At 49.6% G+C, this 266,140-nt stretch overlaps 14 protein-coding genes across 31 annotated transcripts; 9 read left to right on the top strand and 5 right to left on the bottom strand.

Moving 5' to 3' along the window:
• Window positions 1-6,164: 6,164 nt before the first annotated feature.
• HBZ (hemoglobin subunit zeta) lies at window positions 6,165-7,248 on the top strand. The gene is made up of 3 exons (XM_066278391.1): window positions 6,165-6,259; window positions 6,767-6,971; window positions 7,120-7,248. The coding sequence occupies exons 1-3, from the start codon at window positions 6,165-6,167 to the stop codon at window positions 7,246-7,248; spliced, it is 429 nt and encodes a 142-aa protein (XP_066134488.1).
• A 12,000-nt stretch (window positions 7,249-19,248) lies between these two features.
• HBM (hemoglobin subunit mu) lies at window positions 19,249-20,356 on the top strand. Its single transcript, XM_066278390.1, has 3 exons — window positions 19,249-19,391; window positions 19,539-19,743; window positions 19,854-20,356. The coding sequence occupies exons 1-3, from the start codon at window positions 19,300-19,302 to the stop codon at window positions 19,980-19,982; spliced, it is 426 nt and encodes a 141-aa protein (XP_066134487.1). The 5' UTR covers window positions 19,249-19,299; the 3' UTR covers window positions 19,983-20,356.
• Window positions 20,357-21,767: 1,411 nt separating this feature from the next.
• LOC136334799 (hemoglobin subunit alpha) lies at window positions 21,768-22,708 on the top strand. The gene is made up of 3 exons (XM_066275492.1): window positions 21,768-21,924; window positions 22,164-22,368; window positions 22,483-22,708. Exons 1-3 carry the CDS (start codon window positions 21,830-21,832, stop codon window positions 22,609-22,611), a joined length of 429 nt encoding a protein of 142 aa, XP_066131589.1. The 5' UTR covers window positions 21,768-21,829; the 3' UTR covers window positions 22,612-22,708.
• Window positions 22,709-25,410: 2,702 nt separating this feature from the next.
• LOC136336583 (hemoglobin subunit alpha) lies at window positions 25,411-26,351 on the top strand. Its single transcript, XM_066278389.1, has 3 exons — window positions 25,411-25,567; window positions 25,807-26,011; window positions 26,126-26,351. Exons 1-3 carry the CDS (start codon window positions 25,473-25,475, stop codon window positions 26,252-26,254), a joined length of 429 nt encoding a protein of 142 aa, XP_066134486.1. The 5' UTR covers window positions 25,411-25,472; the 3' UTR covers window positions 26,255-26,351.
• A 2,176-nt stretch (window positions 26,352-28,527) lies between these two features.
• HBQ1 (hemoglobin subunit theta 1) lies at window positions 28,528-30,813 on the top strand. Of its 3 annotated transcripts, none has more exons than XM_066278388.1 (4): window positions 28,528-28,653; window positions 28,763-28,967; window positions 29,089-29,224; window positions 30,737-30,813. In XM_066278388.1, exons 1-3 carry the CDS (start codon window positions 28,559-28,561, stop codon window positions 29,215-29,217), a joined length of 429 nt encoding a protein of 142 aa, XP_066134485.1. In that variant the 5' UTR covers window positions 28,528-28,558; the 3' UTR covers window positions 29,218-29,224; window positions 30,737-30,813. The 3 variants fall into 3 exon arrangements, with proteins under 3 accessions (XP_066134485.1, XP_066134484.1, XP_066134483.1); XM_066278387.1 differs by having other exon boundaries at window positions 30,734-30,762; XM_066278386.1 differs by lacking the exon at window positions 30,737-30,813 and having other exon boundaries at window positions 29,089-29,280.
• Window positions 30,814-39,854: 9,041 nt separating this feature from the next.
• LUC7L (LUC7 like) lies at window positions 39,855-84,078 on the bottom strand. 7 transcript variants are annotated; one of them, XM_066275458.1, is made up of 11 exons: window positions 83,722-84,078; window positions 82,813-82,883; window positions 81,758-81,852; window positions 72,866-72,964; window positions 57,730-57,840; window positions 55,254-55,397; window positions 49,024-49,200; window positions 45,669-45,757; window positions 41,968-41,997; window positions 41,338-41,505; window positions 39,855-40,201 (listed from the first exon to the last, which is right to left on the bottom strand). In XM_066275458.1, the coding sequence occupies exons 4-11, from the start codon at window positions 72,959-72,961 to the stop codon at window positions 40,072-40,074; spliced, it is 945 nt and encodes a 314-aa protein (XP_066131555.1). In that variant the 5' UTR covers window positions 72,962-72,964; window positions 81,758-81,852; window positions 82,813-82,883; window positions 83,722-84,078; the 3' UTR covers window positions 39,855-40,071. The 7 variants fall into 7 exon arrangements, with proteins under 7 accessions (XP_066131555.1, XP_066131552.1, XP_066131549.1 ...); XM_066275455.1 differs by lacking the exon at window positions 83,722-84,078 and adding an exon at window positions 82,469-82,551; XM_066275453.1 differs by having other exon boundaries at window positions 40,066-40,201; window positions 41,302-41,505; window positions 83,722-84,051.
• A 4,888-nt stretch (window positions 84,079-88,966) lies between these two features.
• Window positions 88,967-110,229, top strand: FAM234A (family with sequence similarity 234 member A). 2 transcript variants are annotated; one of them, XM_066275449.1, is made up of 12 exons: window positions 88,967-89,299; window positions 102,724-103,022; window positions 104,107-104,223; window positions 104,584-104,775; window positions 105,766-105,896; window positions 106,280-106,412; window positions 106,726-106,855; window positions 107,166-107,306; window positions 107,451-107,526; window positions 107,725-107,880; window positions 108,915-109,017; window positions 109,107-110,229. In XM_066275449.1, the coding sequence occupies exons 2-12, from the start codon at window positions 102,755-102,757 to the stop codon at window positions 109,316-109,318; spliced, it is 1,659 nt and encodes a 552-aa protein (XP_066131546.1). In that variant the 5' UTR covers window positions 88,967-89,299; window positions 102,724-102,754; the 3' UTR covers window positions 109,319-110,229. The 2 variants fall into 2 exon arrangements, with proteins under 2 accessions (XP_066131546.1, XP_066131547.1); XM_066275450.1 differs by lacking the exon at window positions 88,967-89,299 and adding an exon at window positions 91,658-91,857.
• Window positions 110,230-111,290: 1,061 nt separating this feature from the next.
• On the bottom strand, window positions 111,291-122,000 carry RGS11 (regulator of G protein signaling 11). Of its 5 annotated transcripts, none has more exons than XM_066275446.1 (17): window positions 121,934-122,000; window positions 121,482-121,578; window positions 121,356-121,406; window positions 121,047-121,153; window positions 120,405-120,456; window positions 120,225-120,283; window positions 119,922-119,998; window positions 119,648-119,729; window positions 118,322-118,390; window positions 116,712-116,735; window positions 116,566-116,627; window positions 116,334-116,447; window positions 116,146-116,261; window positions 115,899-115,986; window positions 115,679-115,817; window positions 112,338-112,420; window positions 111,291-112,249 (listed from the first exon to the last, which is right to left on the bottom strand). In XM_066275446.1, the coding sequence occupies exons 1-17, from the start codon at window positions 121,994-121,996 to the stop codon at window positions 112,126-112,128; spliced, it is 1,407 nt and encodes a 468-aa protein (XP_066131543.1). In that variant the 5' UTR covers window positions 121,997-122,000; the 3' UTR covers window positions 111,291-112,125. The 5 variants fall into 5 exon arrangements, 4 of the variants coding, with proteins under 4 accessions (XP_066131543.1, XP_066131544.1, XP_066131541.1 ...); XM_066275447.1 differs by having other exon boundaries at window positions 116,712-116,741; window positions 121,934-121,998; XM_066275444.1 differs by having other exon boundaries at window positions 116,712-116,741; window positions 121,356-121,578.
• On the top strand, window positions 114,194-114,512 carry LOC136336581 (small ribosomal subunit protein uS14-like). The gene has a single exon (XM_066278385.1). The coding sequence runs from the start codon at window positions 114,238-114,240 to the stop codon at window positions 114,406-114,408; it is 171 nt and encodes a 56-aa protein (XP_066134482.1). The 5' UTR covers window positions 114,194-114,237; the 3' UTR covers window positions 114,409-114,512.
• Window positions 122,001-125,504: 3,504 nt separating the features above from the next.
• ARHGDIG (Rho GDP dissociation inhibitor gamma) lies at window positions 125,505-127,995 on the top strand. The gene is made up of 6 exons (XM_066275448.1): window positions 125,505-125,699; window positions 126,732-126,911; window positions 126,993-127,076; window positions 127,254-127,330; window positions 127,421-127,484; window positions 127,581-127,995. Exons 1-6 carry the CDS (start codon window positions 125,627-125,629, stop codon window positions 127,778-127,780), a joined length of 678 nt encoding a protein of 225 aa, XP_066131545.1. The 5' UTR covers window positions 125,505-125,626; the 3' UTR covers window positions 127,781-127,995.
• A 139-nt stretch (window positions 127,996-128,134) lies between these two features.
• Window positions 128,135-131,447, top strand: PDIA2 (protein disulfide isomerase family A member 2). The gene is made up of 11 exons (XM_066275443.1): window positions 128,135-128,353; window positions 129,003-129,209; window positions 129,290-129,423; window positions 129,504-129,641; window positions 129,735-129,851; window positions 129,942-130,067; window positions 130,140-130,337; window positions 130,429-130,549; window positions 130,630-130,811; window positions 131,087-131,197; window positions 131,323-131,447. The coding sequence occupies exons 1-11, from the start codon at window positions 128,155-128,157 to the stop codon at window positions 131,365-131,367; spliced, it is 1,578 nt and encodes a 525-aa protein (XP_066131540.1). The 5' UTR covers window positions 128,135-128,154; the 3' UTR covers window positions 131,368-131,447.
• A 391-nt stretch (window positions 131,448-131,838) lies between these two features.
• On the bottom strand, window positions 131,839-220,614 carry AXIN1 (axin 1). 3 transcript variants are annotated; one of them, XM_066275440.1, is made up of 11 exons: window positions 220,380-220,614; window positions 214,639-215,597; window positions 167,913-168,053; window positions 156,608-156,704; window positions 151,636-151,773; window positions 140,825-141,351; window positions 140,019-140,189; window positions 137,553-137,798; window positions 135,502-135,609; window positions 133,569-133,736; window positions 131,839-132,724 (listed from the first exon to the last, which is right to left on the bottom strand). In XM_066275440.1, exons 1-11 carry the CDS (start codon window positions 220,467-220,469, stop codon window positions 132,598-132,600), a joined length of 2,772 nt encoding a protein of 923 aa, XP_066131537.1. In that variant the 5' UTR covers window positions 220,470-220,614; the 3' UTR covers window positions 131,839-132,597. The 3 variants fall into 3 exon arrangements, with proteins under 3 accessions (XP_066131537.1, XP_066131539.1, XP_066131538.1); XM_066275442.1 differs by lacking the exon at window positions 220,380-220,614 and adding an exon at window positions 220,035-220,053; XM_066275441.1 differs by lacking the exon at window positions 135,502-135,609.
• A 14,023-nt stretch (window positions 220,615-234,637) lies between these two features.
• On the bottom strand, window positions 234,638-237,840 carry MRPL28 (mitochondrial ribosomal protein L28). The gene is made up of 5 exons (XM_066275438.1): window positions 237,344-237,840; window positions 236,414-236,566; window positions 235,941-236,075; window positions 235,764-235,850; window positions 234,638-235,025 (listed from the first exon to the last, which is right to left on the bottom strand). The coding sequence occupies exons 1-5, from the start codon at window positions 237,629-237,631 to the stop codon at window positions 234,918-234,920; spliced, it is 771 nt and encodes a 256-aa protein (XP_066131535.1). The 5' UTR covers window positions 237,632-237,840; the 3' UTR covers window positions 234,638-234,917.
• A 2,131-nt stretch (window positions 237,841-239,971) lies between these two features.
• Window positions 239,972-249,777, bottom strand: PGAP6 (post-GPI attachment to proteins 6). 3 transcript variants are annotated; one of them, XM_066275435.1, is made up of 13 exons: window positions 249,487-249,777; window positions 245,806-245,983; window positions 245,534-245,726; window positions 245,105-245,232; window positions 244,644-244,912; window positions 244,224-244,543; window positions 243,420-243,510; window positions 243,216-243,339; window positions 242,645-242,781; window positions 241,717-241,895; window positions 241,502-241,648; window positions 240,736-240,852; window positions 239,972-240,386 (listed from the first exon to the last, which is right to left on the bottom strand). In XM_066275435.1, the coding sequence occupies exons 1-13, from the start codon at window positions 249,605-249,607 to the stop codon at window positions 240,090-240,092; spliced, it is 2,301 nt and encodes a 766-aa protein (XP_066131532.1). In that variant the 5' UTR covers window positions 249,608-249,777; the 3' UTR covers window positions 239,972-240,089. The 3 variants fall into 3 exon arrangements, with proteins under 3 accessions (XP_066131532.1, XP_066131533.1, XP_066131534.1); XM_066275436.1 differs by having other exon boundaries at window positions 241,502-241,627; XM_066275437.1 differs by lacking the exon at window positions 245,806-245,983 and having other exon boundaries at window positions 249,487-249,767.
• Window positions 249,778-266,140: the final 16,363 nt, after the last annotated feature.

Genomic DNA, 266,140 nt, shown 5'->3' with positions numbered 1-266,140 from the left:
CATACTAAAACCCACTCAATTGAACACTATATTTCCCCAAATCCATACATGGCTTTTATCGCATCTTTAAAATATCACAAGTAAGTCTGAGAAATCATCTGACATCTTGCTGTTTCAATAACCGGACAACTTAGATCTTATTCATCAACCTTCTGAACTGTTCCCTTGTCAGAAACATAGATACCACCTAACCAGGCGGCGGTGCAGTGGATAGAGTGTTGGACTGGGATGTGGAGGACCCAGGTTTGAGACCCTCGAAGTTGCCAGCTTGTTCGCAGGTTCATCTGGTTTGAGCGAGGCTCACCAGCTTGAGACCAAGGTCGCTGGCTCAAGCAAGGGGTCACTCAGTCTGCTGTAGCCCCCCCCCCCTCCCGCCGGTCAAGGCACATATGAGAAATCAATCAATGAACAACTAAGGAGCTGCAATGAAGAATTGATGTTTCTCATCTCTCTTCCTTCCTGTCTGTCTACCCCTCTCTGACTCTCTGCCACAAAAAGAAAAAAAGGAAACATAGATACCACCCAAAAAATTGTTTGATATCTTTGTTTTTAACAGTTGTGGCTTGCTGGATCAAAGCAGCTAAATTTGATACAAGTTCAATGTTATTTCCTTCAACAAGTCACTCATCTTTCTGGTCTTGAGATATTGAAGAAGCCTGACCTCATCCGAACACTATAGATGTATTTTTCACCCAACAAATTTCTGATTTCAACAGAGAAGCATGCTCCAGAATCCCAACATTGACGGGAAGTGAGCACACACAGACCTCATTCGGTAAGGGAAGCCCAGCGGAACAGTGCGAATGGCAGCCAGTTCTTTCTGTTTGCCCACCGGTGTCAACCTGTAGCCTTTTCTTCTTTCCAACGAGACTGAGTTCTACATTGAAGTGATTGAAATCCCTCCTCAGGGTGCCTGTCTGATTGCTGCAAATTGTCTTTATCCTCACAGTACATGTGGCAAAAAAGCACACAAAAAAACCCAAAAAACTGAATTGCACAGTTTAAGTGGGTGCAAATGATATCTCAATACAGCTGTTTTTAAAAAGTAAAAAAAAAAGTCACCCCACCCATCCCATCCCAGTCTTCCCCAGGAGGTGATGGGTGGTTAACCGGCTGCTGTGGCTGTTCCCTAATCTTTCTCAAGCACTTTGAATGCCTGAGAATGTAACCACACCCCCTGACTGAGGGACTGCTGAAGTACATTACAGCAGACCTTGGGCTCAAGTACACTACAGCAGAAAAATACAAATGTGTGTTTTTCAGAGCAGATTCATGGGTTGAGCCTGCTAGGGTGAAGGGTACATGCATTTAAAATACCGCAGACATTACCCACACCCACATTGCCCTACATGGGGCTGGATAGCACTGACTTTGTTTTTTTCCAGAATTCCCCAAAAGGAAAATGATGTCTTATTCTATGTTGCATTTCTCTGATTGTTACTGAGGTGGAAGTCTGTATCACTTGATTCTTTGCCAGTGTCTGAGAATTGCCTGTTTATTTTCCTTATAGATCTTCGTTCTTCTTTGAGAATAGCCCTCTGTTACAGATTCTGCAAGCCTTTTTCATGTATGTGTTGATATGATGTATACTCAGAAGTTTTCTGAGTTCTTCCACATTTCCCAGGAGTGTCCCTGGAATGGAAATAGGGGCACAGAAAAAGGAAGTGAGGCCGGAAGAGCTGGGCCGGTGGGGCAGGGGGAGACCACCAGCTAGAGGGATGGGCAGTTGTGGTAATGGGGCTGTTCCCACAATGGCAGCAGGAGTCTACAGGCACCCAGACATAACGACTGGACCTCTGGCCCCGGCCTCCTTGCTCCAACTTCCTGGACCATGCTGCCACCCCATCAGACAGTCCATGGCTCCCAAACCTGGAGGAGCAGGTCCCGTGTCCAGGGACTTGGAGAGGCTGTCTCCGAGATGGGGAAGGGCCCAAACTCAGAGATATCCACCACTTCCCAGTTACCGTTCAGGGCCCACTTTCTGCTAAAAAATAAAAATAAAAAAGTAAACCTTCACAATAGCATTCACTTTATTTTTCTGGCTAAATGGTTAATATCTTTTGGTCATAACTTGCATTGGATTTCATGAAAGACAAAGGGAAATCGCTGGGATGCCGGCCCACCGGGGCTCTGGATACATTCCTGCCCCAGCTGCCATCCCAGGAGGACTCAGGTGCAGGACTGTCCAGGGCTGGCCTGGAGCAGTCAGGGGTCCGAATCCCACACCGCCCTTACCAGTGTCTCCATGTGTCAGCTTCACTGGGCTGATACAGAAATCAAAGCTCTTTGTCACTCCCTGGCCAGTCCACCCAGGTGCTGGCAGCCAAAGGGCCTCCAAGGTAGGCTGGTCGTGCTTTGGGCCTCAGGTTTCCCACCAGTAACAGAACTGGGAGCAGATGGTCTGTAAGTGTAGCTTTAGCTTGAAGCCTTCACTCTGTCTCCTGAACAATGATGTGCCCAGGGCCAATCTCCTCTCACTACAGGCTACAATCCTCAAACTCTTCCCTGCAAAGCTCCACACCTCTAAGTCCCTATTTGAAATTTAAATAACTCTTCTGTAACCTACTTTTTCAATTTTTTTATTTATTGATTTCAGCGACAGAGGAAGGGAGAGAGAGAGAGAGAGAGACAGGAACATAGAGCTGTTCCTGTATGTGCCCTGACCAGGGACCAAACTGGCAACCTCTGTGCTTTGGGACAATGCTCTAACCAACTAACTGTCTAACTAACCAACAGAGCTGTCCAGCTAGGGCTGTCACCTATTTTTTGAAGGTAAGTGGATTCTTGGAATCTGAAACTCCGGACCCTTCCTCCCAGCCTAAACCTGCTGAGCAGGGCCAGGCCTTATCAGTCCTGCCAAGCAGTCTGGGCCCGACAGAGTCACCACCCATCTGTCAGAGGGCTGGGCGTGGCTCAGAGACCCTATCTTGAACCCCTTCCACACTTCCACCTTCTCTGGTGCAATGTTCCTGCCCAGGAGGAACCACTCACCAACAACAGCAACTACAACAATCTTGAATTCACAGTGCCATCATCCCTCCTAACAGTGAGGTAGAGGCTGTTCTAATCCACACCTGGGAGGCTGAAACAGTGAAACTGGGACTCACAATGTTAATTCGCCTTCAAGCTAAGGCTACACTTACAGACCCTCTGCCCAGAGTCACCCAGGGGTTGCTCTTAGGAGAAGATCTGCAAACCTGTCTCCACTGAGTGACCAGAGCCTCTCTGAGCTCAGCTCCAGCTGCAAAAGCTCAAAACAAGCCTGGGTCTTTGGATTCTGCCCAGAGACCAGTAGATCTTATGTCCCATAGCACAGGCTTGTGCTCCTGTGTCACAGGAAACCAAGGGCCAGAGACAGAATAGATTGCCCAACTTCCAAAGGGCCAGCAGCCTATACCAAACCTAGGTCTCCTCTCCCATTGGGACCAGTTCCCTCCTCTGCTGAGACTTTGAACATGTTTTTGTTGTTGTTGTTGTTATTGTTTGTTTGGTTTTTTTTTAGAGAGACAGACAGACAGAGATAGAGACAGGAAGGGAAAGATATGAGAAGCATCAACTTGTAGTTGCATCACTTTTAGTTGCTCATCGATTGCTTCTCATACGTGCGTTGACCAGGGGGCTCCAGCGAGCCAGTGACCCCTTGCTCGAGCTGGTAACCTTGGGCTTCGAGCCAGCAACCTTTGGGCTCAAGCCAGTGACTATGGGTCATGTCTATGATCCCATGCTCAAGCTGGCAACCCCATGCTCAAGCCGGCGAGCCTGCACTCAAGCCGGCAACCTCCGGGTTTCGAACATGGCACCTCAGCATCCCAGGTCAACGCTCCATTCACTGCGCCACCACTGGTCAGGCTGAACAGGTTTTATAACTTTCCCAAGCCTCCATTTCCTTAACTTAAAACATGTAATAATAATAAAACATCTCACAGAAAGTTGTAAGAGTCAAATACCCAACATAAAAAATATTTGGTACTATGCACAGGACTTAAAAGGCACTAGATAAATATCAGCTAAAACCAGACAGCAGACCTTACTTCACAGCCACACAAAACCAGCCCAAGGTGGGCTGTCACCCAACTCAAAATGCCAAACTGCAAGTTCTTTAAACGGTCATATAGACGCTTCTCTACATCTCAGGGTGTGTAGCAATACTTATTTCACTTTTTAAAAAATAACTGAAGTAAAATTTGCATAACACAAAAAAAAACATTTTAAAGGAAATAATTCAGTAACATTTTGTGTATTCACAGTGTCGTGCAACCATCACTACTATCTAATTCTAGAATATTTTCATCATCGCAAAAGGAAACCTAGTACTTATTATGCAATTGCTGCCCATCCTCCCAAGACCCGGAACCCACTGATCCATTTTCTGTTTCTTTGAATTTGTCTGCTCTGGACATTTTGTATAAACGGAATCATAGGAAATGATAGTGTCTGGTTTCATTCACTTGTTATCATGTTTTCAAGGTTCATCCATGAAGCATGTGTCACTGCTCCATTTTTATGGCTAAATAATATCTTACTATATGTCCATAAACACTGTAACTCTAACTCATTTACCCATTCATCCATCAGTGGGCACTTGGATTGTTTCCATCTTTTGGCTATTGTGAATAGAACAGTACAACATTTTTAAACAGGACAAAAAAAATCACTAACTTTGCACTAAAATGATAAACTTCCGGCCAGGCCATTTGCTCAGTCGGTTAGAGCATCGTCCCGAAACGCCAAGGTTGAGGGTTGGATCCCAGTCAAGGCCCATACAGGAAGCAACCAATGGAAGCACAACTAAGTGCAACAACAAATGAATGCTTCCTTCTTTCTCTTTCTCCCTTCCTCTCTCTGTCTCTCTAAAATTAATTTTTTTAAAAAAATTTTTTTAAATTATAGCCCTAGCCGTTTGCTCAGAAGTAGAGCATGGACCTGGCGTGTGGATATCCTGGGTTCAATTCCCAGTCAGGGCACACAGGAGAGACATCCATCTGCTTCTCCCCTCCCTCTTTTTCTCTCCTTCTCTCTCTTCTTCTCCTGCAGCCATGGCTCGATTGGTTTGAGCACATTGATCCTGAGCACTGAGGATAGTTCCACAGAGCCTCTGCCTCAGGCACTAAAATTAGCTCGGTTGCGAGCATGGTCCCAGATAGACAGAACATCGGCCCCAGACAGGGATTGTTGGGTGGATCCAGTCAGGGCACATGCAGAAGTCTGTCTCTGTATCTCCCCTTCTCTCACTTGGAAAAGAAGAAAAAAAATCTTATAAAAAATGATAAGCTTCTGTTCAACCAAAAACATCATTTAGAGAGTGGAGTCAAACTACAGACTTGGGAGAGATGTGACACAAGAAAATGACAAAGGACTTATATCCAGAGTGAAATTGCAAAGGGTTGGCAGGTCAGGTGGGAGTTTCTCTGGGTGACAAAGCTGGTGTGTGTCTGATTTTTATGGGGTGACATGACACTATATACATGTCAAAATTCACAAAGCAATACTCTAAAAAAGTCCATTTTATTGTATGTTAAAATTTAAAGGAATATTTGCCTCATTGTTAAAACGATGATATGATGAGCAATATTGCAAGCCCTAATAGCTGTTGATATCAGACGAATTCTTTTTTATTGACCTTGCTTTTCAGGGAACAGACCCAGTCAGGATGTCTTTCCTCAGTGCCAGATGGGCAAAACCATTGCTTTCTCAGTGGAAACTCAGGAATCATAGAGCCAGAGGGGAGGGACTGGCATGCAGCCAGGGGGGCTGCCCCAGGATCCCACCCAGGAGCAGTGCCCACAGCACAGGGCACGTTCCAGCCCCAGGAGGGTGTATCTCGGGCCCTGCTCCCCTGCTTTCCCTCACTAGGTGAGTCTGAAACGGACGAGGATGGTGCAGACTTGGGCTGCAAACGCGGGCATGACCTCCTGGGCGGCTGGGCCCCTATCTCTGCTGGACTCTGGTCAGGCTGTGGCCAACGCCCCCTCTAAGACCGAGCAAGGGGGGCAGGGGCGATAGCCCCTCATTCCATCTGTTCCACCAGGCTCTGACCGCCCACTGTCGCTGAATCTGATAAGAGACCCCCACCCTCGCAGCCCCCACCCCACTTCTGTGCATTTAAATGGACCCTGGGGGCTGAGCGCCACAGACTTCAGTCCTGAGCACGTCCAGCTGCTGCCATGTCTCTGACCAAGAGCGAGAGGGCCATTATCACGTCCATGTGGGGCAAGATTGCCTCACAGGCAGATGCCATTGGAACCGAAACCCTGGAGAGGTGAGTGCCAGACAGGCTGGGATGGGGCCAGGTGGGTGACAATGTGGGTCTAGTGAGAACAGGTACAGTGAGGAGGAATGGGTGAGTTTGAGTCGTGGAAAAGGGGCGTTGATGGCAGGCAGTGAGCAGGTGGACCAGGAGGGAAGACGAGGACTGTGTCTCCCACACTGGACCCAGCACACAGGTCTCCGCAAACATCTGTTGAATGAATAAAGAATGAATGAATGAATAAACAAATGAATGAATGATGGGTCAGGGAGGGAGGTAGTGCCCTGCTAAACTGGAGCCTGGGGCAACAGGATCCAATACGGATTCTGTCTTTATTTAAAATTGCACGTAACGTTTTGTTCAACGTGAATTTTCTTGAGTTAATGTTTACGTTTTTAAATACTGCGTTAAAATATGATTTATCCTGACGGCTGGATTTTCCGAAGCTGCTTAAGTTTTGCACCCAAGACAAGGGCCACAGTGGCCTCACCAAGGTCCAGCTCTCCTCCCACCCCGCAGGCTCTTCACCAGCTACCCCCAGACCAAGACTTACTTCCCACACTTCGACCTGCACCCCGGCTCTGCGCACCTGCGCGCACACGGCTCCAAGGTGGTAGCCGCCGTGGGCGAGGCGGCCAAGAACATCGACAATGTCGCCGGTGCCCTGTCCAAGCTGAGCGAGCTGCACGCCTACATTCTGCGCGTGGACCCGGTCAACTTCAAGGTGGGCACCCGGGCTGGGGTCCCGGCGGGGGCGGGGCAGAGGCGGAGTGCGAGGAGCGCAGGGTCTTCTGAAAGGCGCTCCGTCCCCCCAGCCGGAGGGCACCTGAGCTCCACGCCAGCCCCAAGCAAGCGGCCTTCCTTCCTTCTAGCTCCTGTCCCACTGTCTGCTGGTCACAGTGGCCTCGCACTTCCCGGCGGACTTCACCGCTGACGCCCACGCCGCCTGGGACAAGTTCCTGTCTGTGGTGTCCAGCGTCCTGACCGAGAAGTACCGCTGAGCGCAGCCCAGGGGCCCCAGAGGACAGGCTGCGAGCCCTCCGCTGCTCTAGGGGGGCTTCCCAGTCCCCCTTCCCTAGTGATGTGCTAATAAAAGAATCAACGTACCGGCGCCTCCGTGGTCACTGGGGCTCCGGGCGGGGGCGGATCGGGGTCGCCTGGAGGGCTGCGGGAATTCTTCGCGCTCACCCCGGAGTTTCTCGGGGCGCAGAGGTCAGCATCCTGAGCAGGAGGGGCACTAGGGGTCTGGACGGGTGGCAGAAATAGCCTCCTTGCTCTACTTCCAGGGCAATACTGGAGCCACCTGGCCTCTCGGATCTTCCCCGGGTCCACCATGTAACTCTTCTTCCTCTGGAATTTTTACTATTTCCTGGTTTATGCACCGGAAAGAAAAAAGTAATGAAGGTATTTATACATTCATTCAGGGGCCCATTGCTTCTTCCATTAAACAAACATTTATTAGTACATAAGATAACCAAGCATTTTTCTAAGCCAACGATTTTAACCTGTGTGCTTCAAGAATGTTTAACACATGCAATACCCGACTATTTAGTCAGGGGCACTGACCTCTTTTCCTTTAGATTGTCAAATAAAAAAAATGACAACAGCCAACACAACAATAACCAACCGGTGTGAATGAGTCAAAATCATATCTATTCTTTTTTTTTTTTTTTGTCAGATCAGCAAAAAATATGTTTTTGGTGTGTGCAGAATTTTAGTCATTAGTATATCCATGCCATGAAATGAAAAGGGTTGAAAGTTGATGTTCTAGGCTGTGAACACAGCAGCTAAAATCAGCACAACTCCCTGACCCATGGAGCTGACAATCTAATGGGGACCAAGACATGATACGTAGTCAGATCACCATGTATAGAAGTAAAAAAGGAAAAGAGGCTCACCCTTGCTCACAATGAGAGAAATGCAAATCAACACTACATTAATAACAACCCCTCACTGAGATTCAGTTTTCATCTACCTGGTGAGCAAGAATGTAAGACTTTGCCCTCACCCTGCCGGAGGCCCCCTATATCTGGTGAGCAGGCGCAGGACCTGGATACTCAAAGTCACTGGGGCAGCTTCATTTGTCACCAAAGACTAGAAAACCCAGAGTCCATTAGGAGGCACTGACTGAGCGAGCCAAGGACATTCACACAGAAGAGAACTGTGAACTGGAAAATAACGGTTGTGAGGTGATGGCAGGGATTTGTTAAGTAAAAAAGGAAAGGAAAGGCCCTGGCCGGTTGGCTCAGCGGTGGAGCGTCGGCCCAGCATGTGGGAGTCCCGGGTTCGATTCCTGGTCAGGGCACACAGGAGAAGCACCCATCTGCTTCTCCACACCCCCCCTCCCCTTTTCTGTCTCTCTCTCTCTCTCTTCCCCTCCTGAAGCCATGGCCCATGGCTTGGTTGGAGCAAGTTATCCCCACTGAGGATGGCTCCATGGCCTCCCCTCACGAGATAAAATAGCTCAGTTCCCGCAAGGGAGCAATGGTCCCAGATGGGCAGAGCATGCCCCCCTAAGGCTTGGCAGGTGGGTCCCAGTAGGGGCGCATGCAGAAGTCTGTCTCTCTGCCTCCCCTCTTCTCACTTAAAAAAATTAAAAAGAGACCTGACCTGTGGTGGCGCAGTGGATAAAGCATCGATCTGGAAGGCTGAGGTCGCTGGTTCAAAACACTGCACTTGTCTGGTCAAGGCACATATGGGAGTTGATGCTTCCTGCTCCTCCCCCCTTTCTCTCTCTCTCTCTCTCTCTCTCTCTCTCTTACTCTCTCTTCTCTCTAAAATGAATAAATATAAATAAATAAAATAATTGGGGGCACCTCCCAACCCTTTAAAAAAATTTTTAATAGAAATTAAAGAAAAAAGGGAAGGAAAGGAAAAAGAAGTAGAATGGTAGATATATACAGCATGATAGCTTTTCTATAAGAAAGAAGCGATATAGAAGTATGCGTGGGCACACGTGTGTGAGCGTGCATTGCATATGTGCATTTGTACATACGTGTGTGTCTTTTTTGTGTTTGCTGATTTTTGAGAAAAGAATCTGTAGAAGGACAAAAGGAATGATGACAAATGACAGCATCGGCGGGAATGGAGAGGTAGGACTGGGGGGAGGGCCTACAGAGTTTTGATCTTTGAACCATGTAGATTTTACATCATCAAAAATATAATTAGGCCTGACCTGTGGTGGCGCAGTGGATAAAGTGTCGACCTGGAAATGCTGAGGTCGCCGGTTCGAAACCCTGGGCTTGCCTGGTCAAGGCACATATGGGAGTTGATGCTTCCAGCTCCTCCCCTCCTTCTCTCTCTCTGTCTCTTCTCTCTCTCTCTCTGTCTCTCCTTCTCCTCTCTAAAATGAATAAAATAAAAATAAAAAAATATATAATTAAAAATAGCAAAAAAATGGGAACATCAAATTTGAAGACCAACTTAAATTAACCTGTGTAAGATGGTAATCATACATAATGTAACCATCAGAAAAAAGAATTGTTACAAATAACTTTTTTTTTTAACAAATGACTTCTGAACAAAAAAACTGCAAAGAAATCCTAACATTCACTCTAGTTTATTGGTTATAATAACACAGATATTGTCATTTTATAAATTTTTATTTGAAATACTTTCAAACTGTCAAAAAAGAAACTTCAAGAATAAGACACAGATGGAGAACTGGTGACTGCTAGTGGGTACAGGGTTTTTTTGGAGGGTGATGAGGTGATGAAAATATTCTAAAATTGAGTGTAGTGAGGGTTGCACAATTCTGTGAATATATTAAAACCATTGAATTGTACGCTTTCAGTGGGTGAATTGTGTGGTATGGGTTATAACCTATTGCCAATCATTATTTATTTTTATCCTAAAACATATTTGGACAGTGGGAGTCCCTTCAAACTGGCCACTGTGTTTTCTGAAATGTCCCATTGTTCTTTGAATACATTCTTAATTTCTGCCATAAGAAGTTCCATGAAAGCAGGCCTTTCTCCACAAAGCTCTGTTTTCTCCTAATGGAGAATGATGTTTGCAAAGCAAGATCTGGGAGCTGGATGTGTGGTCATTGCTATTGGAGTGTTTGTTACTCCTGTTAGTCATCTCAGTGGACAGAACTAAGAAATACATTTACACACGCACACGTATCTATGATATATAAGGCTATGTATCTTACAAACAATGACCTCAGACCAATATGTCTACTTACAGCCCAATATCGCATGGTTTATCCTTGTCCTCTCCCCTTGCATGCTCATGCCTTCATTCCCGTTGTACTAAAAATATGTACTTCTTTGCTCAATTCCTTCAAATGTTACCAGAACCCCTATTGAGCTAAATTTGACTTCACAATTTTGAAACTGTACTATTTAATAGATTTAAACATAAAACCCATACAATTTTTTATGGTTAAAAAATTTTTAATAAAAATACTTTAATTTTTAAATTTTTATTTATTAATTTCAGTGAGAGAGAGGAAGGGGAGAGAGAGTGAGAGAAAGAGAGACAGGAATATTGATCTGATTGTATGTGCCCTGACCGGGGGTCAAACAGGAAACCTCTGTGTATTCGGACAATGTTCTAACCAACTGAGCTATCCCTCTTCCTTTCTCTCTCTCCTTTCCTCTCTTTCTCTAAAATTAATAAATTAAAAATATATATTATATATATATATATATATATATATATATATATTTCATGGTTCTGCCCACTACTAGGTACTAAAAAAAATGACACCCAACCACAAAGATCTCATAAAGGCGATCATGGAATATATTATTGTTTGCAGAAAGCAAGGAAGTATTCACAAAATAATGTGATTGTGACAGAAGGGTATAAGTCCCAGCATGAGGGGTTTCCACTGACTAAATCTTAGACAATTTCAACATCAAAAAATAACTGTAGTCTGACTGGTGGTGGCGCAGTGGATAGAGCATCAACCTGAGATGCTGAAGTCCCAGATTCAAAACCCCGAAGTCGCTGGCTTGAGTACAGGCTCACCAGCTGGAGTGCGCAGTCGCAGGCTTGAGCATGTTTTCATCGACATGACCCCATGGTCGCTGGCTTGAGCAAGGAGTCACTGGCTTGGCTGGAGCCCCCCAGTCAAAGCACATATAAGAAGCAATCAATGAACAACTAAAGTGATGCAAGTATGAGTTGATGCTTTTCATCTCTCTCTCTCAAAAAAACCCAAATAAACTAATTGTTGAAACCAGTAAATAAACTAAAATTTATGATTCTACAGTGTTATTCAAAAAGAGATAGAGAAGCTTTACCACTAATGGAGTAAGAAATTGACACCATCAACAGCTTCCTATAAAAACTGAAAACTAAAGGAAACCGATTAAGCATAAATCCTACAGTTTTAGCGCAACTTTCCTTTGCCCCCAACTGAAAAAAACAAACAACCTCTTTACAGAATAATACCTGCTAATTAATATAGAATAAATCATAAACTTAGAAAGCTAGAATTTGATGACCTCCAATGAAATAATGAATTCAAGCAAGATCATCAATAATTATTAAAACCATAGAAGTTTGTTAGGGAATAGGGTAGTTCCATGGTGCCAGAATGATAACTCCCAAATGACAAGCTAATCACATACAGGAGAAAGATACCTCTCCTATAGAGCTATCCGGTGGCTCTCTCCTTGACCAAGTGATTATACGTGACATCTCCAACGGTGAGCAATCTGACATCATCTGCAAGTCCTTAGCACCACCTCTCATGCTAGCCAGCAAGTTCTTTTTCTTCTTGTGATAAAATAAACAGAACATACAATAAAATTTACCTTTTTAACTCTTTTAAAGTGAACAGACACAGTGGCATTTAGTATATTCGCCATGTTATGCAACTATCACCTCTATCTTGTTCCAGAACTTTTTTATCACCCTAGGAAGGAACTCTGCGCCCTCAGCCCCAGGCAAACATTCTGCTTCTTGTCTCTATGATTTTGGCTATTCTGGGCATTGCATGCAAATAAAATCATGCAATATTCAGACTTCTGTGTCTGGCTTCTTTTACTTAGCATAATGTTTTCAATGATGATCTATGTTGTACCACATACAGTACTATTTTAGGGCTGAGTAATATTTTATTGTAGGATATACCAAATTTTGTTTATCCTTTTATTCATTGATGGACATTTAGGTTGTTTCCACCTTTTGGCTATGTGACTCATACTGCTAAGAAAAGATTTTGTGTGGACATATGTGTTCATTTAGCATGGATACACATACACACACACACACACCTAGGAGTGGAATTGCTGGGTTTTGTGGTAATGATGTTCAACTTACTGAAGAACCACAAACTTTTTCACAGTGGCTACACTAGTTTGCATTGCCAGCTGCAACGTATGATGGGTTCCAATTTCTCCCCACATTTGCCAACTCTTATTTTGCTTTGCTTTGCTTTTTTTGACAGACAGGAAGAGAGTCAGAGAGAGAGAGACAGAAAGGAAGGGAGAGAGATGAAAAGCATCAATTCTTCGTTGTGGTCCCTTAGTTGTTCACTAATAGCTTTCTCATATGTGCCTTGACCCGGAGGGGCTACAGCAGAGCGAGTGAACCCTTGCTCAAGCTAGTGAGCTTGGGCTCAAGCCACCGACTATAGGTCATGTCTATGATCCCACGCTCAAGCCAGTGACCCCGCGCTCAAGCTGGTGAGCCTTGCTCAAGCCAGATGAGCCCGCGCTCAAGCCAGCAACCTCGGGGTTTCGAACCTGCATCCTCCACACCCCAGTCTGACACTCTATCCACTGTGCCACTGCCGGTAAGGCTTATTTTGCTTTTGATATTATTATTATCATTGCTACCCTCCTACTGGATGTGAAATGGTACTTCATCGTGGGGGTTATTTTGTTGTTGTTTTTTTGTATTTTTCTGAGATTGGAAACGGAGAGGCAGTCAGACAGATTCACGCATGCGCCTGACCAGGATCCACCCGGCACGCCCACCAGGGGGCAATGCTCTGCCCATCTGGGGTGTTGCTCTGCTGTGACCAGAGTCATTCTAGCGCCTGAGGCAGAGGCCACAGAGCCATCCTCAGCGCTGAGCCAACTTTGCTCTAATGGAGCCTTGGCTGCAGGAGGGGAAGAGAAAGACAGAAAGGAAGGAGAGGGGGAGGAGTGGAGAAGCAGATGGGCGCTTCTCCTGTGTGCCCTGGCTGGGAATCGAACCCGGGACTCATGCACGCCAGGCCAACGCTCTACCACTGAGCCAACCAGCCAGGGCCTTGTGGTTTTGATTTGCATGGCCCTAGCTGGTTTGCTCAGTAAATAGAGCATCAGCCCAGCATGTGAATGTCCTGGGTTCAATTCCCTGTCAGAGCATACATGAGAAGCAACCATCTACTTCTCTTCCCCTCCCTCTCTGCCCTCTCTCTTTCTCTTCACCTCTCACAGCCAATGGCTCGATTGGTCCGAGCTTCAGCCTCAGGCATTGAGGATAGCTCAGTTGATTTGAGCATCGACCCCAGATGGGGGTTGCCAGGTGGATCCCAGTCGGACACATGCGGGAGTCTGTCTCTCTGTCTCCCTTCCTCTCTCTTAAAAAAAAAAAAAAAAAGATTCTAATCATCATATAGGAAAATGCTCAACCTCAACAACAAATAAAAACAGATGCTACTACACATACACCACAAACAAATAAAAGTCATAACACTGAATGTTGGCCAGTCTGAGGAGTAACTAATTCACACCACAAATCTTAGGGCTCATTCCAAAAGCAGAGCTGCTGATGAAAGTTCTGACTCTTTCTCTGAACGCTGCTGGGTGCTTTCTAGAAGGGACCCTGGAGGTGGCTGGGAAGGGATGTGTGACAGGAGGAGCTATGTCGCTTCCCCGCCAGACATAGGCCTAGGCTCTGGGATTGGTCTGCAAGCCCCCTCTGCCAGCAGGCCCCAAACTCCTGGCTCAGGTGTGAAGACGGGGCAGGCTCTGGGGCAGCCCGCGGCTCAGGTGCCGCCTCATGAACGCGATAGATTTAGTGACATGGTCTCAGTGTGGAAGCCCAGTGAAAAACACACAAACAAGAATGACCCTAACCCTCATCACTTAGGGATAATTGTTGCTACCAGTTTGGTGCAGCTGTATCCAGTTCTTTCTTCTATTTAAAGAACACTATCATATTGTATGTTCCGTTTTTTCCCCTTCTTACTAAAAAAATCCTGTACTCCCAAAAAAAGATGTTTATGAACAAATGTTAAGTATAATTAAAAAATTTTAATCAAGCTACTTTTAAAAAAATATTTCATTTATTCATTTTAGAGAGGAGAGAGAAAGAGAGAACAAAGGAGAAGCAGGAAGCATCAACTCCCATATGTGCCCTGACCAGGCAAGCCCAGGGTTTCAAACCGGCGACCTCAGCATTCCAGGTCGACGCTTTATGCACTGCGCCACCACAGATCAGGCCAAGCTACGTTTTGTTTAACTTAAAAATATGTGGGACTGTAAAGTAGTACAACCATTATGGAGGAAAGTATGGTGGTTCCTCAAAAAACTGCAAATAGAACTACCTTATGACCCAGCAATCCCTCTACTGGGTATATACCCCAAAACCTCAGAAACATTGATACGTGAAGACACATGTAGCCCCATGTTCATTGCAGCACTGTTCACAGTGGCCAAGACATGGAAACAACCAAAAAGCCCTTCAATAGAAGACTGGATAAAGAAGATGTGGCACATATATACTATGGAATACTACTCAGCCATAAGAAATGATGACATCAGATCATTTACAGCAAAATGGTGGGATCTTGATAACATTATAAGGAGTGAAATAAGTAAATCAGAAAAAAACAAGAACTACATGATTCCATACATTGGTGGAACATAAAAATGAGACTAAGAGACATGGACAAGAGTGTGGTGGTTACCAAGGGGGGGGGGGGGAGGGAGGACATGGGAGGGAGGGAGGGAGAGAGTTAGGGGGAGGGGGAGGGGCACAGAGAACTAGATAGAGGGTGACGGAGGACAATCTGACTTTGGGCGAGGGGTTTGCAAAATAATTTGATGACAAAATAACCTAGACATGTTTTCTTTGAATATATGTACCCTGATTTATTAATGTCATCCCATTACCATTAATAAAAATTTATTAAAAAAAAAAACTTAAAAATATGTGCATGTCCCAAAGCGTAGAGGTTACCAGTTCGATCCTCAGTCAGGGCATATACAGAACACAGGTTCCTGTCTCTCTCCTGCTCTCTCCCTTCCTCCCTCTAAAATCAATAAAATAAACATTAAAAAAATACATACATGAACTCTGGCCAGGTGGCTCAGTGAATAAATTGTTGTCCCAGCTCATTGAGGTCACAAGTTCGATCCATGGTCAGGGCATGTATGAGAAGCAATCTATGAGTGCACAACTAAATGAAACAACTAAGTGGAACATTGAATTAATGCTCTTTCTCTCTTTCTCTCTCAAATCAATGGGAAAAAATTCTTTTAATTAAAAAACAGCCTGACCTGTGGTGGCGCAGTGGATAAAGCCTTGATCTGGAACGCTGAGGTTGCCAGTTTGAAACCCTGGACTTGTCTGGTCAAGGCACATATGGGAGTTGATGCTTCATGCTCCTCCCTACCTTCTCTCTCTCTCTCTCTCTCCCTCTCTCTCTCTCTCTCTCTCTCTCTCTCCCTCCCCCCCTCTGTCTCTCCTCTCTGAAATGAATAAATAATAAAAAAAAATAAAAATAAAAATAATGTTTAAAAACCCACAAAAGCCTGACCAGGTGGTGGTACAGTGGTGGATAGAGCATCGAACTGCGATGTGGAGGACCCAGGTGTGAGACCCCGAGGTCACCAGTTTGAGCACGGGCTCATCTGGCTTGAGCAAAAAGTTTACCAGCTTGAGCCCAAGGTTGCTGGCTCAAGCAAGGAGTTACTCGTTCTGCTGAAGACCCGTGGTCAAGGCACATATGAGAAAGCAATCAATGAACAACTAAGGTGTCACAACAAAAAACTGATTATTGATGCTTCTCATCTCTCTCTGTTCCTGTCTGCTGTCCCTGTCTATCCCTCTCTCTGACTCTCTCTCTATCCCTGTTAAAAAAAAACAACCCACAAAAACCAGAAAGCCTGATCTGTGGTAGTGAAGTGGATAGAATATTAACCTGGAATGTTGAAGTTGTGGGTTCGAAATCCTGGGCTTGCCAGGTCAAGGCACATACGAGAAACAATTAATGAACAACTAAAGTGAAGCAACAATGAGTTGATGCTTGTCTCTCTCTCTCTCTCTCTCTCCCCCCCTAAAAATAAATAAAATATTTTTTAAAAAAGATATTCACCAACTATTTTGAAAACCACATACATGGAGAAAAAAAACCCCACATACATGAAAATGCACCCTTTGCAAGAACACATACTAACTAAAAGGAATATACTAAGCATGACTGCCTTACGAGGGAGAGGGGTAGGGAATAGACTGAGAGGATAAAGAGATATAAATAGAGCCGGAGGGGGGCCTTGTACAGGCTGAGGTGAGAATGTGACAGAATTGCCAGCTCCTGTGAACTCAGGCTTTGCATGAAAAGTCCAGCTTCCTGCCTGACCTGTGGTGGCGCAGTGGGATAAAGCGTCGACCTGGAAATGCTGAGGTCCCCGGTTCAAAACCCTGGGCTTGCCTGGTCAAGGCACATATGGGAGTTGATGCTTCCAGCTCCTCCCCCCCCTTCTCTCTCTCTGTCTCTCCTCTCTCTCTCTCTCTGTCTCTCCCTCTCCTCTCTAAAAAAAAAAAAAAAAAAAGGCCAGCTTCCTCCTGGCCCAGAGAGTCTACCTGCAGACAAGTGGCTGGGGTACTTGGCCTACAGAACCGCAGACAGAACCTCATTCGGGTGAGAAGGGGGTGAAAGAGCAGAAGCAGCAGAGGTCTAAAGCCAAAACTGTCACTCACACTCTGTGACACCTGGCCTCAGTTTCTGTGGGCCTCAGTCTACAATTTTAAACCGGAACTCATAAGGTGGTGTCACAGAAGCTTCAGGAACAAAGAGTGTTTCCGTGAGGGCCTTCCTCCATCGCAAGAAGGGAGGTCAGGGGACAGTCACTACAGAGGCCAGCTCTGGACTGGGCTGACACATGGGCTCCTGTCTCCTGGAACCTGGGCTCTAGCTTTGGTCCAGGAGGGAGGCTGGAGTGATAGCCCCTCACCTGTTCCTCAGGCTCTGACTGATCATTGTCACTGGAGCTGATAAGAAACCCCACCACAACTTATGTATATAAGGGGACCATGGGGACTGAGCACCACAGAGGCCAGTCCGGGGCTCACTCAGCTCCAGCTTGGTCACCACCGTATCTCTGACCAGGGCCGAGAGGACCATCATCATGTCCATGTGGGGCAAGATCTCTACACAGGCAGGTGCCATCGGCACCGAGACCCTGGAGAGGTGAGCGCCAGACAGGCTGGGATGGTCCAGGTAGTGACAATGTGGGGTTAGTGAGGACAGGGGACAGTGAGTTCAGGGGTTCTTGGAAGGGGTCAGTGAGTTGGGGAAGATTAATGACACAGACGTCTGACTGACCCTGGGTTCAGTGAGGCCTGAGCAGGGACAGGCACATAGAGGTGAATGAACAGTTTCTTCCAAGGCCTGACGTGCCTGTTGAGGCAGCCACTGATACTGGCTCTCTGACCTAAGAGAAGAAGTTTCTCTGAAGAGCCTTCCTGGGCTGCTGCTGGAGAGAGCATTATTTCTGGCAGAAAGTGAAGTAGGATGTTGATCAAGGGAGGGCTCTGGCCAGAGGAGGTGAAAGGGGCTGGATACCAAGGCCGTGGGAGTTGAAGAGCTGGTGTGCAGACCTCTTTGGAAGCAAGGAGTTTCTGTGGCCTGGAATAGGCAAGGTTGGGTGGTGGGAGCAGTGTGGGGGCCCTAATAACCGAGGAGAGTAGAACTTGGGTGGGAGATTTCAAGCTAGGGGTGAAGTGGTCCCTGCCAACCTTGCAGGGCCAGTGGTGGGGTTGAACTTGGGTCATCCAGCTTGGAGAAGAGGGGAATGGATGGTCGGGAGTGGACAGGCTGCCCTCCTCTGGAGCTCACGCCCGCTCTCCATCCGTAGGAACTTCATCGGCTACCCTCAGACCAAAACCTACTTCCCACACTTTGATCTGCCTCCCGGATCTGCGCATCTTGCCCGCACATGGCTCCAAGGTGGTAGCCGCTGGTGCGGTCAAGAACATCAGCAACGTTGCCGCCGCTCGCCGCACCCTGTCCAAGCTGAGCGAGCTGCACGCCTACAGCTACACGTGGACCCAGTCCAACTTCAAGGTTAACGCGAGGGTGGGCGTCCCAGAGGAGTCAGGGTAGAGACTGCGACCTCTCTTCTACCTCTGAACCCTTCCACAGCTCCTCCTGGAACTCCCCAATAAATGGATGAGGATGGAATGAGCTGGGTCCCGCGTCCTTGGTACTGGGGAGGATGGGAGCGCAGCGGAGAGGACAAAGTAAGAGTAGTCTCATTCCCGGCCTAGAGGCCACTCCAGGCCGCTTTGGACCGGTTCTTGCACGTGCGGACTCCAGGGGAGCACCCAGGAGAGAGCAGAGCAGCCCAGGCACGCCCATTCCGTTTTCTCTGGGTGTGTTTGCACCTCAAACCGTCTTTACAAACTGCCCCAAAACCATCGCTTCATGCAGCCTGTTGGGTGCGTGTGGGGACTCGGGGACTTTTCTTCAAAGCCTAATGTCATAGCGCTGCGGGCACTCCTGATGCGGTTTCCCTCCCGACCACTCGGGGGGAAGGGGGTTCCTGCCCTGCGCTCTTTCTCCTGACCCCCCCATGGGCTCCCCCCTGGCGCGCGAAGCAGTAATTTGCTCGCAGGGAAGTCGTTAAACATCCCCCTAAAGTCTGCAGCAAAGGCACCCATGCACACCGGCAAGTCAGTGCCAGTAACCCGGGGACCTCGGAGGCGTTAGGGACCTGAGTTAGCAACGGTTCCGGGCTCCCGCCGGGGGTTCCAGCGTTCCCGCCGAGCTCCTGCAGATAAAAGCGGGCGGGGCCCCCGGGTGGAGGTGGGCGGGTGCCGCTATAAGGAGGCCGGGGCGGCGGCCGGGGGCTTCCAGAGCACGCCACGCCAGCGCCATGCTCAATGCTCAGGAGCGCGCCCAGGTGGCACAGGTGTGGGACCTGATCGCAGGACATGAAGCGCCCTTCGGGGCGGAGCTATTGCTCAGGTGGGTAGGGAGTGAGTCTACAGGATCGCAGGGAGGACGAGACAGCGGTGGTAGGCCTCAGATGGCTGGGGGAGGGGGGGCGCAGGAGAGACTGGGGTTTCCGAGGACCCCACGCTGCCCGCCCTCCCACCTGACCTACTCCCGCAGGCTCTTCACCGTGTACCCCAGCACCAAGATCTACTTCAAGCACCTGGGCGCCTGCCCTGACGAGGGGCACCTGCTGAGCCACGGACAACGCCTGCTGGAGGCGGTGGGCGTGGCCGTGCAGCACGTGGACAACCTGCGCGCCGCCCTGAGCCCGCTGGCTGACCTGCACGCCTATGTGCTACGCGTGGACCCCGCCAACTTCCCAGTGAGGCAGCCTCGGCCGCAGGGGGGTTCACGCGTGAAGGCTGGGGGTTGGAGGGTTCAGGAAGGAACTGGAAGGGGTCAGATCCTTTTCATCCGTCCCTTCTCCCGCAGCTGCTGATCCAGTGCTTCCAGGTGGTGCTGGCCTCGCACCTACAGGGCGAGTTCACGGTGGAGATGCAGGCGGCGTGGGATAAGTTCCTGACTGGCGTGGCCGTGGTACTGACCGAGAAGTACCGCTGAGTCCTGCGCCCCGCATGTCAATAAACGAGCCTCAAACGGCGAGACCCTGCGCATGTGTAGTCTTTGGGTTGACGTCACTGTTGCTGGGCAGAGAAGCTCCGGGTCCCGTCGGGAGCCTCCTGGAATCTTAGGGAGCGATCTCAAAACTTTGCCAACAAAAGAACGGGATCCGGACCTGACCTGTGGTGGTGCAGTGGATAAAGCCTCGACCTGGAATGCTGAGGTCGCCTGTTGGAAACCCTGGGCACAACCGGGAAGCAACTACTACTACGAGTTGATACTTCCCGCTCCTTCCCACCCTTCTTCTCTCTCTTTCTCTCCCTCCTCTCTTTAACATGAATAAATAAAATTAAAATTAAAATTAAAAAAAGGAACGGGATCCGGAAGCGGATCCTGGGAACTTTCTAGACTTGGAATGAGGATGGTTCCCGGGCTGACAACCCCGAGTCTGAAGAGGGTACCCAAAGGCTTGAACAAAACAGTTGCCCTCTTGTGGCGGGGGAATGTGGTGGGCAGAGTGGATACTCCAATGGGGCAAGGTTTCGGCGCGCATCCGGCACCCGTGCGGTACCATACTGTTCCGTAAAACACATAGCGTTCACGCAGTCATTTATTCGCCATCCATCCCCGCCTCTCTGGGAGCTGCGAGCGTGAATCTCGGCCTCCTCTGCAGACGGCCGTGGGCATCCAGGTATAGGGGCCAAGTTCCTGGCCTGAGGTCAAACAGAATTCAGGGCCCAGGACTCATTGGACCCTAGTCTCTGTTCTTTACCCACCTCCTCCCACATTCCCCACGACTACCACGCTCAATCTGCAGCAACCCTTGCCCTGGGCCAAGTTAGCCCCTTCCTCTGAATCTCCTGAGTGGGGGATGGGGCTACAGAGCAATCCTAAATGGCCACAATCGGGCAGACAGAGCAAGTTTCCAACCCGGTTGACACCAACAAGCAGTGTGAGCTGAGCCTAACGCATTGACCCGGGGTGGGGTGGGGGGGGCGACCTGCTGGGCTTTGCTCTCATTTTTGAGACCATAATGCAGGGTCAGTATCTGGCAGGACCATGGCCGCCAACTTCCACCCCACACTCCAGCCCCAGCAGCAGCATCTCTGTCTCTGCGGCTGTTCCGCCCCATCTCTCCACTCTGCTGCTTGGGACAGAAATCTTAGCTCTCCAGCCATAACCTTTGCGGACAAAGGAACGGAAGCCCGGAGCGGACTGTGATGCTCTGCAGACTCTGAAGGAGGACGGTTTCCGGGGGCTGAGGGGCCTCGGTCTGTGTTAGGCAGGGTGGGGGCGGGGAGTGAGCCCGGCAGGAGGTGGATGCTGGAAGCTAGCCCTGACCGTGGCTCAGCCGAGTTCCCCGGTCCTGACCGGGAGGACTACCCACCGCTGAAAGTGGGAGAGTGTGGAGGACTCACCCCGTATTATCCTTCATCCTCACCGTTTACATGAACAATTGACAACTCTTGGTACCCGGCAAAGTCGGGTTCCCGAAAGGCAAATAGACACCTCGAAGCTTTCCCTGGCTCCGGGCCACACATGGTTCCACGGTGAATTTAGTTGGCTCAGGAACCTGTGTGGGAACCCCAGAACCCTTGGAGCGGCAACAGAGGCTACCCTAGAGAGCTGGAACTCGACCTGCACGGGACCAGGTGTGTGAGGGCAGCCACAGCAGCCGAGCGGGCCTGGCCTGTCCGGACTGTGTCTTCGGCCCCACCTCCTGGAACCACGCCAGCCAATGAGCGCGGCCCGGGCGGGCGGGCCCCTCGCGCCCCAGGAATAAAAGCCCCGCGTACTGCCGGCCCACCACCCTTCTGGTCCTTACACAGACTCAGAAAGAATCAACCATGGTGCTGTCTCCCGCCGACAAGGGCAACGTCAAGGCCGCCTGGGATAAGGTGGGCGGCCATGCTGGCGACTATGGCGCAGAGGCCCTGGAGAGGTGAGGACCTCCTTTACCCTGCTTCCGCCCGGGGGCTCAGCACCCGCCCACCAGCCTGCCAGCTACGCCTCGGCGGGCACCGGCCGGCTGGCGCCCACACTCTCAAGAGCTCAGGGTCCAGACCGCGGACCTGCCCGAGGAAGCCAGCCAGAGCCTTGGTGCGGACCCGAGGCTCAGGACCCTGCCCTGGGCCCCCACCCCCACCCTCCACACCGCCGCTCACCCTCTTCTCCCCGCAGGATGTTCCTGAGCTTCCCCACCACCAAGACCTACTTCCCCCACTTCGACCTGTCCCACGGCTCCGCCCAGGTCAAGGGCCACGGCAAGAAGGTGGCTGACGCCCTGGGCAACGCCGTGGCCCACATGGACGACCTGCCCGGTGCCCTGTCGGCTCTGAGCGACCTGCACGCCTACAAGCTGCGTGTGGACCCCGTCAACTTCAAGGTGAGCACGGGGGTCCGGTCGGCAAAGACCTGAGGGGAGGGCTCCCTCGGGTTCCAGGAGGTGGAGCGCGGGCCGCTGCTCCCCAACGACCCCTGATACCGTCTCTCTTCACAGCTCCTGAGCCACTGCCTGCTGGTGACTCTGGCCAGCCACCATGCGGCCGACTTCACCCCTGCCGTCCACGCCTCCCTGGACAAGTTCTTGGCCTCTGTGAGCACCGTGCTGACCTCCAAATACCGTTAAGCTGGAGCCGAGGCTATCCCTGCCCTGGGTGGGAGCGCCCTTGTGCTCCGCGCACCCGCACTTCCCGATCTTTGAATAAAGTCTGAGTGGGCTGCAACCCGTGTGGCCTCGGTTCTCTGTGCCGCCGAACGTGCCCGAGGTGGGGTGGTTCTCCTCACTTCGTACCAAGGACGTCTCCGCAGCGGACAAAAGAGGGAAGGGGAGGGAGGAGAATGGAAGGGATCTAAGGTCGACCTTCCAGAAACGCGCTGAACCACAGGATTCTGTCCTAGGAGATGCCAGACTTCCAAAGCTTTCCCTGTGGGGCGAGAGGTGGGGAATGTTAAGACTCACCAGGCTCTTTGAAGTCTCTAATCACTGTTAAACAAACAATCTAGGTAAAAATAAAACAAAGCAAAACAATCAGCCTCCCTGCCACCCCCACCCCCGAAAATGGCCCTCCTGGTGCACACGCAGGTGCTAGACAATTTCCATGAGATCCCCATCTTCTCCCTAGCAGAGGGCAGGTGAGTTGGAAGAGGATTGAAGTCCTAAGAACCCTTCCTGGAGGCGGGCAGGACATCTGGGAAGCAGAAAGGGGCATGAGCTGCCCACGGCAGTCCGGACCACTGTAGCAAAGTACCTTGCTAACTTGTTCTGCACTTCACAGGTGCATTAATAGCTCATTGTGTTCCCAGCGCTGCGTTCCCCAGCTCATTTCTCCCCCTTCCCCTGCCCTATTACGTAGATGGTGGCTTCTGGGGTCTCCCAGCTGTGAATGGTAGTTGGATAAGCCCCTGTCCCAGGTGCTGAAGCCCTGGACTCTGCACTGGAATCTCTCACACCTCACCTGGTTTCGCAGCCACCTGAAGGACACCAGTCAGTGCCTACAGCCCAACCCCGTTCTCCAGGGTAACACGCAGTGCTGGAGAAAAGTTTGGGGAGCGCCTGACCTGTGGTGGCGCAGTGGGTAAAGTGTCAACCTGGAACGCTGAGGTCACTGGTTCAAAGCACTGGGCTTGCCTGGTCAAGGCATATATGGAAGTTGATGCTTCCTGCTCTTCCCCCCACCCTAAAATAAATAAAAAAGTAAACACTTAAAAAAAAGTTTAGGGAGGGCCCTGGCTGGTTAGCTCTATTATAGCATTGTCCTGATATGCCAAGGTTGTGGGTTCAATCCCAGGTCAGGATACATATAAGAGTCAACCCGAGGGGAAGGTGGTGAGGGGAGGGGGCAAAAGGGGTGTCAAGGAGAACACGAGGGAGGGGAGGGAGGGAGATATATTTGGGTGAACACTTGTAACTATGTAAACACAACAAATTTTAAAAACGTGTCAACAAATGAAGGTATAATTAAATGAAACAACAAATTGATGTCTCTCAAATCAATAAATTTAAAAGTCTAGGGGTAGGGCTGCAAACCCCTTTCTTACCACATTTTTTTTGAGGGGAGGAACATGGGACTTTGAATAGTTGGGGGACTCGCTCCCTTTTCTCCACCATGCACTCTTCCTCCACATCATAATCCAACTCATCCAGCATCTGGCCAGCTGCTTCACAGCCACTCTCCTCATAGCCACTCTTCAGCCACAGAGGCCCTATCTCCCCCCAGTCCCCTACAAACCAAGTCGGGGGCTCCCCCTCCACCTTACTCCACCTAATACTCATCCTCCAGTCTCACCTCCTCAGGGAAGCCCACCATGATCCTCAGACTAACTCTAATATCCTTGAATGCCTCATCCAATCTCTTCATGTTTCCTTAGGGCTTTTAATTAGATTTGAGACTACTTGTACTTGTGTGATAACTTGATGACTGTCTATGTTTCTAACTAGGCTGAAAGTTCAGCTCTTGTTCATCATCAGTTGCTTTTCTTTTTTATTATTATTATCAGTTCAACCACTATTTACTTAGTGAGTCTTGTGTCATGCACAATTTAGGGAACTGGGGGTGTCATTGTGAACCAGGATAATTTGGTCAGTTGGGGAGACAGTCATTCACACAATCACACAGGGATCCTGAATAGAAGAAGTCACCTCGATGAGTTCCCAAGATAGGGTTGCAGGACCAACCACCCTGGGAGAAGAAGCTTAAGCCAGAAGCCTCCCACCCCAGCCATGTGAAACATGTTCCTCCATATTTGTTTCTCCCTGACTGACGCTCAGTGATTATTTGTTGGGGGAAGAAGGGGGGACTGCAAGAACTAAGACTGACGGGCAGCAGGAGGAATTCTGTGAATTAACCAATTGAGCTATCCAGCCAGGGCCCAGGCAGGAACTCTTGACAACACATGAGCAAGGACCTCCTTGTGTACACATCTATCTCTCTCTGTCCTGGACTAGGCAAGGCCTTTATTCCTTCTTGCACTCAATAGTCCATTCATTCATTGATTCTGCCAAAGTTAGACATGTCCCCACCACCAAGCCAAGGTCTAGGGCTGGTCCTCAGGAGAGGGCAATCTCGGGCTAGGGAGCTCAGGGACCCTAACTGGTGTCATAAGCTCACGTAGTGGAAGAGACATCATCGACCCACTTCTACAAACCCGGAGCGCCACCTATCCCCACCAACTAGGGGCAAGGATATCACTTTCAAGGGAGGTGGATGCAGCGTCGAGAAACAGCCACTGGGAGAGAGGAATATCCCTTGCTCCAAGACACAGGGTGCCTCCGCAAATTGGGAGCAATTCCCCCACCAGTCCAGCAAGAGGCAGATTCTACGCGGGGCGCCCCCTGCAGTGCTGGCCGAGCTGCGTGTTCCAGGCTCCACGCTAGCCAATGAGCGCAGCCCGGGCGGGCGTGCCTCTCCGCGCCCCAGGAATAAAAGCCCTGCATACTGCCGGCCCACCACCCTTCTGGTCCTTACACAGACTCAGAAAGAATCAACCATGGTGCTGTCTCCCGCCGACAAGGGCAACGTCAAGGCCGCCTGGGATAAGGTGGGCGGCCATGCTGGCGACTATGGCGCAGAGGCCCTGGAGAGGTGAGGACCTCCTTTACCCTGCTTCCGCCCGGGGGCTCAGCACCCGCCCACCAGCCTGCCAGCTACGCCTCGGCGGGCACCGGCCGGCTGGCGCCCACACTCTCGAGAGCTCAGGGTCCAGACCGCGGACCTGCCCGAGGAAGCCAGCCAGAGCCTTGGTGCGGACCCGAGGCTCAGGACCCTGCCCTGGGCCCCCACCCCCACCCTCCACACCGCCGCTCACCCTCTTCTCCCCGCAGGATGTTCCTGAGCTTCCCCACCACCAAGACCTACTTCCCCCACTTCGACCTGTCCCACGGCTCCGCCCAGGTCAAGGGCCACGGCAAGAAGGTGGCTGACGCCCTGGGCAACGCCGTGGCCCACATGGACGACCTGCCCGGTGCCCTGTCGGCTCTGAGCGACCTGCACGCCTACAAGCTGCGTGTGGACCCCGTCAACTTCAAGGTGAGCACGGGGGTCCGGTCGGCAAAGACCTGAGGGGAGGGCTCCCTTGGGTTCCAGGAGGTGGAGCGCGGGCCGCTGCTCCCCAACGACCCCTGATACCGTCTCTCTTCACAGCTCCTGAGCCACTGCCTGCTGGTGACTCTGGCCAGCCACCACGCGGCTGACTTCACCCCTGCCGTCCACGCCTCCCTGGACAAGTTCTTGGCCTCTGTGAGCACCGTGCTGACCTCCAAATACCGTTAAGCTGGAGCCGAGGCTATCCCTGCCCTGGGTGGGAGCGCCCTTGTGCTCCGCGCACCCGCACTTCCTGATCTTTGAATAAAGTCTGAGTGGGCTGCAACCCGTGTGGCCTCGGTTCTCTATGCCGCCGAACGTGCCTGGGGTGGGGGTGGTTCTCCTTGCCTCGGACCAAGGACATCTCTACAGCAGGTGAAGGAAGGGTAGGGGATGAAAGGGCCGGGGAGGGAGTGGAGCTAGTCCTGTTGCCGCTGCCTAGGATTCACTGGGCAGCCCCCTACTCTCACCCTGGAGTGCTCTGTTGCATACATTTCCCTTTCTACATTCCATTCACGGGCTTTTGCTATTCAACACGAGTTTGCTCAAATAACGGTTTTGTTTTCCATCTTCACATTCTATGGCATTTACATTCAAAGTTGGTGGACCTCCAGTTAGGACCTCTGAGCTCTCCCATGGTTCTTTCCAGAGATGGACAGAGGGGAATCCACGTGGGTCACACTCCTCTTCATCAAGTGCTTCCCTGACACATGCACAGTCTAAATGAAACGGGGCGTGCAGTTCAAATGCAGATGCCAGGCAGTTTCCTGGAGGCAACCTTTTCACTTGGAGCCACCTCTGGGATGCTCACTCTGTAGACATGATATCCTGGAGCCACCATAGGTCTGGAGGCCCAATTCTGGGACCAGCTCATCATCCACTGCAGGCTGGCCCTCTGACTCAGCCCAGAGCTGGGGCTGAGGATCCTGCACTTTGATGTGCTTCGTCCCCATGGAGCTGGCCCTTAGTGCTGTAGCCTCAGAGTAGGGGCTTGAGGTGTCTGGTCCGGGCTGCTGTCCAGCCCCAAGTTCCAACTGAGAGCAGTGTCCTTTCTTTCCTGGGTTCAAGAGTGGTCCTTGGGAAATAAGACAGCAGGTCCCCTTTGTCAGTTGGTGATGCTTTTAGCACAGCTGGTGGCATAGTCTGAGCTCTCAGTAGGAGGCTGTCTTCCTTACTTTATTATTAGGAAAAATGAGGGAACCCCCCAAATGTCCATCAACTGATGAATAGACCAACTAAATGTGGTCCATCCATACAATGGGATGTTGTTCAACCATAAATAGCAATGGACTATTGATACATAATACAAGAAGAATAAACCTTGAAAATGTGCTAAGTGAAAGAAGCCAGACACAAAAGACCATATACCTCATAATTCTATTTGTATAAAATGTCCAGAATAAGCAAATGCACAGAGACAGAGAGCAGATTGGCAGTTGCCAGGGGCTGGAGGAGAAGGGTTATGAAATGACTGCCAATGGATACAGAGTTTCTATTTGGGATGGTGAAAAAAGTTCTGAATAATGGTTGCACAACACTGCAAATGTAATTAAAGACAGGGTGTAGTACACTGTAAAATAACTAAGATGGCAAATTTTATGTTATATGAATTTTACCACCAATAAAACAAAAAGAGGGATGCCCAGCACAGAATAAGTGTGGCATAGGTATTAGCTATTATTACAATACATCCTAGGCACTTAATATATATGTTCATTGTCCTGAAAGGAACGTCTGCTATGAGCGAGGCACCTAACATTTCTTATTAATTCTCATAACAATCTTGAGAAGAAACTATATTCATTTTATACAATAAATGAGATAATAGACTCAGGTAGGGTTACAATAGACATGGGAGGGAGGTAGAATAAGCTGACATGCAATGCTAAAGTTTAGTGTTACCTAATAATATGTATTAAATATTCGTTTCCAGTCTGAACAGTGGATGGAGCGTTCGACTGGGATGTGGAAGACCCTGGTTCGAAACCCCTAGATCGCCAGCTTGAGCACAGGCTCATCTGGTTTGAGCAAGGCTCACCAGCTTGAGCCCAGGGTCGCTGGCTTGAGCAAGGGGTCACTCTGTCTGCTGTTGCCCCCAGGTCAAGGCACATATGAGAGAGCAGTCAATGAACTAAGGTGCCGCAACAAAGAATTGATGCTTCTCCTCTCTCTCCCTTTCTGTCAGTCCCTATCTGTCCCTCTCTCTTTCTTCTGTCCCTCTCTATGACTCTCTCTGTCGCTGTCACACACAAAAAAATCGTTTCCATATAGTCAACATTATAAAAATAGGGGTCTCAGAGTCCAGGGCATTTGGTAAGGTCCCAGATCAGAGCAAATGGAGATTGGACGCTCTCGGACCCCACCGGACCAGACGCTGCATCGTGGCGCCCCCTAGAGGCCATGGGGACCCGGCGGCTGATCGGCGCAGGCGCAGGCTCAGACGCAGCCGCAGTCCTGGGCACTAAGCTCGCACAGAGGGCCGGGGGCTCCACCATGGAACTGTCGCCAGCGGACAGGGCGTTACTGCGCGCACTTTGGAGAAAGCTAGGTAACAACGTCGGTGTCTACACGACGGAGGCCCTGGAGAGGTGCGGACAGGCCCTAGCGCCCTCCGGTCTCACCCTGCCTTCCTGCCCACGAGGAAGGTCCCCGCCCCTCCCGATACCCTCAACACCTCATTAGCCCTTCCTCCTGAAGGACCTTCCTGGCCTTCCCCTCCACCAAGATATACTTCCTCCACCTGGACCTGCGCCCCGGCTCCGCCCAAGTCAAAGCCCACGGCCAGAAGGTGGCCGACGCTCTGACCCTGGCTGTGGATCACCTGGACGACCTGCCAGGTGCCCTGTCGGCCCTGAGCGACCTGCACATGAACAAGCTGCAGGTGGACCCCGTCAACTTCAAGGTGAGCATGCGGACGGGGCAGGTCTCTCCCACCGGGGTTGGGGGTAGTTCCCACAAGGGAAGGTTGTGGAGGGGACAGATAGACCTCGGTGGGACGACTCTGTCCCTCCGTCCCTCCGCAGCTCCTGAGCCACTGCCTGCTGGTGACCCTCGCCCGGCACTACCCCGGAGACTTCAGTCCCGCCCTGCAGGCCTCGCTGGACAAGTTTCTGAGCCACGTGATTTTGGCGCTGGTCTCCAACTATCACTAAACTTGGGGTGGGTAATCGCGGGACCCCCGCCTTCCTTTCCTGCGACGTCCGTGTTTGAGTAAATTCTCCCAAAGAAAGCCTCTGCTTGTGTGCGTGTTCCTTGGTGGATACAGGTACCAGGATACCAGGAACCTGATGGGATTCAGGGAGAGGTGCTGCCTGCCCTCTTACCAAAGAAAGGGTGGGGGTCTGGAGAGGCCCGAGCTGCACATCCACCATGGACAGATCTGGGTGCACCCGGCTGGATGCCTTGTGTGACTGAGGGGAGATTCAGATCACCCCCACCTTTGGTGGCTGGAAACCTTTGGTACAGTGGATCTCAAATGCCAGATCATAAACCCCGCCTCACCATGTCCTTGGCTGCAGCCACTTGGAGTCACAGACCCGAAACTTCAACCCCTCGGCAGTGGGGTGGCATGTCGGGGGTCATGGGCTTGCCCTAGATGATGAGGTCTGGCCCCTCCCCAGAGCTGCTCACTTGGGCGGACTCCACACAGATTTAGGTAACCCGGACCTGATCCCCCACACACTTGGACCTCCAGTGGACATGCCCCGTGGTGGCCGAAGCCTTGAGGTGCCGGCTCTGAGCACGGTCTCGTCAGTGCAGGGTCGCTGGCTTGAGCAGGGGGAATCCTCCACATGATCCCAAAGCTCACCAGCTTGAGCCCAAAAGGTCACTGGCTTGAACAAGGTGACTTTGGGTTGACCCTGGGCAAGGCACCTACGAGAAGCAATCAACGCACAACTAAAGTGAAAGCAACTACCAGTTGATGCTTCTCATCTCTCTCCCTTCCTGCCTCTCACTATTCTCTCTCAATAAAATAAGTCATTTAAAAACAACAATAAACTTCAGGCAGGGTGTGGCAAGGCACAGCCCCTGAGAAAATTAGGGAACAGTGCCCCCTGCCGGCACAAATACAACTTACTCAGAGCCCAACCTGCACAATAGTAGGCAGTGGCTCTAAAAAGGGTATTGGGGACTTCAGGAATCCAAACAGTGAAGCCCCATTTGCCAGACTCCGGACTTGGTGGAATAAGGTGCATCGGGTCCGACCTAAATCCACACTTCTAGACATACTTCGTTTTAAAAATTTTCCTCATAAAATCAACCATGGTCTGGATCTGCCCATTTGGCTCAGTGGTAGGGCATGGGCACAGCGTGTGGATGTCCTGCATTTGATTCTCAGTCAGGGTACACAGCAGTGGTCATCTGCTTCCCCACTCCTCCCCTCTCTTCTTCTCTTCCCCTTCAGCAGCCATGGCTCATTGAGCTGGCCCCTAGGGTGAGGATGGCTGGGTGGATCCTCCTGCTTCAGGTGCTAAAAATAGCTTGGTTGCTTGGCAACAGCCCTAGATGGGAGAGCATGGCCAATAGGGGGCTGTGGGGTGATCCTGGTGGAGCACTGTGGGAGTCTGACTCTGTCTCCCTGCCTCTCACTTAAAAAAAATCGTCATTGTAGAAGCTTCAGAAAATGTAGTAACAACTCCATTTACTGTCCCTTCATCTGTATCTCAGTAGGTCCAGCACACCTATTTTATTCCTTCAATACCCCCTTGAAACATGGGAAACTAAGTGTGAACAAATGAAGGACATGGGAGTCAGATCAAGAGCACATGTGCACACACACACAATGGTAGAAACAGCCCCGCCCAGAAATGTAACAAGGTAATATTTAATATACAGCCTTTCAGATAGTTATAGAAACATTTAGAGATATTTTTCTTAAGTGGTATCTTTGCCTTGGTTGGATAGCTCAGTTGGTTAGAACATTGTCCAACATGCTGAGGTTGCAGGTTCAATACACTGTTAGGGCACAAACAAGAATCAACCAATGACAGCATGAATAAGTGGAACAATAAGTCGATGTTTCTTTATCTTTCTTTTCCTTCCTCTCCAAAAATCAATGAAAATTTTTAAAAAAGAAATGCTGTCCTTATAGTAACATTGGAAAAAGTGGGCACACTGGATGGACTATATAGAGAAAAATACTTGGTATGGAGAGAAAAAAACATAACCAAAGTTAAAAAACTGGGAGGAAAATATTTGCCACAAACAGCAGACAAAGGGTTATAATCACTATACCTCCAAATTCTTTTTTCTCATCCTCCTCTACCTTTTTTTTGTGTGTGTGTGTGAGTGACAGAGACAGAGAAAGGGACAGATAGGGACAGATAGGCAGGGAGAGAGATGAGAAGAATCAATTCTTCATTGCGGCACCTTAGTTGTTCATTGATTGCTTTCTCTTATGTGATTTGACTGGGGGGCTATAGCAGACCGAGTGACCCCTTGCTCAAGCCAGTGACCTTTGGTTCAAGCTGGTGAGCCTTGCTCAAATCAGATGAGCCTGCGCTCTATCCAGCAACCTCAGGGTTTCAAATCTGGGTCCTCTGCATCCCAGTCCAACACCCTATCCAGTGCCACTGCCTGGTCAGGCTTTTTTTTTTTTTTTTTAAGTGAGAGAGGAGCTAGTGAGACAGACTCCTGCATGCACCCCCATCATGACCTACTTGGCAAACCCTATCTAGGGCCAATGACCAATCAATGAGCTATTTTTAGTGCCTGAGGCTGATGCTGGGACCATCCTCAGCACCCCAGGCCCACACTCACCAATAGAGCCACTGGCTGCAGGAGAGGAAGAGGGAGAAAACAGGGAGAGGGAGGGAGAAAGAAGCAGATGATCACTTCTCGTGGGCCCTGACCGGGAATTGAACCTGGAACATCCACTCAGCAGGGCAAGGCTCTATCCATTAAGAAAACCAACCAGAGTCCTTTTTCTTTTTAAAATCAGTCAACCCAATAGAAAAATAAGCCAAAGGAATAACAGGCAACACATAGTGTACCAATGGCTATGACATTTGTGATACATAATGCCATGCAAATCAAAATGCTCATTAACGAGATACTTGTCCAAAAAAATTTAAAAAAAAATTTTATTTATTCATTTTAGAGAGAAGAGAGTGAGAGAGATGGGGGGGTGGTGGTGGCAGGGAACAGGAAGCATCAACTCCCATATGTGCCTTGACCAGGCAAGCCCAGGGTTTTGAACCAGCAACCTTAGTGTTCCAGGTCAATGCTTTAGCCCAGCGGTTCTCAACCTGTGGGTTGCGACCCCTGCCGGGGTCGCGACCCACAGGTTGAGAACCGCTGCTTTGGCCACTGTGCCACCACAGGTCAGGCCAAAAAAAAAAATTTTTTTTTTTAAAGCAAAATCCAATACACACCTCTTGTGGAAGTGTAACTTAATATATAACTTCTTAATAATATATAACTTCAATTAAGTTATACACAGTTGTGGGCCAACATCTGTTTAGTAACTGGCACTCTGAAAAAAGGGGTGGATTTGTAGCACTTGCCAATTTTCATGCTGTAGATATTGCCATCATGGTTGATTTCAAGCTATCAATGTTCTCTCACAGAACGGGAAATTAGGAAGAGAGGTATACTAGCTGCTATTGTACTGTGCTTCTACTGTCCAGATACGAGATGTGAACACAGACAACAGTAAAATGCAGTAACATAATTAGGAAGAAATGAGTTTTCAGTATTTATAAGCTTTGTTGTTTTTTTAAAATGTTTCTTTTATTTATTTTTTTGAAAGACAGAGAGTCAGAGAGAGGGACAGATAGGGACAGACAGGCAGGAACGAAGAGAGATGAGAAGCATCAATTATCAGTTTTTCGTTGTGACACCTCAGTTGTTCAGTGATTGCTTTCTCATGTGCCTTGACCGCCGGCATTCAGCACACCGAGTAACCCCTTGCTCAAGCCAGCGACCTTGGGTCCAAGCTGGTGAGCTTTGCTCAAACCAGATGAGCCTGCGCTCAAACTGGCGACCTCAGGGTCTCAAACCTGGGTCCTCTGCATCCCAGTCCGATGCTCTATCCACTGTGCCACCACCTGGTCAGGCTATAAGCTTTGTTGTTTTTTTGTATTTTTCTGAAGCTGGAAATGGAGAGAGACAGTCAGACAGACTCCCGCATGCACCCGACTGGGATCCACCCGGCACGCCCACCAGGGGCAACGCTCTGCCCACCAGGGGGCGATGCTCTGCTCCTCCGGGGGGGGGGGGTCGCTCTGCCACGACCAGAGTCACTCTAGCGCCTGGGGCAGTGGCCAAGGAGCCATCCCCAGTGCCCAGGCCATCTTTGCTCCAATGGAGCCTTGGCTGCGGGAGGGGAAGAGAGACAGAGAGGGAGGAGGGGGGGGGGGTGAAGCAAATGGGCGCTTCTCCTATGTGCCCTGGCCGGGAATCAAACCCGGGTCCTCCGCACGCCAGGCCGACGCTCTACCGCTGAGCCACCCGGCCAGGGTCTAAGCTTTATTTTTAACATGACCTATTTTTTGTAAATTAACATAACTTATTGTTTTTCTTTTAAGATTTTATTTCTTGAATGTTTTAGAGGCACAAAAGAGAGAAGGGCCAGGGGAAGACTGAGAAGTATCAACTCATAGCTGCTTCTCATATGTGCCTTGATCAGGGAAGCCCAGAGTTTCAAATCAGCAACCTCCACATTCCAGGTCGACACTTTCTCCACTGCACCACCACAGGTCAGGCATAATTTAATTTTTAATAGTGGTTGTGTTTTAACCATCAGCTCTAAAAATTCCTGAAAAATTAACACAAGATAATCTAAGCAGGCTCTAGCATACTATTGGTCAGATCATTTAAATCCAAAAAGTGCAAATTCTCTACGCCTGCAATCCTGTTTCTGGGAACTTATCCTACAGAAAATAGTGGTATACACATATAAAGATGTTACAGGCCCTGGCCAGTTCGCTAAGTGGATAGAGCATCAACCTCGCATACGGACATCCTGGGTTTGATTCCCAGTCAGGGGAAGCAAGAGAAGCGACCATCTGTTTCTCTCCTCCCTTCCTCTCCTGCAGCCAGTGGCTGGATTGGTTTGAGCACTGGCCCCAGGTACTGAGGATAGCTCAGTTGGTCTGAACATGTGAGTCTCAGGCACTAAAAATAGCTTGGGTTGATCCAAGCAGGGGCCCCAGAGAGGGTTGCCGGGTAAATCCCAGTCAGGGCGCATGCAGGAGTCTGTCTCATTATCTAACCTCCTTTCACTTAAAAAAAAAAGAAAAAAGTTAAGTACAATTATTTGCAGAACTATTAGAGCAGAGAAATAAAAGGAGTTAAATTATGGTCGAGTCACATAAGAGACCACTATAGAGCCATGACAGAGAATGTCAGCCTTTGGGCACAGACATGAACAATGCCAAGACATTGATGTAACAGCATCCTGCAGGTCAGTGTGTTGAGTACAAATCCATCTTTATATTGATACAATCACAAGAAAACTTGAAAACAATTCACACTAAATGTTGGCAGTTATCTGCAGGTGTAGCATTTGAAGGGACAGAGAAGGTAACTGTCAACAAATGTTACATAATCCCAGAAAAGGAAGGTGGTTGGGGGTATGAGTAATTTTTCACTTGTTTTTCATTTTTACAAATAATTTGCAGAAACCCTTGCCTTGAATATTTGCAGCTAAAATTCTACACACAAACATACAACTATTTTCTTGAGGATACCCCCTCCCGCCCCAGGGACAGAGAGAGTCAGAGAGAGGGATAGATAGGGACAGACAGGAACGGAGAGAGATGAGAAGCATCATCAGTTTTTCGTTGCAACACCTTAGTAGTTCATTGATTGCTTTCTCATATGTGCCTTGACCGTGGGCCTTCAGTAGACCGAGTAACTCCTTGCTGGAGCCAGCGACCTTGGGTCCAAGCTGGTGATTTTTTTTTTTTTTTTGCTCAAGCCAGATGAGCCCATGCTCAAGCTGGCGACCTCGGGGTCTCAAACCTGGGTCCTTCTGCATCCCAGTCCGACGCTCTATCCACTGCGCCACCGCCTGGTCAGGCTCTTGAGGTATTTTTATAGAGGTGCAATTTCTGAGGGAATGGTACGTCCATTTCTATGGTTTTTGATAATATCATCAAAATTGCTTTTTAAGTTTCCTCAGCAGGAGGCAATGCCTGCATCCCCCCCACTTTTCTCCATGGTTTGGTAGCTTCCATTTATTTGACTACTTGTGGAGGCAATATTGTTGGCTCCATCTCCACTCTTGTGTGAATCGCCTCATCTGTGTCCTTTGCCTGTTTCCTACCGCAGCACTGTCAGGCCAACTCACAGAATCCATCCTTAGATCTGTAGAAGACAGTCAGTGCATCTTTTTCTTTTAGTGAGACAGGGACAGACAGAAAGGGAGAGATAAGAACCATCAACTCCTAGTTACAGCACTTTAGTTTAGTTGTTCATTGATTGCTTCTCGTATGTGCCTTGACCCAGGGGCTCTAGCTGAGCCAGTGACCCCTTGCTAAGCCAGCGACCATGGGGTCATGTCTATGATTCTATGCTCAAGCTGGCAATCTTGGGGTCTCGAACCTAGATCCTCAGAGTCCCAGGCTGACTCTATCCACTGTGCCACCACCTAGTCAAGCCTCTCAGTCCACCTTTTTATTATTTTTATTTTTTACATTTTTAAAGACTTTGAGAGAAGGGGGGAGGAGCAGTAAGCATCAACTCCCATATGTTCCTTGACCAGGCAAGCCCAGGTTTTGAATCAGTGATCTCAGCAGTCTAGGCTGATGCTCTATCCACTGTGCACCACAGGTCAGGCTATGTCAAGCCATCTTTTATATATTAAAATTATTTGCTCATTTTTTTCTCTCTCTACACCCAGCTCTTTCTTCAGGCCTCTTGGCACTGTCACTGTTCCAATTCTTGGGTTGATCTGAGCTGCCATTTCCAACCTGGGAACAGAGGATACAGTTTCATTTATGGAAAACTGAAAATGCTGGATAAAATAGCATGAATCTTAAAAGCATCAAAGAGCAAATGAGATACAGTATAAGGAACTTTCAGGTCTAAACCAAGTAAAGGTGAGAACCCAGAGAGGTGATCACAGCACTTAAACTACTTGGGTACTGATGTTTTTGCCAAGCTAGCAAGCCTGAACTAAGATTTTCTTCCTTGTGGACTCATGAGTTAATTAGGGCCAATATAATGTGATCGGCCTAATTAGGTGACTCTTGCCATAAAGCTGGTGCCACAAAAAACAGTGGACGACATGCATTGGACAATTCCCTATTTTCCCCAAGCATGGGGGCTGAAAAAATAAAACCACCTTGGTGTTCAACAGAAAAGGGAAAATAACTCACTGATAAATTGAAACCACATGCAGACAATATGTGGTTTTGCAGCCCAAGTTCATACCACCTGAATGACCACCCCCCTAATTTCTCAGGCTATGGATTTTGTTTAAAATTATTCTGTCCCATCCTGGCCAGTGGCTCAGTGGATAGAGTATCAGCCTCGCATATGGACATCCTGGGTTCGATTCCCAGTCAGGGCACAAAGGAGAAGCCACCATCTGCTTCTCCCCTCTCCCCCCTCCCCCTCCCCCCCTGCAGCCAGTGACTCAGTTTGAGTGTGGTCCCTGGCACTGAGGAAAGCTCAGTTACTCTGAGCATGTCAGTCTCAGACACTAAAAATAGCTCAGTACTCGAGCATTGGCCCCAGGATGGGGTTGCCAGATGGATCCCTGTCAGAATACATGCAGGAGTCTGTTTCACCATCTCCCCTGCTCCTACCTACAAATAATCATCATTATCACCATCACCATCATCCTGGCCCTGGCAGGATAGCTCAGTTGCTTAGAGCATTTTCCTGATATACCAAAATTATGGGTTTGATCCCTGGTCAGGGCACATACAGAAACAAATAGATGTTTCTGTTTCTCTCTCAAATGAATAAATATATTTAAATGAATAAATAAAATAAAATGATCCCGGACTTTTCCCTGGTCAGATGGCTCAGTTGATTAGAGTATCATCCAGATATGCAGAAGCTGCCAGTTCGATCCTCCATCAGGGCACATACAGAAACAGATGTGTCTGTTTCTCTCTCTCTAAAATCAATAAATTTAAATAAAGTGAACCTGGACTTCCCTCATAGATCACAGGCACCTGGCAGAGGCAAATAAATCCTCCCTTGATAAAGGCTCTTTATTATAGGCCACAAAGGGCAAAAACAGCAAATTCACCAAGCACACGGAAATAGGCACCATGTATGAAAGCCAGCAGATACACAAATCAGCAGAACAGACCCATGAAAGTGTCAGATACCAAAGATGTCAGATTTAATCACAAGTATGCTTACTATGTTTGTGAAATTAGAGATTTTAAATACCTGCAGGGAGCCATAAAATATGAAAAGTGACATAATACATGTAAAAAAGAACTTTTAGAAGTGAAGAATATAGTCATCAAAAATTAAAATTCACTGGCCTGTGATGGTGCAGTGAATAGAGCATGGACCTGGAATGCTGAGCTTGCCAGTTCAAAACCGTAGGTTTGCCTGGTCAGGGCATATATGAGAAGCAACCATCAAGCAATGAAGAACTAAAGTGAATCAACTATGAGTTGATACTTCTTGCACCTGCCTGCTTCTGTAAAATCAATAAACAAAATCTTTATTTTCCCTTAAGTGAGAGGTGGGGAGGCAGAGAGACGACTCCTGCATGCACCCCGACCAGGATCCATCCAGCAAGCCCCCTATGGGGCAATGTTCTGCCCATTTGCTCAGCAACTAAACGATTTTAGCACCTGAGGCTAGGCCATGGAGCCATCCTCAGTGACAGAGGTTGCTCCAACCAAGTGATGGGTGCAGAAGAGATAGATAGAAAGAAGGGAAGGGGGGTGTGGAGAAGCAGATGGTGACTCCTCCTGTGTGTCCTGACAGGGAATCAAACCCAGTACCATCCACTTGCCAGGTCCACACTCTACCACTGAGCCAAACAGGCCAGGGCCAATAGGGTACTACGATTGAAAGAGCTAGGCAACAAAATTGAACTCATCCTCACAACACAAGGGTTCAGACCACCTGGTCCTGGATCAACTGGTGAGAGGCCAGGTGTGTGGGGAGCAGCCTCAGCCTTCCAAACCTTTCTTGACCTCAGTCCCACCTGCCTTCTGGCCAGGATCCCAGGCCTACTCATAAATCCAGGGACATCTCCGCCTTTTCAAAACCACCACCCCTCCATGCAAAAAACATGAACACACTTCATGCCACTCAACTGTACTTACAGACGGTTATAATAGTAAATTTAATGTATATTTAACTGTAACAAAAAGAAACTCCACCCCTTCAGGGGATGAAGTGGGAGGTACTTCTAGAGCCGTCTCCTGGCTGTGTACCCTCCACCCACCCATCTGTGCTGTCCCAGTTGTGGTGTCCTCTGCCCGCTTCAGTCTAGCCCCTCCCATCACAGGTCAGGCTGTACAACTAAGTCAGGAACCCATGGCTCCAGCTCTCATTCCCTTGGCCTCTCCCCTGCCAGGAGCACCTTAATCCACACAAGGCTTCTACCAACTTGTGTCCACATCCCAGCCCAAGACAGCATGCCTCTATCCAGCTAGCGTGGTCCCCACACCACACAGAGCTTCCAGTGGTCCAGCTCAAGCTGCGGGCAGGGGTAGGGAGAGCACCTTGGGTGGAGGGACACCCTGCTGACACTGCACTCCTTTCTAGCCAGAGAAAACCTGTAGAGCAGTTCACCTATCTACACATCCATCCTCTGAGAAGGAAACAGACTGTGGCAGGGGAGCCCAGAACAGGCTGTTAGCCACATTATGGTGCTGGTAGCCACAGATCCAGACTCAGCGCCCATTAAGCCAACCAGCCTCTGTACAGAGGGAGTGGGGCTAGACAGTTTCCAAAACAGAGCCATCAGAAGCTCCTTTCAAAGAAAAACCAACCTTCCTGAAGTAAAAACAGGACGAGCTCTCAGTGACCCTTTCAAGAAGGGCTCATTTTGGTCTCACAATACAAAGAAACAGTGGATGACACCAGCGGCCCGCCTCAAGTGTGAGTCAAATCACAACCTGACCCCCCAGCCCCCTAAGGACCTTGTCACTGTCACATAGACACTTTTCAAGGATCTTTATCTGCACTAAGTAACTCCAGAAGTGGAAACTACAGTGTAGCTCCCTTGAGGTAGAATGCCTGCCTGGTTGAGGCCGTGCTAACAACAGACAAAACAGGTCTAAATTCTGTGTGTGACAGAGACAGAGAGATAGGGACAGAAAGGGAGAAATATGAGAAGCATCAATTCTTCATTGTGGCTCCTTAGTTGTTCACTGCTTACTTTCTCATGTGCCTTGACCAGGAAGCTACAGCAGAGCGAGTGACCCCTCGCTCAAGCCAGCAAGCCCACACTCAAGCTGGTGACCTCAGAATTTCAAATGTGGGTCCTCTGTGTCCCTGTCCGATACCCTATCAACTGCGCCATCGCCTGGTCAGGTTATAAATTCTTAAAGAAATGTAAGCAGATGGGTTACCTCCCTCTACCCTAGTGGGGACTGTGATCTGCACTGCCAGGCAGTTCAGACACTTAAGAAAGGACACAAGCAGCCCATTAGTGACACCTGAGCACACCTGGCTCCACTTATTAGGGAAAGGGGAAGAAGGGGGTGTTAGATGCTCAAAGTAAAACAAGAGTCCATCAGTAAGTCACAACTTCTGAAGGTGACCAAGGCTCAGAGATAGCTCCCATTGTGCTACCACCACCTGTGGCAGGCCGAGGTGAAGTATCTAGAACATACAGGGACAGCAGAGACCTCACTGCAGCAGTCAGGAGGAAATCTGTCAGATTTATTTATTCCTACTCAACATAACCCCAGAACACAGGAGCAATTCTGTACATCTCTAGAAACTCACAGCTAGCTCCAAAACAATAGAAATTTTCAACTACAAAAAATGAGTTATATTCAGCAAATATAAAGGGTAACTTCAGGCTGTGTCGAACGTTATCAGACTATGTACAGCGCCCGGGCATCGGTTCAGATCTCGCCAGCCTCCTTCTCCTCTGGTGTCTTCCCGTTGGAGCTCTCGAGCCTCCAGTCGGTGGCCCCCCGCTCGCTCCGCGTTCGCTCCCAGGACTCCTCCCTTGACGCCCGCTCTCTGGAGAACCTGGGAAATGGGAACCAGAGGTTCAGCAAAGGCTGTTCTCTCCTTTCTGTCTCCTCAGGTGCTGACAACTTGGACCCTCAACACCAGGGTCGAGGAAGGCCAAGACCTACCACACCTGGGAAGGCTCTCTGGCAGGATAGAGGGCAGCTAGGCCTGCCATCTTATGCCCAACCCACAGCCATTAGAAAGTGACATTTGCAAAGATTTCTAATAATAGCTACAATACATATGGAGCAAAGGAAAATACAACAAAAGCTCACATCTGGACTATGATCCATTATGTAAAAACACAACGAAACAAAAGACTCAAACCAAGCATACCATAACACTAATGGTGGCTTGTGAGCATTTCTTTTTTTCCTCTTAGAAAACCCACAACAGATGTAAACAGGGCCTGGTCAGGACACAAGTCTCAGGAGGCTCTGTGTATCAATGTGAAAGTAAATGGGCCCTGGCTGGTTGGCTCAGCAGTAGAGCATCGGCCTGGCATGTGGAAGTCCTGGTTTCCATTCCTGGTCAGGGCACACAGGAGAAGCGCCGCCCGTCTGCTTCTCCCCCTTCTCACTACCCCCCTCTCTCTCTCTTCCCCTCCCACAGCCATGGCTCGAATAGTTTGAGCAAAGTTGGCCCCGGGTGCTGAGGATGGCTCCATGGCTTCGCCTCAGGTGCTAAAAGAAAAAAAAAAATAGCTCGGTTGCTGAGCAAGAGCAGCAGCCCAGATGGGCCGAGCATCACCCCATGGGAGGCTTGCTGGGTGGATTCTGGTCAGGGCACACGCAGGAGTCTGTCTCTCCCTTCCCTCCTCCTACTTAAAAAAAAAAAAAAAAAGACAATGAATGGGCAGCCCCTGAGGGCAGCAGGCCACCAGTGGGAGCCATGCCCATGTGTAACCACCTCCACAGCCTCTCGGCTGTCCCATCCCTGAATCCATCTCTCTCTGATTAGGACTTCCAGCGCTTTGCACCCCACTCACGACTCCTCAAAGCCCCAACACTCAGTCCCCATAGATGCCCAGCCAGTCTCCTGAGCAACAGGTTTGGCTGACGGGCCCCAATGACAGACCCCAGCAGACCCTGGGAACACAAAGAGAAGGGGCTCACTCCTGGTTGCAGCTACGAAGAAGTCAGAGTAGTTACTTGTATTTCGCACTCCGGTCCCTGGAAGCCCGGCGGTGGCCCCGGCTGTGGCTCCGGGAACGACTGCGGTGGCGCCGGTGTCTGTCCCGAGACCGGGACCGGGAAGACTTGCGCCGTTCTCTGGAGGCAGACCTTGACCGCCTCCGACGCCGGTCCCGGGAACGTGACCTGCAGTGGACAACCAGAGGCTCTAAGGCTGTGGTGGCCGCATTCCCACAACCCCCTCTCAGCACATTCTGCTTGATGTTTTACTGGTACCTCCCCATTCCTCCCACAGATTTACAGCTTGGATTCATAATGGTCCCATCAGTCCATCTTTGGTCAGAAAGAATTACAACCAGACCCTTCCCACCAATGTTTCCTAAAAGCACTCTGCTGGGAAAGTCCTGGCCACCTAAAGACCTCAGCAGCACCCTCTCATCTCCCCTTATTGCCAATGACTCTTTCTGCTGCACGGAGCCCCAACCAACAAACAACAGAGGGGGCTCAATCTCGGCTGCACCCGTGCCCCTCACAAGCCAGCCCTGCCGCCAGATAATAGTTGTGAAGTTATAAAGGTTAAGTATTATGAAAAATGCATGTGGAAAAAAACATTTGACTGAGAACACTTAAATGAATCCAGAAACCTACCTCCTGCGATCTCTGGTTCTTGATCCAGACCTAAAATAGGGGGGGAAAAAATAAGCAATTTCCCCAAAACAGCCCTATCCCTCACATCTAAGGGGAGGTACCCTAAGTCTGTGAGGTGAAGGAGGGTCGACTTCCCACAGAAGCCTGCTGTCTCCCAGCCGTCCCTCATTCTCAGGCCAGCAGCCCAAGCATCAGTGCTCCAGAATGAGGCCCACCCCAACCCCCAGCTCCCTGAGATCAACTGCTCTGCGAAGTCTTTACAATGGACACTAGCTCAGCTATGTGGACACCTAACAGACACAGGGCTGGGCAGACTCCAAAGTTGAACCAAAACCTCAAGTTCCAAACACAACCTCATTGTCAGGTGAGGGTCACAGCAAGCCCCTTGGGAAATAATATATTATCAGCAATCCAAAACAACGTACATTGCAAAAAGACCTCATTTTACAGTGTTCTACAGCAGAGATGAACAAGATTGCCACCAACATGTGCTGAGGAGGAAGTAAATGCTCACACTCCATGTGGCTTGAGGCAATTTGATAAAGCCTTTTGGAAAGCAATTTCTGTCATACCTACCAATATTTAAATATTAAACTCCTTTGTCCCAGAAGTTCTAAGAAATTTTATAAAAGTCAAACCATATATACAAAGATTATCTCTAGAGTACTTGTTCAAAAACATTTTATAAAAACAGTCATCAAAAGTTAAAATGAGTCCTGGCGGGATCGCTGAGTGAACAAAGCATTGTCCTGGTGCACTGAGGCGGCAGGTTTCATCCCCAGCAGGAGATGCAACAACTGAGTACCCAACTAAGTAAAACAATGAGTTGATGATTCTCTCTCCCCTCTTCCCTCCATCACCTCGTAAATCAATGGAAAAATAAAAATAATAGGCAACAAAAGCGAAAATAAACAAGTAGGACTATATCAAACTAGAAAGCTTCTGTACAGCAAAGGAAACCACCAACAAAATGAGAAGGCAGGTAAAAACACAAAAAAATATTTGTACATCGTATTATCTGATAAGGGTTTAATATCCAAAATATATATAGAACTCCCAAAACTGAATAGAAAAAATGGGCAGAGGCAAGAGGGAAAAAGGGGTGGGGGGATTTGAAGGATAGATGGTGATGGAGGGAGGCTTGGAGTGATAAACACACAGAATACACAGATAATATAATGTAGAATTGTGTACCTGAAACTTATATAATTTTAACCAATGTCACTCCAATAAATTTAATAAAAAAATTTAAAAAGTAAAACCAGGCAGAGGATTTGAACAGACATTTTTCCAAAGAAGACATAAAAATACCAATTAGTACATAAAAAGGTATTCAACATCACTATATCAGGGAAATGCAAATCAAAACCACAATGAGATTATCACACCTGTTAGATCAGCAAGTAACAAAAAAGACAGTTGAAGCATTGGCAAGGATGTAGAGAGAATGGAATCCTCATCCACTGTTGGTAGGGAGGTCGATTATTAGTGCGGCCACTATGGAAACCAGTATGGAGGTTCCTAGAGAACTAACACTAAAACTACCAATGACCCAGCAATTCCACTTCTAGGTAAAGCAGTTCCCCTTCATCCTTAGCTTCATTATCTGCAGCCTGAGTTACCCATGGCCAATCTCAGCCTAAAAATGTTAAGTGGGAAATTCTATAAATAAGCTTTAAATTGTACACAGTCCTAAGTAGCATGATAAAATCTTGCAGCGCCTACTCCATTCTACAAATCACCCTTTTGTCCAGCATACTCATGCTGTATATGTTACCCGCCTATTAGTCACTTAGGAGTGTCTAGGTGATCAGATCAACTGTCGAAGTATGGCAGTGCTTGTGTTCAAGTCACCTTTACTCTACTTAATAATGGCTACAGCCTGGCCTGTGCTAACACAATGAACAGAGCATCATCCTGGACGCTGAGGTCGCTGGTTCGGAACCCTGCGCTAGCCTGGTCAAGGCACAAACAGGCAAGCAATTAACAACTAAAGAGAAGCAACTATGAGTTGGTACCTTTTGCTCCCCCTGACCTCTCTAAAAAAATCAATATATAAAATCTTAAAAATAGTAGTAATAATACTCAAAAAGAGCAGGAGTAGTGATGCTGGCAATCTGGACGTGTCAAAAAGAAGCTGTAAAGTGTTATGTTCACACAGAAAAGAAAACAGCATATACAGGGTTCAGTACTATCTGCAGTCTGAGGCATCCATTTGGAGTCTTAGAATCTATCTCCCACAGATAAGGGGGGACCACAACATTTATCTGAATGGAAGGAAATCATTTCAATAAAATACCTGCAACCTCAACCTAAATGTCTGATGACAGATGGTAAATAAAGACCTGATGCTTCTCATCTCTCTCCCTCCCTGTCTGTCCCTTATCTCTCCATCACCCCCCCACCAAAAAAAAAAAATATCCACAACAAAAAACGCAGATACAGAAGCAGGGGATGGGGAAGTGGATGAAAAGGGTGATGGTGGGGAAAAAAATGAATCTTCAGTTATGACAGATCGTAAGGACATACCTGCTGGGGGACAAGCTCAGAAATCAGGTGAGGATCCCATGGGTGCAAAGCACAAAGACAAGACCCACCACCATAGTGGTCACCTCTGTGTAAAAAGGGACTAGCAGATTTTGCTCAATACATTTTTATACTGTTTGAGTCATTTTACAATCAGAATCTGTTAGATAATTAAAATAATGAAAGAAAAAAAACCCCAAATATGTTAAGTATTTATCCTTTTCCAGTTACACACTAACAAATTCCTCCAGGAAAGCCCAGTCTCTGGGCCTTTTAAGGACAATGAGCTGTGCCTAGTATGAGAGCATGGTTACTCCTGGCTCAAGTCTCTCTTCCATGAACCCTAATTAGACTCAGCATCTCCATCTGGATTCTCTTTGTCATCTCAAATCAAGTAGAGCCAGAACCAAATTATAACCCCGCACATCCTCCTCACCCTAACACACCGCTCCCGGTCTCCCCACACCCTCCTCCGATAACACAGGGCCCCCGGTCTCCCCACATCCATAAGTGGCAACTCCAGGTTAGAAACCACGGGCCAGCTTCACTTCCCCTCTGCATGCCTCATAACAAGTCCTACCAGCTCTAACCCCAGAACACACCCACTCTTCCCGTCGTCACCCGATTCAGACCGCTACCTCTTCTGGGCTCTCCCAGCCAGCTCCTCACTGTTCCCTCTGCTTCCACCCCTATCACCTGCACCGTTCACAAGGCAGCAGGTTCCACCCTTCTCCCCGGCACTGAGCTGAGTGAGCTGAGACCTTCTCCCCCAGTCCCACCTCACTCAAGTCGATGCCAGAGCCGAAACAGCCCGAAGGCCCTTCCCCCACAGCAACGCATGGCGGCCTGACTCCGCAGGCTCCTGCCTATCCTGTTTGCTAAGTGCCAGATCCACACACAGGAGTTGGGGTGCAGCAGGTTCCTCTCCCTCTTCTCTGCTCTAGACCTTGGTCACCAGAGCTCTGGTGCAGCTGAAGGTGGCCTAGTCCAGCACCACACAGCCATGCACATACAGGTCCTCCTGGGCTAGCCAAGGCCTCACTTGACGGAACATGCTGCAAGCTTGCTTACTGTCCTTAAACAGCCACCTACGTCCTCAGCAGACCTCAACTGTGTGACTAGCAGCACTGCAACGAAAGGAGCAGGGCTTCCTCCGGCCCAGGTGGTGGGCTTACCTCCTGCTCAGCCGCTCCTCGCGCTCCCTCTCTTCTCTCCTCCTCAAGCGATCTTGATTTCTCTTCTCCTGCTTTTCAGCCACGGTTTTCTAAGTAAATGAAAAATATGAAAATGAGAGAAGAGCAAATTACACAAACTAGAGTGAACTGTCTAACAAAGCGTGTTTGTATGATCCTCAGTCTCAGTAATTTAAAGATCTACAAGATGCCTGGCCAGGTGGTGTAGCTGGTTGGAACATTGTCCTGAAGCTCAGAGGTTGCTGGTTTGATCCCACTCAGGGCACATACAGGAATGGATCGATGTTTCTGTCTCTCTCTTCCTCACTAAAATAAATAAATAAAAGTTTAAAAATCTAAGAGAAACTCTTAAAAAATTGAACAAGATGTGCCTTGAGTGGGGAGCAAACCTGCAACCTGTGTGTTATCAGGTGGATGCTCTAATCAATGGAGCTATCCGGCCAGGGTGAAACATCATTTAAAAGACTTCTTAAACAATGAAAAGTGGAAAACTCATTTTAAAATACTTTATCATTATGTTTTATAAATTCAGTGACAAAATGCATATTCTAAGAGGTGCTGTACTTCCAAGTCACAGGAAACTTATATTGCTTCAAATCAATCAAGACTCCAAAGGAGACTCCACCAACTTTGTAGTAAAGAACAACACGGGTACCTGACCACATACATTTTGCTGTTGAAAGCCAAGCTGCTGCTGCCAAGAAGCAGCCTATCACCCACATGCGCGCTACACTGGCTTCAGACCTGGCCTCATGGGAACAGCAGGCCAGGGGAAATGGACCACTGGACCTCCACAACTGGTTTTCAAACACCAAGCTTAACACATGGCTCAGCAGGCTTGATTGTGAAACCAACAGTAGATGCAACAGGCAGGAAGAGGCCTTGAGAAACCGTACTACTACACCACCACCATACAGCTTACTTACATGAAGCACTATGCCCAATATGCACGTCCTCCCACCCAACATTTTTCAAAGCCTTCCAATTGCTCAATCTCTTTGATGAGTGAAATGAAGTCCTGAAGGGATGCCAGAGCCAGTGATACAAACGGTCACCAGTCTTCTCATACCCACAAAGACCGGAAGGGTCAACTTAAAACCGCAGTGTGCACTGGAGCCAGGCCAGGTCCCCAGGAAGAGTGGGCACACCAAGGTCTGGGAAAGAGGCTCGCTCTCCTCCCCAAAGCAGTCTTCAGGCATGAGGACCTTCCTGTCTGGTACCTCCAGCTTTACACTTGGCACTCCAATCCCCTGTGCCTGGAGCAGGCACAAAGAGTGGACAGGTTAAAATATGGGGTGATACGGAATGGAAATAAAAGTTAAATAAGAAATGAGAATACGCCCTGGCCGGTTGGCTCAGCGGTAGAGCGTCGGCCTAGCGTGCGGAGGACCCGGGCTCGATTCCCGGCCAGGGCACATAGGAGAAGCGCCCATTTGCTTCTCCACCCTCCGCCGCGCCTTCCTCTCTGTCTCTCTCTTCCCCTCCCGCAGCCAAGGCTCCATTGGAGCAGAGATGGCCCGGGCGCTGGGGATGGCTCTGTGGCCTCTGCCCCAGGCGCTAGAGTGGCTCTGGTCGCAACATGGCGACGCCCAGGATGGGCAGAGCGTCGCCCCCTGGTGGGCGTGCCGGGTGGATCCCGGTCGGGCGCATGCGGGAGTCTGACTGTCTCTCCCTGTTTCCAGCTTCAGAAAAAAAAAATGCAAAAAAAAAAAAAAAAAAAAAAAATGAGAATACGACATTTCCAAATGCTAAGAAGATTTTTTTCTTTTTGAGAGAGAAAGTCAAGAAGGGAGAGACTAGAAGCATCAACTCATAGGTGCAGCAGTTTAGCTATTCACTGATTGCTTCTTGTATGTCTTGACCAGGAGGGCTCCAGCTGAGCCAGTGACCTTGTGCTCAAGCCAGCAAGGTCTGAGCTCAAGTTGATGATCCCATGCTCAAGCTGGTGACGTCATGATGCTCAACCTGGCAAATGTGCGCTCTAGCTGGATGAGCCCACAATCAAGCCATTATCCTCGGGGTTTCAAACCAGGAATCTCAGCGTCCCAGGTCAATGCTCTATCCACTACGCAATCACCGATCAGTCAAGATGTTTTATTTTTATTTTATTTATTTTATTTTTTTTCTGAAGCTGGAAACAGGGAGAGACAGTCAGACAGACTCCCGCATGCGCCCGACTAGGATCCACCCAGCACGCCCACCAGGGGCGACGCTCTGCCCACCGCGGGGGCGATGCTCTGCCCCTCCGGGGCATCGCTCTGCAGCAACCAGAGCCACTCTAGTGCCTGGGGCAGAGGCCAAGGAGCCATCCCCAGCGCTCGGGCCATCTTTGCTCCAATGGAGCCTTGGCTGCGGGAGGGGAAGAGAGAGACAGAGGAAGGAGGGGAGGGGGTGGAGAAGCAAATGGGCGCTTCTCCTGTGTGCCCTGGCTGGGAATCGAACCCGGGTCCCCCGCACGCCAGGCCGACGCTCTACCGCTGAGCCAACCGGCCAGGGCCCAGTCAAGATGTTTTAATGGGGATATTAGACACCAAATTGTTATATTTATGTTCTATTACCTACATATAAAATATTTTTAAATCTTTGATATCTATAAGTTTATAAAGAAAAAAACCAGACTCAAAAATGTCTCAAGACCAGTGGCTGAGAATATCCTCACTGCCACCCAGATCCTTGCTCAGTGCCAAGATCACATATCACCTCCTAGAGACTGTTCCTTGGATGCAGAGCCCTAAGAGGCACACAAGGGTCTCACTATTGATTATCCTCATGTTTTATACAGTCAGGTGCACGTGTCTGTACTTCATCAGACAGTACAGAGAGGGAAGACTCCTGTCAGTTTGGAAAACAATAATTCTAAGTACTCGAAACATGTTTATCCTTCCTTCTTAGTGTTCTGTACCAAGATGTCAAATGTTTTAGTCTAATCCAGGAAAAGAATCACCTTCTCCTCCTAAAGTGGCTCAAGGCAACGGTCAGATGTGTCATCTCCCATCTGCTCTAACCATTCTCCATGCATTGTCTCTGTATAAGGAGAAAAACTAGAAACTGCTGGTTCTTTGTCATCTACTAAAAGAAGTTATTTAAAGATGTGCAAGAGGTGTCTGAATCCTGTACTGGACTCTGCCACTATCTTCATCAAAAGGAGATGCAGACTAAATAAATATCCAAGGTCCCTTAGGTCTCTTGTGTGAATGAAGTTATAAACGGAGCATTTCACTATAATACTCAAGGGCTGCTCTTAAGAGAGGAGGAAAAAGAAGTTTTCTAGAGTGGAATAAATAAACGTTAAGGTCACAAGACTCAGTTTCTCCAGAAACACAATGCATTAACGTACCCTCAACTGATCAAGCTTCTCGCGGATCTGAATGAACCCCAAGTGCAATTTGCCCCCAAAGTGGTCTGCAAGACGACGGTCATTGTCGTGGAGACCAAGGTACGCTGAGCAGACTTCACAGACACGCAACTTCTGCTGTTGAAAACTGGATGCAGGCATGGAATTTCTGTATTCCTCCTAGAGAGAGAGAAGTGGTGAAAATGAGGTACATAAAACTATCACTGAATATGCAACCCCCAAAACGGAAATATTTGAAGTATAGAAGTGATGTAAATAAATAAAAACTGGATCATTTATAAAACTTCAGATATTTTTAACCAATTTAATTTCTTAAATTTACTTAAGAAATGAACCAGCCTTGGCCGACTGGTTTAGTAGTAGAGAAATGAACCAGCCTTGGCCGACTGGTTTAGTAGTAGAGTGCTGGCCCAGCATATGGATGCCCCAGGTTCGATTCCTGGTCAAGGCACCTGCTTCCCCACCCTTCCCACTCTTGCTTCTTCTCTCTCTCTCTCTCTCTTTCTCTCTCTCTGTCTTCTCCTCCTGCAGCCATGGCTCAATTGAAACAAGTTGGCCTCAGTTGCTGAGGATGACTCCATGGCCACCACCTCAGGAGCTTAAGAGTTCAGTTGCTGAGCAACGGAGCACTGCCCCAGATGGGCAGAGCATTGCCCCCTTGTAGGCTTGCTGGATAGATCCGGTTGGGGCTCATGTGGGAGTCTATCGCTCCTCCTCTTACTTGGAAAAGAAAAAAAACAAGAAATAAACCCACAGTCACGATTTCAAAGCATCAAGGAATATTCAAAAATACTCAGAGAAGCAGGACACTGCCTGCTCTCAGAGGGCAGTAGTAAAAACATGTCTCTACTAGACACTGCTGGAAACTCTATGAAGACCAGAGCCAAGAAAGGAGAATCTTCAACAGGGTCCTTCAAAAAAATGAAAAACAAAACAAACCAAATAAACAAACAAAATACTCAAGAGCCATCCACAGAATTTGTGAACCAATGTCTAGGAAACGACATCCCAAACGGCAGCCCCAAAAGAAAATTTGGAAGGACAAATACATTAGACATTCTCTTCAAAGAAAGTGTGCACAGCCTGACCAGGCAGTGGCACAGTGGATAGAGCGTCGAACTGAGATGTGGAAGGACCCAGGTTCAAGACCCCGAGGTTGCCAACTTGAGTGCGGACTCATTTGGTTTGAGCAAAAGCTCACCAGCTTGGACCCAAGGTCCCTGGCTCCAGCAAGGGGTTACTCGGTCTGCTGAAGGCCCCCGGTCAAGGCACACATATGAGAAAGCAATCAATGAACAACTAAAGTGTTGCAATGTGCAACGAAAAACTAATAATTGATGCTTCTCATCTCTCCGTTACTGTCTGTCTGTTCCTGTCTATCCCTCTCTCTGACTCTGTCTCCGTAAAAAAACAAAACAAAAAAACCCCCCAAAAAACAAAGTGTGCACAACGAAACGGAACAAAACACACTTCCTCCTGCAGCCACCAGTCTAAATCCAGTCACAAGAAGTAACTCATTAAGACTCAAAATAAACAAGACATAAAAGAAAATAAACCATGACATAGTAACTGCTGCTTGAGCTCAAGTTAAAATGCTCCTTCAAAATCCAAGTTTAAGCTTGACTTGTGGTGGTGCAGTGGACAGAGGATCTACCTGGGTTGTTGAGGACCCAGGTTCAAAACCCCGAGGTCACCAGAGTGAGTGCAGGATCAACACGATCCCATGGTCGCTGGCTCAGCTGGAAGGCCCCACCCCCCACCAGGTCAAGGCATGTATGAGAAGCAATCAATGAACAACTAAAGTGACACAACTACAAGTAGATGCTTCTCATCTCTCTGCCTTCCTCTCTCAAAGAAAAAAAAAAGCCCTGGTGCCCTGGCTGGATGGCTCAGTTGGTTAGAGCACTGTCCTGATATGAAAAGGTTGCCAGCGCAATACTCGGTCAGGGCACATACAGAAACAGACCGGTGTTTCTGTCTCTCTCTCTCCCCTTCCTCTTTCTTTAAGATCAAGAAAAAAAAAAAAAAGAAAAAAAAAAAAAAGCAAGCCCTGGCCAGCTGGCTCAGGATAGACCACTGACCAGGTATGAGGAAGTCCCGAGTTCAATTTCCTATCAGGACACACATATGAAACAACCATCTGCTTCTCTTCCCCTTCCTGCCCCCCTTCCCCTCTTATAGCCAGTGGCTGGACTGGTCTGAGCACAACAGCCTCAGGTGTTAAAAACAGCTTTGCTGATTCAAGCATCTGCCATAGATAGGAGTTGCTGGGTAGATCCAGGTCAGGGCGCATGTGAGAATCTATCTCCCTTCCTCTCACTTAAAAAACAAAAGGTTCCATATCACTCATTAAACTGGCAAAGAAAGAGAAACACAGGCACTTTCATACACTGCTGGTAGGAGGAGCTTAAGTTGGTACAACTAAAATGAACAGAGTGCAATTTAGTGATCTATTTGTGAGAGTGGGACATGTATGTGCCATTCCCAGAAATCCTACCTCCAAGCTGATATCCTAGAACACTCTCACATGCACTAGCAGACAAGGACACACTGGGAACAAGGACACCTGCAGCACAACTGTTTATAAAGATAAGAAACCTGGCCCTAGCCGGTCAGCCTGGTGTGCAGAAGTCCCGGGTTTGATTCCCGGCCAGGGCACACAGGAGAGGCGCCCATCTGCTTCTCCACCCCTCCCCCTCTCCTTCCTCTCTGTCTCTCTCTTCCCCTCCCACAGCCGAGGCTCCATTGGAGCAAAGATGGCCCAGGCGCTGGGGATGGCTCCTTGGCCTCTGCCCCAGTCGCTAAAGTGGCTCTGGTCACGGCAGAGCGATGCCTGGAGGAGCAGAGCATCACCCCCTGGTGGGCAGAGCGTCGCCCTCTGGTGGGCATGCCAGGTGGATCCCGGTCGGGCGCATGCAGGAGTCTGACGGCTCTCCCCATTTCTAGCTTCAGAAACACACACACACACACACACACACACACACACACACACACACACAAAGGAAACCTTCAATTACCTACAAAACCATCAAAAGACATGTTCACAAAACGGAATCCTACACCAATCAGCTAAATGAATAGATCTGTAGGCAGTAACATGGAATAATCTCACAAATAATGCTAAGTGAATAATGCAAGTGAAAGACATGGATAGTGTGGGTAGCCCTTATGCAAAATTTTTATCTTTACTTTTTTTGTGACAGAGACACAAAGAGAGGAACAAACAGACAGCAAGGAAGAAACATCAATTCTTCATGGCGGCACCGTAGTTATTTCAGAGATTGCTTTCTCATGTGCACCTTGATGGGGGGGCAGTGGGGCAGTCACGGCAGGGGCTCAAGCCTATGATCCCGTGCTCAAGCTGGTAAGCCTGTGCTCTAGCCAGCGAACTAGGGGTTTCGAACCTAGGACCTCTACGTCCCAGTCCAACGCTCTAGCCACTGTACCACTGCCTGGTCAGGCAGATTTTTATTAAAAATATAATACTTATTAATTTTATGGGGGGGGGAATGACAAGAAGTAGTTGTTTCCCTCTAGCTGTTCATTGGTTGTTTGTTGTATGTAACTTGACCGAGCAAGCCTAGGGTTTCGAACTGGCAACCTCAGCATTCCAGGTCAGCCTGCTATATATACACTGTGACACCACAGGCCAGGCAATGTAGGAAGTTTTTTTAATTATTTATTTATTTATTCATTTTTAGAGAGTAGAGAGAGAAAGAGAGAGCAAAGGAGGGGGGGGAAGAGCAGAAAGCATCAACTCCCACATGTGTCCCAACCAGGCAAACCCAGGGTTTCAAACCTCAGCATTCGAGGTCGACACTTCATCTACTACGCCACTACAGGCCAGACTTTTCTCTTTCTTTTTAAGTTTAGTGAGAGGATGGGAGGCAAAGACAGACTTCCGGATGCACCTCGACCAGGATCCACCCGGCACACCCACTAGGAGGTAATCAATGTTCTGCCCACCTAGGGCCACTGCTCTGTTGCAACCAGAGCCATTTATTTAGCACCTGAGGCAGAGACCATGGAGCAATCCTCAATGCCTGAGGTCAACTTGTTCCAGCCAATCAAGCCATGGCTGCAGGAGGAGAAGAGACAGAGAGAAAAACAGAGAGAAGAGGAGGGGTGGAGAAATAGACACTTCTCCTGTGTATCCTGATCAGGGGAATGGTACCCGTGACATCTACATGCGGGCCAATGCTCTACCACTGAGCCAATCGACCAGAGCTGCCATGTAGGATTTTTTTTTTTAATATATATTTTTTAATTTATTCATTTTAGAGAGGAGGGGGGGGTGGGACAGAGAGAGAGAGAGAGAAGAGAAAAGAAGAGACAGAGAGAGAGAGAAGGGGGGAGAAGCTGGAAGCATATCAACTCCCATATGTGCCTTGACCAGGCAAACCAGGGTTTCGAACCAGGGACCTCAGCATTTCCAGGTCAACGCTCTATCCCACTGTACCACCACAGGTCAGGCCACCATGTAGGATTTTTAAAATGCACAAATCAGCCTGACCAGGCGGTGGCGCAGTGGATAGAGCATCAGACTGGGATGTGGAAGACCCAGGTTCGAGACCTCGAGGTCTCCAGCTTGAGCACAGGCTCATCTGGTTTGAGCAAAAAGCTCATCAGCTTGGACCCAAGGTCGCTGGCACGAGCAAGGGGTTACTTGGTCAGCTGATGGCTCACAGTCAAGGCACATATGAGAAAGCAATCAATGAACAACTAAAATGTCACAACGAAAAACTGATGATTGATGATTCTCATCTCTCTCCGTTCCCGTCTGTCCCTATCTATCCCCCTCTCTGACTCTCACTCTGTCTCTGTAAAAAAATAAAATTAAATAAAATAAATAAAATGCACAAAGCAGCCTGGCCTGTAGTGGCACAAGGGATAACACATAGACCTGGAATGCTGGGGTCACCAGTTCAAAACCCTGGGCTTGCCTGACCAGGTGGTGGCGCAGCGGATAGAGCGTCGGACTGGGATGCGGAAGGACCCAGGTTGCGAGCTTGAGCACGGGCTCACTAGCTTGGACCCAAGGTCGCTGGCTCCAGCAGGGGGTTACTCAGTCTGCTGAAGGCCCACAGTCAAGGCACATGTGAGAAAGCAATCAATGAACTAAGAAGTTGCAACGCGCAACAAGAAACTGATGATTGAGGCTTCTCATCTCTCTCCGTTCCTGTCTGTCTGTCCCTGTCTATCTCTGCCTCTGTTAAAAAAAACACAAAAAACCCTGGGCTTGCCAGGTCAAGGCACATATGGAAGTTGGTGCTTTCTGCTCCTCCCCTACTTTCTCTCACCTCTCTCTGAAATGAATAAAATCTTAAATAAATAAAATGCACAAAGCACACCCCCACACACACATACACAGTGTTTCTGCATATACATGTATAATAAAGTATAAAGACAGAACTGCCTGGCCTGTGGTGGCGCAGTGGATAAAGCGTCGACCTGGAAATGCTGAGGTCGCCGGTTCAAAACCCTGGGCTTGCCTGGTCAAGGCACATATGGGAGTTGATGCTTCCAGCTCCTTCCCCCTTCTCTCTCTCTGTCTCTCTCTCCCTCTCTGTCTCTCTCTCCTCTCTAAAAATGAATAAATAAATTAAAAAAAAAAATTAAAAAAAAAAAAAGACAGAACTAAAATTACATTACATATACTAATGCCTGCCTCTGGAGAGAGAACTGGACTAGAGAGGGGAATGACTGAGAACTTGAATTTCTATTATAATGTGCTACACCTTTTTATTTTTAATGGGGGAGGGGGAAGGAGATGAGAAGCATCTACTCACAGTTGTGGCACCTTAATTGTTCCCTGATTGCTTTCTCATGTGTCTTGACCAGGTGGCGCCAGCCGAGCCAGTGATCCCTTGCACAACCCAGCGACCTTGGGCTCAAGCCAGCAACCATGGTGTCATGTCTATGATCCCATGCTCAAGCCAGTGACCCCAAACTCAAACATACTCAAACTGGCGAGCCTGCCCTCATGCCAGATGCGCCCACGCTGAGGCCAACAACCTCAAGGTCTCGAACATGGAACTTCAGCATCCCAGGTGGACGCTTTATCCACTGGGCCACTACTGGTCAGGCTATCACTCTATTTTTTTAATCCCTTCCTAATATTAAAAATAAAGCACCACTTCATTTCAGCCCAGATTGTCAACTTTCTGGAGCACCTCAATATTCCCTTTCTCAAAGACATTTTTCTCACCAACCTCAGCTTCTTTTTTCTTTGCACGGACTTTCTCCACTTCCATAAGAATTTTCTGGGATTCATCCACATTTCCTTCCGCTCCCAGCTGCTCAGCTTTAGCAAGAAGTTTACCTATTTCTTCATTCAATTCATGGACTTTTTCTGCCTAAAGGGAGAAAAACAATAAGGTAAGCAAGATGTCCAAAACCAAAAGATTTGCCCTGGTCATGTAGCTCAATTGGTTAGAGCGTCATCTTTATATGTGAAGGCTGTGGTTTGATCCCTGGTCATGACACATACAAGAATCAACCAATGAATGCATGAATTGGTGGAACAACAAACGGATGTGTCTCTCCCTAAAGTCAATAAGCAAATAAAAATTTATACAAAGAACAAAAAATAAAAACAAAGGACTTTTTTTTTTTTTAAGTGAGAGGTAGGTAGACTCCTGCATATGCCCCGACTGGGATCCACCTGGCAACCCCATCTTGGGCTGATGCTTCTTGAGTACCAAGCTATTTTAAGTGCCTGAGGCTGATACGCTCAGATCAACTGAGCTATATTCAGCAGCCGGGGCCATGCTCCAACCAAATAAGCCACTGGCTGCAGGAGGGGAAGAGAAAGCGCAGGGGGAGATGAAGGAAATAAGCAGAAGGTCACTTCTCCTCTATGCCCTGACCAGGAATTGAACCTGGGATGTCCATATACTGGGCCAACACTCTATCCACTGAGCCACTCTCCAGGGCCACAAAGGACTTTTAATATAAAAAAAATGAATGTTTCTTTCACTGCATTTCTGGTCTGTTCTACTGAAAATAATAAACATAACAGTTAAAGATTCTCGATGGGGCACATATGAATTGGGACAATTATGACATTCTTATTGCCAACACTGAGACTCTGACCATAAACTAAAGCTGTGCACCATGTTCCAATAAAAGCAGTAGCATCTCTATCACTTCCAACCCAGTTACAATAATCAACATATTGGTCATTTTCTAGGCTCTTTTTACGTCTCCTACTACAGTAAGGGTAATAAAACGTCTAGGTTTAAATACATGAACTTATACTTTATTTTTTTCCTTAAGTGAGAAGCGAGGTGGCAAAGAGATAGACTCCCACATGCACCCCAACTGGATCCACCCAGCAAGCCCCCTATGAAGTGATGATCTGCCCATTTAAGGCCATTGCTCAGCAAGCAAGCTATTTTAGCACCTGAGGCGAGGCCATGGAGTCATACTCAGTGCCTGGAGACAACTTGCTCCAACTGAGCCAAGGCTATGAGGCTATGGGAGGGGAAGACAGAATGGGGAGGAGGAAAGGGAAAGGGGGAGGGGTGGAGAAGCAGATGGTTGCATCTTCTGTGTGCCATGACTGGGAATTGAACCTGGAATTTCCACATGCCGAGTCAATGCTCTACCACTAAGCCAATCAGCTAGGGCATAAATATACTTTAAACAAAATGCCTAATTATTTGTATATACTTTCAGAAATAAAATAGCACCATTGCTCCAGTTAGCAATTGCATATACCCTAAGAAATGCTTTTACAAAACTGAAAGGATAAAACAATGAACAGAGTTAGTTCTACTGAACAGGGGAAACAGAATAATGCAGCTAACAGGCTAATTACATACAGATCTCCCTTCATTCCCCAACATGAATGAACCATAGTTCAACCATTTCCCCACTTCTTCCCATTTCCTGTTTCGTGTGAAATGTTAAAAAAACAAACTTCAAAAAATATGTGCCTGGCCTGTGGTTGCACAGTGGATAAAGTGTCGACCAGGAATGCTGACACCTTATTCAAAGCCCTGGGCTTGCCCGGTCTTACCCAGTCAAGGCACATATAATAAGCAAGCAACAACTAAAGTGATGCAACTATGAGTTTATACTTCTCGCTCTCCCAATCTCTCCTCTCTGTAAAATCAATATACAAAATCTTTAAAAAATGTGCCTGACCAGGTGGTGGTGCACTGGACAGAGCACCAGCCTTGGATGTTGAGGACCCAGGTTTGAAACCCCGAGGTCACCGGCATTTAGGGCAAACTCATCCGTCTTGAGCTTGGGATCATAGACATGACCCCATGGTCACTGGCTTGAGGCCAACCAAGGTCATGGGCTTGAGCAAGGGGTCACTGGCTCAGTTGGAAACCCTGCTCCCCTAACGGCACATAATAGAAAGCAATTAATGATTAAGGCACTGCAATACTGAGTTGATACCTCTCATCTCTCTACCTTCCTGTGTGTCCCTTTGTCTGTTTCCAAAATAACCAAAAAAAAAAAAGTAAGGTGAAAGGAGAGGCAGAAGCAGTAGCTACTGGGGACTGATTACTTGCTGACAGCCTCCCTTCTTACTGGAAACTCCCAAGGCATGAGTATTGGCCCCCAAAGATGCACAATCAGTGCTGATGGGGAGCTATTAGTCTACCAGCAGCCCAATTCTTTCTGGACAGTGATATGTACCAGTATCTCAAGGTGAAGGCCTCCCAGGCATACCTTTGCGGAAACTTCTGCACTAATCTCCTCCTGTGTCTCTGCCAGCCGCTTCTTGGCAAGTTCAGTTCTCCGATCACACTCAGCAATAAAGGACTCCAAATGATCCATGGCCTGACTCAGGAGAAGCAGAGAACTAGGATCAATTACATGTACGATCTCAGAATCCATTTGTTCGACAGGAAAATACTCCTGGGTTGGTTTCTTAAAGCCTGTAGGTTCAGTGGGAAGATCTTAAACTATACTCCAGCCAACACATTCATAATCACATTAAATCAAGGGGCTTTGTTAAACCAAATGATCATTCAGAAGCATGGTCTTCTCATCTGATTCATTTATTTCCAAAATTTGTAAAAGGACCCCCCCATCCCTCAATAACATTTCTAAGAAAATACTGAGGAAAATGACAACACTTGGCCATAATGAATAGTGTTTTCTGAGGGACAGACAGAAAAGGCTGGACCGAGACTGGTGTGAGAGCCCTCCTTTGGTGAGCTGTGGAAAATGCAGATGATGTACTCACTGGTCTTTGTGAGCCACGCAATTATTACCCCTCATGTTCTGAGGGTAGAGCTCCCCCTTCCACCTCAAAACAAAACAATAGAACAAATATTACTGAGAGCTGTGAATACGTTTAGTTATTGCCTACTGTCTAAAGTAGCAGGAAAACTGGTATACTACTTACCCAGAGAGATAAAGAAAAAGAAATTCTAGAAATCTAATTGCTTGTTCTGAAAAGAGTTGGTGGGAAACAATAAAATACTAATTAACTTGTGTCACATATGCTAAAAGCAGTTAATCTGCCATACTAGTCAAAGGCCCCAACATAATGTCACATACATATAAATAGGAAACCACTTGTCCAACTTTCAGGCTACAACTAGTGAGGCAGCACCTCCTAAGTTTGTCCACAAACCAGCCTGATGTCAGCATCACGTTAAGTACGAAAGCAAGTAAGTACAGCCATAGATAATAGGGTCAGACAGTATGACCTGTCACTAAAAAATAGAGAAAAGAAAGTTCTGAGTGGAGATGATAAAAGGCAGCTGAAAGTTAGGCCAACAGATCAAGTGTGGCCATCGATATTCCTCCCTGCCCCCCAAAGATGGCCAGGAGAGAGACTAGGTCAGCTGTTAAGAGAGCGTTCCACAAGGATCACTTGACACTGGAAGGGGCAGTCAGATCACTGGGGAGGGTTAGGGTCTCCTCTAGAAGTCTTAAATACTCTTTTCAAGAAAATGCACTCTTGGAAGTAGGTCAAGATGGGGAGATAGGGAAGGGGCTCTGGGATGGTGCCAAGCTTCATCATTCACAGAGGCCAACCCTTGGATTTCACTCCATGATTCTGGATTTCAGGACCTCTTTACTATTGTTGGGTCATCCAAATAGTCTCTACAACAGGGGTTGGGAACCTATGGCTCGCGAGCCAGATGTGGCTCTTTTGATGGCTGCATCTGGCTCGCAGACAAATCTTTAATAAAAAAAATAACGTTAGGCCCCGTCGGCCTAGCGTGCGGAGGACCCGGGTTCGATTCCGGCCAGGGCACACAGGAGAAGCGCCCATTTGCTTCTCCACCCCTCCGCCGCGCTTTCCCTCTCTCTCTCTTCCCCTCCCGCAGCCGAGGCTCCGTTGGAGCAAGGATGGCCCGGGTGCTGGGGATGGCTCTGTGGCCTCTGCCCCAGGCGCTAGAGTGGCTCTGGTCGCAACATGGCGACGCCCAGGATGGGCAGAGCATCGCCCCCTGGTGGGCAGAGCGTCGCCCCAGGTGGGCGTGCCGGGTGGATCCCGGTCGGGCGCATGCGGGAGTCTGTCTGGCTGTCTCTCCCTGTTTCCAGCTTCAGAAAAATGAAAAAAAAAAAAAACAAAAAAAAAAAAACGTTAAAAATATAAAACATTCTCAAGTATTACAATCCATTCATTTCCTACTGCGCATGTTCATGGTTGCAGGTCGTTGTACGGCTCTCACGGAATTACATTTTAAAATATGTGGTGTTCATGGCTCTCTCAGCCAAAAAGGTTCCCGATCCCTACTCTACAGGAATATTTCACTATGTTCAAATCAAATGATCAGTAAAGCAAATGACTGGCATTTGTTTGCCTGCACACACTGTTCTTCCTGGAAAAACAGAGAGTCAACGAGCTGTGCCGACAAGTTCAGATTCACCGGGATCAAAGAGCCAGTAAGCTGATAATGGGTCACACACTACCTGTGCTCACTCACCTAGGACTACAGCTCCTAAGAGAATGGCCCGAGATACCCCAGGTTCACCCACACACAGGCACTGAGACTTTGGTATGGAGCCCTTCCACTGTCTACACAAAGAGAGCCAGCACACACCTGAGACAGACCCAGGAATCCACCCATCAGGGGCCAAGTGGGGAACAGATATCTGACAACCCTGCCAGTGTCTCTACCAATCCAGGAAATCACCTGTATCTTAAGCCAGTCTCCATATTGGTTTGGCAGGGTAAAGAATCAGAATCAGATATCTGAAAAGCTACTAACTAAACAGTCAACTTCACAAAAAGAATAGGTAGACCGCAGAGACAGCTTTTAACTTCCAGGTTCTTAAAAAAATGGGCTCTTTTCTATTGCCCCTCCCTTTCCATACGTCTTTTCAATTTCAAGTGGTTCATAAATCAAAGAGCAGGTTTAAATGATTTTTTTAAAAAGGCACTGAGGCTACTTGGGGTGGTGAACACACAAATCAATACACACATGACGTATTATAGAACTGTCTACTTGAAATCTATATAATTTTATTAACCAATGTCACCCCAATAAATTCAATTAAAATAAAAAGGCACTTGAGTCTAAAAATTAAGTCCTAATCACAACCTACCACTTACTAGAAAACCAGCCAGCTTCTCTCATCAAGGGTGAGGAGATGAAACATGGACTACTAAGAGCACTTGAGCACAGCACTGCACAGAGTAGGCACATGGTGGGTGTCACTGCTGTTTCAGCAGGCTGTCCCTTCACACGCAGGACTGTACTGTCTATGCTGTTCCTGACTCTGCCTGCCAAGCAGCAATGACACTGGCCAGCAGTCAGTGAACCTGAGATAAGCCCGTGCTGTCAGAATGGTCAGACAAATGCGCATCCCTGTGTAGTAGCCTATTCCACATATGCAGAGACTCTTAAGATCTCTATTTCCCAGCCTGATCAGGCGGTGGCGCAGTGGATAGAGCGTCAGTCAGACTGGGATAGGGAGGACACAGGTTCGAGACCCTAAGGTCACCAGCTTGAGCTCATCTGATTTGAGCAAAGCTCACCAGCTTGGACTCAAGGTCACTGGCTCGAGCAAGCGGTTACTTGGTCAGCTGTAGCCCCACGGTCAAGGCACATAGGAGAAAGCAACCAAAGAACTCAAGTGCCACAACGTAAAACTGATGATTGATGCTTCTCTCTGCATTCCTGTCTGTCTGTCTGTCCCTTGCTCTGTCTCTGTAAAAAAGAAAAAAGAAAAAAGATCTCTATTTCCCAGATGAAGAAACTGAGGTAGTTTCCGAACTACGAAGTAATAGCATCAGGATGCAAGGGCCCACATGGGTTGACTCCCTATACCTTAATCCTCACAACTCTGAGGCACTTTCACCAGCCTAGTTTCTAGATAATAGAAACACATGAAACAACTTGCCCAAGGTCACACAGGGATTCTAACCCAGGATATCTGCCTTATAAAACATAATTATTATACCATACATCTGTAACATAGGAAAACTAGAGATAGTCAGAATAAAAAGTCTGCATATTAGTTGATATGGTATGTTCTAGAAACCCGTCAAACAAAATATCACAAAGCAAGGCAACTTAAAGAAAAGGTTAACTGTATTTTTACTACATTAAAATGAAACATTATTTACATTTTCAACATGTGAACATTGAAGAAATGTACTGCTCTGTACACTTAATAAATAATACTTCCATAAGTTAAACTAATGAGTTAACTTGAAATGTTATTTATATAGATTACCTAACAGCAAATTTTACACACTCCTTCATAGGGAGTTCCTGGACAAAACATTCAAGAAATCAAGGACTGGCCCTGGTATGGTCAGGCTAAGGCTACATTAGGCTGGAAAAATCTAATGTAAAAATTGGGAGTCACCTCCTCCTAGATAAAACACCCAAGTCTGAGTAATTACGGAGTGGAAATGTGCCATAAGTCCTGCCCATCAAGTTCAAACTGAAGGGATAGGAAGGGAATACCTACACAAAGAAATATCTCTATGACAACTTTGTCATGTCTACCAAGAAGTAAGTTTTTACACCTTTTAAGTCTCTGGTTAGCAAAGACTCAAAGTTTGGAAACTCACTCCATTAATAAAGATATGAAAACTGGAACACTCACACAACACAGGTGGGCTCCTTCTCTAAGGCACTGTATGTCAACGTGACAAATGCGCACTTCTTTGACCCAACAGTTCTGCTTTTAGGAAGCTTTCCCAGATACATGCATAACACGCCCATGTGTAATTCAGCATGCATCATGATCCTGGGAACGGCCATATAAAACAGGTACCCTTCTTTCGAATACCATGTACCCAAGGATACTCTATCTAATAAGAAATAGTTTCGGCCTGACCTGTGGTGGCGCAGTGGATAAAGTGTCGACCTAAAAATGCTGAGGTCGCCGGTTCGAAACCCTGGGCTTGCCTGGTCAAGGCACATATGGGAGCTGATGCTTCCAGCTCCTCCCCCCTTCTCTCTCTCTGTTTCTCTTTCTCTCCTCTCTAAAAATGAATAAACAAACAAAAAAAAGAAATAGTTTCAAAGATATACTGAAAAGTTAGACAAAAAATGTGGGCATGTGTACAGTAAATGTACAGTAAGTCACTGCTTGTGTAAAAAAAAAAAATATATATATATATATACACACTTGGCCCTCAGGTATCCACGTAAAGTACAGTTAACAACTGGTTACTTGAAGAACAGAGCAGGAGAAAGGTTTCACAACATACCTTTTGTAGCTTTTAAATTCTGAACCGTGTGAATGTTCTACAGGTTTTTAAAGTAGTAAGAGATGCTACAATCCCAGTGAAATAACTAATCTAGGCATTAATCCTCAACTGTTGCTTAAACCATTAGGCCAAAGGCTAGTGGGGACCTTTACAATTAAGAGTTCAAGCTGCCTGCAACACCAAGCTCACTGATCACAGCACTACCCAAGGTGATGCAACAGGAAGTGCACAGTTCTACCTAAGAAATATCTGGTCAAAGAACTTAAATCAGATGATCAAGCTTCCAGATCTAACTCATGGGTTACAGAACTTTAAAAAGACCTCATGAAGATACAATCAGCAAAAAAACTGGTATGACTTAAAAATTAATTTCTTCAGATTTAAAAAGACAAAGTGCCTGGCCTGTGGTGACACAGTAGATAAATCACTGACCTGGAACGCTGAGGTCACCGGTTCAAAGCCCCGGACTTGCCTAGTCAAAGTACACATTACAAGTTGATGTTTCCCACTCCTCCCCACCCGCCATCCTCTTTCTTCTCTCTCTAAAATCAATTTTAAAATCTTAAAAAAGAAATCATTAAAAAAATAAAAATAAGCCCTGGCCGGTTGGCTCAGCGGTAGAGCGTCGGCCTAGCGTGCGGAGGACCCGGGTTCGATTCCCGGCCAGGGCACATCGGAGAAGCGCCCATTTGCTTCTCCACCCCTCCGCCGCGCTTTCCTCTCTGTCTCTCTCTTCCCCTCCCGCAGCCAAGGCTCCATTGGAGCAAAGATGGCCCGGGCACTGGGGATGGCTCCTTGGCCGCTGCCCCAGGTGCTAGAGTGGCTCTGGTCGCAACATGGCGACGCCCAGGATGGGCAGAGCATCACCCCCTGGTGGGCAGAGCGTCGCCCCATGGTGGGCGTGCCGGGTGGATCCCGGTCGGGCGCATGCGGGAGTCTGTCTGTCTCTCCCCGTTTCCAGCTTCAGAAAAGAAAAAAGAAAAGAAAGATAAACTGTTGAAAGTTCTGAGCTTCACTTCCAACCGTCTTTTTGCCCTACAGCAATCCCTTAACTGGCAGTGACACACAGGCTTCCAGCAAACCCTCTGAAATATTGTAGTTTGTTAAAAAGCTGACCAACTAAGATCAGCATGTGGCATTTAAGAAATAAGCTGTAGGCCCTCGCCGGCTGGCTCAGTGGATAGAGCATTGGCCCAGCATGCGGACGTCCTGGGCTCGATCCCTGGTCAGGACACTCATGAGAAGAGACCATCTGCTTCTCTTCCCCTGCCTCTTCTCTCCCTTTTCCCCTCTCGCAGTCAGTGGCTCGACTGGTTCAAGCGTGGGCCACAGATTGAGGTTGCCGGGTTGATCTGTGTTTCCATCTACCCTCTACCCTCCTCTCACTTTACAAAAAAAAAATGGAAGAAAGCTGTTGCTTTTAAAAAGTGTTTGCTTCCTTGTATTTTTTTTTTTTTCGCGACTGCAGCAGGACTGCTTCCTTGTATTTTAAAGCAATATATAAGGGTTGCCTCTAGGAAGCAAGAATGGCACAGGGGAGATGGGCCTTTAATTCAGGCTTATATATTCTGATTACACAGACACAAGTTCAGAATTGCAATCTCCAGTATATAAAATTTTTTATCTTTGTCTTGCTTAAATCATAAACAGTAAGTCATTAAATAGGTTTCATGCACATTAGTTTCAAGGACACAGTCTATGACAGTTTGCTCATTTATTTCCCTCTTGAACATTTCAGTTGTATCCAATTTCTCAATCTTCTAAATAATCCTACCACAAACATCTCTGTGTATCAATGTTTGCCTGTAGACACGTGGAGAGAATGCCATACAAAGATGAAGGCAGAGAGAGTGATGTTCCTACAACCCAAACAGGACAGACCACCAAAGATTGCCAACAAACCACCAGAAGCAAAGAAAGAGGAATGGAAGATTCTCCCTCAGCGTCCCCAGAAGAAATCAACCTGCCAACACCTTGATCTAGACATCTGGCTTCCAGACCTGAGTCAAAAAATTACCGTTGTTGAATCCATTAAAAAAAAAAAAAGTTTCCCTGTATTTCCAATTACTTTCTTAGGAAAGAGATTTGTAGAACTAAATCACAAGGTATAAATACTTTTAAATTTTCATTTCTACCTATTATATCAACAATCTGACTTAACTTAGTAACTTCATGATGCAGAAAGAATCAGTTAAGACTTTGGGATACATACCTTTTAAAACTGTTAAAATGTTAATTGGTAGTTATAAAATAGTCACAGGGATCTAATGTACAGCACAGGGAACAGTCAACAGCACAATGTACAGTGGGAGGTGGGTACTTAAAATATTGAGCAGACCACTTTGTAAAGTACATGAATGTCTAACAGCAATGCTGTACACCTGAAATACAAAATAATATTAAATGTAAACTGTAACTGAAAAATGTTCCCTTTTTATCTTTTTCACACCCATATACAGTCTTCTTTGATCTACAGCTGTGCAGTATTTCACTGTATTTTAACCCCTCTAATAAATACCTAGTTGGGTCTGGCCTGTGGTGGCGTAGTAGATAAAGCGGCGACCTCGAATGCTGAGGTCGCCGGTTCGAAACCCTGGGTTTGCCCGGTTGGGACACAAGTGGGAGTTGATGCTTCCTGCTCCTCCCCATTCTTTTGCTTTCTCTTTCTCTCTACTCTCTCTAAAAATGAATTTAATTTTTTTTTTAAATAAGTAAATACCTAGTAAGAATTTTTCACTTTCAGAAATTCAAAATGATACAATAAACATCGTATGTCTTCTCACATACAGAATATTCTTCTAGGATAATTCCAAATTGCTTAGAGGTGTCTGAAAGTCTACAAATATTTTAAATTGTAAAAAGTGCTGATGAGTTCTTATAAAAGATCTACTGAAAATCAAATGCCACAAGTTATGAGCTCAACAACTAAGAAATAAAAAAAAAATTGATACAAACTTCTGTGAAAACAGAATTTTCCGCCTGACCAGGCGGTGGCACAGTGGATAGAGTGTTGGACTGGGATGCAGAGGACCCAGCTTTGAGACCCTGATGTCGCCAGCTTGAGTGCGGGCTCATCTGGTTTGAGCAAAGCTCACCAGCTTGGACGCAAGGTCGCTAGCTCGAGCAAGGGGTTACTCGGTCTGCTGAAGGCCCACGGTCAAGGCATATATGAGAGAGCAATCAATGAACAACTAAGGTGTCGCAATGAAAAACTAATGACTGATGCTTCTCATCTCTCTCCGTTCCTGTCTGTCTATCCCTCTGACTCTCTATCTCTGTAAAAAACAAAACTGAATTTTCCTTTAAACTATTGCATAATGAATTAATAAATCAACTACAAACTCCAGCTTTAACAAAGGTCTTCTTTTCTAAAAGAAAAAGCAAGTGTCTTAGTACCATCTAGATGCAAAACTTTCATGGTGATCTGACTATAAAAAAAAGGGTTCTTAAAAAATACCCGTTGTAGAATAAAAATGATTTAAAATGTAATTCAAATAACTGTTATATTTAATATACAGTGTGTCTGTAAAGTCACAGTGTACTTTTGACCGGTCACAGAAAAGCAACAAAAAGACGACAGAAATGTGAAATTTGCACCAAATAAAAGGAAAACTCTCCCAGTTTCATACCTATTCAGTGCAGTTCGATGTGGGCTCACGCACAGATTTTTTAGGGCTCCTTAGGTAGCTATCCCGTATAGCCTCTACAGACTCGTCACTGACTGATGGTCTACCAGAATGGGGTTTCTCCACCAAACTGCCGGTTTCCTTTAACTGCTTATCCCACTGAGTAATGTTATTCCTATGTGGTGGTGCTTCGTTATAAAGGCGCCAATATTCACGTTGCACTTTGGTCATGGATTGAAATTTAGCGAGCCACAGAACACACTTAACTTTCCTCTGCACTGTCCACATCTCGACTGGCATGGCCGTGGGTTGCTCCACTGCATACACGGTGTTATGTCATCATCTGCGCATGCGCACAAGCTGCCACATCATCCTACAGAAACTGGGAGGGTTTTCCTTTTATTTGGTGCAGATTTCACATTTCTATCGTCTTTTGTTGCTTTCCTGTGACCGGTCAAAAGTGCACCATGACTTTACAGGCATACTGTATTTGATTAAAAATTATCACCTGGACTTAAAAAGCTCCAAAGTATCCCTGACTGATCCACTGAACGGAGTCTGATTCCTCTCCCAGTGTCATAATATGCTCTTCCAATTAATTCTAGAAAGAACATCAAACTTATAGCACTTTCACAGACTTTGAAGATAAATGTTTGGCCTGCCTCACAGAATTATTGCCAACAATGAAGAGATTCTACCAAAACATTTGGTGATCTATACAAGAAAAATCAGCCTGACCAGGAGGTGGCACAGTGGACAGAGCATCGGACAGGGATGCGGAAGGACCCAGGTTCGAGACCCCTGGGTTGCCAGCTTGAGTGAGGGCTCATCTGGCTTGAGCAGAAGGCTCGCTAGCATGGACCCAAGGTCACTGGCTCGAGCGGGGGGGTTACTCAGTCTGCTGAAGGCCCGCGGTCATGGCACATATGAGAAAGCAATCAATGAACAACTTCGGTGTCACAACGAAAAACTGATGATTGATTCTTCTCATCTCTCTCCGTTCCTGTCTGTCTGTCCCTATTTGTCCCTCTGACTCTCTCTCTGTCCCTGTAAAAATAAGAAAGAAAGAAAGAAAGAAAGAAAGAAAGAAAGAAAGAAAGAAAGAAAGAAAGAAAGAAAGAAAGAAAGAAAGAAAGAAAGAAAAAGATAGATCAGAACAGCCTGACCAGGAGGTGGCACAGTGGACAGAGTGTCAACCTGGGATGCTGAAGACCCAGGTTTAAAACCCCAAGGTTGCCAGCTTGAGTGCAGGATTAGAGACATGACCCCTTGTGGTCGCTGGTTTGAGTAAGGAATCACTGGCTCAGCTGGAGCCACCCAGTCAAGGCACGTATAAAAAGCAATCAATGAACAACAAAAGTGCTACATCTATGAGTTGACGCTCCTCATCACTCACCCCTCTTTCTCTCTCTGTTCCTCTTCCTCTCAAAAAGAACAAATTTACAGTTTGAGGAAAAAATGTATTTTTCTAAGTTTATTCTGCAAAACTAAGGAAATAAAAGTTAATATAATTTGGTACTTTAAAGTCAGGCCACTTTCATTATTAAAGTAATCCAGGTACAACCAAACACTAATATGTGTTAAGTTTAAAATTTTAAAGGTAGGGTAAATTCTATGACATGTGAATTCTAAAACTATTACTAATAAAAAACCTTTTAAAGTAAAATTTCCCACTCTAACATCCAGAGGTATCCATGTTTAGGGCTCCATGAAATATCAGTATGATAGAACCACAACTTGTGTAAACCAGTCTTATTAATAGTTTCATTGTGGCTTTTCTTCTCATTGAAAAAAAAAGTTGCCATGGGTTTGATTCCCGGCCAGGGTACACAGGAGAAGCAAGCATCTGCTTCTCCACCCTTCCTCCTCCCCTTTCTCTCTCTGTCTCTCTTCCCCTCCCGCAGCCAAGGCTCCACTAGACCAAAGTTGGCTTAGGCACTGAGGACGACTCCGCGGCCTCCACCTCAGGCGCTAGAATGGCTCTGGTTGCAACAGAGCAATGGCCCCAGATGGGCAGAGCATCGCCCCCTCGTGGGCATGCAGGTGTATCCCAGTCAGGCGCATGCGGGAGTCTATCCTTCTGCCTCCCTGCTTCTCATTTCAGAGAAAAAAAAAAAAAAATGTAGCTTGATTTGATTAGTATCGAAATTGTAACGTTCAAGTCTCCCAGTCTGTTAATATGGGATATTTTTCCATTTACTTAGATCTTTAATATTTTTCAACAATGTTTTAGAGTAGCTGTATGTATTTTACCTTAAGACAGGGGTCCCCAAACTACGGTCCGCGGGCCGCATGCGGCCTCCCGCCGCACTTCCGGAAGGGGCACCTCTTTCATTGGTGGTCAGTGAGAGGAGCATAGTTCCCATTGAAATACTGGTCAGTTTGTTGATTTAAATTTACTTGTTCTTTATTTTAAATATTGTATTTGTTCCTGTTTTGTTTTTTTACTTTAAAATAAGATATGTGCAGTGTGCATAGGGATTTGTTCATAGTTTTTTTTATAGTCCAGCCCTCCAACGGTCTGAGGGACAGTGAACTGGCCCCCTGTGTAAAAAGTTTGGGGACCCCTGCCTTAAGATTTAGTGGCTATCTTCAAATTATTTTGGCAAAAACTCATGAGTGATCATAAAAGTGATTTCCCCCCCCGAGCATCACAATCTGCTTATTCTCTGTGATGCTGACAGTGTCTTTTGATCTTACTACTTCTTCCTCTCTGCTTTACCACCAATGTGCAGCTCTCAAAAAAAAATTTTTTTTGAAAAAAAAAGTTGCAACAAGAACCCTTTCTCTGTACTCATTTGCACAATCTATAATATATCTTCCAGGTTGCCTAATTCTGGGAGAATATATGAACACTAGACATGCTGATAGTTCCTGACAGACTGCCTTCCTACAAACACATCTGCTCCAGATTAACCTTCACACTTCAGGGTAGGAGGACCTCGGCCATGTGTTCAAAGCACTGGTTATGAAATATTTTAATATAAACTTTCTATAATGTTAAAATTATTTTTAATATGGAGGAGGAGTGGTTACCTTTATATATGAAAAAGTAATTCCTGCATATGGTAAGTTTTCACACAGCACAAAAAGGTCTGTTGACCTGCTTCAGCCCTCCTCCCAACCAAAACTAGTGTTCATAATTTCTTGGATTCCTCAAAAACTATATTGTATGCCTGACCAGGCAGCTGCGCAGTAGATAGAGCATCGAACTGGGATGCAGAGGACCCAGGTTCGAGATTCCAAGGTCAGCTTGAGCGCGGGTTCATCTGATTTGAACAAAGCTCACCAGCTTGGACCCAAGGTCACTGGCTTGAGCAAGGGGTTACTCGGTCAGCTGTAACCCCACTGTCACGGCACATATGAGAAAGCAATCAATGAACTAAAGTGCCACAACTAAAAATTGATGCTTCTCATCTCTCTCCCTTCCTGTATGTCTGTCCCTATCTGTCTCTCTCTGACTCTATCTCTGCCTCTGTAAAAAAAAAACAAACACAAAAAAACTACATTGTACCCCTAAGCATGTCAACGAGTATTAAAAAACCCTGTGACGGCCCTGGCCGGTTGGCTCTGCGGTAAAGCGTCGGCCTGGCGTGCAGGGGACTCAGGTTCGATTCCCGGCCAGGGCACATAGGAGAAGCGCCCATTTGCTTCTCCACCCCCCCTTCCTCTCTGTCTCTTCCTTCCCCTCCCGCAGCCAAGGCTCCATTGGAGCAAAGATGGCCCGGGCGCTAGGGGATGGCTCCTTGGCCTCTGCCCCAGGCGCTAGAGTGGCTCTGGTCGCGGCAGAGCGACACCCCGGAGGGGCAGAGCATCACCCCCTAGTGGGCAGAGCGTCGCCCCTGGTGGGTGTGCCGGGTGGATCCCAGGCCGGCGCATGCGGGAGTCTGTCTGTCTGTCTGTCTCTCCCCGTTTCCAGCTTCAGGAAAAACAAACAAACAAACAAAACCTTGTGACTTGGGCCCTGGCCGATTGACTCAGTGGTAGAGCGTCGGCCAGGCGTGCAGGAGTCCCAGGTTTGATTCCCGGCCGGGGACACAGGAGAAGCGCCCATCTGCTTCTCCACCCCTTCCCCTCTCCTTTCTCTCTGTCTCTCTCTCTTCCCCTCCCGCAGCCAAGGCTCCATTGGAGCAAAGTTGGCCCAGGCGCTGAGGATGGCTCCATGGCCTCTGCCTCAGGCGCTAGAATGGCTCTGGTTGCAACAGAGCGATGCCCCAGATGGGCAGAGCACCGCCCCCTGGTGGGCATGCCGGGTGGATCCCGGTCGGGCGCATGCTGGAGTCTGACTGCCTCCCCGTTTGCAACTTCAGAAAAATACAAAAAAAAACCAAAACCCTGTGACTTGACCAGTCTTGACTGAGGTAGACTTCTTGGTTCTGGCTTTCTGCAGATATAATGCTCTAAATATTCTGGAGCAAATTTATCTTTGTAGATAGACAAGTGTATTAGACATACTCTCACATCTGGCAATGCTGGAATGCCTTCACATTTTGAGATGCTCAATTATCCAGGACGTATATCAGGATTACTTAACTCTCCATCTCTTTAGTTATGAGTGAAGGTAAGCACCTGCCATAGGATTAGATGCCTCCTAGGAAATGTTCTTTTCTGTTCTTTGCCCATTTTCTATTCAGTCATTTTCTTGATACTGTTGTCAGTCTTGATGAATTATACATATATATATACATATATTTATATATACACACATACATATAGCAAGTCCTTGAGTGACATCATTTTGCTCAGCGTCCACAAGATGCTATAGGAACCCTACTCTTATTTGTATCTCTTATTAGCCTATAGTAAAGTGGCTTATTTTTCTTTTTTTTAATCTACACTGAATTGCAAGAGGGAGAGAAAGAGGAAGGGAGAGGGAGGCAGAGAGGAAATAAGAAAGGAAGGGAGAGAGGGAGAGAGAAAAGGAGGGAGGAAAGGAGGGAAGAAGGAATCTGTTTCTGTAAGTGCCCTGACCAGGGACCCAACTGGCAACCTTTGCGCATCAGGATGACACTCCAACTAATCAAGCTATCCAGCCAGGGCCTTAATTTTAATCACTTTTTAAGACTACTGGTTTAAACAGAATTCACTCTAACAACAACATATCCTCTAAAATGCCTTTCCTTTTGTTTCTCTGGCTTCCTCACATCAAGATTAGTTCCTTCCCTGTCTTCAACTCAGGAACCTAAATGGCATCAACCCCATCTACTGACCTCTGGTCATAGTGCTGGAGGATTAGAAGAAAAAATTACAACGGAGTGACTCTAAATCATGCATTCTCAATGGAGGAGGGATAAAAACTGGCCTTAAACAGTGAGACAAATCTTCGATATTACAATGGTTTGTGGCATGGAAAGAACCACAGTACATAAATTGACGTGCAGGGTATCTTTGGTATCATGGAGTGCAGGGGGGCAGATTAAGAAAAAAGGTTTTGCCTGACCAGGCGGTGGCGCAGTGGATAGAGCATTGGACTGGGATGCAGAGGACCCAGGTTCGAGACCCCGAGCACGGGCTCATTTAGTTTGAGCAAAAAGCTCACCAGCTTGAACCCAAGGTCGCTGGGCCCAACAAGGGGTTGCTCGGTCTGCTGAAGGCCTGCGGTCAAGGCACATATGAGAAAGCAATCAATGAACAACTAAGGTGTTGCAATGTGCAATGAAAAACAGATGATTGATGCTTCTCATCTCTCTCTGTTCCTGTCTGTCTGTCCCTGTCTATCCCTCTCTCTGACTCACTCTGTCTCTGTAAAAAAAGAAAAAAGGTTTTAAAAAGGCTCTTATGGGAGGAATATACAAAAGTTGTGAAATGTTATTTCATAACCACTAATAACAAAAATTCAACAGTATAATACTAAGTGTTGGTGAGGATGTATTGCTATTAGGGGCGTAAAGTGATATAGCCACTTGATCAAACAGAGAGGAAAAAGAAAAAGACACTACAGAACTATTTCAACACGAACATGTACATCCCTACAAGCTATCAATTCCTCTCCTAGGAACATAGCCTAGATAACAGAATACAGCCCAGATAAATCCTTGTTCATGTACACCAAGATGACAATCAGAAATATTCATAATCATCTTCCTAACAGAAAAAAATGAAAACCAACCTAGAATCAACTCAACTGTCTATAAAAATGGATAGTTTGGGGAATACTCAATCAGAAGTGAAAACAAATTATACCCAACAAAAGGGGTAAATAGAAACATTAACAGTGAATAAAAGAATTGTTATTAACTAGCTGCACTATGAAATCATTTTTATAAGCCTTAAAAACAAGCATTAAACATAATATTCAAGGAATCATAAAAATAGGTAAAAAAATATTTTTAAAAGGAAATGATATATATAAAATGCAGAGTAGCGTTCGGGTGGCAGACACACAAGTAGGCACAAAATGGTATTGGCCATGCTCTAATCCTTAGCTAGAGTGATGAAACGGGTATCTATTTTGTTTGCTTCATATCTCACATGTGTTACATTATTCCTGTTAGTTCAATATTTAGCTCTTCACAGTAGAGACTAATTAAGACCAAATAAAACTTACATCCAATTCAAAAAACAGGTCTCTTTCTTTACTTGCAATCTCATAATCTGCTCGGAGGGCCAAGTCGTGGATTTTGGTACACTCTCCCAAATCCATGCGCTGTAAAAAACAAAAGTTTACACATGAACATCTACCCAACAGAAAAGACATAACCTAGTGTCTCAAGTGTCACCAAAATAAACAATACTTGTTTGAATACTGAACTGTAATAAGAAAATTAAGAAACAGAGTATGACTGAGAAGCCTTATTTTTCTCTTACCACCATAACAATATAGTACACAAAATTGAGTATTTAACAGGTTTGTATCTTTCAGATCTGGAAATAACTGGACTAATAATGACAACTACATTAATTAGCTCTGCCAATTTTATTTTTGTACCTGTCACAGAAGAAATATCTACTCAACGAATAGCAGAATAGGGGATGGGAGGCAAGGAAGAGGCCAGAAAACAAGGGTGTCATGATAGCAACAAGCTTCTAGGTATTCCTTTTTTTGCAGTCTTTATTACTAAAGACACTCAAGTTGCAGAGACAGGAAAAGGAAAGCGCATTCCTGACCAGGTGGGGGTGCCATGGATATAGTGTCGACCTGGGATGCTGACGAACTAGGTTCGAAACCCTGAGGTCGCCAGCTTGAGCAAGGGGTCACAGGCTCGGCTGGAGTGCCCCCACACTCCCCATCAAGGCACATATGAGAAAGAAATCAATGAACGCAAGTGCTGCAACTATGAATTAATGTGTCTCATCTCTCTCCCTAGCTGTCCCTCAAAAACAAACAAACAAAAACTCCAGCATATAGAAATCAGGTTTAGGCGCCTGACCAGGCGGTGGCGCACTGGATAGAGCACCAGACTGGGATGTAGAGGACCCAGATTTGAAACCCAAGGTCACCAGTTTGAGCGTGGGTTGCTGGATTGAGCGTGGAATCATACTTGACCCCATGGTTGCTGGCTTGAGCCCAAAGGTCACTGGCTTGAGCCCAGATTGCTGGCTTGAGCAAGGGGTCACTTGCTCTGCTAAAGACCCACTCCTACCACCTATCCCTGGTCAAGGCACATATGAGAAAACAATCAATGAACTAAGGTGCTGCAAAGAAGAATTAATGTGGCCCTGGCCAGCTGGCTCAATGGTAGAGCGTCGGCCTGGCGTGCAGGAGTCCCGGGTTCGATTCCCGGAAAGAGCACACAGGAGAAGCGCCCATCTGCTTCTCCACCCCTCCCCCTCTCCTCACTCTCTGTCTCTCTCTTCTCCTCGCAGCCAAGGCTCCATTGGAGCAAAGTTGGCCCGGGCACTGAGGATGGCTCCATGGCCTCTGCCTCAGGCGCTAGAGTGGCTCTGGTAGCAACAGAGCATCGCCCCCTGGTGGGCGTGCCGGGTGGATCCCGGTTGGGCACATGCGGGAGTCTGTCTGACTGCCTCCCCGTTTCCAACTTCAGAAAAATACAAAAAAATTAAAATAAAAGAATTAATGCTTCTCATCTCTCTCTCTTCCTGTCTATCTCTATCTGTCCCTCTGTCCGTCTCTCTGTCACAAAAAAAATAAAAAATTTCAGGTTTTTGGCAATTATAACACAACCTAACACTTGACTTTTGTGCAGCTCTTTTTATACCAAAAGGAATAAAGCTGAATAGACTGATTTCAAAGTCAAATGATCCTCCAAACATTCTCCTTATTTGGTAAATGACATGGACATATAATTGGGCCTCTCAGTTACCGCACTTGAGAAACAAAAGGCTCTTTTAATACAACAAAAAATCTGTTAACAATAAGATTAGTATGGTGTGCTATTATGTGTTGTAAGCATACATTGAACAATAAAACACTACACAGCTCTTATCAAAATCCTGAGGATGCCTGACCAGGCGGTGGCGCAGTGGATAGAGCGTCGGACTGGGATGCGGAGGACCCAGGTTTGGGACCCCCGTGGTCGCTGGCTTGAGCAAGGGGTTACTCGCTCTGCTGTAGCCCCACGGTCAAGGCACCTATGAGAAAGCAATCAATGAACAACTAAGGTGTCACAACAAAAAACTGATGATTGATGCTTCTCATCTCTCTCCGTTCCTGTCTGTCCCTCTCTCTGATTCTCTGTCTCTGTTAAAAAAAAAAAAAAATCCTGAGGATAAGACTCTGCACACACACCATTCTGACCATCTAAACAGCAACAGGGAAGTCTGTATGCTGAGGATCATGCTATCAAGTCACAGAGCACAAGTTAACAAAACCCTAACATCTCAATGAGACACTTCTGATGTCCAACCTATTGAACAAAAGCACGTCTACATAACTAATAAAAATGATGGAGCCTGACTCCTGGTGTCACAGTGGATAGAGTGCCGATCTAGGATGCTGAGGTCCCAGGTTCAAAACCCCAAGGTCACCTACTTGAGCATGGGATCATTGACATGATCCCAAAGGTCGATTGATGGCTTGAGCAAGGGGTCACTGGCTCAGCTTGAGAGCCAACCCCACCAAGGTCAGGCACATATGAGAAGTAATCAACAGAGTGCTGTAACTACAAGTTGATGTTTCTTATTTCTCTCCCTATCTGTCTCTTGCTTAAAAAAATAAAATGGGCCTGACCTGTGGTGGTGCAGTGGATAAAGCGTCGACCTGGAAATGCTGAGGTCGCCGGTTCGAAACCCTGGGCTTGCCTGGTCAAGGCACATATGGGAGTTGATGCTTCCTGCTCCTCCCCCCTTCTCTCTCTCTATCTCTCCTCTCTCTGTCTCTCCCTCTCCTCTCTAAAATGAATAAATTTAAAAAAAAAAAAATAAAATAAAATAAAATAAAATAAAATGGAACCCAGAAATTCCTTTAAGCTCAAACTGAGGTAAAAACCTTCACGGTTCATAAAATCCTTAACATTTGAGGCCAATCAGAGAAGCTCACAGTGCCTGCCCCTTGTGCCCTATCTCACAGAAGGTTTGTGCCATGGTCACGAACAAAATATCATTCGGTATCACCAGTGACAATACCAACAGCGGGCTGCTTAGTGTGGAGTTTATCTTCAATTCTACCAAAAGTCAACTTTTGCATTTAAATGCTAAAATATCTCTTCTCCTTCACCATTTCTACTTGGAAGTCATTTGTAGCTTATGTATACTGGTTACACAGGGGATCTAGTGGCAGGGCAATAGTGGTTCTAGAAGTCTAAGTTGCAACTAGAATCACTGTCCTGTAAAGCTGACTTTTGCTTCATTTATTCTTTTGAGCAACAAATATGAGTCTTTAAAACAGGTCATTTCCACAAATGAAACCATACCCTATTGATGAAAAATGAGTAGCAGCTATCAGAAATGTTTAAAAGTTACTGACGTCTCTGCTGCACAAAGAAAACCACCAGAGGAAACAAGCACTAAAACCTTAAGTACTGGCCCAGGCTAGCTAAGCTCAGCTGGTTAGAGCGTAGTCCCAATACACCAAGGTTGAGGGTTCAATCCTGGTCAGGGCACTTACAAGAATCAACCCACGTCTGACGAGGTGGAGGCGCAGTGGACAGAGCATCAGACTAGGATGCGGAGGACCCAGGTTCGAGACCCCGTGGTCGCCAGCTTCAGCACAGGCTCATCTGGTTTGAGGAAAGCTCACCAGCTTGAGCCTAAGGTAGCTGGCTCGAGCAAGGGGTTACTCAATCTGCTGTAGCCCCCCAGTCAAGGCACATATGAGAAAGTAATCAATGAACAACGAAGGTGCTACAATGAAGAAACTGATGCTTCTCATCTCTCTACCTTCCTGTCGGTTCCTCTCTCTGACTCTGTCTCTGTCACACAAAAATCAACCCACAATCACATAAATAAGTGGAACAAATCATCAATGTTTCTCTCCCTTTCCCTCTCTCTAAAAAAGAAAACCCTAAAAACTAAAAATTGTTTTGTTTTGTTTTGCAAGAAAGGAGGAGGGAAAGAAGCATCAAATCAGGCCCTGGCTGGTTGGCTCAGCATTAAAGCATCAGCCCAGGGTGTGGAAATCCTGGGTTAGATTCCCGGCCAGAACACAGGGCACACAGAAGACGCACCCACCTGCTTCTCCACTCCTCCCTCTTTCCTTCCTCTCTATGTCTCTCTTCCCCTCCCACAGCCAAGACTTCATTGGAGCAAAGTTGGCCCAGGCGCTGAGGATGGCTCCATGGCCTCCACCTCAGGCGCCAGAATGGCTCTGGCTGCAACAGAGCATCGCCCCTTGGTGGGCATGCGGGGTCGATCCTGGTTGGGAGTCTGACTGCCTCCCTGCTTCTAACTTTGGAAAAATACAAAAAAAAAAAAAAAAAAAGAAAAGAAGCAGCATCAACTCATAGCTGTGTCACTTTAGTTGTTCATTCATTGCTTCTCATATATGTCTTGACCACGGGCTCCAGTCGAGCCACTGACCCCTCACTCAGGCCAGCAGCCTCCGGGTTTTGAACCTAGGACATCAACACAGCAAGTTGCTGCTCTTTCCACTACACCACCACCAGTCAAGCTTTTTTTTTTATTAATTATTTTTATTTATTCATTTTAGAGGGGGGAGAGAGAGAGAGAGAGAAGAGGGAGGAGCAGGAAGCATCAATTCCCATATGTGCCTTGACCAGGCAAGCCCAGGGTTTTGAACCGGCAACCTCAGCGTTCCAGGTTGGCGCTTTATTCACTGCACAAGTCAGGCCAAGCCTTTTTTATTAATTGACTGATTTTAGAGATAGAGAAGGAAGAGAGGGAACGGGAGGGGGAGAAGAAAGCACTCATTTTGTTGTTCCATTTAGTTGTGCACTCATTATTGATTTTAGAAGGAGAGAAGATGGGGATAGAGAGAAACATGATTTGTTATTCGTTATTTACACATTCCTTGGTTGTTTCTTTTCTATGCCCTGACCTGGGATCAAACCCACAACGGTGTTTCAGGACAATACTAACCAACTGAGCTAACCAGTCAGGACTTAAGTACTAAAAACTTTTAACACAATTCAATTGCCACTCTAAACACTTCCAAATGTCAAGAAATTTTTGACATTAGGGAACCACAAATGAAGCAAAATTCACCAGTCTTCCTTTGGGTGAGAGTGCTCAAGCAGATATTGCTCAAGTAAGTGGAAATAGGCCTGGGTCCCATGGTTACTCCCTGGAGTACCTTTTCAGTTTCGCCAATGAGGCAGGGGAATACTGACCAATTCCCCTGAGCTAACCACTAAGCAAGCTGAAACACAACTCATTCAGTCCTTCCAAAATATCCCAAGTGGCTGTTAAATCTAGTGTGTCAGAACTTTTTTACTGCACAAAGACCTGTGTTCTCCATCCTCTAGAGATCTCACAATGCTGACGGAAAGAACACTCAAGGCTCTTTCCAGAACCTTTGGAAAACAAAGCTATTGCACTGTAACAAGTTACGCTTCTTTCCCTCCACCTATTCTACTCTTCCAAACTAACTAACCAATACTACACTTCCCATTAAGCCCCAATAAAATTACTATTTCCAACTCTCCTTGCCTCACCCTAATGACAGGAGATGGTTATGAACAAAAACTGAGAGGGCCCTGGCCGGTTAGCTCAGCGTTAGAGCGTCAGCCTGGCGTGCAGGGGACCGGGGTTCGATTCCTGGCCAGGGCACATAGGAGAAGCGCCCATTTGCTTCTCCACCCCCCCTCCTTCCTCTCTGTCTCTCTCTTCTCCTCCCGCAGCCAAGGCTCCACTGGAGCAAAGATGGCCCAGGCGCTGGGGATGGCTCCTTGGCCTCTGCCCCAGGCGCTAGAGTGGCTCTGGTCGAGGCAGAGCGATGCCCGGGAGGGGCAGAGCATCACCCCTTGGTGGGCAGAGCTTCTGCCCCTGGTGGGCGTGCCGGGTGGATCCCGGTCGGGCGCATGCGGGAGTCTGTCTGACTGCCTCCCCATTTCCAGCTTCAGAAAAATACAAAAAAAAAAAAAAAAAAGAAAAGAAAAGAAAAAAAAACCTGAGAGGTATAATCACTTTCATCTTGCTGCTACGTTCTAAGAATTATAATCGTTCCAATTTAACACAAAACACCAACTCCCACCCCATTGTTCAACTCTACCGCTCACCTCCCACTTCCACATAGCCCATACTCAATGAGGCTCAAGCTCTTCCACAACCTCCTTTTGAATTCCCAATCTTCATCCTAATCAACCGTCAGCAGCTCTTAGTTTATTTAAATCTTCGCATGAACATGTCCCCTGGGTTTTCTCCTCTCAGTCTGCTCCTTCTCAGACTCCTTTTGCTGAATTGCACCTGCGCAACCCCACGTGGGGATGAATCTGAACAGTCCATGGCTTCTCGTCACTCATTTGATTCCACAGAATCTGCCTGCCTTTCCCCCTCACTCACACCAGTCCAGATATACCAATGGCATTCCTGCTGTCCTTCGGCTCCATCTTTTACCCAGAACATTCTACTGCCAAACCAGGCACATGTGTTCTTTCTCACCCTTCAGGTCTCTATTCCAAGTCACTAAGAGGCTTTGCCTTATCAACCTATCAAAATCCATAATCTATTCACTTATTATTTACCATCTGTCTTCTTCCACTATTAAATGAGAGTAAAGGCTCTGCCTTAATGGCACTATATCCCCAGTGCCTGGCACAGAGGAGGTGTCCAAAAAATATCTGGTGAATTAATCTATACCTAACATTATAAACACTTGTAGGAAATGGCCTTATTCTGGTTACTTTTCTCACCAGCACCCTAGAACGCTACACAGGATCTGATCAAGAAAAACACAGTTGAAATGCTTCACTCTGGACCCTGGCCAGCTTGCTCAGTGGATAGTCTGTCAGCCCAAGGTACAGATGTCCCAGGTTCAATCACCAGTCAGGGCACACATGAAAAGCAACCATCTGCTTCTCTTCTTCTCCCTCTCCCCACTCCTCTCGAAGCCAGTGGCTCAAATGGTTCGAGCGCTGGCTCCAGGCGCTAAGGAGAGCTCAGCTGATTCGAGATGGGGTTTGCCAGGTGGATCCTGGTCAGGGTGCATGCGAGAGTCTGTCAATCTCCCCTCCTCTCACTTACAAAAAGAAAAAAGAAAAAGAAATGCTTCACTCTGGTATACATCCCTCTCCTCCCTTTGACTTCTTCCACTAAGAGCCATCAACAATTCCAGATTACAAAATTAGTTACACGAGTATCCTACATATAAAAGTTGCACTGTTTATGACCAATGGAAACCAGACCTCTGCATTAGTGGATTCATTTGGCTCTGAATTAGCGTATTCTGCTTGATTTCCTTTGGTATACAAAGAACAACACTACAATCTGTAGCAAACACTATAATGCTTTCCTACACAAGGTAAAAGTGCAGGAAAGCCTTGGGTAATAGTCATAAGGTTTGGCATTCAATTCCTATTTGCTGTCAAAGGAGCCAGCTTGAGAAGACTTAATATACCTGGGCAGTTTTCCAGTGGCTGCTCCCACCACTACAAATAAAGCAACGATTAATCACAAAGAAAACACTCACTAGTACATGTACATTTGACCCTTAAAATGAGAACAGTTTTTATATCTACTTAGGTGTGAAAGCTTAAAATGGTGATCTTTACAGGACTCCTTTTCTGTAAGTGCTGAACCACAGTAGCTAATCCTCAACTCTTTAGTTTTCATAAATCCTATCTAATTTTGAATAAATGCACATAATACAAAACTAGCAGTTATCTGTTTGGTTCATCTGCAGTGAACTTAAAATTTTGTAAGTCTATATTCATTAGATCATGTGCTACTTTCTTGAAATGGTGGCATAACACATTGGGTTATTCTCAATTGATTTTCTGAAAACCTAAATATTTGGGGAAGAAATGCATCGTTATATAAAAAGTCTAGCACTATGTTTAACATGAAAACAAAACAACCTAGGGTCTTCAAAGAACTATAGGCTGACATGGAGTATACTTTCTGCTATAACCAAATGACACTAATAATACTACTTAGTTGTAAGTACCTCTAAAATTACTCTTCAAAATTCTAATAACTTTAAGGGAGAATTTTATACTAATAAAATACATTCCAGCCTGACCAGGTGGTGGCGCAGTGGATAGAGCGTCGGACTGGGATGTGGAAGACCCAGGTTCGAGACCCCGAAGTCCCCAGCTTGAGCGCGGGCTCATCTGGTTTGAGCAAAAGCCCACCAGCTTGAACCCAAGGTCAATGGCCCCAGCAAGGGGTTACTCGGTCTGCTGAAGGCCCGCGGTCAAGGCACATATGAGAAAGCAATCAATGAACAACTAAGGTGTTGCAACGCACAATGAAAAACTAATGATTGATGCTTCTCACCTCTCCATTCCTTTCTGTCCCTGTCTATCCCTCTCTCTGACTCACTGTCTCTGTAAAAAAAAAAAAATACATTCCACAATATAAAATTCCAGTAACCTAACAGAACTTATCATTTGAAGAGACAATAAAGGTGATTTTCACCTAATAAAAGAAAACAATTTGGCCCTGGCTGGTTGGCTCAGTGGTAGAGCGTCGGCCTGGCGTGCAGAGGTCCCAGGTTCAATTCCCGGCCAGGGCACACAGGAGAGGCGCCCATCTGCTTCTCCACCCCTCCCCCTCTCCTTCCTCTCTGTCTCTCTCTTCCCCTCCCGCAGCGAGGCTCCATTGGAGCAAAGATGGCCCGGGCACTGGGGATGGCTCCTCGGCCTCTTCCCCAGGCGCTAGAGTGGCTCCGGTCGCGGCAGAGCTATGCCCCAGAGGGGCAGAGCATCGCCCCCTGGTGGGCGTGCCGGGTGGATCCCGGTCGGGCGCATGCGGAAGTCTGTCTGACTGTCTCTCCCCGTTTCCAGCTTCAGAAAAATACAAAAAAAAAAAAAAAAGAGAGAGAGAAAAGAAAACAATTTAACTTGGGAAACATATACTGCCTACATAGCACCCCTGTGTGAGTGTTTGGTGATGTTCCCCTCCTTCCCCAAAATGCACCTACCGTCCCGGCCAGGATGTCATGGGGGCAGCAATCCAGAAGGTGACTCTTGCAGACTCGGTCATCTGTAAACTTCACCCTCTGTCTGGTTTCATCTCCTGAAATTTATTTGTGGTTTTAAATAAGACAATACGACGTTAAACATAAATACATATCTGGTACAATTCATCTGGACGATTTGCAGACTACCAAATACACTGAAAAGCTCAGCTAGAAATATTTACAACTGGAACAGAATACAGTTTTATGCTAAACGTAGCATGAAGAATCACACTTAATGAGCTTTGACTCCATCATTGTGCCAAAGAAGTCAAGGAGTCAGAAGCAAAAGACTGAGCACCAAAAGGCCATTAACCCCACACATACACGTGGGCCATGAGATACCAAAACCCGTGCTAACCAGAGGGCCATGAATCACCACATATGACCTCTAGCCGGTAGTTTCCACCAACAAAAGCTACTTAATAATCTAATCACTTTGCTGTGGACAAATGTGCAGGTATTCTACCTAAAAATACAAAGAAAAGTTTCAAACTCTACTGTTCACTGATAAATAATCTAGACCTAGTCTTCCTATTCCCAATCACCCCCACCCTTAAAAAAGAGAGTTGGCACCTAGAGTCACTGTTAACAAAACAATACTTAAAAAAAAAAAAAAGGCAAAAAGGAACTAGGTTAGTCAATACACACTGTGAGTTCCAACATATACTGTACCCATCTGCATTCTTCAAGACCTCAGCTGCAGAATTTTATGCCCGCTGTTGAAAAGTTTTAAAGGAAAAGTTTTCTTGCCCAACCTGCAGTAAGGAAGTCAGGGGAATGATACATAAAAGTAAAGGCAAAGTGGAATGTGACAAATTTTAAAGCTAATCTGTGTATATGACACAGAGCTGTGTACTACTAGAGGAGGAATATATTTTAGGATTTGCAAGCATCCAGGATTAATGTAGTGTCTTTTATTGAAAATGTTTTCTTTCTAAACTACACTTTTAAAGTTACTTGTGAAAAAAAGCAAACACTTTTTTGTTATAACAGCTTAGAAATTGGTTGTGACTCACGGCTCGATGAACATGAGGCTTTTCTGCAACTCCCTTGCAGATTGATGTAGGCAGGCAAAGATACACTGAACCTTTATAAATAAAATAGAGGGGCCACAATTGTTCAGTTTGTATGAAATAAAAATATGGGAAGCAATTCAAAAGCAACTCAATATACAAAGAAAGCTAAAAAGCACTTATTCACCTACGAAATAATAGGGCAGAAAATTTGCACAGCCCTGCGAATGTGCCAGTGTGAACTTACAACTTCATGACTTCGGTAGAAAAGAAAACACAAACACGGCAGGAATATCGTTTTAGCAAAGATGCAACCACTTTCTCCTGAGACAACCACCGTGGTCTTGAACCGCTCCCTACAATGCAACCTACCTACCGACTGACCAGCGCAGGCTAAAGAGGCTCTCCTGTGTGGCTGGGAAGGGACCTGGAAAAGCACTAGGCAGGAACCCACATAAAAGCTCAAGTGACGGCACTCCTTGCAATGGGACAGAAAGAGACCGGCCAGGGTGCGAGGCCCCGCGCTCCCTCGGGGGTAGCTTCGCCCAGGCTGCCAGCGCCCAGGAGCCCGGGATGGGTGGCTCCGACCCCTCGCCGACTCCCCAGCTGGAGGAGTGCCGGCGCCCGCCGGCTTGGAAACAGCAGGACAGTAAGTGGGGAAGGGACTGAAGCCCCGTCCACGCGGTGGGCTCGGAGGGAGGAAGCCGCCGATGATTCGCCGCGGGTGGCAGAAAAGGCGGCGGTGGTCGCGGGCCAAGCGAAACCCCTCAGACAAAGGCCCGGCTCCTGCCGTCGGCACGTGGGGGAGGGGAGGGCGCAGGCGCAGACGGTCGCGGCCCCCGCCTCAGGCCGCCCGGCGGCCTCGCCTCGCTCCCGCCTCAGCCCCTCGCTGGGCCGGCTGCCCCGACTCACCGTCCCGGGCCGTGCCCATGAGCTGATCCAGCAGGGCCCGCATCTGCGCCTGGGCGGACATGGTGGCCGGCGGGGGCGGCAGGGACGGCCGCTACGGCTCCTCTCAAGGCAACAGCGGTGGCAACGAAGAGGGATGGTCGCGTCGCCCTCGAGCCCACTCGGCTCCTTCCCGTCGCGAAGGACGTCGGGAGGAAGTACGTTAGCGCCGGCGTTTGGCCTGCTGGGAAATGCAGTTCCTGCGGCTGGTGGGTGCGCAACTCCGCTCTGGAGGAAACTGAGGCTGCTGTCCAAGCAGCGGAGCCAGTTTCGACTCTGATTTTACTCTGCAGCTCAATCCCTATATGCTCTACAGAGACTAACCTGCAATAAAGCAATATGAATATAGACAAACCAAAACAAGAAAATAAATCCTGTGGCTTTTTTTGCTAGCCAGTGTCAAAATTAAGGACAATCTTTAACCTGGAGGGGAATCGGGTGGCCCTGTAGAAGGAGCTCCCACACTCTATATCTCGGCGAAAGCCCTACAAGAAAAGTGCTACGGGTACATCAGCCCTCCCACACACCTTCCTCTTTCGCTCTGTAACACTTCCTGTCCATCGTTTACCTCGATCTTGCACCTGATTCACTATGGCGGCAAGAGCTTTATTGCAATCCTTTCTTGATTCTCAAATAAGTATTTTTCGCTGAAGGAATACCTGGCTGACTTTATGTCTACATCAACGCATTTGAGGGTTCATCTGAAGTCCAGAGAATACCTGGATAGCTCTGGACTGGTGAGCAAACAAGTGTGGCATCCACAAAGCCAGCCATTTGAACTCACTGTGTTTCTCCCCATCTCGGGAGCTTTATCCTAAACTCAAGCTTCCACTCTTGTGTTTTAAAGCTTTCTGGGCTTTATTTGGGATCTGAGAGGTTTCTTTTCCTTTTTTTTTTTTTTTTTTTTTTTTTTTTTGACAGAGAGTCAGAGAGAGGGACAGACAGGAATGGAGAGAGATGCAAAGCATCAATTCTTTTTTTTTAATTTATTATTTTTATTTATTCATTTAAGAGAGGAGGGAGGGAGGGAGGGAGAGAGAGAGAGAGAAAAAGAGAGAAAGAAAGAAAGAAAGAAAGAGCAGAAAGCATCAACTCCCATATATGCCTTGATCAGACAAGTGCAGGGTTTTGAACCAGCAACCTCAGTGTTCCCAGGTCAACGCTTTATCCACTGCACCATCAGAGGTCAGGTGCAAAGCAACAATTCTTCGTTGCAGCTCTTGAGTTGTTCATTGATTGCTTTCTCATATGTGCCTTGACCAGGGGCTACAGCAGAGTGGCTCCTTGCTCAAGCTAGCGACCTTGGGCTCAAGCCAGCGACCTTGGGGTCATGTCTATGATCCCATGTTCAAGCCAGCGACCCTGCACTCAAGCTGGTGAACCCGCGCTCAAGCTGGCAATCTTGGGGTTTCAAACCTGGGTCCTCCACTTCCCAGTCTGATGCTCTATCCACTGTGCCACCGGTTGGTCAGGCTCTTTTCTTTTTCTATTAAAAGGCCTTGTTTATATGTGAACTCGCCTACACATTGGCCTGATTCCCTAGGGGATCAGGCTATTTCTTGGGAAGTTGTTAGCCATGGACTTTTTACCCCGGGGGGCAGTGATTCATCCTTTTGGAACTGTCAGTATAACCAAATGTGTATTGGCTTTCCCTGACAACAGCAACTCCACACCAGCCCACACATTCAAAGGCTTGCAAAATTCTAAGTCACATGGAATCCTGCACAACACTGCCTTATACCGAGAGATCCATTTTAGTCTGACCAGGTGGTGTTGCAGTGGATAGAGTATTGATGTGGGATGCTGTGGTCCCAGGTTTGAAACCCCAAGGTCTCTGGCTTGCGTGCAGGGTCGCCAGCTTGAGCATGGGATTAAAGATATGAGCCCATGGTCACTGGCTTGAGTCCAAAGGTTGCTGGCTTGAAGCCCAAGGTTGCTGCCTTGAGCAAAGAGTCACTGGCTCAGCTGGAGCCCCCCCCCAACCTCCATCAAGACACCCATGAGAAGCAAACAATAAATGAGTGACATAACCACGATTTGATGCTTCTCAGCTCTTCCTTCCTGTGTCTCTCGCTCACTTAAAAAAAAAGAGATCTGCCTGACCAGGCGGTGGCACAGTGGATAGAGCGTCGGACTGGGATGCGGAAGGACCCAGGTTTCAGACCCTGGGGTTGCCAGCTTGAGCGCGGGCTCATCTGGCTTGAGCAAAAAGCTCACTACCATGGATCCAAGGTCACTGGCTCGAGCAGGGGGTTACTCAGTCTGCTGAAGGCCCGCGGTCATGGCACATATGAGAAAGCAATCAATGAACAGCTACAGTGTCGCAACGAAAAACTGATGATTGATGCTTCTCATCTCTCTCCGTTCCTGTCTGTCTGTCCCTGTCTATCCCTCTATCTGACTCTCTCTCTGTCCCTGTAAAAAAAAAATTAAAAAAAAAATTAAAAAAAGAGATCTATTTTATGGTAAAGCAAGTCAAATACTAATTTCTGTGTAGCATGTCACTGAAAAATTCAATAGTGTGAAACAAAAGTGATTTATTCATGATTCTGTGGAATTCAGTCATGGCTTAGCTGGGCCCTGGGGTCTTCAGCTCTAGGTGGTGTTGGCTTATATGAAGTTGGGCTAAGTAAAGGTCCTTCACTGACATGCCTGGCCCCTCCAAGTGGCTTCTCTCTGTACATGATAAGATCATGTCATTCAGCAGTCTAGACCAGGCTGCTCCATAGGATGGCAACTGGCTGTTTCCAGGGAAGGCATGGAAGCTGTCAGTCCTTTTTTTTTTTTTTTTAGAGAGAGGTATTTTTTTTTTAATTTTTTTATTTATTTATTCATTTTAGAGAGGAGAGGGAGAGACAGAGAGAGAGAAGGGGGGAGGAGCTGGAAGCATCAACTCCCATATGTGCCTTGACCAGGCAAGCCCAGGGTTTTGAACCGGCGACCTCAGCATTTCCAAGTCGATGCTTTATCCACTGCGCCACCACAGGTCAGGCTGTCAGTCCTTTTAAGCAGGGGTCGGGAACCTGTGGCTCACAAGCCAGATGTGGCTCTTGATGGCTGCATGTGGCTCACAGGCATATCTTTAACAAAAAAAATAATGTTAAAAATATAAAACATTCTCATGTATTACAATCCATTCATTTCCTACTGCTGATGTTCATGGTTGCAGGTGGCTAGAGCCAATCACAGCTGTCCTCTGGGACAACACCAAATTTTTATTGGATAATGCGTAACGTACATGGGTCATTGTATGGCTCTCACGGAATTACATTTTAAAATATGTGGCGTTCATGGCTCTCTCAGCCAAAAAGGTTCCCAACCCCTGTTTTAAGGCATAGGCTCAAACCCCAGAATTTTACTCCTACCATTATCTATTGGTCAAAGCAAGTCAAAGGCCAATGAAGATTCAAGGGGAGGGGAAATAAATGTGACCTTTTGATGAACAGCTTGTGTGCACAAAGATGTGAAGTATTTCCAATATCCATTTTTGGTGACCACTGACCACAGTCCCCAACAACTAAAATATACAGGCTTTGGACTTATGGGTGGGAAGCAGTACTGACATTTCACCATTGCTCTCATTGGCTGTTTTGTGGAATTTGTCCTCGTCCCACCAAGGGGACTTCCCGGTACTCACTGAGGCTGGACATGAACATACATGTGCAATCCAAAATCACAAAGGATTTCTATTCTCTGGAGCAAAACTTAACCTTGGACCAACTGGAGATGCAATCTGGTGAACAAATTTATGTCTTTTCCCATACACACTCCCAGCCCTCACTGGCTATCCTGAGACACGTTAGTAGCCCAGATCCTCTTGGGAAACCAACTTAGGAAAGCAAGCAATTGGAATGCCTGATACCAAATGGTGGCTAGCTCATTACCTCCCCCTTGGTTTGTGCTCTCCTCCTCCCATGCCTCACTCCTTTGGCCCCCATTCCTAATTCCCTGGGACCAAAACCCTTAATAAAATAGCAGCACAAAAGCATCTCTGTCAAGTTGTGCTTTCTGGGGAACCAAAGTTAAAACATCAAGAGGGCCCTGGCCGGTTGGCTCAGCAGTAGAGCATCGGCCCAACGTGTGGAAGTCCCAGGTTTGATTCCTGGTCAGGGCACACAAGCACCCATCTGCTTCTCCACCCTTCCCCCTCTCCTTCCTCTCTGTCTCTCTCTTCCCCTCCCACAGCCAAGACTCCTTTGGAGCAAAGTTGGCCAGGGCGCTGAGGATGGCTCCATGGCCTCTGCCACAGGCGCTAGAACAGCTCTGGTTGCAACGGGCAACAACCCAGATGGGCAGAGCATCGCCCACTAGTGGGCATGCTGGGTCGATCCCGGTGGGGCGCATGCATAATCTGTCTCTCTGCCTCCCCACTTCTCACTTCAGAAAAATACAAAAAAACAAAAAGCAGGACACCTGCACTAAAGAAATTTATAAAGATGTCATTCAGAAAGAAAATGGAAGGGAATAGCACTAGGAATTCTGGTTATCCAAATGGAGAAAGAAAATGAATTTACCTCCTTACCCGTCACTAAATCCAATCCAGTCTAAATTAAGGATTTAAGTGTTAAAAATCCAAATTTTAAAACCATTTAAAAAAATGTAGATGAGTAATTTGAGGTAGGACAGGATTCTTTAAAACAAGACAAAGTATTAACTATGAAAAACACACTTTTCTATGCTAAAACAAAAATTTCTGTTCATCACAAGGCACCACAAAGTGAAAAGACAAGACGCAAACTGAGATACCTACAACACAAGTCACTGACAAAAATGTAATATCCAAAAGGGAGCGCTAAGAAACAACAAGAAAAAGACAAACCGTTCACACAAAACAGGACCAGATTAGAGAAAATGTCTTGGCTAAGAAACAAGTGGAAAGATGCCTTAATAATCATGGAACGGGAAGAAGTCACAATCAGATCCTACTTCAAATCCATGGGACTAACGATGCCCGCTCTGCGTAGTGGCGGCCGCACGCTCACGCGGCGACCTCCGCTTCACGCGAGACTCTACCCGCCGCCAGATGTGGGCCAGGATCCGCCAGCCCTGCGCACGTGACTGGGATAGTAGACTCAAGCGTCAGGTCCCGCAAGGGCACCGCCAACATCCGCGTTGCTTAGCAACCGAGGCCACCCGGAGCGGTGCCCAGCCCTACGCCCTTCCGCCCCCGCCGCGGCCTGCCGGAAGTGACGCTCGGGGGCGGGGCGGGGCGCGGCGCGGCGGCGGCGCGGGTGGGGAAGACGGGTGGGTGCGGCTGTAGGTGATTTAAGGAGGTTTCGCCCTCCGCCTCGCTTGTGCATGACACGGGGACCACCTCTTCAGTCTATAATTGGTCTCTCCGCCTGGGCGACCCAGGCTCCCTGGAGACCCCAGCACCGAAGGACCCCTCCCGTGCTCGTGCCCACCTCCCCTTGGTATTGCAATCCACGCGCGGCCGTGCAGCGGTCTGAGTGAAAAGTCCGCCGCAGAAAGCAGGACCAGCTAGCTACGCCGGCCCTTTCGGTCGCAGAGAATCAACAGGTCCGGGTTCCGCACGCTGGACGTAAGTTGCATTGAGTTTGAGTCCGTTTCCCCCGAAGACAGGATTTAACTCCCAGTTAGGAAGCTCTACCCCATGTTGGCTTGCGCAATAGGTAAGCTAACCATTGCTAAGTATGCTCTGCAGGGTGCCGCCTGGATTGCTTGAGATTAATTAGAAACATAGTAATATTGAAACGGAATGTCTATGAAAAGTTTCTCACAGGGTCACAAGGTCATATCCTCTTGTCAGGACGTTGTTAAACAAACTAGCAAAGTAACCCAGAGCTGAGCTGATACTTACTCATTTGTATAGCCAGTCTTAACAAAAGCAGGAGAGTTTAAAAGGAAAGAAAACACCGTTGATCTGTGAGAGTTCCCAGCTCCTCCCTGAACTGAATGGCTGAGAGCTAACAAGGAGAGTTTGCCCTTGAGCAGAATAAGTTAGCAGGGTAGGCAGTTGTGATTACTTGCTGTTCCTTAAGAAACCCTGTGATTTCAACTGAGGGCTTTATGTTTTGTGCTCATCTCCCAAGTACTGGCTACCAAAGTCTTTCTAATGCCCCCTCCAGATTACACCACTTCTTTCTTTTCTTTTTTTTTTTAATTTATTGATTGATTTGAGAGAGAGAGAGAGAGAAACATTGATTTGCTCCACTTATTTATGCATTCAGAGTTGATTCTTAGATGTGCCCTGATCTGGGATCGAACCCTCACCTTGGCATGTCGGGATGAGGCTCTGGCTTTGCAGCAGGGACCTGCAATATTTCTTTTATTGCTGATTCACAGGGACCATACAGCAGCTTAGGTGATTCAACACACACTGTGTCTGCTCAGTGCCAGGCACAGTTCTAGGTGCTGAGGAAACAGCACTCAACAAAAAACAGCTCTCCTGTCTTCAAGGAACTTGGTTCTACAGGGGGATGCAGGTAACAAAAAAGATAAGCAAAATATGGATCAGGCTAAGAAAAAATAGAGCAGGGAGGATGAAATAAAGGAAATGACCCTGGTATCAAGTGGACATTTATTAGGGCATTTTACCAGTTTTCTGGTTCCTTGTTGCATTGATTGGAGTGCTTTTGGCTTCAAGTACCAAAAATCCATCAAAACTAGTTCAACCTTTGGAGAGATTCCACTGGCTTTCCTACAGGGAAGTCCAGGGGACCAGGAATAGATGGGGCACTGGGCTTAAATGAGACCATTAGGATTTGGTAATGTGGTCTGTGGGGGGGTCTTAGCCCCCTAGTCTCTTACATACCTTTTTCTTTGTCCTGTTTTTATCTGTGTTGTTTTTTTTCTCAGGTTCCTGCCTTCATTCCACTTACTTGTATTAGTTATCTGTCATTGTGTAATAAATCAACACAAAGTTTAATGGGTTTCTTGATGTAAGAATGTCCAAACCTCTAGAGAACATTAATAAGAGTTTATGTGAGGCTGACCTGTGTTGGCACAGTGGACAGAGCATCAACCTGGGACACTGAGGCCCCAGGTTTGAAGCCCTGATGTCCCCGGCTTGAGCATTGGATCATTGACATGATCCCATGGTTGCTGGCTTGAGCAAAGGGTCGCTGGCACAGCTGGAGCGCCCCCCCACCCCCAATCAAGGCACAGATGAGAAGCAATCAGTGAACAACTAAAGTGCTGCAACTACGAGTTGATGCTTCTCTCTCTCCCTTCCTCTCTCTCTTCTTCTCTTTCTCTCTCCCTCCCCTCCTTTCCCCCCATCCCTCTCTCCCTCCTTGACTTCCTCTCTCTCTCTCTCACACACACACGAAAAGAGTTTATTTGAGCCAAAACCGACAATAATTGCTAGAAAGGAAGATCTCAAAAGCCCCAGAAAATAACAGTTTGCAGTTTCTTTTATGCATTTGAGATTAAGGAGAGAACGGGAGGAAGATTATGTGAAGGTGGGAGAAAGCTCAGTGGGGATCGGATTGCAGTATAGCAAAGATTATAGCTAAGATTGGGTGTTGAGAGTGGTCACGATTTCGAAGGAGGGGTCTGAAAGGAGGCATTTCAAAAATATGCTAACCTACATGCACAAAAATAATGGGCAGGGCTAGCTTAGAAATCTTTCCCTGAAGAAATTATCTGCCTTGGGTGTGGCTATCCACCATGACCTACTCAGATAGGAATTTATGATTTATTACTTTTTTTTCTTCCACAAATTTAAACACTTACTATCTCAGATTCTGTGAGGCAGGCATTCAGGAGTGGCTTGGTTGGATGATTATGATTTATCACCTGTGAATGGAGCAATGTGAAAGGGAAGGTTAAGCATTATGGGAGTAACTAGTAGATGAAAACAGGCGGAGGAACAGTGTGTACAGAAGATCAGCAATGTGACTAGGGGAACAGATGTTGGACAAAGGGTTTGGGGAGAGGTGACGCTAGAGGTAGGCAAGAGCCAGGTGGTGGAAAGACCGGGAGCCGAACCGGGGTGTCTGAGCTTTGTCCTAAAGTTGTGAGTGGTCCTTCAAGAGTTTTTAAACAGGGAAATGACACAATCAGGAGATATTTTAGAACGCTGTCTCTGACTGTAGCTTCTAGGAAAGACGATTTGAGAGGACTGCAGAAATCCAGGTAAGAAGCTATAAAAATAAGACAATGCAGTGGCCATTGGGAGCTAAAGTGAAGAGATAAGTTAGAATCTACAGAATTTGTTGGATGTTTCAAAACTTACTGTGCGTCTCACTCAAACGTGGTCTGTATAAAGCCCATGGATTTAGTGAATTTTGTTCTCACTCTCACTTTGTAAAGTCATGGAGATTAAGTTGTCTGGATGTGATGATGTCAGAAAGGTGGGGGAGGAGAGGTTACCAATTCCTAACTGAATAACCAAGAAGTAGATGTTGAGAGATCAAGTGACATAAATAAAGTGGGGCAAAATTTTAGGAGCCGGAGATGGGGACTGGGGAGAAGTATGCTGGCTTATAGATGAAGATGACCGGCTGCGTGTGCTGATTGTTGAACCTGAGTAATGGGTACATAGGCTGGTGGCCTCTGTCTACTTTTGTGAATATTTAAACATTTAAGTAAAAAAAGTTTTTTTAAATAATGATTAAAAAGGAAGTGAGTTGGAGTTAAGGCCTACTTGCGGTGTTGATCAAGTGATCAAGTAAGAGTTATACATTATCAGCCTGACCTGTGGTGGCACAGTGGATAAAAAAAGCGTCGGCCTGGAAATGCTGAGGTCGCCGGTTCGAAACCCTGGGCTTGCCTGGTCAAGGCACATATGGGAGTTGATGCTTCCAGCTCCTCCCCCCTTCTCTCTCTCTGTCTCTCTCTCCTCTCTTTCCCTCTCTTTCTCTCTCTCCTCTCTAAAAATGAATAATAAAAAAAAAAAGAGTTATACATTATCTTTTTTTTTTTTTAAGATTTTCTTTATTTATTATAGAGAAGGGGGGGGAGCAGGAAGCATCAACTCCCATATGTGCCTTGACCAGGCAAGCCCAGGGTTTTGAACCAGCAACCTCAGTATTTCCAGGTTGACGCTTTATCCACTGTGCCACCACAGGTCAGGCTACATTATCTTTTTGAGAGTTTTTGCTTTTCCACTGCCCTTAATGTAAGGACAAAAGCAGCACTGATTTCAGGGGGAGTCAAAGGAAGTAAAACCTGGCTTAGAATTCAGGAAAAAGGCTCACTCGGTGTTATTTTCTGGACTAACCAGCACAACTTGTCTGAAATGCAGATAAATATTCCTCAGCTTATTTTTAGGAGGTACTGTGAACTATCCTCAGTTACTTTAAAAGTTTTGTACTTGGGCCCTGGCCAGAATGCTCAGTTGGTTAGAGTATTGTCCCAATGCACAACGGTTGCCAGTTCTATCACTGATCAGGACACATACAGAAACAATTTTTTTTTAAAGTTTTTCACTGCCTGACTAGTAGTGGTGCAGTGGATAGAACATTGACCTGGGATGCTGAGGTCCCAGGTTTGAAACCCTAAGGTTGTGGGCTTGAGTGAGGACTCATCCAGCTTGAGCGCAGGGTCACTGGCTTGAGCACAGAATCATCAACATGACCCATGGTTGCTGACTTTAAGCCCAAGGTCACTGGCTTGAGCACAGGATCATCAACATGTCCCATGGTTGCTGACTTTAAGCCCAAGGTCACTGGCTTGAGCGCAGGATCATCAACATGACCCATGGTTGCTGACTTTAAGCCCAAGGTCACTTGGCTTGAGCAGGGGGCCCCTGGCTCGGCTGGAGCCCCCTGGTCAAGGCACATATGAGAAGCAATCAGTGAACAACTGAAGTGCCCAACTACAAATTGATGCTTCTCATCTCTCCCTTCCTGTTCTTATTTCTTTCTCTCTCTCTCTTCCTCTTCTCTCTCAAAAATATAAAGTTTTGCACTTGTGTAAAAGGATTGTGTTTTGAGGTCTGTGAGTGCTACTGACTGCACATACTGTGATGCACTTGCCTTTATCCAGATACCATGACCGGTTTGCTCCCTGTTCAGGACACATGCAGAAACAGATCAATGTTTCTGTCTCTCTCTCTCTCTCTCTTTCCTTCCCTCCCTCCACCTCCTCTCTCTAAAATCATGAATAAATTTTTTTTAAAAGAAAATATAAGGTCTATAGGAAAGTTCTGTCCGTTTCTATCACAAGTTTCAACACGTAAGCACATGTTTATTTGGCGCATGTGTGCCTCTCTATTTTTATCACTTAATGTATACATAGTGACATAGCAAATTAACTAAAACAAAGTTGATTCATGTTAGTCTTATGTGTGAAGCAATAGTGTACCCATGGCTACTGCTAAAGTTTCATTTACACCACTGTAACTTTTACAAATTTCAACAAGGAAGAAATGCTACAGAAGCATGTCTGTCGCATCCACCATATTCCTCAGACTTAGCACCCTCCGACTATCACTTGTTTTAGTCCTTACAAAATTTTTTGAAGGGCAAAAAATTCAAAAATGAAGAAGATATCAAACAAGCACTGGTTCAATTTTTTTGTATTTTTCTGAAGCTAGAAACGTGGAGGCAGTCAGACAGACTCCCGCATGTGCCCTACCGGGATCGGGGGCAATGCTCTGCCCATCTGGGGCATCTCGACCAGAGCCATTCTAGCGACTGAGGCAGAAGCCATGGAGCCATCCTTAGCGCCTGGGCCATCTTTGCTCCAATGGAGCCTTGGCTATGGGAGGGGAAGAGAGAGACAGAGAGGAAGGAGAGGGGGAGGGGTGGAGAAGCAGATGGACGCTTCTCCTGTGTGCCCTGGCCGGGAATCGAACCCAGGACTTCTGCACACCAGGCCGACGCTCTACCACTGAGCCAACCGGCCAGGGCCTTGGTTCAATTTTTTGCATCAAAAGATAAAACATTTTTCAAAAATGGGATATACAAATTGCCCTCACGCTGGCAAGAAATCGTTAATAATAATAGCAATTATATTATTTAATAAAGTTTATTGATGGTAAGAAAAATTTATATTTTGTTTTATTCCAAAAATGGACAGAACTTTCCGGTAGACCTTATAAAATCAATATTTCTTGGCCTGACCTGTGGTGGCGCAGTGGATAAAGCGTCTACCTGAAAATGCTGAGGTCGCCGGTTCAAAACCCTGGGCTTGCCTGGTCAAGGCACATATGGGAGTTGATGCTTCCAGCTCCTCCACCCCTTCTCTCTCTCTGTCTCTCCTCTCTCTCTCGCTCTCTGTCTCTCCCTCTCCTCTCTAAAATGAATAAATAAAATTTTTTTTAAAAAATCAATATTTCTTACTGTTAAGTCATTGCACAAGCTAAGTGGATAAGGCGATTTAATAAAACAATACAAATGCCCAGTGAATACTGTAGTCCTTCCTTTATTCATAGGGGTACATTCCAAGACCCCCAGTGAATTCTTCCTTTAAAATATGATCAAGGGCCTGTTCTTTCTTTTGGGCTTATTTGCTTGGTGAAGAACAAAAATAGTTGTTCAGCTGTACACTGTAAACAGCTGAACACTGTAGCTGTCATTGTCTGACTTTTGCATTGCTCAGCTGAAAATCCAGTACTGCCCAGTTGGATATTGTGGGTGTCTTTCCAGTACCCATGTAGAACTGCTATCAGAATACTTGGGCCACTCTTGGCCATGACACAGGCCTCCTAATGTGAAAGACATTCTTAAGCCATGCTTGTATATAACTGCCAGCTTTCGGGTCAAGCATTTAACCACACTTGATAAAAGATCGATTAATGATTACAGATCGTGAAGTCTATGCAAGAGTCTGTGTGGTGTGAAGAGAATGACCGTGCCTTATCACATTCATCCTCTTGTCCAGGCTTCCATGAAGCTCTCTCCCCTTCGTGTAACTGGCACTTACTGAGTGTCAGCTACGTGTTTGGCACAGGGGATGTGACACAAGTCCCTCTGCCGTAAATAGCTCTCAGTCAGCTGCAGGATGGATATCATTAGTGCTTTGAAAGAAAAAGACCCAAGTTGTCTGGGGCGAAAGGTGGCTAAGCCCAGATCAGTCGTGCTCACACAGGGCTTGATGCTGCTCGAGCTGAGGTTCGAGGACTGAGAGACAGGGCTTCCCGGCGGGAGAACGAGCAAATGGAGTGTTGAAAATAGCCCTGGCCGGATGGTTCAGTTGGTTGGAGCGTTGTCCCCACACGCAGAGGTTATAGGTTTGATCCCCGGTCAGGGCACATGCAGAAACAGATTGATGTTTCTGTCTTTCTCTCACTCCCCCCTTCTCTCTCTAAAATCAATAAGTAAATTCTTTTTTTTAAAAAATCAATTTTTTCAGAGAGAGAGAGGGATAGACAGGGACAGACAGACAGGAACGGAGATAGATGAGAAGCATCAATCATTAGTTTTTCATTGCGCGTTGCAACACCTTAGTTGTTCATTGATTGCTTTCTCATATGTGCCTTGACCGCGGGCCTTCAGCAGACCGAGTAACCCCTTGCTAGAGACAGCAACCTTGGGTTCAAGCTGGTGAGCTTTTTGCTCAAACCAGACGAGCCCGCGCTCAATCTGGCGACCTCGGGGTCTCGAACTTGGGTCCTCTGCATCTCAGTCCAATGCTCTATCCACTGCGCCACCGCCTGGTCAGGCAATATTTCTTACTATCAAGTCATACCACAAGCTAAGTGGACAAGGCAATTTAATAGAACAATACAAATGCCCAATGAATACTGTAGTCCCCCCTTATTCACAGGGGTACATTCTAAGACCCCCAGTGAATACCTAAAACCACAGATAGTACCAAACCCTGTATGTACTATGTTTTTTCCTTTACGTACATACCTATGTTGAAGTTTTACTTATAAATTAGGCACAGTAAGAGGAAAACAATAAAATAGACCAGTTATAATAATATACTGTAGTAAATTATATGCATTTGGTCACTTGCCATTTAGTATTTTCAGACCGTGGTTGATCAGGAGCAACTGAAACCTTAGATAAAGGGGGAATACTTACTGTACATGACCAGATACTATATAATAATTGTTTTTCAGAAAATAGTCTCACTGGGAGTTCATTATGGGCAAGAGTCCCCCAAAAGAAAGCAAGAAATCTCACCCAGACCGTAAGAGTGATTTTTTGTTAATTTATTGATTTTAGCCAGGGAAGGAGGAGGGGGAGGGAGAGAGACAGACAGACAGAAACATCAATCTGTTCCTGTATGTGCCCAGACCAGGGATTGAACCAGCAACCTCTGTGCTTCAGATCGACGCTCTCACCAACCGAGCTGTCTGACCAGGGCCTGTAAGAGTGACTTTTGACCTCATCAATATGTAATGTTAGAGTGGTGAGGTTATCTTTTCATTTTTTTTAAGCCATTGACGAAATTTTCAGTTTATGTTACTAGTTGGTGAAACTAGATAGTAATGTTAATCTATAATCAGAGCTTTTCCCTAAGTGTTCTTTACATATTTTCTCCTTTAAAAAAAATACTGCCTGGTCCTGGCCGGTTGGCTCAGTGGTAGAGTGTTGGCCTGGCGTGCAGAAGTCCCGGGTTCGATTCCCGGCCAGGGCACACAGGAGAAGCGCCCATCTGCTTCTCCACCCCTCCCCCTCTCTTTCCTCTCTTCCCCTCCCGCAGCAGAGGCTCCATTGGAGCAAAAGATGGCCCGGGCACTGGGGATGGCTACATGGCCTCTGCCGGAGGCGCTAGAGTGGCTCTGGTCGCGACAGGGCAATGTCCCGGATGGGCAGAGCATCGCCTCCTAGTGGGCATGCCGGGTGGATCCCGGTCGGGCGCATGCGGGAGTCTGTCTGACTGCCTCCCTGTTTCTAGCTTCAGAAAAAAAACAAAAAACTGCCTGATCTGTGGATAGAGCATCCACCTGGAATGCTGAGGTCGCTGGTTTGAAACCCCAGGCTTGCCCAGCCAAGGCACATACAAGAAGCAACTACTTATACAAAATGCTTCCTGCTCATCCCCACCCTCTTTCTCTCTTTCGCCAATCTCTTTAAAAAAAATCAATGAATAAATTTTTTTTTAATTAAGTGAGAGGCGGGGAGCCACAGACAGACTCCTGCATGCACCCCAACTGGGATCCACCCAGCAACCGCCTTCTGGGGCCAATGCTCGAATCAACTGAGCTATCCTCAGTGCCTGGCTGAAACTCTAACCAATTGCCACTGGCTGTGGGAAGGGAAGAGGGAGAGAAGGGGGGGAGGAGAGAAGCAGATGGTCGCTTCTCATATGTGCCCTGATCTGGATCAAACCCAGGATGTCCATATGCCAGGCCAGTGCTCTATCCACTGAACCAACTGGCCAGGGCCACTTATCATGTTTGTTTGTTTTTTTCACTTATGTTTTTAAAACACGTTTTATGCATTCAGTGCACAGAGCATTATTGGAGGGAGCCATAAGAAATTGCTAATATGCCCCCCTTCTTGAGCATATAAATGGAATCATAATAGGTGGCCTGTGTGTCTGGATTGCTTCCCTGAGCATAAGTGGTTTCAGGGTTCCTCCATGTTGTAGTGTCTGGGTGCTTCGTTCCTGTCATGGCCGAACATCCTGTTGTGCAGCATTACCACGTTTTGCTTATCTGTTCATCTGTTGATGGACATTTGGGTTATGAATAATGAAGCTATTAGTATTTGTTTACAAGTCTTTGGGTGAGTCTGTTTTCATCTCTTTGGGGTTAGAAGTGGAATCGCTGGAGCATGTGGCAATTCTGTTAACTCTTGAGGAACTGCCAGACTTTTTTTTTTTTTTTTGCATTTTTCCAAAGCTGGAAATGGGGAGGCAGTCAGACAGACTCCCGCATGCGCCCGACCGGGATCCACCCGGCATGCCCACCAGGGGGAGATGCTCTGCCCCTTTGGGGCATCGCTCTGTTGCATCCAGAGCCATTCTAGTGCCTGAGGCAGAGGCCACAGAGCCATCCCCAGAGCCCGGGCCATCTTTGCTGCAATGGAGCCTTGGCTGTGGGAGGGGAAGAGAGAGACAGAGAGGAAGGAGAGGGGGAGGGGTGGAGAAGCAGATGGGCGCTTCTCCTGTGTGCCCTGGCCGGGAATCGAACCCGGGACTCCTGCACGCCAGGCCGATGCTCTACCACTGAGCCAACCGGCCAGGGCCAGAGGAACTGCCAGACTTTTCCACGTCGGTTCATCATTTTCCATTTTCACCAGCAATGTAGAAGGGTCCCAGTTTTTCCACATTTTCACCAACACTTGTCATTTTAAAATTTTTTTTATTAAAGCTACCCCAGTGGATGTATACGCAGGGTTTTTTTGTTTTGTTTTGTTTTTTACAGGGACAGAGAGAGAGTCAGAGAGAGAGACAGGGACAGTAAGGAACGGAGAGAGATGAGAAGCATCAATCATCAGTTTTTTGTTGCAACACCTTAGTTGTTCAGTGATTGCTCTCATATGTGCCTTGACTGCGGGCCTTCAGCAGACTGAGTAACCCCTTCTCAAGCCAGCGACCTTGGGTCCAAGCTGGTGAGCTTTGCTCAAACCAGATGAGCCTGCGCTCAAGCTGGTGACCTCAGGGTCTCAAACCTGGGTCCTCTGCGTCCTAGTCCGACGCTCTATCCACTACGCCACTGCCTGGTCAGGCAGCAGGGTTCTTAATAAATTTTTTTAAGGTTTTATTTATTCATTTTATTTTATTTTTTATTTTTTTCATTTTTCTGAAGCTGGAAACAGGGAGAGACAGTCAGACAGACTCCCGCATGCACCCGACCGGGATCCACCCGGCACGCCCACCATGGGGCGATGCTCTGCCCACCAGGGGGCGATGCTCTGCCCATCCTGGGCGTCGCCATGTTGCGACCAGAGCCACTCTAGCGCCTGATGCAGAGACCACAGAGCCATCCCCAGTGCCCGGGCCATCTTTGCTCCAATGGAGCCTTGGCTGCGGGAGGGAAGAGAGATACAGAGAAGAAAGCGCGGCGGAGGGGTGGAGAAGCAAATGGGCGCTTCTCCTGTGTGCCCTGGCCGGGAATCGAACCCGGGTCCTCCGCACGCTAGGCCGACGCTCTACCGCTGAGCCAACTGGCCAGGGCTATTTATTCATTTTAGAGAGAGAAGGGGGAGGAGCAGAAGCATCAACTCATAGTTGCTTCCTGCATATGCCTTGACCGGGCAAGCCCACCTGAACGTTCCAGGTCGACTTTCTTTTTTTTTTTTTCTTTTCTTTCTTTTTTTTTTTTTTTTTTTTTTAATTTTTCTTTATTTATTTTTTACAGTGACAGAGAGAGAGTCAGAGAGAGGAATAGACAGGGACAGACAGGAACGGAGATAGATGAGAAGCATCAATCATTAGTTTTTCATTGCGCGTTGCAACACCTTAGTTGTTCATTGATTGCTTTCTCATATGTGCCTTGGCCGCGGGCCTTCAGCAAACCGAGTAACCCCTGGCTGGAGCCAGTGACCTTGGGTTCAAGCTGGTGGGATTTTTTTTTGCTCAAACCAGATGAGCCCACGCTCAAGCTGGCGACCTCGGGGTCTTGAACCTGGGTCCTCTGCATCCCAGTCTGATGCTCTATCCACTGCGCCACCACCTGGTCAGGCCAGGTCGACTTTCTGCCCACTCCACTGTGCCACTGCAGGTCAGGCTCATGAAGAGCTTTTATTAAGTGAAGAAAAAAAGTCAGAATGTTAAAAGTTTATACCAAACAACCAAAAAAGAATGAAAAGTTTATACCAGAAACACCGGTCTCTTACCTCCCACCCTCCTTCACTCCATTGTTGGAGGCAGTTTCTGTTTCTTCTGGGTGTTACCTCCATCTCATTCTGGCATGTTCTCACCCATTTTGAGTCATTGACATTCTTTTTGGGTAGGTGAGGATTACAGTTCACTTTGGCCCATATGATCCCTTTCATTCTCTCAATATAATATGTTTTAGGACACTAGTTTGACTGTTTAAAAAGTATCAAAACAATTATTATCTTGCCTTATACAAGATAAAAGTTTGTTCTTTCTCGTATAATCGAGTATAAAGAACTCAAAGATTGCCTGCCCTGTGATGGCGCAGTGGATAGAGCATCAACCTGGAACGCTGAGGTCCCCGGTTCGAAACCCCAGGCTTGCCTGGTGAAGGCACCTATGAGAAGTTGTGAGTTGATGCTCCCCGCTCCTTTCCTCCGTCTCTCTCTCCTCTATCTAAAATTAATAAATAAAATCTTTAAAAATAAAAAATAGATTGATGGTGGTGGTTTCCAGCTACCAGGGACCCATGCTATTTTATCCTTTGACTTAACTGTTTTTTTGTGGGTTTTTTTTTTTTTTTAAGCGAGAGGAGGGGAGATAGTGAGACAGACTCCCACATGTGCATGGACAGACAGGATCCACCTAGCAACCCTTCATCTGGGGCCAGTGCTCCAATCAACCGAGCTATCCTTAGTGCCTGAGGGCCAATACTCGGACCAATTGAGCCACTGGCTGCAGGAGGGGAAGAGGGATGGAAGGGGGAGAGGGAGGGGAAGAGAAGCAGATGGTCGCTTCTTCTGTGTGCCCTGACCGGGGATTGAATCCAGTATGTCCGCATGCTGGGCTGACACTCTATCCACTAATCAACCCGCCAGGGCTGCTTCACTGTTTTCAAAAGTGTTTTCTATCTTATTTTCCAAGGTGGCCACTCTGGGTTTCCCCACCACACCCACCCATAGTCCAGCTGCAGAAAGGGGAACAGGGCAGGAGAGAGCTTGTTCTCCCTGAAAAGGCTCAGGAGTTATGCTTGTCCCCTGTACCCGTCCATGCAGCTGTTTACTTTCCTCCATATGACTTTTAACATATTTTACCTCTTATCAATAATAATTAGCTAGTATTTGAGTACTTCATACTTGTCAGATATTGTTCTCAATGCTTTCTATTTACTTACTAACTTAACCCTTAACACAGTCTTCTAAAGTAGATATTGTTTCCCTTTTACAGATAAGGAAACCAGGCAGGTCAGATCAAGGAGTTGCCCATTTCACATAGTGAGTAAGGGGCCAGGCTGACACTCTGTTGCTCACGTTCACTCATGACTGTTTTAACTTGGACTCCGTGACCCTCCAGGGAGCCCTACTGAGCCACTCTTTTCATCTGTACTTCTGGCCGGCAGAAGGCTGATCAGAGGTGCCCAGCCAGTGAGCTGGCAGGGCTTGGTTAATGTTTAATGTATGGTCTTATCATCAGCCCCAGCCCTGCCCTGCCCTGCAGCTCCCTAGGCTTGTCCCAGGGCCAGCAGGCAAGAAATAGCAGTGTAGAAGCCTGACCAGGTGGTGGTGCGGTGGGCAGAGTGTCAGCCTGGGACGCTGAGGACCCAGGTTGGAAACTCCAAGGTCGCCAGCTTGAGCGTGGGATCATAGACATCACCCCATGGTTGCTCACTTGAGCCCAAAGGTTGCTGGTTTGAAGCCCAAGGTTGCTGGCTTGAGCAAGGGCTCACTGGCTCAGCTGGAGCCCCTCAGTCAAGGCACATATGAGAAAGCAATCAATGAACAACTAAAGTGATGGAACTATGAGTTGATACTTCTCCTTTCTCTCCCTTCCTGTTTGTCTGTTGGTCCCTGTCTATCTCTGTCTCTCTCTGTCTGTCTCTTTCTCGTGTAAAAAAGAAAAAATAGACCTGTGGTGGCGCAGTGGATAAAGCGTCGACCTGGAAATGCTGAAGTCGCCGGTTCGAAACCCTGGGCTTGCCTGGTCAAGGCACATATGGGAGTTGATGCTTCCTGCTCCTCCCCCCTTCTCTCTCTCTCTGTCTCTCCCTCTCCTCTCTAAAATAAATAAATAATAATAAAAAAATTTAAAAAGAAAAAATAGTAGTGTGTGAAAGATGAAACTATTTCCTGTGCTGGCTCTGTACAACCAATTTGTCTTTCTGAAATAAAGACCTCCTTAGGTGGAATCGTGACCCCCTGAACATTTATTTAGCTCTTGTTTCTTGGGCTGATGGCCCGCAGTCAGCACTGCACCCATGCTGCTACGACGCTGAGAACAGCGGGACCTGGGAGGGGCTGAGCTGCAGCCCCTGACTGGCCTTGTTTACTGCTGCAGTGATCCGGAGGTAGACTGGCATGTGCGCACGATGGACAACAGCAAAGACTTAGAAGCTGAAATCCACCCCTTGAAGAACGAAGGTGGGAAATTGCAGGAGAACCTGGGAAAGCGATTGAAAAAGGAAGATAAGTTGAAAAGCACACCCCTGCAGTCCCGCCTCTCCCGGTGCCGGACGGTGGCCTTTTTCTTCTCCGTGTTCCTCTGCCTTTTGGTGGTGTTCGTGATGTCCTTCGTAATCCCGTGTCCAGACAGGCCGGTGTCCCAGGGGATGTGGAGGATCAGTTACAACACGGCGGGTGCGCGCCTCCCCCTCCCAGTGACATCCTCTCCTCCGGGTGGGTGGTGGGGGTAGCATGTGTGTCCAGCAGTCTGGAGGTCACCGTTGACAGTCCATCAGTCCTGAGTGGCTGCCAGTTCTGCGTCCACGGTTTGCCTGGAATTTGGGGGGAGCTACAAGAGCAGCCTCTTGTTAAAAATGGAAGGCCTGCCGTGGTAGCACAGCACCTGCTTTCATTTTAGGAAGGATGGGCTGAGTCAGTACAGGAAAGTGGCCCTTTTGCTCACTTTTCGGAATTGAAAAATAATGAAATAGTAACTAGCAAAAGAGATACAGAGAAGGCTGTTATGAAATGCGCATATGCAGTCGGTTTTATAATCCCTTGTTCCGGAAGTGCTCTGGCTAACCTGGTTGGCTTAGAATAAAGCACGTTGTCATTTCTCTCGTAAAATGGGCAGTCTGGAAGCTTGGCCTTTATGTAGAGCAACTAAATCAGCCGCCATCTGGGCGCTCCACTTCTTAGAGTTGCCTGTTCTTTTGTTACTATATCAAAGAAATCACTACCAAAACTCAAGTCATGAGGATTTCCCTCTGTTTTTTCTGCTGAGAGTTTTATAGTGTTAGCTCTTAAGTTTGTGTCTTTGCTCCGTTTTGAGTGCATTTTGGTGTATGCTGTAAAGTTAGGGCCCAACTTCATTGTTTTGGTGTTTGATTTTTAAACATAACAGTTTATCTTGTGAGTCCTCGAGTGAAGGGAAGGCTAGACCCTTACAAGTATAGAAATGTGGTCTCCCTCGATCCCAGGCTGATACAAGGAGGAATTCAGTCCTGAACAGAAGGTGCCCGGAACGTCCATTGTAGCACCCAGGTGTCCCGCTTGCTCCTTCCTCGAGGCCAGCCTCTGACACCGTCATCTCTCGTGTCTGTGAAGAATTGCTGGTGTTGTGAAGGGGTGTGGGAAATTGCCAGTCCCTGTGGTGATCTCTCAGTGGCAGGTTCTGCCTGGCACTAACGTCCAAGGGGCAGAGACATAGTCCCGTCAGACATGGCTGGCCCTTACAGCAGGCGTGGCCAGAAGAATGGAGTCTGGTTTTCTTTTTCAGTCACTTACGACTTTCTGGCCACAAAAGACATAAACAGGGACAGAATCCAAGATGTTCTCTTTCTTTACAAGAGCACCAATAGCAGCAACAATTTCAACCAGTCCTGTACTGATGAAGGTAAGTTTTTTTATCCACAAAAGGAAGAACTCCCTGTAGGGGCAGAAACCTTGTTCTTGCAGTGTTTGGGGAAGCAGTTGGTAGAGTTTCTGGGAACCATCATCACCCTTCTTTTACAGCAGGACTAAAAAGAGACAAGGAGGCAGGCCCCCATCCCAGCACCCACCCTGTTTGGCTGCTGACCTCCACAGGGTCAATCCTGGGGCCCCCGTGGGTCTGGGACGGGTAAGGTCCAGATACGAAGAGAGTGAGGCCAGGCGATAGGGGCTGTGGCGGGAGCGAGGTGTGCGGAAGGGCGCGGGCTGGCAGTGCGCAGGCTGCGTGCACAGCCCCACGGAGCCGGTCCTGTCTCTTCTCCAGGCTTTTCCTCGCCCTGCTCCTTCGTGGCCGCTATATCAGGGGCCAACGGCAGCCTCCTCTGGGAGAGGCCCGCAGCCCAGGATGGGGCCCTTGTTCTGTGTGGTGTCCCCCAGCTGAGAGACAGCAAGGCATCCTCCGCCTGCGTCCTCATGGACAGACCCGGTTCCTTCATCGCAGTGGACTTATTTACAGGTAGGCTGGTTCTCTGGGCGCCTCCACCTGGGCCGGCGCCGGCGTGCTCTGAGAAGGGTCAGACGGTGTGACTGGGTGAGAAGGAAGTGGGAGGAAGCCCCACGTGAGGACACGGGCACCTGGCAGTCACACGCTAAAGCTCCTCTGACATGTCACACACTGTTGGGTCTTGTCACCTCCTGTTTAAATCGTGCTTGTGGGGGCACAGCAGAACACTCTGTGGGTGGCAGAGGTGGGGAGGAGGAGCGTGGCTGCCGCGGGGCACGGAGGAAGTGGCTGCAGCCTTCTTCGGCCGCGCCCTGGGCAAGCGTGGGCCCCGTACCATGGCAGGGCAGACGTGCGCCCGCCCGTCAGTGCTCTAGACGTGAGGATGCCCCTCTCTGGGCCGACTGTCACCGGCTGTGTCTAGGCCGAGGGAATGGCCACTCATGCGTTACCAAGGTCTTGAGGACTAATGTGCCTTAACACTAGATTTGGTGGGTATTAGCATTTCCCTGACAAGTTGTGGTTTTGAGGATATAGAGGAAGATAAAGAGCAGGCTGGAAATACTTTGAGAGAGGAATCAGTATTTTAAAAAGATAAGATCATGTCTGAGTCAGAAGCTGTAACCTTAGGACCTGCAGTCCTCAGGTTAACCCTGAGCACCTTCATTCTTTCTGCGTGAAGGGCCAGGGCACAGGCCTCGCAGCCAGGGCCTTCCTGGGGGCAGAGGGTCCGTTTGTGAGCCCAGAAGCAGACGGGGGGCCTGGGGGGCCTCGGGACATGGCAAGGTGAGGTCCTGTTTATCCAGGGGAGGAGGGTCAGCTCAGCGCTGGGGGGCTCTGCAGCTCCCAGAATGAATGCGTGCACACTCGGGTACATCAGCCCTGGTCTCTTTGCAGCTGTGCACATTGGTGTTCTCAGCACTCATGCTCACACTGCCTCTGCCTTTGCGGGCTGTGCTGGAAGGGATCTGGGGCCAGCGCCCAGGGATGTGTGCTTCGTTTTAGGGGAGACCCTGTGGAGCCATCCCAGCAGCTTTGGAAGGAATGCTTCCATCCTCAGCCCTTTACTCCAGGTGCCCGACCTCGATGCTGATGGGGCCCCAGACCTGCTGGTTCTCACCCAGGAGGATGAGGAGGTACCGTAGCTCTCCCCCCGAGTCACTGCAGCCCCTGCACCGCGTGGCCCCTCTTCTCTGCTCCCTGGGCCACTTTCACTTCCCACGCAGAATTTGGGTCTGGTCACCTGTCAGGGGACTGGCCGAAGGCCCTGTGCTCTGGCACCTGCAGACCCAGTGGGCTGTCTGCAGCTTCCGGGCCTCCCCAAGGGTGGAAGTGCCCTTCCTGTTTGTGCCACTGCAGCAGGGGTGAGCTGAGGACCGGGAGGGCCTTGAACCTGGGAGACTGCCCGCTTCTCCCGGGCAGGCCACGCCCAGGTGCCTGGGATCAGATACTGTTACGTCAGAGCAGCTCTTTCCCAGATGAGGGCGTCCTGACTCCTTTCTCTGCCCCTGTGTTGCAGGTTAACAGCTACCTCTATTCAGGCAGCACCGGGCACCAGATTGGCCACCGAGGCAGCCTCGGTGTCAGCGGGACCAGTGGCTCCCTCCTTTATGTCACCAGGGCAGGCGCCCACTACATTCTTTTCGCCTGTGGTATGTTGTGCCTGCCGGGCCCCAGGAGGGCGTCACTTGTGGAGGCCACACTGGTCTCAGATGAGCCCTGCACCCTGGAGAGAGCAGAGTATGGGGAGAGCTGTGGCTGCCTTCAGGCTCGTCAGCTGCTTTTGCTCTGGGAATTCAGACTGACCATGGACAGGCTGAGAGAGCCTCAGCGGGTCCCAGCCCCGCCCCCAGGCTCGGGTGGTGGGGGCACCCTGTGCCCCTGGAAGCAGGCAGATGGGTGCGTCTCTGCCGGTCCCCCAGCAACAAGCCCTGCTGACCTGAGGCTCTTCTGTGTTCTGAGTAGCAAGTTCCCTGTGTGGCTGCTCTGTGAAGGGCGTCCACGAAAAAGTGACCGGAAGAGACAGCCCACTGAGGACAGACCCCCTCTGGGAGGACATGGTCAACAGCACCTGCCGCAAGCTGCTTCTGCACAGGTGGGTCTGGGCGGTGCCCGCAGGCCTGGCCCAGGTCCTTGGTCCTGGAGCAGCCATGCAGCCAGGGGCCTTGCTGCTGGCACGGGGAGGCCGGCCTGGGCTCAGACACAGGCACTGGGCAGACGGAAGCCGCGTGGAAACAGGGAAGGTCCCAGCAGAGCGCTCACCCTCTCTGCGTGCCCAGCGAGGCCCTTGCTTCGTGTTCTCCAGTTAGAGAGCTAAGGGCTGCCCGTGGGAGTCAGGAGGGCAGTGCCTGGGGAGGGCCCCGCTTGCAGCCTGTGTGTCTGAGCGGTGCCCCTCCCCCCTCTAGCTCTGAAGCCGTCCACTATCTGATGAGTGTTCCCGGGGAAGGCGGCGAGGACCTGCTCATTGTGAGCTCGGAGGCCTGTGTGCTGCTGGACGGGCAGAAGCTGGCCCCGCAGTGGGTCTTCAGCGCCGCCCAGGTCCTCAGGTGCGGGGTCTTTTCCAGGAACCTGCCCTGCTCTCAGGGGCCAGCTCAGCCCCCTCAAGCTTCCCGCCCAGGGCCCTGGCACACATGTCCCCAAGTGTCCCCTCACGGACACCTCTTGTGACTTACTCTTCCGTGCTCGTCTAGAAAACCCATCCTCGGCCACTACAAACCTGACAGCTCGGCTGTGCTCATTGAGAATGGAACTGGCCTCCACAGACAGGTTGGCTGCACTCCTTTTTGTGGTCCCGCCTGTCCTAGTTTGGACGGAGACAGGGCTGTGACCTGTGGGCTGAGCTGGGACAGGAGGGCCCTCGGGGGCACCTGGGCCTCATGGAGCAGCTCATTCAGGGCTGGTGCAGCTGGGGCCTGTGCCTGTGCAAGCCCACCCTCAGCGCCCCCATGCTGTCGCCCCCCCCAGATCCTGCTCCTGGACCTCAGCACCGGGGCTGTCCTGTGGAGCCAGGCCCTGCCAGGCCTCCCTGGGGCCCCGCAGTCTGCCAGCCTGCCGACCGCAGACCACCGCTCAGCATTCTTCTTCTGGGGTTCCCACGAGTTGGTCGATGCCAACCAGACGGTATGGGCAGGGCACAGCATCGAGGGATACCCCTGTCCTAGGAGCCAGCGTGGGAGACCAGGGCCTTCGGTCCCACCTTGAGGAGCTAGTTGGGTGACTGGACACGCAGATAAATGGAAGCCGTGGGAGGGTGGGCAGGACGAGGCGGCGCCCTGGTCACAGGGGAAGCCCGGACTGGGTCTACCTTGGGGACGGACAGGGGGCCTGGGAGGAAGTGGGATGTGCTGGGGATGGGGTCCAGCTGGACACTGCCCAGAAGCATGTTCAGGTTGGGGGAAGAGGAGTGGAAGGTGGGTGCAGAATTCAGACTGGCATTTTGTGGGCCCAGTGGACACAGCTCTGGCACAGTCAGGGTGTCAGTTTGCCCCAAGGCCCTGGTCGGCAAACTGCGGCTCTTTGGCCCCTTGAGTGTGGCTCTTCCACAGAATACCACGTGCAGGCCCTACCTCGATAAGGAGTGTATCTACCTATATATGATAGTTTAAGTTTAAAAAAATCTGGCTCTTGCCTGACCAGGCGGTGGCGCAGTGGATAGAGTGTCGGACTGGGATGCGAAAGACCCAGGTTCAAGACCCCAAGGTCGCCAGCTTGAGCGCGGGCTCATCTGGTTTGAGCAAAGCTCACCAGCTGGACCCAAGGTCGCTGGCTTGAGCAAGGGGTTACTCGGTCTGCTGAAGGCCCACGGTCAAGGCACTTATGAGAGGGCAATCAATGAGCAACTAAAGTGTCGCAACGAAAAACTGATGATTGATGCTTCTCATCTCTCTCTGTTCCTGTCTGTCTGTCCCTATCTATCCCTCTCTCTCTCTCTCTGTCTCTGTAAAAAAAAACAAACCTGGCTTTCAAGAGAAATTTCAGTCGTTGTACTGTTGACATCTGGCTCTGCTGACTAATGAGTTGGCTGACCACTGCCCTAAGGGATGAGCACAGCGTTGCCCAGCGGCCAGGCCAGGGCACATGGTGCCTCGGGCCACATGGGTAGATGGCTGCAGCCCTGGTGGGCCTCGTGCCTCATTGTGAGGTCCTCCCCGCAGGAACCCGGAGACACTCAGCACAGCCTGTACATGTTTCACCCCACGCTGCCTGGTGTCCTGCTGGAGCTGGCCAACGTCTCCGCCAACATCGTCGCTTTCCAAGGTGAGTGCCTCTGGGACGTGGACTTGGACCCCTCACCGGGAGGTGTGCTCTGTCTGGCCCTAAGAGACTTAAAAGCTCTGTCCCCACAGTGACCCTGTTTGAGCCGGGCCGCCACGCCGCCTGCATCCTCCTCACGGGCCCAGCCAGCCCGGACACGCCCGGCCTGGTGTCCATGGCCAAGCACAAGGTGCAGGACCTCATCCTGAGCAGCAGGGTGGTTCGCCTGACCGAGGATGGGGCCGACAGCGACGATGCCGTCCGGGACCGGCTCTCCCGTCTGCGGTACCGGAGTGAGACCTAGATGCGCAGCGGCCGGAGCACATGAGATTCTCCTGCTGAAATGGAGCATCCTGGGAAGTGGGCCTCTCGATCCCTTGGTTTCTACACTGACTCCCTACTCCTCAGCCTAGTGACGCTCTCCACAGGGCCCCCTTCAGACCCAGAGACGTGGGGAGGGAAGGGGACACCGAGTCCTCAGCCCTCAGCACGCTGTGTCCTTACACCAGTCCTCACTGTGCCCCGTCGGGCTGCGTGCTCTAAGACCGGCTGCTCTCACCGTGGCCTCCCTGCAGGAGGAGCCCAGGCCCATCCTGCAGAAGTCTCCTCCCCACTTCCCATCGAAGTTCTTCCTTCTCTTCACTGTGTCCCTGGGCTCACGGAGCTCAGAAGGTGGTGAGCCCGGGGTGGCACAGGGCAGCAGCCGAGACCAGCAGCCGTCCCAGCCGCCAGCTCTTTCCAGAGCACGGAAGAAGGGCTCTAGCATAGTTGGTGGCGACCTGCCTTGAGGAGCCCCTTTGACTCAGCCCATGAGGAGTGGGGCTTGTAGGACATGATGGGGAGCACTGCTTGTGGGTGCCTGGGTGCCCTGAGGGGGGTGCACTGTTGTGCCAGCTGCTGGGCTGTGAATTTCCCAGGGAGCTGGCCACAGGATACACACTGGGGTCATTTTGCACCTCTCAATACACTGGAGCTACTTGTCCCTCTGCAGTCCTTGCACCCTAGACGTAGCCAGCTCCCCTCCTTCCTGGTGCTTGGACATCCCTGTTACCGGTGTCACCTGATGCAAGACTCACCTCTGTGCCTTGTCGCACCCCAGGCAGCTGCACACTGTGCAGTAGCCCGGCCCGGACAGAATAAAGCAGCCTGACAACTCAGTACCACGGGAAGAAACCAGAATAAAACTTTTGCACTGGCTGATAAAGCCCCAGAGGGCATGTGCGCACCTGGTGTCTGTCTGCTCCCAAGGTGTGAGACGGGTTTGTTCCTGGCCAGGCATCTGGGATGGGGTGGGAAGGTGTCTGAGGGGGTGAGGGGGATCAGCCTATGCTTCTAAGAGTACCCACACACACACCTGCCAGATCAGAAACTAAAGACCCAGAGGTTATTCTCAGCACAGCCTCCAAGCTCGTCTTGGGTTTGAGGACCCCTCCCTGTTCACCCCCTGCAAGCCAGGAACCCAGCCCAAGTAGAGGTGCTCCCGCCTGAGGCGGGGGCATTGGGTCTCCCTGGTAGGCTGGCCAGGGAGGGGCTGGGAGAGAGTTCTGGCTGCTGCTCAGGCAGGAGGGGCCCAGGTGGAGGTTTCGGTGACATGTAGCTTTGGGTACCAAAGTGATGAAGAAGATGGTTTAGGAATCCTGTAGGAATTTCCTGTGGACACTGAAATATGAAAAGCTGTCCTGTGACCCACCCCACCCCCCCAAATGTTTCTATGAAAAGGGACAAGTTTGCAATGAAAGTCGTCTGGGGCCAGGCACGGCTGGGGGCTTGAGCAACACCCAAGGCCTCCCAGGGTTCATACTGGGGTCTGCAGCCTTGGACAGAGGAGCCGGCTCTGGAGGGACCGCCCTGTATAGGTCCCAGGACAGTGAACAGGGGTTAGGGGGCTGAGGCCCCGGAATGCCTCACCAGTTGACCCCTGCACCCTGGACTTGTAAACAAAGTGGTTATACCCCTAGGGGTCCATGCAGTGTTCCCTGGAACTCCCTGGCCTTAGGGTACAACCATCCCAGGAGATGGTGGATTCAATGCCGGGAGCCTGAGCTGTTTCTGCCCTCTCCCCTGGAGTGCTCCGGCATCCCTGTCCGTTACAGCCCAGACAGCATCCCTGGCTGTCTCCCGAAAGACCAGACACCCCAAGTGTGCAACCTGAGGACTGGCCTTTCCTCTGCTGTGGGCGCCCACACACGGGAGCTTCCCTGACTCCTGAGCTGCCCACACTGACCACCTCCCTCTCCACTGCATGCCTCATGCACACACTCAGAGTGAGGGCCAAGGGTCTTTTATTTCTGTGCCAGGAGTGGGTGGGAGTGGGCGGGGCAGGCTAGCCCTGTGAGGTGGGGCCCTTCCTCAGCTAAGCCAGTCAGACCTGCACCCTTAAAGGAATGGTGTTTCTTTACCCTGAGACTGGGGAGGATGCCTGGTGTCTCCGCCTCTCCCTGAAGGCTCCGCCCACCCACCCTGGAGGGGCTGTGAACCGGAACAGATGTGGGAGGAATCCTCTCTGTACAACTCTGGCAGAGATGTCATGGCCTGGAGCCTCCAGAAAATCAAACAGAGGTACATCTTCAGGACAGGCTAAGGCAGGGCAGCACCTATGGGGACAGCTCTGTACATGCTGGAAGGCTGAGCACAGCCCCAGCAAAATTCAGAGAGCTCTGTGGAGTCCCCATCAGGCTTACACGTGCAGTGTGGAGCGGGTAAATTAGGTTTGAAGCCTGCGTTTCCTCACCAGGTGACGAGGGCCTCCTGCTGGACACCACCTGTCTGCATCTGGCTCCCAGGTACTCCAGCTGATTTAATGGTTCTGGAGCTGGGTGTGGGCACTGGGCACCACACTAGACACTTTCTCGTGCCAGGAGCGTGGCTTTGGTCTGCTCTGCCTAATTCACCCCACCTTTCTCCAAGTGACCCAAGTTTGGCCAATGACACCCCCTCCCTGAAAGTCAGCCCCTGGACAGCCTAAGAGACTTTCATGCCCCACAGCAAGGCCAGCCCTTTCGTGCACTAGGGGATGCCCATGCTGGGGCCTTGGCAGCTGCCAGGACCTTGGGCAAGAAGAGGGTGATGAGAGGTGAGGGTGGTCGCCTCTTCCTCCAGGCTCAGGCCCGCTTACACCTCCCTGTCATCACCCCCAAGGCCACTGGCAGTCACTGCAGGTTCCCCGGAGGCAGAGGCAGGAAGGAGAGCAGGACTGGGGCTCAAATGTCGTGGCTTCCACATGAATGGGAACACTCTGTAGGTGAGAGAGACAGAGTGCAGGGCGGCCTCTGGCACCCTGCCTGCCTCAGAGTTCCTGGGCGGGGGGCACCACCTGCGCTCACCGTCTCTTTGTCTCCGGGGGAGTCATGGCCTCTGCAAGCAAGCCCGTGTACATGTCCGACTTCAGAAACCTCGGGTAGGAGTCCTGTAAGAGATGGCGGCCAGCCCTGGTGCTCTGCCTCCTCGCTCTCAGCTTCCCCCAGCTCCAGCCGGCACTGCTCTGACCCTCAGAGCTCCGGTGGATAGTGCTGGGGGTGGCCATCCAAGGCCTGCCCTGACAGAGTCAGGAGAGAGAGAGAGAGAGAGAGAGAGAGAGAGGAACATAGATTGGTTCCTGTATGTGCCCTGACCAGGAATGGAACCTGCAACCTCTGTACTTTGGGATGGTGCTCCAACCAACGGAGCCATCTGGCCAGGGCCAACTGATTCTTTTGCTAAGTGGTAATTAAAAGAAGGAATCAAGCATTGATTCTGCCTTTTCTATGTAATTGCTACCACTGGGCCAGCAAAGAGCAGGCAAGGGGAGGCTTCCAACTCATAACAAAGAGACGGTGATGGGATCAAACATGGCTGGTGAAATCACAAGTCTGGGAGATCAATGACTGTCAGTGGCTACTTACAAGGGAGCAACCAAACCTCATGTACTTCCTGATGGAAGAACACACCAAACTGGAAAAAGGATTTTTGATGAAACTGAACAAATAAACAAAACTGAAAAGGACTTCTGATCAAGACAAAAAACTACCAGTTTTTAGCAACAGGGCATCAAAACAAGTCAAAGATGCCACAGGGACTCAGCAAAATCCAGACTGTGGGAAACTCTACAGAATGAAAGATATAGTCCCACTTCCTTCCAAATAAAACAGAAATTAAAAGATAAAGAGGAAACCTATACAGTACTCTAGAAAGAAGTTTAAGAGACATTAACCGCCTGACCAGGCTGTGGCGCAGTGGATAGAGCGTCGGACTGGGATGCCAAGGACCCAGGTTTGAGACCCTGAGGTCACCAGCTTGAGCGCGGGCTCATCTGGTTTGAGCAAAAGCTCACCAGCTTGGACCCAAGGTTGCTGGCTCGAGCAAGGGGTTACTCGGTCTGCTGAAGGCCCACGGTCAAGGCACATATGAGAAAGCAATCAATGAACAACTAACGTGTCACAATGCGCAACAAAAAACTAATGATTGATGCTTCTCATCTCTCTGTTCCTGTCTGTCTGTCCCTGTCTATCCCTCTCTCTGACTCTCTGTCTGTAAAAAAAAAAAAAAAGAGAGAGAGACATTAACCAAGTTTAGTGTCACGCAAGTTGAAAAAATATATATATATTTATATATCCCACAGAGGTTGGATATAAAACTGAGACTCATGGACATAGATAAAAATGAAGTGGCCCTGGCCGGATAGCTCAGTTGGTTAGAGCATCGTCTGGAAGCACAGAGGTTGCTGGTTCGATCCCCAGTCAGGGCACCTACAGGACCAGACTGATGCTCCTTTCTCTCTCTTCCTTCCTCTCTAAAATCAATAAAATACACATTTTAAAGTGAGGGGGACTTCTCCCCCCAAAAAAGTGAAGTGCTCAGGGGAGGGGCTGGGAAGGAGGGGAGTAAAGAGGGACAAATATACATATATGGTGACAGAAAATGATTTGACTTTGGTGATGGACACACAACACAGTCAACAGTTCAAATACTATAGAGATGTTTACCTGAAACCTATGTCCTCTTATTGACCAATTTCACCCCATTGAATTTAATTTCTAAATTAAAAAAAAGAGCCTGACCTGTGGTGGCGCAGTGGATGAAGCATCAACCTGGAATGCTGAGGTCGCCAGTTCAATACCCTGCACTTGCCTAGTCTAAGGCACATATGGGAGTTGAAGCTTCCTGCTCCTCCCCCCTCTCTCTCTCTCTCTCTCCTCTCTAAAATGAATAAATAGCCTTTTGCCTCGTTGCTTCAGAGGGAGCAAGATGGGTCACCAGCAGCTCTACTGGAGCCATCCGAGAAAATTCGGCCAGGGTTCTCGTTCGTGCCGCGTCTGCTCAAACTGGCACGGTCTGATCCGGAAATACGGCCTCAACATGTGCCGCCAGTGTTTCCGTCAGTACGCCAAGGACATAGGCTTCATTAAGTTGGACTAAGTGACCTTCCATGAATGGGTGATTCAAGACATCTACCTTACCACAGAATGCTGTCTCTTTGTACATAAAATAAAAATGTGAAAGAAAAAAAAAATAAAAATAAAAAATAAATAAAATGAATAAATAAATAAATAAATTTTTAAATAAAAATTAATTAATTAATTAATTAATTAAAAAGAAAAGAAAAAGGCCCTAGCTGGTTGGGTCAGCACAGAGAGCATTGGCCCAGCATGTGGACATTCCGGGTTCAATTTCTGATCAGGGCACACATGAGAAGCGACCATCTGCTTCTCCCCTTCTCTCTCTTCTCTCCCTTCTGTCCCTTCTCTCCCGCTTCCCTTCCCACAGCCAGTGGCTCTGAGCGTTGGCCCCAGGGCGCTGAGGACAGCTCAGTTGGTCCAAGAGGGTCAGCCTCAGGAGGTAAAAATAGCTCAGTTGATTCAAGCATCTCCGAATCAACTTGTTGGGTGGATCCGGGCTGGGGCAAATGCAGGATTCTGTCTATCTCCCTTCCTTTTACTTAAAAAAAAAAAAAAAGAAAAGTACTAATAGTCTATGGTATACAGAATAAAACTAGCTTCCCAGAAATATCTACATCCTAATCCCCAGACCCTGTGAATATGTCCCCTTTTGTGGCAAAGGGACTCTGCACATGTGATTAAGTTAATGATGTTTAAGTTGGGGAGATTGCTGGATGATCCAGGTGGGCTCACTATAATCACAGAATCCCTATAAGTGAAAGAGGGAGGCAGGAGGATCAGAGAGAGAGAGAGAGATTTTTTAAAGATACACTGCTGCTACACCTGAAACTAAGACACTACTGTATCTCAATTATAATTGAAAAGTAAATTCTCAAATGAAAAAAAGAAAAATGCTACACTGCTCTCTTTGAGGACGGAAGACGGGCCATGAGCCCGGGGTGCAGCTGCGTCTCGGAAGGAACGGTCACGGATTCTCCCCTGAATTCTCCAGAAGCCTCCAGCCCTGCGGACACCTTGACTTTAAGCCCAGTGATACCCACCTCCGACTCTCGCCTCTAGAAAATAAACGTGCGTTCCTTTAAGCTACCAAGTTTGTGCAGAGGCCAAGTGGGCAGCTGTGGCCCCTGACTGTGTGAGGACACGGAGGAAACAGTGTTTCGGCGTGCTGCTGTCATCTGCAGCCATGTTGAGAGAGTGGAGGTGGTCCAGGTCCTGGAGAGGAACTTCCTGAAGTTCCTGCCCACAGGAGGCCTGGAGTTGGCGCTGCAGTTACGGGAGGAGGCACCCACCTTCTTCATCAGCATGTAGATGTGCAGCTGGGCGTCATCCAGCACGTAGCGGTGGGGCCAGCGCAGGCCCTCCAGGGTCCGCTCCATCGTCTGGCTGTCGATGTTGACCCAGCGGGCAGCGCCAGGCGCCAGGAACTGCCTGTGCGTTGGGACAGGCCGGGGTGGGCCCAGGCTCTGCGTGCCAGCCCCCCAGCCGGCCAGGCCTGCCTCTGGCACTCACTGGTACACCGAGTCCACCAGGGCAGGGACCTGGGCCTGCCCTCCATGGCGCAGCTCCTCACACGCCTCCCAGAAGCTGAGGTTCTCGGCTGGGGGGGTCCAAGCACCAGGTCAGCACCACCCTGAGCTGTGGCTAGAGTTCCTGGGCATGGACACCACCCAGGGGGCTGGTTGAGACCTAGGAGGGAGAGGTCCCAGGCAGCGGGCCCCCTCCCTGGGGCCTCAGACAGGAGGAAGGGGCGTCTCACCGCTGAACTCTTTCCTGAGAAAGTCCATGAAGTGGGCCCGTCCCACCGGGTCTTCCAGGAGTTCCCGGAAGCTGAAGCCCCACTGCTCCACTCGGAGCTTCGTGGGCACAGCCGCACTAGGGGAGGGCGTGGGGGTGTCAGGAACACGAGGAACTCCTCACAGGCCCCCACGCCTCCCCTGGGCTCACCTGGGTGCGTTCAGGGCCCAGTAGGTGCCGTCGTCCGTGATCCAGGGGTTGCTGGGCAGGCACCCCGACATGATGGGGTCATGCGGCCTGTGCTGGCTGCTGAACTTCGGGTATCTGGGGGCAGGGATGGTGCCGGGCACCAGCACAGGAAGGGGCTCTGGGTGGAGGGCACTGGAGGAAGGGTCTGGGCTCCGGGCATGGGGTCTCCAACTGCCACCCTCACCCCACTCACGCCTCAAGGCAGACGGAGGACTTCACCCGGCTCCTGCTCAGGGCCTTCCTGCAGCACTCGATCTGCGACAGGGACCATGACCGTGAGACAGGACCAGGCCTGGGGCTCCGCCAGCCACTCCCCTGTTCCAGCCCCTCAGGACCTACCTCTCGCTTGTAGAAGTCCGTGTCCTTGGTCTGCAAGGGGCCGGGAAAGCTACAGTTAGGTGGCAGCCCCCGCTAGGGGCTGACATCCCACCGTGGGCTGTCAGGGAAGAGCCTCCTCTGAGGGCAGGGTCTGACTTTCCAGGAAGCTCTTGGGGATGCTAGAGTTTCATTCTGGCGGTTTCCAGAATGTTCTCAAGTTTGCCTCAAGGTTCCCCAATTATCACTAGTTCATGTTTTCAAACATATTTAAATTGCTTTTAAAAAACATACAATATATAAGGCCTGACCAGTGGTGGCACAGTGGATAGAGCATTGATCTGGGATGCTTGAGGTCCCAGATTCGAAACCTTGAGGTCATAGGCTTGAGCATGGGGTTGCCAGCTTGAGTGTGGGATCATGGACATGATAACATTGTCACTGCCTTGAGCCCAACGGTTGCTGGCTTGAGCCCAAGATCGCTGGCTTGAGCAAGGGGTCACTGGCTCCTCTGGAACCCCCCTGTCAAGGCACGTATGAGAAGCAATCAATGAACAACTAAAGCGCCGCAACTTCGAGTTGATGCTTTGCATTCCACTCTCTCACCCTCTCTTGCAAAAAACACAAAACAAAAGAAAACCATATAGGTCATGCTAGGGACCTGGACTGACTGTGCTCCAAACTCATGTTCAGAATTTGGAAGCTGCCTGCCACCCTCTTATGGACCTCTGAAGGTGCATGGCCGTGGGACTGGGTGACTCTTTTTTTTTTTTTTTTTAATTCATTTTTAGAGAGGAAGAGAGAGGATAGAGAGACAGAGAGAGAGAGAAGGGGGGAGGAGCTGGAAGCATCAACTCCTATATGTGCCTTGACCAGGCAAGCCCAGGGTTTCAAACTGGCGACCTCAGCATTTCCAGGTTGACGCTTTATCCACTGCGCCACCACAGGTCAGGTCTGGCTGGCCCTTCTGAACACTCCAAAACCATCACTGATACAGCGGAAGGGAGGCAGATAGCGCCCTCCGGTGCCTGTGATTTCCAATTTTTGTCTCAACTCTCCTGGACTGGCTTTAATGGGGAAATTATAAACTCATGGTCATGAACTTATGATTTTGAAGTTAGGAAGAAGATTTATCAGTAAGATACTAAATGTAGCTGTTCTATGTTTTGGGTTTCACGATATTTGAATAGGGAGCTCTGCTGCTACAAAGTCTGGCCATGTCTGCCCTGGTGCAGTTCCTTCTTGCTTCCTGAGGCCACCAGAAGCCTGGGAGAGAGGTGGCTGGCCTGGCCTGGGGGAAGAGCCCCCTCCCCCGGGTCCATTGTACTTACTTTCACCCAGGGCAGCAGGTGGGAGGTGAGAGAGGGTGAGAGTTAGCAGGGGGACTAGAAATGGGGGGCTAGGGTGAGGGGAGAATGAGACCAGAAGTGGGCAAGGCGCTTGGAGTGGCTGTGTCCATTTGGATGGGCAGATGAATGCACAGGTGGGTGGGCAGCCCCCAAGTAGTCCCATAAGGGTGGAGGGGGGTGGGGAGGTGCGTGCATGGGCATGTTAGGGGTGGGGCTGGCAGGGGACATGTGTGCAGGTGTAGGGAGTGGGCCGGGGGGGGGCGCGCATGTATGCAGGGTCCTTACCATCTGTACTCGCCCGGCGATGCAGGAGCCCCGCTCTGGACCCTGCTCCAGCACGCTGGGGACCCCAGGCTGCAGCGGGGAGATTAGGTGGGCTGCTGAGACCTCATCCAAGGGCTATGTTCCTGCCTTCCACTGGCCCCCACAGACTAAAGCTGAGCCTACATGTCACCCTTAACATGGAGACTGTTAAACACGCAGAGGAATCCAGAAGCCAGATTCCTGAGCCCCCAAACCTTCTCTCTGCCCATTTCCACCCCAGAGCTGCCCTGAATTTCCTCCGCAGCAGCTTACCCAGCTCACGGCTCCTCTAAGCTCCAAACCCCAGCCTGGCTTTGCCTCTAAAGCGAAATCCTTGACTTTTCTCCCCAAAACTCCCCACTCTTCCTTTTTTCAGCCAAGCTCACTTCCATGTACCTGACTGATCAAGCCCGACACCCAACCGCCTGAATCATCCTTCTTGAGACAGTTCCACTCACCCGAACCCACCTGTCCTGCCACCCGGTCCTCAAAGACACATGCTGGTCTGGCGCTCTCCCTCCCACTGCCCAGGTCAGAACCCTCAGGTCCACTTGTCCGGATGCTCTAGCTGCCCTTCCTGGTTCCCTCCACATGTAGCCCTCACCCCACGTGGCTGGCCTGGCCTGCCCCTGGGCCCCACCATCAGCTCATGCACATAGCCTTGGGGCCAGCCATGCCCATTCCACCTTCCTCCCCTTGTCTGGCTGCCTGGCCCTCAGGTGGAAGATTGACCCATTTTCCCAGAGATGCCACATACGCACACTTGCTGAGGTAATCGGGCCCAGAACCTTTTTCCTTGTTTTTTGTTCGTTTGTTTTTCCCCATGGGAGCTTCCAATTATGGTTTGTTATGACTGTTGCAACAGACCCAGACAAATCTCCACTGCCCCAGATGGTTAGGGGACCTCAAACCACACGCTAGGCTCGTGGTTCTGACGAGATCGGGCGCATTCAGGGTGTTATGGCCGTAGACGCCTAGGCCCATGGTTCTGGGCCAGGGCTGACCCCTGACCAGCACCCCCAGAAGCTGCAGCTAAGCCTCACCCACTTGCCTCATCCTGAGGATTTTTATGTTCCCCCACTCAGCTTCCCCAAGTCTCTCCCTTACACTCAGAGAGACATTTTGGTCCTGTGGGCCGTGAGTGGGGGAAGCCTTAGATCTGGCCGCATGATCTCTGGGTTCTGATGAGACACAGAACTAGAAGCTCCTGTCACCCACTAGGCACATCCGTCCCACGGGTCCTGACAGCACTTGAAGAGCACACACTGGCTCCCGCCGACCTGGACCCCCTCCCCACGCGGAGCTCACCGGGGGCCTGTTCACCAGCCAGTATGTCTGCTCCTGGCACGCAATGACCAGCCTGTCCCCCTTCCTGCGCTGCTTGGCTGCCCTGTGGAGGTAGGCAGAGTTGGGGGAACATGGTGCCCACCACATACCGCCCCCGCCCACCCTCAGGCCAGAGCCTGGGCAGGCAGCCAAGCCTGCACTGTGCTGTTTCTGGCCCGTGGCTGCCAGTGCCCGGCTAAGTGCCCCTGGGCTTCCTGGGCAGTCTGGGCTCTGTGCCCACAGGCTTGGTTCTCACCGCAGCTGTTCTCTTGCCTGCATCACCACCAGGTCCCACATGTGGTTGATCTTCCTGTGCAGCTGGTCATAGTGCTCCTGGGGGTGGTGTCGAGGTCTCTAGTGGGTGACTCCATTCCATGTCAACCTCCAGGGCGGGGCAAGGACCTCCCACCGCCCCACGGGGACATGCAGGGTGTGGCATGTTTATGCATCTGCACTATCCTAGGGCCTGGGCTGTGTGTTCTGAGGCCAACTGGGAGGCCTTGCGGACACAAGTGGCGCTTGGGTTCCGCTGTGGACTCATCTTGGGGAAGGGTCCCACCTTCTCATGGTTGACGAGGGCCCCCTGCTTCCGGATATTCTTCTTGGCCAGATAGATGGCTGAAAGGACAGGGGGACAGGCTGCAGAGGAGCCGTCTCTGCCCCCTCCCCACTATGGGATCACACAGCAGCCACCAGTCCTGGGAACTTGTCCCAGGCTAGCGCACCCCTCCTCACTCACCATAGTCCAGCTCAGCAGCTGGCCACAGGGTGCTCATCCAGAAATAGGGGGTCTGGCGCCGTGTGGGGACAAAGGCTGTCAGGGGCCTCCTGGGCCTTTCCCATCCCAGGGTTGCCCCGCCCTCTCGGCTCCGTGGGGGCCCCGTGGCAGGGGCTGTCTCCCTGAGTCTGAGTCTCAGGAGCCCCCACGCCAGGGGATGGCTGCCCACGCCCTGGCTATATAGTCCACAGTCGATGCTGGGAGAGGCAGGGACAGAGACTGAGGGCAGGCCTGACTCGCACTTGTATGTGGCAGGGAAGGGCAGGCAGCAGGCTCCATCATGACTGAGGGTACACACACACACTGAGGTGCAGGGATCCTGGTCTCAGGCCCCACACCGCCTCCCTCTTGGACTGGAGACCCACGGACCATAGGTATTACCCACTGCGGAGGCCCTGCTGTGGCCCCAGAGCACCTGAAGGCACCTCCCCTTCACTTGGTCCTTCTACCACAAGGAAGCTTCCAGTCCAGGCCTCTTGGGGACAGGCCACTAGAGCACCAGGCCTACTGCGATTCCACCACATTTTGCTCCCACCCCAGCTCTGCCTCTTCCGGGAGTCCCCACTGGTTGGGCTGCTCCCAGCTGTTCCCATTGAGCCTGACCTGGAACCTGTAGAGCGTCTCGTCCAGCCGCAGCGCGAGGCTGCAGACGTTGCTCAGCGGATACAGGTAGCCATGCCGCACCAGAAGGATGCCCAGGTGCAGGGCCTCTGGGGTGGGGAGTGGGAAAGCCAGGCAGGGTGGTGAATTCTCAGCTGGGGGGAACTGAGCAGGGTCTTTGGGGATAAGCTCCTGTTCCCCAGCACACTTGGAGTGGCCCTGACACCCGTGAGCCCCAGGAGGCCATTTCATCAGCCCTGGGACCGCAGAGTGGGCTAGAGGCCAGGCTGGGCAGCGGGCTGACCCCCTTACCCTCCTCTGAGATGCAGTACTTCTGGATCAGCCACTCCACGACGTCGCTGCCTGTGTGGCAGAGATTGGGTGGGGGAGAGGCCAAGGCAGGGCAGGCACTTCCCCGATGCCCACCCCCCACCTCACCAGTCACCGCGTGCGGAACCACTGTGATGAGCAGCCTCTGGCTCCGCATCTTCACGCCCTGGTCGGGGTCCTGCATACTCATGACCACCCGCTCCATCTGGACAAAGGGGACGTTGAAGGGCTGCTCCAGCGAGTCTACCCCCACCCCAGATTCCGATCCCACAGACCTGTCCGGGTTGCCGGGATCAGTGCGGGCAGAGATTAACGCGCACAGATGGTGGGATTTCAGGCGGTGCTGGCAACTGGAGGGTGGGGGAGGGCGCGGGGGCGGAGGCGAGGGGCGACCCCCGCCAATGCCTAGGGTCTCCGTTTCTCCACTTCGCCCCTCAAAATGCCAACGCCCCCAGGCCTGTATTCACAGTCACGCTCACCCGCACCCACTCCTCTCCTGCCTCTCCCGGCCTCGATGCCTGGAAACCCCGGGGACGGCGGGACCCCCACCCGGCACCCACCTTGTTCAGGTGAGGCAGTTGCGCACGGGCGCGCCCATCTGGGAGCGCGGGGCCAGCGGCCATGGCTACAGAGCAAAGTCGGCCGGTGGGAGGTGGTATTAGAGTCTGAGACGCCCAGCCCCGCCCCACGCCCCAGTTAACCCTCCCGGGCCTGCAGTTGGTACTAGGTCCCATTCTGGATCTGGGAAGGGGCCGGCGTTAGATGAGCCACCCCAAGGAGTCTCCCGCCACGTCGGGAGAAACTGAGGCCTGTGTCCGCGAGGACTTTCCCAGGGGCTGCGTGCCTGTGGGAGGTGCCCTGAGGTGGGGCCGGGAGATGGGGCTTAGAGAAGGTCTTGTGATGGAATAGGGGCTCTGGAAGAGGGAGGGGAGCTCAGAGAGGGGGTGAGGACTCAGAAGATAGGAAGTCAGAGGAGGAGAGGGGGCTTCATGAGGGCAGGATCTCCCATAGGGAGGACTTTTGGGGGAAGGTGGGCTGGGGTGGGGACAGTGGGTCTGCTGTAACTCCTGCCCTCCATACTCAACCTATGTGTGATGCCCTCAGGATGTGCAGAGACCAGGGGTCGAGGGGGCTGAGGGTCTGAATGCCCTAGGAGTATGTACCTGCAATTGTGTGACACCACGCGTGACAGCATGTGGATGCCACCAGGATCTTAAGACAGTGTGGCAGCATAGGATGCTGGGTGGGAGTCCTTTGAGACTTGGGGGAAGGTGACAGCTCACTTTCCATCAGCGGCACAGGGACCTGGGTGAGGCCAGATAGGGAACAGGCAGAGACCCCACCAGGGATACCCCCCAAGACAGTGGGAGAGGGACTTTATTGGGAAGGGAGAATTTTTTTATTTTTTCTTTTCCTTAAAAAAAAAAATTATTCACTTTAGAGAGGGGAGAGAGAGATGGGGTAAAGAGCAAGAAGCATCAACTCCTATATGTGCCTTGACCAGGCAAGCCTGAGGTTTCAGTACACCTCAGCGTTCCAGGTTGATGCTTTATCTGCTGCGCTACCACAGCCAGGAGGGAAGGGAGGATTTAAACACACACCTCCCACCCACCCCCAACCCTAGCTCCACACACACATTGGTCAGCAGCCTCTGGGCTCAGGGCCAGTTCCGTACCTTTCCGTCCTCCAACTGCTTGGCCAATCCCATCCCAGAGTCCCTTTACTGGGACCATTTTTATTTTTTTGTATTTTTCTGAAGTTGGAAACAGGGAGGCAGTCAGGCAGTCAGACTCCCACATGCGCCCAACTGGGATCCACCCGGCATGTCCACCAGGGGGCGATGCTCTGCCCATCTGGGGCCTCGCTCTGTTGCAACCAGAGCCATTCTAGCGCCTGAGGCAGAGGCCATAGAACCACCCCCAGCACCCAGGCCACCTTTGCTCCAATGGAGCCCTGGCTGCGGAAGGGGAAGAGAGAGAGAGAGGAAGGAGGGGTGGAGAAGCAGATGAGCGCTTCTCCTGTATGCCCTGGCTGGGAATTGAACCCGGGACTCCTGGCCAAGTTGGCTCTACCACTGATCCAACCGGCCAGGGCCACTGGGACCATTTTAAGGGCTGCAAACAGGTTTGTTTCTGCTTTTTGGAGACAAGCGTTTCCCCTCCCCCCTCCCTTCAGGTGGTGTTGGGGGCAGGGCAGGATGGGCTTAGCCTTTGGCCAGCAGCTTTAGACATGGTGATCTGAATCCATTTCCACTGCTGGTAAGGGCAGGTCCAGCATGAGCTAGGGCTAGGGGACTGGAGGGGGCTCTTTTCCAGGCCAGGTCACCATCCTGCTTTAGATTCCAGTGACTGACCAGGCGGTGGCGCAGTGGATAGTGCGTCGGACTAGGATGCCAAGATTCCAGTGAACTACTCCTACCCACCCCCACCCACACAGGTGGGGTCAGGCTGGGCCCAGTGTTGGCTGTCCTCTCCGGGTGAGTGAGCATCCACAGAGGCTAAAGGCCACGAGAGGCCATAGCTGTCTCCCATGTGGGGACAAGTAGCTTCCCCGACTGACTCTCCCTATCCCAGAGAAACGACAGCAGGAATGGGGCCCTAGAAGGACCTGGGCCCCAGCTCCAGGAAGGACTCTTGCCTTGGAAAGACTACGGACAGGTAGGGCTCTGAGGGGGACAGCTCCACCCAAGCCCAAGTGCTGTCTAGTCCCTACGGCCTGTTGGCCTCCCGCTCACATAGGGGCTCCTTTGGACAAGAGTGGGTCCAATCCCTGAGTGTCCTCAGAAATGGGAGTCTGGCAGAGAGGGTCTAGAAAGAAAGGGACTCGGGCTGGTGTTCTACCTCCTTCTTCACTCAGACCTAGGCCTGTGATCCGGCTGTCCCCAGCCTGAGGTCCAGCATACCCCTGTTCCCTGCCTTGGTGACTCTCGTCTTCCCACCCTGGGGTTTGTTTAGGTGTCAAGACCAGAAACTCCCTTTGTGACCCCTCAACACTCCAACACCCCGGTCTGTTTTTTTGTTTGTTTGTTTATTTATTTATTTATTTATTTTTGTACTTTTCTGAAGCTGGAAACGGGGAGAGACAGTCAGACAGACTCCCGCATGCGCCCAACCGGGATCCACCCGGCACGCCCACCAGGGGCTACGCTCTGCCCACCAGGGGGCCACGCTCTGCCCCTCCGGGGCCCTGCTCTGCCAGGACCAGAGCCACTCTAGCGCCTGGGGCAGAGGCAAGGAGCCATCCCCAGCGCCCGGGCCATCCTTGCTCCAATGGAGCCCCGGCTGCGGGAGGGGAAGAGAGAGACAGAGAGGAAGGAGGGGTGGGGGTGGAGAAGCAAATGGGCGCTTCTCCTATGTGCCCTGGCCGGGAATTGAACCCAGGTCCCCCACATGCCAGGCCAACGCTCCACCGCTGAGCCAACCGGCCAGGGCCCACCCCGGTCTGTTTTGATCAATGTCCTCTTCTCCCCAAGGACAAGGAGGGGCCTTTAGAATACTCTGGGTCCCCAGAGCATACAGAGAGCCCCCTACCCGTACCCCACACCCACTCACACTCACACAGCCTAACACTGAGTAATGGCTGTGCGGGTGGGGCCTTGTGCATGTGTACTCTGGTGGCCCTGTGCTCATGGCTGTAACCTCTGGGTTGCAGGACCAGGAGGCTGCAAAGACACACATATAATGTCCCCCAGCTCCCAAGGCCAGGCGGGTCTTGGAGTCCCTTCTGCCCAGACAGAAGCTCCCCCAGGGGAAGAGTAGGGGGAGGGTGGGATATTGTTGGACTCCAGGTGCGGCCTACACTGCCTGCTGGTAATGGGAGCCTAGGGACATGCGAACGCACCTGCTCCACTCTGTGCCCCCAGCCCGACCGGCCCCACCCAGAGGGCTTCCCTGGAGAGACCCCAGACTCCTGCCGGCGTCCTGTCCGTAACGCAGCCGGGGATGGCCAGAGCAGGGTGCAGTTGGGAGGGCCGCTGGGACCGTGACCGCGGCTGTGTCCGGGGTGGCTGTGCGAGGTCCGGGTGGGCCGGCGGCGGGGACCACCGGGTGCCGGCGCGGTGCGGGCGACACGCGCGTCTCTGCGGGGCTGCGCGGGGTCCGCGGAGCGGCTGGGGGCGCGCGGCGCGGGCGCGGCGCTGGGCGCGGGGAGCGCTCCCGGCCGGGATGAGCTCACCGCAGTCGCGCCGGAGCTGAGCGCCAAGCCGGGCGGCGGCTCCTTCGCGGCTCCGCGGCGGGCTCGGGCCGCGGGCCACCATGCTGGGCCTGGACGCGTGCGAGCTGGGGGCGCAGCTGTTGGAACTGCTCCGGCTGGCGCTGTGTGCCCGAGGTGAGCCGGCACGGATGGGGCCAGGGCGGCCACGTGGGTGGGGGCTCCGGCGGGGGGTGGTTTTAGCGCAGGGCGGGGATCGGCCCCTCCCCTGTGGAAACTTTGGGGGAGCGCATGGGGACCTTGTGGCGCGGTTCTCTTGGCAGGGCTCTGGCGGGGGTGGGGGGCTTCCTCCAGGTTAAACACTTCTGGGGAAAGGAGCCAACAGTGGGCGGGTCTGTTTGTGAAGCCAGGGTGACAGAGGGACCTTCTCCCGTTGGGAACCTGCTCCAGAAAACCCACTCGCTTGGGTGGGGCTGAGGCTCCTTCAGGGTGTGTGGCGATTCCTGGGAAGACAGGAGTGCGGTGGGCAGGGACTCAGACAAACCCTAACCCAAAACACTGTGGGAAGGGCGTAGAGGGACCAAACCCCAGCCCCGCTAAGAAGGGGCTCTAGGAGACTCTGGGAGGTGCCCCAGAGCCTAAGCTGAAGGGTTTAGAGAGAACCGTCCCCACCCCCCAAGAACACTATGGAGGGAACTCCTAGGACTAGGGGAAGGCTGTCAGAGACTCCAGTCCCTTAGCAGATGAGAGGGGCCAGAGGCTTGTGAGAGCTTTATGGGAATATGGGAAGAGGCCCCGGAGCACTGGTGCACCCAAAGGACTACTAGGGCAGAGCTTCTGCTCCAGGAAAGATCTTGGAGGTCACCACTTAATGGTGGTGGCCCCCAGTCCTTGGGGCTCTCCCCCATTTGGGGTCTCCATTCCCCCCACCTTTGGCCTCAAAGTTAGGGAGGGGCCCTGAACAAATGACAGAGCCTGAAGGCAGCTGGTGCCTCCAGGAATGTGACTTAGTGTCACTACCCTCTCCCTGAGCCCCCATGCACCCCCCCGCTCTGAGCTCACGCCCCCTCCCCTAATCCTATGTCTCCCTCCCCGAACCTCTGTGGGCTTCCTTTTAAGTTCCTTCGGGCTGACCAGATAGGGGATCCAGTTGGACAAGTGAAGGCCAGGATAGCTGGCAGCGCTGCTCACTCCCCTTCCCAACCCCAGTCCTTCTGACAGACAAGGAAGGGGGGCTGCCGCTGCCAGAGGAGGCGCTGGATGAGGCGGTGCCAGGGTACCGAGCCCCGGGGAGGAAGAGCCTCCTGGAGATCCAGCAGCTGGACCGGGATGACGAGAGCCTGGCCAAGTACAAGCAAGTGCTCCTGGGTTCTCTGCCGTTGGCCGTGGGTACGCACGGGGCCCTGGGCATGGGCAGGGCGAGGGTGGGGGTTGTGGGGTGCATCCCATAGACCTTCACTTTCTCCTCAGACCCGAACCTGCCCAATGTGCAGGTGACCAGGCTGACACTGATGTCTGAACAGGCCCCAGGGCCCATGACCATGGACCTCACAGGTAACCCCCCTCTGCAAAACACGGACTCATCTGTGGGGTAGAGAGCTCTTAGACCTCGTGCCCAAACCCTAGTCCTCAACCCCTCACGTAGACATCACAGACACTGCCGGCTGCGGGGCTCCCGGGCAGGGTCTCGGCCTCTCGGGAGTTTGCTCCTCAGCGCACTTTCCTCAACAGGGGAGCTGGCTGAGCTGAAAAACCAGGTGTTCATCCTGAAGGAGGGTGTTGATTACAAAGTGAAGATTACCTTTAAGGTGAGGGCAGCTGTCATGGGCGATGTCAGTCAGCCACATGCTCAGCCCCCCCCCCCCAGAGGGACCCCTTAATACTCTTTGTCCCTTCAGGTCAATAAGGAAATTGTCAGTGGTCTCAAGTGTCTGCATCACACCTACCGCAGGGGCCTGCGAGGTGAGGGCCCTGTGTAGGGGGTGGCTTGGGGCTGGGGGCGCGGGGAGCAGTGGCACGGAGGGGAGGGCGGCCCCTGATGCCCTCCTCCTCCCCCAGTGGACAAGGCCGTGTACATGGTGGGCAGTTACGGCCCAAGCACCCAGGAGTACGAGTTTGTAACTCCAGTGGAGGAGGCGCCGCGGGGCGCACTGGTGAGGGGCGCCTACGTGGTCACATCCTTCTTCACCGATGACGACAGGGCAGACCACCTTTCTTGGGAGTGGGGCCTCCACATCTGCCAAGACTGGAAGAGCTGAGCACCAGACCCCCGCCCTGCCCCGGCGGAGCTGTCTCCCCACTTGGGGTCCTTGTCTCCTCTGCCTGTCAGTCACTGCACAGGGACCCCCGAGCATTCCCCAGCCCCTTCAGTTAGTAACTAGACCCCTTATGCCCTCTGCCCTGTCTTGGGACACCCCCTTCCCGGGTCTGGTGCTGTGCCCTGAATAGCCCTATTAAACGTCACCCTGTCTTGGTGCCCACTGTGTTGCCTCTGTCTGCCTTCCCTCCCCTGGGGTGGGGGGAGACCTGTGGCCTTATCTTCCCTGTGACCAGGACTGGGTGCCACGTGGCAGCCGCCGCTTGGCTCTTGGCCCCCTTATCTGGCCCTGCCCTGTGGGCCCTGGGCACTGCCATGGACAGCCAGCTCCTATCTGTGCTGCTGCTGCTGCTGCTCGGGCTCTCAGGCCTATGGGGCCAGGGGCCAGGGCCGGTGGGTCCCTTGGAGGAGCCCCAGGAGGAGGAGGTTGCTGAGGAGGATGGGATCTTGGTGCTGAACCGCCAGACCCTGGGCCTGGCCCTGCGGGAGCACCCTGCCCTGCTGGTGGAGTTCTGTGAGTGCACAGGGTCAGCAGGGCTGGGGGACCCACAGGTGTCACCCAGTGTATTCAATACCCCATGGACTCAGGGGCTTATGCACTTGAAGGGGTTTCCCTGGTGGGCAACTGGGTCCATCAGAGGGCACCTGAGGCAAAGCCCTGGCTGGGGCTGAGCTAGGTCTGGGGGATCCAACCTGAGCAGATGGGAGGGGAGGCGCAGGTGTAGGGGGGACCCATGGTCCTTGTCTTTCTACAGACATTTCCGTGAAGGGACAGATAAGCTCATGCCTTGCACACTCTTCTGTGGCTCTTTTACAACCCTTTGCATGTGTGAAAGCCACTGAGCTGGCATGCCTCAACAGGCGGAGGCATGTGGCAGGGAGCACCGCCTCAGGCAGCAGGAGTGGGAGGTTCCTTCTCAGACTCACTGTCTGGACAATGCTGGCGCTACATTCAAGATCTGGGAGCCTTGAGTATTCTGGTCTTGGGTGCTTGGGCTTAGTGTGGCTGAGGCTCAGGTGAGCCCGTGTAGGAGGGAGGTACGGACAGGACATACTCTGTGCTGGACCTGACTGACCGTAAGTCTGCCAGTTCTGGCCAGGAGGGAGCAGGGGCTGCAGCTGGGGCCATGCAGGCTGGGGGCACTCATGGCCCTGTCCCCCAGATGCCCCGTGGTGTGGGCACTGCAAGGCACTGGCTCCAGAGTACATCAAAGCAGCTGCCCTGCTGGCAGCAGAGTCAGCCAAAACCAGGCTGGCCAAGGTGGACGGGCCCTCAGAGCCGGAGCTGACCGAGGAGTTCGCTGTGACGGAGTACCCCACGCTCAAGTTCTTCCGCGACGGGAACCGCACGAACCCAGAGGAGTACACTGGTACAGGAGGCGGGCACGGGGCTGGGGGCATGGGGTGCTGTGGGCAGGGGCTGGACCCAGGCTGATGGGACTCTCCATAGGCCCCCGGGAGGCTGAGGGCATCGCTGAGTGGCTGAGGCGGCGGGTGGGGTCCAGCATCACACGCCTAGAGGATGAGGAGGGCACCCAGGCACTGATAGATGCCCAGGACATAGTGGTCATTGGCTTTTTCCAGGTGAGCTGGTGACATGGGGGGCCAGGCCTTGGGAGCAGGGCCTGTGGCCCCAGCTGGCCTCACAGATGTGGATCCCTTAGGACCTGCAGGATGAGGACGTGGCTACCTTCCGGGCTCTGGCCCAGGATGCTCTGGACATGACCTTTGGCCTCACTGACCAGCCGCAGCTCTTTCAGAAGTTTGGCCTAACCAAAGACACTGTGGTCCTTTTCAAGAAGGTGGGTCAGGAAAAAAAAAAAGAGGGTGATCAGGGCCAAGGCATGGGGTTAGGGCCAGGGCTATGGCTCCTACTGACACCCGGTGTTGTCCAGTTTGACGAGGGGCGGGCAGACTTCCCAGTGGACGAGGAGCTGGGCCTGGACCAGGGTGACCTGTCCCGCTTCCTCCTCACACACAGCATGCACCTGGTCACGGAGTTCAACAGCCAGGTGAGCTGAGCTCCAGGTGCAGGAGTGGGCCCTGGGGGAGTGGGAGGGGGGTCACGGGAGCCAGCTCCCACTGTTCGGCCTGCCCTGCAGACATCCCCCAAGATCTTTGCGGCCAGGATCCTCAACCATCTGCTGCTGTTCATCAACCAGACCCTGGCCCCGCACCAGGAGCTGCTGGCAGGCTTCAGGGAGGCAGCTCCTCCGTTCCGGGGACAGGTGCTGGCTGGGCTGGGGGGGGGGGGTAGGGGGTGGGCAAGACAGCGCCTAGCGCATCCTCTCTGCTGGCAGGTGCTGTTCGTGGTGGTGGATGTAGGTACCAACAACAGCCACGTGCTGCAGTACTTCGGGCTCAGGGCAGAGGAGGCCCCCACCCTGCGCTTCATCAACATGGACACCACCAAGAAGTACATGCCTGTAGACAAGGGGCCGGTCACTGCAGCTTCAGTGACCACCTTCTGCCACTCAGTTCTCAGTGGCGAAGTCAAGGTCTGTGCTGGGTGGCTCACCCAGGGTGTAGGGACGGGAGCAGCAGCTCTCAGGAGATCCGCAACAAAGCGCCTCGCTCTCTTCCCCCCAGCACTATCTTCTGAGCCAGGATCTGCCCCCTGATTGGGACCAACATCCGGTCAAGACCCTCGTGGGCAAGAATTTCGAGCAGGTGGCCTTTGATGAGACCAAGAATGTGTTTGTCAAGTTCTGTGAGTATGGAGGGCCATGGACAGTGGGTGGGAGGGCGGTACAGGGTCCTCCTGCTGGCCATGCCTACATCCCATCCTAGATGCACCGTGGTGCACTCACTGCAAGGAGATGGCACCAGCCTGGGAGGCACTGGCCGAGAAGTACAGGGACCACAAGGACATCATCATTGCTGAGCTAGATGCCACGGCCAATGAGCTGGAGGCCTTCGTTGTGCATGGCTTTCCCACCCTCAAGTATTTCCCAGCAGGGCAGGGTCGGAAGGTGAGGCAGGACCCCACCTACCATGGTCTGAGGTCCATCTCAGTCCTCAGATGGAAATATGGCATGTCCTTAGAGGGTGTGGTCTTAGTGTGGGGGGATCTGGGATGGGTGTGGTCTCAGTGTCAGGCCTAGCTAGTATAGGGTGTGGCCTGGGCTGGAAAGGGTCTTGGCTAGGGTGAGGCCTGAAGTGGTAGAGCCTGGGGTGACTGTGGCCTGCGTAGGGCATGGTCTAGGAGGACATGGTGTGTCCTCCAGAGCCTCCTATCCCTCCTCAGGTGATTGAATACAAGAGTGCCAGGGACCTGGAGACCTTTTCCAAGTTCCTGGACAGTGGGGGCAAGCTGCCTGAAGAGGAACCCGCAAAGGGTCCCCTAGCCCCCTTTCTAGTGAGTGCCTCTACCCCAAGGTTCCAGGCCTCTGGACAAGTCCTTGGCTGGGTGGCTGTGGCACTGACTGGGCAGGGCTGGGGTCCGGGAGCAAGTTCCAGTGGGGCCTCTGTGACCCTTTCCAGGAGACAGTAGCCAATTCCACCGTGGAGTCCAAGGAGGAGCTGTAGCCACCCCATCAGTGCTGGGGAGCCATCTCCTCAGGCGCCCGGGACGTTGTGGGCATTGAATAAAGAGTTCTGGTCCTGGACTGTGTGTGGTTCCTGAGCAGGGCTGGCCCCCAGCCACAGGCTTTGGCCAAATCTCAGCCTCCAGGGGTTCCATGTTGGATGTGGGACCTAGACCTTGCTCCCAGCCCTCCTCAGTGGATCCCTGGCTCAGGTATGGGTCTGGGTCCCCACCTGGACAGGAAGGGGGGACATGGTGTTGCTGCCAGCTTTGGCCTCTCCCTCTCCAGTACTCTGTCATCTTGGCTCCACACAACACCCCACTCTCAAAACCCTTGGCTGCTGGTGTGAAATTGCTGCTGAGGCCCGACATGAGTTGTGCATAACCAGGCTAGCCTAGAGAAGATAGGCTGAGGATGGTGTGCCCATCCACCAGGTCCCACCTACAAAAAACCTGTGCACTCCATAGCCAGGGAAGGTTCAAAATTGGTTTTATTTCATTATTATCCAAGTACCTTTGAAAAGATAATTGTACAAGTCAGCGCATGAAAAACGGGCTTGAGCAGCCCCCTGCTGGACCTAGCCTGAGAAATATACATATTTATACGGGCCCTTAGAAAGGAGGGGCCCAGGACCCGCTGAGCCAGCGCTGTGGAAACTGAGGATGGAGAGGGAGCACCAAGGTGCCCCATCGCCGGATCCACACAGTGGCAGGCAAGAGACAAGCTGTGTTGAAGGCACTCAGTGACATGTACAATTTAGAGGCCCCCCAAGGGCACCCTGACCCTGGGCCCGGGCTGGGCCTGACCAGGACAGGCCTTGGTGGGCGAGTTCTGAGGGAGAAGCAGAGCCCTGGGGGAAGGAGTCAGGGGCTGGCCTGTGGTTAGCAGCAGGGGTCTGCCGGGGAGGGTTACTCGGGTGGCTCTGTGGCGAGCTCCCTGCTTGCTTAGACGGACTCACAGAGTGGTGCTGTGGAGTGGACAGGGCGTTCTCCTTGTTGGCAGCAGGACAGAGGCCTATGCAACCACTCAGTAAGACCCCTGCTCACCTGGATCCAGATGGATGAAAGGGGCAGGTGGCTATGGGGCAGGCAGTCCCTGGCCTTACACAAGGGGTGTGTCTGTGCACACGTGAGAGCACCTGATGTGGCACAGCTCCTCCTGGCTCTCAGTGTGGCCTTCCACGCCCCCACCTGATGAGAGCCCAGCCTGGTGCCGAGGCCAAGCCTGCCGGTCAGTCCACCTTCTCTACTTTGCCAATGATCTTCTCTTCAAACACAGGCAAGACAGCCTCGTCTTCCCGAACTTCCTCAAACACCACTCCACAGTCAAACTCGTCACTCACTTTCTTGAAGTAGTATCTAGGGGACAGGGTGAGAGGAGATGAGGGCCTGTCCACTCCTCTGCCCGTGCCTCTACACCCTTGGGGCTTCCCAACCTCCTACCCAGATGGCCCCATGGTCCCACTCATACACAGCACTTGGCGGCCACACTCCAAACACATTAGGCAGGACATGCAAGCTGGTTCTGCCTGGTGCCTATTTGCTGGAGAGCTAACAGTCACAGTACAGTGACCACATGTGGGGTCCCTGGCCTGACATCTAGGGTGCTGCAGGGGGAAGAGAGCAGTTTGGGGTTTCTGTTCTCTGTCATCTCCATCAGAGTGATGTGCCCCCACTGAGGCCCATGGAGAGCCTCTGGCCAGTGGAGTCCGGGCCCCCCTCTAGTGGCCACACCCTCCACCTCCAATGGGCACTTTCTCACCACACAGTGGGCAGAGGAAACCACCCACCCAAGACCACCCTGGGACCCCCAAGGGAGAACCTGGTTTCTGTGTCTAGTAAAAACGGGTTGAGTCAGAACACTGGAGACAAGGCCGACCCAGGTAAGACCCAGGCATGGGGGGCAGAGAGAGAACTGGGTTTGGGCCTATTTCCCCACATGTAAGGCACGGACTGTTCAGACCCCTTGGTTAGCCCGGAGGCCTCAGTCACCTAAGGCTAGGAACTAGGGCTGGGAGCCCTGAGGCCATACACACCTCACATATCAAGGCACTCCTGCCAACAGTTCAGGCTTGGACAAATGGGAAAGGGGGAACAAGAACTAGATGGGGTAAGAACAGGGAAGGAAAAGGGCACCCAGCACACAATACTACCTCCCAAGCAGAGTACCTGCTTAGCACAGACCCCAGCCCTTCGCTCTCACCTGTAGTTGCCTTTCTTGGTCAGCAGCTCCTTGAACTGGCCCAGGGTGACCGCTCGGCCCCTCACCAGCGTCCGGTAGGGGATGGGTTCCCCACAGAAGTAGTAGGCCACAACGATGCTGTCGCACAACTGGGTGCTCCCACCGCCCGCCTTCCTTTGTGATTTTGTCCTGGAAGCAGAGACACAGTGGCTATTGCTGGGCTCAGAGTCCCACAGAGCACACCCCAACAAGCCTCAAACTCCCCAGTAAACGACGGGGCAAGGCCTGCAGAGGTGAACTGCAACACACTCAGAAACACCATGTACTCACAGGCCCTAGTGCCCACCCCACCCAGAAAGCTGCATCCAGCACCCAGGGGCCCTGACCCCCATGGCATCTCAACACAAGGTTCCAATCCTGCGCCAACTCCACATACAAAAACACACAGCACAGATGCCAGCTCATCTCCCACCCTCTGCCCACCCCAAGTCTCCAGACCTCAGTTCACCTGCTGCTCTCCACCCATTGGAGAGCCCCAGGTCTCTCTATGGCCTGAGCTGGCAGAACCCCGACCCAGATCACATGAAAGTGGGCCAGCAGGCTTTTCAGGGCTGGAACCCGTGGTAGGTCCTTCTACCCGCTTCTTAAGGTGGCCAGGCCACTAGAGCCAATGCAGCCTCCACCCCTAGGTTGGACTATACTGCTTGTACTCTAGTAAAGCCTACTAGCCCCAAACTTCAAAAACATTTGAAGGCCAGGAATTGGACAAACAGAAGTGTGACGGATCTTGAAATGGACTTGCCCCACAGCAGAGAGCTTGTCCAAAGACAAGAGGCAGCATTCGCTAGATTTCCAGAGGGCTGTGAGGTCAGCACCATCTCCTGCCCAGGCAGGGGTACGGCCCTCACCCTGATGGGTGCTGAGCAGTCACTGTCTGGGACACGAGCACTTGCTCTGTCCCCCAGTGTCTCTGGTCCTTGTGACTATTCTGGAGCTGCCCGCTACACGTAAGCACAGCCCTTGGCTCCCACCAGCTGGGTGTGGTAGGAAGCTTCCTGCCCCACTGTGTCATATCAGGAAGGCCACCTGAGATCACGGTGGGCTCTTCTCTCCCTGGGGACTCTCCCCTCCTGGCGCTCCTGGGCACACACACGCTGCAGTCACTTTATCTGTGTGGCAGTCTACCACTTGAGCCACGCTCCATGGCACTTGCTTTCCTTCCCCTGGTCCTAAAACCTCAAACCCAGCCTGTCTTGGGAGTCAATCTGGGGGTCCTGTGAGGACCTGCTCTCTACAGAAGGGAGGCAGGGCTTCTGCTCCTCCAAGGACCACCCCGAGAAGTGATCTGGTGGGGAGGCTCTGAGCCGGCTGGCACTGTCTGCAGTAAGCCTGGTGAGAGCTAAGGTAGGGACCCTCTGCTGTGCTGAGCAGAAAGAAGTAGGGACAGGGCAGCTGGCACTGTCTGCATGTGGTCTGTAGGGCCCTAATGCCCACCCTACTCGACGCGCACCTGGGGAGAGAATGGACCCCACGTGAGAACAGAGCCAGGCTTGCTGTGCACACAGTGTTTTGACAAACACACATCAAGGTGCTGACACTTTCAGCTGGCAGCGTGTCAGGGGAATCACGGCTACACAATCCTGACACCCTCTGAGCCAGCTGGGAACCTCTGGAAAGTAAAGCAGGTGGGGTGGGAGAGATGTGTGGCCAGAGGAGGAGGAGGCAGCGCGAACCTCCTCTCTAACCTGTTGGTCATTTGTCACCACAGGGACGGTCAGCATCCCCTTGATGGAGACAAAAAGGAAAGCCCTGCGAAGAGCCTGAATAGCCTGCAGCGCAGCTCTTCCAGTGTGGTGCCCGGGCTCCCGCCCTGGGAGGAGCCGCTGCTCCACAGCCCCAGGCCGCAGCACAGGTTGGGCGAGCTGGATAGGAGGACCCGCTGGGACGCACGTACTCTGTCTCGGAGAGCTCCGTGTCGGACACCGCTGGCACCGCGCTCAGCACGGGCGCGCACACCGGCCTGGCGCAGGAGCGCCCCCGCTGGATGACCTCCTGCACATACCTAGGGAACAACCGCGTCAGTGAGCCGCACAGGCCCAGGCAGGGCTGCCTCCACTCTCCGTGGCGACAGCAGGGTGACAGACAGCAGGTGGAGCAGGCGCTCCCCAAGAGGTTCCGTCACCACCATGCTAGGCTCCTACTGTGTGAGGCGGGCAAACCCCTTCTTGGGTCGTGAAGCTGTGTCAGGATCAGTCAAGAAACAGCTGTTGCCTTCGTCATTCAGGTTTCCCAGATTCCTCTCATTTGTGGTCAGAGCCCTTGGCTCCCTGGAACACACTTTGGGGAACCCCTCATTTGAGGTGTCAGGCTCCTGTCATTTCATCCACAACAAGAGGACCTGCCTCTGGCCTCTTCTTTGTGAAGGCAGCTCTTCCCACTTGGCGCTCTGCTGTGAGCCTGGGTCCCGGAGCACGGTCACTGCTCTGTCCGAAGCAGCTCGAGTCCTGTTCTGGGCTTCCTGCCCGGCTCCTCTCCAAGTGGCCATCCACCTTGGACACGCACTGTGCAGCCCCTAAAGAGTAACTTCTGCTCTGACTACCTTGGTGAGGGCCACCCCGCGAGGAGCTAGGGGAAGCCCCAAACCCCCACTGCCACTGCCAGACCACTGCCCTGTGGCCATTTATAAAGGCCCACATCATGCCCAGGACTGACGATACGTGGAGATGGCAGTCACTGGCTGAAACCCCGCAGGTGGCTCACCCCGCAAAACACAAATCACAGAATGGCTCTACTGGCCTCAGACAGACCACACTGTTGTGAGGGGCAGACTGGGTGTTGGTGAAAAGAGAGGATGGGTCAGAGATTGTGTAAAAACGATGTCCCACGAAGTCTTTTGCAGAGGTAAGAGTTCCAGTCCTCGCACCCTGGCCTCTCCCCAGGCCGCCCTTGGCCGCCCGGTCTGCCTCCTGGTCACAGGCATCTTGCATAGAGCCGGATGGCTCTATGTTAACCGAAAAAGATCACAGAGTAAGACAGTTGGCTGTACAAAACATGCTCATCTTCAATGACCCAGGGGACACCTTCAGGGTTCCACCTGTGCCCACAAGAGGGACGCTGAGGAGAGTTTGCACCTAACACCAGCTTCCCCAGAACCACACAGCCCGACACACAAAGGAGGCCCATGGGGAGTGGCGCTAGGAACCAGATGACTGAAGACGGGCCAAGGGAACCAGTAACATCTGAGTCAACAGCGGTCATGATGCCAGGCCCTGGCGAGAACTACTGATTCCAGACCCCTCACAAACCCTATCACCTGGGGATTCCAATGAACCAGCACGTCTGGGAAAAGGGACCTCCAAGCCCAGCTGAAAGGGTCAGGGAATTTGCCTCCTATAAAGGGAGGGTCCCCTTGTTCCCTGGAGGAGAAAACAGGGCCTGACCTAAGGCCACAGAGGTAGCAGTTTGAGCCTTTCTGCCCCTGAAGGCCAAAGACAGCACAGTAAGGAGCGTGGGGCCTGGGCCTCTCTGGAAGTTTTACACCACAGATTTCAGCACTGTTGATTGCCCTACCTGCCAATGGCACCATTTAAGGTTCCTGAATGAAGGCAGCCCAGGACCCACCAGGACCAACACTTCTGAGCTCAGCCTATGCTGCAGCTGCGGAGACCTGTGCAACCTCCAGCAGTTCCATGCCACTAAGGGGACCCCACGGCTTCCACAAAGACCCGAGGTGACCGCACACTCCGAAAGCAGAGCAGGAGTGACATCCTCTTCTCCCCAGGACAGTGTGTATATATATATATCACCGGCCCTCCCGCCCTTGGTCACTCAGCAGGCTGTGCAGAAGAAATCAGAAGAGAAAACCCAGCACTGCTGGTGAGTACCCAGCACAGCTCTGTGTATGAACCTCAGGCCTTAGGGCGCTCTACTCCAACACACAGCCAAGGCACCTGGAAGGGTCCTGAAAGGTGCCAGCCCTGCCTGCTCTACCCAGTGGGCTCATACCTCTGCTTCGAAGGCAACTTGCTGGCTCTCTTCTCTTCCTCCTCCAGACGCCTACGGGCCTCCTCCAGCTGGGTCAGAGGGTTGGGGGCTGGATTGGGTGGCATTGTGGGGTCTTGAATGAACAGATGAGAGGGTTGGACAGAGTTCCGCAGCTGAGCGCTGACCCAAGGGTGCACGGCACCAGGACGTTCAATGGACAAGGGCCTGGAGCTCTCATGAACTTGCTGTTTCTTCACCCCAGAAGACCTTTGGGAGCAAGAGAACAGACATGCCAGAACCTGAAACCTGGGCCATAGGCAGGCATCTAGAACTAGGCAGGGGCCAGCAATGGAGGTCAAGCTCAGCACTCACCCCTGGGTGCCTGGGGCAGAACTGCCCTTGTGCCCCTGGCCAGCAGAAGTCATGTGAACTTCAAAAGGTTCCTCCTATACTACATGACACAAACATTCCTTTCCTGCACACTTTTTCCCCTGGCAATTTAGTTTTAACAGCTTTATTGAAATATAAACCATATCCCATACAATGACTAATTTTTTTAAAAAAGGTTTCAATATTTAAGGTTATTTATGAAAAAGTCTGAAAAATATAGAAAATTCAAAGAAGCTAATACAAACACAAATAATTCATAATTCAGAAATAGCTACTCTCAGAATACTGATCTATATATTTCTCCCCCCATTAAAAATACTCATTACACTTGTCATAATTCTAAACATAATTTTTTCTGACTTTTCCCCTTGATGTCGTATCATGCCTCTCTCTCTTGTTCGACACTGAGAACGTGCTTTATACCTGTACAACGTGCCATCACTCAGCCACTGGACGAGATCTGAAGGACAACATCAGCCTCTCTCAGTTACAGCTGGAAAGGGGTCTCAGCACCAGGAGCAAAGGTGAGGGAACCCAAGAGGGCCCCCTGGGAAGTGGGTTGGCCCAGTGCTCTTGTGACACCTGAACTGCCCAAAAATGGTACTCTGGAGGGGGGCTCCTCCTCCTAAAAAGCCCCACAGATGGGCCCCAGGGAGACCCCTACAGCTTCCATCTTGCATTCCCCTTATCTTCCCACCCCTTAATTCCTGTCTCCCATTCCTTTATCTCCCTGTCCCCCATACCCCCCAGCCAACCTGCATTATGCAAGAACGACAAAGGCAGAGGTCCATGGTCCCTAGACTCCAGGAAGGCCAGGAAGGGCCTACAGGGGACAATGAAGGCCATCATTTAAGATAGTCCATCTTGCCCTGGCCAGATAGCTCGGTTGGTGAGAGCATCGTCCCAATATGCAAAGGTGATGGGTTTGATCCCTGGTCAGGTACATACAGAAACAGATCGATGTTTCTCTCCCCGTTCCTCTCTCTAAAATCAATCAATAAGTTAAAAATCATAAAAATAAAACAAAACAGCCCATCTGAGGGCAGGAGCTTCTGGAACCTGGAAGGCTGTTTCTAGATGTTGCTCTTACTCTTCAGCCACAGAAACCCTCCATTTGGAGTGGGAGGCCTGGCCGAAACATATGCATTCCCCGTGGAAACCCACACAGAGAAATCCAGAGAAGCTGAGGGTCAACCCCACCACAACCAGCAGGAGGGGCCTCCCCAGGACAAGCTTTGTGACTGCAAAGGGGTCTGGATACCAGTGGGGGGCTCATTCCCAAGGTCAGGCTCACCTGCCTCATACACACACTCAGTCTTCCCCAGCTACGGCCAAAGAATGCTGATGGTCAGAGAAATCTGAAACTGAGGAAGGAGGGACAGCCTACCCACTGATGGACAGAGGCCACCAGCCCCAGGCCCCTGGGTGTCAGCCACTTCTGGTCCAGTCCCATCTAAGCTAGCCCGGTAGCATGAACTCACATAGGGCAGTGAGGGTATATTTGGGGGCCTGGCTCAACCCCTTCAGGGAAGCGTCTGGCCCTGTGGGGTAATCCAGAGCTCGGAGAAATGGAGACTAAATAAGAACTGTCTCCCACCCAGCACTGAAGGGACGACCAGGTGCAAACACATAAGGCTTCTCCTGAAGCCCCGTCTGGAGTGGCAGTCAGGTACTTGCCTCACTTCCCTGGTCCCATAGGTCACTTAAACATGGAAGTATCACTCCCCCAGAAATAACCTTGTAAAAGCAGCTGTGTGGCAGCAAGCCCCCTCCTCAGTGCTGGGGCAGTAGCAAGAGGAGTTCACAGAGAGGCATGGTGATTTCAGACTGACCTCACCAGCAGGTACTCCTGCCCAGGACACAAGCTGCATCCAGGACCCTACCCCATCACAGGCCCACATAGAACAGGTATCAACACGCTCATGCTGTGATGAGTCAAATCTGATCCCTCTGAATATCTGCTTCCACCAAAAATGGTTTGCAGAAAGACAATGGGTGGGGCCATATCACACAGGAGCCTGGCAAGCAGTTCTCAAGTCTTGCCAGCCGGTCCTGCATAGCTGTGCCCACATCCCCAGGACATTAGGAGCTGCTCACCCGTGGCCAGCCTTCCGGTGCCTGCTGATCTCCTTCTCCCCCTCAATGATCCACTGCATGATCTTCTGGTTCTTCTCTGCATCCTCTGAAGGGCCTGGCACCTCGGCGCTGGCGCTCTTCCCCGACTCAGCCTTCTTGGCACTTCTTTTGGAGGTTGTGCCAGCTTTCCCACTGCAAAATCAAGTGGGGAGTCACCCACTGACCTTACCTGGCCATCACTGGATGGCTGGCCACCTGTGTTCCCCATCCTGTATGGCTTCCTGAACATGGAGGCCTTGACAAAGTGGCGTGTTCTAGCAGCCTCTGCCCCAGCTCTGTGGAGTTACTGGGGTTTGTTTCAGGCAACTCCACAGCAAGAAGTGAAGAAAGGAGTCCAAGCGGCATCGGCCAGAGGGCTGGAGCCAAAGATCAGGTGCAGCACTTGTCTTCTGTCCTCGCAGCTCAGGAGAGCTGCCTGGTGGAGACCCCCAGGGCCTGGCCACTTCTCCTCACCAAATACCTTCCTCTGAAATGGATCCTTACTCAACCACACATCAAGGCCGGAGCCCCAGCGGACCACCACCTCAGACGGAGGCCTGGCACCTACACCTGGCACCTGAGCTCTTGGCCATGACATAACCACAGTCTCTGCAGTTGCCCTTGGCTTAAAGACTTTTAAAAGGGAATTCTAGCCTAGAAACAAGAACAGAATCCACAAAAGACACAGCCTCTCACTGCAACCTCCCAGGAGAGACACGCATGACCCTCACAGACAAGCCCAGGGACAAAGGATCCAAAGCATGGCTTGGGACACCAAAGACATTCACCTGTAGGCCAGGCTGTCGACATTGGGGGTGGTACCCAAGCTCTCCAGGTGGCTTCGGATCTTGGTTGTGTGGCTGTGCAGCTCCGGACCCCATGGGAAGCTGCTCTGAACCCGGCGGGTGGCCTCAGCCTCGGCTTGTTCCTTGGGCCTGGCCACACCATGGTGGCTATGGTGGTGGCTGTGCCTATGGAGGTGCAGGCCAGCTGCCTCCTGCTTTGCCCCCAACTTGGGCGCGTGCTTACTATGGCCCAGGGCTGTGCCCCCTAGCACCCCAGACGTCTTGGGCACGTGTACACTGTCAGGGGAGCGGTGACCAGGCCCAGGAGACTGGCAGCCAGGAGTCCTCATGACCCGCTGCACATGCTCGTCCAGGATGCTCTCAGGATTCTCCTCATGTGCATCCCGCGGCCCTGCACAGCCCACATCTGCGTAACGGGGTGGGAAACTGTGCCAGGCTGGGGCCAAAGGCAGCTTGTGACTGGCCCCTAGGGGGACAGAGGACACATCGCCATCCTCACCTTCTTCTTCCTGTAGGGACAAGGCCACATGTCATCTCTTGGCACCTGTCATACCAAGGAAAACTCAGACTTGGGGAAACAAACAAATAACAACCAAACACAAAGCCTATCAGTGCCATGCCCTGGGGTCAGTGCCGGGAGGCGCCAGAGGTGCTGCCCGACTCCTGCAGACCTTTTCTGTCCGGCTATCTCTGAGCCAGCTCGGCAGGGCTCTCAGCAGGCTACGCTGCAGGACGAGCTGCAGACAAGATGAGGACAGGTAGCTGTGCTCACTCAGGAGTGTGCAAGGGCGTGCAACTGCCACACACAATGACTGAGGGAACACAACCACAGAGAAACCTCCACCCTGGTTTAGTTTTCTTCCATGCTTCTCAATAAATATTTTTGTTTCTTTTCAGTAAAATTTTCCTATTCCTCAATCCCCCCCCCCCCCAGAGGTTAGATTTTATTGTTTTGGAGTTTTTTGGTATTTTTCTGAAGTTGGAAATGAGGAGGCAGTCAGACAGACTCCCACATGCGCCCAACCAAAATCCACCTGGCATGCCCACCAGGGGGCGATGCTCTGCCCATCTGGGGCGTGGCTCCGCTGCAACCAGAGCCACTCTAGCGCCCAAGGCAGAGGCCACAGAGCCACCCTCAGTGCCCAGGCCAACTTTGCTCCAATGGAGCCTTGGCTGCGGGAGGGGAAGAGAGAGACAGAGAGGAAGGAGAGGGGGAGGGGTGGAGAAGCAGATGGGTGCTTCTTCTGTGTGCCCTGGCCAGGAATCAAACCCGGGACTCCCGCACGGCAGGCCGACGCTCTACCACTGAGCCAACTGGCCAGGGCCCTATTCCTCAATTTTATTGCCATATTTTCCATTATATTTCCAAAGGGAAGATGGTTCTTATGCAGAAGAGCTCTTGTTTTTTATCTTGCTATGTGTTTCCTGATGAAGTCTCACATTAAACTAACTGAATTTTATTCAGTTCTCTAAGAGTTAACATAACCATATTTTTTTTTTTAATTTTTTTTTTAATTTTTTTATTTATTCATTTTGAGAGGAGAGAGAGAGAGAGAGAAAGGGGGGGAGGAGGAGGAAGCCTCAACTCCCATATGTGCCCTAGACCAGGCAAGTGCAGGGTATCGAACTGGCAACCTTAGCATTCCAGGTCAATGCCTTATCCACTGCGCCACCACAGGTCAGACCATAACCATATTTTTAAATATAAATGCTTTGTCACTTTAATTCCAAAAGATACATCTCATATTTTCTTATCTTATTGAATTGTACAAACCAGAATAATGAAGAGTAAATTTGGTAATAATTGAAAAGGGGGAGACTAAACTACACCTGTACTTTAATATAAAAAAAAATCTCTAAAAGTTTACCACAAAATTTCTCACTAATGCAAAAGCATCAAAATGTCATTAGAAAAGGCTCAGTGAAGAATACAGTAGAAGAGGACAGACTGAGGGGGAGAGAAGGGGACAGACAGACGGAGGGTGAATGCTCCTGAGCACGACTTGGAGCCACCTCAGCAGAGACGTGGACCCTGGGCTCCTATACCCCATCCCGACCGAAGGAACCCCTTTGCTTTGCAGCGCTGAGGGACCAGGAGACTTCTCCCTGGGAGGGGGTGGGGGGAAGAGGAGGGGGAGGGCAGGTTTTCCTAGGGCACTGAAAGTATTAAAGCCCTTTACCCCTAAGGCAGCAGCAAGCAAGAAGAAACCTCCCAAAAACTGAGCTGGGGTGGGGCAAAAACTGAGCTGAGATGCAGCTTTTCTAATACAATAGTTCTGCATATGTAAGAATTTTATGGTTTTGAAATGTTATATATTTAGTTTTCATTTTCTTGCTTTTGTTTTCAAAATTTTTAAAGTTATTTTAAAATTCTGTAGTTATTCCTTTTAAACAAGGACTATTATTTATAGCACGATCTATTTAGATTACAAAATCACACAAGATTAGAGACTGCACTGCCAGCTGCTGGGCAGTGTGCCACAGCCAAGGACTAAGGGTCACCTGTGGGAGTAAACCTGCTGGAGCAGTTTCAGGCCTGAGCACATGACCCAGAGTCCGGGATCCCATGTCTGAAGGCCATCACAGCCCACTGCATGTAGCAAGCCCATCTGAACTTGAGGCCATGTGCCTGCCAATAATTCCTGAATTGATAATGGAGAAATACAAAGGGCTGTTCAATTGAACATTTCTGTCAAAAAAGGCCACTGGGTCTTTCAGCTGGGTCCATCCCATCTCCTGAGAGCTGGAGGTGGTTCCAGGCACAGATGCCCTGCACCTGCCATGGATGCCACAGAGCAGAAAAACATGTGAGTCTGGCATCAGAAACACACGCCGAGTCCCCCAACACAGCTGCCTTCGTGTCTCACCCAGAGCACGGCCTCCAGGGCCACACACAGGCAGAGTCTAGCCACTACGCCGGGCTGACAACTTGACAGAGCTACAATACTCAATTCTATAGTAAAAAGATGGCAAATTCTTCCTTAGGCTTCTTTTAAGAAACGTTACACACAGCCTGGCCTGTGGTGGCACAGTGTACAGAGTGTTGACCTGGAATGCTGAGGTCGCTGGTTGGAAACCCTGGGCTTGTGCACAACTAAAGTGAAGCAACAATGAGTTGCTACTTCTGTTCCCATCCCAGTCTCTCTTCTATGAAATCAACGAATAAGATCCTAAAAAGAAAGAAACATTACCCGCGTTATTTCATGAGTACATCTGTTTTAAGGGTTAACTGGAACACGCTCAGGGGAATCCCCACACACAGAGAGCTGATGCCTGTGGAAACGCTGTGCTGATAAATGAAGACTCCAGCTCTGTCACAACATGCAACTGGAACTTGGCTCCTACTAAAATATCCCATGTTTTATGGCGAGCCAGTTCCCTATATTTGTTTGTCCAGAGAAGGCTATTAAATTGCTAAAACTATGCTCCTAACTCTTCCTTTAATTGCTCAGTAAGGCCTCTCTCTGAAGGACCCGGTGAAAAGGCTAGTCTCAGTGCGTGCACACCTGGCGTCCTTGCCTCCGGCCAGGCAGCTTGGCTCTGAGCCGGTCCTTGAGAGCCACTCCCGCCAGGTCAAACAAGTCTCATCTTTGCCCTCCTAGAACCCGGCATGGTGAGTGTCCTGCTGTGTGACCTTGGACAGATCACTGAGTTGTGGGAACTGTGGGGAGGAGAGTTGGTCGGCACAGGTGAAGCCCTCAAGCCGGCACTGCCGTTGTGAGGATCACCCAGTCACCATGAGGGAAGGAGAGGAAAGAATGCTGGTAAGAAAAATTTACTTGTGCATGTGAACGAGCCCCTAAAAATACTTTCATGGAAATTCCTTCCTGGAGATCACCACCATCTGGCTATTTATCTTGCGGGAGTCTGTCTGACTGTCTCTCCTCGTTTCCAGCTTCAGAAAAATACAAAAAAAAGAAAAAAAACACACACAGACTACCTCATGCGCCCGACCGGGATCCACCCGGCACACCCACCAGGGGGCGATGCTCTGCCCCTCCGGGGCATCACTCTGTTGCAACCAGAGCCACTCCAGCGCCTGGGGCAGAGGCCGAGGAGCCATCCCCAGCGCCCGGCTGCGGGAGGGGAAGAGAGAGACAGAGAGGAAGGAGAGGGGGAGGGGTGGAGAAGCAGATGGGCGCTTCTCCTGTGTGCCCTGGCCGGGAATCGAACCCGGGACTCCTGCACGCCAGGCCGACGCTCTACCACTGAGCCAACCGGCCAGGGCCACTGGCTGATTCTTCTATGTGCCCGAACCTGGGATCGAACCCAAAACCAACCAATTGAACCACCCAGCCAGGGCCTATAGTGACACATTTTGAAGGAGAAAAGATAAAAAGTTAAAGAAAATACATTTGTAAAGAAAAATATATTTCGTTTCTTTGAGGCAATGTCATTGCTAGTTCAGCTATAGTCTTGTATCAAAGGGTGAGAAAAGTTCAATGTCTATTCTTTCCCTAATGAGTTAAAAACAGAGATCACTAATCTTTAAAATAAACAGAAACAAATTGCATGTAATAATTTACCACTTTTCAACAATTCTGGTGTCATAAAAATTAACTGAACCAAACTCTACATATTATTTTGACTACCAGAATCAAAATTCCCAGTTAAGTCAGATACTTCAGGAAGGGCCTACAGAATGCCCAAAGGAAGAGGCCAGGGGCAAGACTGCTTAGAGGCCTGGACACATGGGAATGTCTTTGGCTTTCATCTATGTGTGCCTCAATTTTTGAAAACTTTTATTTCTGGATATCTTCCAGTCTAAAAAATAAATGGAAGAGAGTTAAAAGGATCTGCACTACAATGTTCTTCATTGAGTTAAGATTATCTAGCAATTGCTTTGAAAATGAGTAAGCAAAAATCTTTTTGAAAACAAAGACCCAGTTTCTAATAGAGATTGTCCTAGAAAGGTTAACTTTCCAAGTTGACAGGCAGTCATACCAAACACTAATACCTAATTTAAACCTCCCTCCAATATAAAAATAGAAAATCCTTGGAAGCATTAGGCCTTTCTTATCTGCCTTTAAATATACCCTTCCCCTCCCTCACTGGTTTTCTCTCCTCATGTGGAAATAAACAAAAATAATTAATTTGCTTTGCTAATCTGAGGAAAAGACTTCTATAGGGAAAATATATAAATTACCCCAGGCCAGCTGGGTAAGCGGTAGTGTTGGCCCAGTGTGTGGAAGTCCCAGTTCGATTCTTGGTCAGGGCACACAGGAGAAGTGACCATCTGCTTCTCTACCCCTCCCCCTCTTCCTTTTCTCTCTCTCCCTCTCCTTCCCACAGCCATGGCTTGACTGGAGCAAGTTGGCCCCAGGTGCTGAGGATGGCTCCATGGCTTTGCCTCAGGCACTAAAAATAGCTCAGATTCCAAGCAACAGAGCAGCGGCCCAAACAGGCAGAGCATCGCCTGGTAGGGGCTTGCCAGGTGGATCCCAGTCGGGCACATGCTGGAATCTGTCTCTGCCTATCCACCTCTAGCTTAATAAAAATAAATTAAAAAACTAAAAGTTTACATGGTTACCCAATACTCTTTTAAGATAATTTCTGAATTCTATAACTTTTGCATTCTTTTTTTAAAGATTGAATTTATTGATTTTTAGAGAGTGGAGAGAGAGAGAAAGAGGGAGAAGTGCAAGAAGCATCAACTCATAATAGTTGCTTCTCATCTGTGCCTTGACTGGGGCAAGCATGGAATTTCTCTTTTTTTTTTTTTTTTTTTTTTTTAATTTTTTATTTATTTTTATTTATTCATTTTAGAGAGGAGAGGGAGAGACAGACAGAGAGAGAGAGACAGAGAGAGAGACAGAGAGAGAGAAGGGGGGGAGGAGCTGGAAGCATCAACTCCCATATGTGCCTTGACCAGGCAAGCCCAGGGTTTTGAACCAGCGACCTCAGCATTTCCAGGTCGACGCTTTATCCACTGCGCCACCACAGGTCAGGCCAAGCATGGAATTTCTAACTGGTAACCACAGCATTCCAGGGCGATGTTCTATCCACTGCGCCACCACAGTACAGGATGCATTTTTTCTTTTTCTTTCTTTCTTAAGTAAAAAAAGTGAGAAGGCAGGAAGCAGAGAGACAGACTTCTGCATGTGTCCCAACCAGGACTCACCCAGCAAGCCCTCTATGGAGCAATGCTCTGCTCATTGGGGGCCAGTTGCTCCATTGCTCAAACCAAGCTAATTTTAGCACCTGAGGCAGAGGCCAGGAAGCCATCCTCAGTGCCCAACTTGCTCCAATTAATCCCTGGCTGCAGGAAGGGAAGAGAAAAAGATACAGAGATAAAGAGAGAGAGAAGGCCCTGGCCGGTTGGCTCAGTGGTAGAGTGTCGGCCTGGCGTGCAGAAGTCCCAGGTTCGATTCCCGGCCAGGGCACACAGGAGAAGCGCCCATCTGCTTCTCCACCCCTCCCCCTCTCCTTCCTCTCTGTCTCTCTCTTCCCCTCTCGCAGCTGAGGCTCCATTGGAGCAAAGATGGCCCGGGCGCTGGGGATGGCTCCTTGGCCTTTGCCCCAGGCGCTAGAGTGGCTCTGGACGCGGCAGAGCGATGCCCCGGAGGGGCAGAGCATCGCCCCCTGGTGGGCGTGCCGGGTGGATCCTGGTCGGGCGCATGCGGGAGTCTGTCTGACTGTCTCTCCCCGTTTCCAGCTTCAGAAAAATACAAAAAAAAAAAAAAAGAGAGAGAGGGGCCCTGGCCGGTTGGCTCAGTGGTAGAGCGTCGGCCTGGTGTGTGGGAGTCTCGGGTTCGATTCCCGGCCAGGGCACACAGGAGAAGCGCCCATCTGCTTCTCCACCCCTCCCCCTCTCCTTCCTCTCTGTCTCTCTCTTCCCCTCCCGCAGCCGAGGCTCCATTGGAGCAAAGATGGCCCGGGCGCTGGGGATGGCTCTGGATGCAACAGAGTGACGCCCCAGAGGGGCAGAACATCACCCCTTGGTGGGCATGCCGGGTGGATCCCGGTCAGGCGCATGTGGGGGGGGGGGAGGGAGGGAGAGAGAGAGAGAGAGAGAGAGAGAGAGAGAGGCAAGAGGGGGAGGGATAGAGAAGCAGAGGGTAGCTTCTCCTATGATATGCCCTGACCAGTAATCGAACCCAGGACATCCACATGCCCAGCTGATGCTCTACTTCTGAACCACCTGGCCAGGGCCCAGGACACATTCTAATAGCAGACAACACATTAGGAGTTTGGAATCCTTGAAATTTTTTTTTTTTTAGCAGAAGAGAGCGAGAGCGAGACAGACCAAGTATGAGAGAGAGAAAGACAAGAGGGGAGAGAGATGAAAAGCATCAACTTGTAGTTGTTCACTGATTACTTCTCATACATTCCTTGATGGGTGGTGGTGGTGGTGGTGGTGGTGTGGATCCAGTAGAGCCAATGATACCTTGCTCAAGCCAGCAACCTTGGGCTTCAAGCTAGGTGAGCCTGTGTTCAAGCCAGATGAACCCATACTCAAGCTGGCAGGGGCTTTGCACCTGGGACCTCAGTGTCCCAGGTTAATGTTCTATCCACTGCGCCTCCACCAGCCAGATGAAATCCTTAAATTTTAAAGTACAAAGACCACATACATTGATGCTTGAGGTCCTAGATATGTCCTTCAGGAAATCCACCAAGAGTCATTTCCATGAATTGGTAAGGCCTCTGAATATGTAATGTTAAAAGAGAGAGAGAGAGAGAGAGAGAGAGAGAAATAAGATACGTCCTGGCTTGATAGCTCATTTGGTTAAAGCACTAGCTGACGGGCAGAGGTTTGCTGGTTCGATTCTGGTCAGGGCACACACAGGAACAGATCAATGTTTCTATCTCTCTCTTTCTCTCTAAAGTTAATAATTAAAATTAGGCCCTGGACAACTGGATAGAGCATTGGCCTGGTGTATGAACATCCCAGGTTCAATTCCCAATCAAGGAATACAAGAGAAATGAACATCTGCTTCTCTTCCCCTTTCTCTCCCACTTCTATCTTTCTTCACCTCTCACAACCAGTGGCTCAATCAGTGTCAGCCCCAGGCACTGAGGATAGCTCAGCTGAATCGAGCATTGGCCCTGGAGGAGGGTTGCCGGGTGGATCCCACTCAGGGGACATGCAGGAGTCTGTGTCTCTATCTCCCTTCCTCTCACTTAAAGAGAGAGAGAGACATATCTAGGTCTTCCAGAGGAAGTAAGAAATAGAAATTAATTTTTAAACCAAAGCTTTTTCCAAAATATTCATACATTCCTAGGAAAAAAATAGAAAATAAAACATACTGTATTTAATTTGAACTTAAAAGTAGCATTCCAAAGCAATTTATTAAAGTATAAATAGTAATTATGTAGAAAGAATATTATTAGTAAATATGGTAATTATGAAATCTTAGTAATTCATATTAGTGAGAAAACTAAACTGGATTATGAAGAGGTTTGAATTTCTTAATTCCTCTAAATCCAAACAAACCCTAATTAATTTAGGTTCTGTATTTCAAACAGGAACATTAGGTGATCAGGGAGAAAAATAATTCCTTCGAGAAACAACTTTTTTTCCTATTTTTTATTTTTTGCGAGCACGAGCGGGCAAGAAAGAGAGAGAGAAAGACAAGAAGGGAGAGATGAAAAGCTTCAACTCGTAGTTGCGGCACCTTAGTTGTTCACTGATTGCTTTTTTATTTTTTTTTCTGTATTTTTCTGAAGCTGGAAACGGGGAGAGACAGTCAAACAGACTATCGCATGTGCCCGACCGGGATCCACCTGGCACGCCCACCAGGGGGCGAGACTCTGTCCACCAGGGGGCGATGCTCTGCCCCTCCGGGGCCTCGCTCTGTTGCGACCAGAGCCACTCTAGCGCCTGCGGCAGAGGCCGAGGAGCCATCCCCAGCGCCCGGGTAATCTTTGCTCCAGTGGAGCCTCGGCTGTGGGAGGGGAAGAGAGAGACAGAGAGGAAGGAGAGGGGGAGGGGTGGAGAAGCAGATGGGCGCTTCTCCTGTGTGCCCTGGCCGGGAATCGAACCCGGGACTTCTGCATGCCAGGCCGACGCTCTACCACTGAGCCAACCGGCCAGGGTTGATTGCTTTCTAATATGTGCCTTGACTGGGGGCAGAAGCAGAAGCCGAACCAGTGACCCCTTGCTCAATCCAGCGACCTTGGGCTCAAGCCAAAGACCTTTGGGCTCAAGCCAGTGACCACAGGGTCATGTCCATGATCTCATGCTCAATTGGCAATCCTGTGTGCAAGCTGGATGAGCCTGCGCTCAAGCCAGTAACCTCAGGGTTTCAAAGTTGGGTCCTCAGCATCTCAGGCCGATGCTCTATCCACTGTGCCACCACCTGATCAGGCAGAAACATCACAGTTTTGAGTTTCAGGTACTGGGCATAAAATATTGAGAAAAGATGGAAGACACCCACTTACTTGCTGGTAACCATTTATATCCAGCAGGGAATTCCTACCTGCCAAGAAAAAAAGCAAAGGTCTGTCTGCCAGAGACATGGAGGCTCATGGTATTCAGGAGGGACTGGGTTCAATGAATAAAGTTCAACAAGCTAGGAAGTACAAGGGGTCACAGGGAAAGCCTCACTCCAGAGGCATGCTTGTTACCAATGTCTGCCCCTGAATGTGTAGGAAAGTGAATTTTGTAGAATGACAGCTGTGATAACAAGAGCAAGGTCTCTCTTCAGGAGCTACGGGCAGAAAGATATTTACCTTTTTTTTTTTGACATTACCTTTTTAATTATTATTTTTTTAAATTTATTCATTTTAGAGAGGAGAGGGAGAGACAGAGAAAGAGAGAGAGAAGACAGAGAGAGAGAAGGGGGGGAGGAGCTGGAAGCATCAACTCCCATATGTGCCTTGACCAGGCAAGCCCAGGGTTTTGAACTGGCGACCTCAGCATTTCCAGGTCGACGCTTTATCCACTGCGCCACCACAGGTCAGGCAGAAAGATATTTAAGCAAATGAATTATAAAAATTATGAACATTTTAACATTTTACCAAATGAAGCTACAAGTCAGAAGATAAACAGAAGCCTACATCTAAACCAAAAGCCATTCTGTGCTCTGAGGTGACAAGCGCCACCTTTCTGCCACATGCATGCTCTGTTCCATACAAGTGTATGTGGCCCGGGTCCCAGCGATGCCCAGGGCCTCCACCTATCAGCACTCAAGGGAGATTTCAGCTTCATGTGCCAAGGGGGCCGATGCAACACGGGGGATGCGGCCAGCAAGGCAGGTGTGTTCACATATGGCATCAGGTATCTGAAGAGGGCTCAGCAGAGGGCAGTGAGTCTGGGGCACTGAGAGGAGGACAGCAGAAAGGGAGCTGGGCCCGGGGTAAATGGAGACACTGGGCAGTCTGCACTTTGGACTCGTCCCATGCTGAATGTCCCTGAGCTGAGCTGGTGTTGTCGCTGCAGCGACAGCAGAGTTGCAACAGCAACTCTGGTGACGAAAGAGGAGCTGTCTTGGCTTCCCTCTCCTACAAGCAGATGGAACAGGAAACCCAACCCCAGTAACCAAGCCACTGTTCTGACACCTGCTGGTCACTCCCCAGGCCCAGGCTCAGGGCCCTTCCGTAAAAACCTCTTTCCAGGGATACAACCCGGGCTAGGAACAAGGGGTGACGGGCTTTGGAGAGGGCCGGCCTCATAGGAGAGCGTGCCTTAGTCATCCACCAAGACACGTCAGAGCATGTCAGAAGTCAGTGTGTCGTCAAGTAGGGAGAAGGGGCTCTAGGAAAACCTGGCCGGGCTCGTGGGGACCTAACGCTGTAATCAAGTAACTCAGCAACCACGATGGGCGTGGCTTCTGTGACAGAGGCCCACTAACCATGCGCACGCGCTTCAGCCGCTCCTCCAGCTTCTCCTCCGCCTCCCGCGTCCGCTGCACAGCCTCCAGGCGGTGGATGAGCTCCGCAGCGAACTTCTGGGGCTCCACGCGGATTTCCTTTGGCATTCGGTAAGTACGCTGCAAGGAAACATCTTATTAGCTAGCTGGCCATGCACAGCTCTGAACGACCGTTCTCTATGCCAAGGTGGCATTCGACCACTTTTTGGGTAGGAGAAAATAATGTGAAACCTGAATTTGAATTTAAAGTGAGTTTTTACTTTTCCCCCTTTCACCAGGGAATCAACCTTCTCACTGCCTCCTTTTCTCGTCAGACTACATCTCTCCTTCACCGAGCCCTCATGCAGGAGTGAGAATAGAGCGCTGGCTCCCCATGGTCACAGAATCAGACACCGAGCAGGGCAGAACTTGGTTTTTTATTTATTTTTATTCATTTTAGAGAGGAGAGAGAAAGAGAAAGAGGGGGAGGAGCAGGAAGCTTCAACTCCCATAATGTGCCTTAGACCAGACAAGTACAGGGTTTTGAACTGGCGACCTCAGCGTTCCAGGTTGATGCTTTTTCCACTGTGTCACCACAAGGTCAGGCCAGAACTTGGTCTCTTGAAGTCACATCGTCAGGGCAGCAGCTGGCAGGGACCTATGGAGTGTGCCCTGCACAGAGGAGCCTACCAGACTGGCTCAAAAAAGACCTTCTAATATGACTGGCCAGGTCAAGACCCAGTGAGGCCTGGGCCAGGGCAGGTAGAGCTATAAAGACGACAGAGGAGGGAGGACGTAAAGGCAGGAGACAAAGCCCACAGAGCTCTTACAGAATGGATCTGTTCCCTGCAGTGCCCGCCCTGCACACAAGAGGGCAGCAGTCGTTGGCACTTAGGCGTGTACGCACCAGGCCGCAGGGTTGGGGGACATAAAATTCAGGGTACAGAAAAAAATCAGGAAAGAGCAGGATTATGAAGGGCTTTCTTCTTCAAAAAATGTAATTCTGCGATGTACTGTATTTTATAGCAATACACTGTATAACACCTCCCCCCCCCCCCCCAGAGACAGAGACAGAGACAGACAGAGAGAGGGATAGGGACAGAGAAAGATGAGAAGCATCAATCATCAGTTTTTTGTTACAACACCTTAGTTGTTCATTGATTGCTTTCTCATATGTGCCTTGACCGCGGGCCTTCAGCAGACTGAGTAACCCCTTGCTGAAGCCAGCGACCTTGGGTCCAAGCTGGTGAGCTTTGCTCAAACCAGATGAGCCCGCGCTCAAGCTGGCGACCTCGGGGTCTCGAACCTGGGTCCTCCACATCCCAGTCCGACGCTCTATCCACTGCGCCACCGCCTGGTCAGGCCACTGTATAACTTTTAAGGGGTTAGCGCTATTTTGAAATAGTTTATAATTTAAAACTTGCAAGAACAGTATAAAAACTCCTGTCCTAGATGTCCCAACTGCTGACATTTTCTCACACTGTTATTCTTTCTCACATACACAGATGTGATGCACATGTGGACAAACAGAAACATACTTCTCTGAACCGGTCAAGAACAAACTGCACACACGATGCCTGTTTCCTCTTAAATACTTTAGAGTATTTAACAATAACACAGGACATTCTTATTAACTCCAGCAGGACAAATTTAGAAATTAAACTTAATGGGGTGACATTGACCAACAAGAGTACATAGGTTTCAGGTGAACATCTATAGCATTTGAACTGTTTGTTAATTGTGCTCTGTGCCCATCACCCAAAGTCAAATCATTTTACGTCACCTACTTTATTCCCCTCCCCTCCATCCCTTCCTCTTGGTAACCACTTTACTTTTATCTGTGTCCATGAGTCTCCGTTTTTATTTATTTTTTATTAAGTAAGAGGAGGGGAGGCAGAGACAGACTCCCACTAGTGCTCTGATTGGGATCCACCCAGCAAGCCCACTAGGGGGCGATGCTCTGCCCATCTGAGGCTTTATGCTGCTGCTGGGCAACCAAGCTTTTCGTAGCACCTGAGGCTGGAGGCCATGGAGCCATCCTCAGCACTCGGGGCCAACTCGCTCCAAAAAAGCCATGGCTGTGGGAGCGGGAGTAGGGGGGAGAGAGAGAGAGAGAGGGAGAGGGAGAGGGAGAAGGAAGAAGGAGAAGGGTAGAGAAACAGATGGTCACTTCTCCTATGTGCCCTGACTGGGAATTGAACCTGGGACATCCACATGTCAGGCCGATGCTCTACCACTGAGCCAACCAGTCAGGGCCAAGTTTCAATTTTATATCCCATCTGTGTGGGGTATATATTTGTCCCTCTTAATGTTTTATTTATTTATTTTTCCCTCTTAATGTTTTAAAAATCTAAGCCACCAAGGCATAGGTAAGGGAGAGTGGAGGTGGGGGAGGACCTGCAGGGGCCTTAGATGAGAGAGGGGGACAAGTGAGAGAAAGAGGTGGCCTGGAAACAGGGTGGCACACAGGACTCCTTTCTGTCCTCTGTGGGTGGACAGTGGCTCTTCATAACTCTGGCTTTCAGATGTGGAAGAAGGTGAGGAGAAAAGATTCAGGGTGAGGGTAGGAGCCTGAGTGGAGACAGTGCCTCCAGCAGCCTACTGCTGGTGGGCTCTGGGTGCAGTCTCGACTCTGCCTGTTTCTCATCTGCAAAACAGGAGGAGTCAAGACAATAACTTGTGAGATAAGAAAATTCGGTGAAGGGCTCAGAGAGAAGTGTCCGTGTATGGGACTGATGCTGACCACGACGGATTCGGTGGTGGCCACAGAAACCTTTTGAGGGGCCTGGAGAAGGAAAGGGGCCAAGGAAAAGCCAGAACACAGGCCAATGCTGCAGGGGTGGAAAAAGTCGGTGGGGAAACCCTGGCAGTGCCCAACATGAGGCAGGGGTGTGTGCTGGAGACCAGACCCAAGAAGAAGGGGCAGTTAGGGTGTCTAGTGTTTCTATAGGTTCCTGGGAGAGGAGGTGGGCATGGACGGTAGGCCCTGGGGGACTGGGAAGTGGGGAGACCCTGGAAGGAGTGGGGCATTTGAACAGACAACAGAGGCCAGTTCTTATGCAATACAGCAACTTGGGCTGAGTCTGTGACATTGCTGGCAGGAGGCACGGGGGCCACTAGGCCATTCTTACTCTCCTCGCTGGGGCAGTATCCATCTGTCCCAACACTGATGACTGCACCTGACCCCTGACTCAGGAGGGCTTGGTATTTTTTCCCCATTATGAGTAAATATTTTGTGAAGGGTTGAGACGATATAAATATTCTGTCCCTCATTAAATTCTCAATTCATCTGTCATGTTGGCATGGATGCATGGATTCCATGTTCACTGCTACTAACTCTGCTTCTCCAGGTGTCTGGGCCTTGGCCAGCAGGAGCTCCCATGTGCCCTCACTCCCTTAATTTCTGGGACACAAGACGCTCAGGCTCTTCTTCACCCCCAACTGAGCCCTGGTCTTGAGTTTAAATGTCCATTGAGTTGAGCTGGGAAGACACCCGCATCATGGCAGTGCAAGGTGAGGATACATGCAGTCACCACCTTGGCTCGGGCCTAGACTGGTCCAGATGACACGCTTGAGGCTGAGTGCCCTAAGTCACCTACAGCCCACACACTCCGCCCAGAGCATCTTCCACTCTTCCCTAAGCAGCCGCTATCAGTACCTAGGTTAGGCCAAACCTGCGCCAAGGGTTAGCTGGGAGATGACAAAGAGCTAGACCATCCTTTTCTTAGAAAAACAAACCAACATTCTTTCTTCTCAATCATAAGCAACCACTTTTCTTATTTGGAAAGTACAGTATCTACAGAGACTCTAGTAAAGGAATCCTAATTAAGGGTAGATGCATTCTGTGATCCTAAGAAACAAGCACTTCCCTGCACAGAAACTGCCAATGAGCAGCCTGAGTCAATGGGTTGGAGCCTCTACTATAAGTTTTTCTCATCTTCCCCTAAAAGTCTTTCATGTTCAAAGTCATGATATCAAAATAAGAAAAGCTAATCACCTTGTTTGCCAACAAAGGAACTTCCTGCAGGTGGTGACAGACTGTGCCCGGTGTGTTAGGCACTGTGAACCCCTACAAGCAGAAGAACCGCCATCACATTTCTATGTTTATGGGAGAGGTGACGCAGAAGCAGCTCTGAAGTCAGGATGCCCATGTGGTCCCTTCCACCATTTAGCCACAGAAAGGCTGATCCTCGCTTCATTTTTTTTTTTTTTTTTTTTTTGTGGCAGAGACAGGGAGAGTCAGAGAGAGGGACAGACAGGAAGTGAGAGAGATGAGAAACATCAATTCTTCATTGCGGTTCCTTAGTTGTTCACTGATTGATTTCTTATACATGCCTTGTTGGGGGGGGGGGGCAGACCGAGTGACCCCTTGCTCCAGCCAGCGACCTTGGGTCCAAGCTGGTGAGCCTTGCTCAAACCAGATGAGCCCATGCTCAAGTTGGAGATCTCGGGGTCTCGAACTTGGGTCCTCCACATCCCAGTCCGACGCCCTATCCACTGTGCCACCACCTGGTCAGGCCTCACTTCATCTTAAACAAGGCAGAACTCACAATAACTCAGGACAGGGGCACCAAGAGGCACCGCCAGGCTTTGTGGCAGCCACAGTCAGGCAGCTGTGCCAGACTGTGCAGGCAGAGCCTGGCCTGGCCACTGAGCTTGCAAGGAAGGCTTAGAGCTGCTCTGCTACCTCAAGGAGAAGCACTGCAACTGACACAGAGAAAAAACTGTATGGTGGACAGTGTGTAAGGGCACTCGCTTCTATTCTGAAGTGACTGCAAGATGGGCCCTACAAACTGCCGCTCCAGCCTGCAGGATATGACCGGGTATGACACGAGGTAGACCTTGACATGAAATGAGCTCACAGAAAGTCAGGCGGGCACCTTTCCCACTGGCCAAGTCGGAACAGGGGAAACAGAAGACTGGTGAGCCCCAAACTCAGGGACAGGAAGGGTGAGGGTTGTGCAGCAAAACTTACAGGAATGTGAGGTAGAGGCACCCGCCCATTGACCTGGATGCTCTCCTGCATCTCCCGGCGGTGCTGTTTGCGGATCCTGTATGGTGGGATTCCATCCCTGCCAGAAGAAAGAACAGCCTGGCGTGAGTGCACAAAGAACAGCTCCACAAAGCATAGCTGTGCCCACTTTACCATGGGCAGGGCCCCACGTAGCCTGTTTTTCTAAGGTCTGATAATTAAAAAAGGTTTTTATTTTTATTTTTTTTAAATTGATTTGAGAGAGAGAGAAATAGGAAGGGGGAGAGAGAGGGAAGAGAGAGAAGAGAAGCATCAACTCATAGTGTTTCACTTTATTTATTTATTTATTTATTTATTTATTTATCTTCTTTCCCAAGTTGCGAGGAAGGAAGAATAGACAGACTCCTGCATGCTCCCCGACCAGGCTGATGCTCTGTCCATCTGGAGCCAAGCTCGCAACTAAGCTATTTTTAGCGCTTGAGGCAGAGGCTCCATGGAGCCATCCTTAGTGCCTGGGGCCAATGTGCTGCAACCAATCAAGCCATGGCTGCAGGAGAGGAAGGGAGTAACAGAGAAGAGGGGGGGGCAGATGGCTGTTTCTTCTGTGTGCCCTGACATCAAACCCTGGACGTCCAAATATTGGATAAGCCAACCAGCCAGGGCCCAGTAGTTGCTTCACTTTAGTTGTCATCGATTGCTTCTCTAAGTGTCTTGACCAGGGAGGGCTCAAGCTAAGCCAGTGACCCCTTGCTCAAGCCAGAGACCTTGGGCTTCAAGCCAGCAACCTTTGGGCTCAGGCTGGCAAGCCTGCACTCAAGCCAACGAGCCCGCACTCAAGCCAGCAACCTCCAGTTTTGAACCAGGAATCTTAGCATCCCAGGTTGATGCTCTAGCCACTGCACCACCACCAGCCAGGCAGGTTTATACATTTTTAAAGCGGGGGAAGAATATGTGACAGAGACTGCATGTGGCCTCAAAGCCTAAAATATTTGCTACTATTTCTTTACAGAAAACATTTGCTGACTCCTGCTTTGTCACCCAGGCAGGGTGTGGTGTGCCTGGCTTGGAGGGGTACTACAGTATGGGAAAGATGGGCAGCCAAGACAACCTAGATCACGGTGAAAGATTTCCAAGGTCCGTTATTCTACTTTCTTCCACTGTAAACTGGTCAAGCAGTGTCATCTCTCTGAGGAGCGCTCTAATTATTTTTTGGGGTTTTTTTTGTTTGTTTTTTTGTTTTTCTTTACAACAGAGACAGAGAAAAAGACAGAGAGAGGGATAGGTAGGGACAGACAGGAAGAGAGAGAGATAAGAAACATCAAGTCTTCACTGTGGCACCTTAGTTGTTCACTGATTGCTTTCTCGTATGTGCCTTGATAGTGGGGGCTACAGCAGAATAAGTGATCTCTTACTCAAGCCAGCAACCTTTGGGCTCAAGCCAGTGACCATGGGGTCATGTCTATGATCCCACGCTCAAGCCAGCAACCCCACACTCAAGCTGGTGAGCCTGCGTTCAAGTTAAATGAGCCTGTGCTTAAGCCAGAGACCTTGGGGTTTCGAACCTGGGGCCTCCATGTCCCAGTCTAACACTCTATCCACTGCGCCACCGCCTGGTCAGGCTAGTTTTCTTGACATGAGTTTTAACTATGAACTGTTTTAAAGATTATGATAAAAATATAAATCAAGCCTGACCTGTGGTGGCGCAGTGGGATAAAGCATTGACCTGGAAGTGCTGAGGTCGCCGGTTCAAAACCCTGAGCTTGCCTGGTCAAGGCACATATGGGAGTTGATGCTTCCAGCTCCTCCCTCCCTTCTCTCTCTCTGTCTCTTCCTCTCCTCTCTAAAATGAATAAATTAAAAAAATATATATATAAATCAAATTATATGACTAAATGCACTTACTCAAGGCCCTGGCCGGTTGGCTCAGCGGTAGAGCATCGGCCTGGCGTGCGGGGGACCCGGATTCGATTCCCGGCCAGGGCACATAGGAGAAGCGCCCATTTGCTTCTCCACCTCCACCCCTCCTTCCTCTCTGTCTCTCTCTTCCCCTCCCACAGCCAAGGCTCCATTGGAGCAAAGATGGCCCGGGTGCTGGGGTGGCTCCTTGGCCTCTGCCCCAGGCGCTGGAGTGGCTCTGGTCGCGGCAGAGCGATGCCCCGGAGGGGCAGAGCATCGCCCCTGGTGGGCGTGCTGGGTGGATCCTGGTCGGGCGCATGCGGGAGTCTGTCTGTCTGTCTCTCCCCGTTTCCAGCTTCAGAAAAATACAAAAAATAAAAATAAAAAATAAATGCACTTACTCAAGATAGATGCCAGGTTTAACACAGAATTCACTGCACGCATGCAATCCCTAAAAATTCTCTAGTTCCTTCCCTGCCATTTTTTTTTTTTTCTTTTTTTTCCATTTATTTATTTATTTTTCTTCTTCTTTTATTGTGTTCCCTGCCATTTAAAAGCTACTCAGGGGAGCACAGCAGCTGCCAACAGCAGCAGGGGAGAAGATGCCTGCCAGAGCAGAATGACTAGACCGGCCTCTCTGGGTTCCCACACTCCCCCCACTGAAGGAGCCCCAGACCGACCTCTCTGCTCTCCAGGCACAGTGAACGCCATGCCGGTGTGAAGGCCTGAGCCTCTCAGCTCCTTCCCAAGCACTGCCCACTGCAGAGGTCCCTGCCCGGGCTGCACTGCTCTTACCATATGGGAGACACAAACACGCAGCCAGGCCGATTCTAACCCCACTTTCACTGCTGCATGGCCCAGAAAAGCCGCCACCTTGCCCCTTGGTGCCCAGCACACGACACCTGCTGTGTCCTGGCCCCTTCCCTGGGCAGCCTCACACCTGCCAGCTCAGCAGGTTCCCGGGCAGGCAGGGCTGTAACATTCTCCTCAGAGCCCTGAGGGTGGAAAAGGATCAGAGCAGGGCAGAGAGAGGCTGTGATGGTCTCTGTCTCCTATCATAGTGTCGGTATATCCCTATCAGGGCACCAGATGGGTACTGCAGTACAGTTGGCTCAGCAATTCAGTGGGAGCAGGGGTGCTCAAGGACACAGGCATGAAGAAACAAGTGAATTGAATACATTTAAAACATCTTTACATGCCCCTATGGTTTTGTTCAGTTGTCCTGAGCCACTAACTTGTTTTTCATAACTTTAAAGAGGCATGTAAAAATTCCACACGCCTTGCCTGACTTGTGGTGGGATAGTAGACAGTGTCAACCTGAGGTTGCCGGTTTGAAACCCCGGGCTTGTCTGGTCAATGCACATATGAGAAGAAGCAACAAGTATGTGTTGATGCTTCCAGCTCTTCCCCTCCCTACCTCCCTTCTCTCTCTAAAATCAATAAAATCTTTTAAAAAAAATATACCATACACTTCTATGGACTAGGCACTGTCCTCAGACACCTATGTCCAAAGTACACGAACTACTATGGTGGTCTGTCATTTCTGTCATGTGGTTGATATACTGAATGAGTTTGCCTTGCAATAATTTAGATACAACACGTGACCCTATTTTTTGCCTCTAATATATGTGCAAATATGTCATAATTTTACATTCCAAATTCTTGACTATCTTATATTTCTTTCTTTCTTTTTTTTTTTTTTTTACAGAGACAGAGAGTGAGTCAGAGAGAGGGATAGACAGGGACAGACAGACAGGAACGGAGAGCGATGAGAGTCATCAATCATTAGTTTTTCATTGCGCGTTGCAATACCTTAGTTGTTCATTGATTGCTTTCTCATATGTGCCTTGACCGTGGGGCTACAGTAGACCGAGCAACCCCTTGCTAGAGCCAGCGACCCTGGGTTCAAGCTGGTGGGCTCTTGCTGAAACCAGATGAGCCCGTGCTCAAGCTGGCAACCTCGGATCTCAAACCTGGGTCCTCTGCATCCCAGTCCGACGCTCTATCCACTGCGCCACCGCCTGGTCAGGCTATCTTATATTTCTTTCTTTCTTTTTTCTTTTTTTTATAATAATGGTTGTTGTTGTTTTTTAGTCATTGCTACCTTTTGTTTTGTTTTGTTTTTTAGATTTTATTCATTTTTATTAGAGAGAAAGGAGAAAGAGAGAAAGAGGAAGAGATAGAGAGAACAGGGGGAGGAGCAGGAAGCATCAACTCCCATAAGTGCCTTGACCAGGCAAGCCCAGGGTTTCGAACTGGTGACCTCAGTGTTCCAGGTTGACGCTTTATCCACTGTGCCACCACAGATCAGGCCTTATATTTCTTACTCCCAGTAAAACCAAGATGAACAGAATATCGGGGAAAATATCTTTCAGTTTTTAGATCTTCCCTTTAGCAAACATATTTCCATGGAGACAATTAAGGTACTTTTCAAGAAAATTAAAAATTGCGTGAGATTAACTTCCATTTTAGTAACAAAAAGTTGGGGAAAAGGAAAACCAGATGCTACAAATGTTAGCCATCTTGTGCTTCAAGCCGTTTGTGGGGGTCTGCAGGGCCGCAGCTGGATGTAACCATTTTACAGGATTCTTTATATTCATCGTAGGTACTGTTTAAAACCCCAGTATTTTCAAGTAAGAAGTTGCTAAATACATGTCAACATTTTATCTTAAAGATTCAAAATAGAGGGAGAACGAAATGGTACATGAGAAATACCACGTACAGAAGCTCAACCTGAAGGGACAGATCCATTAAGTGATGTCACCACATGGTCACTGAAAGGGAAGAGCCCAAGACTTGTAATAACGGGGGACTGGCTAAGTTTAGTTCAGAAATGGCTTTTGATAAGATATTCTATACATTAAAATTGAAATGTCACAATACTCCTTAAAGACACAGGCAAATGATGGGCAGAGTACCTGAATATATACTTCTCCAAAGACAGAATACAAATAGCCAATGAAACATATGCTCAACATCACAAAATAGCAGAGAAATGCAAATTAAAACCACTATGCAGCCTGGCCTGTGGTGGTGCAGTGGATAAAGCATTGACCTGGAATGCTGAGGTCACCAGTTCAAAACCCTGGGCTTGCCTGGTCAAGGCACATATAGGAGTTGATGCTTCCTGCTCCTCCCCCTCTTCTCTCTCTCTCTTTCTCTCTCTCTCTTCTCTTTAAAATGAATAAAATCTAAAAAACAAACAAAAAAATCTATGTGATATCACTTCACACCTGTCAGAACGGCTATAATCAATAAGTCAATAAACAAGTGTTGACAAAGATACGGAAAAAAAAAAAAAAAGAAACCTTGTGCAGCTACTATGGCAAACAGTACAAAGGTTCCTCAAAAAATTAAAAATGGCCCCTGGCCCGGTTCACTCACTGACACAACATCAGCCTGGCATGTGGATGTCCCAGGTTTGATTCCAGATCAGGGCACACAGGAGAAGTGACCATCTGCTTCTCCACCCCACTCTCTTTCTCTCTTCCCTTCCTGCAGCCATGGCTGAATTGGTTCAAGCACATCAGCACTAGGCGCTGAGAATGGCTCTGTGGAGCCTCACCTGAGGTGCTAAAAATAGCTCTGTTGCGAGCATGGCCCCAGATGGGCACAGCATTGGCCTCAGACAGGGGTTGTAGGTGGATCCTGGTCAGGCACAAGTGGGAGTCTGTCTATCTCCCCTCCTCTCAGTTAGAAAAGAAACAAAAAAATTAAAAACGGAACTGCCTTGGCCCTGGCCGTTTGGCTCAGTGGTACAGCGTCGGCCTGGCGTGCAGAAGTCCCGGGTTTGATTCCCGGCCAGGGCACACAGGAGAAGTGCCCATCTGCTTCTCCACTCCTCCCCCTCTCCTTCCTCTCTGTCTCTCTCTTCCCCTCCCGAAGCCGAGGCTCCATTGGAGCAAAGATGGCCCAGGCGCTGGGGATGGCTCCTTGGCCTCTGTCCCGGGCGCTGGAGTGGCTCTGGTCGCAACAGAGCGATGCCCCGGAGGGGCAGAGCATCGCCCCCTGGTGGGCAGAGCAAGTGGATCCCGGTCGGGCGCATGCGGGAGTCTGACTGTCTCTCCCCGTTTCCAGCTTCAGAAAAATACAAAAAACAAAACAAAACAAAAAAACGCGGCCTTGGCAGGTTGGCTCAGCGGTAGAGCGTCGGCCCGGCGTGCAGGGGACCCGGGTTCGATTCCCAGCCAGGGCACATAGGAGAAGCGCCCATTTGCTTCTCCACCCCCCCCCTCCTTCCTCTCTGTCTCTCTCTTCCCGTCCCGCAGCCAAGGCTCCATTGGAGCAAAATATGGCCCGGGCGCTGGGGATGGCTCCTTGGCTGCTGCCCCAGGCGCTAGAGTGGCTCTGGGACCCCTGGAGGGGTAGAACATCGCCCCCTGGTGGGCAGAGCGTCGCCCCTGGTGGGCGTGCCGGGTGGATCCCGGTCGGGCGCATGCGGGAGTCTGTCTGACTGTCTCTCCCCGTTTCCAGCTTCCGAAAAATACAAAAAAACAAAAAAAACCAAAAAAAAAACCACACAAAAAAAACGCGGAACTGCCTTATGACCCAATGATTCCACTTCTGGGAATATATAAGAAGAAAGCCAAAACACTAATTCAAAAGAATATATGCAAGCCCTGGCTGGGTAGCTCAGTTGGTTAGAGAATTGTCCTGATACACCAAGGCTGTGGGTTCAATCCCTGGTCAGAGCACATACAAGAATCAATCAATGAATCAACAACAAATCAATGTTCCTCTCTCTCTCTCCCCCTAAAATCAATCAATTTAAAAAAAGAAAAAGGAGAAAAAAAGATTATATGCATTCCTATGTTCATAGCAGTGCCATTTACAATAGCCAAGATCAAGAAGCAACTCAAGTGTCCATAAACAGACAAGTGAATAAAGAAGTTGTGGTACATATATACAGTGGATTATTCCTCAGCCATAAAAAAGAATGAAATCTTACTATTTGCAACAGCATGGGTGGACCTAGAGTATTATGCTAACTGAAATAAGTCAATCAGAGAAAGGCAAATACCATATGGTTTTACTTATATGTAGAATCTAAAGAGAAAAATAAGTGAACAGAAATAGACTCCTAGATAAAGAGAACAGACTGGTGGCTGCCAGAGGGGAGGAGTACTGGGGGATTGGGTGGAAAAGGCGAAGAAATTATAACCTTGGTAGTTATAAAATAGTCATAGGGATATACAGTACAGCATAGGAAACATAGTTAATATTACTGTAATAACTATACATGGTGGCAAGTGGATACTGAGAATATCAGGGGAACACTTGTAAAGTATATGATTATCTAACCACTATGTAGTATACCTGAATCTTATATAAAATAATACTGAATGTAAAAAAAAAGAAAAAGCCTGACTAGGTGGTGGTGCAGTGGACAGAGTGTCGTACTGGGATGTGGAGGACCCAGGTTTGAAACACTGAGGTCGCTGGCTTGAGCGCGGGCTTATCTGGCTTGAGCGCAGGGTAGCTGGCTTGAGTGTGGGATCACAGACATGACCCCATGGCCGCTGGCTTGGGCCCAAAGGTCGCTGGCTTGAAGCCTAAGGACTCTGGCTTGAACAAGGGGTCACTCGCTATGCTGGAGCCCCCTGGTCAAGGCACATATGAGAAAGGAGTCAATGAACAACTAAGGAGCCCCAACAAAAATTGATGCTTCTCGTCTCTCTCCCTTCCTATAGGTTATGTCCCTATCCGTCCCTCTGTCTCTTTCTGTCTCTGTCACACACACACAAAAAATACTGAATGTAAACTGTAATTGAAAAATAAAATTTAAATTTAAATAAACATTCATTTAACATATACTGATCGAATTTCAACTACTACTGTGATTGGTTTTAAGGACTATAGGAAGCTAGATCAACAAAATATTCAAGAATGTTTACAGATGAGATAAAAAAAAAGATAAATGAAAGGTTTAAACTATAAAAATGGCATAAGTGGGACACAATTTATTTTATTATTATTATTTTTTACAGAGACAGAGAGAGAGTCAGAGAGAGGGATAGATAGGGACAGACAGGAACGGAGAGAGATGAGAAGCATCAATTATCAGTTTTTCGTTGTGACACCTTAGTTGCTCATTGATTGTTTTCTCATATGTGCCTTGACCGTGGGCCTTCAGCAGACTGAGTAACCCCTTGCTCAAGCCAGCGACCTTGGGTCCAAGCTTTGCTCAAACCAGATGAGCCCGTGCTCAAGCTGGTGACCTTGGGGTCTCGAACCTGGGTCCTTCGCATCCCAGTCCGATGCTTTATCCACTGTGCCACTGCCTGGTCAGACTAGTGGGACACAATTTAGAAGCATGTGTTTGCCCCGACCTGGTGGCTCAGTTGACTGGAGCATTGTTCCCATACACTAGGGTTGCGAATTTGATCCCTAGTCAGAGCACATACGGAATCAACCAACGAATGCATGAATGGGATGGGCAGACTGATGTTTCTCTGTCTCTCTCTCTCTTTCACTGGCTCCCATCCTTCCTCCTTTCCTCTCTAAAATCAATAAATAATTAAAAAGAAAAGCATCTAAGTCACCAGATGTCTCCCTGAAGGTAATCAATTTTTTTTTAAGTGAGAGAAAGGGAGATAGTGAGACAGACTACACATACAGCCCAATCAGGATCCACCTGGCAATCCTCATCTGGGTCCAATGCTCAGACCAATCAAGCTATCCTCAGTGCCTGGGGTTGATGCTTGAACCAGTCAAGCCACTGGCTGCAGGAGGAGAAGAAAGAGAATGAAGAGAAGGAGGAAAAAAGAAGTAGATCGTCACTTCTCATGTGTGCCTTGACCAGGAATCAAACCCAGGATGTCCATACTTCAAGCTGACACTTTATCCACTGACCCAACTAGCCAGGGCTGCAATCAATTTTTTTTATTTTAAAAAAAGCATGTGTTTACCTACAAAAATATGGATGTAGTAGCCCTTTTTTCTTTTTTATTGATTAACTGATTTTTAGAGAGAGGGAAGAGGGGAGAGAAAGAAAAACACCGAGTTGCTGTTCCACTTAATTATGCATTCATTGGCTGATTTTTGTATGTGTCCTGACTGGGGGATCGAACCTGCAACCTTGGCATATCTGGACAATGCTTTAACAGATGGAGCTACACAGCCAGGGCCTCTTTTTTTCTTTTAAATATTTTTAAAATTGATTTTTAGAGAGAGAAGAAGAGATAAGAGACAGAGAGAGAAACGCTGATTTATTGTTCCACTTATTCATGCCATCATTGTTTATTTTTTTGGTATTTTTCTGGAGAAGCAGGTAGGCAGAGACTCCCGCATGTGCCTGACCAGGGTCCACTTGGCACGCCCACTAGGGGCAATACTCTGCCCATCTGGGGCGTTGTTCTGTTGCAACCAGAGCCATTCTAGCGCCTAAGGCAGAGGCCATGGAGCCATCCTCAGCGCCTGGGCCAACTTTGCTCCAATGAAGCCTTGGCTGTGGGAGGGGAAGAGAGAGATAGAAAGGAGAGGGGGAAGGGTGGAGAAGCAGATGGGTGCTTCTCCTGTGTGTCCTGGCCAGGAATAGAACCTGGGACTTTCACACACCAGGCTGATGCTCTATCACTGAGCCAACTGGCCAGGGCCCATTGCCTGATTATTATATGTACCCCAACTGGGAACTCAACTGGCAACCTTGGCATGTTGGGATGATGTTCCAACCAACTGAGCCATCCAGCCAGGACAGGACCTCTTTCTTATTTAAATCTATGACTCCTCAAACTTTTCACATTAAGAAACAAGTTAGATAGGAAAGATGTCTCCCTGCGACCAGCTAATAGCTTCTGGGCTCACATCTGCTCACTGTTACAGCCAAGGCTTCCTAATCCGGATGCCTCCTGGAGGGTGGGTGCCCAGGAGGTCCCAACTCAGTGCTGGTCAGATGGTGAATGACAAAAGAACCATAAGCTGGGCAAGTCTGACATCATGGGAAGCAAAGTTAAGACCCTAAATGACCTCAGTGTGTGGGACGGGCAATGCCCTGATTTGGTAAGACAGCTTTTGACACCATCAAGTTTCTAATGTGCACTTATATCCCAACAAGCCACCTGCCAAAGTGAAAGAGAAGGTATAAGAAAACAAGCCCTTTCCCACAAAGGGAGGCCCTTCCTTGGAGATGACGATGAAGATCTGCTGTTACCACTAAGGGACACGGAGGTTCTGTGTGGCTCTTATGTGGTCACTAAGACTTCTCAAACACATGAAGCCCTGGTTGTAGTTTCTGAAACATCTGGGCACTGGGCCAGCACAGAACCAGCTGCACCAACTTCTTCTCTTGCTCTTGTCTTCCTATCTCCCCACGGTGAGACGACAGGAACTGCTCACCTATATGACAATTTTTAAAGTTAAAAACACTGACAAGTGCAGAACAGTACTGACAAGAAGTGCATCTACACAGCAGTACAGCCTTTCAAGGATGGCACCTGGGTCACATCTGCCTTGGGTAGACAGCCGGTCTGCTTGGCTGCTAACCAGTGCTAATCTTTAAAGTGAAACTCCAGATTATAAAAACTAAAGAACCAAGTGCTCTAGCTCAGGCAGCCCTGGAATTTGTTTCAAAGTCACCTTATGTAACCAAAGCCTCTGAGAAAAGCAACTAATGCAAACCTCAATATTAGTTTATGTTAGAAGTTTTAAAAAGATTTCTATTTATTGCCTGATCAGGCAGTGGCACAGTAAATAAGAGTGTTGGCCTGGGATGATGAAGACCCAGGTTCAAAACCCTGAGGTCGCTGGCTTGAACAAGCCTCATCTGGCTTGAGCGCAGGCTTACCAACTTGAGCGTGGGACTGCCGGCTTGAGTGTGGGCTCATGGACATGACCCCATGGTTGTTGGCTTGAGCCCAAAGGTTGCTGGCTGAAGCCCAAGGTCCCTGGCTTGAGCAAGGTCACTGGCTCGGCTGGAGACCCCCATCAAGGCACATATGAGAAGCAATCAATGAACAACTAAGGTGCTGCAACCATGAGTTGATGCTTCTCATCTCTCTCCCTTCCTGTCTGTTCCTGTGTCTGCCTCTCTTTCACTTAAAAAAGAAAAACGATTTTATTTATTCATTTTAGAGAGAGGGGGAGTGAGGGAGGGAAAAAAGGGAGAGAGAGGGAGAGAGGGAGGGGGGAAGAGCAGGAAGTACCAACTCGTAGTTGCTTCTCTTATGTGCCTTGACTGGGCAAGCCCGCAAGCCCTGAAGCCTGTGGCAACCTCTGTTCCAGGCTGACGCTCTATCCACTGCGCCACCACAGGTCAGGCTAGGTTAGGATTTTTCACACTTCCTGAAATGTAGCTGGTCTGTTTGCACATCAGATGCATTAACACCAAGTTGGGGGGAGAGGCACTTTTCATGAAGACAAAGCCCCAGCTGTGACTGGCAAAGGCTGCCCACTCTCCCAAGCAGGAGGTACTTACACACTGCTGTCAGTGAGGGACAGGCTGTCGGCGTCACTGGAGAGGCTCTGTTGCTCACTGTCATTGGTGCTGGTGGCTGGAGCAAGAGCATAGCCAGAGTTGACATAGTAGGGGTTGACAGGCTCCCGCCAGGATCCATATCTGCAAACAAGGAAGGCATGTCAGCAGCAGCCCAACCATGTCTTCTTACATGAATCTACATTTTCAGAATCATGTGGATGTCCTGATACATGAACTACAAATGCAAAAATTCAAGAAAAAGAGCAGAAAGGGCTAGCATCTTCATCCTGCCTCCTACCCCCCAGAGGGATCAGTTAAAGCTATAGGCATCCTTCCAGATCCTTCTTCTGTATTTAGGCAGCCCAGTATGTGAACACACTGATTATCATTTGGGTTTAAACAGGACACAACTGTTCTGCTCTTTCTTCTGGAAGAGCAGACTTGTCTGCTGCAAAGTATACCCAGCCTCCTGTGCACTGCAGCAGCAGCATCAACCCTGGCAACAGCAGGCCACGGCCCCTTCAAGGCGGACATGGAGCCAGCCAGGACTCCCGCACACAAGTCTGAGAACTGCCACAGGACGGAACATCGGGGATGGCAGAAGAAGGTACCTATGGATTTAACAGAGGCTTCATGCTGCCCTCCAGTCTCTTCTACCAGAAGCAGTTGCTCCCTAGGTGAGATTCACCTCCACTTGTCTTGTGATTCGCCAGAAGATGACACTTCATTTTAGTTTTCATCTCTCTGATTAACCTGATTAACAGGCTGCAGCTTTGGGTGTCATTTAAATTCCTTCCTCTGTAAGTTACCTATTCATACATTCTATCCACTTTTTATTGTGCTTTTTATGAATTTCTTAAGTGTTTATGTCAGTCTTTCTTACTATTAACCTCTGGTTATATATGCAAAAAAAATTTCCCCCAAATGTCACTTTTTTAAAAACTTTATGTTGATTTTGGTCATACATGTGTTTTATTTCTATGAAATCAAATTTGGCAACCTCATCCTTTATAGATTTTTCCTATCTTACATAGATAAACCTTCTTCATTCCAAGATTAAAAATATAATCTTCTATATATATTCAAATGCTTCAATAGTTTTTAAAATTTAGATCTTTACCTAAAATGCGTGTATATGTAACATCTCCCTCACTGTATTGCAACAAAATGGAGAGCTAGTGGTTAGCACAAAATACTGAATGTTTCTCCGCATGCTATGTGACCATCCCTCACACATGCACCTATTTCGGCATTTATGCTGTTCCACTGATTTATTGGCACGGCAGCTTTACTGACCCCCTCCCTGCTGTCCTCAGTGTCCTATTCTGACACCACCTCTTCTTCCCAAAGACTGACCTGGACAGCCGCACTGTCAGGTCTCTCCAGTGCATGCTGGAAGGAGGGCACTAAGATTCTCTGCAGCCCCTGGTATCTGTGTAGGAGGCTGCAGTTTTGGGGTGAATGCTCACTGATGTGCACACTGGGCCCCAAGCACAATCCCCACAGCCCAAGACTCACTTCTGACCAGAGCTGCTTCTGACAGCACTGGCATGCTTGCCACACTGGTGAATGGCAGTCTGCATGGACTGCCAGAAGCTGGGACGAGTTTTCTTGTCCTTTGGACTCTGGTGTCCTCAGTGTAAAAAGAGGAGACACCAGGTTATTTCTAAGCTGATAGAACCCCTAGGGACACCCACTGCCTCATGAACAGAACCTTCTGGAAGTCCCATTTCATGTCACGCATATACCCAGAAAAAGGTGCTTTACCAAGACTGCAGAACCAAGCACCTTGGTATCTTTGATGCCTGTCATGCCGGCAAGGGGTTGGGCTGGGCTGAGCCAGACAGTGGGGCTGGAAGGCAGGTCCCCAGAAGAGGGCCATCTCCCCCAGGAACCTCAGAAAGAGTAGCACCTGAGGCCACAAACACCAAAACGATGCCAACCACGGTCAGTACACCTCCTATTCCACCCATAAAGGTCACAGCAGTAAACAGTAACTCGGTCATATAACTTACCGCGGAAGTTCCGGAAGCAGATGCTGATCATTCTGGCACCACAGAGGGGGAACCCCACCAGGGGGTTAATCACTACCCAATACCACACACAGTATTTCTGATCCACCAAATGCAGACTGAGGGCATCCTTGGAGGCTACTAACAAGTTCTGACCCAATGAGAGAAGAGGTAGGGCTATAAAGGCGCTAGGGAACGTGTCATGTCCAAAGACTTACAGGAAGAATGAGGACATCTTCAGAGATGCAAAGTCTGTCCCTGGGTCCTGTCTGTTTACACTTCCTTGCCTAGACTATATCTGATATGGAGAAGATGAAATAATACCAGTATGCAACATTATCTTCTTCGCTTTAAGTATCAAACAATTTTTTAATGACACTGTTATTCTTCTGGCACTTAAAAATCACCTAACAGGCCCTGGCTGGCTGGCTCAGTGGTAGAGCGTCGACCTGGAGTGCAGAGGTCCCGGGTTCGATTCCCAGCCAGGGTACACAGGAGAGGTGCCCATCTGCCTCTCCACCCCTCCCCCTCTCCTTCCTCTCTGTCTCTCTCTTCCCCTCCCGCAGTGAGGCTCCATTGGAGCAAAGATGGCCCGGGCGCTGGGGATGGCTCCTTGGCCTCTGCCCCAGGCGCTAGAGTGGCTCTGGTCGCAGCAGAGCGACGCCCCGGAGGGGCAGAGCATCGCCCCCTGGTGGGCAGAGCATTGCCCCCTGGTGGGCGTGCCAGGTGGATCCCGGTCGGGCGCATGCGGGAGTCTTTCTGACTGTCTCTCCCTGTTTCCAGCTTCAGAAAAATACAAAAAAAAAAAAAAAATCACCTAACAGCTTGATCAGGCAGTGGCACAGTGGATAGAGTGTCGGACTGGGATGCGGAAGGACCCAAGTTCGAGACCCCGAGGTCGCCAGCTTGAGCGCGGGCTCATCTGGTTTGAGCAAAAGCTCACCATCTTGGACCAAAGGTCACTGGCTCGAGCAAGGGGTTCCTCGGTCTGCTGAAGGCCCGCGGTCAAGGCACAAATGAGAAAGCAATCAATGAACAACTAAGGTGTTGCCACGAAAAACTGTTGATTGATGCTTCTCATCTCTCTCTGTTCCTGTCTGTGTGTCCCTATCTATCCCTCTCTCTGACTCTCTCTGTGTTAAAAAAAATAAAATAAAAATCACCTAACAGCCACCATACTGAAATTCAAATTACAGGCTAAATGCTGAACTGTTTGTTTTTCAGTTTCCTTTTTACATTTAAGGAATATTAAACTTTGGTAACTTTTTATGAACACCCACTTGGTCAAAGAAACAAAGAAAAAAATCAAATTAAAGAGAAAAAAGTGTCACGGCACTCACAGCACAGAAATCAAGTCAACAGATCATACTGAAGAGCCTGCACACCCGCACACCTGGCCACCTTCGCCTTCCCCTCTGGGGCAGGAACGATGTCAGGCAGGACAAGGCCTCAGACTTGAACGTGTTCAAGTCTGTCTGCCTTCCCCTCTGAAAGCTCTCAGACGTGCCTTTCACACATATAAAAAATACATCTTCAAGGTGCTAAGCAGGAAAAACATAGGTTTTCATTTTCTATAGCCTCTAGTACAGAACAAATCCCACTCTGCACATGAACTCCAAGTTCAGAGGCCAAAGGGAAAAGGGAAGATGAGAAAGGAAGAAGTGCGACCATTACCTATTTACCTTCTTAAAATTCTAGAGTCACAGTGAAGCTGGCTGTTGGGACAGGTTAGTGCTCAGCTTTTGCCATGGAAAACAGAGCTGCTGGGCCTTCACTGCAGCTGATGTGACAAAGAAAATTCTGGCCAGTGACGAGAGGAAATGTCATGTGGGGGACTTTAGGACCAGAGGCGGGAGGGAAGAGTGCATACAGGCATGTGCATGTATATGCACATGTGTGTTGGTGTGCAGACACAAATTCCCATGTGAATGTGCGCACAGCGAATATGGCCAACTCCCCAAGTGGTGCATCTAAGAGAAATGTCCAACTCCTCCTGTAGCTTTCAAAGTTTTCAGAATAAAACCTAATGGGACCTACACAAAAATGCCCCTGGGCCCTTGTCCTGCCTGTGTTGGCTGCTCTCTGGCTGCTGGTCACAATTCTGTTTTCCATCTTTTTACATTTAACCTTTTAATATTCTCTTACTCTTGTGTCTTTTGTTAACATCCAGTTTGACAGTTATTTCTTTTTTTCCTTTTAAGTGAGAGGCGGGGAGGCAGAGAGACAGACTCATGCATATGCCCAGACTTGTATCCACCAGGCAAGGCCCCTACAGGGCAATGCTCTGCCCATGGGGGTGTTGCTCCATTGCTTGGCAACCAAGCTATTTTAGTGCCTGAGGTGAGGCTATAGAGCCAATCTCAGCACCTGGGGCCAACTTGCTTCAACTGAGCCATGGCTACTGGAGAGGAAAAGAGAGAAAGAGCTAGAGAGAGAGAGAGAGAGAGAGAGAGAGAGAGAGAAGGGAGCACCAGTTTTTTCTTTTAATTATTTCACTTAGTCCTCCTGCATTTAGTGTGATTTACTGAGTGGGGCCACCATCTTAACTTACTTGCTGTTTGTCATATTTGTTCTATTTTGTTTTGTTTTTTCTTTCCTTTCCTTTTTTTTTTGATTAATTTTAATGGGGTGACATTGATAAATCAGGGTACATATGTTCAAAGAAAACAGCTCTAGGTTACTTTGCCATTTGCTTATGCTGCATTCTCATCACCCAAAGTCCAATTGTCTTTCCTTCTTTTTGAGTATTTTTCATGTTCCATCTCCTCCCTCTAATGAAGTAACTCTTTTACTATTCTCATAGTGGTTCCCATAAAGGTTACAATAGGTAGCCTTTATGTATTAAAGTCCAAATAAGTGCATTTACCTCTTCCGAGGCAACACAAGGCCAGAATTCCCTCCATTCACCTCTCCCACACACTGATGTGTTACCAATATCCTGTATTTTAATTCTGCATATGTCTTAAACCTCACAAGATTAGTTATTTATTTATTTTTTTTACCAACTGAGAGTCACCACTAGTTACACCCATCTTTTCCCTTTCCTCTCTGCATCCAGGAGTTTCTACCCGAGAGCACTTTCTTTCTGCCTGAAGTACATCCACAGGTTTCTCCTTTAGTAAGGGGTTGCTGGTGACAATTTTCTCAGTGTTTGCTGGTCTGAAACTGTATTTCCCCTTCATTCGGTTTTTTCCCCCATTGATTTGAGAGAGAGATGAAGAGGGCAGGGAAGAGGAAGAGGGAAAAGGAGAGAGAGAAGCATCAACTCATTGTTCCACTTAGTTGTTCCATTTAACTGTGCACTCAGTGGTTGCTTCTCATATGTGCCCTAATCAGAGGTTGAACCCAGGACCTCAGCACACTGGGAGGAAGAAGCTCTATTCACTGAGCCACCAGGCCAGGGCCTCTCATCATTCCTTTTTTTTTTTTTTTCAGAGACAGAGAGAGAGAGGGATAGATAGGGACACACAGACAGGAACAGAGAGAGATGAGAAGCATCAATCATCAGTGTTTCGTCGCACGTTGCAACACCTTAGTTGTTCATTGACTGCTTTATCATATGTGCCTTGACTGCGGGCCTTCAGCAGACCGAGTAACCCCTTGCTTGAGCCAGCGACCTTGGGTCCAAGCTGGTGAGCTTTGCTCAAACCAGATGAGCCAATGCTCAAGCTGGCGACCTCAAGGTCGCAAACCTGAGTCCTCTGCATCCCAGTTCGACACTCTATACACTGCGCCACTGCCTGGTCAGGCTTTTTTTTTTTTTTTTTTTTTTTTTTTAAAGAGAGAGAGAGACAGGCAGGGAGAGAGATGAGAGGCATTAACTTTCAGTCATGGCACTTTACTTGTTCATTTATTGCAGTGGTAGTCAACATGGTCCATACCGCCCACTAATGGGTATTCCAGTTTTCATGGTGGGTGGTAGTGGAGCAACCAAAGTATAAATAAAAAGATAGATTTAACTACAGTAAGTTGTTTTATAAAGATTTATTCTGCCAAACAGCAAAAATCTGATATAAAGTACTTGGAAAGTAATTATTATTATATGCTTTAACTTGCTGTAACTCTGCTTTATAAATTTTATAAAGTAAAGTTACTTCCCTACTTTATAAATCACCATTACTGTGGAACCAGTGGGCGGCTAGAAAATTTTACTACTAACAGAGATACAAAAGTGGGCGGTAGGTATAAAAAGGTTGACTACCCTTGATTTATTGCTTCTCATACATACCTTGATGGGGGAAAGGTCAAGCCAAGCCAGTGACCCCTTGCTCAAGCCAGACACCTTGGGCTCAAGCCAGCAACCATGGGGTCATGTCTATAATCCTATGCTTAAACTGGCAACCCTGTGCTCAAGTTGAGTGAGCCTGAACTCAAGCTGGTAAGCCGGCAACCTCGAGGTTTCAAACCTGGATCCTCAGCTCCCAGGTTGATGTTCTATCTACTGTTCCACCACCTGGTCAGGCCATTCTTTTTTCTTTCTAATTTTTCTTTGTTGGCCCTGGCCAGTTGGCTCAGCGGTAGAGCATTGTCCTGGTGTGTGGAAGGCCTGGGTTCGATTCCTGGTCAGGGCACACAGGAAAGGCGACCATATGCTTCTCCCCTACTCCCCCTTCTCTCTCTCTCTCTCTCCCCCTACCGCAGCCATGGCTCAATTGATTTGAACAAGTTAGCTCCGGCACAGAGGATGGCTCCATCAAGCTTCCTCCTCAAGTGCTAAAAATAGCTCTGTTGTGAGTAGCCCCAGATGGGTAAAACATTGGCCCCAGCCAGGGATTACCAGTGGATCCTGGTCTGGGCACATGCAGGAGTCTATTTCCCCTCTTCTCACTTAACATAATGAATTAATTAAAAAAAAATTTTTTTTTTTGCTTGACCTGTGGTGGTGCAGTGGATAAAGCGTGAACCTGGAATGCTGAGGTCACCAGTTTGAAACCCCAGGCTTGCCTGTCAAGGCACATATGGGAGTTAGTGCTTCCTGCTCCTTCCCCCTTCTCTCATTCTCCCCTCTCTAAAATGAATAAAAAAATTCTTTTTCTTTATTTATCTTAGTGAGAAAGGTAGGGAGGGAGAGAGAAAGAAACATCAATCTGTTCCTGTATGTGCCCTGACCAGGGATCAAATCAGCAACCTCTGCTCTGCACTTCCGGATGATACTCTAACCAACAAAGCTATATGACCAGGGTGTCACCTTCCTTCTTTTCTCTTTTTTTTTTTTTTTTTATTTTTTCATTTTTCTGAAGCTGGAAACGGGGAGAGACAGTCAGACAGACTCCCGCATGCGCCCGACTGGGATCCACCCGGCACGCCCACCAGGGGCGACGCTCTGCCCATCCTGGGCGTCGCCATATTGCGACCAGAGCCACTCTAGCGCCTGAGGCAGAGGCCACAGAGCCATCCCCAGCGCCCGGGCCATCTCTGCTCCAATGGAGCCTTGGCTGCGGGAGGGGAAGAGAGAGAGAGGAAAGCGCGGCGGAGGGGTGGAGAAGCAAATGGGCGCTTCTCCTGTGTGCCCTGGCCGGGAATCGAACCCGGGTCCTCCGCATGCTAGGCCGACGCTCTACCGCTGAGCCAACCGGCCAGGGCTCTTTTTTTTTTAAGTGAGAGGAAGGGAGATAGTGAGACAGACTCCTGCATGTGCCCTGACCGGGATCCACCCAGCAACCCATCTGGGGCCAATGTCCGAATTGAAGCTATTTTTAGCACCTGAGGCTGACACTTGGACCAACCAAGTCATCCTCAGCACTGGAGCCTATGGCTTGAACCATTCAAGCCACTGGCTGAGGAAGGGGAAGAGGGAGAGAAGGGAAAGAGGAGAGGGAGGCGGGGAGGAGAGAAGCGGTTGGTCACTTCTCTTGTATGACCTGACTGGGAACTGAACCCAGATGTCCATACACCAGGCCGATGCTCTATCCTTTAAGCTAGGGGGTCGGGAACCTTTTTGGCTAAGAGAGCCATGAACGCCACATGATTGTAATTCCGTGAGAGCCAAACAACGACCCGTGTACATTATGCATTATCCAATAAAAATTTGGTGTGGTCCCGGAGGACAGCTGTGATTGGCTCCAGCCACCCGCAACCACGAACCTGAGCGGTAGGAAATGAATGGATTGTAATACATGAGAATGTTTTATATTTTTAACGTTACTTTTTTTATTAAAGATTTGTCTGCGAGCTAGATGCAGCCATCAAAGAGCCACATCTGGCTCGTGAGCCATAGGTTCCCAACCCCTGCTCTAAGCCAACTGGCCAAAGCTGTTCCCTTCATTCTTGAAGGACCTTTACACGGGTTGGAATTCTAGACTGGTAGTTATTTTCAATTTTTATGGAGGCTTGTGCACTGCTGGCAGTAAAGTAAAATGGTACAGCCACTATGGAACAGAGTATGGCAGTTAAAACAACCATATAACCCAATAATTTCACTTCTCGGTATGTATCCAAAAGAATTGAAAGCAGGGTCTCAAATGGATGTGTACACCCAGGCACTTGTCAGCTTCTCCACCTTTCACTCCTTAGAAGGTGATAAAGTACCAGCCTTGCCTGCTGTGGCTGCTGGAGGCAGGTTTTCAGACTGGCTGACAGCTCTTCCTCCTACACTCAGTGCTAAGACTGAAGCGAGGTATCACCCCCTTACCTATAACTTACAATGGCTTTGCTTTCACCATAGGCCAAGGGCAGCAGGCAGTTCAACCCATAGAATACCAGTTATTAATCCAAAGGCCAAACTCAGATTTCTTCCACTGTCCCAATGATGCTTCTGAGCTATTTTTATTTTCCAAGATTCAGGCCATAACTGTACCTTGACTATCATGATTCTTTAACCTGGACAGGTCCTCAGTCTTCACCCATCCTGACCATGACATTCTCAAGAGTCCAGGCCAGTTATTTTGTAGAACGTCTCATTGTTTCCTTCCTGTGAGTCACATCAGTTATTTTTTATTTTTATTATTCATTTTAGAGAGGAGAGAAAGACAGAAAAAGAGAGAAGGGGGGAGGAGCAGGAAGCATCAACTCCCACATGTGCCTTGACCAGGCAAGCCCAGGGTTTTGAATTGGCAACCTCAGTGTTCCGGGCTGACACTTTATCCACTGCGCCACCACAGGTCAGGCCCAGGTATTTTTGGCAGGAACATGAAAAAAACGATACTGTATCATATCAAAAAAAGCATCATGTTGGTTGATCCCCTGTTGGCAGCAAATCAAGTGCCTGCCAAGTTTTTCCACTCTTAATTTATTATTTTTCCTTTATAATCAATAGGCAATTCATAAGGAGATACTTTGAGATTATGTAGATAATCTATTAACACCAATGAGGTTCTAATGTCATCCTTTGAGTTGTATTTATTAATTGGCCTTCTACTATAAGAAAGATTTTCCCTCAACATTTATTTGCATCATTATGGACTCTTAGATTTTAATTTAAAATTTTATTTATTTTATTGAGAGAAGGGGATAAAAGGGGGGGAGAAAGCAAGAAAGAGAGAGGGAGAGAGAGACAAGAACATCAATTTGTTCTTGTATGGGCCCTGCCAGGGAATTGAACCAGCAACCTCTACACTTTAGGATGACGCTCTAACCCAGTGGTCCCCAACCTTTTTTGGGCCATGGACCGATTTAATGTCAGAAGATATTTTCACGGACCGGCCTTTAGGGTGGGATGGATAAATGCACAAAATAAAAGTATGCGACCAGCATAAAAACTGTGGTATTTTTAAATATAATTGTCGAACTTATGAGACAAGTGTCAAGAGTAAGTCTTAGACGGATGTAACAGAGGGAATCTGGTCATTTTTTAAAAATAAAACATCGGCCCTGGCCGGTTGGCTCAGTGGTAGAACGTTGGCCTGGCGTGCAGAAGTCCCGGGTTCGATTCCAGGCCAGGGCACACAGGAGAGGCGCCTATCTGTTTCTCCACCCCTGCCCCTCTCCTTCCTCTCTGTCTCTCTCTTCCCCTCCCACAGCCGAGGCTCCATTGGAGCAAAGATGGCCCGGGCGCTGGGGATGGCTCCTTGGCCTCTGCCCCAGGACAGAGCGACGCCCCGGAGGGGCAGAGCACCCCCCCCCCCCCCGCCGTGGGCAGAGTGTAGCCCCCTGGTGGGCGTGCCGGGTAGATCCCGGTCGGGCGCATGCGGGAGTCTGTCTGACTGTCTATCTCTGTTTCCAGCTTCAGAAAAATACAAAAAAAATAAATAAAAAATAAAACATCGTTCAGACTTAAATATAAATAAAACGGAAATAATGTAAGTTATTTATTCTTTCTCTGTGGACCAGTACCAAGTGGCCCACGGACAGGTACCGGTCGCGGCCTGGGGGTTGGGGACCACTGCTCTAACCAACCAAGCTATCCAGCTAGGGCTGGATTTTTATTTATCCAGTAAGAATTATAATCTATTCTTTTAATTTCTACTCATATCCAATCATGGTCCCGCTGGTTTGTGAACACTCTTCCTCTCTGGCACAGGTCCCAGCTCCCGGTACTGCTCCCTGCCCTGGCCCTGACATATTTTCATCAAGGGTATGTCTGCTAACTGCATTATCTACATCCCCTTAGCTTTCTCTCTCATTTTTTCACTTGAACCCTTGAGCATCTGGCTCTTTTTTTATTCTGTACCTAGTTATACTGGAGAGAGGGCCAGACACTGTGTGTGAAATCTTTCTGAATTGGCAGCCTAGGATGACGCTTTCTTCGTCAGGGCATGTGCACTTGGCCCTGGCTGGGCCTGGGGCACTAAGAATCCCCAGCAACTCAATTCAATGTCATTCAGGCTCAGCTGCAGGCCCTTGGAGGGCTGCTGTTCTTACCTCTTCTAAGGATGGAATGAGATCCTCCCAGGCAATTCAGGTCAAACCTCCTGCTGAGAGTAGCTAGAAACACTGGAGCTATTTATTTTTAATCTGATTGAAGCCTTTGGAATGCTAACCAAGCAGGAAGGAAGGGCAACCCTGGTCAGAGAAAAGGTTCAGAACCCAGAGAGGCAAGCAGGAAAACATGGCTGGCTCTTGGGCTTGAGGGCCAATAGAGGACTGCCTGGGAGGAGGTGCCCCACTTTCAGGCTGGAATCCCAACAGATGGCCTGGTTTGCAGCTTGTCTTTGCTATGCTCTCACTGAGTCTTACCCCTCTGCAGCTCCACACCTGACTACCAGCCAGTTAGGTGCACCTCACGTACTGGCCAGCCCTGCACAACCTCCTTATGACCTGTCTGCTGCTCAGGAGTCCTCATCATGCATCTCCAACTATCTTGGGCCCAGAGACTCCTGCCAGGCCAGAAGATGAAAATCTGTATGTAGAACTGCTTGCTCTTATGAAATCCTTCAGCTTTCTGACATCCAGAAAGCAGTAGCAAGGATGGGTTCTCCAATCAGGACCCTGCTGTCAAAAAGATGTGAAAACCTCCCCTCCCAGCAATAGTGGCAGACAGAGGTTTGCCACAGAAGGTAGGTGGGTGGGTCTGGAGACCTGACAAGCCCAAGACCTGCCCCTTCCTAAACACTGGTCTCATTCTCTCAGACCAGCTTCTGTCTGTGCCTAGAGCCCACACCTAAGGGACTGGTCTCAGCCATGTTCCCATCATAGCACCCCCTTCTATATACCTCCATGTCCAGGGAAGGGGCTTTGGCACCGCAAGGGCGGGGACAGTCACCAGGCAGAGAGAAACCTAGAACAACAAGTAAACCAAGGAGTGTGGCTTGCATTCTGGTGCATGTTGTCTTGTACCCCAGAAGAGAGGACACAGATCTTCATCACCCCAGGGACAAGGGGAACAGGCATAAACTACGCAAGAGGATTGAACACTGGCACACAGCAAAGAACCCGAGTACAGAGCAAACCCACAGGGGCCAAGTCTGACACAGTCAGGATGCTCTGCACTAACCGGAAGCCTCCATGGCCAACTGTCAGAGTGTGGTTCTTGATGGTATCATGATCAGCACAAGTGTGCAACCACCTCACTACAGACTCTGGAGATATCACGTGTACATTCCTGTTGATCTTTCTGGGAAAGAGGGTGGCAAGGAGCTCAGGAAGCATGCACTCGTTGGAAGGAGATTCAGGCACAAGGTAGCACTTAACAGATGGCCATCTGGTGCAGTGCAGGGACCATATGGCCGCATCATGATGAGCAGCTTCCAGACTGACTTGTCAACAATATCCACTGAGGGGAAGGGGCATCCCAGCTGAGCTTCAGACCCTGTGGAATTGTCATCAATCTACACCCACAGAGCCGGCAGCCAGCAGATGTGCAGACAGAATAGCAGTACATGTTACCAACCATCTCCTACTGGATGCAACTTCCAATGACAACACCCCTCCCCAGAGCCTGGTCCTCAGTGAGACCTGATTGACAGCCTGTGCACACAGAAGCTGATACCTGTCACCACCCTACAGAAGCAAACAGCTGGGCTCTGGCCAAGCCTTTAGGACAGTGGATACTGCTGTACTCTCCAGTCCTAAAAGCCTAGATTCCCTAGATGAAGGCACATACACTGCTTTTGTAAACAGCTTTACTGAAGTATGACATTCAATAAACTGTGCATAATGTAAGTGTACAAGGTGATGAGTTCCGAAGTATGTCTACACCCATGAAACTATCACCAAGACAAAAAGATAATGAATGCATTCATCACCCCACAAAATTTCCTTGTGCACCTTTGTAATTCTTCTGTCCAGTTCCCCTCTACCCCCTCAATGGCCACTAGAAGTTAGTTTGAATTTTTTAGAATTCTGTATAAATAGCACCACATAGAGAATACCTAGTTCCTTTTGTCAGGCTTCTTTTACTTGGCACATAGATTCTGAAATCCATGAAGGTAATTTTCCATATCGGTAGTCATCCCTTCTGTGCCAGGTGGTGTTCTATGGTATGGAGGTTTGTTTCTCTGTCCACCTGGCAACAGCCACCTGGCTTGTCTCTAGAGTTAAAGAGTACATACCTCCCACAATGATAGCACTTCACAATGGCAGGACCAGCACCCACCCCACTCTGTCAGTCTTTCATCGGAGGGTGTGGAGACCTACAACCAGATCCAGATGCAGGGCTCTCAGACCAGAACTCTTTTCTATGGCCTTCAAGGAGCTGCGATACAGCGAAAGGTAATGCTCAAAGAGACACCACCAGCCTTTGAATCAGCATTCCTCACAGGAAAAGAAGCAACTCATTCTTAGAGGTCTGTCTTTTCATAGTACAGTCTTAAAAACCACAAAGAAATGACCAAGACAAAGGTGTCAGAATGGTTAGGACTAATATTTCATTTCAAGTTAACCTTTGTATGAAATACAGGGTACCAACCCACAGAAGAGATGAACTTTTTTTGTTTATTTCGTTTTTAGCAGCACTGAAGATTCAGGTGTATGTTGCCCACATTCACACACACATACTATCACTTATGAAACAAATAACTTACTTTTGCACCAAAGGTCAAAAAGTATATACTACAAAAATCTGGCCCTGGCCAGTTGGCTCAGTGGTAGAGCGTCGGCCTGGCGTGCAGGAGTCCCGGGTTTGATTCCTGGCCAGGGCACACAGGAGAAGCGCCCATCTGCTTCTCCACTCATCCCCCTCTCCTTCCTCCCTGTCTCCCTCTTCCCCTCCCACAGCCAAGGCTCCATTGGAGCAAAGTTGGCCCGGGTGCTGAGGATGGCTCCGTGGCCTCTGCCTCAGGTGCTAGAATGGCTCTGGTTGCAACGGAGCAATGTCCCAGATGGGCAGAGCATCGCCCCCTGGTCAGCATGCCAGGTGGATCCCAGTCGGGCACATGCGGGAGTCTGTCTGACTGCCTCCCTGTTTCCAACATCAGAAGAAAAAAAAAATCTGGCTATAAAAAATCACCTATAAAAATCTCTATTTTACATCCTCCATGCAAAATGAGAAATTTGGCTTTTATGTAATCAGCCAAGGTTAATAAACAATCCCTCCATGAACCCCCTCATACACTCCCACTTATATATTCATTGTAACCTCTACTTAGATGACAGACACTTGATGGTAGCACCACTGGGGGCAGGTACAGGTAATGTCAGTAACTGAACAGCCAGCTCCCACTCATACAGGGACCACAGGGCACTTTACTGCCTCTTTGATAAAGCTCAGAGGTAACTAGGGTGGGAAGAGATGAAAGGCTGAGAAAATGAGACACCTGGTTGTACCAGGTACAAGCTTCCTGCTCAGCCATCATGTCACCTGCATCATGAGGTCACCTTGTAGTTTTATACTCCTAAAGGCTTTTTAAAATTTTTATTACACAGCTGGAGCACCCTGCTCACCACTGTGAATGAGCCCTGAATTGCACAACACATCAAAGGCCCATTATGGTCAAAATCAAACAGTAAGACCAGAGGATGTGTGTTCAGTGGAATAGGCACAGCATGGACTAGGCTGGGTGGCTGCTAGGTGGCCATTCACGTCTAGCCCCCCAGAGATGGACAGTAGAGAACCCTAGCTCTAGAGCAGCTCTCCGGGCCATCATGTGCTGGCTACTGACCTTGGGCAAGTCACCATTTCTTCCATGCAAAGAATGACGACAATGGTCACTTCTTCATAAGACTCCCAAGAGTATTCAGGAATAGCACACACGAAGCACTTGCTGGCATATGATACAGAAAGCCTTCAACACAGACTGACAACTATGCACTCTAGTCACGGCACAGTACCCTCACGTTGAGCGGGAGAAGATCTGGGTGGTAAGATGGCAGACTGCACTTAATAACCCTACAATTCAAACTCACTTTCTGTGAGAGTCAAGACAAATGCTGCCTGGCCTGTGGTGGCACAGTGGATAAAGTGTTGACCTGGAAAGCTGAAGTCGCCAGTTCGAAACCCTGGGCTTGCCTGGTCAAGGCATATATGGGAGTTGGTGCTTTCTGCTCCTCCCCTCCCCCTTCTTTCACTTTCTCTCTCTCTCTTCCTATCTCTCAAAAAAAAAGACAAATGCTTAACAACCCAGATTAAGGCTCTCATCAGAACATCTGACTCAGGGGAGCCCAAACTCATGACTGAAAAAGGCTCGCTGCAACTGGTATGACCGTCACAGAAGAGAAGGCATGGGGTGGGTCCCATTTGGTATCACTTTTTCTTTGCCATAATTCTCACAGGCAGGTATACACTTGAACTGGTAACACTTTAAAATCACTGCTGAAGATACATATTGTGGATGAGGACCCTTTCTTCCTTGGGGGGGGGGGGGGGCGGGAACAGATCACATACAATGTGTCCGTAAAGTCATGGTGCACTTTTGACCAGTCACAGGAAAGCAACAAAAGATGATAGAAATGTGAAATCTGCACCAAATAAAACGAAAACTCTCCCAGTTTCATACCTGTTCAGGGTAGTTTGATGTGAGCTCACGCACAGATTTTTTAGGGCTCCTTAGGTAGCTATCCCGTATAGCCTCTACAGACTCGTCACTGACTGATGGCCTACCAGAACGGGGTTTCTCCACCAAACTGCCGGTTTCCTTCAACTGCTTATCCCACCGAGTAATGTTATTCCTATGTGGTGGCGCTTCGTTATAAACACGCCGACATTCACGTTGCACTTTGGTCACAGATTCGAATTTAGCGAGCCACAGAACACACTGAACTTTCCTCTGTACCGTCCACATCTTGACTGGCATGACCGTGGGCTGCTCCGCTGTATACACGGTGTTAACGTCATCATCTGCGCACGTGCTGCCACATCATCCTACAGAAACTGGGAGGGTTTTCTTTTTATTTGGTGCAGATTTCACATTTCTATCGTCTTTTGTTGCTTTTCTGTGACCGGTCAAAAGTGCACTATGACTTTATGGACACACTGTATATGCTAAGAATATTCTAGAAGAATATAGATAAAACCGTGCTAAATCTGAGCGGTGGAATATCAGGTCGTGTTTTTGCCTATCTGTATTTTCTAATTTTACTGCACCAAATGTATTTCTTATACAAGCATAGCTTGTTTTATTATGCTTCACAGATACTGTATTTTTTACAAATTGAAAGTAACACCCTACACCAGCAAAAACATTATGACTCATTGAAGGCTCAGTAATGTTTCATTTTTTTGTTAGAAACAAAGTATTTTTTTAACTAAGATATGTACAATTTTTAGACATAAAGCTATTGCACACTTAAAAGACTACAGTATAAACATAATTTTTATATGCACTGGAAAACCAAAAAAATCATGACTCACATTGTAACAATTTTTTATTGCAATGGTCTGGAACCAAACCCACAATATCTCCAAGGTATGCCTGTATAACTTTGACAATAATGTATCTCTGTATATTATCTCTGCAGAGCAGTTATTGAAATGTATGGAACAATACATATGAAGACCACTTTGGCCTGACCAGGTGGTGGCGCAGTGAATAGAGAGTCGGACTGGGATGCGGAGGACCAGGTTAAGACCCCAAGGTCGCCAGCTTGAGCGTGGGCTCATCTGGTTTGAGCAAAGATCACCAGCTTGGACCCAAGGTTGCTGGCTCCAGCAAGGGGTTACTCGGTCTGCTGAAGGCCCACGGTCAAGGCACATATGAGAAAGCTATCAATGAACTAAGGTGTTGCAATGAAAAACTGATGATTCATGCTTCTCATCTCTCTCTGTTCTTATCTATCCCTCTCTTTGACTCTCTGTCTCTATAAAAAAATAAAAAAATTTTAAAAAGACCACTTTGAAAATTATAAAGCACCACAGAGAAGTCATTTATGAAACTTACTAGTGAGAATTCAAACACGGTGAGTTAATAATAAGACCCTGTTCCTCTCTGCTTAGTGAACATTGCACATTTAAATCAGCTTTACCGCCTGACCAGGCGGCGGCGCAGTGGATAGAGCGTTGGACTGGGATGCCGAGGACCCAGGTTCGAGACCCTGGGGTCGCCAGCTTGAGCATGGGCTCATCTGGTTTGAGCGAGGCTCACCAGCTTGAGCCCAAGGTCCCTGGCTCAAGCAGGGGGTTACTTGGTCTGCTGAAGGCCCGCGGTCAAGGCACATATGAGAAAGCAATCAATGAACAACTAAGGTGACGCGACGAAAAACTGATGATTGATGCTTCTTATCTCTCTCCGTTCCTGTCTGTCTGTCCCTAGCTGTCCCTCTCTCTGACTCTCTCTCTGACTCTGTAAAAAAAAAAAAAAAATTAAAAAAAAAAATTTAAATCAGCTTTACCTTTCCTGAACAGGAGGTGGTACAATGGATAGTGTTGACCTGGGACACTGAGGACCCAGGTTCCAAACTCTGAGGTCGCCGGGTTGAGCACAGGCTCATTCAGCTTGAGCACAGGATTGCTGGCTTGAGCGTGGATCACAGACATGATCCCATGGTCGCTGGCTTGAACAACAAATGGGTCACTGGCTCAGCTGGAGCCCCTTCCCCTAACCCTGGTTAAGGCACATATGAGAAAGCAATCAGTGAACAACTCAAGTGCCACAACTACAAGTTAATGTTTTTCATCTCTCTCCCTTCCTGTCTGTTGGCTCAATGGATAGAGCACTGAACCGGCATACAGGTGTCCTGGGTTCAATCCCCAGTCAGGGCACACATGAGAAGCGACCATCTGTTTCTCTTTCCCTACCTCTCCCCCTTCTCTCTGTCCTCCCCTCTCACAGCCACTGGCTCAACTGGCAGAGGATAGCTCAGCAGATCTGAGCATCTAGACAGGGGTTGTCGGGTAGATCCCAGACGGGGCTCATGCGGGAGTCTATCTCCCCTCCTCTCACTTAAAAAAAAAGAAAACAATATATGCTGTTATAATTTTTATTTATTTTATTTATTGATTTTAGAGAGGCAGGAAAGGAAAGGTAGGGGAGGGAGAGGGAGAGAGAGTGAGAGAGACCTCAATTTGTTCTACTTATTTATGTATTCATTGGTTGATTCTTGTATGTGCAATGATCAGGGATTGAACTTGCAACCTGGGCATACTGGGACAATGTTCTAACCAACTGAGTTATCTGGTCAGGGCCCATCATGATTTTTAATGAATTGTTTTCATTGAAATGATGATTGGGGGGGGGGGGCCCAGCCTCTACCCAGCACTGCTCTTCTCTGGAGATCCCAGCACCTCATTCCAGACTTCACACATCAAATAATAACTCCAAGAGGGCCCTGGCTGGTTGGCTCAGCGGTAGAGCGTCGGCCTAGCGTGCGGAGGACCCGGGTTCGATTCCCGGCCAGGGCACACAGGAGAAGCGCCCATTTGCTTCTCCACCCCTCCGCCGCACCTTCCTCTCTGTCTCTCTCTTCCCCTCCTGCAGCCAAGGCTCCATTGGAGCAAAAATGGCCCGGGCGCTGGGGATGGCTCTGTGGCCTCTGCCTCAGGCGCTAGAGTGGCTCTGGTCGCAACATGGCGACACCCAGGATGGGCAGAGCATCGCCCCCTGGTGGGCAGAGCATAGCCCCATGGTGGGCGTGCCGGGTGGATCCCGGTCATGCGGGAGTCTGTCTGACTGTCTCTCCGTGTTTCCAGTTTCAGAAAAATGCAAAAAAAAAAAAAAAAAAGCTCCAAGAAATTTACCAGTGCCAATCACACTTCACAAACTCAAATAGTCGCAGTTGCAGTAAACTTTTAGAAGTGGCAATTCTCAACACATTTCAGGTAATTTAGAATAATTTACTAGGATGCTATGTGCACTTACCCCTCTAAGGTCTTTCAGACATGAGCTAGAGAACCAAGGAAGATTCTAGACCTGGGTCCTTGCTGATTTCAAAATGGCAGATCACATGTCAGACTAACAATCTCTTTAATACAGGCTGCAACCAGTCAATAACCCAAAACAAAATGTAAGAGGCTTATACTAATTCCAACATTCCACGAAACCCTGGTAAGGAGATCAGTTCTCAGTGTGGAAGCTGTAAGACCAAAATAAGGGAGTCCTTGGGTTACAACAGTCTCGACATAAGACATTTCTAGTTTACAGCGCTCACTCCCATAAAAACTTTTAAAAATTGAGATGTGGCCTGACCAGGCGGTGGCGCAGTAGATAGAGCGTCGGACTGGGATGCGGAAGGATCCAGGTTCGAGACCCCAAGGTCGCCAGCTTGAGCGCAGGCTCATCTGGTTTGAGCAAAAAGCTCACCGGCTTGGACCCAAGGTCGCTGGCTCCAGCAAGGGGTTACTTGGTCTGCTGAAGGCCCATGGTCAAGGCACATATGAGAAAGCAATCAATGAACAACTAAGAAGTCGCAACGCGACTTAGTGAGAAACTAATGATTGATGTTTCTAATCTCTCTCTGTTCCTGTCTGTCCCTGTCTATCTCTCTCTGTTCCTGTCTGTCTGTCCCTGTCTATCTCTGCCTCTGTAAAAAAAAAAAAAAAAAAAATTGAGATGTGTTTCAGCTTACGCCATTAGCATCATACTCATGGACTATGTGGTCCTCTGCTGAGGACCTCACTCAGCTGGAGAAGCAGCTGATTGAAGAGGAAGAGATAGAAACCCCAGAATCCAAGAGATTTACTACCAAGGGTTTGGCAGAAGGTTTTTCTATGGTAGAGGATGGGTTGGTAAAATTTCAGGCTGAGGATTCCATCAATGACAGATTCTTTAAGAAGGCAGAGAGACCTGCAACAGATCCTGTACCCACTACCTCAGCTGCTTCTCAAGATAAAAACATCTCCAGTGCCTCCTCCTCTATGTTCCTTAGGCAATCCTGATTCACCTCACCCAGCATCTCTGGCACCATGAGCAGGTTCTCCTGCCTCTCCAGCTTCTTCCTCCCAACAGGTTACTCTCTCTCCCACCTTGCAATGCCCCTTCCAGTGTGCGAGCCAACCACAGGAATAAAGGTAAGAAATTCTTTTTACACTCATTTTTGTCCTTTTTTCTGTTACTACAGTACAGTATATTTATATTCTTTTCCTTTTTCTGTGGCTTAGTTGTGTTTTTATGTTCTAGATTATGATTTTACAACTGTGTTAGGATAGGTAAGTGACTTAGGCAAGGGTGTGTTTCAACTTACACAAAAATTTGGGTTATGTCACTGTCATAGGAACAGAACTGTGTTGTAACCTGAAGACCCCTGTAGTAATTTTTGAAAAACATGACTCATTAAAAAATATTAAACATACAATTATTAATTTAATAAAGGTCAAAATTCTGTTCATAAAACAGGATGATTTGTTTCCTTGAAGTAATTCAGAAATCACTTTTTCCAATCCTCAAGTCACCCTCTTTACTTTATAAAGTAATCAGGTAATTCTCAAGACCTTCTCTCTAGCTACAGTTTGTGTGGCAACCCTGACCCCTACAGGAAGCTTAATTCTGGTTTCCTTGACTCTGAGTCTCTGTGCAGAGTGTGAAAACCTGAGGAAGAAACAAAATCTTTTTGTTTCTATAAAAGGTGATTTGATTTTTCTGTTTATGAGCTTTTTTTTCATTGTTTTAAAAGGATTTTCTTTTTAAAGGAGTTTCACTTTATCCAAGTGAACTTAACATGTCTACCTTACAAGAAAGCCAACTACACAGGAACTGTCAAATGTTTCTATATGTATATAGAAGGCACTGTAATTATGGAACAGGGAAAAATAAGTGACCTAGGTGGCTTTTATATGCCAATCTTTTTGTTCACCATGGAAATGTTTTATCTTTACAGCATCTCCAACACAGCTCTATTGTAGCACCACAAAACTTACATCCCCAAGTACATGGAATTTCAAAGAACCAAGGTACAAGTCTGACATTCCTTCAGCCCTATTCACTCCATCCTTGGGATCTTCACCAGGGTGTGCCTCTGCTGGACCTCACCCCAGGACTCACCAGGTCCTGCTCAATGCTGCTCTTTTTTACAATGCAAACTGCAGAGGTGGCCTTGGGGAGGGGAGGGGAGGCTCCAGCACAGGTGCACCTATGGGCCTTTGTTTTCTGTCCCCCTAGCAATAGTCAGTGACATGGGATCAACACATCTGAATACTTAGCCTGCTGAAGAGAGCTGCACGCTGAGCATCTATGTTGCAGCATGTATACATGTCCTGATACACATAGGACACACCTGGAGCTGCAGCTACCTGTCATGTGTTTGCTAGGTGACATTATATCCACCAAAGCCCTGAGTCAGGTCCTCATTCAGGTCAGTTAGTTCTGCTTACCCTCTTCCCCAGTGAACATGGTCAGTAATCCATTCAGGGAACAGGGGGCAAGAATACTTGGATGCATAAAAGCAATGCAATTAAAAACAAAAAAACTAAAAATGTTTAGAGTAATTAGTAAAGTCATCTTGATAATTGAAAAATGAATATATACACAATAGATCTAGAATTTATACTCAATGTATACTATATTCTGAGACTGATTTAATTTTTTAAGAAAAATAAATTTCTCAAGAAATTTTCTACTTTAAAATATATTAAATATTGCCTGACCTGTGGTGGCGCAGTGGATAAAGCGTCGACCTGGAAATGATGAGGTCGCCGGTTTGAAACCCCGGGCTTGCCTGATCAAGGCACATATGGGAGTTGATGCTTCCAGCTCCTCCCCCCTTCTCTCTCTCTGTCTCTCTCTCCTCTCTCCTCTCTAAAAAAATGAATAAATAAAATTAAAATATATTAAATATTAAAAATACTACAGCCTGACCAGGCGGTGGCGCAGTAGATAGAGTGTAGCACTGGGATGCCGAAGACCCAGGTTCGGGACTCTGAGGTAACCAGCTTGAGCGCAGGCTCATCTGGTTTGAGCAAAAGCTCACCGGGTTGGACCCAGGGTCACTGGCTCAAGCAGGGGGTCACTCGGTCTGCTGTAGCCCCACAGTCAAGGCACATATGAGAAAGCAATCAATGAACAACTAAGGTGTTGCAATGAAAAACTAATGATTGATGCTTATCTCTCTCCGTTCCTGTCTGTCTGTCCCTATCTATCCCTCTCTCTGACTCTCTATCTCTGTAAAAAAAGAAAGAAAAAGAAAAAGAAAAATACTACAATATGTTCACCCCTGGCCAGATAGCTTGGTTGGCTGGAGCTTCGTCCTAAAGCACAGAGACTGCTAGTTCAATTCCCAGTCAGGGCACATACAGGGACAGAGCAAAGTTCCTGACTCTCTCTCTCCCCCACCCCTTCCTCTTTAAAAATCAATAAATAAAAATAAAAAGGTAAATAATCTGGACTGACTGGTGGTGGTGCAGTGGATAAAGCATCGACCTGGAATGATGAGGTCACTGGTTCCAAACCTCAACATCACTGATTTTGATGTGGGCACTTCAGCATAGAGACACCGGCTTGGATTGTCCGCCAGATCCCAAAGCTCAGACCAAGGTCACTTGCTTAAGCAAGGGGATACTGGCTCAGCCCTGGTCACAGCACATATGAGAAGCAAGCAATGTTCAACTACAGTGAAAGCAACTATGAGCTGATGTTCCTCTCTTCCCTCTCTTGGAATCAATCAATGCACCGCTAAAGTGAAAATAAATACAAGTTGATGCTTCTCACCCTCTTTCTACCTCCCTGTCTGTCTCAATGTTTCAAAAGGATTTTCTTTTTAAAGGAGTTTCACTTGATCCAAATATACTTAACATGACTACCTTACAAGAAAGCCAACTACACAGGAACTATTAAATGTTTCTGTATGTACATAAAAGGAATAGTAATTACTGGAACAGAGAAGAAAGATAGATAATCTGGATTTTAAAAAACAAACCATATCCAGCTATAAGAGAAACAGATTAAATATAAAAATATAGAAAAAATAAATAAAAATAAAGAGAAGTTGAAAATAAAGATTGAAAAAAACATAAATCATGCAAAAATTAATACATGAAAGTTGGGAAAGCTATACCAATATCAAAGTAGATTTTAAAGCAAGAAGCATTATAGGCATATAGAGACAGATTTCATAATAACAAGGTTAATGCACAAGGAATATATATATAGAACTCAAAATTTGTATGCATGTTAACTATGGACTCAAAACACATAAAACCTAACAAATAAAGCAAGAACAGACAAATCTGCATTCATAATGAGGGATTTTAGCCAATAAATTCAGCCTCAACATTGAAAAATAGACTGACAGGTGGTGGTGCAGTGAAGAGTATAGACATAGGATGCTGAGGTCACTGGTTTGAAACCCCAAGGTCACTGACTTAGGCACAGACTCCTTGGCTTGAGAGCAGGATCACTGGCTTGAGCAAGGGGTCACTGGCTTGGCTGGAGCCCCACAATCAAGGCACATATAAGAAGCAATCAAAGAACAACTAAAGTGAAGCTACTACGAATTGATGCTTCTCATCTCTCTTCTCCCTCACTTTCTCCCTTTCTGTCCCTCTCTCTCTCTCTAGCCCACAAAAAATAGGTAAATTTCAACAGTAGTGATATAAGGAAACATAAAGGCCATAGTTTGGTACTGTATGAATAAGAATCAAAACCTCATTTTATTTGATTTTTTAAAAAATAAGCTATTTTGGCCCTGGCCTGTTGGCTCAGTGGTAGAGCACTGGCCCAGTGTGTGGATGTCCTGGGTTCGATTCCCAGCCAGGGCACACAGAAGCGCCCATCTGCTTCTCCACCACTCCCCCTCTCCTTTCCATCTCTTTTCCCCTCCTGCAGTCAAGGATCCATTGGAGCAAAGTTGGCCTGGGCAATGAGGATGGCTCCATGCCCTCCGCCTCAGGCACTAGAATGGCTCCAGTTGCAACAGAGCTAGGCCCCAGATGGGCAAAGCATCACCCCCTAGTGGGCTTGCCTGGTGGATCTTGGTTGGGCGCATGCAGGAGTCTGTCTCTCTGCCTCCCTGTTTCTCACTTCAGAAAAAAAAAAAAAAGCAGCTATTTCAGCTCGGTTGTGAACATGGCTCCAGATGGGCAGAGCATCGGCCCCAGACAGGGTTACCAGGTGTACCCTGGTCAGGGCGCATGGGGAGTCTATCTCCCCTCCTCTCACTTGGAAAAAAAAAGTAAATAAATAAATGGCATTTCTGTACATATATTTAAAAATTGCTATTTCTCCTGGGCAGGCAGTGACACAGTAGCTAAAGCATCGGCCTGGACACTGAGGACCAGGTTTGAAACTCCAAGTTGCTGGCTCGAGCGTGGGATTACAGACATGACCCCATGGTCGCTGGCTTGAGTCCAAGGTCGCTGGTTTGAGCAAGGGGGTCACTGGCTCTGCTGTAGCCCCCTGGTCAAGGTACATATGAGAAAGCAATCAATGAACAACTAAGGTGCCGTACTATGAGTTGATGCTTCTCATCTCTTTCCCTTCCTAACTTTCTGTCCCTGTCTCTCTCTAAAAAAATAACACACACACACACACACACAAACCTATTTCTTTATCAAAAGTGAGAGACCAAAACCAACAAAGAGGTGGCTATGGGTTATGACTATAAGCTAAAGCAGCAGCTTCCTTAATAAAGATGGGATCCCAAGAGGATGGTATGAATGCCACCACTCAAAGGTACAATGCCATCGAATTCTGCAAATCTTGCAAGTAACTTTCTGATACTTAAAAAGCACTATTAGTCATTTCAGCTTAATACATATTTAACAAGAGCAGAGCAGCAAGACACTTTTTTTTTTAATTAAGTGAGAGAAGAAGAGGCAGAGACAGACTCCCACGTGTGCCCCAACTGGGATCCACCCAGTAAGCCCACTAGGGAGCGATGCTCTGCTCATCTTGGGTGTTGCTCCATTGCCCAACAATCAAGCTCTTCTTAGCGCCTGAGGTAGAGCCATCATCAGCACCCAGGGCTCACTCACTCCAATCGAGTGATGGCTGCAGGAGCTGGAGGAGAGAGAAATAGAAAGAGAGAGAAAGAGAGAGAAGCGAGGGGGGGAGGGGTGGTGCAGATGGGTGCTTCTCCTGTGTGCCCTGACCGGGAATCAAACCCGGGACACATCCATACACTGGGCTGACGCTCTACCACTGAGCAAACTGGCCAGGGCCTCAAGACACTACTTCAAGCCAAGGGATACAAGTAAGACAAAAACATAGTACCTTCTCAAAGGACTTTGAGTTGTTTAAAGCTGAATTTGAAAATCAGGCTGGCCTGTGGTAGCACAATGAATAAAACATTGACAAGGAATGCTGAGGCTGCTGGTTTGAAGCTGAGGGCTTGCCTGGCCAAGGCACATACAAAAAGCAACTAGAGTTAGTGCTTCCCACTTCTCCCGCCCTTCTTTCTCTCTTCCTCCTCTCCAAAAAATCAATAAATAAAATCTAAAAATAAATAAAAAATAAATTTGGAAGTCATTTCTATATGCTTTTACTATCTCCTACCACCACCAATACCATGATTCAGGGTCACTAGTAATCTTCACATTGCTAAACTTAACATCTGTCGGTTTCCATCTTACTTTATCTACCAGTAGTGTTTGATAGTTAATCATTTCATCTTTTTTTTTTTTTTTTTTTTTTTTTTTTTTACAGAGAAAGCAAGAGAGACAGACAGGAAAGGAGAGAGATGAGAAGTATCAACTTATAGTTGTCACACTATAGTTGTTCATTGATTTGTTTCTCATATGTGCCTTGCCTGGGGGCTCCAGTCGAGCCTGTATCCCCTTGCTTAAGCCAGCGACCGTGGGGTTATGTCTATAATCCCATGCTAAAGCTGGCAACCTTGAGGTTTCAAATCTAGGTCCTCAGCATCCCAGGTCGATGCTCTATCCGCTGCACCACCACCTGGTGAGGCTATTCCATCTTTCTTTCTTTTCTTTCTTTTTTTTTGTGATAGAGAGAAGGACTGACAGGCAGGCAGGAAGGGAGAGAGATGAGAAGCATCAATTCTTCATTGCGGCACCTTAGGTGTTCACTGATTGCTTTTTCATATGAGCCTTGACCAGGGGACTACAGCAGAGCGAATGACCCCTTGCTCAAGCCAGAGACTTTGGGCTTAAGTCAGTGATCTTGAGCTTCAAGATAGTGACCTTTGGGCTCAAGCCAGCAACCATAGGGTCATGTCTATGATCCCATGCTCAAGCCAGCAACCCAGCACTCAAGCTAGTGAACCCGCACTCAAGCTGGCGACCTCGGGGTCTCAAACCTGGGTCCTCTGCAACCCAGTCCGATGCTCTATCCACTGCACTACCGCCTGGACAGGCCCATCTTTCTTGAAAGATTTCCTCCCCTTGGCTTCCAAGTTGCCACACTCCACAGGTTGCCTCCTACCTTGCTTAATGGCCAGGTCTCCTCGGTCTCCTTGCTGCTTCCCTCCCAACCCCAATCTCTCAGCAATAGAGTGTTGCTTGACCCCTTCTTTACTCTATCTACATTCACTCACTGGGGATCTCAATAAGGCTCATGGCTCTAAATTCTATTAATATACTGATGACTTGAAAGAGGGACTAAAGCAGAACCTGCAATAGCTTTTAAACTCAATTTCAGAAACGTCGGAACTCCTCTCTGAGCTCATCGCCATTACTCTCTCCTCACTCCCTCTGCTCCAGCCATGCTGCTGCCTTTCTCACTTCTCAGATCTTGCTTTCCCCTCTCCTGGAATCATCTTCCTCCAGGCACATGGTTTGTGCTCTCATCTTCTTAATTTTTATTTTATTTTTATTTTTCTGAAGCTGGAAATGGGGATAGACAGTCAGCCAGACTCCCGCATGCGCCCGACCGGGATCCACCCAGCACGCCCACCAGGGGGCGACGCTCTGCCCACCAGGGGGCGATGCTCTGCCCCTCCGGGGCGTCGCTCTGTCGCGACCAGAGCCACTCTAGCACCTGGGGCAGAGGCCAAGGAGCCATCCCCAGCGCCCGGGCCATCCTTGCTCCAATGGAGCCTCGGCTGTGGGAGGGGAAGAGAGAGACAGAGAGGAAGGAGAGGGGGAGGGGTGGAGAAGCAGATGGGCGCTTCTCCTGTGTGCCCTGGCCAGGAATCGAACCCGGGACTTCTGCATGCCAGGCCGACGCTCTACCACTGAGCCAACCGGCCAGGGCCTTCTCATCTTCTTTAGGTTTTGCTTGGAAGTCACCTTCTCTACCTGTTAAAATGGCAACCCTCCCTCTACCTCTACTGCCCTTCCCCACCTTATACTTTACCATAGTACTTGTCACCATCTGAAACACTACTTTTCTATCCTGTATTTCTTCCTGTTAAAATTAAGCCCCGTAAGTAGAGGCATTTTTGTCTGCTTTGTTCACTGCTAGATCTCCAATTCCTAGAAAAGTATATATTTTGCACACAGTGAGTACACAATGAATGAATGAATGAATGAATGAATGAATGAATGAATGAAATCTGTATTTGTCAATTCTCCCTTTAAGGGGAAACTATATCTGGGTCACCCAGTACAGATATTTTTCCCGTCTGCTCAGACACAGCTTTTCTTGGACATGTGCACCACCGTCTTTTAAGTCTCTTTGTTCTCCAAATTCCAAAACACTGTGATCATATAATAAACAGTCCATTACCAAAATAAGGATCAACTGTCCTCTCTAAGACGAACAAACAAACGGCCTTAAGAAGATCCAGTAACAGCCCTGGCCAGACAGTTCACCTGGTTAGTGTTGTACCAATATGCCAAGGCTTAGGGCTCAATCCCTGGTCAGGGCACATACAAGAAAGAACCAGTGAATGCATAAATAAGTGGAACAACAAATCAAAGTCTCTCTTTCTCTGCTGTTTTCTCTCTTTCTCTCTCTAAAAAAAATAAAATAAAAATAAATAAAAAAATCAATCAATAAAAGGTCCAATTAAAAAAACTAAGTTACACGAGAGTGAGAAACACACCATGTCTAACTCAAGGCACCAAACCTTCAGCTTTGTTCAACACAAGCAGAACTAACATACAGAATAAATGTGCTCCAGAGCAGTTATATGCATTGCACATAATTTTTATTCACTGAGTAGATCTCAAAAGTACTAGACATCCCAACATGAATTTTCATTAAAAAGAAAGAATCCTTTCACAATGCTACCACCTTTAAATTACTTATTTTATGGTAGTTACATCTGACCTCCCCCAAGAGCCGAGCTCTACACCTCCTTTTCCTTCCCTAATTCTTCTCAAAGATTTGTTCTCTTCCTTTTGTATTTAAAATACAAGTTTTGCCTGCCTGACCTGTGGTGGCCTAAGTGGATAAAGTGACCTACAATGCTGAGGTCACTGGTTCGAAACCCCAGGTTTGCCTGGTCAAGGCATATATGAGAACCAACTTCTACCAGTTGATGCTTCCTGCTCCTCCTCCCCCTTTCTCTCACTCTGCCTCTCCTCTCTCTAAAAGCAATAAATAAAATCTTTAAAAAAATAAAATAGGGCCCTGGTGGTTGGCTCAGTGGACAGAGCATCAGCCGACGTGCAGATGTCCTGGGTTTGATCCCCAGTCAGGGCACACATAAGAAGCAACCATCTGCTTCTCTTCCCCTCTCACAACCAATGGCTCAACTGGTTCAAGCATCGGCCCTGGATGCTGAGGATAGTTCGGATGATTCAAGAATTGGCGCCGGCGGGGACTGCTGGGTAGATCCCCAGTGGGGCATATGCAGGAGCCGGTCTCTCTATCTCCCCTCCTCTCACTTGAAAAAAAAAATAGCAGCCTGATCTGTGGTCACTCAGTGGATAATGCATCAACCTGAAATGCTGAGTTTGCTGGTTCAAAACCCTGGGCTTGCCTGGTCAAGGCACATATAGGAAGCAACTACTATGAGTTGATGCTTCCTGCTTCTCTCCTCTCTTTCTCTCTCTAGAAATAAATAAATAAAACTTTTTAAAATTAAATAAGTTCTGCCAACTAGACCCACTCCATAATCATAGACAAAAAGCACTCTTCCTCCAACATACATGCAGGACTTCTTGGCAAACTAAACATGCTGCCCCACTGAGAGATGGTCAAGGAGTATGACACTACAAACTGAAATTGTCTGAGCAACATTTAGGGGGCAGTCAAGACTCCCTGGGACCTGTCCTCACCCATATCCAGCATAGTCATATAACTCTCTCCCTCACACAATCTTGCAGGACACAGAAGAAACAGTCTAAGTAAATGTTAATATGAAAGGTTCTTCTTGATTTGAGGAAATCTGGTACAGGGAAAATACAGGGATGAGGACTGAAAACTGAGGGATTAGGTGAAAGTCTGTACTCTCAGCTGGGAAACCAATCCTTCACCTATCCAGCTCTAGAATGCAAAAGCCAAACCCCTCAAGAAGGAAACTAAAGCCTGTCTCTCAGAAGAAAGTGCAACTCACTCGAGAAAAGATCTAGAGGTACTGACATTTGGGGACCCCCCAAGCAAAAAAGCCAGCTGGCAGTCTGAACACACACCAAGAACATCAATCAGAAAGGTCTTCCACACAGTTGTTCCCCCCCCCCATTTTTCCGAAGCTGGAAATGGGGAGGCAGACAGACTCCTGCATGTGCCCGACCAGGATCCACCCGGCATGCCCACCAGGGGGCGATGTTCTGCCCCTCTGGGGCGTCACTCTGTCGCATCCAGAGCCACTCCAGCACCGGAGGCAGAGGCCACAGAACCATCCCCAGTGCCCGGGCCATCTTTGCTCCAATGGAGCCCCAGCTGCGGTAGGGGAAGATAGAGACAGAGAGGAAGGAGAGGGGGAGGGGTGGAGAAGCAGATGGGCGCTTCTCCTGTGTGCCCTGGCAGGGAATCGAACCCGGGACTCCTGCACGCTAGGCTGACGCTCTACCGCTGAGCCAACCAGCCAGGGCCTCCCACACAGCTTTTAACCAGCATCTCCAGTGCCTCACATTCAAACAAAAAGGAACAGTCAGGATCATCATTTGGGTAAAACATCAAGCTAGGAAGACAGAATCCAAAACAAATCCATAACAAAGGAGCTCAGAGGACATAAATGCCATACTATGCAGAAAGCAGGGCAACTATTAAGAAATTATAATTAACATCTCCAGAAACTTATATACTCATTCCAAGGCTCTGCCTGGTTTGCTCAGTCAGAGCATCATTCTGAAACACGAAGGTTCGTGTTTGATCCCCAGTTAGGACACATACGGGAAACTAATGAATGCACAACTAAGTGGAACAACGAATGCTTCTTTCTCTCTCGCTCTCATCTCTCCGTCTCTCTAAGATCAATCAATATGCTGACCAGTGGTGGTGCAGTGGATAAAGCATCAACATGGGACACTGAGGTCCCAGGTTTAAAACCCCAAGGTTGCTGGAGTTAATACGGGCTCATCCAGCTTGAGCACGGGATTGACATGACCCATGGTCGCTGGCTTGAAGCCCAGGTTCACTGGCTTGAGCAAGGGGTCACTGGCTCGGCTGGAGCATCCTGGTCAAGGCACTTATGAGAAGCAATCAACGAACAATTAAAGTGCCACAACTACAAGCTAATCCTTCTCATCTCTGTCAAAAAAAAAAAAAGAGAGAGAGAGAGAGAGAGAAAGAGAGATATGGAGCGCTGCCGAAGTCCTGGGCATTCCTCTTAAAGGGTCCATGCACAGACTTACTCAGATTCATATGCACTGAGCTCCAGCATGGGATACCATGTCAGGAACAGATAGGGAGAATCCAAGTTGTGTGGCATCAAGTGGGAGCCAGGAAAAGGGAGGCAGGCAGCTTTATCCCAGACAGAAGTGCTGGCAGAAGCCATGTTATTTTTCTTAGCCCTCCCACAGAACTGGCAGGCAGGCTCCATCAACTCTAACTCTATTTGCTCAGCCCTGGTGATTCCCTGAGATCCTACCCAACCCAAATTGTGGGCCATCCAAGCCATTTTCAGTGTCTTTTCCATACAAATGACCTGTCTTGGTTCATGCTTCAGACTTCCCTAAAATCTCTCAAACAAGCAGCATCTGGTCTCCACATGCCCTGTCTCTGTTGTTAAATATCCCCAGGCCTACTTGAAACAGCCAGCCTTGGTTTGCAGCTTGTCCCCTCCTGGGCACTTCCAAGCGCAGCACAAGTAGCAGTTACCTGCAGATCGCTTTGTAGCTCCCACCACGTGGGATGACATTGACCTGCACCTCTTGGGTTCAGGAGCCAGCATATCTGGAGGACAGCTTCAGACCACGCTGAAGCACCTCCCAACCACTTCTACAAGGGGTGGACTCAATGGGCACAAAAGCCCCACTAATATAAGTCTTGCTTCATGGGGTTGGCCTCTACATAACAGATCCTCCATGGTAGGCATAGCCAGTTGGCCTGGAGATAAATCCCTCCAACTGAGGTGCCAACAGCAACCAAGGCTCAACTACAAGAAAATGTACAGAAGCTACAGGGGCACACCTGGAGTGCCCAGGTCAAGTGAAGGGGGAGGTTGTGCCACTCAACATTACAGAACACCTACTGTATAACACCCAGGAGAAGTAGCAGCTCTGTATTATAAATAAAAATAAACACCGGAAGGCCACCAAAATGAGGAGACAAAGAAACACGTCCCAAATAAAAGAACAAAACAAAGCTCTAGAGACAGAACTAAACAAAATGAAGACAAGCAATCTACCAGACACCGAGTTCAAAACACTTTTTTTTTTTAAGATTTTATTTATTCATTTTTGAGAAGGGAGGAGGAGAGGACAGAGAGAGAGAGAAGGGGGGAAGCAGGAGGCATCAATTCCCACATGTGCCCTGACCAGGCAGGCCCAGAGTTTCAAACTGGCGACCTCAGTGTTCCAGGTCAACATTTTATCCACTGCACCACCACAGGTCAGGCTCAAAAACACTTTTTATATGGACAATGAACTTAGGGGAACAGTAGATGAACTTAGCGAGAATTTAAAAAAAGAGACAGGAAACATAAAAACAGAGACAGAAAACATGAATAAGAATCATTCAGAAATGAAGAATACATTACAGCCTTCCATATCTTCCAAATTAACATCTCCAGAAACTTATATAGACATTCCAAGGCTCTGCCCGGTTAGCTCAGTCAGAGCATCATCCTGAAACACGAAGGTTCGTGTTTGATCTCCAGTTAGGACACATACGGGAAACTAATGAATGCACAACTAAGTGGAACAACAGATGAATGCTTCTTTCTCTTTCGCTCTCTTCATCTCTGTCTCTCTAAAATCAATCATATTGGAGTGCCAGAAGGAGAAGAGAGAGCAAGAAACTGAAAACCTACCTGAAAAAATGAAAGAAAGATTCCCTAACCTGGTGAAGGATACAGACATACAAGTTCAGGAAGTGCAGAGCCTCCCAAGTAAGATGAACCCAAAGAGGCCCACACTAAGACACATCATAATTAAAATGCCAAAGATTAAAGACAAAGAGATGATATTGAAAGCAAGAGAAAAGCAGTTTCTACAAGGGAGACCATCAGTTGATTTTTCAATAGAAACTTTATAAGCCAGAAGGGATTGGCAAGAAATATTCAAAGTGATGAAAAGGAAAGACCTACAACCAAGATTACTCTACCCAGTAAAGACACCATTTAGAATTAAAGGACAAAGGGCTTCCCAGACAAGAAAAAGCTATAGGAGCTCACCACCACCAAACAAGTATTATGAGAAATATTAAGGAGTCTTCTTTAGGAAGAAGAAAAAAAAAGCCCTGGCTGGATAGCTAAGTTGGTCAGACTGTCATCCCAATGCATCAAGGTTACAGGTTCAATGCCCAGTCTGGGTGCATACAACAGTCAACCAATGATGGCATGAATAAGTAGAACAAAAAATTGATGTTTCCCTCTCCTTCCTTTTTCTCTAAAAATAAATAAATAAATAAAATTTGGCCCTGGCCGGTTGGCTTAGTGGTAGAGTGTTGGCCAGGCATGCAGACATCCCAAGTTCGATCCTCAGTCAGGGCACACATGAGCAGCAACCTTCCTCTCCCTCTTCTCTCTCTCTTCCCCTCTCACAGCCAGTGACTCGACTGGTTCAAGTGTCAGCCCCAGGCACTGAGGATAGCCTGGTTGGTCTGAGCATTGACCTCAGGCACTGAGGACAGTTCAGTTCACTCACGCATCGGCCCCAGACATGGCTTGCTGAGTGGATCCCGGGAGTCTTTCTAGCTCAGTTAGTTAGAGCATCATGCCAATATGCCAAGGTTGTGAGTCTGATTCCCAATCAGGGTACATACAAGAATCAACCAACGAATGCATAAATAAGTGGAACAAACTGATGCTTCTTTTTTTCTGTGACAGAGACAGAGAGAGAGAAAGGCAGTGAGAGGGACAGATAGGAACAGACAGACAAGAAGTGAGAGAGATGAGAAGCATCAATTCTTCATTGCAGCCTGACCTGTGGTGGCGCAGTGAATAAAGTGTTGACCGGGGAATGCTGAGGTCGCCGGTTCAAAACCCTGGGCTTGCCTGGTCAAGGCACATATGAGAGTTGATGCTTTCTGCTCCTCTCCTCTCTCTCTCTCTCTCTCTCTCTCTCTCTCTCTCTCTCTCTCTCTCTGTGTCTCTCTCTCTTGCTCTAAAAAAAACTGAATAAAGTTAAAAATAAAATATTAAAAAAAAAATTCTTCATTGCAGTACCTTAGTTGTTCATTGATAGCTTTCTCATATGTGCCTTGACTGGGGGGCTACAGCAGAGTGAGTGACCCCTTGCTCAAGCCAGTGACCTTAGGCTTCAAGCCAGCGTGACCTTTGGGCTCAAACCAGCAACCCTGCGCTCAAGCTGGATGAACCCGTGCTCAAGCCGGCGACCCAGGGGTTTTAAACCTGAGTCCTCCACGTCCCAGTCCGAAACTCTATCCACTGTGCCACCACCCAGTCAAGCAATGCTTCTTTTTCTTTCTCTCTCTCTTTCTCTCCCAACCTCTCTCTCTCTCAAATCAATAAATAAAAAACTTTAATAAAATGGCAATAAATAACATATCTGTCAACAATTACTTGAAATGCAAATGAGTTAAATGCTCCAATCAAGAGACATACAGGGAGGCCCTGGCTGGTTAGCTCAGACTATTAGAACAGTGGTCCCCAACCCCCAGGCCACGGACCAGTATTGGTCCGTGGGCCATTTAGTACCAGTCTGCAGAGAAAGAATAAATAACTTACATTATTTCCGTTTTATTTATAATTAAGTCTGAACAATGGTTTATTTTTTTTAAATGATCAGATTCCCTCTGTTACATCCGTCTAAGACTCACTCTTGATGCTTGTCTTGGTCACGTGATACATCTATCCACCCCACCCTAAAGGCCGGTCCGTGAAAATATTTTCTGACATTAAACCGGTCCGTGGCCCAAAAAAGGTTGGGGACCACTGAATTAAGAGTATCCTCTTGAAACACCAAGGTTGGATACAGATGCTATCTACAAGAGACCCACTTCAGATCAAAAGACACACATATTGAAAGTAAAGGGATAGAAAAAGATATTTCATGAAAATGGAAACACTCTAAAGCTGGGGTAGTAGCAAGCCAGAACACTGAAATAGCATTGCTGATAAAGAAACATCCAAGGCCCTGGGCAGGTGGCTCAGTGGATAAAGTGTGTTGGTCCATCACACCAAGGTCATGGGCGGGATCCTGGTCAGGGCACATATGAGAAGTAACCTGTGAGAGCACAACTAAATGGAACGGCAAGTTGATACTTAACTCTCTCTCTCACACACACACACACACACACACACCCCGCTTTGCCCTTCCCTCTCAAATCAATGAGGGTGGGGGGAGATGCCCTGGTCAGAAAGCTCAATTGGTTAAAATATCGTTCCGAAGCACAGAGGCTGCAGGTTCAATCCCTGGTCAGGGCACATACAGGAACAGACTGATGCTCCTGTCTCTCTGCCTCTTTCCCTTCCTTCCTCTCTTACTAAAAATTACTAAATAAAATTTAAATAAATAAAAAATAAAAAAAACAAGACATGTTCAGAGAGAGGGAAAGTCAAATCCACAGGAATGAAAATAGAATGGAGACAGACCTCTCTACAGTACAACTTCAGACGGTGGAAGGTGATGATGTAATTCCTTTAAGTCTCTAAGGGAGATGCCACCTGATTTAGAATTCTAAACCAAAACAATTTCTCCTTCAAGTACTATAGGCATCAGAAAGCCACAGCAGCCACACAGACACCTGAATAGCAACCCTCTCACATGGAGTGAGAACAGAGAAGGTTTTATAATATACTGCTCACAAAAATTAGGGGATACTTTGAAATGAATAAATAAAGCAATAAAAAAAGAAGCATTTGATTTTTTTTATTAAACAAGAACATCAGAAAAGCAAACGACAAGTCAAAGAAAGTTGTTCAATCATGCAAATGAGATGCAAAACCAACTTTTATTTCATTGGTGAAAATGCACTATACAAAAGGCTGAAAGTACTGGGTAGCTGCATGTTCACATTCATTTTGAAATATCCCCTAATTTTTGTGAGCAGTATATTACAAGCAAGGCAACAAGAAACATTTTTCTTTTCTTTTTTTTTTAATTTTTTTTACAGGGACAGAGAGAGTCAGATAGAGGGATAGATAGGGACAGACAGACAGGAACGGAGAGACGAGAAGCATCAATCATCAGTTTTTCGTTGCGACACCGTAGTTGTTCATTGATTGCTTTCTCATATGCGCCATGACCGCAGGCCTTCAGCAGACTGAATAACCCCCCGCTCGAGCCAGTGACCTTGGGTCAATGCTAGTGAGCTTTTTGCTCAAGCTGGCAACCCTGGGGTCTCGAACCTGGGTCCTTCCGCATCCCAGTCCAACGCGTATCTACTGCGCCACCGCCTGGTCAGGCCATATTTCTTTTTTTTAAGTAGAGGTGGGGAACCAAAGACAGACTCTCACATGCACCCCGACTGGGATACACCCCGCAAGCCCCTAATAGACTATGCTCTGATGGGCTGAGCCTTAGCTTCGTTGCTCAGCAACTGAGCTATTTTAGCTCCTGAGGCTGAGGCCATGGAGTCATCCTCAGCACCCGGGGCCAACTTTGCTTGAACCATTCGAGCCATGGCTATGGGAGAGGAAGAGAGAGAGGGAGAGAAATGGGGGGAGGGGAGAGAGAAACAGATGGCCACTTCTCCTATGTGCCCTGACCAGGAATTGAACCCCAGACTTCCAAATGCCAGGCTGATGCTCTATTGCTAGGCCAACCAGCCAGGGCCAAGAAACATTTTTTTATGATTATTTTTGAATATTTGTTCAAGAGAAGACACTGGCACTACAGACTGAAAACAAGAGGGGCAATACCAAAAAAAACCCACCCCAAATTAATAACTGTAAGGGCACAAAGCTAGATGAATAGAGGGCCCAGAAATGGACAGAGGAGCCCCTGTTGCTGGGGGTGCTAAGGATGGTATCCACCTGGCCATGACTTACCTCTGTCTATCAAAACTGGAGGAGTTTGGCCCTGGCCAGGTAGCTCAGTTGGTTAGAGCACTGTTCTGATATACTAAGGTTGTGGGTTCAATCCTCAGTCAGGGCATATACAAAGATCAACCAATGGATGTACAACTAAGTAGAACAACAAATCATTATCTCCCCCTCCCCCTTTTCAAAATCAATAAATTAAGGGGAAAAAAAAACTGGAGGCATCTGGTACAAACAAAAGAGCTGAGTCCAGCTGCTGTAAGTTTCAACAGTTCAGAGAAGGCTCCTGGACCAAGGCTATAATCCATCCAGCAATAGAGGGTCCACTGTGGAAGGGGGTGGGGATGGGAGAGGTTGAACACTTTCACGAGCAGAAGGCCCTATGCACAGCCTCTATGTGGCCTCTTTGAAGATGATGAAAGTGTGGAGGCCAGCTGTGGTCCCCGAAAGAGAATTAAGAAGTTTACTGAGTTTTTTCCTCAGATCAAACATTTTTTGGAATTAATGAGCTCTGAGAGGACCCTGAGTGGCTCACAAACCATCCATTTGTACTGATGTTGGAAAAATAAAGCAACACTTTATTTTCTTCTAAACACACAAGTATGCATCCTCACGCTGATCACGGACTGAAAAACAATTATTAGACAGTCTTCTTTTCCTAACTGAACTACCACTACTCAGCCAAATCCCATATTCCTAATAACTAAGGGTAATCTAGTGCAAATGAAGTAAGGATTCTAGAAAAAGTTAAGAGAGCTCTGGCCAGATAGCTCAGTTGGTTAGAGCATTATTCCAAAGCACAGAAGGGTGCTGGTTTGATCCCCGCTCAGGGCACGTACAAAAACAGATCGATGTTTCTGTCTCTCTCTCCCCCTTTCTCTTTTCCACTCTCACTAAAATCAATCAATTAAAAAAAAGTATAATAAAGAAAACATTAATAGAGCCTGTGTGTATGAATCAAATACAAATCTCTGTGAAGCTGACTGGAATTTAAACCTGACAATGGGCTGATCAGTAGGCAGCTGACCTATGCGTATGGCTCAGTTCCAAGAACCACACAAGGAATGCCCGCATGTCGGCACATGGTGCCAAACACACCAACCCCACACTCTCCTGAAATAGCTACTGCACGTCAGAGCCATGGACAGCATGGTCCATGCAAAGGGCCTTGGTCAACATTTGCTTGTCTACTCTCTGTAAGCACTTCCCTTTCATAAACCCAGGAATACAAAGGCCCAGGCAAAGGGGCCTCTCTATTCCAGAATTTTCCAGTCTGATGGCTAAAAAAACTACAGATACTTTCCTGGACTTTGTTGAAATCTGTCAAATATCATGGAGTTTCATTTGACTAAACCAAAGAGAAAATATTTTTAAACTCTCCTATAACTAGTTTTTAAAAAGTGTGCCTGAGCCTGACCAGGCGGTGGAGCAGTGGATAGAGCATCGGACTGGGATGCAGAGGACCCAGGTTCAAGACCCCGAGGTCGCCAGCTTAAGCACGGGCTCATCTGGTTTGAGCAAAAGCCCACCAGCTTGAACCCAAGGTCGCTGGCTCCAGCAAGGGGCTACTCAGTCTGCTGAAGGCCCGTGGTCAAGGCACATATGAGAAAGCAATCAATGAACAACTAAGGTGTTGCAACGCGCAATGAAAAACTAATGATTGATGCTTCTCATCTCTCTCCATTCCTGTCTGTCTGTCCCTGTCTATACCTCTCTCTGACTCACTCTCTGTCTCTGTAAAAAAAAAAAAAAAAAGTGTGCCTGACTTGTGGTGGCACAGAGGATAGAGCCTCAACCTGCAATGCTGAGGTCACCAATTCAAAACCTCAGGCTTGATCAGTCAAAGCACATACAAGAAGCAACTATGAGGCCCTGGCCGGTTAGCTCAGTGGTAGAGCGTCGGCCTGGCGTGCGGGAGTCCCGGGTTCGATTCCCGGCCAGAGCACACAGGAGAAGCGCCCATCTGCTTCTCCACCCCTCTCCCTCTCCTTCCTCTCTGTCTCTTCCCCTCCCGCAGCCAAGGCTCCACTGGAGCAAAGATTGCCCAGGCGCTGAGGATGGCTCTGTGGCCTCTGCCTCAGGCGCTAGAATGGCTCTGATTGTGGCAGAGCATCACCCCCTAGTGGGCATGTCGGGTGGAGCCCAGTCAGGCACATGCAGGAGTCTGTCTAACTGGCTCCCTGTTTCCAACTTCAGAAAAATACCAAAAAAAAAAAAAAAAAAAAAAAGCAACTATGAGTTGATGCTTCTCTCTCCCCCTCCCCATGCTTTCTCTCTCTGTCCTCTCTCTAAAATTAATAAACAAAATCTTTAAAAAAAAAATTTGTAACCTGGCCAGATAGCTTGTTTGGTTAGAGCATCATCCAAAAGCACAGTGGAAGCTGGTTCAATCCCTGGTCAGGGCACATACAGGAACAGATCAATGTTCGTCTCTCTCTCTCTCACACCCTTCCTCTCTCACTAAAGCCAATAAATAAAAAATTTTAAAAATTGTAATGGCCAGTCCTTCCACTGATAAGTATATAAAATGCACATGGCATGTTGGTGCTGCTGTGACAGAACCTACAATGAACATATTTGTGTCATAGGAGCTTGACGTGACTCTAGGTGTGGTGGGTCCCAAAAGCACTGAGAGAAGGGAGAGAGTGATCAGACTTAGATTTCGATAAGATCCTTTGAGTACTATAGGGAGAAATGACAGAGGCAGAGATCCAGCCTCTGCCTGGTTCTCTGTATGCACTCTGGAAGGTGGTGATCCAGGAGACAGTGGGAACCAGAGTGCACAGTGAGAAGCACAGGGGTTGGCCCTGGCCAGTGGCTCCGTGGCTAGAGAGTCGGCCCAGCATATGGATGTCCCAGGTTCAATCCTCAGTCAGGGCACATGGGAGAAGCCACCATCTGCTTCTGTCCCCCTCTTCCCCTCCCGCAGCCAGTGGCTTGATTGGTTCGCGTGTGGCTCTGGGTGCTGAGGATAGCTCAGTTGGTCTGAGCACATCAGCCTCAGGTGCTAAAAATAGCTTGGTACTCCAGCAGGGTTGCTGGGTGGATCCAGTTGGGTCTCATTTGAGAGTCTACTTCATTATTTCCTCTCTTCTCACCTTAAAAATAAAAAAAGAAGAAGCAGAGGGATCCAACACACACTGAGGGAGAATCAGGACTTGTTGTTGCACTGGCTATGGGGATCTGCAAAGCAGGGATCAGGTGGTTTGGGTTGATCTGCTAGATGGTGAAGTCACTTCTAGAGGGAACAATGATGACAAGAGGTACTGGTTCGGTGTGGGGAATTAATGTCTCTCTTTAAGGAAATATGACTATTAAAATCTGAATGTGTCATTCTCTACCTTATTTTTGAAACTAACCCAGATGCTAATTTCACTAACATCTAGCTGATCACTATTTTCAGATAATGATGATGAAGAAGAAAAGGAACCACAGCAAGAGCTGAAGTTTAATGAGACCTGCTGTGTGCAGGCACCAGCTGGTCCAAGCACCCCCCCAAGTGTTGTCTCATGGAACCTCCATAACAACCTCATTTGGCAGGTCCTTACTTCACCCTCCTCACTTTACAGATAAGTACAGAGGTTTAGCAACTCCCCAAAGTTACATAACAGAACCCTGACCCTACAACACACTGCCTATTAGAAAAGTCATCAAGTGAGAGGTTAAGTTAAACCACCAAGCTTAATGTTCTCCCGATCTAATCAAGAAGATTAGTGAAAGATTCCCAAACTCTTGTCTAAAGAACTCCACAGCAGCAAACTACTTTTGGATCAGCTAAAAGAATTTATCCAGTTGGGCCATCTGACCTGTAGTGGCACAGTGGATAACGCATCAACCTGGAATGCTGAAGTCGCCGGTTCAAAACCCCAGCCTTGCCCAGTCGGGCACATACAAGAAGCATGAGAGTTGATGCTTGCCACTCCCCCGCCCACTCCTCTAACAGTCAATAAATAAAATCTTAAAAAAAAAAAAAAGAACAAAAGAATTTATCCGGTTGGACAAGTCACACATCTAGAAGATGACAAGGGAACAACAGCACAGCCATGCCCTCTCCCTAAGAAAAGAGTTCTCTACTTAGAGTAACTACAAGCATAACAGTAGAAAAAAGGGAGGGAAGACTATAGGAAGAGCCAGACTTAAGCGAGGTACTTTCCATCATAAATGGCCTAAAAATTCAACAGTGAAGAGAATGTGCTAAAGGGCAAATCAAACAGGCTCACTATCAATAAGACAAGTGTGTCCTCTGGCCATAGCCTGTGGCCACCTACTTCAAGCACAGCAAGTGCACACTCCACCCTGTTGATGTATAGCCCTTCTTGGCTAGGTACCCTTCACCTGAGCCACCGCCCAAAACTCACTCTACTCAGACTCCAATCAGAAACCCAAATCAGCCTGACCAGGCAGTGACGCAGTGGACAGAGCATCAGACTGGGATGCGGAGGACCCAGGTTCGAGACCCCGAGGTCGCCAGCTTGAGCGTGGGCTCACAGGGTTTGAGCAAGGCTCACCAGCTTGAGCCCAAGGTCGCTGGCTCAGGCAAGGGGTCACTCGGTCTGCTGTAGCCCTCCCAGTCAAGGCACATATGAGAAATCAATCAATGGACAACTAAGGAACCACAACGAAGAATTGATGTTTCTCATCTCTCACCCTTCCTGTCTGTCTGACCCTCTCTCTGACTCTCTGACTCAGCCACAAAGAGGAAAAAAAAGAAACCCAAATCAATCTTACTTCTCTGCCTTCCATATGAAACTGTACACATTTTGAGTGCTTCTTCTTTTTACATTTACATTTATTTTCTTGACCTTTAAAGCCATTACCAGAAATTCGGTCAATAAACCAACAAACAGGTGAGACATTTCCTCAAACTATCTGGGGATCCTGGAGAACAAGGATTGTCATCCAGCTTTTAAAAGACCCACAAGTCACCAAGTTGCCTTGCTGTAAACAATGGCATCTACAGTCCACTCTCTGGCCACAGCCTTGATAACCAGACCTGACTAGGAGTGCCTCACTGGGCTGGCCCACTACGAAGACACAAGGACATATCCATTGAGACTCTATCCTTAGGGAACTTCTCAGCCAATGAGGAAGGTAAGGGCAATAAATAGAAATGGAAAGCATTTGCTGATGTTATACATCAAAACCAGCGGCAATCCCTAAGTGCAGTTGGTTGAAGGGTTGAAAAATATGGCCTGGCTTGAAGCCTGACCATGACCGACTTTCCCACAAGCATACCCTAGAAGGCACCTGGCAGGCCAAGCCAAGCTTCTGAGGAGACAACCTGAGCCTGCCAGCCAATGTCTTACAGACCTGGGCCCTAATGCCAATTCATTAAGTAACTAGCCAAAAGCCATACATCATCAAAGAACCCTTTGCCAATTCACACCAATTAAAATGGTAGGTGTGAACCAACCAAAATTGTATACAAAGTTCCATTGATAATGGGTAATGACAAATGGCAAAATCATCCGCACAAAGACACAGAGAACGGAAGAGCAGGGATAAGATTTGTGATCCCTTGATGCAGAGGATCAAATGACCCCTGTCAAGTAGGATAAATGCAAAGAATGGTCAGGAGCATCACTGTTTTCTCAATTTTGACAGAGACCTAAATAAAAGACTCATTTAATCTGTCTTAGGTTGGCTATATGAAAAACAACCATGTGTACCCATAAAGCCGAATGAGGACTCACATTTGGCCTCCTATCAGGGGCCTGGGAACACCTATGTCTGGTACAGGGAGACGGAAAAACACCAGCTCGCACAGTTGAAGAGGCCCCACGGTATAGAGCCTGTGGATCTGGAAGCTCTAGGTCTGGGAGTCCCTCGAAGTCGTCCTGTCCTAGATATGACCCTCCGCACAGGACACACTCCTCCACGCAGAATCAACACTTAGAGAGGAACCTGTCATCAACAGGAAATGCATCCCCTACCAACAAGATTGATGCTCCATCTCTTCTTTGTAGCAGTGCTCACAAACTGCCTATTCAGCACCTACTTTCTTTTTCCCTTTCCCATTAAACCCAATCTTCCTTTGGAAGACCACTCTCCCCAGTTGAGAGGCGATGCTATCTGGGTGAGGGACCCCACTTACCTTCCAGGGTATATTCAGTGTAAATTCAGTAGCATAGTCTCAGGCCCTTGCACAATGATTATGCTGTGATGGACAGGACAGAGCAGCACACAGCATCCCTGGTCACTCAGAGCAAACTGCAGGATCTTCCCTCAATGTCATGGGAAGATTTGTTTACAAAACAAGGGATCCCAGAGCCAAGGTCATGAGGCAGCCACCTCCAACACAAGGAGCTAACCTGAGAGCAGAACTGGCCACAGGAAGGCAGAGGTTAAAAAGTATTAAGAAACAGGGAAGTTTCTTACAAAACTAAACGTGTTCCGCCGTGCAATCCAGCAACTGTACTCCTTTTGGGTTTTTACCCAAAGGAGGTGAAAACTTAAGTTCACAAAAACTTGCACAAGGACCTTTATAAGCAGCATGAATCATAACTGCCAAAACTTAGAAGCAACCAAGATGTCCTCCAGTAGGTGAATGGATAAATAAGCTGTAGTACACCTAGATATGGAATCCTACTATTCAGCACTGAAAAGAATGAGCTGGCCCTGGCCGGTTGGGTCAGTGGTAGAGCTATCAAGTCATGAAAAGACATGGAGAAAACTAAAATGCACATTACCAAGTGAAAGAAATCGTCTGAAAAGGCTACATGATGTATGATTCCAACTATATCACATTCTGGAAGCAAAACTATGGAGACAATAAAAAAGATCAGTGTTTTTCAGGGGTTGAAATAGAGGAGGGATAAATAGGTGGAACACAGACTATTTTTAGGGCAATGAAAATACTCTGTATTATGCCATAATGGTAGATACATGGCATTATATACACCACCAAGAGTGGAACTCCAGGCCCTGGCCAGTTGGCTCAATGGTAGAGCATCGGCCTGGAGTGTGGAAGTCCCGGGTTAGATTCCCGGTCAGGGTGCACTGGAGAAGTGCCCATCTGCTTCTCTACTCCTCCTCCCAATCCCCAAAGCCATGGTTCAACTGGGTCAAGCAAAGTTGGCTTCAGGTGTTGAGGATGGCTCCGTAGCCTCTGCCTCAGGTGCTAAAAAAAAAAAAAAAGGCTCCATTCCTGAGCAATGGAGCAACAGGCCCAGATGGGCAGAGCATTGCCCCCTAGTAGGCTTGCCAGGTGGATCCTGGTCAGAGCACATGCATTAGTCTATCTCTCTGCCTCCCCTCCTCTCACTAAAAAAAAAAAAAAAGAGTGAACCCTAATGAGAACTATGCACTGTAATTATGATGTGTTGATGTAGGTTCATTAGTGCAACAAATGTACTGCTCTGGTGGGAGATGCTGACAATGGGAGAGGCTGTGCACGTGTGCGAGCCAGGAGTATATAGGAAACCTCCTCTCAATTTTCCTGGTAACCTGAAACTGCTCTAAAAAAATTGTCTTTAAAAGACAAATGGCTGAGCCTGACCAGGTGGTGGTGCAGTGAATAGTGTGTCGGACTGGGATGCCGAGGACCCAGGTTCAAGACCCTGAGGTCGCCATTTTGAGCGCAGGCTCATCTGGTTTGAGCAAAAGCTCACCAGCTTGGACCCAAGGTCGCTGGCTTGAGCAAGGGGTTACCCGGTCTGCTGAAGGCCCACGGTCAAGGCACATATGAGAAAGCTATCAATGAACAACTAAGGTGTTGCAACCAAAAACTGATGATTGATGCTTCTCATCTCTCCGTTCCTGTCTGTCTGTCCCTGTCTATCCCTCTCTCTGACTCTCTGTCTCTGTAAAAAAAAAAAAAAAAAGACAAATGGCTGAATTCGGATTAAACTATATCTGAAGTTGGCCTTGCCTCTGGACTTTTCATTTATCTGAGTCAGGCAATCCTCTTCACTGGTTAAGCCACGTTGGGCTGGATTTTCTGTGACTTCCAACCTAGTGCATCCTAACTGTACCCCACACAGGACAAGTAAAATGTGCTGGACTCCACCTCCTGTCAGTGCTCATGAACGATGACCCAACATCAGAGGTTCTCCACTCACAAAACTACCACAAGCAACCTTGAATGAAAGAATGTTCAACTGCAGACAGGACTTTTTTTTTCTTTTTGTGGCAGAGTCAAAGAAAGGGACAGATAGGGACAGACAGGAAGGGAGAGAGATGAGAAACATCAATTCTTCATTGTGGTTCCTTAGTTGTTCATTGATTGCTTTCTCATATGTGCCTTGACCGGGGGCTACAGTGGACCGAGTGACCCCTTGCTCGAGCCAGAGACCTTGGGCTCAAGCTGGTGAGCCTCGCTCAAACCCGATAAGCCTGCGCTCAAGCTGGTGACCTCAGTCTCAAACCTGGGCCCTCCGTGTCTCCTTCCAACGCTCTATTCATTGCGCCACTGCCTGGTCAGGCTAGACAGGACTCTTGAACTCCAGCTTCCCTCTGCCACAAGCAGCTCCAGGACAGGCAAGTTAAAACTAAAATGTGCCATAGTCCTTAGCTGAACGCTATCAGATCAGTGAAGCCAAAACATTCTATTAATTTTATTTTGTAATTAACATGTTTTAATTATTTTAAGATTCTGGCAATGAATTCAAAATACTAACCTATCATTATGACTGTGTCAAATTAACATTCTATTACCTTGATAGCAAGGAATACTTATTACAAATAAAACCAAAGAAAAAGGAAAGTTGCTGTTTAAGACCCAAGAACTGCTTTGGCCAATTGGTTCAGGGGATGGAGCGTCAGCCTGGTGTGCAGACATCCCAGGTTCAATTCTCAGTCAGGGCACACATGAGAAGCAACCATCTGCTTCTCTTCCCCTCCCTCTCCCCCTTCTCTCTCTCTTTCCCTCTTGCAGCCAGTGGCTTGTCTGGTTTGAGTATTGGTCCCGGGCACTGAGAATAGTTTGGTTACTTGGAGCATTGACTTCAGGTGCTGAGGATAGCTCAGTTGATTCCAGCATCAGACCCAGATGCGGGCTGCCAGTGAAACCTGGGAGTCACTCTCTCTATCTCCCCTCCTCCCACTTAAAAAAAAAAAAAAAAAGACCCAACAACTGAAATGTATGCAGACTGGGCCTGGTTAGAAGAAGGAGTAGCCCTCAAGAATTCTTTATTTTAGCCTGACCAGGCGGTGGCACAGTGGATAGAGCCTCGGACTGGGATGCTGAGGACCCAGGTTTGAGACCCCAAGGTCGCCAGCTTGAGTGAGGGCTTATCTGGTTTGAGCATAAGCTCACCAGCTTGGACCCAAGGTCGCTGGCTCCAGCAAGGGGTTACTCGGTCTGCTGAAGGCCCGCGGTCAAGGCACATATGAGAAAGCAATCAATGAACAACTAAGGTGTTGCAATGCGCAACGAAAAACTAATAATTGATGCTTCTCATCTCTCTGTTCCTGTCTGTCCCTGCCTATCCCTCTCTCTGACTCTCTCTCTCTGTCTCTGTAAAAATAAAATAAAATAAATAAAATAAAATAAAATAAATAAAAAGCTAGCTAAATCAATAGCCTTTAACTAAAGACTGTGAGCCAAAAACACACAAAAATTACTTCAGACAGTATATCCTGAATCACATCACTTGAAGGATGGTCAAATTCTCAGAGATATTTGATCTTATGTTTATTAGCAAGTAGCCAATTTCTCTGCCACAGTAAATTTAGATAAATGATCTGGGTTTTTAATAACTCCATGGGAGAGTCCCAGCACCTAAGGATGTGTTTCCAGACTGTTGATCAAATCAGCAGGGTCACACGAACTCCAGACTTGAAAAATTTCACAGGCAAAGGTCACCAGAACCAGCTATGAAATGAGTGGGAAACAGAACCCCGCTAGTATCTGTGAACATCAGCAACAGACTCCAACTACAGCCAAATAAATATACCTCACAAAAGGGATTACCAAGAAAAGAGAATGAAGAAACAGGTTTCCTAAATTATAACAACTTGCAATAACACCACTTCATGCCTCCAAAGTTGTGTATATGCCTACACGCAAAAGCTGCAATCACAACTTCAGAATGCCCCCGGGGCTACTGGAAACTGACTACACAACCCTAACTCATTTTGTTGGCAGGGGAAAAAAGGTCCAATCCTAGAAATGCAACCACAGCCACAAAAGTTCTCAAAGTGCTCAGACAACACACTGCACAGCAGGCTCTTCACCACCACTTTCCAACCTCTAGGAAGAATCTGAGAAGACCGTTACAAAAAACAACGATCCAGAATTCTCTAAGTATTGATGCATTTAAAAATCCACAACTCCCTCTGTTAAGCCAAAGGTATTATATATACCAGGTAAACCCACCTTCTATACAAAAAAATAGAAATTTTATGGCTAATGGATAAAGTATAAATGTCACAACTTCTAAGAATTCCAATGTTACTAATGACTTACAATGGCATATATTTTAGTCTGTTCTTGATTAAAGTATCCTCAACATACAACTATTAAAAAACATCTAATGACAAATATGAAAGTATCGTGAATAAGAACTAAAACTCACCCATAGCAACAGTATACCCACTTAGGGGTGAAAGACAAGACCATTCCTTACCAACACCTTTCCTTGCTAGTTCTCCAGCTCTTGGAGGTGAGCACAGAAACAGACGCCTTGTGTCTGACTCACCTGAATTCTCTGCCTTCGCTGTACCGTCTACTTGAGGAGGCCCGTGGGGCGGCTGTCTCCAGGAGCAGCTTCTGTGTCAGCCTGCCAGAGGGAGCAGGGTCTCTGCCATCGTCTTCATCTATATCTTGGTCACATTTCCATTCCTCATCTTCATTCAAAGTGGGCAGATATCCAGGTATGCCCTTCCCTGTTCCTGACCCAGAGCTCTGGTCACTACAGAGCTTTGGGCTCTCTGAGCCTGTCCTCGTATATTCCAAATAAATATCAGACTTGAGGAACAAGGGATAGGTGTTCTCCTCCATGGTGGACTGGATTTCTGTTTGGGCCTGGTCAAACATGGCAGGATCAATCAGCTGCTTCATAATGCAGTCCTTTATGAAACTCTTGGTGGCTGGCTTGGTTTGCCTGGACACGATGCCATTATTATCAAGGATGTACTTTCGGTAAATAGCTTTGGCCAGCTTCAGCCTCTTCTCCTCATTCGAGTCACAGGGTTCCAGTTTCCTGAAGCCACTGCAGGCAAACCAGAAGTCCAGCAGGTCAGCACAGTCCTCCTGCTTCAGGAAAGTCCTAAACAGGTTTATCCCGTCTTGATCATCTAGTAAGGAGTGCAAGGACTCGGCCCACTTCAAGTACGGTGGGGTGGGTGAAGCACTGCCCTCAGGTTCATACCCCAGGTCCAGATCTGAGCGCCTCGGAGTGGCTGTGGAAGTCTCGCCTTTAATCCCAACACCTTTCCCAGAGCAGAAGCTGTGGCTGACGGGCCTGGGGTCTGTGGACACCAGTTCACCCTCCTCACCAGGCACTGGGGGTCTGGGGGCATCTTCGGTGAAACTTGTTCCAAGGTCCAAGGGGAAACCCTGCTCTTGAATATTCATTTTGAGACTCTGCGTCAATGAACAATGAGCGCTGCACCCTAATACATCAGTACTTACAGCTCCAAAGTGAATCAATCTGTCCTGTTGAAACCATTAAGAGGACAAGGATTAGGAAAGGTGGGTCCATGGAAATATGACCACAGAGATTTTCTCAAGAAAAGACTTGCAATGATGCCCTCCCGCTTGAACTCAAAGTTAGAAATTCAGTTTAAGCCCTGGCCGGATAGCTCGACTGGTTGGAGCGTCATCTGGATACACAAAGACTGCCAGGCTGATCCCCAGTCAGTGCAGATACAGAGATAGACTGATGTTTCTGTCTCTCTCCCTTCCTCTCTGTCTAAAAATCAATAAATTTTTTTTAAAATTTAGTTTAAATTTGCAATCTTTCCTCACAAAGTTTGAGGTATATTAAAACAATTTCTGGGAACTTTTACAACTACAGGAATGCCTCTGGTGCTAAGAAATGAACGCCCAAACACAAAGAACACCACACCCCTAAAGCGTCATTCTGTGAAAACATCATAGCACTGGCCGGGTAGCTCAGTTGGTTAGCGCGTTGTCCCAATATGCCAACGTTGCACATTCAATCCCTGGTCAGGGCACATACAAGAATCAACCAATGAATGCATAAACAAGTGGAACAGCAAATCAATGTTTCTCTCTCTCCTTCTCTCTCTAAAAAAAATGTTTTTAATTTTTTTAAAAAATCACAGAAACCAGTATCCTGGGGACCTCCCATCTCAGCTACAGAGCTGAGTGACCAATCCTTCTCTGCAAGCTCCAAGAAGGCCAGGAGGATTGGAGGAAAGACAGGTGCTTCTAGTCCTCCTAGTTATACAAACTTGGGTAAAAGCCGATCCCTCACATGTGGGACAAGGATGACCACCCAACCTGCTCTGCAGGGACACTGTGAGACCAGGTACAGAAAGGATGGCACATCACACACTGTTAGGTGGGTGGTGTGTCTGCCCCACACATTCTCCAGGCCCACAGCCACTGTGTTTTCTGCATCCCCACCACTTCATACTTAGTATGCTTCACAACGCGTGCAAACACACAGTAAGTTGTTCCTCTCTCAACACATGCCAAAAAGAGCAGTTAATTGTGGGTCACCTTCAGCATCTTCTAGCAAGTGATCAAAGGACATCACTCACATGCACTCGCACAGGGGCCTTCTCATGCCACCTATCAGAAAGCTGCACTTGACCTTTAAAACCTTGCTTATAAGGAAAGTATCCTCTGGTAGCAAATGACAATTTAGTACTCTGAGAACTCTGAGAAACAGAGAAGGTCTGGAAAAATTAAATTCAATACAATTTTAACTTTTATCTAAAGAAGGATACAGCTCACATGATTTAACTCTGTAAGCTGAAAACCAAATCCTCTACTCTCTTAGAATTCAGGGAACCATGGGGGTTTTTTGTTGCTGCTGCTGCTGCTGCTACTACAAGTCAGCCTTGGGTATGAGGGAAGATTGTCCTGGATCAGCACTCTGCCATGGTCTTTGGTCCTCCCTGTCACATCCTACAGGAGCTCTCAGAGCCCACAAGCTCAGTCTATGCCTCCCAACCTACCCAAGGGGGTGAGTGCAACACAGCCTGCCATAATACAAGTGGTCTGCCTAAAAGTGGGCTGCAGAGAAGCATGTCAAGTTCAAAATGCCTACAACACTGAACAAGCCAGAAGAAGTAAAACAAAACCCTAAAATATGGTACCAGCACAAAGGGTAGCTCTCCCTGGCCATCACTGCACACTCTGTACCCTGGCCTACATGTAATCCACCCCCAACACCTGCATTCTCACACTGTACACACTTCACCTGCCAGCAGCTGCTGAAAGCTAATAGTGAAAAGCATCCAGAAATGGAGGCTGGGTCACAATTATGTCCACCAAATGACATTTCTGCAGCTAATGACTTTTTGTAAAAACGACTGGGTAGGCTGTAATTTCAGCCTCAGCAAGAAGAGCCTGTTTCTTAAGGTCATGGCCTGTGGGCTGTGGCACCCTGCTGTTTATGGACCACTTCAATTGCTAAGTTGCTTTCTTCAAGCACCATCAACAAGGAAAGAGTGGCTGTGGTGTTTCAGCACCACACTAGCCTATGGATGTCAAATGTCCTCTTGTCCAGGATACCATCTCAGGGAAGAGGGCCCACATCCAGCCACACATCCTTAGAAATACTCAGATTACTGGCCTCAAGAAAGAACCAAATCACTGTGTTTGAACTGGAAAATAATTATGAATCACTGTCACTTTCTCTTTTTTTTAGTTTTTTTTCCCTACTGTCACTTTTTCTTAAGATCCTTAAGACTTCTATGTAAATTATTTGTAGCACCTTGACTTAAACATTTTCTGCAGGACCCACAACACCTAGAACAGGGTCTGGCAACTAAACACCAATAAATATTTAATTCATTGACATAAAGAAAAAGGACACTTGCCACAGATGCCAAATGTTACCTCTTCAACAGATGCTGAACTACTATTCGATAGAAACAACAGTATATTCAAAATCTAGCCCTTTCTCTCCCCCCCCAACTGGGGCTGTCTTAAAAGACTAACATTTTAATACAAGTGTGAACAAGTCTCCCTAATCATTTTAAACTATTTTTCATTGCTCAGAAGAAACATTCCCGGCCCTAGCCGGTTAACTCAGTTGGTTAGAGCATCTTCCCAAAACGACATGGTTGCGGTTCAATCCCCAGTCAGAGCACAGAGGATGCATGACTGAGTGGAACAAGAAATGAATGTTTTCCTTCCCCCTCCCTACTCTCTCTTTTCCTCTCTCTGTCTCTCTAAAAATCAGTCAATAAATAAAAAATTTAAACCCTGGCTGGACAGCTTGGTTAGCTGGAGTGTTGACCTGAAGTGCAGAGGTTGTAGGTTCAATCCCTGATCAGGGCACATAGAGAAACAGCTCAATGTTCCTGTCTCTCTCTTTCCCTGCCTCTTATTAAAAAAAGAAGAAGAAACATTTTTTATAATTCTTATAATTCACATCTATTTTAGGCTGTCAACTGACAAAAAACTTTGATGTCTCTGGAATCACAGAAACATTTCTCCAAATTATTGATGTTATTGAAATATGCTCCAATTCCCACAACTCCCCAGGTTTCCACAGAGAAGCACCAAGCATTTAGTGTACACACATGTACATACTACACATAAAGCAGTTATATTAATTCAAGTTAGAGTCAAATGCCCATAAGCAATAAATCTGGCCAATAGCATGTAACCATCATCAATAAACAGATTACATAAAAGGAATCTACAACTCTGATACCACATTTAAAATCTCCTTTGGTCACTGACAAGACATACCCCTTGGGTACCAAGCAGCTAGCTCGATGCTACAGATGTGTATGTATTTCTTTATTTAGCTCAAATATAGTTTTCGACCTTCTGGTTTACATGGCGTGTGGAAGTTATATACAGCATGACTGATATTTCCCCAGCTGTCCATTAATTAAAATCTTTAAAGATTAAAGGCTACTGTTTTACATGAAATCCATTCTCCCATCACCTAAATTCTAAATAATGAGTGTAATCCCCAAAAAAGTCCACTTAGCTTTTCTGAAACTAAAAATCCAAGAAACACTAACACCTGCTGAAAAACAAACAGTAACCCTGTATTTTGGATGCTTTTCCCATCCTTGTTCCTGAACTGTTCTTAAAAGTGAACCCTGGTACTGCTATCTCGGGAGGTCAGCTTTACACTGTGTGTGTTCTCTAGAACAGTGCCCGTCTAAGTATACCCGAGACTCTTCCTGAAAAAGCAGAGAACATTAGAGTGAGCATAAAGGAGGGGCCGAGATGCACAATAAGAACTCTATAAATTTGAGAGGTGAGCTGAGAAAAATCCCAAGAGGAATGATTTATTTTTCTCTACTGGTCTCAGCGTGGAACTAAGTTTCACCTGCCCTGGCTGTACAGCTCTGGTTTCATGGGGGACTGAATTTCAAAATGTGGTGTGGAGGCAGAATCTAAGACCTACAGCCAAGAGAGAGTTTGGGGGACAAAGCATCAACCTGAAAGAGTACAGCCACTCACATAAGCTAAACAACAGCCTAGATGCAACCTAAGGCACCTATGCCTCAGAGGCAGTGAGTGCCTTCCCTGGGTTTCAGACTCACTCATTCCTACTTTTTGCTGGGGGTTGGGGCAAGGGACACTCGATTGTCCAGCCTCTCTCCAGAACCCCTGCACGCAATGTCTCACCGCAACAGCTACTCCTCACCCCATCCACACCCTGAAACATGCCCAAAGCCCACAGACCACAGCACGCTCCCAGCATCAGACAATCAAACACATCAGCTGCAGACCTCAGCCTCCCCCAGGAGGAACCCCCACCCCTTCCAGAATCCTGGGTCTTCCTTACATCTTTCTACTCACCTGGAGCAAGAGTGACCTTCCCAAACCAAACCCAGCACTCTTCCCCACAATGTCAACGACCACTGCCTTCTCCATCCCCTGCTAGCACCCGCGCCCGCTCTGACAAACCTGCCCTCACAGCCTTACCCACACACGCTTTCCTCGTCCATCCCCGCCGTCTGCACACCCTTCAAGCACAGGCTGAGCACTCCAGCACTCCTCCTCCTCACTCGCTCCCGGCCCGCAAAGCTTCCCCTCTCACGCCCTCCGAGCGCGCACAGCCGGCCCACACAGCCTCCCGCCCTCGCTTCCGGCCGGCACAGCCTGCCCTCAGCACTGCCGGCCCGCACAGCCTGCCCTCACACGCTCCCGGCCCGCACCCGCGGAGCCCCTCTTCCGGGTCCCGCGCCGGGCCGGGCCTATGCGGCCTACAAAAGGCGGCCGCACTGGCCCGCGCCCCTCAGGAATGCGCGACAAACCCGCACTACTCACCCGCGCGCGGCAGCGGCAGCGGCGGCGGCGGCAGGGCCCCGGGCCCGGCTCCCGGAGCGGCGCGGAGCGTCTCGGCGCGGCGCGGCCCATGCGCTCAGTGGCGGCGCGGCGGGAGGGACCGGGCGGGGGCGCGGCCCGGGGCGGCCCCCATCGCAGCGGCGGCGCGGCGGCCCCGAGGCGGGCGCAGGCAGGCCGCGGGGGCGCCGCCGAGGCCGGCCGCTCGCTCTCACCGGCTTCCTCCGCGGGGAAATGGGTCCGGCCTGATTCCGGCCGGTCCTGCGGCGGGGGCCGCGAATGCTTCCCCGAGCGGGGAACCAAAACCCAGAGTGCCGAAGCCCAGGCCCGAGCGCCCCCGCCGGCGCCGCCCGGAAGTGCGGGGGCGGGGCCTGGCTTGGGAGCGGGGCGGGGCCGGGGCTAGAGGCGGGGCCCCTTGAGAGAGAAGGGACGAGAGCGTGAGACAGATCTAGAGCGTGGGGCGGGCCGAGAGCTTGGGGCGGGACCGAGACTTAGGGTGGGACGAGAACGTGGGGGCACGGCCAAGAACGTGAGGGCGGGACTGGAGTAAGAATTGGTCCGAGAGCGCAGGACGGAGCCAGAGCGCAGGGATAAGGCGAAGAGAGTGGGGGAGGGTCCTCGTGTGTGGGGGTGGGGCTTTGAACGTAGAGGCGGGGCCGGGGCACGTGCTCGAGGCCGAGAACGCGGGGGCGAGGCCGAAAGCGCGATTCCGAGCAAGAGCACTGGACTGGGCCAAGAGCTTAGAGGTGGGAACCTCGACTGTGGGGGCGGGGCCAGGGTATATGGGTGGGCCCTGAGCTTTGGGGCGGGGCCAAACACGGTCAAGTGGATCTGGGACAAGAAGCGGGGGTTGGAGCCAGTGGGCGTGGTTAAATATGCCGATATAGGCGGGGCGGAGCAACAGCGCTGTTGAAGGGGTCCAGAGAAGGGGTTACAGAAACTGCGTTGTCCCCTTGACCAATGGAGTCCAGGTGAGTGGCATGAGGAGGCGCCCCCGCGAAGGATTATGAAAAGACTGTGGTCACCAGAAGGCCTAGGTCGATGCACTAATAGAACGACAGGCCTCCAGATGTAGACACCGTGAAGCGCATGTTAGGTTGCAGCCCTTTGCTGCTGCCCACAGGGGGAGTCCACCAGCCTACGGTTACTGAGGTCAGCACCCACGGTCCTCGGGACGAGCAGCGAGTGCCCGGGTGGGAGGGGTGACCAGAGGGACTGAAGACCTCGGGGCTGGCTGACATGGACAGGCAGACCCTCGCAATGTCCAGGGCACTAAAGGGAGCAAGTGTTCAGGAGTTGGGCAGTTGGGGGCAGAGCCAGGCTTACCCGGAGCTGAACCCTTGGTGACATCCAGCCCGTGTCTCCCGCTTCTCTATGCCCACAGCTATGGACCTGGCCAGGACGCTGAGGTGGTGGTATGGGGCCATGACCTCCCTGAGTCCCAGGCAATCTGGACTCAGGGCTAGGGCACATAATAGGCAGTAGGCATCCAATAAATGCTAGCTGTCACTTGGTTAGGAGCCCCAACCTCCAAAGAGCTGTGGGTTGAGATTGGCTGAGGCCCCACCCTGGCTGGGCCCACCTTCCTCAATTTCTCCAAGGCATCATCCACAGTCCTGACAAGAGCTCCCCTTTCCACCACTGCCTGTGGGTCTCACTTGCCAAGGCCAGTCTGAGAGCAAGGGCTTCTGGGTGTCCTGATCCCTGCACCCTATCCCTTTCCCCATCGCTATCACCATGGCAGCCCTGACCTGTAAGCCCATCTGGCCAATTCTGTGTTGCACAACCACCACCAGCCCCTTCTGGAAGGAAGGATGTTGGAACCAGAAATTGTTTACTGCCCCTAAGGAATTGTTTCTGACCCCACCTACGACCACCCAAGACCCTGTTCTCTGCATAGCCATGCTCTGCCTAACACCTGGAGAAATGTTCCTGGCAGCCTTCAGGGGACAACTATACTGCCATTGTACAGACAAGGAAACTGCCACTCAAGTCACATAAGGACCTGATTGCCTCCTCCTGCTCCTGTCTCAGGGCTCCCCAATACCTCATCCATCTACAGCTACCCCAACAGCCTGCTTTCTGGTGTACACAGCCCCTCGGGGCCTTTTGCTAGTGTCTTCTCCATGCCACCCCGCCCACTTCTTGCTTCCATTACACTGCCCCCGGTCACCTCTAATGCCACCACATCTTCTCCTGGACACTGCTCACCCTTGTTGCCCACCCTCATTCTGTATGTCTTCCAGGTCGGGCCAGAAGTCCTAGCACAGAGCTGCCTGCACCACCAGCCAACCTCCCACTCGGCCACCCATTTCTGGTGACTGCCTCTCCCAGGATTCAGCATAGTATCTGGCACCTAGGATTTTGTAGGATAGGGGTTAGTAAGGGATGGGGGCCACCAGAAACATCCCCAGCCTGCTGAGGACCCAGGCCACCTCCTAAGGCCATTACCATACCTAGGGGCAGGCTGGGCAGGGAACAAGGGTGTGGATAAGGACAGCACATTACAGGAGCTGCATGTCTGAATCCACATGGCCCCACTAGGATCCTGGTAGCAGGTGTCACTCTCACTAGGATGGCCTCGGGCCCCACAGTACTGGGCACAGAAGATGCTCCTGCAGCCCCTCCTTCTCCTGTTCAGCCTCAGATAGAGGAGACAAAGTGGGTGATTTGCATGACACAACAGGATCCCTGTGGGTTGCAGGAGTCCTGGGTGGACTGAACAGACAGCAGAGCCTCCCATACATTGGTCCCCCGGAAGCCTCCTCACCCCCAGACTGAGGCCCCCAACACTTGCCTTGGTTCTGCAGAACTGCTGCTGCGGCCAGGCCATGCTCCTGGGGTTGTGTCCACATCCATCCTCCGCCTGACCCATGGTGGCAGATGTCCCCAGGCCCTGGGACCAGAACAGGGTCCTCGGGCCTCCAGCTCCTCAGGGCCCCCACCCTGCAGGGACAGAAAGGGAATCAGAAGGCCTGGAGGAAATGAAACAGCGCTCTATGGTGGGTTATGGCTGTGGGCATGGAGGGGAAATTGTCCAGGCGGAGGAGACCAGAGGAGGATGCTTGGGGAAAACTCTGAAGAGAGGGATGCAGGGAAGGCAGCACTGCAGGTCTGCAATGAAGCAGGGGTGACTTGGCAGAGGATTGCATCAGCCACCCAGTGCTGAGACCAGATACATCTGCAGGAACCTCATTTTTGAACAGGTGAGTGCCAAGGTAGAACACCTTTTCTTTTTTTTCTTCTTCTTTCTTTTTTTTGTATTTTTCCGAAGTTAGAAGCGGGGAGGCAGTCAGACAGACTCTCACATGCACCTGACCAGGATCCACCCAGCATGCCCACCAGGGGGCAATGCTCTCTGCCCAGCTGGGCATTGCTCCGATGCCGCTGGAGACATTCTAGTGCCGTGGAGCCTGAGGCAGAGGCCGTGGAGCCATCCTCAGCACCCAGGCCAACTTTGCTCCAATGGAGCCTTGGCTGCAGGAGGAGAAGAGAGAGATAGAGAGGAAGGAGAAGGGGAAGGGTGGAGAAGCAGATGGGCGCTTCTCCTGTGTGCCCTGGCCGGGAATCAGGGAGCACCCCCATTTCATTACATTTAAAATGAAGTCCCCTTCCCTGGGAGCAGGAGTTTGTCATTAGAGGCTTTGATTTGATTAAATGTTGATGACATTTGTTCAGGCTTTCCAGGAACTAAACAAAACCTAGGAGCAGAAATGAAATTATTTCCTTCAATTTAGACCTAAAAGGGATACTTTTAAATAAAGTGGTCTTTAAAGCCTTACATGTATTCATGCACTTGGCTGAGGAAGCCAACTTACAAGAAGGATTCCAAAGCATCATCCCAGAGGTACCAAGGAGGTATGTTGAGGCATGGAGGGGATGGGACATGGCCCAATGCAAGGGAATGTAAACTAGCAAAACTAGCAGCAGAGAACTACATACAGCAGGGGTCCCCATACTTTTTACACAGGGGGCCAGTTCACTGTCCCTCAGACTGTTGGAGGGCCAGCCTATAAAAAAAGCTATGAACAAATCCCTATGCACACTGCAAATACCCTATTTTAAAGTAAAAAAACAAAACGGGAACAAATACAATATTTAAAATAAAGAACAAGTAAATTTAAGTCAACAAACTGACCAATATTTCAATGGGAACTATGCTCCTCTCACTGACCACAATGAAAGAGGTGCCCCTTCCAGAAGTGCGACGGGGGGCCGGATAAATGGCCTCGGGGCCGCATGCAGCCCGCGGGCCATAGTTTGGGGACCCCTGATCTACAGAGATGGGATACCGATACTGTGCAGATCCCTATAATCCTCTTTTTTTTTTCCCTGTTAAGTGAGAAGAGGGAAATAAGACTCTTGCATGCACCCTGACTGGGATCCACCCAGCAATCCCCGTCTGGGGCTGATGCTCAAATCAACCAAGGTATCCTCAGCACCTGAAACTGACAGGCTTGGACCAACTGAGCTATCCTCGTCACCTGAGGCCCAAGCTCAAACCAGTCGAGTCACTGGCAGCAGGAGAGGAAGAGGGAGAGAAGGCGGAGAGGAAAGGGAAGAGAAGCAGATGGTCACTTCTCTTGTGTTCCCTGACTGGGAATCAAACCTGGGATGCCCATATGCTGGGCCAATGCTCTATTCACTGAGCAAACCAGCTAGGGCCCCATCATCCTCTCAAGTGGAGAGTACAAGGAAGGAGTATATGGATTTGAGCTTCCATAGGGAGATAGGACCCTCAGAATTTGTTCCTTTCAGGCTGTCCATTCCCTGAACCTCCTGCCCAGGTGTGGGAAACGGGAGTAGGAGGGCAGGTAGGGGAAGGGAGGCCTTGGCTCATCATTTTTTAAAAAACATATATTATTATTATTTGCCTGACCTGTGGTGGCACAGTAAATAAAGCATCGACCTGGAATGCTGAGTTCGCTGGTTTGAAACCCCAGACTTGCCTGGTCAAGGCACATATGGGAGTTGATGCTTCCTGCTCCTCCTCATTCTCTATCTCTGTCTCTCCCCCCGCCTAAAATGAATAAATAAAATTTAAAAAAATTTATTTTTAAAAATATTTTTTGATTGATTTTAGAGGAGGGAAAGAGAGAAGTGGGGCAGGGGAGGGACAGTATGTACCTTGACCAGGCAAGCCCAGGGTCCTGAACTGGTGATCTCAGCATTGCAGGTAGATGCTTTTTTTATTATTATTTTATCGAGAGAGAGAGAGAGAGGGACAGACAGACAGGAAGGGAGAGAGATGAGAAGCATCAGCTCCTAGTTACATCCCTTTAGTTGTTCATTGATTGTTTTCTCCTATGTGCCTTGACTGGGGGGCTCCAGCTGAGCCAGTGAGCCCTTCCTCAAGCCAGCAACCTTGGGCTTCAAGCCAGCGACCATGGGGTAACATCTATGATCCCACACTCAAGCCGGCAACCCTGTGCTCAAGCTGGTGAGCCCATACTCAAGCCAGAGACCTCAGGGTTCCGTACCTGGGTCCTCAGCATCCCAGGCTGATGGTCGGTCAGGCACAGATAGATGTTTTATCCACTGTGCCATCACTAGTCAGTCTCAGCTTATCCAGTTCGTTTGTTTTTTTATTTTAATTTTTATTTATTTATTTATATTTTTTACAGAGACAGAGAGTGAGTCAGAGAGAGGGATAGACAGGGATAGACAGACAGGAACAGAGAGAGATGAGAAGCATCAATCATTCATTTTTCATTATGCGTTGCAACACCTTAGTTGTTCATTGATTGCTTTCTCATATGTGCCTTGACTGTGGGGCTACAGCAGACCAAGTAACCCCTTGCTGGAGCCAGCGACCTCGGGTTCAAGCTGGTGGGCTTTTGCTCAAACCAGATGAGCCCATGCTCAAGCTGGCGATCTCGAGGTCTTGAACCTGGGTCCTCCACATCCCAGTCCGACGCTCTATCCACTGCGCCACTGCCTGGTCAGGCTTATCCAGTTTTGGGGAGAGAGGATGGGACTTCCCTTTGGAGGCACAGCTCCAGTCCAGCAGCACTGGCCAGCCATCTTCTCAACCATAAGCTTAGCCCTGAGCTCCATCTCTCCTCCCTAAGTGTCCTTTTTCTATCAGTTCTGAGTTTGGCGTGGGGTGTAGTTTGAGCCCCCATCCTAAACCCAATCAAGAATGTGGAACCATTGCATCAAGGTTGCAAGGAGACAAGCTAGGAGACTGAACACACAGGGTGCCCATATTTATGACTGTAGAACATGTACATATAAAAGCAAGAGGACTAACCAATTATCCCAGGGTATTAATACCAGGTTATAGCTAGAGAGCAGAATTAGGAATGGGTTCCATTCTCTTCCTTAGGCATTTAGGAAGAAGTTCTGTGCACTATCACTTATTATGATTACATGGAGACCACAAAGCTCTGCAGCAGGTACCACTTTCCAATGGTCTAAGAAAGACCGGCAGGGTTGAGAATCCTGGGATATGACAGAGCTGACCCATCTGTTGGGCAGTGGAAGGAAGGGTAGTGGGCCATTCTGTGACTAATGCAGGCATCCTAAATTAGGCCCCAGGACCAACGAGAAGGAGCCATCCTGAGCTTCCTGGGCTGACCAGTGGGCATTCTAGGCTGGGGTCCCCTGGGCCCCAACCCTGTATTGGTCAGTTTCCCTGCCTGTTTTCTCCTGCGTCTGGTTCCACTCACCCTTCATATCTGTGGGGCTGGTATGTCATCCAGGCTGACATTTCGCATCCCACTTGCTACTTGGATTTCTCTCACCTGCCCTTCAGCTGAAACTGCCTTAGGCAAATGCCCCAGGAGTGATCCTGGCCCCAGTGCCAAGCTAGAGAGTTATGGGGACAGCCCTGGCCGGTTGGCTCAGTGGTAGAGCGTCAGCCTGGCGTGCAGGAGTCCCAGGTTCGATTCCCGGCCAGGGCACAAACGAGAAGCGCCCATCTGCTTCTCCACCCTTCCCCCTCTCCTTCCTCTCTGTCTCTCTCTTCCCCTCCCGCAGCCAAGGCTCCATTGGAGCAAAGATGGCCCGGACGCTGGGGATAGCTCCGTGGCCTCTGCCTCAGGCGCTAGAATGGCTCTGGTCGCAACAGAGCGACACCCCGGATGGGCAGAGCATCACCCCCTGGTGGGCATGCTGGGTGGATCCCGGTTGGGCGCATGCGGGAGTCTGTCTGACTGCCTCCCCGTTTCCAGCTTCAGAAAAATAAAAAATAAAATAAAATAAGAAATAGAGAGTTATGGAGACAGATACAGGGCTTATCCTCAAACAAGCTGGCTCTCATGTTAGCTCAGTGTCCACTGCTGCATACATGATACCTGGCATAACTGTTCCCTTCTAACCCTGCTGCTATATGTCATCCTGTCCTGATGGTTCCTACTCGTCCTGTATACCCTGCATGGACACCTCACCAGCAGACATGACACGGTCCCCCACATCCCTGGCTGGCCCCATGAGTCAAGGATCAGGCTCCAAGGTCAACAGAAAAGCAGTGGCATGGCAGCAGGTATCTGAGCCCCAAGGGTAACACACTCCACCCCGAAGTGGACTCCACTTACCCTACAACTCAGGTCTCACTCTCAGTGTCCTGAGAGGGGTCCTGTTACTCCAGGCTGAGGGACACAGCAGGGACATTTTCCTGCATTGCCTTTTTAGAGGACTCTGACAACCAGGAATATGTCCAAAGGTTCAGGAGATGTCAAGTATGCTCAGGGCTGGACAGTGAGTGTTGAGGGCACAAGGTCCCTGCTGGCCACATGGACCTGGGAAAAAAGAGGGGAGAACAGCCTGCCCACCACCGACCCAATGCCTCCTCAACTTGGGAGGCATAGGGACATCAATGGTGTGGCCAGAGCTGGCCCAGCTCCTGCCTCCCTGGAGACTTGATGGGCTGCTTGTGTCTTGGGCTAGCTGGTGGCTCTGGGAAAGGTGGGTATACCTCTTTGAGCCAGAGTATCCTCCTCAATAAAGGGAGGGTCCTGACCCCGCCCAACTAGCCTCAGAGGTCCCTGTGCCTGGGCCACGAGAGGGAGCCCACAGCTGACCGTGGCCCAAGTCTTGTGTCTAAAACACATCATAAGCAGAGGGCAGGGCTGCTGGCATCCCCCAACCCCAAAACCAATTGCCTAGGAAAGGTGGTGTCCCAGTGAAGGGGCTTTGCACCTGAGGGGCCTTGGCCAGACTTCTAGAAGCAACAGATGAAGTTCTCCCTTCCCAGGTGGCCTCAGGCCATTTCCACTTTCGGTCTTGGGCATGGCTTCCCTCCAGCCACACTGACCCTCCCGCCAGGCAGACTTCTCCCGTTGTCCTCTCTGTTCCCTCATCTGGAACACCCTTCTCTGTACTGACCACGCCATCCCCAAAGGCCTCTCTCTCCCAGTGCTGGGAGCTCTTGCACCCGTCTGCACGTTATCTTTCCTCCCCACCTGATGTACCTCATTTAGCACTCCCTCCCCCACACTGGCACAGTTCCAGGGCCCCAGGGCAACCTCTTGAGCTTGTAGCTGGTGACTGTGTTGGGACACAGGCCATCTTCCCTCACCCACAGCATATATCCTCCAGGTCAGCCTCTGCACACCCTGGCCCGTCTGCTGCCCGCCCTCAAGTTTGCTGTCTTGCGATATCTCTCTCTGCTGCCTAGGAGCCCTGTGCGGCCACTGCCAAGTTATAAGTATGTGATTATGTATGCTGGGGTTCCCCTCAGCCCTTTTGTTGCTGCAGAATCTGTCCAGGCAAACAAAAGTGCACTGGATTAGCCACAGTGGATTAAAAGATTTGCTTCTCAGAGTTTACCTAATAACTTAACAATTGTGCCGACAGAGTCTTTGAACCTCTAGAAACGCTCGCCAGGCCATCTGGGAGCTCCTAGCCTCTGTAGGCAGTGGGGTGGTGGTTGGGGTCATCACCTCAACCTCACACCCAGCTCTGTCTGGGACTGGGCCTGTGCTCTTGGCTCCTGCCAGGCCCATCGGGGCTGAACTTGGAGACAGGACCATGCTCCAGAAGGTGGAAGCAGAGGTGGAGGGAACAAGGCCCGGCTCTAATTGCCTTCTAGAGGGCTGGCTGCATGAGGCCAGGTGTGGGTGGTACCAACCAGGCATCACCGATACCCAGCCCAGCCCCTTGGGCATGTCCACACAGCCACACAGCACCAAGGACATAGCAACATGGAGGGTGGCTGTGACAGACAGGTGACACTCCAGGCTTTACCATGCCGTGGCGCACGGCCTCGCTGCAGTTATCCCACAGTGCACGTTCTTACACACACACACTCACACACACACACAGGCATGTCCGTCTTTGATCTCCAAAGGACACTCCATTTACAAGCTCTTAATCGCAGCTGTCTTTTCGGGGCCTGTCCTCTGAAGTCCCGAGTAATGGGATTTGGCGCCTCTGATCCATCTTTGGCTGGCCGCTCCCCATTATAGGTGGATATTTTTTTCCTTTTTTTCCCCGCATTTTTACTTCTTTTTTTTCTTTCTCGAAAAAATATCCCTTAAACCTCACTGACTTGACATGGCTTGTCGTCTAGCCCTGGAAGCGATGGCTGGGAGAAGGGCAGGTGGCTGTTATGCCAAGGGCCTGGCCAGTTGGGGGTCTTTGATGCCGCCTCCATGTGAAATCTAATGTGAAAGACCATGAGAGCGATTTTCGGGACCATGGTGCAGTGGATTCATTCTGCCTCGTGCTGTTTCCTTTGTCTCTCTTCCCATGACCCTTCCTTGGGACATTTGGGGAGAGGGTCTCAGAGTGAGGGCGCGGTTGTGTGTGTGTGTGTGTGTTTGTGAGGGTGCAGAGGGTGGGGTGGCTGAGGGCAGGGCCTCAGCCATAAGAACAAAGGGCAGCAGGAAGCATATCCACCTGTCCACCTGTCCACCTGTCCGTCCATCCATCCATCTGCCCGCCCGGCTTACCTCACCTGCCTGGTTCTGTGTGCTTGCTCGCGCCCCACCATCCCGCGGTCCGCCATGATGGGCTTGGCTGTCCGTCTGAGCACTTTCAGCCACTCCAGGAAGCGAGTCCCTGCTCTTGGCCACTGTGTGGCTGGGAGGAAGAAGCGTGACTCTAGGCTGCAGCTCAGGCTCCCACCGCCGATTGGCTGAGGCAGGGACCAGATGACGGCCTCGGAACCCTATGGTAGCCATGGCAACCAGCCCCTTTAGATACCGCCACCCCCAAGCCACTCCTGACAGCTGAGGGAACAGGCAGCGCCGCTGATGGGTCCACTCCAGGGTCCCCTCAGAGGGTCAGATCAGGCATGGCTGGATGGTAGCTATTCCTGCACTGGCTGTTAAATGTTTTCATGTGTGTTCTGCTTGTGTGTTTTATGAATGTCCAGTGTGAAGTGTCCCTGTCCCTCTCTCAGGACATGTCCCAGGCTGCTGCATACCCGGCCTGACTCCCTAGTGGAGGCAGAAACAGTGTCCTTGCAGCCCCTGCTAAGAGGAGGACTTCAGGTCAGGCTTGCCCCAGGGGCTGTCTTATGAGAAGAGAGCAACAGGATGAGAGCAGAGAGAACTGTCCAACCCCAGGCAGGCAGAGCTAAACTTTTCATCCATCTCAGACCCCAGACCCCAAGGGCCTGCCAGCTCTATCTCTGTCTGCCAACCTCCCTTATGGACTCTCATTAGTCTGTTGAATACACAAACATGCTTACACAGTCCCCTCAGCCTTCAAAGGCCTCACCATACCTCTGCTGCCCACAGACCTTGTGTCTCCACCAGGACTCTGGGGCTTTGTCCACACACCTGTGACCTTGGCCCTGCTCTTCCCTTTACCTACACCCCCAGTCCTCTTGGTGAGGCCTTCCCAGGTGTCTCAGGACCAGTACTTCTCAGCAAGGGCCTGATACATCATTCCTGGGTGCTGCAGGGAACTGAGCATCCAAGAGCCACTCATGGTTTCGTCTCTGTGGCAGCCCTGGCCTGTCCAAATGCTCCTAGGATGAGCACAACCTAATCAAGGCCCCCAGGAAGGCCACCCGAGAGACCAACTTCCTGGCCCAGGCCCCGCCCAGCCCAGCCCAGCCCATACCTGCCCAAAACAAGGTGTAAGGAACAGCTCCTGGGCTGCAAGGACCAGGTGCGAGCCTTGAGCTGCTGGGAAGAAGCCAAGACTAAGGCAGGCCCCTGGGGTCCCAGAGGCTGCTGGGGAGGCCACTGCCAAAGCCAGAGAACTCAGGAACTAGGGGGAGCCTGGAACACAAATCAACAGGGGTCAAACATCCAAGGGAAGGGGCTCAGGGTAGGCCAGGCTGGACCCAGAGGCAGAGGGCAAGGATGCTGTTCAGGTAGCCCTCTGAACTTGCTCTCACACTTTACACTGAAACCACCCCAAGCTACTCAGTCACTGGATTGAGCCCCCAGCTTCGAGGGCCTCCCCTGCAGGGCAGGACACCACCAGCAGACAGGTGTTATCCAGAGGCAAGGCCTGGATCAGCTTGTGGTGGGTGATAAAGGGTCCAGGGCCCGGTGCTCCATGCTGGAGGTAAGGCTGAGCTGGGGAGGGCTCTGGTGTGCACGGCGGAGGACAGGACAGGACAGCATGGGGCTGTGGCTGCTAAGGGTGTTCCCAGAACCTAGGGCTCCAGCTTGGGGGGCGCTGGTGGGGGCGGGAAGTAGAGGAGTTTGAGGGAGTCTGGAGCTGGCAGAACACCCATGGGGACGGCAATGGATGGTGAAGGTGAAGACAGAGTCCAAGCACAGGCTTAGCAAGGGCACACAATGCACGTGAGCGCCTCACAGAGGCTCCTCTGAGGTCCTAGCACCCTGACAGGAACCAGGACAAGGACAAAGGTGCCCAGGTCTCACTTGTTCTTCCACAACCACCAGGCAGCCAGGGCAAACCAGAACAGGGCTCATGTAACATCCTCAGGATGAAGAATTAGGAGCAAAGCCCTGCACTGGGCCCAACACTTTCTGGGACTCAAAAAACACTAGAATGAGACAGTATATATAACATGGTATTGAGGCCACTCTTGTCAGAGGCCTCTACTGGCCCAGTTCCAAGGCACCCCTCTCCAGCCCACAGCCACAGTGATGGTCCACCCTGTGTCCACAGCCCACCGACGGCCCTTGACACTAAAGCTGACTAGACTCATTGGCTCAGCCACTCCCTGGGACACATACGGATCAAGGGGTCTTGCCTGAGGGATTTTAGAGGGTCTGACCCATCTGGTGCAGGGATAGGGGTGTGGGCCAGCACAGGGCAGGTCTGGTGTCTGCAGGTTTGACCTTGGTCACTACAAGTATCCCTCCCAATCCAGGGCTCTGAGGGGCTGCCTAGCCCCATCAAGGAAGAATGAAGGCTCTAAGAAAGACACATCAACAGACACTGGCAGAAGTGTGGATGATAGCGGGGAAGAAATGAGGAAGGCAGCTCAGGTGGCCTGACCAGAGCCTGGAGCGGGAAGTATATGTGGGGGCAGAGACACGTGGCTTCTGTGGCTCAGCTTTCGGTTCCATGTGACATGTGAGCACATACTCCATGTTGCCCTTCCCACCCCCACCTCCCAGAAGGTGGAACAGCATGGCAGATGCACCCTGCCAGGGTCCTGTCCCAGCCCTGGATTATTTTATTTGTGGTGGGGGATGAGTCTGTCAATAACCGAAGGCTTCTTTAACTTTGCTGAGTCAAGGCTATTTGGGAGAATTTATGGAAACCAACTGATGCTGTCTTCCTCCAGAAAAGTGTTCATGTTTCAGAATTCAGGGCCAAGGCCACACTCAAGACTGCCACCTCAGTCCAGCCTCAGGTTACAGAGAAGTGAGTGCCCTGCTGAAGCCGTGTTGAGCTCCTCCCGCTGGCCGGCAGCACCAGCCTGGGCCGTCCCAGGCCCTAAGGGAACTCAGCCAGGACTCAGGCATTCTACCCTGACCCAACCGTGCTGACGCGGAGACCTAGGCTCAAGTTCAACCCCACCCTGTGCCAGCCCCAGGTCCCTTAGGGACCCCAGGAATCTGACACATGGACCCTACACATCCTGGCAGAAGCCCCCTCTACCTGTGGACTTGACTGGGGTGGAAAGGTTAGTGAGGGGTGACTGAGAGCCAGGGTTAATGAACTGGAGACATTCGGGGTGCACATTACAGGGGACCCTGATGACAGGTTAAGGAGCTAGAAAGGGATTAATTTCAGTTCAGGGCTGAATATGAGGAGAGCTGGCCCATCTACAACATCACCAAACTGGCTGGAGCCAGGAACTGCATGCAGTTCAGACCACTGGGCTGGGCCATGCTGGGCCACCAAGTGGGGCAGGGGCAGGCTGGGAACTGTCAGCCTCGGGTAAAAATTTTCAAACACTAAAACTGTTCACAAAGTAGGGCCGTTATATGAGAAATCACTGATGTATGGGAAGCATGAGGGCATCTAGAAGAAGACTGGACTGTGAAAGTAGACCCAGCTATGAACAGAGATCTTGGGGACACTCTCCTCACCAGGGCTCTGACCCCGAGGCAGGCCCTACCCTCGAGGACCTCATAAGCTGTGAGATCTCCAGGGCCCTCCTGCAGCTGTACCCACAGACCAATCACATCCACTGGCCAGCCGCACACTCCTTCTGGCCTCTACCATCAGGAACACAGCCCAGGTGTTGTCGCTTCCACATCACCCCTCAAGGGAACCCAGCACCCCTTAGCCAGTTGTCAGGACCAGGTCAGGGAAACCTCTCCGTGTGCTCCCAGAGACCAGATGGGTCTCAGTGTTGGACTTTCAGGTAACAGTCAGAGAAGAGGGCCCAGGCAACCCCAAACCTCAGAGCAAGAAAGGCCTCAGGGTGACTGACCCAAAATCAAGTGGGTCAGCTGAGGAGAGGACACCCAGGCTGCAGGCCCATGTGGCTGTGCTGCTAGAGCTTGACTCAAGGCCTTTCCTGCAAGCCACTGCCACCTGCAGCGCCCTCTGAGTGCTCCTGCATCTCTGAGCTGATGGGCAGCGTGCACCACACCAAAGAGCATGCCAACAGTCACTCTCAGAGCTAGGCCACAGCCTCCCTGCCTCTGCTGTGGTCCAGAACAGGCGGGATGTGCAATGCAAAGGGGCAAAACCCAGCCTGCCCTATGGCAGAACACCGTCAAGTTCTCCAGATTCTCTCCCAGAGGAAAGAAAAACACCAGAACAAATCTCAGTCCCACAGCTCACCTGGGGACCACCATCCATCTCAGCCATGTCCAGGGTTTCTGGGGGGAGGAAGGGGAGTGGTTACGGGATCAAGGACTACGCAGGAGAGCTCTAGTCCTCCAAGCAAAGTAGCACACACATGGTCCCAGCTCAGACTTTACTCGTGTTGCCCCCAGAAAGTGGTAAGCCGGCCTCAGCTGGGCCTCTAGGGATCCTGGGGCCAGAGGCCCATTAGAACTTCCACAAAGTCCACCCCACCCAGAAGCTTCACAGCCAGCACACACAAAAATGGTTCACCCACAAGTGGCTCTTGCCACCACCCCGGACTATGTCCACAATGCCAAAGAGCAAAGGGGTGGGGTGGCCAGGGGACAACAAGGGACACTGAGCCTGGCTATCAGGCACGAGTCAGTCACTAGGTGGTCACTTCCGGCTGGCTCTCTTCTGCACCACCACGGGCTCAGACAGTGCCTGCTGCTGAAGCCGCTCAATTAGCTCCTCCACGTAGACCTTGAACAGAGGAACAGGATCCTACAGGGGCAAGACAGGGTCACAATGAGGCACTCTTGGGAGGGCAGAAATCCAGCTGCTTTTGGACAAACACCAAGAGGAATTGGGCATGAGAGGACTAGGCTTCTCAGGCTTGGCCACAGAGTCAAGTGAAACTGCTTGCAACTGCTCAGCCCCCAGGCCAGAGGGCAGTACCCTGTCTGTGAGACAGGGACCACCTTCCCTTAGGGATGCAAGATTCAGGTGCCTGCCCAATTTCCCTGCCTTGGAGCCCTGTGGTCACAGCTAAATAAACCAAGCAGAGGGCACAGGGTCAGCCGGCTGCTGTGCCATGGGCGGGGGTGGGGGTGGGCTCTCTGTCCCAGCAGCTACTATGGGCTCCACACCCTCCAAGGGGGCTGACACAAGAAGGTCTCAACTGGGAAGACCCTGGAGGATACTAAGTGGCCAAGGAAACCAATGGTGCCAAGACTCCAGCTCTCGTCACCAAGAGTCTTTCTGTCCCTGAATCTGTGAACTGGCCCAGAAGGTGCAGGAGAGGGTCATGACCATGAGGGGAGGAAATATGCCATTTGGAACCCATAGGACTGTGGCTCCAGCTGTGCAGCTGTGCAGAGGCAGCTCTTTCCCAAGCCCACCTGGTGTGGTGCCTCTTTGTCCAGGCAACCCGAACGGCAGTGCAGTTCCCCACCCCGTCCATCTGCTCGGCCACTGTGCCCACCCCAGAGAGTAGGGCAGCTGGCATTCACACATGCTCACCTTCTCTTCCAGAAGCCTCTGCTTCTCAACAGCTTCATCCAGTGTCAGGCCAACCCACTCAGCCTCCTCCTCCGGGATGACAAACTCCTGGGCAGGCAGACAAGCGGCATGCTGTGAAGCCAGGAGGCCGGCCTCTGGGGCCCATGAGGAACAGGAAGTCCAGGCCCAAGCCCTCACCTTATACTTGTCATAGATGGCCGCCCTCCTCTCCGGGTCATCAGGATGCAGCTGGGGGTCCCGTCGGGCAAGCCGCAACAGCATCCCTCGCTTCAGGTCCATCCCAAACTTGGAGCACAGGTCCTCCTTCGGGGTCTGGCAGGAAGCTAGAATGAGGCCAGGTGCTGCTAGCTGGGTCCCACCCAGCCAGCCAGCGGCCCCACCCTAGCAGCTGGCAGTCTCCAGGCCAGATCAGAGGAAGGAAGAGCCAAGAGCAGGGAAGGAGGAGGCTGTGTTCACTTGGCCCTGGAGGACAACACCGCCGCCCAGAGCAATAAACTCTCTCATGGGCGGAAAGACCCCATTGAGGCTGCCCAGAAAGGGGCATGGCCCCGTTCACACTTCACTGGTGACCCTCCACTCCAGAGACCAGTGTGCCCCATTGGGTGCTGATCTAGCCTCCCCCCTCCAACAGGCCATCAGACCCCTCTTGCCTTCAGGATGTAGAAGTCAAACCCATAGGCCTCGTCAATGAGGTCCAGGGTGCGCATAGTCACAGTCACAGAGAATTTCGTGTCCAGGATCTCACTGTAGAGCTCGCGCTGAAACAGCTGTGGCTTCCAGACCTTCTTCACCCTCTTCGAGAGCTAAGAGAGCAAGAGTCCTCATGAGTGCTGCTGCTCCTCCCGACAGACTCGAGTGGGGCTGAAGGTGTAGATACTCAGGATGTAGACCTGGTTGCCCATCCAGAAGTTAGCTTCTCCCCAACCAGCCTGGCACCCCAAGAATTTGCCAAAGTTGCCGTTGTGTGTTCCAGACATACCACACACAACCATAACTCCATGGTTCACAAGTCATCACATTCCACAACAGGGATCAAGAAGGAAAGGGAGCCACCAGCCCGGTAGACCTCCCTCAGAGGGCTTAGCAATCCCTCCAGGCTTCCCACCAGAGGCAGCAGGTATTGGATGCACACTGCCCCCACGTGACTATCTCAGTCTTCCAAAGTGCAACGAGAAGGTGGTAGTGCCAGCCCCGTGTCAGAAGTGTCAGAGGCAAACTATGGTAAGTCCAAGCTGACAGGTGACTGCAGACCTCCCTCCCCACACCTCCTCTCAACACACAGGCCTCCTCATCTTTACACATGTCCTGGCCATACCCCAAGGCCTTTCTTTGCACCTGCTGTTTTTGACATAAACGACTATCTCAGGATACCCAGTAGGTTTTACAAAGAGTCGCATCCCCCGGAATTGTACCTCTTCACTCTAGCATGATCCTTTGAGGGAGCTGTCTCCACCAGACTGTAAGCCCTCCCGGGACTGGTCGGTCTCCCTTACGCTTTCCACGTACCTCCGGAGCCTAGCATGGCGTCCAGAGCAGTTAAGCTCCGGAAAGTCCTTTCGAAGCCTATCCTGCTCACCCACCTTGTCGTTGTTGACGTATCTGTGGCCTAGGATCCAGCCCTCGCCGCCCCAGAGACCCAGCTGGGACTCGCGGGGGTAGTGAATGGGAATGGGCACGTCCTCCACGCGCTCCCGCTGCCCGTTTTTGGGGTTGATCTTGAACTTGACCCCGTGTGGCCTGTAGTGCACAGGAGTGGGCGTCCGTGCCTCTTCCAGTGAGCGAAGGTAGTGCTGGGGCAGGCGGGAGTAGATGCCCTCCCGCAGCCGGAGCTGCTTCCATAGAAAGACTGGATACTTGTGCAAAGGCATCACGGCCAGCCCGGCGGAAGGCAGAAGACCGCCCTCACGCCGCAGCTTGGCTGACCCCCGGGCTCCCGTGCGGCCCCAACCCTGGCTTCGAACACCCCTCGCTCCCCGGGCTTCCAACCTAGACTCCCTGCGAGGTACCAATCCCGCACTTCAAGTACCCGAGTCCGAATACCTCGCAGAACTCCGCGCCCCGCCGGAACTGGAAGTTGTGCTGCGACTATTTGCTCCCCGCCCACCACTGACTGGCTGCAAAGCCCGTCCGTCTATCCCTGTCCCGCCCACTTTTCTGCCTTTGGGGACCGTGGAAAATGACCTGCGAAGACGACGGCAGCTTAAGGGACCGTCATCAAGTGCGGTCCGTTTTTCGTGAGCAGCAGCCCACGGAGGCAGGGCTTGTCATCCCTGGACCCACCACCTACTTTCCTCCCAGAAGGAGCACAGAAAACAATGTAAATGTACATTGAAATATAATTGTGCAGTGAGCATTTGAGATCCTCCTCCCTGGCATTATCAGTTTGACTCAAATAAACTCATAAAAATTTATATATATACTGTAGAATATAAAATTCATCAATTACAGCAAAATCAGAACTACACGAAAGTCTGTTAATATCTTCACATTTCTTACCCCAGGCAGCTCTAAGGGGCACAGCCTTTCTTTTCCACACCGCCTTCCCCCAGTCACCTGTTCCTCTTTCTAAGCTCCAAACATTCTCTCGCCTCTGTAACTTGTTTCCTGAGCCCATGCATTCTACAGCTCACTTCTACCTCTGTTACTTTCTAAATAAACTTTCTGTGTAAAAACAAAATTGGGGGAGGGGCTGTGGCTGGTTAGTTCAGTCAGTTATAATGCCATCCAGAAACATCAAGGTTGTGCTAGATCCCCGGGCCAGGGCACAGATGGGAAGCGACCAATGAAGGCACAACTAAGTAGAACAGCAGGTAAATACTTTTTTCCCTCTCTCTCTCTCATCAATGAAAAAAAAATATTTTTTTTTCTTTTTTAGGTGAGAAGAGGGGAGATAGTAAGGCAGACTCCCGCATGTGCCCCAACTGAGATCCAGCTGGCAACCCCATCTGGGGCCGATGCTCAATGCTCAAGTACCAAGCTGTCTTTAGCACCCAAGGCTGATGTGCTCCAAGGGAGCTATCCTCAGCACCTGGGACCACACTGCTAGCTTGAACCAATCGAGTCATTGACTGCAGGAGAGGAAGAGGGAGAAAAGAAGAGGTAGCAGGAGAAAAGATGATGGTCGGCTCTCCTGTGTGCCCTGACCTGGGAATCGAAGCCGGGATGTCCATACGTCAGGCCAACTCTCTATCCACTGAGCCACCAGCCAGGGCTGAAAAAAATTTTTTTATTCCCCCAAAACCCATATTTCCCCTATATAAGGCTAGAGAATGCTACTGTGGCCACATGCAGGGTGACTGTAAGTGGAGGAGGCCACACCTGGGGCGGGTCCCAGAAGGGAAGCTCAGTGACTCCAGCTTCCCATGGGCCTGTTCCTCACCCCTCATACAGACAGCAGCCCCCTGTGCTATTGCCTTGGGGAAGGGCAGCGCACTGCTCCTTGGGGCAACCAACCTCCCTTGTCCTGCTTCCCTCACAGAGGAGGGAGAAAGGTTGGGCCAGGGTCTCTCTGGCAGCCCCTTTCCCAAACACATGCTTGGGCCGGTGCAGGGTGGCCACCATCATCTCTACTCCTAAGAGTAACTCAAGAGGATGCTCCCCCGACAGGGGCCCAGAAACCCAGGGAAAGAGTGGGGGAAACAGAACTGGGGCAGGCTGTGCCCTCTGTTGCTGGCACCCACAGAGCAACTTGGCAGCCCCCTCCCCAGGAAGCTCTTCTGAGGAGCCTACAGCTTTAAAGCTGAGAACCAAAGGGAAGGGAAGGGCAGGGCAGGGCACACAGCCAGAGGCCAGCCTCTCCCATGCAACCACTCACAGCAGCTGGGCCCTATGTCCCCCAGTGACTCATCAGCTCTCTGGTGGCCATGGTCACCTTCTCCCCACAGCCATTCCATCAGCAGAAGGTATACTCATGCCTGAGCTAGACAGGCATTCAGGGGCACTGATCCCAGCCTCAGCGGTGTTAGGGGAGGGGGCAATGGGAGGTGGGCTCAAGCCTCCTCTGCCTCCCTGGGTCTCACATCACAGCCTCATAGGAGAACAGGGTGATGGGGGAATCTTTCTCCACATCCCGTCATCCCCAAGCCAGCAGGACACAGAGCCTACCCCAGAATAGTACCTGTGCTCACCAGGCAGCTGGGACGTACAGAGGGATGGGGTCAGCTGGTAGCATTGGGGGTATGGTCCTCTCCTCGAGAGGAGGAAGGAAATGGGTGCACAGGGCAATTTTATTCAGTTGAAAATCCATCTGGACAGGGTCCCTCTCCCTTGGTCCTGCCCTTGGCTGAAGAAATCGTCAAAGCTGAGAATGTCCCGGAGTTAGCCACATCACGTCACTGTGTATAGCTCCTCTCGGTGGTTCTTGCAAATCTGATAGTGGCAGGTGAGCTTCTGTGAGCAGGCCCAGGGCTCAGCATGCTTGTCACGTGGTGGCAGCAGGAACGCCGTGCTCCCTGCCAGCAGCATGTGCCAGATGCTATGGGTATAGTAATAGTTGTCATTGGTCATCATGGAGGTGTAGATGGCAATGGCCACAGCAGCCATGCAGATGCCAGGCAGGAGGTAGAAGACCCAGCGCTGCCAGGAGGTGGGGTAGCAGTGACGTCGGTGCCCACAGCGGTATACCTGGAGAGAACCATTAGGAGAGCATTGGCACAGGGGCTGCAGCTCCCTGGGGCCCATCCAAGTCTGGGTAGCACGACCATGGATGTGTGCTACTTGGAAGGGGCTCAAGGACACAGAAATCTGATGGGTCCTCAGGCCCGGGCCTAAGCATAAAGCCACACTAGGCCCTATGAATGCCACTGACAGCCTTTAGCATATACGAAGGACTCAGACCCAGGACCAGGACCATGGCCAGAATCAGTGGCCAGGCTCTCTTACCACAGAGTGTGTGGGGGGGGGTGGTCTATGGGAAGCCAATGCTCTCTTATTGCAATTGCCAGGAGAGGAGATACGGGCAAGAGTTCCTTACCCACATGGTGACCATGATCACAAAGGCAAAAAGACAAGGCCCCATCATGTTCCAGGCACCTCTGCGGTCCAGCTGCAAGGACATGGCGAATACCAGCGTGCCCAGTAGAAGCAGAACCTGAGCAAGACACAGGGATGACCAGAGAATCACAGGAGCCCCAGGCCAGGGGTCTGTGATGGCACCAGGTCCAGCACGGGGTCTGCGCATGCTGGTCATCTGCTATCACCCTACTACCCCCAGCAACTCGACCGCCGGCTCAGAGCCGGGGGCACATGGTTCTGCTCTGCTGGCAGGGAGGGAGGCCCCATTCCTCCAGTTACTGATTCATCCACAGGTAAATTTCTGAGGCACAACTTAGCAAGGCAGGGCACCAGGTCACATGTCTCCATCAGCCAGGCCTGGCTGTGGCAGAAAAAGCCCCAATGTGTTCTCAGCACCAGGGACTCCCGGAGCTCATCTAGGGGCTTCCCAGGGAGGTCTGGCCTACGGCTGGGGCTCCAGGCCTCTCTGAAGAGAGCCTTGGGAGAGAAACAGGCTAGGAAGGTCCTCGCCTAACCCTGTCTTCCACCTTCTTTTCCTGGCATCCTCTAAGCAGCCAGCACAGTCCCTTCCAGCGGGCAGAGTCCCTTCCAGAGGGAGAGTGATCATCACAAAAGAGGAGAGGTTTCCAAGGGCAGCAGCTGAACCTTCTTTCTGATCTCTCCTTCGGCAGGTGAGGGCCTCTGCTCCCTCAGAGCGTAGACCCAGGTGTCAGGAGGTCACTCACATATTTCAGGGCTGCTTTCAGGCGCGCCATGCAGAGGATGGTGACCCAGATGGACACTCCAGAGCCCAGGAAGTCACAGTACTGCAGCGTGTCATAGTTGAGGATGCACAGCACCGCCTCGCCCGGCTGGTCACAGGCATGATAGAACTGCAGGGCAGGGTGGTGAGCAGAGGCCCAGACCTCCCAACCATCCCCATGGGAGCCAGCAAGCCTACCGTAGAGAAGAACATGGTGTAGGCATAGACGGAGGCCTCCACCAGGAGGCAGCGGTACACGGAGAGGGTGATGGGAACCAGGAACATGAGGTTGCTGAGGGTGAGGAGGAGCGTGGCCAGCCTCTGCTGGGCCACGGTCTGAGCTGTGCTGTTGTCTGTGCAGCTCCAGCCGCGCCAGCCTGTGGGCCAATGCAATGCTGAGGGGGCTGAGATTGGGTGACGGAGGCCCGGCTTCTAGGGGAGGCACTTCTGAACCTCAGGGCCCACCCTCACCAAGGTCCTGCAAAGAAGCCCTTTCTCAACTAGGAGCGGGTTGGGACAAGTGTGTGTGGGCATGGGGCATGTATGGGCAGATACAGACGAGTGCACAAAGGCACAGACAGCTATGGGGCAGGCAGGGGCAGGTGTAAAGAGGCATGGGGTGGGTATTGGGAGGTGTGGGGCAGGTATAAGTCAGGGGATAGGACAGTTGTGAGGCAGGTATGTGGCATGTGTGGACAGGTGTGGGAAAGGTGTGGAACAGGTGTGGGGCAGGTATTAGACAGGTGTAGGGCAGATGTGGATCAGGTGTGGGGCAGGTATTAGACAGGTGTAGGGCAGATGTGGATCAGGTGTGGGGCAGGTGTGGAGCAGGTATGGGACATGTGTGGGCACATATGGAGCAGATGTGAGAAGGTCAGGTATGGGCCATGTGTGTAGACAGGTACGGGCAGGGGAAGCCAAGGTCAGGAGGCAGTAGAATCTTTAGGGCTGCCTCTCTGTGCTGGCATGGGGGACTGGAGGTATGCGGCAGGACTGGGGAGAAGACATGGGCCACTGCTCTGCGAGGGGCTCTCTAGGCTGAGCAGGGTGAGATGCGCTCCTAGAAGGCACAGAGCTGGAATGCCAGGGACAGGAGGGTCTGCAGGCATCCTGGCCTGGCCCTCACCTGCCTTGCAGCTGCAGCCCGCATATAGGTAGCCGTGTCTGCGCAGCAGGAGGCACTGGCCGTACGGTCCACAGTCATTCAAGCAGGGCACCAAGTACAAGGTGGTCTCCACGAGGACGGAGGTCTTCTCACACTCCCTGCAAGGAGGGGACCACATGAAGGCTGGCTGCTGAGGTCTGCTGGTGGTCCCTGTGAGTAATCCAGCGCGGCTCTTGGACGCATAAACCCAGACTTGAGGCCTCAGGCTCTGAGCCCTGGAGGACAGCAGCCGTGAGATCTGCAGAAGCCAAGATGCCCCTTCCCTTTCACACTGCACTGCATCCCAGTCCATCTAGGGCTATGTCCTGAATCAGTCCCCTTCCTAGTGTCCTGGCTTCCAGGGTTGCCTGGGGGGGGGGTGGCCCGGCAGAGAAGGGGAGTCCTTCGAAACACACAAGGCAACTTCCCCTGTGTGGCTTACAGGAAGCTGGTCGCTTCCAACCTCAACTGCAGGCAGCCCAATCACGGTCGTGAATGATTCAGCCACCTGGTAGCTCCGGGGTCCCCCACCTTAGCCCCCAGGTTTACTTACTCAGGACTCTGAGGACACGCCAGCTGCAGGGAGAGGTACCAGTTGTCTGTCTCCGGGTAGGGGATGACGAGGTTGGCCTTGCGAGACAAGGTGCTCAAAGACAGGGGGTAGCCCTGGAAGAAGGCTGCAGGAGGAACAGGAAGGCTGGTCAGAGGTGGCTGAGGGGCTGGCGGGGTCCCTGAGCCAGATGCTGCCTGCCCATACCTGTGGTGCAGTTGGGCGAAGCGTTGAAGCTGAGGAAGGGTGAGGCAACATTCACGCAGATCGTAACCAAGGTGTTGTTGGGAATCACACTCTGGAAAGGGCAACCGTGCAGCATCAGCCCTACATCTCCAGTCTGATGCTGGCCGCTATTTGTGGATCCCAATGGCCCAGGACCCACCTGGGACCCTACCCCTCTAGGCCCGGCAACACCCCGCCTCTGATCCCACCTGTGGTCCCATTTCCCCAGGCACAACCCTCGACCTGTGGACAGGGACCTATGAAACAGGTCTTATGTCTGGTGCCCCTATTCTCGCCCCATGCCTGTTGAGGTCATTTTTTTTTTTTCAGGGACAGAGAGTCAGAGAGAGGGATAGACAGGGACAAACAGACAGGAACGGAAAGAGATGAGGAGCATCAATCATCAGTTTTTCGCTGTAACTCCTTAGTTGTTCACTGATTGCTTTCTCATATGTGCCTTGACCGGGGGGCTACAGCAGAGCGAGTGACCCCTTGCTCAAGCCAGCGACCTTGGGTCCCAGCTGGTGAGCTTTTGCTTAAACCGGATGAGCCCGCGCTCAAGCTGCGACCTCGGGGTCTTGAACCTGGGTCCTCTACATCCCAGTCCGACGCTCTATCCACTGCACCACCGCCTGGTCAGGCTGGGGTAATTTTCTTGTCTGAAAGGTTACCCCAACCTAGTGTCCATGATAGAATCAATGCAGGAGGGCCTAAGCAGCATCACTCAGTCTAGGAGGGTCTGAGCCCTGAGCTGAGCCAGGCCGCGAGGCGCGCAGACCAAGGTACCTGGTTGGCGCACAGGGCGATGGTGAGGGAGCCCCCACTGTCCATGCCTGTGTTGAGACTCAGCCGCATCACTGAAGGCATGTCCGACTGCACCCGCACTGAGACCCTGTCCAGGGGCCTGAAGTGCACAGACATCACGTCCACGTCTTCCCGCAGGACCTGGTAGTTCCTGAGGCAGAAGGGCCCACCACCCGCGCTGCTGCTCCTGCCCAGGTCCTGGTAGCCAGGGCTGGGGGACAGCAGACGAGCGGAAGTGTTGCAACTCTGGTTTGGACTGCTCTGCAGCAGATGCTGGAAGTTTACGATCCAAGGCCTGCAGGCTGTGAGGAGGGGGGACAAGGGGCTCAGCTGTAGGAAGGGCTGCAGATCAAAGGCAGGGGGCAGAGCCACCCCCTACTCGGCCCTCCCTACACAGCCCACCTGTGAGAGCGGCTACAACGCTGAAAGCCACCAATACATGGGGCCCTGCCAGGCTTTTGGCTGTCACTTGCAACCACCGGTCCCAGGGTGGCGAGGGCAGCAGCAGGAGGCAGGCCTGGGCGGGGCCAGTACAGGTGAGCACCTTCTGAAAGTGGCTGGGCAGGGTGGCCGAGCCCACGGTGAGGCGCACGGGGCAGCCCAGGCTCCCGTTGGACGCACAGCCTTGCAGCTCCAGCCGCAGCTCCTGGGTGTACTCGGGGACGAAGACTCTGAAGCCAAGGGGGATGGCCTCGCTCAGGCTCTGCGGCTTCCAGTGACTTCCCCCCATCGCTCAAATTCAGGGTGGTGGCCCGACTTCCCAGCGGGACCCCAAGACCCAGAGCCCTACATTTCTCTCCTGCAGCAAGGACAGAGGTGCCATCCACTCTATCAAACCTGGAGGCCCCAAGATCCCCACTCACTTGAGGTAGCTGGGATGGGTGAGGAGAGTCTGTGGAAAGGGTATGTCTGGCTCCAGGATAGAGACCTCGACTACCCGCACGACCAGCATGTCAGGCTGGAAGATGTAGGCACACGTGGGAATAAAGCCCTAGGAAGAGAATGAAGGGGGTGGGGAGGGCATGCACAGGCATGGGATGGGGCAGGACTAGAGCCTAGGGGTGTATGGGGGCGTGGAGGGGGGACTGAGCCAGACAGGAGCAGAGAGCCCAGGCCTGGGTGGCGGGTGGAGTGGGAGGGCATGACCAGAGAGTCCGGGCTGGGGGTGGGTTGTGGGGAGGCAGGGGTACAGCAGAGCCTAGACAAGGTCTGCCCTGAGGAAGTAAACAACAGGGACCGGCCATTCCCACACAAATGTCTGCCCCTCCACCCCTGGAGAGCAGACCCCTCACCTTCATCTCAATCTTCTGGGATGAGGGGGGCAGGTGGGCAGCCACAAACCAGTCCCCAGGTGCTGGGTGGGAGACATTGATGGAAGAGTTGCTCTGTAGCATCTTGATGAGGAAGGAGGGCTGCACAGAGGTGTTGGCAGCAAAGCTGGTACCCAGCGGGTTGATGACTGGAGGGGCACCATAGCGGAAGTACCTGCAGTTGGGGATAACGGGGTAGACATGAGATGTGGGCCCTGGGCCAGGCTCAGGCAGGCAGGTGGGCAGGCACCTACACAGTGGTCTCCACATTTGCACACGTGGGGCCTCCACCCTGGGACACTTGCAGCAGCCAGCGCAGCAACACGGTATCCGGGGGTACTCGGAAGTGGAAGAGTCTGGCACTGCCATACCAGCTATAGAAAGACAGCTTCTGCGGGGACTGTGAGAACTGCTCAGACACCAGCCTGATGTCTGCGGGAAGAAGGCACTGTCAGCCAGACCAGCGGTGCCGCCAGGGTGTCCCCACCTCCGTATGGGCGGCAAACAGAGAAATTTAGAGGCTCTTCCGCCCCAGCATGGCCCCAGAAAAAGAGGAGAAGGGAAGCCATGGTGGGTTGGTCTAGAGCCCCTGGGATGTCTAGCACTCCAACTCTTTTGTTTAGATTTTATTTATTCATTTTAGAGAAAGGAGAGAAAAAGAGAGAAAGAGAGAAGGAGGGGAGCAGGAAGCATCAACTCCCATATGTGCCTTGACCAGGCAAGTCCAGGGATTCAGACCAGAGACCTCAGCGTTCCAGGTTGACGCTTTTATCCACTGCGCCACCACAGGTCAGGCCAGCACTCCAACTTTTATCTTGGTAAATGTTACTGTCCCTTTCCATCCCCTGAAAGTTGTCTCTGGCAACTGGTCCCCCTTGACAGGTGAGGGAGTTCAGGTCTGGTGGCTGGCCACCTGCTCAGGCCCATTATGACTTGGGACACAGCTGGACTGAAGTCTGAGTTTCCCTCACCCAGAGAGGTGGCAAGCAGAGACCTTGGGGTAGATGGTACTCCAGGCTGGAAGCCTGGCTGGCTATGGGAACCAGGGAACAGCTGGCCCCCATTCTCCCATGGGCATGTGCCCATGCAGAACGGCACAGGGACAATGCAGGGCGCAAAGCAGACAGAATATTCATAGTCTCACCTGGGGCTCCCCATGCCCCAGTCCCTCCAGTGACTCTCAGGTCCCCACCTCTGTGGCCCCTGCCCTGCATTCCTCTCCCATATATCCCATATATATATATATATATACACACACACACACATATGCACTCCTCTTCCATATATATGTGTGTGTGTGTGTGTGTGTGTGTGTGTGTGTGTTCCAAAAATTTGCTCTCACTGCTCACTTCCCATCATACCAGTATTTCCTGGATCTTCTGAGACTCAGCACAGAGGCCTAGGCCCCACCTGGGTTAGGCACCTGCTGGAGTGTCCTATGCACTGACTATGGCATAGCCTCCATGATAGCATGTGTCCAAGTCCTACAGTGTAATCATCTGTCCCATGAGTGAGCAAGGTGCCCACCCAGGACCCTTCCTATTGGGCGTCCCACGGAACAGGCATGCTCTGCACTCCTGTGGGTGAGCCACCAGGCCTGGGATCCGATCACAACGTACCTGAGCTGGATGGCAGGGATCCCGGCACCAGTACCAGCTCAGGCCTCCTGCCCCATGTGTCTTCCCTTCTCTGAGTTCCAGTTTCTTCATGATTTGGCCCAAGGTGAATAGTACCTCCCTTTGGGTGCCCCTCCCACCAAGGTTAATGAATGTTAAAGTGCTTCTGGAAGAAATAAACTGTGACACAGCAGGGTGTAGCCTCTCTCTGCCCTTCTGGGAGAGTTGCTGGCTCACAACCCCAGCGGCAGGCCATGGGCTCCTTCAGGTGAGCAGGTAAGGGAGCCAGGTGAGTAGCTGGCTCTCCTGCCAGCCTCCTGACCCTCCAATGAAGGAACCTTGAGAAAATGTAACAACCTACTTGTAAAGCCAGTCTGAGTTCTAGAGGAGCCCGACATGGGGGGACTAGGCAGAGGTAGACTCCATGTAGGACACATTCTAGATGTCGACTAACCACCAGGTTGCACTCACCAGCTGTGACCTGAGGAGACTAGGAGCACTGAGCACTAAACTAACACAAACTTTTCTCCTGAGGCTACTGCAGCCCTTAGGGCAAAGGGCCAAAAAAGTCTAAGTGCTGAGAGGTAAGGCAAGACAGCTCCCCGTCCACCTCAGGACCATGGGGCCTTAGAAAAACAACCAGCAGGGAACCAGGACTCTGGATGGGGCCCGCAGAGATGGCCACAGGGGAGGCACCTTGCAGTGTGCAGCCCCAACCTGAGAGATTCAAGGCCCTCTGGCCCCTGCCAGCCCTGGACTACCAGCCCAAGGCTACCTGGAACCCAGCTGGTAGCTGTGAAGTTTCAGCAGGTGACAAGAGATAAGACACAACATGCTCAAGGTCACCCTAAGACCCAGTGGTCCCCCACTCCCAGGGCTACACAGCTCCTCCAGCACAAACCCCCCATCTCTGCAGCCCCATCTCCCTGCCCAAGATGCCCACATTACTAGCTTGATGAACATACCAGGCCATTAACATATCAGTCTGAGCCAGATGTAGAAGTCTCATCTGATAACAGGGAGCAAGGGCCACAAGTACTCCTGCCCTGCCCCCCAGTCCTCTCCAAGGACACAGGGTTGAGGGGAAGACAAAGAAAGCCCCTGAGCCTGTCCTGGGAATGAGAGTGAGGGCATCCTGCCCCACACCCTGCAAACCAGGACCAACACTTAGTGCAGAGCCCCTGCACACCCACAGGTCCCAGAAGCCAGGCCTACACTGCTGCTTGTCCCTCATGCAGACCTGGGAGGTAAGGGGCTGCCCAGGTTTTCCATCTCCATAAACTGCCCACCAGTGACTCCTCACCCATCCCGCCCCCCAAGGGTGGAGAAAAAGAAGAAAATAAGGGTGGCAGTATCCAATGGAGCAACTTAATCAGGAGTCATCTCTGAGAAACTGCCTTTCATTTCAAACTTAGAAACCAAAGGAACAGTCCTCAAAGAAATAGGAGCCTGGAGGAGCAAGAATTCAGAGCAGGAGGAGGGGCTGGGAGCAGAACTGGATTGCCTGACTTGGGGGAGGGGGGGTCTGGGCCCTTGCACCCCTACCAGCCCGGTCACATGGCCTCCTAGTAGTCTCAGGCCATAGGAGTTAGGGGAGCTTACTCAACACCCCCAAACCCTAAGCAGATGGTCAGCACCTCCTGGTCTAGCTACCCTGTCTTCGGTAATGGAAAGTTAGGGCCTCTCAAGGGAGCAGAAATGCAAACAGAGGGAAGGGAGATCATCAACACTACTGAAGTACCCATTTCCTCAGACCCACCCTAGCCTACCAGGCTCTTCAGGGTCACCTGTGAGTCCTTCCAAGAGGCAAGGTCAGCTGCTGAAAGTGATTGCACTAAGGTTGGCGGTCACAGTGGGAGAGGTGGCAGTCACAGTGGGAGGGGTGGAAACATGACACCCACCTGGCCCATCCAGGATCTATGAAACTTTCTCCCAGACCAGATGTCCACCTCCCACCATAATCACACTGCTTAACCCTAGTTTCTCTGGACCCCTCCACCATCAGGTCACAGTGCAAGACCTTCCTGCGGACCTAAACGCGTTGGAAGGAGGAAGAGAGAAGGAAGGGAGCGCTCCAAGGGGCCCATTGGGGACAGAGGAGGGGTCGAGGGCATTATTTACACCCCGACTGTTCGTACACACAAGGGACTAACCTGAGCCCCCAACCCTGGATGGGGACCTGGGCACTGCGTCCGCGCCAGGTGAGCGCACAGGTGCCCCCCCAGGTGAGTCACAATCCTGGCCCCGCCCCCCGGCCGCTATCCCCCCTCCCCAAGCCGGTGCCCCTGGAAAGGCGCCCTCCGGTCCCCGCTCGCTCACCACTCTTCCTGCTGTCGCCGGCGGAGGCAGGAGAAGGCCGAGCTAGCAGCAGCAACAACAGCGGCCCCGCCACTGACACTGCCACCGCCGCGACCCCGGTCCCGGTCCCAGCCCGGCCCATGGCTATGCGCTCGGCCCGGCGCTACCCGGACCGCTTCCCCGGCCACCTGCCCCCGCCGCCGCTTGGGCAGCCGCCCCCGCCACTACGGGCCCTGCTGCCACCGCCGCTGCCCCGGGCTCCCATCGTCCGGGTCGGTCCCAGCCACCCGCGCCCCGGGCACTTCCGCCTGCGAGGCCCCGCCCCGCCGGTAGCCGGCTGGAGACGGGCTGGAATTGCGATGAGCGAGGGGCGCAAGGGGACCAGGATGCGAAGGAGGATGCGGGCTGGGGTATGCGATGCGGAGCAGGGGACAATGCCGACTCAGGGGCTATATGAGGTCTGGGGCGACGCGTGCGGATGTGCTGACGCGAGGCCAGGGGCGACGCAGGGGCGGGCTATTGGATTGAGCAGACGTGGTCCTGGGCAGACGTGGGGATGAAAGGGGTGGGGACAGGAGGAAAGGGGTTGGAGGGAGCTCGCGGACGGAGTGGTACGGCGCACGGAGAGCGGGTGCTGCACAGCAAGATGCATGAAGGTTCTTGCTGTATACGCGGGGGACGTGGGACAGAGGCAGGAGTTTCGGGGGATGAATTAGTACGGGCAGGAGATTCCAGACGGCCGGGGACTCCCAGAGAGCCCCAAATGCTTCCTGGAGGCTCTGGGTGGTCCCACTGGACGCGAGTGTTTGCGGGTTCACAGAATCGTGGGCTATTCGCAGCGAGCAGGCTGAAGAGCGCTAGCTGAAACGGCCCCAACGTCTGATGAGTCCTGCACCCATTTCTGCCTTGCCAGTGCCGCCAGAGCTGCGCATCTCACACACCTGAACTCCCGGGCTGTCACTCCACAAAGTTGGTACGAGTGTGCGTAAAACAAACAAACAAACAAAGCACAATTGAAAGATGAAAGGCAGCCTGGCCTGTGGTGGCTCAGTGGATAAAGCGTCGACCTGGAAATGCTGAGGTCGCCGAATCAAAACCCTGCGCTTGCCTGGACAAGGCACATAGAGGAGTTGATGCTTCTTGCTCCTCGCCCCTTCTCTCTCTCTCTCTCTCTCTTTCTCCCTCTCTCTAGCTCTCCTCTCTAAAATGAATAAATTAAAAAAAAAAAACAACCAATGAAGGAGGTAGAAGAGGTTAAGAGGGTATAAGTGGTGATGAAAGAAGACAGAGTGATGAACACACAGTGCAGTGTACAGAGGATGTATGATGGAATTGTACACTTGAAATCCACGTAATTTTATTAACAAATGTCACCGCGGCCCTGGCTGGTTGGCTCAGTGGTAGAGCGTCAGCCTGGCGTGTGGGAGTCCCGGGTTCGATTCCCGGCCCGGGCACACAGGAGAAGCGCCCATCTGCTTCTCCACCCCTCCCCCTCTCCATCCTCTCTGTCTCTCTCTTCCCCTTCCGCAGCCGAGGCTCCATTGGAGCAAAGTTTGCCCGGGCGCTGAGGATGGCTCTGTGGCCTCTGCCTCAGGCGCTAGAATGGCTCTGATTGTGGCAGAGCTACGCTCCAGATGGGCAGAGCATCGCCCCCTGGTGGGCATGCCGGGTGGATCCCGGTCCGGCGCATGCGGGAGTCTGTCTGATTGCCTCCCCCTTTTCCAACTTAAGCAAAAAAAAAAAAAAAAAAAAAAAAAAAAAAAAAAGCCTGACCTGTGGTGGCGCAGTGGATAAAGCGTCGACCTGGAAATGCTGAGGTCGCCGGTTCGAAACCCTGGGTTTGCCTGGCCGAGGCACATATGGGAGTTGATGCTTCCAGCTCCTCCCCCCTTCTCTCTCTTTATCTCTCTCTCCTCTCTAAAATGAATAAAATAAAAATAAATTAAAAAAAAAAAAAAGTCACCGCAATAAATCCAATTTAGTTTTTTAAAACATATTTATTTATTCATTTTAGAGAGGAGATGAGGGAGAAAGAGAGAAGAGGGGAGGAGCAGGAAGCATCAACTCCCCTAGTACCTTGACCAGGCAAGCCCAGGGTTTCAAACCAGCGACCTCAGCACTCCAGGTCAACGCTTTATCCACTGTGCCACCTCAGGTCAGGCCCAATAAATCCAATTTAAAAAAATCAACAATGGGTGCATAAATAAGAGGAACAACAAATCAGTGTTTATCTCCCCTCCTCTCTCTCTCTCTCTAAAAAGTAAATTTAAATTTTTTAGTCTGACTAGGCAGTTGTGCAGTGGATAGAGCATCCGCCTAGGATGGCCTGGGACACAGAAGACCCAGGTTCAAAACCCAAGGTCGTGGGCTTGGGCGCAGGTTCATCCAGCTTGAGCGCGGGTCACTGGCTTGAAGCCCAAGGTCGCTGGCTTGAGCAAGGGGTCACTTGCTCTGCTGTAGCCCCCTGATCAAGGCACATATGAGAAAGCAAATCAATGAACAACTAAGGTGCCTCAAGGACGAATTAATGCTTTCCATCTCTCTCCCTTCCTGTCTCTCACAAAAAATAAATAAATAAAAAGTCAAGCAATGAGCCGGATATGTGGTGGCTCAGAGGATAAACTGTCAACCTGGAATGTTGAGTTCACCAGTTCAAAACCCCAGACTTGCCCAGTCAAGGCACATACAAGAGAAGCAACTACTAGTTGATTCTTCCCGCCTCTCCCTCCCCCCAATTCCTATGTTTCTCTCTCTCTCTCTCTCTCTGTCTCTCTCTCTCATTTCCTCTCTAAAATCAGTAAATAAAATCTTTTTTTTTTTAAATCAACCGAGCCCTGGGCATATAGCTCGGTTGGTTAGAGCATCGTTTTGAAGCAGAAGTTGCTGATTTTTTTTTAAGTTTTATTTATTATTATTTTTTTCTACAGAGACAGAGTAAGAGAGAGGAATAGGCAGGGACAGACAGGCAGGAACGGAGAGAGATGAGAAGCATCAATCATCAGTTTTTCGTTGCAACACCTTAGTTATTCATTGATTTGTTCATTGATTGCTCTCTCATATGTGCCTTGACTGCGAGCCCTCAGCAGACCGAGCAACCCCTTGCTTGAGCCAGCGACCTTGGTGAGCTTTTGCTCAAACCAGATGAGCCCTTGGCCCTGGCCAGTTGGCTCAGTGGTAGAGCATCAGCCTGGCGTGCAGGAGTCCCGGGTTCAATTTCCAGCCAGGGCACACAGGAGAAGCGCCCATCTGCTTCTCCACCCCTCCCCCTCTTCTTCCTCTCTGTCTCTCTCTTCCCCTCCCACAGCCAAGGCTCCATTGGAGCAAAGATGGCCCGGGCGCTGGGGTTGGCTCTGTGGCCTCTGCCTCAGGCGCTAGAATGGCTCTGGTTGCAACAGAGCGATGCCCCAGAGGAGCAGAGCATCGCCCCCTGGTGGGCAGAGCATTGCCCCCTGGTGGGCATGCCGGGTGGATCCCGGTTGGGCGCATGCGGGAGTCTGTCTGACTGCCTCCCCGTTTCCAGCTTCGGAAAAGTGAAAAAAAAAAAACACAAACAAACAAAAAACAGATGAGCCTGCACTCAAGCTGGAGACCTCGGGGTCTCAAACCTGGGTCCTTCCGCAACCCAGTCTGATGCTCTATCCACTGCGCCTCCTCTGCGCCACCGCCTGGTCAGGCGAGGTTGCTGATTTAATCCCTGGTCAGGGCACACACAGTAACAGCTCAATATTCCTTTCTTTCTCTCTCTCTGTCCCCGCCTCTTTCACTGAAATCAATAAATAAAATTTTTTTAAAAATCAACCAATAAGCCTAACCAGGCGGTGTGGTACAGTGGATAGAACATTGGACTGGGATGCGGAGGACCCAGGTTCGAGACCCCGAGGTCTCCAGCTTGAGCGTGGGCTCATCGGGTTTGAGCAAGGCTCACCAGCTTGAACCCAAGGTCGCCGGCTCGAGCATGGGGTCACTCGGTCTGCTGTGGCCCCTGGTCAAGGCACATATGAGAGATCAATCAATGAACAACTAGGGAGCCGCAACGAATAATTGATCTTTCTCATCCCTCTCCCTTCCTGCTGTCTGTCCCTACCTGTCCCTCTCTCTGACTCTCTGCCACACACACACACACACACACACACACACACACAAGAAAATCAACCAATGAGTGCATGAAATGAGTGGAACACAAATCAATGTTTCTCTGTCAAATCAATTTAAAAAATAATCTTTTTAAATTTATTGTGAGCCAACAGCCATATTTATGTTTAGGGAGCGTCTGGGAAGCTTCTGGACTCTGAGCCTTGCCTCAGTTATTCCACTGCTGTCCCTGTGGAGACATTCACTGACGTGAACCCAGAACTTGGTCGTGATGGAATGGGGCATCTGATTCGCAGCTACCCATACCATGACTCAAACACTATAATAACATAGTGCAACTGCAGAAAGAAACCAGGAAGCTCTGTGTACTGGTTAGAAAATGTCAGATTTAGCTTTAGCTCAGAAAAGGAAAGGGTAGACAATATGTTCAGAAAGTTACTGCTTTTGTAAGAATGTTTTTTGTTTTTTGTGACAAAGACAGACAGGAAAGTAGAGAGATGAGAAGCATCAAGTCTAGGTTGGGACACCTTAGTTGTTCATTGACTGCTTTCTCATATGTGCCTTGTCCAGGGCGGGGGGGGGGGGCTATAGCAGAGCGAGTGACCCCTTACTCAAGCCAGTGGTCTTGGGCTTCAAGCTGGTGACCTTGGGGTTTCAAACCTGGGTCCTCTGCGTCCCAGTCTGATGCTCTACCCACTATGCCACTGCCTGGTCAGGCAATGTTTAAAAAAAATTTTATTTATTTATTTATTTATTTATTTATTTATTTTTTACAGAGACAGAGAGTGAGTCAGAGAGAGGGATAGACAGGGACAGACAGGAACAGAGAGAGATGAGAAGCATCAATCATTAGTTTTTCATTGCGCGTTGCAACACCTTAGTTGTTCATTGATTGCTTTCTCATATGTGCCTTGACCGCGGGCCTTCAGCAGACCGAGTAACCCCTTGCTGGAGCCAGTGACCTTGGTTTCAAGCTGGTGATCTTTTTGCTCAAACCAGATGAGCCCGTGCTCAAGCTGGGGACCTCAGGGTCTCGAACCTGGGTTCTCTGCATTCCAGTCCAACGCTCTATCTACTGTGCGACCGCCTGGTCAGGCAATGTTTTTAAATTTTCTATTCATTTTATTTATTTATTTATTATTATTATTTTTTTACATAGGCAGAGATAGACAGGGACAGACAGACAGGAACGGAGAGAGAGATGAGAAGCATCAATCATTAGTTTTTCGTTGTGCGTTGCGACTTCTTAGTTGTTCATTGATTGCTTTCTCATATGTGCCTTGACCGCGAGCCTTCAGCAGACCGAGCAACCCCTTGCTGGAGCTAGTGACCTTGGGTCCAAGCTGGTGAGCTCTTTGCTCAAGCTGGTGACCTCGGAGTCTCGAACCCAGGTCCTTCTGCATCCCAGTCCGACGCTCTATCCACTGCGCCACCACCTGGTCAGGCAATGTTTTTAAATTTTTATTTGCATGGCCTGGCCTCTGGTGGTACAGTAGATAGGGTGTTGACCTTGAATGCTGAGGTCACCGATTTGAAAACCTGGGCTTACCTGGTCAAGGCATGTATGACAAGCAAGCAATGAACAACTAAGTGGAGCAACTATGAGTTGGTACTTCTTGCTCTCCCCACTTATGTAAAATCAATTTAAGAAAAAATTTATTAGTTCTGGCCAGTTGGCTCAGTTGTAGAGTGTTGGCCTTGCATGTGGCTGTCCCAGGTTTGATTCCCGGTCAGGGCACACAGGAGAAGCACCCATCAGATCCTCTGCCCCTCCCTCTCTTCTCTCTTTCTCTCTCTCTCTCTCTCTTTCTCCCCCCACCCCCTTCCTGCTTGATTGGAGCCAGTTAGTGGCTATGGTTACAACAGAACAAGGCCCCAGATGGGCAGAGCATCACCCCCTAGTGGGCTTGCCAGGTGGATCCTGATGGTGGGGGGTGCATGCAGAGTCTGTCTCTGCCTCCCCTCTTCCCACTGATTAAAAAAAAAAATTTAGCCTGACCCGTGGTGGTGCAGTGGATCAAGCCTTGACCTGGAAAGTTGAGGTTGCTGGTTCGAAACCCTGGGTTTGCCTGGTCAGGTCACAGATGGGAATTGATGCTTCCTGCTCCCCCCCCCTTCTCTCTATCTCTCTCTCCCTCTGTCTCTCTTCTCTAAAATGAATAAATAAATTTCAAAAAATTATTTGCATGTTTCAAAGGCACTGAATGACAGGAAGCATCTACAGCAAGGGCGCACGTTTACCCTGGAGGAGGAAACTGTGGGGCTAGGATGGGATGATGGTGTGATACCTGTCTGTACCTTTTACATTTTATACTGGGGGGAGGGGGAGTTACTGGAGTAAGGGAGAAGCTGATCCACCAAGGCCAAGGCCACTGAAGGCTAGTGAAGAGGGCTGGAGGGTGGCGGCTCAGGGAGGAAGGAAGCCAGGGAGGAAGTGAACCAGAGGTGTGAAGCACAAAGGAGACCCTTTGTTCCTTTGGAATCTAGGCTGGGCCCTCCTCACCCCTGGCAGTGGGGGGAAGGGGTGGGGCTCCTGCTGTTCTGAATTAAAGGGGCAGAGATCAGTTCTGGGTTTCAGTGAGCTGTGATTTTAGTGCACTATGCTGACCCAGTTATTCTGAGGATGGCAGCTGTGGTCAGCACTGGAAAATGTTCCATCCAAGACCCGTCCCCTGCCCCAGGCTGGGCTCAAAGGCCCCCCATCAGTCTTCCTCACTCCAAGGGCTTCCCCTGAGTGTGCCACCTTAGTGTGAGGTTCCCGTGCCCAAGTTCCCTACCAGGCAGGAGGTGAGGCAGTGGACACTCCCCATCCCCAGTGGTCCGTAGAAAGGGGCTGGTTCACTTGTAGATGGACAAGGAGCCCTAGACTGGAGTCTGGAGACCTTTGCTAAGAAACAGCATTAGCAATGGAAGGAACCCTAGAGCCCACCTTGAGGGATTTCATTTTCAAGGTGCAAAACTGAGATCTAGCGACCAGAGGCCTCTCTGTTTAGAGGCTTTTGCATATTCTATTTCACAGCATACAGAAAAATGAATTCCAACTAGACCAGATGGTCAACTGCCAAGAATAAAACGAATAAAGTGTTAAAAAGGAAACTTAGAGTGAATCCTTTAGAATACAGGGATGGGAAAGAATGTCTTAAGCAAGAGGGACAGGAAACTGGGAAACTATGAAGGAAAGTTGCTTATTTGACTACATTTTTAAAAATGTTATGTAACTATATAAAGTACAAAAGTAAACCAAAAGACAGCACCCTGACCAGATAGCTTACTTGGTTAGAGCTTCGTCCCAAAGGGTAGATGTTACCGGTTTGATCCCCGATCAGGGCACATATAAGAACAGTTGGTTGTTTCTCTCTTTCTCTAAAATCAATAGAAGTAATTTTAAAAAAAAAAATTGACCTGGGCCTGACGTGTAGTGGCGCAATGGATAAAGTGTCGACCTGGAAATACTGAGGTCGCCGGTTCGAAACCCTGGGCTTGCCTGGTCAAGGCACATATGGGAGTTGATGCTTCCTGCTCCTCCCCCCTTCTCTCTCTCTGTTTCTCTCTCTCCTCTCTAAAAATAAAATAAATAAATAAATAAATAAATTGACCTGTGGTGGCACAGTGGATAAGGTGTCGACCTGAAATGATGAGGTCACTGGTCCAAAACCCTGGGCTTGCCTGGTCAAGGCACATATGGGAGTTTATGCTTCCTGCCCCCCCCCCACTCTCTCTCTCCACTTTCTAAAATGAATAAATAAGTCTTTTTTTTTTTTTTTTTTTTGTATTTTTCTGAAGTTGGGAACGGGGATAGACAGTCAGACAGACTCCCGCATGCGCCCCACCGGGATCTACCCGGCACGCCTACCAGGGAGTGACACTCTGCCCACCAGGGGGCGATGCTCTGCCCCTCCAGGGCATCGCTCTATCGCGACCAGAGCCATTCTAGCGCCTGGGGCAGAGGCCAAGGAGCCATCCCCAGCGCCCGGGCCATCTTTGCTCCATGGAGCCTTGGCTGCGGGAGGGGAAGAGAGAGACAGAGAGGAAGGAGAGGGGGAGGGGTGGAGAAGCAGATGGGCGCTTCTCCTGTGTGCCCTGGCCGGGAATCGAACCCGGGATTTCTGCACGCCAGGCCGACGCTCTACCACTGAGCCAACCGGCCAGGGCCAATAAATAAGTCTTTAAAAAAAGAAAACTATGAGAAAAGATGCAAATGGCATGCAACATATGAAATGCTGCTCAATTGCACTTTTTCCCCCCTTTTTTTTTAAAGTTTGAAACGGGGAAGCAGTCAGACAGACTCCCGCATGTATGCGCCCGACCTGAATCCACCCGGCATGCCCACCAGGGGGCAATGCTCTGCCCATCCGGGGCGTCGCTCTGTTGCAACCAGAGCCATTCTAGCGCCTGGGGCAGAGGCCAGAGAGCCACCCTCAGTGCCCGGGCAAACTTTTGCTCCAATGGAGCCCTGGCTGCGGGAGGGGAAGAGAGAGACAGAGAGGAAGGAGGGGGGAGGGGAGGAGAAGCAGATGGGCGCTTCTCCTGTGTGCCCTGGCTGGGAATCGAACCCGGGACTCCTGCACGCCAGGCTGACGCTCTGCCACTGAGCTAACCGGCCAGGGCCTCAATTGCACTTTTTAATAGAGATGAAAACAAGACACCTTGCCCAAAGCAGCACTGGTAGCCCTCTCAGGATGTGGTGCCTCACACATTGCTGGTGGGAATGTGAACTTTCCAACTTATTTATTTATTTATTCATTTTAGAGAGGAGGGGGGGGAGAGAGAGGAGAGAGAGAGATGGGGGAGGAGCTGGAAGCATCAACTCCCATATGTGCCTTGACCAGGCAAGCCCAGGGTTTCGAACTGGCGACCTCAGCATTTCCAGGTCGACGCTTTATCCACTGCGCCACCACAGGTCAGGCTGAACTTTCCAACTTTTTGAAGGTTACTGTGGCACCATTAAAATGTAATAGAAAACACGAAGACCTAAGACAGACACAGGGGTGTTGGGTGCAGAAGTGTTTTAGTTGCAGAAACTTAAGAGCTCTGTGAGGGGGATGAGTGTATAAATTGATATAGATATACAATGAATTTTAAAATTATTTATTTTATATATATATATGTTTAGACTTTATTCATTTTAGAGAGAGGAGAGAGAGAGAAGGGAGGAGGAACAGGAAGCATCAACTCCCAGATGTGTCTTGACCAGGGTTTCAAACAGGCGACCTCAGCATTCCAGGTCGACACTTTATCCACTGCACCACCCCAGGTCTGGCACAATGAATATTTTTTTAATGTTTATTTTATTGATTTTAGAGAGAGGAAGGGAGAGAGAGAGACGGGAATATCAATTTTTTCCTATATGTGCCCTGACCAGGGATCAAACTGGCATCCTCTGTGCCTTTAGACGATGCTCTAACCAACTGAGTTATTTGGCCAGGGCAAGTTTTTATACAACTTTTAGATAGGTCTATGGGTCTTCTGAAGCAATATTAGTAAAGTTTAAATAAAAAATCTAGTTACTGGATAATGTAAATATATTTCATTTCCAGAGTGGATCACCCTCAGATCCTCTTTCTAGCTCTGTGACTATGAGCCAGTGGAGTGCTGTCCACTCACCCAGAGGGGAGGGTGCTTAGCGGGATATGGGGGGGGGGCACAAATGTTTTTCCACAATCTGTATCTGGCCACAATAAGTATTATTGTATTTGCTTTGGATAAACATTTCAAAGGTTAACAAAAACAAAAAGAAAACCAAACTATAATTCAATTTTATCCAAATAATTGTTGGAAGAGCTGCAGCACTTGGATTTTAGGGCTTCCCTTCAAAGCCTCTCTACCCACCCCGTGAAGAAAGATGGAAAAGTGCTGCCAGTTCCCTCCCTCGAGTCCTTCTTTTTTCCTTCCTTCCTTCCTTCCTTCCTTCCTTCCTTCCTTCCTTCCTTCCTTCCTTCCTTCCTCCCTCCCTCCCTTCCTTCCTTCCTTCCTTCTCTCCCTTTTTCCTGATTACCACAGGAATGTGCTGCTACCGCCCTGGATCCAGCCTCATCTCCCACTACTTCCCTTCCAGCTAAAGGCAGGTCATCAGACCTGCACACAATGTGGAAATGACAGACCTTCAAGCATGCTGGCTGCTCTTGCACCCTTCCTGTCCTCCATAACACACCCTGCGCCCCTCCTTCAAGTTCTTCCTGTGTGCAAGGCTTTGTGAAGACTCCAGGTCTCTATCTGCTCATGGCCTCCTGGTCTATAGACATGGGGTATCCTGTCACCCACCCACTGCAGGTTTTCTGAAACAAGGAGCTAGGTTAAACTTTTTTTTTCTTTAAGTGAGGAGGGGAGATAGTGAGACGACTGCCGCATGAGCACCGGCAGGGATCCACCAAGCAAACCCAGCCTGGGGCCAATGCTCAAATCAACCAAAGTATTTTTAGCACCTGAGGCTGATGCACTTTCACCAACCAAGCTATCTCAGCACCAGACTAACACTCAAACCAATCCAGCCATTGGCTGTGGGAGAGGAAGGGGGAGAGATGGGGGAGAGGGAGGTGGAGAGAGAAGCAGATGGTTGCTTCTCTTGTGTACCCTGGCCAGGAATTGAACCCGGGATGACCATATGCCGGGCAGACGCTCTATCCACTGAGTGAACTGGCCAGGGCCAAACCTGTTTTTTGTGTTTTTTTTTTTTTTTTAAGATTTTATTTATTGATTTTAGAGAGAGAAAGGGAGGAGCTGAAAGCATCAACTCATTGTTACTTCTCTTAACTCATTGTTACTCATTGTGCCTTGACCTGGCAAGCCCAGGGTTTCAGACCAGGGATGCAGCATTCCAGGTCGATGCTTCATCCACTGCACCACCACAGGTCAGGTGGGTCAAAGCTTAATGTGGGCCCTGGCCAGTCGGTTCAGTCAGTTAGAGCAGTGGTAGTTGTAAGGTCGGTGGATAATGGGGGATGGTCACGTGGGGAACTCAGACCCGCCCACAACCAAGCACGCCAAAAGAAGGCTTCACAGGAACCATTTCAAAAGAAGGCTTCACAGGAACTGTTTGGAAAAAAGCGGTCATCTGCCAGCCAGTGGGATTTCACTACGTCATGTTAGCTCCACTTCCCTAGAGGGACCCTTTAAATATCTCCCATACTGTTTAATCCGTGCAACTTCCCTAGCCTCCATCTCCTCCATCTTTCTTTCTTTGGGGCCAGGGAACCTTGCAGGGCAGGATGTGTGCTCTGTACTCAATAAAGCCGTTTGTTATAACACACTTGGTGGCTCCGAGCCCTCTTCCTTTCTTCTTGGCGGGGGAAAAATACCTTACAGTAGTCAACCTGGTCCCTACCACCCACTAGTGGGCATTCCAGCTTTCATGGTGGGTGGTAGTGGAGCAACCAAAGTATAAATAAAAAGAATGATTTAACTATAGTAAGTTGTTTTATAAAGATTTATTCTACCAAACTTAGTGAAAATCCGACATAAAGTACTTGGTATGTAATTATTATTATATGCTTTAACTTGCTGTAACTCTGCTTTATAAATTTTATAAAGTAAAGTTACTTCCCTACTTTATAAATCACCATTACTTGTAGAACTGGTGGGCGGTTAGAAAATTTTACTACTAACAGAGATACAAAAGTGGGCGGTAGGTATAAAAAGGTTGACTACCCCTGAGTTAGAGCATCATCCCAGTTACAACATCATCCCAAATGCCAAGGTTATGGGTTTGATCCCATCAGAGCACATACTGGAAACAACCAATGAACACACAACTAAGTAGAACAAATGAATGAACCCCTCCCTCTGTCTGTGTCTCTCCCTTCCTCTCTAAAATCAATCAATCAATTAAAAAACAAAAAACAAAGCCTGAGCAGGTGGTTGTGCAGTGAATAGAGTGTTGACCTGGGATAGTGCGGACTCAGGTTTAAAACCCCAAGGTCACCGACTTGAGCGCAGGCTGACCAGTTTAAATGCGGGGTCACTGGTTTGAATGTGGGATCATTTACATGAACACCTGGTCACTAGCTTGAGCCCAAAGTCGCTGGCTTGAAGCCCAGGGTTGCTGGCTTGAGCAAAGACTCACTGTATTGGTTGGAGCCCACCTGTCAAGGCACATATAAAAAGCAATCAGTGAATAACTAAAGAAGGCGACAACTATGAGTTGATGCTTCTCATCTCTCTCCCGTTTCTCTTTCTCAAAAAAAAAAAAAAGCCCCAAAACTTGTGGTTCATCAGGGTGCAGTGGGTGTAGAATTCACTTTCCTTCTTTGTCCCAGTGCCCCAATCTGTCAGCATAAACCCGAGTGCCCAGACATCCGGGTTTCATAGGAATAGTTTCCCCAAAAGTTTTATGAACAACATTGGGTTTCTGAATCTTTATTTGTAAACCATTTGGGGGGTGTGTGTGTGTGTGTGTCCATAAATGGGTGGAACAACAAATCTGAGTTTCTCTCTCTGCCTTCCTCTTTCTCCTCCCTCCCTCTAAGATCAATCTATAAATAAAAAATTAAAATAGCCTGACCAGATGGTGGCACAGTGGATAGAGTGTCGGACTGGGATGCAGAGGGCCCAGGTTAGAGACCCCAATGTCGCCAGCTTGAACACGGGCTCATCAGGTTTGAGCAAAGCTCATCAGCTTGGACCCAAGGTCCCTGGCTCGAGCAAGGGGTTACTCGGTCTGCTGAAGGCCCACGGTCAAGGCACATATGAGAAAGCAATCAATGAGCAACTAAGGTGTCACAACAAAAAACTGATGATTGATACTTCTCATCTCTCTCCGTTCCTGTCTGTCTGTCCCTATCTATCCCTCTCTGACTCTCTCTGTCTCTGTAAAAAAAAAAAAATTAAAATAAGCAAATAAATAGATTTTTAAATTATTTATTTATTTATTCATCTTAGAGAGGAGAGGGAGAGACAGAGAGAGAGACAGAGAGACAGAGAGAGGAGAGACAGAGAGAGAGAAGGGGGGGAGGAGCTGGAAGCATCAACTCCCATATGTGCCTTGACCAGGCAAGCCCAGGGTTTCGAACTGGCAACCTCAGCATTTCCAGGTTGATGCTTTATCCACTGCACCACCACAGGTCAGGCCAAATAAATAGATTTTTAATAAAGAAAATACTTTAGCCTGACCAGGCAGTGGCGCAGTGGATAGAGCGTTGGACTGGGATGCCGAGGACCCAGGTTCGAGACCCCGAGATCGCCAGCTTGAGCGCGGGCTCATTCTGTTTGAGCAAAAAAAAAAAAAAAAAAAAAAATGCTCACCAGCTTAGACCCAAGGTCGCTGGCTCAAACAAGGGGTTACTCGGTCTGCTGAAGACCCGTGGTCAAGGCACATATGAGAAAGCAATCAATGAACAACTAGTGTTGCAACGAAAAACTGATGATTGATGCTTCTCATCTCTCTCCGTTCCTGTCTGTCTGTCCCTATCTATCCCTCTCTCTGACTCTCTCTCTCTCTCTCTCTCTGTCCCTGTAAAGGAAAAAAAATAAAGACAATATATGATCTATCTTGCTAGCATTTTTGGTCGTCCAGAATGGCTCGCAACAACCTCTTGGTTTTATTTTATCTAAAAATGTCTTTTTAGCCTGACCTTAGGTGGTGTTCAGCGGATAGAAAGTCAACCTGGGAAACTGAGGACCCAGGTTCAAAAGCCCTAGGTTGCCAGCTTGAGTGCAGTATTATCCAGCTTGAGCACAGCCTCACTAACTTGAGCACAGAGTCACTGGCTTGAGCCCAAGGGTTGCTGGCCTGAAGCCCAAGGTTGCTGGTTTGAGCAATGGCTCACTGGTTGGGACTGAGCCCCCAGTCAAGGCACATATAAGAAACAATCAATGAACAAGTAAAAATGCTGCAACTATGAGTTGATGCTTCTCATTTCTCTCCCTTTCTCTCTCTCTTTGTGTGTGTGTGTGTGTGTGTGTGTGTGTGTGTGAGTGACAGAGACAGAGAGAGAGAGACAGATAGGGACAGACAGAGTGCCCATGCTCAAGCTGGAGACCTCGAGTTTTTGAACCTGGGTCTTCTGCATCCCAGTCTGACGCTCTACCCACTGTGCCATTGCCTAGTGAGGCTGTCTGTCTCTCTCTTAAAACAAACAAACAAACTCTGTGTAATCCTGGCCAGTTAGCTCAGTTGGTTCGAGTGTCAACCTGTCATCCCCAAATGCCAAGGTTGCAAGTTTGATCAACAAGGCACATAGAGGAAGCAGCACAACTAGTGGAACAAAAAATAAGTACTTCTCTCTCTCTCTCTTCCTATTTCTGGCTAAAACTGATCAAAAAGTCTTTGCCTGAACAGGCAGTGGTGCAGTGGATAGAGCATCAGCCTGGGACGTAGAGGGCCCAGGTTAGAAAACTTGAGGTCACCGCCTTGAGTGTGGACTTATCCAGCTTGAGTGTGGGCTCATCCTGCTTGAGCGTGGACTCACCAGCTTGAGTGCCAGGTCACTGACTTGAGCGTGGAATCATAGACATGACCCCATGGTCACTGGCTTGAACCCAACGTTGCTGGCTTGAGCAAGGGGTCACTAACTTGGCTGAAGTCCCCTGCCCTGGTCAAGGCACATATAAGAAAGCAACCAGAGGGCCCTGGCCGGTTGGCTCAGCGGTAGAGCGTTGGCCTAGCGTGCGGAGGACCCGGGTTCGATTCCCGGCCAGGGCACACAGGAGAAGCGCCCATTTGCTTCTCCACCCCTCCGCCACGCTTTCCTCTCTGTCTCTCTCGTCCCCTCCCGCAGCCAAGGCTCCATTGGAGCAAAGATGGCCCGGGCGCTGGGGATGGCTCTGTGGCCTCTGCCCCAGGCGCTAGAGTGGCTCTGGTCGCAACATGGCGATGCCCAGGATGGGCAGAGCATCGCCCCCTGGTGGGCAAAGCGTCACCCCTGGTGGGCGTGCCGGGTGGATCCCGGTCGGGCGCATGCGGGAGTCTGTCTGACTGTCTCTCCCTGTTTCCAGCTTCAGAAAAATGAAAAAAAAAAAAAAAAAAAAAAAAAGAAAGCAACCAGTGAACAACTAAGGTGCTGAAACGAAGAACTGATGCTTCTCGTCTCTCTCCCTTCCTGTTTGTTTGTCCTTCTGTCTCTCTGTCTCTTACTCTCTTGCTAAAAAAAAAGAAAATAAAAAAAAAAAGAAAGTCTTTAACCGGTGGTGACACAGTGGATAGAGTGTCAACCTGGAATGCTGAGGTCGCTGATTCAAGGCACATAGGAGAAGCACAAGTTGATACTTCCCGCTACTCCTCCCCTATCTCCTAAATTCAGTCAAAATCTTAAAAAAACAAAACAAAACAACTAATTAAAAACAGCTATACATACCTGGTCGAGTACCTCAGTTGGTTAGAACATCCTCGCAATACTCTAAAGGTGTGGGCTGGATTCCCCATCAGGACACACACAAGAATCAACCAATGAATGAATAAATGAGTGAAGTAGCAAATGAATGCTTTTCCCTCTCTCTCTCTCTTTTCTTCTTTTCTCTATTTCTCTAAAATCAATTAATAATTTTTTTTAGCAAGAGAGAGAAACAGGGACAGACAGGAAGGGAGAGATAAGAATCATCAATTCTTCATTTCAGCACCTTAGTTGTTCATTGACTGCTTTCTCATATGTGTCTTAACAGGGGCGAGGAGCTACAGCCCAGCCAGTGACCCCTTACTCAAGCCAGCAACCTTGGGCTCAATCAAGCCAGCGACCTTTGGGCTCAAGCCAGTGGCCATGGGGTCATCTCTATCATCCTAAACTAAAGCCAGCGACCTTGGGATTTCAAACCTAGGTCCTCCATGTTCTAAGCCAGTGACAGTTAACCTGGTCCCTACCGCCCACTAGTGGGCATTCCAACTTTCATGGTGGGCGGTATCGGAGCAACCAAAGTATAAATAAAAAGATAGATTTAACTATAGTAAGTTGTTCTATAAAGATTTATTCTGCCAAACAGCAAAAATCTGACATAAACTACTTGGTAAGTAATTATTATTATATGCTTTAACTTGCTGTAACTCTGCTTTATAAATTTTATAAAGTTACTTCCCTACATTATAAATCACCATTACTGTGGAACCAGTGGGTGGTTAGAAAATTTCAGTACTAACAGAGATACAAAAGTGGTCAGTAAGTGTAAAAAGGTTGACTACCCCTGTTCTAAGTCGAGGCTTTATCCACTGTGCCATCGCCTGGTCAGGCAATAAATAATTTTTTTTAAATTATAAACAAAAGAATAAAGATAGGCCTTGGCTGGGTAGTTCAATGGACAAAGTTGTATTCAAGTGTGCCCAGTTTGTGGGTTGGATCCCAGTAAGGGCGCATATGAGAAGCAACAAATGAGTGCACAACTAAATGGACCAACTAAGTGGAACAACAAACAAGTTAATGTTTCTCTCTCTCTCTCACCCCCACTCCCCCGTTCCTAGTCAAGGCACATATGAGAAGCAATCAATGAACAACTCAAGTGACGCAACTACAAGATAATGCTTTTCATGTCTCTCCTCCCTCCTTCTCTACCTTCCTGTCTCTCTCTTTCTCTCAAATCAATAAAAAATAATTAAAAAAAAAACAAAATAAAACTGCCCCCTGTTCTTCTAGGTGGTTGTACCATTTTACTCTCTTACCAGTTG

The sequence above is a fragment of the Saccopteryx bilineata genome, chromosome 4 (assembly GCF_036850765.1).
Source record: "Saccopteryx bilineata isolate mSacBil1 chromosome 4, mSacBil1_pri_phased_curated, whole genome shotgun sequence".
NCBI lineage: Eukaryota > Metazoa > Chordata > Mammalia > Chiroptera > Emballonuridae > Saccopteryx > Saccopteryx bilineata.
Note: the sequence above shows the minus strand (reverse complement) of the source record. Positions and strands in the feature narration are given on the sequence as shown.

What these genes read in the sequence shown, in the direction of transcription:
- HBZ (XM_066278391.1), top strand. Translation starts at nt 6,165, where the DNA reads ATGTCTCTGACCAAGAGCGAGAGGGCCATTATCACGTCCATGTGGGGC. An exon ending in GGAACCGAAACCCTGGAGAG is followed by an intron (nt 6,260 to 6,766) that starts GTGAGTGCCAGA and finishes CCCACCCCGCAG; the next exon opens with GCTCTTCACCAGCTACCCCC. An exon ending in TGGACCCGGTCAACTTCAAG is followed by an intron (nt 6,972 to 7,119) that starts GTGGGCACCCGG and finishes CCTTCCTTCTAG; the next exon opens with CTCCTGTCCCACTGTCTGCT.
- HBM (XM_066278390.1), top strand. Translation starts at nt 19,300, where the DNA reads ATGCTCAATGCTCAGGAGCGCGCCCAGGTGGCACAGGTGTGGGACCTG. An exon ending in GGGGCGGAGCTATTGCTCAG is followed by an intron (nt 19,392 to 19,538) that starts GTGGGTAGGGAG and finishes CTACTCCCGCAG; the next exon opens with GCTCTTCACCGTGTACCCCA. An exon ending in TGGACCCCGCCAACTTCCCA is followed by an intron (nt 19,744 to 19,853) that starts GTGAGGCAGCCT and finishes CTTCTCCCGCAG; the next exon opens with CTGCTGATCCAGTGCTTCCA.
- LOC136334799 (XM_066275492.1), top strand. Translation starts at nt 21,830, where the DNA reads ATGGTGCTGTCTCCCGCCGACAAGGGCAACGTCAAGGCCGCCTGGGAT. An exon ending in GGCGCAGAGGCCCTGGAGAG is followed by an intron (nt 21,925 to 22,163) that starts GTGAGGACCTCC and finishes TTCTCCCCGCAG; the next exon opens with GATGTTCCTGAGCTTCCCCA. An exon ending in TGGACCCCGTCAACTTCAAG is followed by an intron (nt 22,369 to 22,482) that starts GTGAGCACGGGG and finishes CTCTCTTCACAG; the next exon opens with CTCCTGAGCCACTGCCTGCT.
- LOC136336583 (XM_066278389.1), top strand. Translation starts at nt 25,473, where the DNA reads ATGGTGCTGTCTCCCGCCGACAAGGGCAACGTCAAGGCCGCCTGGGAT. An exon ending in GGCGCAGAGGCCCTGGAGAG is followed by an intron (nt 25,568 to 25,806) that starts GTGAGGACCTCC and finishes TTCTCCCCGCAG; the next exon opens with GATGTTCCTGAGCTTCCCCA. An exon ending in TGGACCCCGTCAACTTCAAG is followed by an intron (nt 26,012 to 26,125) that starts GTGAGCACGGGG and finishes CTCTCTTCACAG; the next exon opens with CTCCTGAGCCACTGCCTGCT.
- HBQ1 (XM_066278388.1), top strand. Translation starts at nt 28,559, where the DNA reads ATGGAACTGTCGCCAGCGGACAGGGCGTTACTGCGCGCACTTTGGAGA. An exon ending in ACGACGGAGGCCCTGGAGAG is followed by an intron (nt 28,654 to 28,762) that starts GTGCGGACAGGC and finishes TTCCTCCTGAAG; the next exon opens with GACCTTCCTGGCCTTCCCCT. An exon ending in TGGACCCCGTCAACTTCAAG is followed by an intron (nt 28,968 to 29,088) that starts GTGAGCATGCGG and finishes GTCCCTCCGCAG; the next exon opens with CTCCTGAGCCACTGCCTGCT.
- LUC7L (XM_066275454.1), bottom strand. Translation starts at nt 83,782, where the DNA reads ATGTCCGCCCAGGCGCAGATGCGGGCCCTGCTGGATCAGCTCATGGGC. An exon ending in CATGGGCACGGCCCGGGACG is followed by an intron (nt 81,853 to 83,721) that starts GTGAGTCGGGGC and finishes AATAAATTTCAG; the next exon opens with GAGATGAAACCAGACAGAGG. An exon ending in GTGCAGAAGTTTCCGCAAAG is followed by an intron (nt 55,398 to 57,729) that starts GTATGCCTGGGA and finishes TTCTCCCTTTAG; the next exon opens with GCAGAAAAAGTCCATGAATT.
- FAM234A (XM_066275449.1), top strand. Translation starts at nt 102,755, where the DNA reads ATGGACAACAGCAAAGACTTAGAAGCTGAAATCCACCCCTTGAAGAAC. An exon ending in CGCAAGCTGCTTCTGCACAG is followed by an intron (nt 106,856 to 107,165) that starts GTGGGTCTGGGC and finishes TCCCCCCTCTAG; the next exon opens with CTCTGAAGCCGTCCACTATC. An exon ending in TGGTCGATGCCAACCAGACG is followed by an intron (nt 107,881 to 108,914) that starts GTATGGGCAGGG and finishes TCCTCCCCGCAG; the next exon opens with GAACCCGGAGACACTCAGCA.
- LOC136336581 (XM_066278385.1), top strand. Translation starts at nt 114,238, where the DNA reads ATGGGTCACCAGCAGCTCTACTGGAGCCATCCGAGAAAATTCGGCCAG.
- RGS11 (XM_066275444.1), bottom strand. Translation starts at nt 121,996, where the DNA reads ATGGCCGCTGGCCCCGCGCTCCCAGATGGGCGCGCCCGTGCGCAACTG. An exon ending in AGCTGCTGAGCTGGACTATG is followed by an intron (nt 120,284 to 120,404) that starts GTGAGTGAGGAG and finishes CTGTCCTTTCAG; the next exon opens with CCATCTATCTGGCCAAGAAG. An exon ending in GGCTGGTGAACAGGCCCCCG is followed by an intron (nt 118,391 to 119,647) that starts GTGAGCTCCGCG and finishes TCCCCGCTGCAG; the next exon opens with CCTGGGGTCCCCAGCGTGCT.
- ARHGDIG (XM_066275448.1), top strand. Translation starts at nt 125,627, where the DNA reads ATGCTGGGCCTGGACGCGTGCGAGCTGGGGGCGCAGCTGTTGGAACTG. An exon ending in AAGTGAAGATTACCTTTAAG is followed by an intron (nt 127,331 to 127,420) that starts GTGAGGGCAGCT and finishes TTGTCCCTTCAG; the next exon opens with GTCAATAAGGAAATTGTCAG. An exon ending in CTACCGCAGGGGCCTGCGAG is followed by an intron (nt 127,485 to 127,580) that starts GTGAGGGCCCTG and finishes CTCCTCCCCCAG; the next exon opens with TGGACAAGGCCGTGTACATG.
- PDIA2 (XM_066275443.1), top strand. Translation starts at nt 128,155, where the DNA reads ATGGACAGCCAGCTCCTATCTGTGCTGCTGCTGCTGCTGCTCGGGCTC. An exon ending in TGGTCATTGGCTTTTTCCAG is followed by an intron (nt 129,424 to 129,503) that starts GTGAGCTGGTGA and finishes TGGATCCCTTAG; the next exon opens with GACCTGCAGGATGAGGACGT. An exon ending in CAGCAGGGCAGGGTCGGAAG is followed by an intron (nt 130,812 to 131,086) that starts GTGAGGCAGGAC and finishes ATCCCTCCTCAG; the next exon opens with GTGATTGAATACAAGAGTGC.
- AXIN1 (XM_066275440.1), bottom strand. Translation starts at nt 220,469, where the DNA reads ATGGGCCGCGCCGCGCCGAGACGCTCCGCGCCGCTCCGGGAGCCGGGC. An exon ending in TCCCTCACTGACAGCAGTGT is followed by an intron (nt 156,705 to 167,912) that starts GTAAGTACCTCC and finishes TTCTTCTGGCAG; the next exon opens with GGATGGAATCCCACCATACA. An exon ending in CACCGGAAGGCTGGCCACGG is followed by an intron (nt 137,799 to 140,018) that starts GTGAGCAGCTCC and finishes TTGCTCCCAAAG; the next exon opens with GTCTTCTGGGGTGAAGAAAC.
- MRPL28 (XM_066275438.1), bottom strand. Translation starts at nt 237,631, where the DNA reads ATGCCTTTGCACAAGTATCCAGTCTTTCTATGGAAGCAGCTCCGGCTG. An exon ending in CCATCTATGACAAGTATAAG is followed by an intron (nt 235,851 to 235,940) that starts GTGAGGGCTTGG and finishes CTGCCTGCCCAG; the next exon opens with GAGTTTGTCATCCCGGAGGA. An exon ending in AGAGGCTTCTGGAAGAGAAG is followed by an intron (nt 235,026 to 235,763) that starts GTGAGCATGTGT and finishes TTGCCCCTGTAG; the next exon opens with GATCCTGTTCCTCTGTTCAA.
- PGAP6 (XM_066275435.1), bottom strand. Translation starts at nt 249,607, where the DNA reads ATGGGCCGGGCTGGGACCGGGACCGGGGTCGCGGCGGTGGCAGTGTCA. An exon ending in CGGCGACAGCAGGAAGAGTG is followed by an intron (nt 245,984 to 249,486) that starts GTGAGCGAGCGG and finishes TTCTTCCCGCAG; the next exon opens with ACATCAGGCTGGTGTCTGAG. An exon ending in ACCCATCCCAGCTACCTCAA is followed by an intron (nt 244,913 to 245,104) that starts GTGAGTGGGGAT and finishes CCTTGGCTTCAG; the next exon opens with AGTCTTCGTCCCCGAGTACA.